The sequence below is a fragment of the Lichenostomus cassidix genome, chromosome 2, assembly GCF_008360975.1.
Source record: "Lichenostomus cassidix isolate B80296 chromosome 2, HeHo_3.0, whole genome shotgun sequence".
Lineage (NCBI taxonomy): Eukaryota > Metazoa > Chordata > Aves > Passeriformes > Meliphagidae > Lichenostomus > Lichenostomus cassidix.
The window spans coordinates 14,571,705-14,813,614 of record NC_139482.1 but is presented as its reverse complement, the minus strand read 5'-3'; the positions used below and the strand labels follow the sequence as shown (position 1 = coordinate 14,813,614).

At 41.4% G+C, this 241,910-nt stretch overlaps 1 protein-coding gene and 1 long non-coding RNA gene across 21 annotated transcripts; both read left to right on the top strand.

Moving 5' to 3' along the window:
• The first annotated feature begins 63,950 nt into the window (after positions 1-63,950).
• On the top strand, positions 63,951-198,956 carry SVIL (supervillin). Of its 20 annotated transcripts, XM_085050419.1 has the most exons (42): positions 63,951-64,077; positions 92,406-92,493; positions 133,884-133,950; positions 139,016-139,107; positions 143,928-143,985; positions 144,110-144,261; positions 144,684-145,347; positions 150,413-150,496; positions 152,513-153,394; positions 153,727-153,897; positions 154,515-154,549; positions 155,637-155,698; positions 156,061-156,200; positions 156,955-157,050; positions 158,298-158,550; positions 160,030-160,053; positions 161,091-161,646; positions 163,122-163,341; positions 168,662-168,791; positions 172,823-172,900; positions 173,492-173,560; positions 179,159-179,309; positions 182,012-182,095; positions 182,178-182,264; positions 183,335-183,512; positions 183,797-183,969; positions 185,220-185,375; positions 186,204-186,340; positions 186,851-186,998; positions 187,118-187,263; positions 188,079-188,254; positions 188,355-188,499; positions 188,959-189,235; positions 190,934-191,085; positions 192,294-192,399; positions 193,226-193,433; positions 194,242-194,375; positions 195,042-195,197; positions 195,601-195,744; positions 196,431-196,552; positions 197,393-197,548; positions 197,673-198,956. In XM_085050419.1, exons 5-42 carry the CDS (start codon positions 143,978-143,980, stop codon positions 197,757-197,759), a joined length of 6,747 nt encoding a protein of 2,248 aa, XP_084906545.1. In that variant the 5' UTR covers positions 63,951-64,077; positions 92,406-92,493; positions 133,884-133,950; positions 139,016-139,107; positions 143,928-143,977; the 3' UTR covers positions 197,760-198,956. The 20 variants fall into 20 exon arrangements, with proteins under 20 accessions (XP_084906545.1, XP_084906547.1, XP_084906536.1 ...); XM_085050421.1 differs by lacking the exon at positions 139,016-139,107; XM_085050410.1 differs by lacking the exons at positions 63,951-64,077; positions 92,406-92,493 and adding an exon at positions 97,345-97,480 and having other exon boundaries at positions 150,416-150,496.
• Positions 100,688-101,896, top strand: LOC146440838 (uncharacterized). Its single transcript, XR_014849691.1, has 2 exons — positions 100,688-101,264; positions 101,717-101,896. It is a non-coding gene; the product is annotated as an uncharacterized LOC146440838 (long non-coding RNA).
• Positions 198,957-241,910: the final 42,954 nt, after the last annotated feature.

Sequence of the window (241,910 nt, the reverse complement as noted above, 5' to 3'; positions counted from 1 at the left end):
AACTGTGGAGGTTCGCCAATCCGAACCGGCCAACCCAGAGCCTCGGACTCCAGCTGTCAACGTGGCGCAGCTCCCCAGAGGGGATGCTGCCTGGTCTGAGGACTCTGAGGACGAAGTATAACCTCCCACACCTCACCCCCTGAAAGTTTTCTTTTAGTTTATTGGTTAAAAGTTTCTGTTACCTTGCCTTATTACCACCCCAGTTGCCACCCATGTCCAGAAAGTTCTGTTTCCCTTGTTCTCTCATTGGTTCAATTGTATCCCTCCCCTGGTTGTGTACTATTTGCTGCCTCGCTTGCTTATTCCTGCTGTACCCGAGCCAATTGGCTCCACCCCTGCTGACCTGTCCCTGGAGACCCCGTTTCCCCCTTTTTAAACCCCCCAGCCGTCGAGGCTCGGGGGGTTCGTGCCTCGTGTAGTCTTGCGACGAGACCCCACCTCTGCGGACCGCCCGAGAGCCTCCAGGGTGCCCGCTTCCTCACTTCCCTTTTAATAAAGCACCTTGGACCTTTCTCTCTCTGCGCCTCTTTGCCTCTTGGGGACTGGAAACTTCCTCGACTCCCCGTCACCAGACCTGACCCTCTGCCGCAGGGCGGCTGATCCCCCCTGTCCCCATCCGGGGAATCAGGTGGCACCCCCGGGGACTGACTGGACTGGTCTGGAGGGATGGAGCAGGAGCCGAGTGGGCTGAAGGTCAAGCCCAGCTCCAGCAGCAAGAAACCAGGGGGAAAGTGGGAATTTCTGACTCAAGTATATGTTTCGTTATTTCTGAAGAAATAACAAAACATACACTTGGTAGGGTCTGCACTTTGGAATTAGTGAGAACACCTCTATTAAAGGTATTTTCAAGTATGACGATTAAGTATGGGTTTGAAAACAAGTAATGAGCACTTACATTCTAGAGTTAAACAATGGAATGGATCTAACCTTTGAGGCCATAGGGCAGAATGTCACCTCACTCCTGGGGAAGCCTTTCCTTGTAACATCTTTTCCCAAATGTCAGCTTCCCTAATGCTTCTTCCTCTGTGTCCATAGCTGTCATTCCAAAGGAGGTGCTGGCTGTGGGTGTGATCCAGACCAGCAGTTCCTTAATACCCCATAGAAGAAATAAGTTTCATGGAAATATCCCACACAGACTGGTGATGAGTCATGAGGCTACATGGCAGCTGCCAGTGCTCTGTTTGGCTTGCTCTCCAAGCTCTCTCCATCCCAGTTTGGATGTGACCTCCAACTCCTCCTGGCTTTCTGCTTCCTTTTGCTCCTTCCCTATGTTATTCTTAGGGCTCCTTCTTTTTTGCTTTCTAATGAGGCAGCTCCATCTGGCTCCTTTTAGTGCTTATTCTGTTTCATGGTTTCCTTGTGTGTGCCTCAAAATGTGCCAGGTAGGAGCATACAGGTACTGTTTGTAATAATAAGAAAGGGAGTATTACATGGCTCTTTTATGTGAAATTTCTTTCAGGATTACAAAGCTCTCCCTGCTGTGGTGCTAAAATGCTCTTACTCCACCTCAGGCTGTACATCCCAGCATGCCCCTCCCTACAAATGGCTTCATCCTGTAATAAGGGAAGTACTAGGAACCTGTCTATTTATAGGACAAAGCTTGAGTGCTCTTTGCTTCAGTATTGCTTCAGTTTTCCTTCTACTTACTCCTGCTTCTCTTTCTCTTTTCTCCATAGCATTTTCTGTGCTTTGATCCTGGCTTCCCTTACTCTGCCTGTTCATCAATCCTATGCCTCTTGGTCACATCCTGGCTCTTGCCAGTTTGTACAAACCAAGTGACTTCCTTCTCTCCAGACCTCTGTTGAAGTGCAGGATATCTCCTATTTTTCCTGCCTTCTCTTCTGCCACTTCTTGGGTCTCTCAGCAGACACAGGACATCTTTTTCCAGTTCCAGCTATCCATAGCTGTGAATTTAATAGTTGTCTCTCAAACCCAGTAAGAGCAGTAAATATTTATACTATGTTAGCATTTAGTAATACCTGGTACTCAGGTATTACTGAATTGTTGTACAAACTCAGAGAGAAATTATCTTTGGCCTGACAGCAAAAGCTTCTGGAGGTGGGCTCAGCAGTGCTGCAGGGCAGGTGTATCAAAGGGTGTCTGCGCTGTGCTCTGTCTTTTCAAGTGGGAATTTGAGAAACTTTTGTATACCATACATTTACAGTCTGTGTTCTGCTCTCCTGTCAATGTGTTGCCATACAAATCCCAGCCAAATAACTCATACTGCATACTAATCACCGGTTAAAGAACAACACACATTACATGAACTTACATAAACTTCTAAGGTTACCAAAGATTTTGCTCTTGAAAACAACAATATCTTACAGCTCTAAGACCGTAGCGTGAACTTCCCCAGGAAATACCTCGTCACCTTCTGCCCTCAGTATAAACTCTGTTTCTTTGATGTTACCTTCTCTTAAATATATAATAACATGTGTATGTTGTTAGAAAATTCAAATAATTGTATGTGCTGGAAGAGAGACTAAAAGAGAGCAAGCATGTGAGAAGCTAATCCCAGTGGGGAGCTCAGGAAGGAGCTCAGATGTGGTGATGGAATGTACAAGTTTCCTTGTGGGAAGGATGGAGTAGCTGAGCGGCTTGCCAGGATGAAGAAGTGACTTTGTACTGATGTGGGAAGGGACCCCACAAGGCCTGACTTCAGGCTCTTTGCTTGACCAGATTTTGCAATTAAGAAAAGAAACCCCCTATCTTCCTACCATTACAGGCACTATTCAAAATAAGACATTAATAACAAACACAATGTCATTTACCACAGTTTAACCCTAAAGTGAGGGTAGAGATAACATTATTCATGCAATATTTCTTCCTGGTCTTCAGCTCTAGTCGAGTGCAAGGCTCCTTAATGGTGACAATGGTAACTCCAGGGCCTGATAAACTTGTATTTATCAGTGGAGTCCAAGCATGTTATTAGCCAATGTATATGGATTCTGTGTTTCACTACAGCACGTTTGTATAGACTTTTCTGACAGTTAAAGATGTGCTAAGTTTCCTTGACAGAAAACAGACATTTTAATAAAATGGCTGCCATTTAACTAGAAACTCCTGGGCAAAGCTCTATGGGAAACAGTTCCCATGACCTTCAGGGGGGAAGAAATGTTTGTATTTTAATAGGGCTCCATACTGTAAAAGAAATCCTTACTCTGCAGTATCCAGGTTTTTTTAACACAGCCCTAATGATGCAAGTCCTGAAGAACTGCATATGCTATTTGCAGAAACATATTGCTAATTACAATAATCTTTACTTTCAGAAAAAAGAAACTTTGAACTATTTCAGAATAATCAAATTGGAACAGAGTAAGACTGAAGCAGGGTCTTCAGTAATGCATCTAATTTCATTACACTACACATTTTAAACCTGGAATGACAATTGCATATTGATTTACTTACCCATTTATGCAGCTGACTGTTAATTTTGTGTGTCTGGCAATTCATGCTTGTACTTTGTATGGGTTTTATTTTGGATCATATCTAAATTCACATTTAATGTATTTATTTTAATATAAAGCATATTTTACAAAAGCAGCAAAACTTACAACCCAGCTGTCTTTATTCAGCGTATTCTGTTCATGCTTAAGGGTCACCAGCTTGAATTAGGTCCTTATTCAACATTGCGGGATTGTTTATAGGCTGCACATGTCAGTGAGCAATTGTAAGAAAAAATTTATTTATGAGCTGCCCTACCTGGGAGTGCTCCCCAGTGGTAAAACAAGAAGTGAGCAATGGGAACTGAAGTTGCAAAGGAAGTTACACCATCTGTCTTAAAAGCAAGCCACAGGTGAGACATAGAGAAGGGATGAAAAGGGGCATTCATAAAAAGCTGATTCATCATTAATCTGCTTGTACTCAAATGCAGAAAACAATAGCTTGTTTTATGATAAGGTTCTGCCCTTCCAAAGCTGCATTCCACTTTGGAAGGGAGCATGTACTGTATGCCATGAACTCGGGGTGATTGGCTTCATTTCACCAAAGAGCTTGTGCTGAAACGTTACTTTTTGTCTGTGGTTGGCACAGAAACAAAACAGGTCTTCTAGGCAAGCAAAACATGAGAGAAGCTCTGCAGAGTCCACCTGAACTGATTGCTTTGAAGGCTGTTGGATGGACAGAGTGCTCCCCCCAGCCCAGCTGGATGTTAAATTTGTGCAGCTCCTTAAGCAGTTTTGGCCCTAAGCCCACCAAGGGTCACTGCTCACCCCTTCTGCAGTGGCACTGCCTCTCTGTATCTCTAACTCAGTCCCACAGCCTTAATTACATACGTGTCATATGGCCTGTGGGTTTGTGCTGTGTGTGCTGTACCCACCCTGTCCAGCTAAAAGTCAACGTGCTTTAAAAATAACAGCTGGTTTCTGTCTTTTTCTTGCACACGTGCAAATAAAAACAATTTTGAACTAAAAGCACAACATGGTCCCTTCTCCCTGGCTCATCTGGCAGGGGCCTTTGCAAGCACTGTGCATTACCCTGGCATTTGTGGCAACCAGTCTCAGTTTTCTGCCGGAGCAGCAGCATTTCTCACATCTCCATGAGCACGATGGCAGGCTGGCCCCCAGGCACAGACCCCACCCTGGGGTGCTCACGGGCTGCTGCACTCATGAGCAGGGAGCCCATTGCTCCAGAGACACCTTCACAGTTGCTCTCCTGGCAGAGTTCCACACTTGTGTCCCAAGGTCCCAGTTCAACCCATAATGTATAATAAGATTTGAATGTAAGTCACATATGTGCCCATATGGTAAAGTAAGAGAATCCAAGAGGGATGAACTTTTTCTTTAGACTTCTAGCAGCTGCAGAAAGAAATCCTTTTAGAAAAGGAAGGCTTGTACACTTTTTCATGAGCCTACTTTCCAAAGGAAATTATGCTTGTGTGGTTGCACTCTGCCTGTCAGACTTCTTTCCTCTCCTCCAGCCAGCACCTTTCCAGCTCAGATGGGTTGGAGCAGGATGAGGGTCCTGAAGATGCTCTTCCTCCCAGTCACATGAGACCTGGGGGCTGCACAAAGGACTAAGACCCAGGTCAGTGCTGGCTCTGGGGGAAAAGCCCCCAGATGGTGTTCAGCAGTTACCCATTCCAGTTAGATCACTTGCTGGCAGAGCAGCTCATGACTCTCTGTGCAGATGGACACCAGATATTTACACCAGAAAACATCTACTTCAGTCACAGGTCATGAGAAGGGAAGAGAGAGTTGGCTGGATTTCACATGGTGACACCAGGCTGCTCAACTGCTGATTAAGCTGTACTTTCTGTGTCTCGATTTCCAAGTTCAACAGGGAGAAAATCACAGCATTTTTACAGACTTTAATTGCAGAGCAAATAAAACACAAAATAGAGGTCTCCATTTTTCATCATGTTTTTCACACCTGAAATGATAATCACTGGGGCTTGAGGCTTTGCTAGTTACAACATGATAAAATTGCAGACATTTGTTTTTAGAGGGAAGTCAGGTAGTAAAATTGCATTCATGGGAGAGAATTTCTGGCTGGATATATAAAGAGCAAATACTCTCCTCCTTCATTTGATGACAGGTTTTCTTGCAAAGGTTCAGTGAATCCTGTATGCAGGGAGTTATCTTGTCTCTGTATGCAACATGGGGACATTTTGGTGTCCCAAAACACCACAGCCAAATGGCAGCATGGACCAGGTACTTGGACCTGTGATGGCACTCACGCAGGCAGTGTAGAGGAAACAAAGCTGCATGGCCAAAACTGGGTCTGAGCACTTTTGGTGACTCAAGTTACCTCTCAGATAAATTGCTTTCATGACAGTGAGTGCTGGGGTAACATTCTTGACCAGTGAAGAGACATGCTCTCAAAGATAGAAAAAAAGAACTTTGCACTGCTGAAAGCAAGTGAAGAAATAATTTTGTGTGGATAATTGAGGGTAGTAACAATTGTCCTTTGGCTTATTGTAAACATTACAGGAGAGGCTCTTGAAGAGCTGTTAGTGAACTTGCAGGTTTCACACACCACCTTGTAGAAGGGAGAACAAAAAGAGTCAGCAAATTCTTTTGTTTTGTGTTCAAGTCTTACCTTAAAGTTTAATGGAAAACCAGGAAAGTTGTAAAGCAGTATCATTCCAGGTATATATTAGTTTTTAAATACCTGGCTTCACATTTTTATTTCAGCAAACAAAATTTCATTAATCATTTCAACCACTTTCATGGAAAAATTACTGACAAAAGGTTGAAAGCAAATTACCAAGCAGCTTGTCTATGTTTAAGGAAAATAATACTAGGGACAGGTCTAAGCTCAATTTTCAGTCATATTTTTCAATTTATTAAAATACTTCGAGTTTTTTAGGTTTTTCTCTCTTCATGCGCAGGAACAGAAATAATATTTTCTTTGTCTAAATAGGCTGCAGCAGAGCTCTACATACAAAGAGTTTTATGAATTGATTAGAAAAAAAAACCAACAGAGGCTAAAATTGTCTATAAGTAACAATTTTAAAAAACCTTGACTTATATTGAAGGGCAGTAGCAACATATACTTAAAAAAAGAAATTAATCATCTCTGGTGGAAATACAGTGCCATTGCCCCATTGAACAAAGAGTTGTTCCATGTTTGTGCCTCATTTCCAGCCAATACAGTCTGTGGTACTAACAGGCATGGTAGAAAGAATAAAATTCAAAAAGGGAAACATAAGGGAATGAGAGGGTATTGAGACCACAAGAGAAAGATGGTATATGGTGCTGCTGAGTATGGCCCATGAATGTACCATGAGGTGATGCTAACCATCACATTGTGTGCAATTCAGCCCATTAGCTGTACTGCATTCAGCAAAATCTGATATTTCTCCTGGCTCATCCCTAATAACAGTACAAATCACAAGTGTGTGACAACTGCAGTGCCAAGCACAAACCAGTGGCTGTCAGCCTAGGGCTTTCTACAAGCCCCGTGTCTGTATATAAGGCTTGTAGAAAGTAACAAAGAAGAGCCAGATTACCATAACAGGTTTCAACTACCTATAAGATTTCGCTCTTCAAAAATATCAGAGCAGCTCAAGCCATAAAGGGTTCAAAGATGGTGCAGTACATAATATCCAGTGGTAATGTCATCTGTTCATTGTCAGAGGATGGCTCAGCAGTCTGCTGGATTTTAAGCCAGTAGTAAACACTGATGTGCAATTTCAGTGGAGCCAGAGATGAGGTTTTCCAATAACCATCTTAACCACAAGTGTCAAAAAAGAGCAGAGCTTCATAAATTGCTGCCATGCCTGTTTGATGTTATCAGTCATCATTCATCTCTCAGTGAAGGCATTGCAAAAGATTTTGTGCTCATGTGTGATAACAACCCGTGGATGATGGTAATGATGCCAAAGTGAAAGGAGGATATCTCTAAGGTGTATTCCACTTACTGAGGTCTATTTCTTTGCAATGTAAGTCTGTGAAATTCACTCAGCAGCTGAACACCTGCAGATGCAGCTGCACTGTCCATAATTAGATGTGGCCACTGGTATTTCCAGCAGTGCACAGTACCACTATCCAAAAAAAATTCAGAAGCAGTACATTGGTGTCATAATGACAGTCAGAAGAGTGGTGACCTCTTTAAGCCTCTGTGATATTCAGGTTCATTACATCCACTAGAGCTACAGAATATCCCCCTCTTCTTTTCCATTGTGTTCTTGTGAAGAGCTTCACAGAGGGAAGAGCTCAGCTGCACTGAGAGTGATTTCCTCCTCAGCCCTTCAGGAAGATACAACCACAGCTGCAGCTATAGGACAGAAGAAACATGACAAACCCTTGTCTCATTATTGCTCTCAACTGAGTGGTATCTCTGTATAATAATTAGCTCCCTAATAATGTTTTAGCTTACACTTTGAATCCTGCTGTCACCATGTTTGTAAACTTAACAGGAAATTTCTGTTAAAAAAAGGCTTTGATTGCACCCTGAGCTGCCAACAGACTGCACAAGACTCTTTTTCCAAAGAGCAGAACCCTGTTGCTGGTGCTGAGTTGCTGGCCCAGACGTTGGCCACAGCCTTGGAAAAGCGTGCATCTCCATGGCTCCTCTCAAAACCTTCAGGGAAGGAAGTGAGGTGAGAGCAGAAGCAACATGACTTGATTTTTCAAAATCCAGGTTAATCTTCAGAGACAGCAGTAAGAACAAAATAGCAGAGCAGCTTCCAACTTGCACACTAACTGAATATCATGTGGACCCCATCATGTAGTGACATTTTTTTTTACTGTAGCTGCTCCTCATTTAATGATGAAAGTCCTCAGATTTCCATCCAGAAGTCTTGTGTTTTGATAATCTGCTCCACTGTTCCCCCAAATCCCCTTCCCTCTGTAATCAGACCATCAGTCACTACAAAGGATCAAAATTACCACATTTAAATACTATTCTTCTTGTGAGAAACGATCATCTGATCAAAGATTAACAGCGTGAAAAATGTTTCTTGTTTTTGCAGTAAACCTGCATGTCCCTTGTTGTCGATCCAAGTTCATGGAGGTTTATTTTCAAAGCAAATCTCTTGTTTTCCTTTCAGCAGAGAGCTGTTATAAAGCTAGCTATTGTTATTGTAGAGTATAACTTTATTTTTTTTAGTCTAACTACTCAGAAGAAATGGCTTTCATCAGGTAAAAAGTCATTGTATACATGCATTATATAGACAGGTCCTGGACACAACAAACAGTTAATGGTTTTTAATTAAATAGAGTGAGACAGGACACTCAAGGAGTGACCCAAGGGTTTCTGGTAGAGGAAGTTTCTCTCATGACTAATAGTGACTACAAATAAGATGGGGTATTACAATAAAATTCTACTGCTGACAAAAATATTAACAGTAAACGACAACAGAGCTTTCATCTGGGAGTAGGAGAGCATCTGGAATATATTAAGACTGTAAAATTTCCCTTTAAGTGTGGGTTGCTAAAGTTAAAACCAGCCACCCAGAAACTATGGCACTCAGAGTAACTCAATATTTTGTTTCATTAAAAATTACTTAAGGAGATTTACATCTTCCCTTAGTTGACATTGTGATGTTCTATTTGTCCAGACTTTGAGTCCTGAAAATATGCATGTGATGAGAAGGAGTGGAGAAAAAAATGGTCTCAAATATGTCCTGCTTATGTTCATCTGGGAAAACCCCCAGTTCCAGGCATCCTTCCACAATGCAATCAGTCAGATGCTCTTTGCAACCACTCTGTGCAGATACCCACTGCTCATTAAAACCATATGTGAAGTTGATGAATTATGTATCTAGAAATGCAATATAAGCACCAGATATTGACAGAGATAAGCAGGAATGAAGTGGGATGTGCTGGGAGATCATTACAGAAAACAGGAAAGTTTATTTTAAGCAAAAGGACAGTGTGCTAAAAGGACAGCATTGAAGCAAAGTTCCCAGCCTCCTTTCTCCCTGTCCCCAGTTCTCATGACACCTCTCACGGCAATCTTGTCTTAATATGAGCTGTGAGCTCCTGGAGACAGAAATTGTCCTGTAACCTGCATAGATTGCATGCAGCACAAGAAGTACTCCTGCCTCTCCTGGATCTTCAGGTGGTGTTTGGGAGGTGGCTGCAGCTGAACTAGGGAGCTCCATGTCTTTGCAGCTGAACTGCAGAGTGTGCACAGTGATTCTGGGAGGGCACTCAACACCTTGCACCAGTAAAGCTGCACAGCTGGTCTTGAGCCACCAGGAATTAGGAATAACTGGCCCCTGTGTACAGACAACCATTTTCAGACTAAAACCCAAATGATGTTAGTTGGGCTTCACTGGGAGCGCCCAAAAAGCAAGTCAATGTTTGAAGAACAAATTGAGAGACAAGGGCTGGCAGTGGAATGCTGCTCTCAGTAAACTGGACCAAAACCTGCAAATCTCCTCAGAACAGGATTCATTTCACCTTCCAGGAGGCCCCATGAAGGCTCAGGGTTCTTCTTCCTTTGTTTTTCACTTGCTCTAGTGACAATAGAAATAGGAAGGACTTGTTCTTCAGCAGTTACTTTCCAGCAACTTGTGTTGAGATGAAGTCCATCTGCTGTGTTCAGAAATCAGTCCTGATAAAGAGCTTTCCTGGCCTTTGTATTCCACCCTGAGGAGCTTCCTGGCTGTCCCTGGAGGAGACTTGGTGAGGGGAGTGCAGCAAAGCTCAGCACACAAAGCACAGGAGGCCTTAATTCGCCATCAGCATAGCAGTGGTAGGTCATGGTGTCTCTTGGAGCCAAGCATCCCATGATGAAAGACATTCACAAATACAGAACAGAAAGCTGGTCTAGAATAAAAGCCAACTCCCTGGGTGGCCTTGGTAAGCGTTTTATATCCCAGTTGAATATTTATGTTTTTATTTCCACTCATGCATCTTTTCCTCAGACCAGGCGAAGGGTTTTACATGCCTTTCTGGTAAACCTTCAACCCAAATCCTGATGTTGAGGTAACAACCAATATTCACAGATCAAAGAACTGTGTCAGAAAGAAGAGATGAATCTTCTCTCTCTTCTTCCTATCTCCCTCCACCTCCCATTTCCTCTCTCTTCTGACCATGTATTTATGTGGCTGAAAAATTCAGAAGTAGCTATAGATATAAGATAAAATTTTCCAGAAACTGGCGAGGAGCATCTGTCCATCAAGGTCCTTACAGACCTCACAGCAGGGTGACAGTACACTGAATCTGAGCTCAGATGAGTCTGTACCTACCTTTTTTGGCATATAGGAGGGAGTTTTGGAACTCCATCCTGCAGTGTTAAGAAGCACAAAACTCTGTATATGTCTCCCATCAGGGAAATCTGAACCTCTTAATCAACCCCACGTCTCATCCTATCAAGAAGTTGGTGAATGTTATTAAAAACAAACCAAACCACAGAGAGAAAGTCTGATCCTGGAAATGTTCTGCAAGGAGGAATATACAGATATACACTGCCCTGCGTACCAGTCCTTACCACCCACCCCATTTAAGGTCTTGGTAGTAAGTGAGTGACATGTGTGTGTAGGAGACAAAGTAGGGGAGCTGGAATAATCCACCCATGTCCTCAAATATTCCCTCCTATCAGTAGGTCATTGCTGCTAAAGACAATGAAGGAAACCTGCCAAATATAACTGCTAAAACCAACACCCTGAAAAACATAATATTTGGGGAAAGTTGTGTGTTGGGGCCAGCTTGTGCCAACTGTCAAGTCTGCAGCCATGAGAGGCCTGGGGTGTGGGGAGGTCTCCAGGAAAGTGCCTGTTGGTGATCAGGCACAGGACAAATGCCCTGCTGCTGTGCAGATGTGAGACTGTGACTCCCACAGCTGATGGATGGTCCTGTTGGCAACATGGGGGGTTCAGCTTCCCCTCCCTTCAGTTGTTCTTTGCAAATGGAAATGGAGATAAATGCTGATGGCTGTCCCAGGGAGGGATGCATGGTCTTGGTGAGCAGTGGCTCTGACAAGGACTGAGGCCATGACTCCAGTGGCAGCTCACAGGGCCTTAGCAGGAGCTCAACATCAGGATGGAGTGAAATAGGAGCTTTAGGAAATCTTGGACCTACTAGGGTCCTCTGGATGTCCATTGGAGACGAATATGGAAGGAGTTCTTTTGTAACACATCTCTGTTAGGATGAGTGCAATAAAATTCTCTTCTCTGCACTTCCAGAGGGGTGTTGGGAGGGATGCACATCATGACACAACTTGTAAGACTTGAGAAGACAGGGTGCTAAATGTGCAAAGAATTCCCCATCCTCTCTGTTTATATACCTGGGGCCTAATTTGGGCCTACAGTGAAGCTCCTTTACCCTATATGAAGATGACATTGCCTGGTTCCCCTGCAGGGAGATTTTGATTGATGTTAGTGTGTGGATGTTTGTGTGTGGATGTTAGCAGGGCGACCCCTGCTCTTTTCCTGGTGGCATTAATAGCTCTGTTCTGTGACGATTTGTGTGCTTCTGTCTAATTCATGGTTATGGACTCAAGTGACAAGTAACTAGGCAAAATTTTACTGGCTAAATGCCTAATTTGCAGGTAGTTTGATCTTCTGCCCTTAAGCTCAATGAAATCCATGGCTTTGGGTTTACGTGATGTGCTCATCAGCTGCTTCTCTAAGCCAGTCTTGCTGTTCTTGGCATTTAAGTGTCCTGACTTGAAGGCAGGATGTGCAAACCTATTAGTGGCTTGGGATGAGTAGTGGCAATGTTTTTCGGTAGATGTGAACTTTGGAGCATGCAGAGCATCTGTTCTCCGGAGTCAGGCCTGTTCAAGCAGAGCAGACACATATCCAAGGGTCAGGGTCACTGGCTCCACATTTCATGTTAGCTCTGCAAAGTTTCTGCCCCACTAGACAGACCCTGCTGGGGCATAGCAGCAACTTCTGGTGAAGGTGCTGCTGCAGCAGCAACAGCATTCACTGTACCTCATAAAAAGTGTGCCTGCTAATTTTTGATCGTCATCTCCATCTAAAGAGTCATAAAACAACTTTTACAAACTCCTCAAGTTCTTCCAAAGAGGTCTCCTGAATTTTTCAATATTTGAATTTTTCAGTATCTGAAAGCCTCTTCTCTCCATGGGGCTCCTGGGAGCTATTGCAATTGTTCCTGTCTTGCTTCTCCTTGCAATTTTCTGCACAAGCTCTCAGTCATCTGCTATTCCTGTGCTCATTTTTATCTTTACGCCAGGCTTGAGCTGCGGCTCATTGTAGCAATATTTCCTCATAAGGCTGTGCTTAAAAAGTGAGGAGTTGTATTTGTTGGTGCTGGGTTGGTGGCATGTGAGGCTGCACAAAGAAAAACAAATGTTTGAGATGTTTTCGAAGGTGCTGTCATGAGACAAAACAGGGCCCTCATCTCTAAGTTTACTTGTGCTTGGATATACCAGAGACTGTTCAGGCCCTTTAATAACTCTGCCCTGGGAAGTTTCCATCACCTCCCTTCCTTTCCTCCCCTTCTGCCAGCTCTGCTTGCTGCTGGAGCTGTGCACTTGGGAGAGATGGTGGGGAGAATCACCCCCACCCTGGAGTCTGACCAGCCATTGCCACCTTGCAAAAGCAACTTCAGCCCTGTTTGTCACACAGGTGACACAGTTGGGAGCACCTCATGCAGTCACAGCAAGGCTGCATCTGTCCTCCTCCAGGGAAGTGCTCCACTCAAACCCCACAGCTTTAAGCATTCCAGAGGCTTTGTTCTGGCTCCAAACAATTAAAGTATCCATGCAAATGAGGTTATCTCATACCATATGAGTGGACTCATGTCCACTCAGTTCAAGAAAAGTTGTAAAGAGGAAGCACTAAGTCCTGTCTCTCTCAAAGGTCAGGGGGAGCAGAGGCAGAGGAAGGGGCAATGAATTGGCCACTGCACCAAACTGAGCTTGCTCACCCTTATCCAGCCTGATTTGGAAGCAGAGCTTAAAAGCTGTTTGCTTAAGAGGTTTGTTATAGCTATATAACGAACTTTCATATAGCTATGAAAGCTAACGCTGCAGTTACGCTGAGCAGCAGGGCAGAGGGTAAAACAATATTTTATCCGTAAGTTAAAACACTTCCACAAGGGTAAAATAAGTTGTCTGCTCTGTCAGTGACTTGTGTATGCAGGGTGGGATCATTCTGTGGGTGCCCTCGCCAGGGCTTTCCCCACAGCTGCCTCAGGGTGGGAATGCTGCATCTTTGGGTCATCAAGTGACCCAGAGCACCACACCCCTCACCCTCCCTGTGCTCTGGAGACCCTGGTGATTCTCTGGGGTGAGGAACGGGGATTATTTTACCAGCCAGCCAATCCCAGGGAAAACAGCTCTGATAAAGCCCTCAGAATGTAAGATCTTCTTTCCCCACATATGAAGTTTACAGCTGTGAAATTGTGATTCCTGGAAACTGGGGTCTTCTCCTGCAGCAATTGTGTGGACTGGATAACAAAGCACTGCTAGTATTCAGAATTAGACTTCTTTTGAACTTGGAAATGTTTGCTGCTTCTGACCAGCTGTGCTCTTATTTGAAATAAAGAAATACTCTCTCAGCATTTTAGGCTTTGGTATTTCTTAGTTCTCCCTTTTGTGTTTTTCCCTTCTGAAATTTCAATACTAATTTGCTCTGGAAATAAGATATGCAAAGGAAATATGTTTGGAGAAGAACTGTACTCTGAATATGGGAAAGTGAAGTCCCAGGAGGTGAAGGGACTTGCCCCAAGCCCCAAAGGAAGCTTGTCCCACATTGTAGAACTAAAGGACCTTTTGGGCACCAAAATTTTTTCTTAGTTGTAATTTTCTTGTAAATATTTGGGTCTCGGATTTCAAAGTTCAAGCTGGGTTAATCACAAAGAATGCAGCTCTTCCTGCTCTCCATGCAGGGTGTAAGGTAACAGTCTGTGGTGCCCTCCCAGACACCCCATGCATCTGCAGGGGTTTCAAGTAACAGCTGCTCTTTAAACTCAGAATCATACAGATTAATCATTACCTGCCCACTGTCCTGGCTTCCAATCAGTTCCACTTTATTGACTTAACCAGGGCTCAACAATGGCTTATTAATCTTGCCTTTGTGTCTACATAGCAGCCTTATTGTGATTAAAGAGTTCACCCTGTATTATTAGCCAGGGTTAGGACTGTAATGCACTAAGGTCTTTGTTAACTGGGGCTGCTTGTCTGCAGACTGGAACAAAGGTGAGATCCTTATGAGGGACAGATCAAATTCCACTGCGTGGGAACTTTCTCATAAGGAGAGGCTTGATAACAAGATGCTGTTGCATCCTGAGGAGTACATGGGAATTGACCTGGGAGAGTGTCAGGACCTGTAAGGTGCCTATCCTGCAGGGTGCCATCAGAGACTGTGCTGCAGCCCAGCCAGGCTTGCAGGGCAGGGCTATACCTGTGTGGCAGAGACACCTGTGTGGCTTGAGGTACCAAACATATTTGGGACAGCTGCTCTAGACCATTCTCCAGAGCTTGCTCCTGGAAAGATAATTCAAAACACTTGTCCAGAGGATGTTTTGTGGGATAGCCACAAGCATTTCTATCCCAGGGCAAATATTTGAGGTGCATCCAGATCAGCTATCACTGATGTTATTGTTCGCAATCATCTTTCAGAGGAGTCCTTCGAGGGTGCCTGCACTGGGAAGAGACAGGAGGAGGGCTGGGGCACAAGGTGCACCCCAGAATGATGGCTCATCTGTTCTGTCCAGATGCAAGCCCCACTGCAAGCATGGATCTGAGAGCTGAGGACCATGATAGAGGACCTGAAAAGGCTTATTTTTAGGGAGGCAACCTGCATATGAGGGAAAACAAGAGCCTATTATAAAAAGCAGAGGCAGTCAAATAGCAGCTGTAAAAACTAAAACTTACAACAATACAACAAACAGAAAATTACATTTCCCTTCATTGTGTAGAAGGAGCCAAGCTTCCAGCCAGCTGTGGAGGAAATAAGGGGTTTACATTAATTACAGTGTCAGTGAGGACCAACATACAAATTTCCTGTCTGTCTCCCTCTACAAATTAGCAAAACTTTGACAAAAAAATTACTTTCATTTCATTCCATTTTCCTGTTTATTTTTATTTTTTATTTATTTTTATTTATTTTCATTTGATTCCATTTTTCTGTTTATTCCATTTTTTTGTGGGGAGAAGATGCACCCCAAGCAGCATGATAACAGGCAGTGTAGCTGAGAATGTACCATGGGAAACAGAGCACATAGGAGATCAAAAGAAAAAGACAGAAATGGCTGTGATGCCAGAGCAATGCAGCTCTGCCCCTCACATTTCTGGGCCCAGACAGAGCAGCAGCTTGTGGGCATGTGTTGATGTCTGTGGTCTCACAGAACCACATATGCCATTTACTCACAAACCCAAGCCCAAAAATTTTACAACATGTGTCTTGCCATGCAGAAAATTACCTCCCCCAATGTTTGTTTTAAGTTTCAAAGCACTGACATATAAACTTAAATTATGAAAAGAAAAATGCCATATTCTGTCTTGGTGCTTGCTTATTCAGTCTGTGTAAGCAGAAATCACAGCCCATATGTGCCAGAGAGTTTTTCATGTCTTCCTGCACTGCAGCACAGGGTATTTCAGCCAGCTGTGGGCAGAAATGAGCCCCACAAGGCTCTTGGCCCTGGGTGGCAGCTGGCGTTCCTGCTGCTTTCCCAGCTGCTTCCAGCATCCTGTGACTGACGTTGCTGGGCAGGGAAAAGCAAACATGCAGAGTCAGCAAATTTCAAGTCAGGTGTGTGTAAAATGAAGCAGTTGATAGTCATTAGCAAACTGCTCAGCACGGCACAGCTTCCTGAAGTACTCTGGGGGACAGTCAGGGGTGCAAGAAGACCCCAGGCAAAGGGCCCTGACTTACATTCTCTTTCAGTCAATCCCACCACAAATAAAACTAGTATTACCAGCTCATCTTCCTGTCCAAAATTACAACTTTTTTGTTCTAATTTAAGGGCAGCTCTGGCCTACCCTTTGCCTGAGTTTGAGGTATGCTGGCTGCTGGGTCTCTGGTCTTAGTGTCTTGGAATAAATAGCAGATCAGTCAGCTGCCCTGTTCCAGGATAGTTGGAGTCATCAGGGAGCATTTCAGGTGACAGAATGAGGAATATTCAAGCTTCTTCACTTGAGAGAAGAGAAAGAGCATGGAGGAACCTCAGAATGAAAAGAGCTGGATTTCACCTAAAGTACTGTATTGCAAATTGACCTAACTCTCCTGGCTCTCACTTCTGTAGCCAAAGAGATTCTCTCCCCTGCCTGAGGTATGCTCTCTGCTTCCAGGGTGCCTCTTCCCTGGCTGCTGAGTGTCTGTGCATCTGCTGTCTCTGTGCAGGGGGGCACTTTTCCATGCACCTCTCAGGGGAACTCTTGGAGGTCCCCCAGAGACACTGCTCAGGGAGGTGGTGGGGATGGTCAGGAGTAAGGGGACAAGGGGCCAGGCAGAGGGACATGCCCTAGGAGAGCCTGGGAAGAGAGTGCACTAAAAAAGAGACAGAGGTCTGTCTTGGGAATGGCTACAAGGTTTTCTGGCTCCAGGGTCTCCCAAGCTGATTAACTTCTGCTGTGAAGTAGGCTCATGTGTTTACCTTCTCAGGAGATGAAAAACAGAGTGAGGTTTTGCAGCACTCAGATTCCCTGAATTTTTTAAAGATTTTGATTAATCATGAGGCATTTTGGCAGCCTCCTCAGATACTCCATCACCCCTATTTAATCAGTCACCGTCTGAGCACTTACTCTGCTTGCACTCAACTGGCAAGGCTTGATGCCACAGGGGAATGGGTGGGCCTCAAGGTGCTGGTGGGGCAGGCAGCTGGCTCTGCTCAGGGTCTGTGCCAAAATCCCCTTGGTTTCTGCAAGGGGAGACCACATGACAAATGTCCTTACATGGATGTAGAACATAAAATAACCTTAATTTGTATTCTGTGCAGTCACGGTTAGTTTGTGGGGCTCAAGGAAATAAAAGGAGCCAGACTTGCTGGACCTGGAGGCGATCACCATTAAAGCTGGGTAATTATGCCATCACTATTACAACAGTGAGGTTGTGGAAGTGTTGCCAGATAGGTTATAAAAGTGGGTTTTCACCATGCCCTTCAGCTCTCTGAGTGCCTCTGCTGTGCCAGGTGAATGCACAGTGAGGGACCCCTGAGCTGTCTGTGTCTCCATTAGCAACTCAGTGCAGACCACGGTGGGACTTTCAAAGCAAGTCTCCATGTGTCATGTTATGTGATCAGAGAGATGTTTTGGAGTATATGAACTGGATAACCCTCCAAACAAATGGGAATGCACTCCAGCTATGCACTCAACAGCACATGGGACCACATCCAGACAGTGCAAAGCAACACCCCCTCGAAAGACATAATGTGTAGATACAGCCCCACACACACATTTTCCACTTCCTGCTCTGCAATTCTACTCACTGGGCAATGATACACAGCCAGTGCCAAGCTGGTAAAAAAGGTAGCTACCCTCTTCCTGATCCCTCTGCATGGTGGACGGCTTGTTTAGTTCAAGAAGGTGCTGGCTGGCACCTCTTGTTAGCAAAACAGCTTTTCTTGTGTTTTACTGAGATGGCAAATCTGCTTCTGTACGGAGAAAGTACAAACAAGATTTGCAGAACAATCTTTTTTTCTCATACAGAATGGAAGTTGTGCTTCATTTTCCCTTCTAAACATTTCCTTGTCTAAACCAGGAAAACTTAACATTCTTCCTCCCAAAAAATGAATCCCAGGAATATGTGTAAAGATCTTTACAGACCTTGAAAACCAATAAAGGCCACTGATTAGCCTAACAAAATAAAACCAAGGATGTCTGAAAGTACAGGATGAGAATAAACTGGCACAAGAATAAAGATGAGAGCTTCTACAGGAAAGAAATGTGTAATTTATTTTATGTCTTACAGTGTAGCAGCATTATAAAACGTACAGCTCCCTGCTGCTTCCAAGTCCATTTGGATTTACTGCATTTGGGAACATCAGGTTTCCATCATCACTGTGTACCCATTCCTTGATTTCCTTCTGTGGTGGTGACTGTGGCTGGTACATGCACAGCATCAGAAATGTCATCTATCTCTTCTTCAGTAACTGAAGCAGATTTTCCTACCAATCTTCTTTGTGCACCATCTGCCATGGGGGTATAGTCTTCTAATTACCTGTTTTTGCATTCACAGCAAGAAGCTCATGAGAGGATTCCTTTCTGATATATGTCTTGAAGACTCTTCCTGGTGCTGTATTTAGATGTTAAACAGAGTCAAAAGTGCATAGTGAATTGCAATGTCTTAAGTCTTGAGCATTTCCATCAAAGGATGGAACATGGACTGGCTGAGAACAAGCAAAGCTCATGTGGGAATTGTTCAGCAAGTTGTGTGTGCAAGAAAGCTGTCAGTTGTCTTACTTGCCTCTTCCTCTGTCATTAGGCATTAGGTAGTCATATCTACACAGTAACAGTCATCAGATTTTGGGTGCACCATAACCATTCTTTCTGCAGTGATAAAATAATTTGTCCCTCATTCATGCTTACATCGGAATGACATGAAAATAACAATGATGCAGTTGGTGAATGAGCAGCTGAAACAGTTGCAAGTTTTAAGATAAATGGCATTTAGTTATTTGGAAAAAAAAGACTTGCTCAGATAACCAAACATTCAGTTGAATGCCATGCAGACAGCTTGAACTGAGTGTCCTTGGATCCCTTTTTCTCATAATTCCTGTACAACTAAAGAAGTAAAGGACAGCTTTCTTTAGAGATTTCCCTCATGGAAGTATTTATTAGTTTAAAAAATATTAACATTATCAGGGGAACATCAGAGGAAATATTGGCCTCTGACTGGAACCAAATTATTACCCAAGAGAACACTCACATGCTCTACTCCTTGAAATCCCATGTTTATTTTGAAGCTGTCAGTGGTAGGAGAGGTACATGTGATGTGATGTACATGTGATGTGGTTTCCTGGTCAGACCTGTAGCTGGGTCAGGCAGATGTGTAGTGAGACTCCTTTTAGCCAAGAGTCATACAATGGGCACTGATTTGTCTTGAAGAACTCTCAGACTGCTGGGACAGACTGTCCACACATGAATTCAACAGTAGAAGAAAATATTCCCCTTGTCTTACTTGTTGTTAGTTCCAACTGTAGATTGCCCAGTAAGTTTCCTGTGTCCATCCTCAGACTAGAGAAACATCAAAACTGTGCTTCAGCCAGTGCCCATTAAAAACTCTGAAGAGCCGGTAGAAAATACCTAATGAATAACTTGTGCCTATGTGAATTTTGGTACTTTAATGATCCATTTTCCTCCCAGTGCTGGTGCACAACACAATAACTGCACTGCTGGGTAAGGGCAAAGGAAGTCAAACCAATGAGAACAAGAAGTAAGAAATAGACTACTAGTTTCTCTTGCAGCTCCTGCTGCACAAATAGTGCTGTGTCCTCTGTTCAGTAGTTGATGGTCCTTCCATGCATGCAGCAACCCAAGTTCCCTCATTATTACTTTCTATCTATCTTACATGGTGAAATGATATGAGGAGAGAAAATTATTCTTAAGCCTTAAAAGACTGCGAATATCAGCTTTAATGCACCATTCAAAGCTTGGGACTTCCCTGTATCTTACCTTGAATCAGCTTTAGCTCTTCAGGCCCCAGTTCCAATTTATATCTTTGTGGGAGCTACTGTGATAAACCAGCACATCATGGTGGCTCTGCATGATCATCCATGTTCTCACAGCCCAGATGAGCTGTCCATGTCCCTGCTGTTCTCCCAGAAGACTTGGAGTTACAAGCACCAAGTAGGTCATGCCACAGTGCAAAAGCAAGAATGAGAGCACCAAAATCTGGACCTCAGGTTGTGGATAGGAACTGCAAAATTGCATGGAGAAAACTGGAAACAAGAAGCTGTCCTTTAAATTAATAAAACATGTCACCCACAAAAAACAGAGAGTTTAATACAAATTCAAATGCATCAAATAGAATAGAACTAGATTGAAAAATCAATTATGTGTTTTACAGAACTGAAATGGAGACCTGGCTGAAAGTCTTCCAATGGAAAGATTTTTCTTGCAAAACGTTGACTCTAGTTAACTGTCTTGAGAATACTTTTGGCCTTCAATTAATAAAATCAACTGAAGGAAAAAAAATGGAGATATAATTTTCATAACATTGAACATTTTTCTATTTGGACATCATCAGTCTTTTTCTTTGTATTATGTGCTATAACCTATTCCCAAAAGCTTATTTCAGTCAAAGTCTTCATTTTTGTTAGTGCAAGATGTTTTAAGATGTTTTAACCATCTTGTATTTTTCACAGTAAGGATTCATTTGCAATATTCATTCTGGAAAGACAGAAAAACCTCAAAGAAGTAAAATGTTCTCTGCAATGAAAACTCTAACATTTGGATTAGCTGCTTACTTTCCTCTTGAAATACCTTTACTTACTGGCTTTTCTTTTATTTATATTATAATATATTACAGCTTTTGGAATAAAAGCACAGTTGTTGACTAGGACATTCTTCTCCCACCTTATAGTATGTCTGCACAAGAATGCAAGCAAATTTTACTCTCTTTGATATATACCATGTTCCTAGAAATAGTTGTATGATAAACATGTGTCTCAGTAACACAGATTTATTAAGTTCTGCCAGAAAGTTTGAAAAGCTCCATTATATTATTTATTGAATTTATATTTATTTTTTCTTTTATTTGTTTATCCCTAAGACTCAGGCTGAAAATTTCCCCAGTCTCTATGGAATCCTTCATGAAGACAAGGAAAAGATTTACATATTTTAATTGTTTGTCTGGGTTTTTCTTTTTTTATGGGAATATAAATGAAAAAATACACCCACAAGACCTGCACAGAACTTCTCTAACAGCGATTACATATCTTATGATAAAAAATTGGAGAAAATGAGTGCTTGAGAGGTTCCAGGGGAGCGAAGACAGACAAGAGGCCAAGGAGAGTTGTCATTTCCTCCAGAAAGTATAGTGAAAGTGCAAAAGTCAACATCCTAATTAGGGTGGTGACTAGCCTGCCTAAAACAGTGGCTTCAGGAGCTATAGGGGAAAAAACATGTGGAAACTGTATTGTGTGAATGAAATATAAAGTATGAAAAAGAGAGGTGAGGCTGAGGCAAGAGAGGAGCAAGAACAAACCAGGAACAAAGGGGCAGGACCATGGTGGCTTTGCAACTGTTGGTGTCCTACAATGCTCAGGACACAATTCATACAGGGAAGTCACACATTTATCTGACAAGCTGAGATGGCTGACAGAATGCCTGGGCTGGGGGAAGTGCAGGTCCTTCCAGAGCACACAGCAAAGAAAATCCCAGCACACATCAAGCAGTAGCTACCAGGTGACATCTAGAGGAAGAGGAATCCCTTTGATAGAAACACTGGTAGAAAGGAAAAGGCCAGGAATGCCCTGCTTGACTGCTCAATGGTGTTGCAACTCTTGGCAAAAGACTTAAATTTATTGCATATTTTTTGTACCAGTCTTTGCTGCAACCAGGTACCCAGTTAGTTCCATATTAGGGATAAGAGGCAAGGCTTTGTCTTTAGTAGTTAATTTCAATATTCTCAATTTTTAAAAAATCATTAGCAAGGAAATAAATAGCACTCAGCATGGAATTGTCAGAAATAAAGTTACTTTCCCCCTGAGGTGAATAGGAGGCTTTGAGGGGAAGGGCAAGTGTCTTCATTTTAGCCAGGCACAAAGTGCTGTGTTTTGCCATTTTCATAAACAGGGCATGGAAACGTGGTGTTGATGGAGGGAGTGGACATCTTTGAGACCAGGCTACAAAAATATCTGTGAATACTTTAATGGTGAAACTTTTAGAGACCAGGGAAGAGATAAGGGATTGTTGGAGCATCTTCCCCTCTATTCTTCTGTGTTTCTGTGACATCACATGCACATAAATTATTTTTATTTCTTGATTTTGCATTCTGTTCTTGTCCTGCTTTGAATCCCTTGCTGCTTTTTCTTGTCTAATTGACACTGAGTTCAGTGCCTGCTGAATTATATCACAAGTGCTTCTTCATTCCAAGTGGCATCGAGATCTGACAGCCTCTTTTGCCAGAGGAGTTTCTTTATTCTTTGAAGTCATTACATTCAATAACACAGGAGACATGACAAGGCAGAGAGAAGGAATTGCAAACAAGAGAAGCCAGACTCCACAGAGTCCGTAGCAAAGCTGACAACTGAGCCCAAATCTCCTGGATCCCCAGAGAGTATGTCATATGAATGACTATCCTATTAATCATGGGGGCAGGACAGGCTGTCATGAGCCACGGATGAGCCTCACATCAGCAATTGCCATCTTCTCTCTTTCTCAAGTTAAGTGAGTACAGGAGCTATTGGGCTGAGTCTTAATTGTGAAAGCCCAGGAATTACTCCTGAGGCTCCAACATCCCCATGAATGCGAAGTTTTGATCTCAGCATTGCAAGCTAATGAGCCTTTCAAAGCTCCCCTCAGGTTGTCTGGAGCCACTCCCCAGCCACAGATTTAATTCTCTCTATACACTCTGAAAAATGTAGTCTATTTAATATTCTACCCACAAGCTGGCTTGAGGCTACTTGAAGCTATTGTTTAAGGTTTTTTTCCGGTCTGTTAATTATACCTAAAATTGGCAAACTACCATTTCTGATGTAAAGCTACATGTGATGTGTCCCTAAGCCAAATCACATACCATCCTAGCCTGGAAGGCTGGCAGCTAACAGCCAAACACAGCAAAAACTGGGCTCTGGAGGTGTCCCCTGAGCATGTGTAGGCAGCAACAAAGACTAAATGAGGAGATGCCAAAAGGGCAGATCCTGCAGCACTTGTTCAGTTTTTATGGCAATCCTTTGCTCAGGCAAAACTGTTACTTGTTTTAGGGAAGTGAAGGCTTTGGAGTGTGGATTTGCAGTGCTTAGAGGCAGACGACCCCCTGGGGAAAGACCCTCTCTGTGCCACCTATTTGTGATGGGGATGCTAATACCAGGTTGCGCTGCTTCTCATCCCACCGTGTGCTGCAGGCACCCTGTCCCAGGTGCAGGTGAGAGTCCCCGGGGTGCCAGGGACAGCCAGCAGCAGTGACAGCTCTGCAAGCCCAGCGGTGCCTGCCAGGGCTCAGCACAACCCTGGGCAGGGAAGGTGCTGCCCTGGCTGTAACACGCAGAGCACAATGAGGGGCAAAGATGTGAGCCCTCTGCACATCTCTCCTCACATGCTGCACCCTCAGCCTTGCTGGTTTGGAGAGGAGAGAGGTCCTGGCAGGAGGCAGCTGGTCCCAGGGACACCCAGCCCCCACAGGAGAGCTGTCCCCGCAGGAAGCAGGGTCTGCTCACCAGGGCTACGTGTCTCTGTGCATTCAAATTAAAATGCAAACAAGGCTACCAACGACAGTGCAGAACCTTGACCTCCTGCCATTCGTGAATCCCAGCCTGAGGTGACAGAGAGTTTTCACTCAAAGCTGCCCTGAGATGCCACAGTGGTGCACAAGGGAAGGCCAGCACCGTTGCAGGTCCCTGGTAGTCATGTTCACTGTGGCCAGTGGAACCAGAGGAGAGGAAAAGGGCAAGGACTCAGAGCTGGCCGTGAGGTAAAGGGAAGGACAGCTCCAAGAATCCCCTCTGAATTCATCCATTTTCCTGGGAAACCATCATATGTGGCTACCAAGGCCTCACCCATGGGAGACAAACAGCCATGTCTCTCCTCCCAGGTGACAAATGTCGAGCAAAATCAACATGGATGCCTGTGAACCTTTCTCTTGCAGCCCACACCACGAGGGACAGCTCAGGCCTAAGCAGCCATGAATTTAGTTACAACAGTAAGAAACCAGAATGGAAAGAATCTAACCAGAATGGAATAAAAAATATTTTCATTTTGCAAAGTCTGAAGTGAACTTTTTTTACATTTTTCACAATTTGTGGAATGTTTTCAAAGTATTTCATCTTTCTGCTAGTTTAGCTTTTAGCTTCTTATTTGCTGCCAAATATAATAGACTAAGAGGTGGCCACAGAGTAGCACTTTTCCCCACTTTTTAACTTTTCCCCTTGTTACTCTAAGCTTTCAAGACATTATAAAAATGTGGAAGTTCTGCAAATTTAGAGGGTGGCAGAAAGAAAATTAAAAGAAAAGTGATGAGTGGGGAGAAGAACAGGGGTTATTCAAGAAAAAAAGATCAATATGTTCTCATCTGGCAAACAGGTGTTTTCTCAGAAATCTGGACAGACTGAATAGCAGTCACAGGGCCACCCTCACACAGTTTGTGCAGCCTCTGACTCCACTGTCAGGACTGCTGTACAGAGGCATGAAATGATTTTGTGGCACTGCATTTGTGCTTTAATTGCAAGTGCATTTCATGCCATGTATCAAAGAAATCTGAGGCAACTTAATTCAGCCACTTAGTCTGAGATCAGGGCTAGTAAAGTCTCTTACATAAACATCTCAGAGCCCATGCAATCCATTTCCTTCTTTGCACAAATAAACCTCTCTCTTCTGTAAAATTTTGCACACAGAAAGAAAATTGGCTAGAGCAAGTCCCCTGGTAGAAAGGCTGCTTTCTGCAGCTACTCAAAAGAGATATTTTATGGGCAAATCTATAAAGTCGTGTGAAACAACACTCCAGCCCCAATAACAAAACAGGGTGAGCTGCCTGGCTCTTGGGCAATGGCAAATTGATGGGAAGGGCTGGGTCAGCAGCAGCCAGCATGGTGGCAGTGCCATTCTGGGTGGTCCCTGGTGGGTTTAGGGACCACAGCTGGGCAGGCACTGCTGGAGGGCTCACAGGGGACTGGACAGCCTGGCAGTGCAAAGCTGCTTTCCCAATTTGGCAGCTGTGGCTGGGCTCAGGCTCAGGTCCAGCTCTGTGCTTTGGTAGTAAAATTGCAAATATAACAGAAATACAAAATTTTTCCAAAAAAAGTTACATTTTCCTTCCCACCTTAACAAATTACTCAGCAGAATGTTTTATTTGTAGGAAATAATAGAAACTTGATCACTGCTTTGTATTAAAACCCTGTGATTCCCATGTCACTCTTGCATGACACAGGACTGAATCCACTGTGATCTGGCAAACAGCAAGGGAGGGGAATAGAAAAGACATGGAAAAGGTGTCCACATATTTGAGCATTTACCTCTTACTGAATGTATCTGGAGCAGCAGCCTTGCTGGGAAACAAACTAATGTAAGGGAATTTACAGGGCAACATCTGTTTTAGTGTCAGAATTCATTAGTAAAAAAAAGGGGAACACAGGTACACCAGGGGGATTTGGAAAATCTGAGATTACAAGCAAATGTGTCATTCAACATCCACTATTTTCTGTTTCTTGCAACGTTGCTTGACAGATGAAAAGAATTTGAGTACAGCTAAAGAGTGTATGTGAGGCTTAGAAGTATTATGGTACTCATTATCCTTTGTGGAATCCTCCTTAATGGTTTGTTCTGTGGCCATATACAGGATCACAAATGCAATAAAAGTGGGAAATACTGAGTTAAAGCAGTGTCTGGCATGGTGATGTCATCTATACAATAAACAAATGTCAGTGTGGAGCTATAAATAATCTCTTTATCCTAATCTTGAATTGATTTGATACCAGATGTATACACACTTCATGAAAATTCCTTGGCTTTGAAGAAAGAGGACAATAACCTGTAACATCAAGTTACATGAATATGTGTGTGTTTCTGTTTCCTATGGGTAGTATAAGCTACAGCAAGAGGGCACAGGGCTGTTGTCTTTCCTGCAATCGATGCCTCTGTGCCAAGCATGACACACTCCTGTGAGCATGCAGACTACAAGGATAACTCTGGGCTGGTAAAGACCTCCCTAGTGGCAGGCAGGTCCTTAGAAGCATAGAAAAAACTTTATGAAGAACTTTATCTCATTCATGAGAGAGATCTGAGCACACTTGAGCTTTCCCTCTCTGATGCACAGTGAAATACTTTCTGATGAAACATCATGTAAACATACATCTGTGCTGAAACACCCGTCTTGGGCAGCTAAATACATCCTTTTGTTCCAGACCTCTTTTTAATGCTGCTTATATAAGATATTTCTGTCCAACAGGAGCTTTTAAATTGTAATGATTGCATGTAAAAAAATTTAAAAATCCATTTCATCAGTCAAGCAATGTCTTGGGTCTGACTCAGGCCAATGAGAATCTTTCCATTGACGTCATTAAGCTTTTATTCAGGCTCTTAATCTGCAATCAATCAACTCTTAATATTATTCCATGCAGAGCTCCATGCCTTCGTTTGGTGATAGAAAAAGATGAGACCAAACACTTGTCCCAGCTACCAGTGCTGGCAAACGAGCCTGGGTCATGATTGCATTTGCAGCAAGCCTCAGTCAGTAGTTATCCTGAAATGCACTGTTTTGCCTTTTCTCTTTTGTGTACATTCCTCCAGCTTCATGTTTTGGCTTTCACGCTACACTGGACTGCTCCTGCCGATCTAAGCTGGAGAGCCCAGTCCTATGGCATCCCGAGTGCTGCCAGGGACAGCCAGCCTGAGCCATGGGCTGTCTCCAGCGGCAGGCAGCGTATCCCAAAAGCAGCCTCTGGGATGTTAAATCCTCCTGCAGTAACACAAGGTATTTACTAATGGTTCTGAGATGCAGCATGAGATTGTGAGGGGGAAAAAAAGGCATAAACCCTCTAATCTTCCTTGGCCTCTCCCAGCAATACATTCGGTACATCTCATTTAACCTTTCCCTCTCCAATGGCCATGGCTGCATTTCCTCTGCACAGGCTGCCAGAATAAGGAACATCTCTCCAGGGGTTCTGATAACGGGGACTTTAATCTCTTGTTATGTTTTGGTGGTCTTTCTGGTATACTTTCATTATATGTCTGTTTTTAGAAGAAAGAGAATGGGAGTCTGGGTCAACTCCTGCAGGGCCATTTGCACAGAACCAGATACAGCTCAATAAATCACATGCACACCCACACATCCTTCAGGACTACCTTGTCTGTAATGGGTGAAACCTTTTTCCTCGTGTAACAGCAGAAAAGAACAGATAAAAAGGAAGAACTAAAATGCAGGGCATTATCAGAGGTGTCTGAAACATAGTCTGGGTACACTGGACATTGAGAGACCACCTGGAAGAGGAGTGACAGAAGGGAAGGCTGCACACCAGAAATAAGTTCAAACACAGGCAGGTGGAAACATGAGCAACAGTGACTGCAGAGGCGCCAGAGATAGTGAGGTCCTGGGTGGGAATGGTGACTTGCTGCTTTGTATTGCAAGTCTGTCACATTTGGAAATTGTTCAACAAAGCCTTGGTTTTATTTGCTTCAGTGCTCAGTTGCCCCTGAAAGAATAAAAATTAACCAGCAACACCATGAGGTCAGACAACAGGGAGAATAGTTTTAACTTGCAAGGACAGAGAATTCAGGATAGCTCTTGGGGCTAAGGATAGCAGAGCTACAAGTATCCACCTATACCTGAAGCTGTCAGATTCTTTGCCCAGCCACTAAACTGTAGACAGATTCAATGGAATACAGAGCATGCAAATAGAAACTGCAGGTCCAGAGAGCGTCCACATGTCTAAAGTAGACCTCCTCTAAAGCAGAGGAGGAATCTCCTCCATGTCTTTCAAACTTTGGTCTCAAAACATGTTCATGCTGACTCCATCATTCATGCCATGGACTGAGGAGTGAAGTGTGCAGTCAGACAGGAAAGGAAATTGTCATGGACACGGATGCAGGGCTCAGGGCTGGCCTGCTCTGCTAGCAGACAACATCTTTCTCTCAAACCAGGGGGCACACACTGCCCAGGTTTTGTGGACTTGAGAGGTGGGAGAGCCCCAAGGTTTGAGTTGAAGGTCAGGGAGAAAGGAGAAGAGCAGCTAAGTTCAGAAGCATTCTTGAACTCTGACACATCTGCGTGAGGGTAAAGGTGGTCAGGGATCTCTCACAGGAGGTTTGTGTGGTGAAGAACCTTACTGCATCATTAGCTTGATTGAAATGCTAAAGATTAAATACTTACAATTTAAGACTTAATTTGAGGTGAAGCCATAAATTAAATTGTTCTCATCTCTCATCATTCATTTTTTCTGGGAAGATATAAGCAGATACAAGTCACAGCTAGAAAATGAGGAGTAATTGATGGAGCAGCCAGAGGGCTTTTGTTGCAGCCACATTCATTTTGTGCTTGTGAATTATGCCAACAATAACAAATAGATTTACACACGTTAGCAGCACATTCAGGATAGTCTCTTGGTGTGTAAATTAGGTGCAGGTACCCTGATACAACAGATTCTGCAGAGATATGCTTTATCAACAACACACAGCTTTGTTTCTGAGCTAATGCTAAATATTCCAGGTGCTCTATAAGACTGAAGACCTTTGCACTATAAATCACAGGAGAGCAATAATTTTAGCCTTTTGCAATGAGAAAGCTTGTTCTGGGAAATCTTTCCCTCTCGAAGGCCCCCTCTTGACTTTGAGTTGTTTGGGCTTGCAAGTGTCCCTAATTTTCTAGGATGCAATTTACAGATAAAAACGTAAAAAACAGGTTTCTGTCTTCAATATTTATCCCACGTGTGAAGAGAATATAACACTAAGGCAAAGATGCTCAGTCGGGGAGGGGGTGAGACCTTTCCTTATGCAATTTAGGGCCACAGGAAATTAAAAAGTTTAAGCTGAGAAGGGACAAAATAGGGTATATACAAAATAGGGTGTACTATTGTTTCTTGCATTGCTCCCCTCTGGCCTCAGGGGACCGGCCGATAGCCTGAGTCTGTCACAAGGTTCCTGCCATTTCAGGTGTCCTTGGAGTCTTACCATCTGGACACACAAGTAATGCAAATGTCAGTTCACAAGACACAATTTTCTTTCTCTCAGCACAGCAGAGAAAAAAACCCCACCTTGAAAATGTGAGATTAATACAATTAATAAGTCACAGAAACTGAGAGGAAAAATTTTCCAAAGAAAGCTATTGTACAAAATCTGATGTTTAAATCAAATTCTTTGTATCTGATTGAGCAGCCTGTATTCAGAGGAGTATCAGGCCTACAGCCAGAGAGGCCTTTCTTCAGCATTGTAAAACTGTTAAAAAGGGATGATACCCTGATTTTCCAAACTATTACTACTGCTTCGCCAATTTCAGTTGAGTGAATCTGATAAGTGAACAGCTGCAAAGTGGTGCTGGTTGTGTTGTCACACAAAATCTCTCTGTTGTCAAAATCTCTCTGTCATGCAAACCAGAGCTCCATCACAGAAGAAGGAAGCACACTACAACAGAAGGAGAAGTACCACAACCTGCCTGGGAAATGCAGGAGGGTTGGATGGACTCCGAGCAGCCTGGCATGGGAGGAAGGCTGCTCTGCCTGTGCTGGATCTGCCACCCTGGGCTGCATTAGCAATAGCATTTGCTGGGGTAAGCTGCACCATGCAAAACATTTTGAGGAACATCATCACCACAGCTCTGCAGAAAACTGCCTTGTTTCTGACTTGCTAACTACAAAAAGAAGAATCAGAAAGTAATCATCTATCTGGGTCAAAGGAAGGAGGATTAAGATGCAGTGTGCAGGGCCCGGAGGTACCTGGACAAGCATTTCTGCAGGGGGGATTAGCACAGCTGGGCTTATGAGCTGTGTTTCCAGCTGTTTTTCTTCCCCCCTCTCTGCCCCCTCAGGCTGGGACACCTGCACTAAGCTCCTGGAGCACTGTGGCCAAGCACCTTGCCTCACAGGGGGCTTCTGCCTCTGGGCAGAGGAGCCCACCAGCCTGGGGCAAGCTGCAATTCCTTTTGATCATAAAACTGATGGCAGAGAGAGAGACAAGCTTTTTTACTGGTCCTGTCCAGCCTTTTGCTCCCAGCCACCAGAAGGTGAATTTAGGAGGATTGGGGTTGCACTGTTATTCTCCTAGATAAATGCTGCTGACGTCTGGGCACTCTTGGCTGGCATTTCTTTTGGATTTCTATTATATTTGCATATTTTAAGCTTAAGAAAAACAGCTGAGGTCACAGGCTAGGTACTTTCAGCAAATCCCAGGGAAGAAAACAAACCAAAACCAAACCAAACCAAACCAAACCAAACCAAACCAAACCAAACCAAACCAAACCAAACCCAACACAGAAGTGTCTAATAAAGGTGCCCTTAGAAGGCAGCCATCTCAGCGTGCTGTCCACTGGCACTCAGAGGGGCACACGGGGATGGACACTGGCACCAGTGTGGCAGGGAGAGCTGGGCCACACCTGCAAAGCCATGCAGCTCCTTTGGGGCTGAAAGCAGGAGGCACTTGCTGAGCTCCTCCAAGCTGAGCTTGAGCTGAGCTCTCAGTTTGGCCTCTGCAGGCCCAGTGCTTTGCAAAGGCACGCTGTAAACTCAGCGAGCATGTCAGCACGGCCTGAAGGCAAGCAGCAGGAAAACAACCCCAGGTCTGGCTTTTTCACTCTTTCTAAATATATGGGCAGTGACAGGTGTAAAATTACACCAACCAAGCAATAACTCAGACCTGTTTGAGTGCCAATTATGTGTCTTTTTACGGCGCTGGGCCTCTGCCTGAACACATCATTTAGGAGAAAAATATGTTGTAAAAGTGTATTCACTCTAAAGAATGCCATAAAAAATGATTCTTAATATCGGTCTCACTTGTTTAATCTTCAATCTTTTCCTCTGCTCCTCCCCCATCCTGGGATAAAGGAGCTCTGGATGCCCTGTGTTTCCTGCACAATCTTGTAGGGTTAGCGAATAGGCCATCGAAAATAAATATACATAAATCTTAGCCATGTATGGTCTCCAGACGGGGAAAACGGCTCACAAAACCAAGGAGGATGACCGGCCATAAAAGAAATGCTGGACACTATTATTTTGATGGCAGGGAGTCAAGCTGCACAGCACAGTTTACAGAAGAGCCTGCTGGTTGAACACGCCGGCTTGGCAGGCAGAGCAGTGCCCAGGGCATGGGGTCAGCCTGGGTTAGGGACTGGGGCTGATTGCCACCACAACTAGGAGTTTAGCCTATGGCATTGGGTTAATATCAACTAAAAACTAGGCATAGATGGTGGGATCCTGTCTCTAAACCATACAAGTGTGGATAGTGCCCTTTGCTAACAGGAATGCTTTATGTATGAACTCACTTGCCCACTGTGTGGGTGGAACCATGGCCTGCTCTGAGGCCTGCGGGACTTCTGTGAGCAATTAACTAAACTCTTCCATGGAAGAAAGCTCAAAGAAGATAGACAAGGGTGATGTGCTCATGAAGCTCAGAAAACCACACAGGAAGTGACCACAGCTGTACTACAGGGAGCTAAACTGAACACAAAGAGAACATGCTTATGTTTTAGATAAACAGCTGCATCTGTTGAGTGGGTCAACTGGTTATGAAAATGGCCTTTACTATAATAATTAACAGGTAGTATTGTCTTCCTGAGTCAGCCAGCCCAGCATGGGGAAAACCCAGTTGTAGTTCAGCCCACACAGAGTCTAAAAGCCAACAAAATAGGCCCTGAAAAGAGCAATGGGTCTGAGCTGCTCTCAGCCAATAATGGGAATCATGTTTGTATTGCAATCCAACTGTATGTCCCACTCGCTTCATTGTGTCTGGCTTGTAATTTCACAACATTGCTGACATTATATCAGAATCCCATGCCATGTCAAATACCTACAAACAAGAAAATTTGAGACTAAACTTCAAACCCTTCTTGAGTGGAACATCTGAAAGAACTTGGTCAGAGGATATTAAAGTCATGACAATTCCATACGTTACCCTGCCCAGGAGACATGCTTAGGAATCCATTTCCCCAGCCCTTTGGAACACGTTACTCCTGTCAGTAAAGCTGTCTGCATATTCCTGTAGACCGTATCACACTTGGTGTCACTGCAGTTTCCAATATTCCCCTGTCATTTGCCAGCCTGCAGATGATTCAGGGAACTAATGTGAAGCCATAGCTTCTTTGCAAACTTCCCAAAGCACTGCATAAACCTCTAGAAACTCTCTCACCTCCATGCCCCCAGGTTTCTATCCAGGCTCTTCTCCCCCATTTCCTTATCCCTTGGGTTGCTCACAGTCACCGGTGGGACTCAAGTAAGCAGAAAAATCATGTGCTTGTTATGTGCTCATATTCTGCACAGCTGAAGGGGGAAGGCTGAGGCCATGTTCTTGAACAGAAACATGCAGAATGATTCAAAGCACACCCATGCTTTTATTTACATATTTATAATTATATTACACACAATAACATTTTATATTGTGGTATTATAATAGCAAAATATTGGGATTTTTTTTACTATTACATGTAGTGGTATATTTTTATATTTAAATGTGTAAGCTTATATTGTTTAGCCAACCAGAGTAAACAAGAGTAGAATCCAGAAGCCCTATCCTAGCTGAAATGTATCAGACGAACATGGTAGTGCTTTGTCTTGTGGCACAGACATATTTGCAAGGAATCATTTGACACCCGCAGTTATTCTGCTGATAGACAGGTTTTTTTGCTGACACTCTATTCCTCAGTCTGCAGAATCTGTTTCTTTCCTTTAATAACACTGCTTTAATAACACTTCAAGCCATTTAAAAATCCCCACTGTGAGCACAGTCAAGGCATGTAGAGCAGCGTGGAAGTCAGGGTGAGGAGAAGGCAGCCAGGTCTGAGATCACACAGATGTTTCTGTGCACAGTGACAACGAGAGGCACCCCTTTTGGTAAGGGAACCGCAGAGCAAGGCTCAAGGGCTGCACATTCCCGTGTACGGCAGAAAATGCACATTTGTTAGCATGAAGAAATAATCTGCACCAAGTCTCAGACACATATTCCCTGGGCTGCTGGCTTCTGCTAGCTCCTTTTAAATTGAGGTGTCTTGCTGTAGGGTTTTTGCATGTGAATTCAAGACAAAGCCTGAGGTATCCACTCTACTTTGACCTTCTCAATATCCTCCTGGCCTGGGGCTGCCTTTACTCTTTCTTAATTTACTCCCAAAGTCCCAATTCACAGCAACCTCATTTCAGATGGGTGTAAGAAGATGCTTCCAAACTCTTGAGCATTTCTAAGCATCATCACCATTCCTGAGCATCATCACAACCATTCCTTCCCTCCCACTGCCATTGCCAAAGACTGAATGAGAAGTTTATCTTCTTAGACCCATTTATATTTCAAGTTCAGATGAATGAAAACAACAAAGCTAAAACAGACTCAGTGGAACAATCAAGCACTGAAAGATGTTAGCTTTCTCCAAGTGAGGAACCTAGTTGTGAGGCTTATTTCTCTACTGGGCATTGCAGAGAGAAGTGGGGGGAGAGCTGGGGACTTCTGGATTTGGTAGATTTAGGGTTCTCAGGACTCCATCAGGTTCAGATGTAGCAAATTGGTGGACAGTGGTGCTGAGTATCTTTTAGAAACCTAAATAAATACAGTCAGCGTAATGGTCCAGTGGTTCTGAGGCAGTCAGCAATTAAAAGCCCCCTGGGGGAAAGCCTGTGGTAATTGGTTTATAGAACTGATCAAACTGGGAGCAACATCAAAAACCACATTATGAGAAGGAAGGAAAGTACACTTGTGAAAGGAGATTTTAATTACTATAGGAGAGGCAACAAAAAATCTGCGATAGCTGCTTGTCTTACCTGTTTGCCTTGGAAAGGCCAAATCCTGAAAATGTATTGCCTCGGATATGTTTTGTAGGATGTCCTGGCATCTGCTTGGGTCTATTTGCAGAACACCCGATTAAATAATTATGTGTTTCAGGTCCGTAGAGAATACTGGCATTAGAGGCAATGCAAACTGAAATGCCTTTTATTCAAAAGGGTTTGGCTTGTTAGTGAGATTGGACCAGCAGATGGTAAATACCAGCTTGTAATACAGTATAATGCAGTTTGCTGCAGAAAAATGTAACATAATTTAATGTGAGAGTAAGGAACCAATCAGTCAGAGCAATGAGCAGGGAAGGGATTGAGAGTATTATGGAAAAATCATTGAAACCATGAGGCCAGCACACAGCTGCAGTAATAAAGTCTGTCATAAAATGGAAGAGACTATAAGAGGGGACTTAGTGTAGATGGTATTAGTCAGAACCCCATCTGCTCTAAGCCCCACACCATGTAAGGGGGATGTTAAGGGCTCAGAGGGGCACAGGGCAACTGAGGATGAGGGCACCTATTTTACTACCAGGTTTATGGGGAGGACGTGACCTACATGGAGGTTCCAGCACTCCACAGGGCTCTCTCCTACAACTGACAGGGAAGTAGGAGTGGAGCTGAACCCAGGTTTGTAACTGTCAGGTCTTCAAGTCTTGACATAGAAAAAATTCCTCATATTTTTCATGTTTTCTATTTAATTGCAAATAAGGCCCAAATAGGTGTTTCATTATTTGTGTGACAAACCTGCAAATCTGGACCATCCTGGTACCCAAATGTCAAGCAAGCATTCTATGGAGGCCCACCAGTTAGCCAGCATACTTCTTTTTAAACTTACCTGTCCCCAGCTAACCCTTCCAGAGAAAACAATCAGCTTCCTCCAATTCCATAAAACTGGGGTTAGATTTCTCAAGTGAAATATTGGAAGATCTCTCAATTATTTAATACCATTATTCTATTTTTTGTTTTTTGCAAAGTTCTGCCTCAGACGACCATGATTTTCTGATTTGTTAAGCAAAAAGTCTCACTTTAGATGCGAAAGTCAAGCTGGGGTTCCCCTCCTTGTGTGTCATACCCAGTCCCAAACAGCCTGAAGCCAGGCTATGCCACATTACCCCTGTGCAGAGCATGTCATTGTACCCCATCCCTCCACAACGGGCACTCTCTTTGTCTTCTGTGGGATTGCAGAGTGATGAATGAGTACAGAATCTGACTGAGCAGGAATTAATGAAGTTTAATACTGTCTTTGGCCAGACACAGTGACCACCACTTGATAGCTGAAGAAACGATTACATTCCACAAGAAACCATATAATTAAACCTACAGGAACCTCCACATCAAACGCAAGTATGTGTCACTACCCCAGATGAAAGTACACATGAGGCATAGAAGGGGGAGAGTTTTTACTGCTTCTCTTTTACAAAGGCTTATGTGTTTGAGAAAGAGCCGTGCAGCCAAGGGGAGCTAGCAGAGAAGATGTAAAAGTAGGCCTCAAAAACCCCATCCCAATAGTGCAGTATAAAAAGCTATTCAAGAAAGAAAGAAAGAAAGGATGTCTGACTGTGTTAGAAGTGTAAAACAAGAGATTATCCCCTTTTGTCTGATTTTTCCTGTGATTTGTGACCAGTGCATACCCTTAGTACATTAACAGATGTGTACCAAAAGGACTTTCTTCGTTGCCACTTTTCCTTTTAAAGGAAATAGTCCACTATTCCTCATTTGGCTAAAAGCTTAGGGTTAAAAGGGAAGAGCAGTACTGCTGTTGCCTGAGATTCAAGAGTGCTACTCCGCCTCTCCACCACCAACACAAAAAAGGAGCATGAGAAAAAAATTCTTGCCATTGAAGTCACTAGACCGGTATTCTGATTTCACACATGGAATATATCTGTTAAGGAAGCAGATGCCAATTTTATACAGGCAGTCTTTAGAGCTAAACCACACTTTAAATAATGAGGGAGTGAGGAAGTGCATCAAAGGTTGGAATGAAACTTCATTTTACCATGAATAAAGGCTAGCAGGGCTCTGGATGCCTTCAGCACTGAATCCGTATGATATTCTCACAAATAAGTTAAGCGAGCACGATGGAATTTAGCACACATTAATTCACTTCCCACAAATACAGAAACATAAGGCATCCCTAACCCTCTCCCTCTCCTGGACCCTGGCCCAGTTACCCAAGCTCACGTCCTGGTTGTGTTTCGAACAGCACAACCTCAGAGCCACTCTTGGCCCAAGTCCCCACTTTTGCCTGCATGCTCAGCATCCCTGCTTGCTGCAGCTCCTGTGGCGTGAGAGCCACCACAGCAGGGCAACCCCACGAGGGCTTGAAAGAGCCCATGTGCTGCCTACCACTTCAGAACAAGGCTTGCTGTGTGCTGAAGGTCAGCTTCCCAGTTTGCCCACAATGTGGTCTCCCCTTTCCTGTCTACTTTCAATATAGGTTTGATCAGCATCAGGATTCCAGCACTGTGTTGAATGTCTTTTGACCAGCTCAGTCCTCATGTCCCTGGGACATCCTGGAGTATATTCCACATCTCTTCAGGCAGCAGCAGTAGAGACACATTGGGGGTCTGAAACCATGGGGTGTGGGTGACAGCCTTTTCCTGGAGGAGCACTGGGGGACACTGCCATGGGAAGGGTGGATGCCATAGCTTTCTCCCTTGCACTAGCTCACTCCCTAAGCATTTTAACATCTTACCCCTTTCCAGTCCAGCTAGATCTAGTGAAAAATGGCATTCACTGTGTATGAGCAAGTTTTGCCTCAGGAGACAGCAGAGATTAGGGATGGTGTGTGCCAGAAATTTGATCAAAATTTTGAGCCAGCCTGGGTCCAAACCATTGTAATTGGAGACACTCTGGACTAGAAAATACAACCCTGATGTAATGGCCTATGGTGGCTGCCCCAGCTTGGTATTACTGTTGTCCTGAAACAGGAAGTGGGGCAGCATAAATGGCCTCTTTCACTGAGATTTCATGATTACCACAAGTTGTGGTAAAACCCACTGTTTCATTTTTACATTGTGTTCTAACAGCAGCTTCCCCTAAAATAATGAAACAGCAACAACATTTAAGGAAGTGTAAAATACTATTTGTTTTTTGGAAACAAGGATGCAAGGTTTTAAGCATTGAGCTCTGAGTGATAGACCAAGCTTTGGCTTGGGTGGACATCCCTTCTCTGTAGCCTCCAGAACAGCAGAGGGAAGACATCAGCCATGAGAGCTCCATGGATTCAAATCCTTGCTGTCTCTGCAACATGTCTCTGCATGGTTTTCTCTGCCCTGTTATCAGTCACAGCAGAATTGCCTTACAGAGCACACTTTTGGACTACTTGGCCGCCACAGTAAGTAATGCACAAACCCAAGCTGGAAGGAGTGTCCCAAGGAATGGGCAGAGAGTATCCTTGCAGTGCCAGTTACTGGATCAATTGATCCTTGTGTGCTATAACAAACTTTGATCTGGCATAGATCCTTTCCTAAGGAGGTTCCAAGAAGAAGCCCAACTCATTCCAGGACCAAACAAAAAGCTATGTTCTGAAACAATCCCTGTTACATTTAGACTCATTTTGAAACATCTGCATAATCCAAGTACAGATCAAAGCCTGGATGCCTGAAAATGTTCCCCTGACGATGAATGTAGGATTACAGTGGCTCCATACATCACACAACAGGCAGTAGGGTACTAAAGGATCATATTTCTGGAATCACTTAGGTTATATGCAAGGAGGAATTTCACACATGAAACAGATCAATCAAAAGCAGTCTTGAGCTCCACTTTGAGTGATGTAGAAACCTCTTGGTCCTCACCTGGCTGCTGCTGCTGCAGGTCAGTGCTGGAAGGGCTTCTGTGGACAGGGCCAGGACCTCAGTGCTGGGCTCTGGGACAGTGCTGCTGGCAGGGCAGGGACATGGCTCTGGATCAAAGCATCCCAAGCTCATCTGGCAAAGCACTTGAGTCAAGGAGCTCTCAGGCACAGTGTGACCTTGCAGTCGGACCTTATCTTTTATCATCCCAAGATATGGACCTTATCTTGGGGTGCTGTGCTGACTGATCTGCAAGTTACAATAGTTAAAGTAATTAAATTTTTTCTTGTCAGTAAATTTTAGACCCCTTTAGGCTGTTGCTTTCAGTGATGACAAAGATAGTAGTTACTGTTAACAAAGCCAAGGTTGGTAACAGACTACACGGTAAGGAATGTTCCACTTAGGGGACATATTTTCAGGAAATGTTCAAAAAAGAATGGTTTTCTTTATGTTGGACAGAAATTCCAGTGCAATCTCAGTACATATAATTATAGATCCAGCTATATGTATGTTAATGCACATGCATAAAAATAAATTTAATATATATACATAGTACTTAGTTATATATTTGCAGTTATTTATAAAAGGCTTTTCCCACTAGAATAGTTCCATTCAAAAGATAATGCTCTTTGCATTGCATTTACTTTAACTTTCACAACAGAAGGATGAAAAATTAATTTTCTTTAAAATTTGACTATGTTTCGGAGGCTTGTTTAAGTTGCCTTTTGTGGCCCACCCAGTTGCTGGAAAGGGGGTTCTGTCAGATACAGGATATTGAAAATCCCTGTCCTCATCAATGACAATCTCAGCACAATACCCTAGAGAACAGTGTAAAAGCATTGTACTGCGTAAGCATAAACCCAGTATAAGTAGATTTAATGGGATCTTCCCCTGGCCTGAATACATACTCCTTCATCATGTGCTGCAAACAAAATGCAATCATTTACTTTACCTAAATCTTATCAAGGAGTTTGCAGTGAAACTGTGGCAACTTCATGCAGAAATCTTGGATGAAGAAATTAGCTTCTCCCAGAAAACACGCAAGGAAAAGTCTATGCCCTTCTTTATTTTGATGGGATGGCTCTGCCCTGCAGCTGACCTCCTACACTCATCTGTCATCAGAAAACAGTTGGGAAGCAAGAGTGGTGTGTACCTGCATCTCTTTGGGAAGAAATTGAGAATGGTACTCACTATTGCTAGGTGAATAAATGCAGGCTTAAGAACTCAGCCGTAAAAACTGGCCTCGGGACTGCATGTTACTTCAGTTAGAAACAAGAAGTTTCTGTCATTAAACGAAATTTAAAAAAGAGATGTTCACAAAGTAACACCTTTTAATAGTCGAGAAAATGTGTTGGATCCCAGCCAGTGTCACTCACTCTGAAGCAATTTCAAGATAAAGGGTCATTCACTAAAAAGCATTGCTCAAGAACAAAGCAGTGAAGGCGAAGTGTCAGAACCCCCTTTGTGCCAGGGCTGTGGTCTGGGAACATCCTGCCTCCCCTCCCCAGTGCTACCTGCTGCAGTCCCTTGGTCAGAGGGGACAGTATAGCCCAGCAGAGTTCTGAGGTGCAATGCCCTGCAAGCCAGGCCTAGAAACCTGCAGCATAAACAGCCCTGTGTTTTTCAGTGTGATGTAAACCAAAGTGAATTCCAGAGGGAACTGCACAGATTTTGACTGAATGTTACACTGCTTGTGACTTTATGCCTTGTATTTTTGGATAGAGATTTATTCATACTAGGGCAATGTCCAGCAGACTGATTTATTTGTAAAATTTCATACAAATGATTAATATTAGATAAACACAACTATCTCTCAACTAGCTTATAAATAGATATCTCAGTTGCTGCACTGCATTCCAGGCCCCAGGGACAGCCTTAGCTAGCTGATATGGACAACCCTATTAGGAAAAGGTTTTGCTATGGTCCTGATTGTGATTTCACTTCAGTTGAAGAACTTTTTGACAACTTATTCTTGAGGAATAAATGCAAAAAAAAAATTATACTTGAAACAGAAAAATAACAAGGTGGGGGAGGTGGGAGAAAATGGAGGAAGGTAAAAAGAGAGGGGCAGAGGAACACAAAAAGGAAGGGAGGGAGGGAGGGAGGCAGGAAACAAGATTATTAGATAGTCACCTTTTATTTCTGTGCGTAATTCATGAGCAACAAATTTAACCATAAAAATGTCATTGGAACAGATTTTGGGAAACAGACTCTTACCTATCTAGTCCCAGTGGGGCCTCCCTTTTCTTATCCTATCACAAGTAGCAAATAGGAGTACTTTGCTATTCTACAGAAATAGAGAGTTGTCCTCATAGAGGGCACAGACTTCCCTGCTTCAGAGGGCTTCAGGGGTGAGGATACACATCTCTCTGTAGATTTGTTCAACAAGGTATGAACTATTTCTGTTGTTTGAAAATTTTTTTCTCCTGTTTTTGCACCCAAAGGCCACAGTTCTTTTTTATGTTTTGGTTGGGGTTTTTTTTTGTTTGTTTGTTTTGTTGGTTTTTTTTTTTTTGTTGAGAAGAGTTGCAGAAACAAAGATAAGAACAGGCCTAATTTTGTGCCAAAATGATCTGCAGCAACAAACTGAGGCATGGTTACAGCCATATTTATTGGCATTCCAGAGCCATGACTCACACGGAATTAGCTCTTGAAGCAGAACAATGTAAGCTGAAGAGGTTTACACTTGAGGCATAAACAAAGGAGATGGATTGAGGATCCAACCTGCAAGAGATCAGATTTAGGAGAGGATTGGTGTAGTACAGTTTTGTTAGTTACTGGGCTTTCTATTTTTCTTCTTTTCTTTTCCAACATTGAGTGTGAGGTTTTTGGTCAGTGATGCTAACCTTTCATAGTTACTCTTTTAGAGTTAAATGGGTAAGAGCAGTTACCCTGCCTTTGTGCATGCTATCTGAGTATATTTTTTTCAACTTGCCACTAAGACAAAATGTGAATATTTATTGACTAAAATGAGGAAAAGGATTAGGCCATGAATTACAGTTTATTCTCGAGAAATTTTGCAGGTTTTTATTCAGAGCTGACCACCATATTCACAAAGTCCTCTAAAGACCAGGCTTATGTGATAAATTCTGCACATGGGACCACTCACCTTACTGGGCAGTTGAATTAAGATTCTGGCCCACCTCTTTTACTGCTGGAGTTCATTTGGAGTCTGGGGACCAGGTGCTACCTTCTGAGAGTTCCACAATAACTTTCCACATTTCCTTGAGTCTGCACTTGGTTGTACCCTCCATCTCCATTCACCATCTACCAACTGGAGGCTACTGACAAAATTATATACTTGCAGGCACTGTTTTACATGCAGCCTGCCTAATTTCTTCAGGATTCAGCTTACTTCAGTTCTACAGTGCTAGAAGCTGGTGGCTGCTATTGGGGCAGAGCTCCAGTGAGCTGCTGGTGCAAGTGCAGAACAAACTCTTGTGAAAAGTCTTGTGAAAGGCCCAGCTGAGTGGCAGTGACACCCAGAACATGCTGGAGATAGAGCAGATGTCCGTAGCAGGAGGCACTGTAGGGCCAGAAATCTGGATCAGGCCTTGGAACAGATGGCTCCAGGGGCCACAGCCCGAGCGTCTGTCTGGGTAGGATGGATAAAAAAACAGCTCAAAGAAGAGCCAGAGCTGGGACAGCAGTAGGGTGAGCAATGGTCTCTGTTTTGTTGTTTCAGGGTGAAGTGCTGCATTAATACAGTTGCTGCGGAGGGCAGTGCATGAAATGGGATCGTTTTGCTTCATTTAATGGTGGGAAGCATTTCACTTCTTGGAGGTCCCTTTCTCTCTTCCCCCCCACATCATCTCTGTGCGTGATCCAGACTGGATTCCAAGTGGGAGGAAGAAAGGAAACTCACAATTATTGACTTGCTCTGCCAAAGTTTGAATAGATTCCTTCTAAAACAAATGAAAGCCTGTTTAACTGGCCTGGAAAACATGAATGTGAACGACATTATGTACTGCCCTCTTTGTAACTCTATCACACTGGGAGATCGTTATAGCAAAAGACAGAACAACATTATCCCAAACTGCCTGAATTATAAATCCCAAAGGTCGTACTACACTAAAAAATCCCTGGGTGATGGCAAGAGTTGGTCTCTTTCCCTTACCTAAGCAGGGGACATCAACTTCTTAGCTCAGCATCTCATTAACTTTTGTGTGTCTGCTTTCTTCCTCTGCCCAACTCCCAGCTGGTGTCTGAGGCTTCAAAATATTTAATGCAGGAGAAACTCGAGACAGTTGACCAGAATTTGGACTAGAAACAAAACTCCTACCACCTTGCTTGTAATTTGCCAGTCCTTTCCAGTCCCAGCCTGGCTGGTGAATTAGTAGTTGTGGAAAAATCTCCTACACACAAAGAAATGATCTAGCAGTGGAAGATCTCCCAAGAGCAGACAGATGAGGATTTTCAAGCTGTGCACTTCCACCACAAATGAATTTAAATTCATTTTTAGAACCAGTTATTGATCTGTGTTAAATATCCTCATGTTCTCCTAAAATGTCTTCATTTTTTACAAAGGCACTGAACCTTAAATGCCTATGATATTGTCCATGTGGGCTAACAGCAGCTTCTGCCCAGGCTAATGGGCAGGGACAGAAAAGTGGCTATAAGCCACCTTTACTAATCCTTTTAGCTCAGTTTTCAGCCTATCTGGGCTGAGTTTGTCTCTGCACTAACTTGTGAGAACCAAATAATTTGACAACTAGATCTCCAAGTATAGTCCATGAAATAACTTACATAAAGGTCACTACAGTGAGATTACAGTGAACTTACACAAGACAAATGGGGCATAGCCACAGCATCAAGACATAGAAAATGCCTTGAAAAGCTGAGAAGTAGGCTTTAGAAGGCTTCTCTGCAGACAAGCCATGCTCTCCAGAGCACGCTTACAGGCAAGGGTGACCAGTTATGCTGTTTCTACTGACCTGAAGGTATTTCTGGCTTCATGGTGTCCCCAGACAAGATCCTTTAATGGCCACAGTAACATCAGAAGGTTGGACATTATTGTTGTGGAATTTGTGAGAAGGATTGAGAACATGAGAATAGGCTTTTTTTTCTTCAGTCTTCAGAAATAAATTGGTTGAAAGAGGTAAGTAGGAAGAGCACACAATTATGGCTAATGTCTGTTTTAAGATAGATGCATGCTATGAAGGAGAAAAAGACCTCGAATAGTTACAGTGGAAATGTTTTAAATTGAATGTTTCTCTTTTATCAAAGAGACACTCCAGTCAGCCACAAGAAGTGGAAACAACTACCTGCAGAGAGCTACCCCATCCCACGAGCTGTCAGTGTCATCAGCCAAGGATGTTTCTAGAGAAGAACCCTGCTTTGGAGGCAGACTGTAATTACCTGACATGCTCTCATGAGTGAGTTTTTAGATGTTTATTATGCTTGTTATTTCCTTCTGGGATAAGGACCAAAGAACCAGAAATATCACAAGAAAAGGTGCTTCTGGACACTGCCAGAAGTCAGAGAGCTGAAAATTGTTATGTGATAGAGTGCTTTACTGGTTCCTCATCTGCTGAAATATGGGATATATGTAAATGCCAAATAAACATTAGCTTTCAGGTACTTGGCTGAGCCCAGGCTGTGAAAACTATGAAAACTACTCAAATCTGCTCCCAACTATTCATTTTCTTTTGAGAGGGAACATGTAGAGAACAGAGGCATGGCCCCCAAAATGGATGCAACTGAAACTTTCAAGAAACACACTTTCTTATTACTCCCTCTGAAGAGCACTTAAAATAATTCTCCAGTGTTTTGATTCATCAGGGTAGGTCAGAAACCAAGATAGTTCAAAACATTCCTTCCTGCTCTGTTTCTAATAACTTGTACTTTGGAATAACAAATAATTCAGTGAGTGATTAGGTAATCTATGGAACCAGTGTATCATTGCACCTTTTTTGAATAATGGTGGGGAAGAAAAACCTTCTTGGTCCAGGCCATCCATCAGATACCTGGCTTTAGGAAGAAACTTGTCTTGGCCCGCCAAACCTTAGACTATGTATTTATAAAGTTACTTGCACATTTTTCTGAAATATCTGGCATTAAGCACTGCCAAAGAAGAAACTAAATAGGATGAATCATTGATCAAATGTGGAAAATACAGTGTGATTAAGGTGTGTTTCCCATGCCAGCTTAGTTTTGTGACAACATTTTCAGTATCAAGAAATATCTCAAAAACAGATTGAGAAATCTCTCAAAAGTTCTACAAAGCTCCTTCCCTTTACCCAATTGTCTTTTCCAAAAGAGAGACAGAAAAGGTCAAAGCAGGTCCTACTCAAGCTGAGTGCTGACCCTGCTCATGGTGCCAGCAAGATCCTCTTTTCCCTCCCACCTCTGGTTCTCAAGCTGTCATTTTCCTCAGGCCAGTTCCAGTTACAAAAGCTGAATGAGGAAAAGGATTGAATCTTGTGAGAACACATCCAGAAACTACCAGAAACTAAAATCTCCATCGTTCTATTCTCTGACTTGATTTGCCATGTCACTTTGTGAAACCATTTAGGGAGCAGTTCTCTTCTTCATGATAAGGCTGATAAGAGTGTGGGGATAGTATTTCCATTCAAGCTTTACAGACTGCCTTACAAATTCTCTGTGAAGGTGTTTTCATATATGAAAAAGAAGTTAACGTAACAAGAATTCAGTGAGAGTTGAGCAACAAGGCCTGCCTATCTACAGAACAAACATAGTAGGAGGTAAAACAGAGAACCTCTTGTCCAAGCTTATGAACTGGGTTAGCAGCAGAGAGGTGGGAATGAGCCACGTCTCCTGAATTCAAGGTTAATCCATAGCCCAGCTTCCAGATTTCCAGAAAGTGAGTTAATGAACCTGCTAACTGTTGGTGCATTCCCATCATCTTAGCTCTCTGCCTTGGTACATTCTGCTGTGTTAAAACAGCTTGACAGCTTCAGTCTTGAAACTGGAAACCAAGGGAAGCCAGTAACTGCAAGCTTTGAACAAATCTTAAAATGCTTCCCTGTCATTACACCGAAAGGAGCTGCCACTCGCTGCTTGGGCAGTTCTGCCTGATACATGGATACAAGTGACTGATGCCTGTGTACAAAGGTACAAAGGCACCTAATATATCTCAGTCTACAAGGTGCAGGCTTGAGATAACTGCCTGGCAGAGCAATAGATGCACCGCTCCTGACAAAATACATGCACATGTGTGGACAAAAGAATTTCTTTTTCTAAAAGCTGATAGCAGTCTGCCTAATTGCCTTGGAGGCAAAGGCTCTTAACTCCAGTCATACCTGGATGTGTAGTGACAATATAAAGGAATCAAAAAACCTTTATTTGGAGTTAAAATCTGTCTGCAGAAGCTAACTGGGTACAAAGTGAACTTGACAAGGTACTCGGCCAAGAGGGTGAAGCCCTGGACAGAACAAAACTCTGACTGCAGGTGGGTCAAGTGGGATGTGGTGTTAGGGAATTCTTAGCAGACAGCTTTCTTCTAGGTATACCAGGAGGGATGTAAGGAGGTGTCCCTAGAGCATTTCTCAGCTCTGTGCCCAACTCACTATGGAAAAACTTGAACTAGAACCCCTAGGGTTTCCTACAAGGAATCTGCTGTACTGTTTCAGGAAACAAAAAAATTGCTGTTCCAAGTTTGGCAAAAGTGAGAAACTCCTTTGTCAGGGCTGAGTAAGTTTCTGCCTTTCTTATAGTCCAGAGGCTTGCTTTTTCTTATGGTTCAACTCCAGCCAAAGCACACCTGAGACTCTCAGTTACTGTAACTAATATGCTAGCAATGCCCCAAGCAGAAATTAGGTCCCCACTGAATGGTGTGCTGTCCAAATGCATGCAGAGATAGAGTTCCTGGCCTTAATAACTTGCAAGTTGAAAGAGCAAACAATGGTCAAGTTTGTGGGATATAATACCAGAGACAAATCAAGGGAGGGGGTGATGATAGATGCATGGCTTGTTAGCTCCATTTCTTTCTGACTCATTTGCTGTACTTATATTACATAAACCTGGTTTCAGGGGATGTCATGGGGAAAATATTATTGAAATAGGAGATGAGAGAAACTGCGGGAATAAGAGGAAAGGTGGGGGCAATTTGAGCCTATTAGTGCACTCAGGACTCTGAGATGTAGGAAGAGGGAAAACAAAGGAGCAAAAGATGAGCAAGAGGAAAATCTGAGCTCGCTCATCCACCAGCAACAGAGAAGGAAACTGATGGCTTCCTTTTCTTCTAAGAGCTCATTACTTAAAACAATGCTGGGCACCAGCCTCTCCAGTTTCCTTCTTTGCACAGTTGTTAGAAGGGGTCTGTGCTGGTTCCTCTCCTGGCCTGGGAAAAGAACCAGACGGGGAACTGTGCAGGTTGCTTCTGCAGAGCCTTGAACAGGCTAGCCTTGAAAGTGCTATGGCAGCTGGCACAAGTTCTTTTGGTGAAAATTATCATGAAAAATCAGGCAATCTCATGGAATTTGGGCAGAGAAACCAGGCCTTTCTCTAACCCAAAAGCCAAGAGAGCCTAGGTATGCCCAAAGCTTTTTACAAGGAAAAAAACAGAGAGAACCAGAAAGTCAAAGTCTTCTACTCTGTCAGTCCATTGACCACCCATCTCAAGACTTGCTGTCACCTTTTCAGGCCTCAGATGAAAGTCTTCCTGTCTCAAAGCCCTAAGTGCTGTTGGGTCCCCTCTTCCCATGACCAAACTGTCTAATGTTTTAAACATATCAGGAACTGCATACATGGTGGTAACATTGCAACTGTTGTTTGCATGCAGGATCACTGCCTGGGTAAGATGCATCTATCGTTCTCCAGGGACAACAATTCACTGCAAACCATCTTCAGAGAAAGTATCCCTTACATCTGATTCCTTTTCTCACCCTCCTTTAATTTCAAGGTATCTTTTCATGCTGAACAGGTGGCAAGCATCATTGGTTACTTTGCTCTGTACATCACTTTTGTGTAGTAAAGTTCATTTATATGAGTCCATATGCTGCCCTTCACTAAGAGGCAATGAGATATTTCTAGTGTCTTCCCTGAACATGGTTCAGCTCAGTGTTTGATATTCCAACTCAACATCGCAGTGTCAAAACTGTTTAGTAGTGTCTCTTTATAATTGTAGGATTTATTTGGTGGCTGTCACCATGACAAATAGTGCTTTACAAGACTTAGTGGGAATACAGACCACATGAATAGTTTCCTAGTTTTATCAGGGTTTTATTGACAAATGGTTTCCAGAGCTTGTTTCTGACCCTTGTCTCATAGAAATAATGGTGTCTCCTTAAGCCAAAGTTTGTCCTACATTAAGGTTTGTCTGTAGCTACAAATCTAAAATAGGCACATGAAAATTAGAAATGAGCTAATTTGCCAGTGTTTCTGTATTTAAACTTTCCTCTCCTTTGAAGTAAATCCACAGGTATTTAACAATACTGGCTTCCAGAGAACACAAGTATTTCCCCAGATAATTATCATTTGGAAACTTCAGCATAATTTTTTTTTTAAAACAAAACAGGCAGAGTTACAACGCCAACAGGAGGGAGAAGGAAAGAAGGGAAGAAGAAGGAAAGAGAAAGAAAGAAAGAGAGAGAGAAAGAGAGAGAGAAAGAAAGAAAAGAAAGAAAAGAAAGAAAAGAAAGAAAAGAAAGAAAAGAAAGAAAAGAAAGAAAAGAAAGAAAAAGAAAGAAGAGAAAGAAAAGAAAGAAAAAGGAAGGAAGGAAGGAAGGAAGGAAGGAAGGAAGGAAGGAAGGAAGGAAGGAAGGAAGGAAGGAAGGAAGGAAGGAAGGAAGGAAGAAAGAAGAAGGAAGGAAGGAAGAAAAAGAAAGAAAGAAAGAAAGAAAGAAAGAAAGAAAGAAAGAAAGAAAGAAAGAAAGAAAGAAAGAAAGAAAGAAAGAAAGAAAGAAAGAAAGAAAGAAAGAAAGAAAGAAAGAAAAAGAAAGAAAAAGATGCTACCATCTCAACAGCAAGGAACTAACAGAATCATGCAGGAGGAGCCTTGAGGCTCTTTTCCCAAATAAACTGATCAGCTGGAGCCACATTGCTTTGTCTTTTTCTTGGGTGTCAGTCATGCAAATCTGAAATGTTTGGGACATAATGGACATCCTGCACATATGCACTTCAATAGCACAATACATATGTAGGAGGGCAGATATTAACCATAACTGCATTTGCTGCACACTTAGCAGAGCAGGAGAGAAGTCCTGCCTTTGTACAGGGCACCTGGGAAGAGTTTCTGGGCATTAGCAGCCCAGTTAACTACATATATTGGTTCTAAAATATAAAACCAATTTATATTATTATAGTTTCTATAATATATTCTATTATTTGATAATAGTATTTATCTTAGTAATTTATATTATAGATTTGGTTTGCTTTCTGGGCGTAAATCCAGACAACCTAGAAATGTAGTCAGATTAAGCCACTACTAAGCCAGCTGGATGTTGGCTTCCTCCTTGTGCCCATTGCCCCAGTACTTAAATCAGGTCTAAATGAATGGGAAAGGACTCCTTCCCACAGATCCCCAAATGGCCAGGAATCCTGTGACACAACTAATCAACACCACTTCCTTAAATAAACAATTCAAATCCTGCTACATGTGAAAAACAACTCCATACCTGGCAGAGGTTCTCTTCTCCCCTGCAGCTGATGTGGTTGGTGGTGTCACTGATTGCCTGGATAAAATAAAAACATAGCTACAGGAAGAGTGTTGGCACCGGCTCAGCCTCAGCGCATGGCTGAAATTTTTGGGGTCAGGGAAGTTGCTCAGCCGTCCTTCCCAGGAACACAACAGCGACCAGCAGGAAGCTGAGACTGTCAGTTCCCAGTTGTCCCTCAGAAATGAACACCCATCCCTGGACTCCCTGGAAAGCGTGGTTAACTTTCTCCATGCTGCAGGGAGGGGGTGAAGCACTCGGAGAAGGAAGGCAGCACTCAGCACTGACCGCAAGCCTGTCAGGGCTCAGCTGACTCACTCCCTGCTGGCAGCCTGCGCTCACAGCCAGGCAGGGAGCACAAATTGGCCAGTGACCTATTTGCAGAAGGACTGGTGGGACAGCAGGCTCTCACCCCAGCCCTCAGGACAGTGCTTACAGCTCACTTCAGTTCATAATTGGCTTGATTTTTGACTGATGCCAAATCTGTGGTTTTCCCATGCGAGAGTGGGGATGGATAAAGCCAGGTGACAGATACTGCTATGGCATGTTAAACAGTTCCCATGATCATGGAAGTAGAACTGGGCTCAGGTTTGAATGTATCCTCTGGTTTGAATGTACAGTTAAGAATTCCTTGTGGAGAAAAATCTGCCAGTCTGCCTTGGTGCCATTCTACTGAAATCTAAGAGGAATCAGTATTTTAACTGCATTCATGTCTTCTATACTCTGTGTTTACTCTTTGTATTTTCTGGCAAAAAGAGGCTCAGTGCCCTGATTTTGATCATAATGTCATTGCTCTTCCCTCATCGCATGGCTTCAGAAATGTATGTGTAATTTTTATCCCTATATACACACTCATTCCTATTTTTAGATTTTAAACCGTTTTAGAATAGAAATACATTCTCCATCCACCTTTAAACCAGGAGTTAGGAAATTGCTAGTGCTATCAGCCTGGGCTGGTATCTGGATCGAATAGGAGTCTTAAGTTTCTTGAAAGCATGTCTGCTTTTGATATGATTGCTGAATCTGGTTCTTGTCCTTGTTAAATTTGGCTGCCTCAATGGAGTAAGTCACTCTTCCACAAACCAGATGACTAGAAAAGCTGGTTACATTTTTCAAGCAGTTCTCTTTTGGGATGATCAGATTACAGCAAATGCATTGGAATTTACACAAATAAAAATGTATTTTAATTTCAATGCTTGGGATTTTTTAAAGTGGCAATTCTAAGAGACTGCAGAAAATGTGAAAAATACAACATTTGTTAGTAGAGGCCTACAGTGGTTTGGAGGCTGGAGTACATGACTTACAAGCAGAGGTTGAGGCAATTGAGTTTGTTCAGCCTAGGGAAAAGAAGGCTGAAAGTGGGGATCTAATTTCTGTCCCAACTAGAGATTGGGTACTTTTATGCAGAAGATAAGACATACTTATCTTAGAGGTCATCAGCCAAAGAGGCAACAGAGACAAACTGCAAGAAGGAAATTCTGATTAGGAAAAAATACCTTGAGGGCAGCCAAACACCAGAAAAGGTTTTATCCAAAGAGTTTGCAGAGGCTTCATCCTTTCAGATACTCAGGTCTCAACTGGATGAGACCCTGAGCAATCTGATCTAATGTTGAAGTTAGTCCTGTTGTAAGAAGGGGATCAGACCAGATGAAAGAGCTTCCAGGAGCTCTTTCCAACCCAAATTGTGCTTTGATTCTTAAAAAAAAATGTTGGAATTAGTTACCAAATCAGACACAAGGGGACAGGTATACCATAACTTGTGCAAGGAAAAAAAATAATTATTTCAAAAAGCAGTTCTGCCAATATAGAAATATAAACTACAAAACAACAACAAAAAAAAAAACCAAAACAATTTATTATGAAGTTCTTTTATCTTTACTGGTTGTATCTGGATTGCCATGTGTGACAGCCTATGCCTGAGGCCTGTGAGGTCCAGCAGCTTCCTAATGAAGCCAAGATCTTTGCAAAATTCTCATTCCCACATATCTGAATAATTTCTCAGCTCTGTATCACACTGGCTTAGAGAAGATGCTCTTGAAGCACGTGTTTTTGTTTGTTTTCCACTCTGAAATGCAAAGAGCTGAATTTAATCAATCATAGAAGCCACAAGGCTGGAAATTCATTGGGCTGTTTCTATGCAGACTTCCAGTGATATGTCTGGTGAGGTTGATGCTTTTCCTGCATCCACCCAGAAACAGTGACTGCCTCCACAGAAGGAATGTGGGGAATAATAGACACATTCTTCTTGGTTAGCAGAGCAAAGGGTAACTGTAACACACCCTGAGGCTATGATAAAGGAGACACAAATTGGGATGAAATAATAGAACTCAAATCTTTATGGACATGGAGAATTGAGTGCTATATGATCATTTCTCTCTCTAGGGCATGCTTCAGAACTGGGGTTGGACCAAATATGTGGAATAATTCAGGTTTGAACTGACAAGTAATCACAAATTTAAGAGTTCAATATGTGAAGTAATTTCAAACCTGCTCCAAAAAACAGGTTTGGGAGGATTGGGTGAGGGGGTTTTTTTTTGAGGAAAATACTTGCCTGTAGCCAAATCTGAGTTAAGCATTTTGTCTAACTCCATTCTTACAGAGAATCTGGAGAAAGAGTCATGTATGGATGTCAATTTCCTTTATTCAGAGATATGTATGTATTTAAGATGGTGATGCCTACAGCAAGTCAAATAGATGCCATACAAAGGTTTCTGTTCAAGAATGCTGAAAATTAAATATTGAGTTTGGAAATAAGGAAATTATTTTGACCCTTTTTTTTCTTTATAAAAAGGTGCTATTTAAGCAAGAAAGTATTTTTATGTTAATTACAAAATGAAATGGGGAAAGAACTTCAAAAATTATTTTGCTGCTTTTCTATTTATCTGCAAAACAGAAAAAATCTACTGCCCTGACTTCTTTTCTACACACCTATTGTGTGTAGGGTTGAGTTAATATTTACAGAGCAAGAGAAAAAAACTCCTTAAGTAGCAAATAGGGCTGCTAATAACCTGAAGAATGTGTTCTGTTAATTTGCAGTATTATTAATCTGTTTCCTTATTTAGCATTTCCTCAAAATGCTTGTGGCTACAAACTTTTCATACATTTTAGAAAATTAATTATCCTCTAGAAACAGAATAGTTACAGTTGGGTATTTTTATCCCCTGATTTATGATTCTATTTTAAATTTAAGAGTCATCCAGTCAAGGAAAAACAATACTTGAGAGTACAAACACACAACACTGATAAATGCATGGAAATGCTCAAAGGAAGCTGTTTCAAAGAGCCAAAAGACTGAAAATTATTCATGCAAGGTATTCCACAAAGAAAGTAGGTGAAAAGCAACATTGAAACATTAAAAAGCTCAATTCACATTTTTTTCCCTTTCCAAAAATAATGGTAAATCCATAACAAACAGTTCAGCCAGCTCTAGACTCAACTGGGATCTGATCCAGTCATTATTTTGGTACTTGAAATCAAAAGGGATTTGATGGGAATGTATGATAGATTATTTTCTGCACATTTTTAATTGGGTGACTTCTTCCCTTAAAGGGTTCCTAATTTTTCACACATGTCTCCAAACATCCTCTGCCAATATTAAATTCTGCTCAGATGGATTTTCTGTTAGAGAAAAATTTGGCAGTTACAACTGTTTGGCCAAAATCCAGTAAATTCAGATGGGAGGAGCCAGCAAATGGAAATGCTTTATGTAGACAGAGTGTTACTTCTTCATGCATCCAGATTTACACATTCTTGGAAGAAACAAAGTCAATAACTTTATTTTGGTTCCTTTTTGACTTTGAAAGAAAAAGCTACAGTAGGACAGAACCTTCCTCCTAATCTTTGCAGTTCTCTCTCTGGTTTCTGGTGTAACAAAAGTTACCCAGCTGTATTTACTATTGCCTACAAATCTTTTCCCCTTTGTCCATTTTACAGCACGAAACTTGATCAAGGCACTTTTAGAAATGAAAAGTGATTTGGTCAGGTGGTTTGAATTATCAATACTCTTGCTAAGCAGGATCAGTAAGGTGAATGCCTTGTGATGTTATATCCTCCTTAGGTATTCTGTCTTTTAATCTTCTGAAAAGGGATTTAAGAGAAAGAGAGAGAAATAATTCATTAAATTTACTTGAAAAATAAAAGTCTCAGACTTTATGTGAAAAAATTGTTTAGAGAGAGAACTGATTTCCAAGTTTGTAGATGAATATTTAAGTATGCCAGTAATGAGCAGTTGAAATAGCACAGCTAAGCAAAGCAAGGCAGCTTTAAAAGGCCCCAAATGGTTACATTCAGACTCCATGATTTTATGAGTGATTATTTTTGCCACAGTTTTAAACAAAACCCATCTTCTCTTTCCAGTCTGAGGAAAAAAGTGACCAGAAGAATGGCTTGTACCATACCACTGATGTCTCCTTCACACAACAGTGTCTGAGGGCAGACACAGGTTTATTGTTGGAAAGCTCTTGTTTATAAGAACTACTTCTGTTGCAGGGACTATTGCATGAATGCTTGAGTTACTGAGGACATGCTCATCATAAAAATCTGCATAAGTTATTTCTGCTCACAACTTTTTTTTCCTTTTATTTCTCTCCCACAAGTTTGGCTGTGTTTGGGTTAAGGTAATTAACCACTTTTTCCCGATCGAAAGGCTCCACAGACAGGACTATGGCAGAACTGGAAATTCTTCACAGGAAATTCTGACATTTTGAAACATATCCAGGCTTGGAGTGGGAAAAGATCAGAGAATTCACAAATTCCTATGAAAGAATATGTTTAAAAAGTGATGCCAATAGAAACACATAATTTTGTTAAAAGTCAATAAAATAACTATTTAGTTATTTGTTTGCTTGCTTTTTTAAAGAATAAAAGTTCTTCTGAAAGAGGAATAAATGAGAAAAATATTATTCTAAGACCTTTGCAATAAGCCTTAACCAGATTTCCTTTTACTAAGCATGAGTATTTCCAGTATGAAATTTCCACCTTGGTATATACCCACTGATGAATCAGCATTTTCAAAATGGAGAACACTAATTTAGAAAATATTTGCACTAGGAATAGACTGGGGAAATGCTTCAAAATGTTCTTTTGTTTCTGTTTTCTAATAATTTTACTAGAAAGTACCATAAATGTTATGTAAGTGTTCTCCACCTCTTGTACTTGGCATAGTTTACATGCGAGGTAGCAGCACTCACCTGATCCATCTGTATCCATGGGACTGGAAAGAAGTTTGCCCTGGAATCACCTTCTTGGCGAACAAACCAGAACATCTCCTCTGAAGCTGTTGGCAGCAGCTGCCCCTTTGCCACTTTGTGCTTTTTTGTGCAGCATTAAAAAGCCTTACAAGAATGGAAAACAGAACTTCAATTCTCCACCAACTTTCACAAACTGCTCATTTTCACTCAGGTTCCAGTGGTCCCAAAGGAGCAGAAGATGGGACAGCAGTGAACATCTGAAGAATAAATTTACTGACTCATTGTCTCCATCAATGTGATGTTTATCTACACACATTCTTCCACCTTTCCATATTTATTGGCATTATTTCCACTGGGAAAAGTAGCCTTGCAGAAGTACTCCCATTCTGGCAGTTCAGCCTCTCCTAAGTTATCTGAATTTTCTCCTTTTATGCTTCTAGATTTGATTTGTATGTGATCTGCACACCTGCACATAAACTCCATCCATTGACAGGTGCAAGCACTGTCACGGAGAAGTAGTAATTTTTTTTCTCACTGCTTCTAACACAAAATAGCACATTTTATGGCTTTTTCATGGCTCACTTGTGTAGCAATGAAATATAATTATACTCACATCAGATTGGGGATGGTTGTCTGCTTTAGTGAGAATGATTAAGACGAATATAAGGAATTGGACCTGAGTGTAAACAAAGCTGACACAGAAACCCAGAGAAGCACAGGAAGAAGATCCCACCCTACTGTAAGAGGATGTAGTTTCCAAAACAGTGAGCTAAGTCTGCTCAATCCAGGCCAAATCTGTGAACCTGCAAGCGATCCCACCCAAATGTGTTCATTATATAGACCTGTGCAGCACATTTAAAGTCCCTTGACTTGTGACGTCTTTGTGGCAGGTACTGGCTTTCGTTATTGGTTTTGGACAGGCTTCAAGATCATGGATTTACAGATTATTTGAACACACTGAGACATTTTAATTGGCTAAAATGCAAACATTTTGCAATTAATGAGGGGTAGCTTTAGAACCTGATTTTCCACTGCCTTGTACCTTATGAACCCATTAGTTCACAGCAGGAGAAAGGTCTCAGAGTGCAGTTTGGCAGCTCACTGCTTATGACCTTCCCATGACATTAAGCCCACTGAGCTTTTAAAAACCTCCTGTGTGGCATGTTCTGTTCTGGCCCTTCCACACTGTCACAGCAACATGGTGGGGCTCAGAGTTAATGCAACTGGTGTCCAGGGATTTTGCCAATGTTTTTCCAAGCCGCTCCCTTGCACATCTCCAGCTTCAGTTGGAGTATGTCAATGAAGAGAGATTTGTTTCCAGTTCCTGGTGTATTCTAGCATTTTAATTTTTTTTTTTATTTTTACCCATCCCCCAGCTATTACAGCACTTGGTAAGACCCTAAATACCTGAAGAAAATGAGAAGTAAACCCAGAGCTTGAAGTACCAATGTCTTTTGCTACAAACCTCTGTCATTCACAGCTTGTGAGCTCACTCCTCAGCATAAATCTGGCAAATCACTTCAGCTTAACTTAAAATCTTCCTATAACTATTTTATTTTAAGTATTATTACTGTATTCTTTGAGAGTTCTCAAATACTTCACCGATGTATTCAAGTGGAGCATAAATAAATAAATAAATAAAATAGAAGGCAGAGAAAAAATTGTCTTCTATTTGAGGTATTTTAACTGTTGGTTTGGAGAGTGTATTTTATGACTAAATAATTTCTGATCTTTACAAAATTACCATCATTATGGAAATTACTCTTTGACACAGTGTCAGTGCTGGGATTAATATGGTTTCACATTTTGCTTTTGCTTATTGCCAGACACAAAACTTTGGCAACAGTATCTGCAGGGATAGAGGAAAAGTGTGTGAAACTGCCAGCACTGCAAATGAACTTACAAGCAAGTCTTTTAAACATTTTTGTCCCTTCTGCCTTACGGCGTACAGTATCGTGGTAATACTCTGGATTGCTTTGGAAATGTGTGCAGTGGTTCTCACACCAACTGTGTACTACCAGAGACTGAGGTTTCAGCTGAAAGACACACTAACCTCCATTTCTGTGGTTGGGACTTGTAGCTGGTTGCCCATCCTGTTTTCCTTTTGATATTGCTATCTGAATCATGTTGTAGACAACCAGTGAATATAAAAGAGCATTAGCAAAATTAGTTAATACTGAAGACAATATTTACATCACATAACACAGTGACATTGATGATGTTTTTCACATGAAATATCACAGTATAATCATGCAACAACAAACTGCTAGGTCACCAAAGTACTCTCTATATCACTTGGTAGTAGATAGGAATTTGAGTCATGAAATCTGTCTTTCTATAAAATTCCTGCCTTGAAAGTTTTATTTAGACCTAGAAGAGGTTGGGGCATTTAATTACAACACAAAACATCTCTGTTTAGCTTTTTGTTCCTTCATCAATTCAGTTTGCTGAAAAAGCTCTGAGTTGTACAGAGTGTTACTTGTTTAAATTAGGGCTTTCCTCTTCAAATAACCTTATTCTGCTTCTCTGAAAAGTTGCTTTAGGCAAGCCAAAAATGAGATCTTTATTTCACAGATGAGATGTGGCCTGGAGGAGGATGGGTCCCATGTAGCTTTTCTGACTACAAACACTGCAAGAGAGACTGCAAACATTTTCATTCTTGTAGACAGAAGTCACTCTAAGCTCCAGTTTCCCCTCCTACAGTCTTTTACCCTTTGATGTAGATTGCCTATTAGAAGTGTTTCCACTTCTTTGTTTTCTGGGTTTTTTTGTGGGTTTTTTTCCTAGCTGCTCATATCTGGTGCTAACACATGACTTTGAGATGGAAAATAAATAATGGACATACTATTAAACTGCAGGATCCTGGTGAAATATTGCAACAAGCTCAGGCTTTCCCTGGAAGTGTAAACATTAATCATACTGTATGTTTATATGGCACTGGCAGCTATAAGACTTGGGAGGGATTAATTTAAAATTAATCTTTTCACATATTTCTATTTGCAATTCCAGAACTTCATAACAAGTCTGTGTTTAAGCACAAGAGTGCTCCAGAAAACTTATTATTGCTAGTGGATCATTCAGGATCATACATTTCCATCTCCTTCAACCACAGTGACTCTTGCTCTAGCTAATGAGACCAAGACATAGCTCCATGCAAAGTATTATTGAATGTCTGAGCAGTGGCCAGAGCTCTCCCAAGAAGACAGTGGGTCGTGGATTCCTAATTCAGGGAGCCACAATATTAAAAAAAAATAGAGGAAAATTTAAAAAAATTCCAAGTTTTGATTTTTCCAAGGTGATTTGTTCCGTACTAAAATTTATTTAAGAGTTTTGCAGCTCTTTTAAAAATTAAACCAAATATAAAATTGACCTGACACTTCCAAATTGAAAGTCAAAATATTTCACTTAAAATATCACCATTAAACATGTAGTGTTTCTGATTTTCCCCCCTCCATTTTTCCAGTTGAAGCAATTAAGGAAATTAAACTGACATTCCCAAATACTCTTGTCCCCTTGAATACAATTCCTTTAACGACTTGACTATGTAAAATAAAATCCTTGTTACTCCAAGGTAGTGCAAAACAATCCTTTCTCTTAAACCAAGAAGTTCTGCAGCTAAAGGGCTCCCAGTGGGAGCTCTGCTCTCATATTATCCCATACAAGCTATCAAAGTTTGTGCACACTGAAGCAGCTAAAGCTCTAGTTGATGTTTGCAAGTAAAGACCTTGCTTTCATACAAGGCTTTCCAGAAAGGCTAACGTATGTTAAGATTTTGTGAGGGAACTGCTTAAAGTACTGGTATTTTTATATACCTCACTGTTTATAAATTGAATATTCCCTTGAAGTGTTGGAAACAGAAGTGCAACCCTTGCAGAACACCACCTCTGTGGAAACAGAAGCTGGAGAGGCAATGGACAAAACAATAAACTGGTGAGCTCAGTTACACAAACACAAGGACTTAAAATAAGGAACCTGCAGGGTCTTTTCCATGTGGAAGAATCCTGCATGTCAATGAACTGACACAGATTTTGCTCTTTGTTTCCTGTGTCATTACAGAAAGCCACAACAGACTCCAGCTCATGCCACAGTTACACAGCTTGCCCAGGCCTGGAAGGATGAGGAATTCCTTCTACATCCCTTGCATATTTCAAAGCCACTAACATTAGAGATTATCATCTCCACTGTGCCACAGGCACATCTCAGGTAAATGACTGCACCACATCTGAGCAGAGGTTGTGCAGTCACTGAGGTTCTCCTGAGTGCTGTCCCGTTCCTTTTAAGCACTATGGACCATGAATATTTGATGCCACTTACTCTCTAAATTCTTATGAACAGCAAAATGAGATTGCTAATGGTGATGTTCCTTGTCATTGTGGAATTACTATTTTTGTTCCACTTACATGTTAATTGTTCTACATTTTAATATCTGCTATAAGACTGTTGGACGTTACTGGAAGTCCAAGCTGAGGAATGACAGTCAAAATCCCACATATTATTCTAGAAGAACTAGAATTTTGTATTTTAATAACTGTGATCTCCATGAGGAATGTTACATCAAATAATGTGAAGAAAACTCTGTGGCAGACATGCATACTGCCTTTGCTGAAATCTGTATGTCAGTGTCAGATACTTTCTGAAGGACATGCACAGAGGACATGACATGGATTAACTTTTTCTTGATGTTTGTAAGATGCTGTCAATAGCTCAAAGCTTCATTCAGTATGACCCTGTGCTCCAACACTCCACTGACTACAGTGGTCTGGGTGCAACCTCAGCTGACCAACTGTAACAGTCTTGCTGAATTTTTTGACTGATTCCAAGCAAAAATCTTTTTTTTTTCCAGGGAGCAATGTCTCATCATGGAGAGACATGCAAACAAGTAAATTAAAAGTAAATTTATTTGTATCAAATAAATACTCCACAGAATTCTATGAGCATGTGAAGAACAGAAAAACACCATAAGTCTGGCATGTCCAAACATCAGAGGTACAGTGCATAAATTATACAGTTAATCTGCCTTTGCACAGTAAGTGGGTTTAGTATGGCTTGTGCAGTTCATCTGGGCAACATATGCTCAGAAGGTTTAACATTGAGGAAGCACTGCAGACTTTGTAGAGTTGATCTGTAATGCACATGAATGTGTCTAGGACTTCCAGATATCCAGCAGCCCAGGCAGAGTTGCCCTTCTGGTGAGACTGTTCCACACAACTGTCAGCATTCTCCAATTCATCCCCAACAAAACTGCCAGGAAGGTAAAAGGACATGTCTGTTAAAAGCCAGATATATGGTAGGCGAGAAAAAAATCTAATCATGTATATAAAACTTCTGTTATTGACCTTATGCCAGTGCCTCAGACTAAGTCAGATCCTTGAGATCTATGAGAAATAACACAATAACCTAATCTGTTAAATAGATGCCAAATAAAGAAGTTAAATAAAAAGTCAAATTAAAAATCAACCAACCAAGCAACCAAACCCAGTTCTACATACAGTTCCCAAGCAGAAATACATGGCACCATTGTCAGATCAGGGAGAACAGGCTAAACCACTTCCATGTGTGTGACTCCCATGTTAACCTGAAGAAGTGTACATGCACTGGAGATTTGAGAACTGCATTTGTTCTGCATACAGCTGTGACCCTTCTGAAATATTCTTTCTCCTTCAGAACTGAAGCCACGCACTGCAGCTGCGAGCAGGAAGCTCCTGAGAACTTAGGTGAGCACAGCAAAGCAGGTCACTTGAAGGCAACATGTTCTGGGCCAGTAACCCCATTCATTCACCCAGAGTTCCTTTTCCATCAGACACTGTCTAGTGTTACTGCACTAGGTATTGATTGCCAGGGAACTTTGACATTTGGTTGCTGTTGTTTGATGAAAGCAGCTAATTGGAGTGCTTCCTCTGAGGAAAACCTTTTACAGAGAGGGAGTCCTTTGTACCTGTGCACATGTAGGTGATTTATTCTGAAACCAACATGAAGAAAAGCTATTTACATGCAGCATAAATGTAACTAACTGCTCTTGCTTTGCTAAACATTCACTCATAACTTGCAATTCAATTCCATCACCTGTAACAAAATACTCGAGACAACTGTAAACCAAATGTCAGCCCTCTTTCTTCTCAGAGAAGCTGCCTTTTTCATTCAGCGCAATTAACCAACTTACCTGGCTTTAAAAATACTTTTCTTTTTGGAAAATGCCCAGAAAGTTGGGTTTTTAAAGCAATCTTACAGAACTTCAACTGAAAATAATATGAGTGATTCAAATGGAAAGGACTTAAAAATGGAATATAAATCCTGATATAAGACTGCAGGGGTTTTACAAACAAAGATTTTTAACCCTCATATTCATCCATGTTGTACAGTGAAATGAACAAGCAGAATGAGAAACCGAGAGTAAAGCAAAAAACCTATATTTCTATACCGTGCATGAAATTGAAAACAAATCATATGCTCCAGCATAGTTTCTTCAAATGTCTTTTTCCAAAGTCAACAGCTCCTTGGTAATACAATTTAGGCGATGAGCATGCTTGTATAAATGCCATGTGGGCCACAAACTATGTACTCCACCTATAGAAACTGCTGTCCCAAATTATACCGACTTCCTTTGCACCCCTCATTTTCATTTTTTTTTCCAGTGCAACAGCACTAGCACTGCAATTGCAATAGCACTGACATGTGGCAGGACTTACTCCAAAATTCTCTACAGCTCCTTTTAGAAAATACACAGGGGTTTGTAGTGAAAGTATCTCCTGACAAACAGGAGATCTTTTGGGGATTATGTTGCCGACCCTCTCCCCACCTGCCCTTTTTCTTCTTTTTATTTTTTGTTGCTTATGAGATGGATGGTTATTATCAGTTTATTATTACTCCTTTTCCACAGACTTTCTCAAATGTCAAGTGAATCTGATCTGGAGTTCAGGCCCATAATTACACTGGACCAACTCCAGGAACTCGTAAATAAATCGGTGGTGGCTGCTATGGTTGCCAGAGCTCTGTCATTCTGCTCTTCTGAGGGTGGACAGAGGCTTTGGCTCTTTTCTAAAATTCTACACTTGCTACAGAGTTTTTCACACCTTATTTTAAAAGACCCTAGGCTTTCTCACTCTAGTCTGGCAAAGTTTTACCATAGGCACAGAAAGCTACTAGCCTGCCACATTGTTCAATACGTTCATTTAGAAAAGCAGCTGAAATGCAGATTGGTACTTTAAATTTTTTTTTCTGCTTTCTCCATATGTGGGAACCTCACAGGAACAGACATTTCTGTCTCTGCTCTGGCCTCTCTGTTGACATTAATAGTTTACACTGGGCTGACAGTGAGGCACATCTTTGTCACAGTGTATCTGTGACTGTGCTCAGCCCCAGAGGTCAGCCCCAAAGCTTGGCGAGAGAATCCCTGAAGTACAGAGATGTCTGGATTCAAGATCATGGATTTGAAAGGAGCAGGCACAGCACTCATTCACAGACCTGGCTTACTGAGGTCTGAGAAGTTTACTGGTGATTTTAAATGTTACTTTCAAGCTGTTTCTAATCATACCAATGCACACACAACACAGCATCTGGTTACAGAACTGAATCTCCCACCAGTGCAGGCTTGAACTGAAAATTCTACAGATATTTATCTTCTGATATCTTTGGCACTTTTTTCCTGAAAAACTTCAAACAAACTACTGAAGCACATCATGAGAGTTGATTCAGAATATGTAACTATTCAGAACATGGCTCCTCTCCTTCAACCTCATGTCAGCCACTCAGTGATGCAGATGGCAGCACAGATCACAACTTGCATGATTTGATCCACAGTGAGTTTTTACCAGAAGCTAAAATAATTCTTGAAATCAGAACTAATCCTGAGTGCAGACAAGGCCTCAGACTGCCAACTAGTTCCAAATGTTTTTAAGATGTGAATACTTGTATGCTGCCAATGAGACTGAGATGACCAGTTCTTTTCACGTGGGTCACTCCAAGGCCAGCAAACAGTAACAGCATTTCCCCAGTGCTACCCTGGCTCACAGACACACCAGTCACATAAAGGTGAAAGTTGCTGGACTCCTTTATAATGGATTAAATCATTGTGTCTTCTGCAGAACACTTTTCAAAACAAAGCAAAATACTTTATGGAGTGAAAAACACTGAATTATTTGAAAAAGAATGTCATTTCTTTTCTATATCCCTCCCCAGGGAGCCCATTGTTTAAACAAGCATTTGCTTGTGCCCCAAAGTACAGATGTTTTTGACTCTTGTCATAAATCAAACATACTTATGTCTAAGACATTAAAAAAGAGTAGAAAATAGCAGACATGGATTAAGATGGTTGGTCTGACCCAAATTATACTTCTTCAATACTCTTAATTTTTTGCTGATTCTTCTGGGAACAAAAGATTTGACAACATCATTGTGCCTCCCTCTCCTCCCTTGGAATAAAAATCAATCTTTTACTCCTTCTGAAATGTAAATTTGAAATAATCATGTATCTGGATCATGGATTAAGTTTGCAGGAGAAAAGTCTCTGGCAGAAGATGGCAGGGACAGTGCCTAAAGCTAAATCCAGACACACAAATCAGCTCTGAGCTAGGGTGAAAACAGAGTTCTGGTTAAATGGGTTGCAGGTTTTCTGTTGCAAAAGTTCCAACAAGAAACCACTCTGATATTTGAAAACAAATTAGAACAGCTTCATGTCACTTACAAGAAAAGCAAATTTAACATTCCAATTACTTTTTTCTCCCCTCAGACAATTCTCTCAGGCCTGTGTTAAAGGGCGTTTTATCTCAGAATTAGAATTCCATCTCTGAACCTTGACAATTCTACAGAGATGGTGCTGCCCCTTTTTTTTAGTAAGAAGAGATGGGATCTTTGATAGTTTCAAACCGGGGTATTGAACAACAGGACAAATTGTCTTGAAAGGCAGCAGGATAAACCATATTTTCAAGGCCAGTTCTTTATTCCATGGCTTTTAACCTTGCTATGATTTATGTTTGACCTCCTTTCCACAGTAGCTTTCTTCCTTCGCTCCCTCAGACTGGAAGGACACATCTATGCTTTCTGTTTGATGTGGGTTTCATGTATCTGCACAAAGTAGTTCATAACCACTTGGCAAAAGGCATGTGCCCACACCACATCATTATCCTGCAATTAAGAAAATTCTCCCTGCCACAAAGCTATAAAGCCCGCTGATGTTTCGAGCTAAGCCCTCAATATTCATTCTGAATTCATCTAGGGCACAAAGCTGCTGTAGTGCTGCAGACCGAGGGATTCTGTAGTGTGCTTTGTTAACTACTTGTTGAGTGTCGATTGGAAATTTTTTAGGTTTGCCTCATTTCAGCACAGGTTCCCACACCTTAAGATTTTTTCCTGCTTCTTTGCACAGACTTCACAAAGATACAGAGAAGATAGCTCTCCACTGCAACTGAATGGAACAGAAGCATGTATTGTGTTTGGTTCCGAGTGTTCTCTACCTAAGTTGTCAGGTTTACCACGTTGTTCAAATGATTCCTTCTTTGATTGTGTTGTAGGTCAGGTTGCAGGTTGCCTTGTAAGACTTGATCAAGTAGGGCTTGAATTATCCATGTAATTCACTTACAAAATCTTTGATTAAAGTAACTGATTGAAGTAAAAGGAAGATGAAAAGATTCTGCTTTCTGGGATGTTTAGTATCAGACAATGTCAATGATGTGTTTCCCTTTTACTCTGCAGACAAACACCTTTGCTGCATCAGAGGTGAAGTCTACAACATTTCATTTGTATTTCCTCCACCTTCCTAACGATGCCTTGATTTTAAATAAGTACATCCGAGGGGGGAAAAATAAGTTTCTCTCTTTAAATAAAATGTGGTGATGACTTTCCAGCTTCTACCTCACGTGGCCCCAGCAGAAGAGAGAGAGCAGGACATCTATCGAATTTCTCCTTTGGACAGCCTTCTCCCCAAGGTCTTCCAGGATCTGCTGCCCAGCGGGAGCGAACTCTTCCATTAGGCTGAGGTAGCCTGGAAAGGTCGTGCAAGTTAATAAAGAGAATAGTCGTTTGCTTCTGAATGTACACTACAGGGAAACTGTCCAGAAACGCTGCTAACACAGGAGCTTCCCATAAACGTAGGCGTGAGTGACGCTGCCGAGCCCTCCCAGCCCTTTGCTGCACTGGAGCTCTCTCGCTGGGCCCGGTCTCCCTTAAATAATTAAAGATTCTATTGGCCAGGCTGATGAAAGGGACCCGAACCCCGCGCTCCCGGGCGCGGCTCCTTTAAGGCGCGGAGCGGAGCGGCGCCCGCGGGAGGCGCGCGGAGCGGGAGCGCGCCCGTCCGTCCGTCCGTCCGTCCCGCGCGGGACAAGAGCTCCGCACAGCCCCGCCGCTCCGCGCCGCTCCCGGGAGCGCCGAGCCCGCCCCGCCCCGCCCCGCCCCGCACACAGGAGGTGCCGCCCTCCGCCCCCCGCTGCCGCGCCGCTCCCCCCGCTCCGCTCCGCCCCGCCGGCCGGCCGGAGGCACGGACGGACAGACGGACGGACGGGCTGACGGACTGACTGACGAGGCCGCCGGAGGCAGCGGCTGCCCCCGAGCCGCCGGGTGCGAGGTGAGTGGCGGCGGCCGCGCTCTCGCCCCGCTCGCCGCGGGAGGGGAGCCGCACGGCGCTGCCCCGGGGCACGGCCACTGCCGCCCTGGCGGAGGCTCCGCGGGCTCCCCGCGCTCCCGGGCAGCGCCTTCGGCCGCGGAGCTGCCGCGCGGAGCTTGCGCGCTGCTCCCGCCGGGGCCGCGCTGTCACCCGGGCTCGGGGCGCTCCCGGCGGGCAGCCTGGCGGATGCGGGGCTCGCCCCGCGCTCTCCGCACGCCGCGGGGCACCTGCTCCGGGCCGGGCTGCAGCCGGGGCCGCCGGCGTCGCGGGGCTCTGCGGGACGGCTGCGCGCCCACGGGAGCGGCGGGCGGGGGGCGCGGCGCAGGGTCCCCTCCCGGTGCCGCCCGCGGCATCGCAGCGGGGCTGAGAAATGTTTGAAGGAGTTTGGTCTCTTCTTTGGGCTGCAAAAGGAAAGGCATCGGCGGCGGCGGCAGCGCGCACGTGTGGTTTAGAGAAAGAGGGAGTTTATGATGCTGGCTGGTTGCAGCTCAGCTGGAGACCGGGAAGGGCTGACAGGATCAACAGGGTGCTTGTTGAGTGGTGCGCGGAACCTCTTCGGCCCGGAGCCCCCTAGCTGGTTTGGAGAGACTCACCTTGGCTTAAATGAGTCAGCAGTGGGGTTCCAGCTTGCCCCGACTTGTCCAAACTCCGGAAAACAATATTACATTTAGAAAGGGGGGGAAACAATGAGGGACTGTGATTAATCGGAGAAAAATGAGTAGGATATGCTGGTAGTTATCAGTGCAGTGCTTTTAGGGTTTTCCATAGAGCATGGATACCCAGTGCTGCAGAGCTGACTGCTTAATTGCACCTTTGCATCACTTCTTGAAATCTTGAATAACACTTCTTGAAGTTTGTTGGATCATAATCATGGATTTTGACTCTGTTAAGAGAAACTTAAGTGGTCTTTCAAAGACTGAGTGTAGTCGAGTTTATTACTTGGCAGGGGGCAGCAGCATGAAGCCTGGGAATGAAAATAGGAAGTGAACATTACTCATTTAGTTTTGATATTGTGTCTTCGACGGTTAGAAGTGTCATCGTAGACTGATCCTTGCTCAGATAGCATCTCATGTGCTGAAAGATATTACTCTTGTCCTGGTTGGTACCTGGTTCTTCTGGCTGTGCCAGCAGTCCCTGTGATACAGAGTATGTTCCGAACGAGTCTGGTTATTTTTATAGTGGGCAAGTGTGTTTCTGGAAGTAACAGTGTATCATACTGAAAAATGTTCTCATCCTGTGATACTCAATCTCTTGTGTTCAAAATGAAAACAACAGCCACCGGAAAATTGAAACCACTCTTGACTGATTCACATGGCTGATGAGGTTTATGACAACATAACTGTGTGCAGTGTTACTACATCGAGATGTCCTTACCTCTGACCTGAAAGTGCAGTTCGAGATGAGGATGTGCTGTCCACTGGCTCTGCGGGCTGTGCTGTGTAACCAGCAGTGGCAGAGGTCCAGCCTGAGTTTTCAGAGAAACAGTCCTGGTTTCTTTATGGTCCTTTTGGAGCTTTCATGAGATAGAAGTACTTGTTCTGGAGATGAGGAAGGAATAGTGGTAATGTGCTCAGCTCCTGAAACACAGGCTTGACAGCTGTTCCTGCCAAGAGACCTTCTTCCCTGGTGGGACATTCAGAGGCTTGATATGTCATCCTGTTTTCCTCTGCCCCCTGAGGCCTCAATAAAAGGATGTTGACCTGATCCTTAAATGTGTCTGGCTGTAGGTAACGGCATGGTGAGATGCACTAGAGTGGCTTGTTCTGTTTCAGTTCTGCTTTGTTTACCTGTCTGAAGGTGATGTTAGTTGTTACTGTATTAAGTAAGATGCAGTTAAAATTTTTATTTGCTATCCTGATAGGAAATGTGCTTCAGCTTTCACTTTAAGGTAGTTGTGTTAATTGTAATGCTTAAGAGCTGCATCCTAGCATGGATGTGTGTGCCTGTGAGTTTATCTGACCACGATATCATTACTAGCCTCTCTAATACAGGCAAGACCAAAGTGTCTGTCCTATGTTGAAACTTTCTGGCGTCACCAGAAGAAAGTCATGGGCCTTTTTACAATAAAGCTCTGAACAAAATTCCTGTCTTCAGGTGAGTGTTAGCTCCTGCTAGGTGCGGCCTGACTGTATTCCCCTGGGGGAATCATTTCACACCCTTTGTTTCCCTAGAAAATTTATAGTTCCCAACTGCACTGCTCAGTTCTGAGTAGATGCAAACCATGCTGACTCATATGGTGAACTGTTGCAGCCTTGCTCCATGTAAACACAAGCACACTTCTAAAATATTTAATTTGTAATGTCCTCTGTGGAGAGCTATCCCACAGCTCCTGGCATAATTCCCAGAAGCAGCAGATTCTGGGGTACTGAGAGTTTCAAAGGCCATTGGTGCCCAGCGGGATAATCATCTGAACTAGTTTAGTGCAGTTTATCCTGGCACTGGGACAGTTCAAACTGAACAGGTATTTAATCTTGCTTAAAGCAAGTCTGCTTTGAACAATACATGGTATGTGTAGGAACGATCTGGAGCCTGTTGGGACATGGCTGTCAGGAGATCTACATGGAGGGAAATCTTTGTTATGGCAAGCACACTTAGGTGTAGATGTACCTCCTAACAATTTCTAAAACAACGTCTGTGGGCAGTTACAATAAAATCAGGAATAAGCTATTAGAAGATTTGTTTTCTTAGCTCCTCTGTGGCAAACAACAGTGGTAATTGTCTTGTGAAATACTCGAGTTTATATCCAGAGGTAAAATGCATGTTAAAAAAACTCAGAAATATACAGAAACTCACTCCTATTCCTGCACACAAAAATTCTCATTCTTTTAATTGAAAACAAATTACAGTATATGATTTGGCTACAAGGGAAGGGAGTGGAACCAAAGAATGATTTCTCAGTGCACTTATTTTGTCTGTACCTGCTAAGTACAGTATTGGAATTTTAAGATAAATATCTTCTCTTTTAAAGCAGTAATTATTTAAGTGGAGACTAGTTGATAAGAAACTAGAGTTCTTTGGTTCTTTTTTGGGTTTTAAAATTTGGGTTTGTTTTTTGGTTATTATTGTGAGCTCGGTTGAAAGAGTGATCCATTAAGATAATTATGGAGAATTATTTGGGAGAGGTTCAGTGCATCTTATGGATTGTCTAGATCAATCCTGTATTACTTGCTCAGGTATGTTGACTGTCAGTGCATTACCTGTAATTGTTAAACATCTATTTGCTGAACTGTGCTAAGCTTTGCTGATGTCAGAACTCATTCCAGCAACCTGCAATGCTTTAAGATTCCCTTCTTAATTTTTTATTTCGAGAACAAGATTTTGGAAACACTAGAGTAGTGGGATATGCTCAAAACTGGGTAAGTCCGGGTAGCAGATGTGGTTCAAAACTGGAGAAAAAGCTCATGGTGCAAAAGGGGCTCTGGAGCTCACTGAGCATGCATCCATGCAGTGTCAGTGCAGCTGGAAAAGCAAATTTGGGCTCTTACCTTTACAGATTGTAGGATTTGAAGGTAATGTGCCTGTCACTTTGCCTGTAGGAAGGGTACTTGGCATAGTACTGTTTTGGTACAAGAAGCATCTTTTTTGTGAGTATGATGCAAGGCTCAACTTATTTTCCTTCTTTGTATGGGGACTTTCCTTACAAATGTGGCTTAATTCACAAATGAATTTCACTAGAAAGACGTCTTTATCTGAAGTCTGAAATTGAAGTGTACAGATGTGACATTTTGTTGCTTGAGTGTGCTGAGAGATGTGCTTGCCGTTAGCAGAGTCCCGTTATTTACACGATAGTCTTACAACCCATGTTTCAAAATCCTGCTTTCTATGATGGCTGTTAGTGGCATTTTTCTTTGTAAAAGCAAAGGAGGTTAAAAATTGTGTCTGCATCTGTTACTGTTGCTATGACAGCTGTCTTTGTCCAGTTTTAACTATCCTATTCTGAGTAGCTCCTAACTGGGATTGTAACATTAATGGCTACATGCAGAGGAAGCAGAAGTGGAGATCTTGCAATGCTGTCTCCTTCTCTCAGTCAAGAAATACTTCTTTTGAGTTACATTAGTTTTAATCAAGGTGCAATGAGTCGAAACATTCCATTACTAACTCTGTTTTGGTGCCTGCATAGTTAGGACTGGTATGGTTACAATATAAATTGTAACAATATAAATCCTAGTAGCCAGTTCTTAGCACTATTTAATCATGGTTTGTCTTGAGCGAGGCAGATGGTGTTGCTGATATTGTGCTTCTGAGACCTGAAAACTAGGAAGATCACTTGAAATAAGGTGATGCAATTTTGTAAAAGGTCAGATGACAATTGTGAAACAAGCGAGTGCTCCTTGCAACATGCTATCAGTTATTGCATAAAGCTGGCACCAAATAAGGGCCATCCCTCTGCCTAGGTGTGAGCAGTGGGATGTGCTGTCTTCAGGTGCCAACTTTTACACCAATGTGCAACACCAGTGTAAAAAAAGATGTAAAACATCCATGTTTATTCAAACACTCCTTTCTATCATAATGAACGTCTTCCTCTGAAGTGGATAGCTAATTTCTGCATAGTCAGTTTCTATATTAAGAGTTTGTAAATGGCTGTCTTCCTAACCCTAGCTGGAAAATACTGTCACAAGAGAAGTTTTTTTGTAAATTAGATGGCAACCTGTCAGTCTGAGTAACACATCGTTGGAAACTGTTGGTGGTAAAGTAGCAGCAGCTTGGAAAGCTCTGTGCCCCTAATCCAGACTTGTTTTAGAAGGTAGCTTCTGGTACAGAATCTTGTACAGTTTAGTCCAGTTGGAGGATCAGCTGTCTATTTTGGAAATGCTGCCATTTAAGATGAAAGCTGTATTTTGTGAATATGAACTCTTTTTTATCTGCTTGCTGTGCCTTGTCTGAGGGAAGGAGCAGCTGTAGTCCATTCACCAGACCTGCATTTGGCTGTTGCTGCTATTGTGTTGTGTGTAAACATGTACCATTATTTTGGATCATATAGCAGCCTGTTCAAAAGGGTCTCGCATTCCCCAGCTGTTCTGCAACTTTTCCATCTCTGAGCTTGCCAGCTGCTTAATACAGGCAACTGTAGCTGCATTTGCTTCTCTGGTGTTAAGTATTAGTGGAGATAAAACTGACTTGTTAAATGTTATGTGCTGCAAGCTCCTCTCCTGCTTCAAAAGGACTTAAAACAAAAGTAGACTGTTTTTACCATATCAAAGTTGTTAGAAGGTTTCTTTGTCACTAGTTGAACAGATTGCATAAAAATTTTTTGGTTTGTAGATTAGAAACAAGTATGAAATACAGTTGTGTTTACATATATATATATATATATATATATACATCCACAGACTGTAGCAGTAACTAATCCAAAAGAACTGGGTTACAAAAAGGTGTGCCTTAAAGCCATGTCAACAGCTCATTTGTTTAACCACTTCTCTGAACAATGTTCAGTGCAACAAGGCATCCTGTGCTCTCTTGTCAGCCAACCCTTTTGTTTACTGAATCTGGGAGCTTTTGTTTCAGTGGCAGCACTGCTCGGACTGGACGTGAAGGAAAGAACAGGGGCTCTGCAATGTCTTGTGTCTGCAGTGAGTGCTCAGTTCAGGTGAGGAACCACAGGCTGAGACCTGCCTCCAGCCTTCTGGCCCTGCCCTGAAAGTGATAGGAAATGTCTGGAAAATGGTTTGTGTGAGTGAACTCCTCTTTCCTGCAGCTTTGAATCCATAGGTATCTGCCTGGAGCTATAGAAGTTAAAAGAGTAAATTCAAGCAGGTTTGGAAGAAGGAAATAATTCTGTTAATGACTAAAGTTATTGTTCTAACCACTTAACCTGTTCTACAATATCAGTTTGAAACTTTGGGTGAGGAGTAGTATATCCTTGGTTGCTGCAAGAGATTGTTAAACATAGTGATAAAGCAAAGTTTTCAGAGGCTTGAGCTGGTGCCATTAATTATTATTCCATACTCCTGTACAAGGGGATAAATCAGGTGTTTGCTTGAAATCATATTTAATGCAGTTTGTATTTGAAGAATGTTAATTTGATTTTTTGTGGTTTTGCTATTCATTTCATGGTGAAGGAGACTGGAAGGGAATGACTTGAGCATTCTTGCTCCTGATAGCAGAAAAGGCTGTCTCTGTCCCAGAGTCCAAGTCACCCATTGTAACTGGCCTGAATACCCTATTATTCAGAGAGGAAATTTCCAGGTGACTGTGAATACATTTTTCTCCTCCCCTTTTTTTGCCCACCCTTTCACCAGGCCTACTCTATCCTTGCTGGTTGTAGTTTTCATGTTCATGTTAAACATCAACACTACCTAAATTATGCTAGGATGGCTCTGGCTTCATAATAGAGCCTTGACCTGTAAAAACAAAAGCAAAGCCATGAAAAAATCTCTTGATTTAAGGTAGCATGTTTCAGGATCTGTTTTTCATATCTCCAAATCGTAGAGAATTTGAACTTTTCCATTCTAATGCTAGTGTCTTAAAAGAAGTTGGAACACTGTTTGGCTAGATGCTTGCACTTGTCTTCTGGAAAGTTAATTTTTCAAAGTCAGTGTTGGAGCACTAAATCATTATTTGTCTGAAATCATAGCAGAGACACAGGCTTACAGTTTGAAGTGATCATACTAGATACATAGTTATGTTTAACTAGCTGAGCAGAGTCTTAGATAATAGATTTAAATGTCTAGTTAACACCGAAAATTAACAACTACATGTGAACAGTCCTTTAGAAAAGTGGTAACAGGTTGTCTTTCAGAATAGTGGACTGACCATGCTTCAAAAATAGAGGAAGACAACTGAGTCTGGTACTGAGGGCATGGAGAGATAGGTGGAGAATGGAGGAGGAACTTCTGTCACAGATAAAATTAGGGAGAGCATCTTAATATTTTATTTTTTTAAGTGCTGCTGATTAATTCATAAACCCCTTTCAAATGAGTTTAGGGCATGGACATAGAAGAGATTGGGAGAAGCAGATTTTAAGAAGGAAGTGTTGGGTTGTCCTCAGTTGAACAGAGGAGGAAGATAGTATCTGATTAATAATCAGTGTTCAATTATTGAAGGCTTTAGGAGAAATAAATATTTCTTCCACCATAGAAGGTGGTGGGAAGTGAAAAGACTTTAAATGGCCTTAAATTGCTTCACCATGTTTAAATAATAGAATGGGAAAAAGAAGGTATAACCCTCTCACCCACCTCCAAAGACTGTTTCTAATGAAGTTTGTGGAAGTTTTGGGAAGGCATAAAAATAGAGCATTTAAGAAAGCTTTTTGTTAGGTGTTTTTCTTTCTTTCTTTCAAATCAAAGGTTCTGCCAGTGTTTTTAACTTGGCTTAAATTTGCTCCATCCTCTACAGGGGAAAATATTTATTTTAAAGTTTCCTCTAAACTTAAATTGGCTTCCCAGCCAATTTAAAGACATGTCTGTCTATGTAATACCTTCCAACTCTAGGAAAGCTGAAAACTGTAAGGCTTAGTGGAGGAGGAGACCTTGCTGATTGCACAGCAGAGCAGCATTTCCAGCAGCAGAAAAATTGTTGTTCTTAAAATGTTGCTCGAATTAATCCCTTCCACCTTTGTTTTCTTTGCTGTTGTTAATGATTTCCTCTGCTCAGCTAGTGGTAAGTGCAGTTGTGCCTGCCTCACTCCACTGATTCTTCCAGTGCTCTCTGGGACTAAAAATTACACTATGTGTCAATTTAAGGACAGAAATAAAGCAGTGGCAGATAAAGCTTCTTCACTAAGCAGTAAGTTTGAGAGTTATGATCTTTAACTTTGTCACTTAAAGTTATTTCTCTCCAGGGGGGTCATTGCAGCTCTTAGTGTGGGTTGTCCTGCACACTGGTGACTTCGGGTGCCTGGTTATCTCACAGGCTGTGTGGCTCAAGTCTCTGCCCTGTGTGTAGCTTACCAGCCATGTGCACAGCTCCCAGAGACCACTTACACAAAATTGTCTATCACTGGAAAGATTCAAGCCTTTGAAAGACGCTTGCTTAAGCAAAAGTTGTACTAATGAATGAAATTATAAAAAGGAAACAATATATTTACTGAGGTACTACGTGTCAGTAAGGATTAGTTAGTTAAGTTCTGTTGTTAGGGTTGCCTGTTAGAGCTGCTTGTGTTCAGGATGCTTTGCCTTGTTTGTGTGCTGCGTGTGAGGCTGTGCTCTCATCTATATTCAGCATTTAGGTGTTAACTGCTAAAGAGTTCCAGTACTGCTGCTGCTTCTCCCACCTTATTCCACAAAACTGCTTAGCTGAGGTACTCCTGTTTAGATCACAGCTGGCTTTAGGCTTTAACTACTTTAGTCAGAGTGTTCTGTCGTTTGTGGTTTAAAGGATATGCTGTGACAAATATTACTTCAAAGGAGTTTGTACAAAACTTGACCCTTGCAAAGCTCAGTGAGTAAAGGCTCTCCAGAACTCTATAAACACCCTGACCGTGGGATTGCACCAAACCTCTTCTGGATGCTGTCCCTTGTGCCTGTCCTCTTCCTTCCTGTTCTATTGCAGAGTGCCAGTAGTTGACAGGCAAAGAATTTGTTTTTCCTGAAATACACTTGTTTGTCTTGTCTCCATAATATTTGTTGCATGCCTGACTTGACAACTTGCATGCAAATGCCTATTTTTGTACTGTTTTTGTGGGTTGGCAACAAAGTAATTGTGGCTTTCTACTGCAAGCAAAAGCCTGGTGTATGGAACTGAGTTGTTTATATGGCTTCCTGGTATGGAATGCGAGTTTAATTCTTTTAGCTTGAAATTAAATTGTGTTGAATAAAACGAACTTTTAATTCAAGAGGTACTGAACCCAGCTAAACAATTTTCTAGGGCTTACATTAATAAAAGCAAACTATAGGATAGCTAACTATTGCTAGGGATGCATTTCAGATTCTTAAAATTTGTGGTTTAAGAGGGGAATGCTCAGCTTATGCTTCTGCAATAAACTTCAAGTCTGAAATGCACTGTGTGGTGTACCCTGCTGGGATAGTACAGCCACAGATAACTTGAAGGGATTTGTGTGGGCAGGGAGAAGGCAGATGAAACATTCCAGGTGAGAGAAGTTTCCATGGCCTGGTTTGGGAACCTAATCTGCCTTACAGTACAGACGTAGAGAGCTGCAAAAAAGAAGTTGCCAATGATTTTGTTTCATCTGACCTACTGTTGGAGGACACAGTCGTGTTTTAAAAGAAATCTTCAAAGCAGTATTTGGTTGAACATGCTCTTTCTTCACTCCCAGGAGGTGCTTGCCAGCAAGGAGCTGCTGACATCGAAAGCAAAACCCCAAAAGGCCCATATAGGTGTGTGAAGTAAGGAAGCTGGGAACCAGAGTGGTTTTGTGCTGAACTTCAGCTGAAAGACCTTTCCAAATGCAATAAGGAAAAGGAACACCTTCATTACTGGCTTCAAAAATTATGATGACTTGTGAGATTCCTGGAGTGACATACAAATGGAGATAGTGTCCTTCCAATAAAACAATGTTACTTCATTAAATGTTTCTTATGCAAAGACCAACACGAGAACTTACAATCATGCCAGTCACCTCTGAAACAAAGCAAGTAATCTTGGTGTTACAGAGGTTTGTTTCTTAAGGAAGCCCTGAAAAAACTTTTTCCATGAACACACTGGTATGAATTGGCATTCTTCCTTGCACAGGAAACCACAAATTCTTACTGCAGAAAACTTCTAACTCTTGTAAAACAGTCATTAGTTTTGTGTATTAAATGTTCAGAATGTTCTAGTTTTTTTTTTTTTTTTCTTTGTGTAGCCTCTGGAGAGCTGCTCTAAGAAATGCTTCTCTTTTGATAAACACAAGATCACTTGCTCAAATGTTTCCAGTCACTTGTAGTCTCCCTGCATGCTACTGGGGCTTGGATACTTCTCAAATGCCTACAAGCCTCAGACCATCTTTATTGCTCAATTATTTTTACCCCCGCAAGACTGACAGTTGCAGCAACTGAACATGATCCCTGTATTAAATACAGCAATGTGTTTGATGAGTTGCTTTGTTAGGGTTTCTGAAACTTGTGTGCTTGAAATTGCCTTTGGTGGTGGGGCAGCTCCAGGCCAGTGTCAGTCACTCAGTGCACACACAGACAGACACACAGACACACTCACTGTGCTTGTGTGCACTCCTTGGAACACTTGTGTGCAATGTCAACGTGACTTGTACACCCCAGTGTGTGATGTGCAATACAGCCTGGGAGCCGCAGGTTCAGGTGACTGGAAAAATTACTTCTAAGACTTCCCTGAGCAGCTCTCTTTTTCTTTCTGCTAGTCTTCTTCAGTCTTCCTTTATGATCTGGTCTTATGAACCTCTTTTTGATTTGTGGATTTTTTTGTTTTGTTTCGTTTGTTTGGTTTGGTTTTTTTGTTTTGGTTTTTTGTTTGTTTGGAGGTTTTTGTTTTGTTTTTTAATCCCTATTCTTGATTTGGTATACAAGCCATGATTAAACTTCATGAGCAGTAAAACCCTTTCTTAACTAAGAACTGCATCCTTAGTTTTTGTTCCTTTCAAATACACTATCAAGAGCAGAACTCAAATTACACAGCACATTCTCTTTAATGACAGAAGAAAAGGACAGTGAGTGGGAATGTAGCATATCACATAAGCTAGCAGTGATAAAAGTATATATATATTTTTTTCTTTGCTGTGCAGGCTACTTGTTTGAAACAGATTTATCATGTCTTCATCAATGTTTTATAGTTTCTACTATTTTGGAGTGTTAGCTGGGTTCTCAAGCACTGGAACGTTACTGCTGCTATTTAAGGCAGGACATCTGTCATGATGTGTCTAGAGTCTGATTTCCCCAAGCCTGAACAATTCTTGCCTTTATGCTCTACCTATGTAGCTCTTTCTACAACCTAAAAATAGCAGAGAGGTTAAACAACTCATTGAAAGTCAGTAATTTCTGAGAGCAGCAACTCTCCAGTAGCTATGCCTTGTGTCATCTGGACAATGCTTCAGCAGAGTTTTAAGAATTTGTTAAACTAGGCCACATTAACTTTCCTTTCTGGTCAGGCATAACTTTCTGTATGGGCAGGATGTGCATGAAATAGATGTATGCTTGTCACAAAGTGTTTACACTGTCTTATGCTGCACACACCAAGGCTTCTGGGATCCAGCCCTAGCATCCTCCTGGTGTCCTACCCTCAGCTTCCTCCCTTCCTTCTGGAACTCATGGCTTGTATATCGACTTCCTTGGGATTTGGGATTTTTCCCTTGCAGTAGCCTCAGAGTTGGCTGCCCTCTCAGCTGTGGTTTATGTCCCAACAGCTGTTCAGTTTGCAGACTTTTATTGTAAATGCTATTTACAAGATTATTCCAGTATTATCAAGTATTCTGTGCACAGGATAATACAGTTACTCTGTGGAGCCTCAGAACTCTTCTGTAGAAGGGGCAGACTCTTTTAATCTAGAGAAATGATTCCCCTTCTCCCACTGAAACCCTACTCTGAGAACTTTGTTCTGGAGAGTTTTGATCAGCTTTGAAACCTGTATCACAGTTTTCAGAACAATCCCTTTATGTCTGTGGCCTTGCAATAGTGCCATTTTTGGGGATGAAATTTTATGGCTCTTAACAGCTCTCTACTCCTCCCATTTCCCTCTTTCCTTCCTGCTCCCAGCTGTGTGCATGTGCTGATTATTCTCGGGTGGCTCTAGTCCACTCCTTCAACCCTGTAAGCTGCTTTATCTTGGGTTTTGGTTGCTGTGTCAGCACAGCAGTGTCTGCTGTTAGTGAACCCAGGAAGGTGTCAGACCTCCCATGCATGTGGGAGCTGGTGCAGCAGGGATGGTGTCAGACTGGACAAAAAATGGGTTCTCTGCACAGTTCACTTTGCCTAACATGTGTGAACATGAGGTTTCTGATCGGTTCTGATTTGATAAATTAAAAGATTTCAAATGGAACATTGAAGTAGTATTTATTTGAAGCGCAAAATGCTGGAATAGGATTTTTTTCCCTGTGTTTGTAGCTCCTATGCCGCACTATGTTTTTACAAGTTGTTTGTTTAAAGGAAGCTTTACACTTCCCAGGGAAGGTTGCAGCTGGGAAAGGCCTGAAACAATTGCAGTTGCTTGGCTCTGTTGGATTGCAACCGTGTATGACTCTTATTAATCTAAAACTGCAGATGCTTTACTGTTCATCAGATGGTAAAAATGCTGTCAGGGCATCCAGCATCTTTTGAAGATGGCTTGACCTACAGCATTTTGGAGTTGGAATGGTGACACCATGTCTCTTTGTACTCGAGGAGAAAATTCAAGAGAATGGGGAGGAAATGCTAAGGAGTAAGGAGAATTGAAATAGCTATATATGGGTCAATGCAGATGACATAGGAAGTTTTGGGAAGCTTTGTTAAACTCAGATTCTGATTACTTAAAAGTTTACTAGAGAGTAATACATGCTATTGGACCTGATGGCTTTGGCTTGTGATCATCAGTGAAGGCCTGCTTTTCCACCTAGTTTTGCAACTGGGGATTTACTTTGGCACAGGGAAGATAAGTTTCTTATTTGAGTTAGCAGAATACAAGTGTCTGATTGGAAACATTCCTAGCAACGATCTGATTCCTAGCCTTTTTTGTAGCTGCTCAGTAGTGCCACCAATGCATATTTGGCCACAATATAGTTATGACAACTTGCATAAACTCCAGGATTTTTTAGTGTCTCAAGAACACTTTAATATTGGGTAAAAGCTGGTTATTTATAATCACGGGCTTGATAAAAAGTAATTGGATTTAACAGAGCAGCTTGGTGGATGCTCAGTTCCAAGTGCCCTGGCTTCCTAGGAAGCACCAGCTGAGTTTGTCAAAACTGTTGCTTCTGCCTGCTGACTTCATGACATCCCAGGTGCAGCTGGAAAACTGACTGCCAGCCCCTGGCTGTGCACACCTCCCTCACAGTGCAGGAGTCTTGTGTCCAAAGACAGCAGCTGCCAGACCAAGATCTCTGGATTACTGCTGGGCTTCCTTGAGAAAGGACACCTGAGCTGGCTCCAGTGCTTGCTGCAGGTGTTGAATTGCTCCAGGGTTTTAGAGGAGGCTGTGCTGTGCTATCAGTATATTCTCCAGGCTAATTCAAATACACATTTTTGACAAAAATAAAATAAGGCCCTGTCTTTTTTCACATCTTGACAAAATTTTTCCTCATTATAAACAATTTAAGTGTTTGAGTTAAAGAAAAAAAAACCCCAAACAACAAACCCCCAAAACAATACGATTTGATTTCTCACTTCATTCTGGCAGTAGATGCACATCCAGTGTGTGAAAGGGACTTATAACTGTTTTAAGCTCCAGATGTGAGAGGGTGTTCTGTATTACAGGTAGATGAAATAAATTTCAGAGCCATCTGGCAATGAGCAGAGTGCAGCTTCTTGATTGCCTTGAGCTTCACTTCTATAAATGAAACTCTTCACAGGTTTTCTTTTGAGGAATGTCCTGAAAAGATTCTAATTATATATATATATATATAATGTTAATTTCTGGTGATCTTATTATCCAAAATACTGCATAATTCGGATCTGAGATTTAGATTCAAAGTTAATATATCTCCATACCAAAGTCCATGTTGCTCAGAGATTTTGCCATGTTAATTGTTAACAGAGGTGCTCTCACTGCTCAGATGAGCTGCAGCATTTGTTAGCTGAGCATTGTTTGCAGCACTCTGCTGTTTCAGTGCTATTTTTGGTGTCTCGTAGCACTGACATGTTTAACTTAATAGATGTGACATGGAGGAGCCTTATGCTGAAATGTGTTTATGGAATTTAGTTGGGACTGTTCAGATTATGTTCAAAAATACTACTTTGTATTTTCTCCAGGGTTAACTGCATCATCTATTTGATTCATTCTATTTTAAAAAAAATACTTACTTTGATTCTTGAGCACAAGATCTGATTTTATTTGGTTGTTCATGGCACCCTGACTATTGTGTTTTATGTTTGTTTTTTGGTTGGTTTTTTTTAATCCTCTTAATAGCTTCTGTATTGAGTGATGTTGTTTATAACAAGGATTTATTTGTGTGTGCACCTGGTTTACAAGAATCGCTGTTGTGTTCTATGTGTCTTGAGAGTCTTGCTTCATCCTGTCTACTTCTTCATTTCTCTCTTGTGTGGTACTATCCATTTCCAAGACCTTGTAACTACAGCTCTCACTCTCATGTATAGGCAAGTCTTCAGTCTTGTTCCATAATTGCTCAGTGAAGAGATCTCAGCTGTTGTCGAGGAAGCTTGAGATGCTTTGAGGTGCTGCAGATCAGAAGACCATGACAGTTCTGTAAGGGTTCCTCTGCTCTCCAGTGTGGTCACTAACAGAGCATTTTCGAAAATTCACGTAGGTGAACAGAATTGCAGTGGGCTACATAAATCCAAAATGTCCCCCATTATGTTATTTTGTTATTTTAAGAGTGCTTACATTTTTTGAATTTATTTTTAATGAAATTAAATACATTAATAATGGAGTTGTTTTCAGTCATGCTGTCACAAGATACTTGAATAAAGGAGATTATTCTAAACATGGGAAATGTCTTGAATACATTGTAAAGAGATGATCTGAATGAGCCAGTGCTGGTGAGGATCATGCATCATTCATTAGTCATGTCTTTCTGCCTTGTCTGATGAACCAAATGTTTCATATTCTTTCCACTTCTGTATCTGGCCTTTCTGGAGATTGTAGTTAGCAGTGACTGTTGTCTTTGGTAGAATATTCAACTGTTTCCATTTTGGGTTTTATGGTCTTCTTTCTATCATTAGTGAATTCTTGGGTATTTGGGGAGTTTCTTTGGTGTGTGTTCCTCCTTTACTTGCTCCAAAGACTTCATTGCTAGACACAGGCCACATCCAGTTGATCCAAATAGTCCCAACAGCTGAGATAACTTGTTTTCTGTTGGAGTTGGATATGTGCTTGTGCATTTTAGGATGATTCATAATAATCTGATCAAGAGAGATGCCTGTGGAAAAAGAAGGGGAAAACAGGATTCCTAATTATGTGACCTCTTAATAGCTTTAGGGAAAGGGCTGATGGAAAACAGGTATGTTTTAAGGGACTACTTTTTTATTACAAGTCTGCCCAGCTTAAATTCCCATTTAGCGCTTCAACCTTTGCCTGACCTGACCTCCACCAAATATTCTCCTTTAACCGTATTTGCAATATCTTCTTTTTCCGGACAAAAAAGAAAAAAGCATGCACATTTTAATATGCTATTCTTCGGTTTGTGCACCAGTCAATAATTTTGCCAGAGTGGGGAAGTAGTGTGAGGTTGGAAGGAGAGCATGAGATAGGTGAATGACATTTTCTCAGCAAATTTTGTGGGTAAAGGCCAGATGAGGGTCAAAAAAACCCCAAAAAACCAACAAAACTCTTGCAGACTAATTTGAAATGCCTGATTTTCTAAATTGTATAACTACTACATGTAGAACTGTCTTTTTAAAGGTTTTTTTTTTTCCCCTTAGTTATTGAACTGCAGAAATGGACACCTGTCTGTTTGGATAAGGGCTGGCAAGTTCAAAAGTGTTCAGTGGTTTTTGTGATGAACTGGAATTTCGGAGGTGACGCTTCTGTCAACTCTGTCTCTGTCCTTGAATGCTATGAGTCAATTCCTCTGAGTCCCATAATAAACAGTTGTGATAACTCCACTTCTTGGCATGTTAGGAGTTTAGCATTTTTAAAGCAATGAATACTTTATGCTCCTAATGGCTTTGGACTAAGTAATTGAAATGGAAGCTGAGCAGTCCCTCACTTAAAATGTGCTCTAGATTTTGTTTGTAAATGTTCTAGAGATTAACTGATGCATCTGATTTTCAATATTTCTTTTATATTTGAGGGAGACAGTAAAGTATCAAAATTGATGAAACCCAAGTGAAAGCTGATTTGTTTTGGAGAAAGAGAACACACTGGCTTGAAGGACTTCAGTGCTGGGTATTAACACTGAAATTTACATACTGGGAATGCTGTAGACTTAAATTGCAAGAAGGAAATAGCATGGCAGAAAAATGAGTTGGAGAAGTGAGAGAATATAAGAAAATCAAATAAAATTTACCTTGTAATAATGAATTCTTGAATGTATGGAGTTTTTTGAAGAGGTGGTTAAGAACTGTAATCTGCATAATGGAATGTGTGTCCTGAAGGAAAAAAATGTTGTTATTATGAAGTCTGAACATGCAAATGTCTCTGAAGAAACGTTTCAAAAATTCATTTTGAGAACTTGGAAGACAATTGAATAAGTGTATGTGGAAATCTGCTCCATAGTACTATTAGGCTGGCAGAAGACTGGTTTACATGCTAATAAAATATCTTTTTCATAAGTGTTGCTACTCAACAAGATTAAGCACATTATAATTTGGCTTTTCAGCCCTTTCAGAAGATGTCCAGCATAATTAATGCCCCTGCCAAAGGAGCTAAGAGAGACATTGTATTGGAACCATCCCTGGTATTACCTTTTAGTTGTTAAGGGGCTATTAAATAATGAAACCTTTAAATCTAAGGTCATATTTAATTTTGGCTAAAATTGGCATTTGTTTAATTACAGTTGGGCTCCATTTCTAGGGGGTTTGTGGGAAAACTTTGAAAGTTGTAATTGTTCCTGCTCAGATAAACAGTTGAGCAGGCGATTGACTGCAAGTCTCATTAGACATCAGTGTTTGCCTGTGTTAGGATATGATTTCTGGATGGGTGATTGACTTGAATTAATGGCAGCTGGTTTACAGATATAAAAGGAATCTTCTTTTTGCCAGGTGTATCTTAGTCAACGTTGCTGGAGTTATTTGAATGTACAGTCAGTGAAACCTGTATTCAAGAATTTGAGTAAAACTTAGACTATTTGTCTCTGGCATACCCACATTCATGCTATCTAGAACATGTGGCAGTGCAGCAATTTTAAAAACTGGATTTGTGGGATGAGCTAGTTCATGCAGCTAGTGCTTGGCTTTTGTTCTGGTATATCTCATTGATATGTGGAAGGAATTCAAGCTGCAGATTAAGGAGTGAGTGTGCCTGTGAGAGCTCAAGCAATGTGATTTGCCCTCTGAACTCATGGCTGAAGCTCTAACTATAGTCTGTGTTTCTGGCCACTGTTTCTGTCCCGGGGCACTGTCAGAGGAGATTCCCACTGCTGTTACTTGCACACTGGCCCATGTCAGAGGTAACTCTCTCAGCAGGACTGCACATTGCAAAAAGCACTGCCCTGATTTCTAACCAAGGCCTGGCTGAGCAGAGTTATGCAAGTGCAGGTTAGAAGTCACTGAGATAACACAAACCCAGCACTCTTGGGTCTGCCAGTTGGCTGATATGTGAAGTGGGTGTTTTACAGCATGTACTCTCTAAACTGCAAGGAAGATACTAAAGACAATAGTTGATTCCTAGATTTGCTGTAAACCCTGAAGTTTTAATCTGTTTGTTTGTATTGTGCTGTGAGGGTTGGTTTGGGATTTTTTTTCCTTGGTCTTTCTTCACCTGTAAGTAGGGAAATTCATTTGAATTTAGATGAATTTCAGCAATGATGCAAATAGTTACTATTTGCATTAGCACAGGGGCTTCCCTGGCTGAGAGGGAATTGCCTTTCTGTGTAATTTGTAGCTTTTTGTGAAACATTGTTGTCTAAAACTCAACTGAAAGAAAGAAATGAAATGTACCCGTTGTGTATGTTTCAGAAAATGGACTTCCCTGCTGCTGGCTAACTGGCAAACTGAGCATCTGCCCTGGACAGATAGGTTAGGAATTTCCACGGAGCTGGGGAAAAGCGAGAGGACACCCCCTGTGCAGGGCAGGATGTGCTGAAGTCTCTGCACTGCAGTTTCTCAAGCGTGTGGAGCAGGGAGGGCTGTGCTTGTTGGGATGCCTTCCCAGCTGTGCTGTGGAGGAGAGGAGTGCTGGCTGAGCTTGCCAGCAGTGATAAAGCCTCCAGGTGGGGATCACAGTAAACATGCTGGGAGAATCACAGCCCTGCTTTCTCAGGAGTTACGTGAGGCGAAGATGTTCTTCTGTCACTTCTGTTGGAAGCTTCTTGCTGCTAACAGCTAAATGTGCAAAGCAATCCAACTGTGGCTCTTCCAGCCTTCCTGGTGTTCTGGTACTTGCTCTGTTTTCAAAACTGAATTTGTTAGCACAGAGTGCTTCACTCTAAAAATGTAAAATCTTACTATAAGTGCTTCTTGTGTTGTAATAAACATAGATAACATTGCTTTACAAGATCTGCATGTTGTGCTTGCTTTTTCTCCCCACTGTTTACTCACTACCCTGCCAACAGCATAGGTATCTTCTGAACAGGTTTCTACAAAACTGGCAAATTGAATGGTAATGTCATTGCTTCCAGTAAATTCAGACTATTGTATGCTACATACAGTATTCACAGCTCTACTACTGACTAATGAGACTGCTGTTGGCTACAATGAAGTGCACCTCAAAATTGCTCTGATCTTAGGCTTAGGTTATAATTTGAGACAGTTAGCTTAAACCAAAAGAACCAAAGTCCATGAGTAAACTATTAAGCAACACAAACTTTTTAATGGCAGAGACAGTTAGCAAGAAACTATGCAAACCCCAAAGGCCAAGATAATCTCTACCACAATTATCTTGTCTACTAAGTGAGTAAAATTACCAAAGCTTTGTTCATGAAGAAGACAGGATTATTTGTGATGTGATTTCATAAAATAAACATGGAGACTAAAGGCTCCAGAGGCTACTTAAGGTTTTCCAGAGGGGTAAATGTTAATACTTAATTGTTTAAAGTATGTGTGACGTGATACATGGCAAAGTTGTATCAAATACCCCTTAAGAAATAAACTTGTTGTTGGATTTGTGTTGAATTTCTTGACCAAAATAGCTATGTTTCCAACTGGTCTCTTTAGTAATCTGTTCAAAGTAGCCTTTAAATGTTCAGTCAAGATTTTGCTACTTACTTTGCTAGATAATATATATTGATAAATACTTTTTCTCTATTCTAATTGTAGTAATAAAGTGAACATTGCTGTGACCTTTCTGATTCTGCTTTGATACTATTAACACATAGTGTCCTATGTGTTAGGATACTATAGCACACAGGGTACATAACACACCCTGTTCTGATCCCATATATCCTGTGTAATTCTCCCACCTAAGACAGCTGTGCCAACAGAAGTACTTGGAAGAATACAACAGTTGCCCTAGAAAAATTGCTCCCCAGATCATGGGTATTGGAGGAGAGAGATAGCTGAGGTGTTCAGCCATGGAGTTGATGGACTTCATCCTAGTGGATTGTCCTGTCTGGTCTTTGAGGCAACCAAACAGCAATGGAGATACAGCACTCTGGAGATCATAGGAAGCTGTAGCTTCCTTTTGGGGTGCTGTAAGAATGGATTGTGTCTCCTCCATTTTTTGAGAGAGGAGAAATGAGTCTCAGCTTTTGGGGGTACCTTAGCTAGGGAACATCCTAACGACTGTCTTTCCTTTTTTCTTTTATTTTCCCCCTTTTTTTTTTTTTCTTTTTTTGTGCTAGCTGTTGTGCAATTGAGATAAAGCACTGTGCATACTTCTGACACAGGAATGTGTACTTGTTCAGATAAATGTGTGATGCTCCATGCCTAAATACAGAAAGAATCACAGAAAGAAACAGCAGCTAATGGTGATCTTGTATGGCAATGCCCCTTCTGTGCCTTTCCCTTTTACCTTCCCTGTACTGGAGTTTCCTGCAAAACAGAGACCTGTCCTGAAGTCTCCACATCAGCACAGATCCCTCTGTAAGCTTTATTTTACTTCACTAAGTCTCTGGCTCAAAGTCCCTATAGAATTTAGAAACCTGAATGATGGAAGCCAAAGACTTGCACCAAAATGGGTTTTCTGTAGAAAAAAAAAAATCCCTTCCTTAGACAAATAATCTAAAAAATTGCTCCAGTGAGTTAATATGAATCTCAGTGCTTTTTTAACCTTTTGTTATTTATGCTCACCAGACCCCTGTGAAATTGAAGAGTTCCCTTTATCCTGAGTGATGGACTGGGAGCTGGGTTATGGGGCTGGCTGAGATGTTCTCACCCACATGTACCAGCTTCCCCCTCTGCCCTGCTCTGCTCCCCTGACCCCACACTGACTCATCTATGTTTAATGTGGATGAGAGCAACTGAATTATTTTTATGGTTGCTGGTCTGAAATGAGTCACTGCAGGGTCAAACATGTTGTGGAGCAGGGAAGGGAGAGGAGTGGGAATCTGGCAGCCAGCAGCTGGCTGAGATTGCCATGGAGCCACAGACCAACCCTGGTGACTTTGCCAAGGTCACACAAGCTTCTGTCAGCAAGAAATTGAAACCTCTCTTGTGTTGTACAGGGTGCTGACCACAGGCCTGTCAAATGCAGTAACAGGTAGGAAGTGGCTTTAGATTTATTCTACTTGAATTTATTGTTTGTTTGCAAATACTGATGTATGAATTAATAGATGCTTTCTAGTGTATGCCAAAATCCAAACATAGTGAGCTGGTCATAACTGTAGATCTTCAGGTGTAAACTGGGTGCATTTCATGAGGAATTCATAATTAACTTGAGCTAATCTTCCCTTAGAAATGTGGTTTTTGGTTGGACAGTGTTCTGTCAACTACAGCACATTTCTATATAAAGACTAATGCCTTTTAATAAAGACAGCTCAGGAGTTAATGCCTGAAACAAATTATTACATGGTATTATATTGCCAATTTGGTAAAAAAACAGTTGGTCACAGTTGCTGGATAACTCACACAATCTGCAGCTGACACTTAACCAGTGGTTTAATACAGAATTTGGAATGGAGCATTTCACCAATCCTGGGCACAGGAATTGCTGGATGCACAGAATTTTGAGCTATTTACTTTACAAAAGCCATTCTGAAAGTAAGGGTCTGAGGGCTTAGGTCATGTATTCTAGCATCAATTTCTATGCTTTTTTTTTTTGTTTGAATTCATTTGAGAGGAAAGAAACTAGGAAACTGTTTTGAGTGAAGATTTTGGAGCTCTGTGCTGGTTATGAAGCTGTGTGTGTCACTTCTTTTTAAAGTTTCTTTAGAAAAAGGGCTAGCCAAAAAATATGCTGGATGTGATCAGATGTAACATATGTGCATTTTCTTTACACAATACACTGCAGTTAATTCAATTTGAAGGGCTTTCTCCTAGCTCTGATAAATTTTGTCAAGCTACCACTTGTCTTAATTTCTGCATCTGGTTGGGGTTTTTTTGGTTTTGTATGTTTTTGGTTTTTTTTTAACTTCTTGAAATCAAAGAAAGCTTGCTGCAGGTGGGTTCTTTGGTTTTGTTTTTTTTCAAGATGGATACTATTGGAAAAACCTGTCTCTAGCAATCTAATATGTTGTCTGATGTTCTTCTAGGAACAAATATATCATGTGGATTTTTATGTAGGAGGCTTTTTAGACTTTTAAAGTTTGGGTGTTAGCCACAAGGTTCATGTGACATGACAAATGTGGAACATCTGTGTACTGGTGCACATCACTGTTCTGAAAGTCATTCCCCTCACCACATGCATTGAATTAAATACAAGAATTTAGAGAAAAAAATAGTTGGAAGGACGCATTCTGTCAAATACAATGGGAAGGATCTGTTGTGCAAGCTGTTGGAGCTCACTCACACATTTCTGCAGTCACTTATTCAGAGGTCTGGTGTGCTCTGTGCCTCAACTGCTCCTCCCTTGGAGCTGGGAGAGTGCTATTGTGCTTTCCTAGTTGGTGGCAAACTGTTTTCTGGATAGAAATTAGAGTTTAGCAGAAGGCTAAACCCTTAAGGAATTTCTAATAAACTAATAAAGGGATTTCTCAATGTAGTTTCTTATTTGAGTGATGTTTGGGCTGTAGGTGAGGTAAGTAGGTGGCTAAGTTGGCTTCCTTGTGTTGGAAACAAAGTGTGGCCAAGTGGCTCAAGCCAGGATCTCTCGTATTAAAGCATGAATCTTATTCACAACTCTGCCTGAAATGTTCTAATTTGGTGACCAATATCCTTGTAAATCCTGACTGCTGCTGTTTGTCTCCATGCTATAGCTGCAGTAAGAGTTCTTGGCTATAAAATAACCATGATACAGAAAAGAAAACAAAAGCAATTCTTATGGGTAGACTTGACTGGAAGCATTCTGGGGCAGAAGCTAGAAGTCCTCATTCTTCTAGAGTGATTGCCAAACTGCATGAAGGGTGCTGTACTTCACTACAGCCTGTAATGAAGTGTTGTTTGGTGCTATCACCTTGGTCTGGCAGGAGAGACTGCTAGCATTAGATTACAGGATACAGTATATCCAAAAATCGGAGTCAGGATGCAGGTCACAAGTGATGCTGAGGTGGAACTCAGGTGTAGGGCTGGTAAAAAGCTCACTGCTGTGCAGAAGGAGAGAAGCAGATATTAATTAATAGTTGTATTTCAGAAGTGGTCTGAAACTGTGTAGGTTTGAACACATCATTAAGTAGTGAGGTTTTTCAGTAATTTTAAGCTATCTTTCAGATATTGCCATTACAGATAAGGGTTTGTCGAGTTCTGGTATTCACAGCTAGAAATCAGTAATAAAAACTCAGTCCTCACTTTTTAGTTTATCTTCACAGACTCAAATCTGAGACTGCAAATATAAAGGCTCTTTTCATTGATATGAACTTAGTTTCAAACATCTACCTCTGACACGATTGCTGAAAACTTCCCTCACATATTATGATGGCTGTTTTCATGCTGTGCTTAGCTCTTTCTGAATTTGATGTTTCTGAGCTTTTTGAAATCTTGTTCAAAAGACAAGAGCTTATAAGAAGCTTATAAGAGCTTCTACTCTAGAGTGGATGCAAAAGCTCTTGTTCCAACATTGCCATGCATGCCTGCTTTTCAGACTTGGGAAAGATTGCTCACATTGAAAATATCACTTCACTTGAAAAGAAGCTTCTGAATGATTCCCTTCTTTTAAAGGAGGTGTGAGAAATGGTCTGAAGTAAAGGGAGCATCTCTGGAATTTGTTGTCCAGAGGCAGGTGAGTAGGGAGTGGACAGAAGTGGCAGAGAAGACCTAAATAATTTGGGCATCCATTTCAATTGTTCTGTTCTTTTAGAATTTGTTAATTAATTAATTAATTAATCAAGTAATTCTTATAAAACTCTAGTTAGCCCACAACAAAATGCAGATTCATTAATATTAAAAGCTGGGGGAAAACTTTTTGTGTGAGTCCTAAGCTGACAGTTTTTGAAGCTAACTTAATTTTTTGGGGTTTTTTTTTGTTTGTTTTTGTTTGGTGTTGGTTGGTTGCTTGGTAATGTTTTTACCCTTTTCAAAAGCTGCTAATCCAAACCAAGCAGCCACTCTCTCACCCCAGGCTGCCTGGGCAAAGAGGCCACCCCCATGTACCTCTGTGAGCCCTGTGTCTTCAGGGAGCAAGGAGCTATTCATATATTTATATTTATATTCTTTATATTTTATTTCCAGAAAACTCTGTGTCTTCAGTGCTGGCTACAGGAAATACATCTGAGCCAGCAGCTCTGTCTACAGGCTCTTTGGAAGTCTGATGCAGAATTTGGGGTGATCTAATAATGATCTGTCTGATACAGGACTTGCCCAATCTGAATGTTTCTATATTAAATGTTTTTTAATTTAGCTTTGTGAAACTGTAGTTAGGAAACAAATCTGTGCATTCAGAATGCGTAGGTGTTAAATTCAGCTTGTTTCAAAGTAGTTAAATGCAGCTTTGATGTGAATTACTTTATGTAAACACAGCAGCAACTTCACATCCCTAAAACTATTTAAGTTCTGTAGCTTCTTTAACCCGTGCTCCAGTTTTGTTAAACAATTAAGAGTAATCCTGGGAAGCCCTTGTGACTTCAGTCTGTTTTATTACATGAAAATGTTCTTCAGAGTGCTGGGAAAAAAAAATTATAATTTTCTAAGCCTTCAAAGAGACTTCTGATGTTTTGAGTCTTTATTACACTAGAGGTCAGTGTATGATGGGAGCTTCTGTGCTGTGGTATAGAGTTTCTTGCAGAATCCTATTTCATCAACTTTGAAACCAGATTCTAAGAGAAACTGTAGCCTGTTACTGTGGAAAAAAATTCACATTAAAGTGTCTTGTGACTTTCTTGGCTAAAAGACTTTTTTGAGCTTCCTACTTTTAATTCTCCTTGCCTAACAAATATTAGGCAAGTGTCAGTAGGAGTACTTTGATGTGGTAGGTGTGAATATGCACAATCAGTTGCTCCAGTGTGCACCTCAGACATTCATCTTTCATTGCAATACCATGACTTTTTGGTTCAGATGCATTTCTGAACCAAATACACATGCCAGTGTGTATTTACAGGAGTCATCCTTAGCTTGTTCACTGTGCCTGTTAAGGGCATAGTGGGGGAATTGCACATGCATCTATTATTTTTAGAGTAGGTGTCAGCTTCCTGAGCACTGAGCTGGTAACTTCCAGGTGGGTGGCTTCACTTTTGGGTGTTGAGGAAAGCACAGTCAGGTACAATTCTGTCACAATACTTGTAGAGATTCTTTCCTCAGTACGTCTTCTTCAGTTCTCCAGAAAATAAGTTTCTTTAAACATCTGGAATGTGTGAAAGGAGATTTCTTCTGCAGACATCATTGGGCAGGGGCACTAGAGCAGATGGTCAAGCTACAGCAGTGTTATGTGAGGTGAAATGGGAAGGAAGTGCACAGAAGGAGAGTCCTGCTGACTGGGGCAGATGACATTGCAAATGACAGTTTAAGTAAGATGGTGAAAAAAAGCCCAGTAGGGTGGATTTGAGCTCTTGAGTGTTTTCTGGCTACAAACAAGAGTGCCTCTATCCTGTTATTCTTGTGTAGAGTTCTTCTGAAATGCCTCAGAAAAATGGAAGAACATGGGGTGTTAAGAGTTTACAGGGCTGCTCCAACAGAGAGGGTAAGTGCAGGCGTGGAGTGGAATTTTGCATTTCTTAAGTGATATTCTGAGTGTTCATGAGACCTAGATTTGCACTGATTAACATCTTTGTGGCCTATTTTTTTTGTGAAGTGGAAGTGGGAGGCGACATAGTCAAAGGAAAACCAGCAGTCTGAAAATCTCTTTGCACTTGGCTGCTGCCCAGTATGTTTTGTTACATGCCTCTGGAGCATTAGGAGGGGTAACACCTCAGCTGAGATAGTGTGAAGGAGCTGCTAGACTCTGGTTTAATTGAACTCTCTGTGAGAATTCCTGGCTTCACAGGGAAGATATTGTACTCCTCCACCTCTTTCCCAGCTTTTGCCAGGCTGCATCTTTTTTTTTAATGTAAAAAATGAAAATGTAGCAAGGCTTTGCAGAATGGGGCTTCATCAAAACATCTCTGTGGTGTTAGGCTTCATTTGGCTGGGCAAGAGCCTGAGGAGGTGATGGCTTTGCAAAACTGATGTGATCTAAGTCTTTAGGCAACAAAGAAAACATCTCAAAAATTTCTTTCCTTTTCCTATCCTTTTCTGATTGAAGGGACGCAACCCTAATTTGTTTCAGTGAAACTCTTCAAAATCTGTTCTACGTGTAAGACCTCAGGAACTAGGAGGCTTATCTTGAAGTGAAGAAGGTGGTGTAGGTGTCCTGTAGCCAGCCTGGTGAACAGCCTGATGGAGCACTGCAGATTCTTGCAGAGCAGCTCTATATCTGTGCACATAGTGACAGTCTTTCTTGGGTCAACTGTCAAGTGTTAAATCAGTCCAAATCTTGATGGTATCTGCACCTAGAAGAATATTTGTCTGGAAGAAATGTAAGTTTGATTATTCTCCTGGATCAAAAATTATGGATCTTTATGGCTAAGCAGAGATGATTACCCACTAGCCCCTCTTTTTAGTTCATAATATCAAGTATCCAAATGATATTTTCATGTCTGTCTTTCATGATGTACTGACTCATTCCAGAATCTGTCTGTGTAATAAAGAAGAGTCCATCAAGAGGGCAAAAATTAGTATTTGGAGTGTGTTTTCCTGCTTTTGTTCTAAACTCTCAAAATACAGGGCTTATCAGACAAACAGTTCAAGTGGCTTGCCAGGCATTTCTCAGATGAAGTGTAGAGAGAGCACAAAAAGTTGCACTCAAGGTCAGTCTTGAAAAGATTAGATTTCAATTGCCAGCCCTCGCATTTTGATTTCAATCTCAAATGTTTCCTGGTAGGTGCTCTATATCCCTTATGTTTGTCTTGTCATGTGTTCTTGCCAAAATTTCTTATAAGACTCCTGGCACTATCAAAGATTTGAAGAATATAGTCACATAGGCAAATACATGTAAATATATTAAAAAGAACCCAAACCACTCTGTCAAGATATTTCAACTTACACCAGTTATTTAAGGTTCCTTTAAAAAGGAAGGCTTTGGCAGACTTCAAAGCTGCAGGCCTTCAAAACTGCAGCACCCCAGTCTTCTCTCTCTTGTTCCAATACACAAATGTAGGATTTGCCAAAAAAAAAAAGAGGAATTTGCCCCAAAAAATGAGTTAATAAAATGTATTAGTGGGACAGTGGTAGTGTGCACCAGGCTTAATGTGTTCTATGCATTGTAAATGTTCCCTCTTCCCACTTCACAGTTACTTCCAGGAAATCTGTGAAGTAGTTGACCAAAACTATAGCTGGATTTCCAATCCTTTCTTTTCTGTTTTTATTAAAAATACTGATATGTAAAGAGGAATAAAGTAGGAACAGCAGAAGTAAACAAGCAGCCCTACAGTTAAGTAGCAAGAAGGAATTTAGAACCAAGAACTATGTGATAGTGGAATAACTAGTTTCTCTTTCTTCAGCTGTCCATTGCTGACTATCATTTTTCCTCTCCTTTCCTACCAGACTGAAGTGAGTGCCACCCATTTACCCTTCTAATGTACAGGAATGCTCATTTGAGGGGAATTGAAGTTGGAAATGCTAAAACAACAGCATGTGGTTTATCATGTTCTTGGAACTTTAAGCTAGTTTCCTCCCTGAACACAGAGATAAATGTGGGTAGATCTTAAAAGCTGGCCTAGTTCAATTGTTGTGAACAGCTACATAACATTAGGAACAAGACTGATTTGCTGCCCTACCTGTTCTCATGCATTCTAAGGTAGTCTGTGTTTGGGGGTCTGCTTGTCTTCCAAAATTAGTTTTCCCCAGTCAGAAAAAATTTCTATCATATCTGTCTTTTCAATGAATTATTTTTGTTTTGACCTCTTCTCTAGATGCTGTTATTAGAGTCTGACATGTTCAGCAGCTGCAGGAAGCAGAGCAGTGACCTGACTGCACTTGAAAGTTGTTGCTCTAGTCACACAGGATACCATGACTTCATTTTGTACCTCCTCATAGATTAAAAAAACCCAAGTTGAATAAAGCAGTTATGAAAGTGAAAGCAATATATTTGGCATCTAAACATATGCAGGTGAGTCGAGCCTGAGCTGGGCAAGAGTAAAAATGTTATTTCACTTACCAGCTGTAAGAGGAGGGAGACAATAATCTGTGCAATGACTGCTTCAGGTAGTTCAGGTCTGCAATGGAGAACTCTTCACTGCTCAGGTGAAAGAAACAACTGCATATGGTACAGAACAGAGTAAGAAGCCTGGAGTAGTTGGTTATTTTAAGTTTCTGTAAGTTCAAGGAATTGGTGTCTTTAAGGACAACGCGGTGCTGGGATAATGCAGCTAGTTTGAAACCATCTAACTTGGATACTTCATCAACATGAGTATCCATGTGGGCTGAATCACCCTGCAATTAATGCTACAGGCACAGCTAGAGGTGGTTTGTATTTGCCAAAGAAAATCAAACCAGTTGTTCAAGGTGTGGGGATCAGAATTCAGGCCGTGTGGCAGGTGGCGTTTGCAGAACTGCTTGATAGGTCAAATGTTCTGCACTACAAGTCTTGGGTCTGTCTCCTGATTGCTGTGGTTCTAGAAAGAGAACTGGCTTTTTCAGTTGCACCCACTGATGTTTAAAATTAAAGATTTTGAGGGTAAAGTATTTTGGCAGATTCTGGTGGTTTTGTTATTATCTCAGGTGCTGCTTGACCTTGTTGGAAGACTAACACAGACTTCCTGTGGGGTGGCTAAGGGAAAGTTGAGAGTTTCTAGAGAAGTTGGTAGTTCAAGAGTGTCTCCTATTAGAGGGTCAGACTAGCAACTGTGGAAGGTCAAGTTCCTTGGGGTTCCTAGGAAACCTGCAAGACCTTTCTTTCTCTGTGAGTGTGGCTGCAGTGCATCCATAGCTGGGCTTTGAAGAGTGCTGCTGCCTGTGGTGATGATCTTGTCTATATGAATGGGCAGGGTAGCAATATGCTCTAAGCTGCTTCATCCCTTGCAGTCAATCAGTTTATCTCCTTTGTGCATCTTCCTGCTAGTTCTGAAATGGTTGTCATACCCTGGGATGCATTTGTGGTTCTCACCCATACTTGGTTGTGTTTGTTTCTTGTAGGAGGAGCACTGCCTTCGGATTGGGAGCCACTTGGACAAGGTGATGCAGCTGTACCTAGAGGGTCAGGCCTGGATGGCTGGGATTTAAGGTAAGCCTTTGCTGAAAAATAGATGCAGATGTGAACCAAGAACTATGAGCTGTTAGTTTTCTTCTTTTTTTTTTTCTTCCTGGAGTTGTTTGTATCAAACATTTAAAGAAGCCATGTGTGCCTCCTAGTATATATGTCGCTTAATAAAGTGCAGTGATATGGTAGTTAAGATTCAAGAGTAGACCTTAGGACCTTCAGAAAAGCTGATTGGTATTTAAATACCTAGGAAATGCTAATACTGCCTTGGAAAGAAATGTTATTCAATATAAAGTGACAATAGGAGCTCCTGAAACTTCATCTCAGTATTCACTGAGAGGCAACAGGCAGCCAAGATGAACCTCCTGTTCCAGCCTTCCTATTATTCCTTCTTCCAAATATTGTATAACAAAATACCTTCAACCATTCTAGACTATGTACATTTGATTCCTTCAAATGTAATATTCTAATTAATTACAGGTCTGTACCTTTTTCATGTTGCTCACTTCATGTTGCAGACTTTCAATTAAATATTTGCAGTTTAGATTTGTTTCAGGTTTTTTTTCAGTTCTTGGCTATGGAAAAGCATTTCCCAATGTGAACACAAACCAACAACAAAAGGGACCTTTTTGTGTATGTTACATGCATTGCAAGTTCTGTTGGTCCCACAAAGGCAAAGTTTTTGTAATGCCTGGGATTAATCTTGCTCTTGGAGAATTGTTAATTTTTGTTACTGGAGAGATGTGATTTCTTGGATGTGATCAGTAATGTCTCACTGGTTTGCATCAGCAAAATCAGTACATAGATGATCTATATTTCAACCTTCCTAAAAGAGAATTGATGTCTAATTCTGGTCATACTGCCAGGCAAGAGCTGTCATCCTATTAGTTCTCTTGCCACACATAGCTATGTTTTCTCTCAGAGGTATGGAAGGCACCACTTCAGTTGTTGCTCCAGAATTATGTGAGAGCTGTTTTCCTTGCAACTTGTCATAGCTTCTGAAGTCTGGGAGAATACAGTGTAAAGAGTGGAAGTTTGAATGAAATCTTCTGCTGGTTTTAACATCTTACTTACAAAGAAATAAGGGACTGGGAACAGTGCTTACTCTTACACATGCTAGAAAGCTTGAAAAGTTGGAAGGACTTGCAGAAAAGCAAAACCCAACCTTGATTCCTGAAGATTTGAGCTTGGAGTATGATCATGGAAAACATGAACTGAATCTTGACAATTCAGAATTAAAGCATATGAATAAAGTCTCCTCCAAAAATCTTAGAGCCAGCACATCACATCACAGTTATTAGCTGCATACTTTCTATACAGTGAATAATTTAATGAAGGTGAACAGCAGTAGTGTGTTCTTACAACACTAATGCAGGTACTGAAAATTATGTGAACAGTCATGGGAATTTAGCTTTTTTAAGGGTAATATGGACTTAACTTCTTTCAACAAAGACTCAAGTAAGTCAAGCCTTCAGAGAATTTCTTGCTGAGCTTGTTTTTAGTATATACCATCATAAAATTGTTGTAACCTTCAGAAGATTGATGCTATTAGACCATGCAAATGAGTATTCTGCTGTATTTTAAAAAATCAACAACTAAAACCAGGTTATTTTAGTAGAGAATTTACAGAACTAGAGTTTAACAGGATGCAATTTACACACTTGATGTGATATAGCTGGACATTGACAACTAAGCCACGTGCTATTTGGATATAGTCTTCAGATGAATGGGTTCAAGTTTTCCCACAGCATCTTGCAATACTGTGCACTATTTACTGTACATGTTACTGCCTTATAGTATATATTCATTAAGCAATTACATGGATTTCAGATTATTAGACTGAAAAATGGTGGGGAAAAAAAGTGATTTCTGGGGATCATGACCCAGCTTTCTACTTTATTGCTGGAGTTGTATCTGAGTAAGACTAGCCAGTTGACTGCAGAGGCTGGGAAATGTGCAGAGCACAATCAGATTAGTCACACTCTCTTTTCATATCATTACAGTAGAATGGACAGGTTTATAGACAGGCATTTTGTGGTTTTGATTTACAGTGTGTTAGCTTTGCTAGCACCATACCATTTATCATGTGCTACCTGTATTGCATAGCTTCCACAAAGTCAACAAAGCCAAAGCCTCATGTGCAAATTCATGTGCTGTCTTGCTGGACACTTTAGCAGCCTTGCTTATATGGGAAGAAACATAGTGTTCCTTCTGATACTTTATACTGATATTTTTAATTACATAAATTTCAGCCAACTTTTGCTGGCTAGTGTAGCTTGAAAGACAATGAAGCATTTAATTTCTGCAAATCTAGAATAGAGTTGGAACACTGGGGAGGCCCAGTTTTTGTAAATCCCGTGTCTGTGCAGCAGTTCCCTTTAGGTCAGTGTTCTTGCTAACCTAGCTGAAAACCTAATCCTCTCCCTTCTGAGGATAAAGGCAAATAGATGTATTTCCTATTTATTTTCTCAGAAATCAGTAAGATTGTTCCTCTCTGCTATGGCTTCAATTCGGCTGCATTTTGGAATGTGTTGTAAGCTGAATTATTAATGCTTGCACCATTTTAAAAAATAGTGCATACTGTATCTCACAATCCAGTGCTGACCTTGCAGTTGGGTTTCTTTTTTTGCTGTTTGGAGAACCATTTGCTTGAACTTCTGCATTTTACTGTTCCAGGGTGGTGGTACTTCTTGCGAAAGCCAAGCTTATAGGAAATGTCATCCTGTTGAAAGTGGTTTGTTCTTACTCAGCATATAATAATGCTTTTCTTGAAATATGTTTGCTTGGCATAGTACCTGTTGAGCCTGGTATTCTCTGTCAGTGTTACTCACACTCAGTTCACCTGAGGATGGGAGTGTTCATGTTGAATTAGCCTGGTGTCTTGTGTAGAGAGTCGAGATCTTCAGTTGTACTTAAAAATCTACTAAAAGCTAAAAGCTCTTCCCCTTCTGCCTTGTTAGTAAGGACTATTTTCTCCATAGAGTTCCTCCCAGCCTTTGGGATTGCATTACTTGAAGGCATCCTCAAAACTTTGATTTTCGTTTTCATGAATTTTGGTTAGAGCATTGGAAATTTTTAGTGAAGACATCAGGTGAAAAAGGGCGGAATAGAGAGAGTAAAAAGCATCTTCCTTACTGCTGTATTTTTTCTTCAGATTAGTAATTATTGGTAAGAAAGAAGCATTACCTGATAACTCCAGAAGTTTAACATGTATCTCTGCACATGGCCTGGGCTGTTGCCAAATGTCCTTAGCTATTTATTACGATCAAAACAGTGTCCTGACCATTGGAAAATTGTAAACTTTGGATGAAACCACAAATCCATTCAGTTCTGACACTATACTTCTTTCTATAGTATGGCTTTTGAGGAGCAACCTGTCCACCTGAGTAATTTCTCCCTAATTTCCATTGACTGAAAGATTTCAGTTTTGTTTCTTGGATCTGAATTATTCATGCCTCTTCCCAAAGCTTTTATTGCAGTGCCCTACTGAAAAAATCAGAAATTTTCCACCTCAGGAATATGTTTCCCCCCAAACATAGTGACTCAAGTGTGTTGCTGTAAAGCCACACTGCAAAAGGAGAGAGGGTCAGGAAATCTGAGAAGCAATGATTCAGTTGTGCTGCTTTTGCTAATTTCTTTGAATTGTGGATTCTGACTTCATTAGTGGCTTCTACAAACCTTGGTGTTTGTGACTTGCAACTGATACCTTTTCTAAAAACAGAAGGAGGGGGGAGAGGGAGTACTCTGTTTATTTCAACAACCACAAGCAACACTTCCAAAATACACTTGTGGTTGTATCGCAGAGTTATGAATCTTAGGTTATCTAGTGGTGAGTAATGTGGTGAGACAGTAGCCTAATATGTCCATGCTTTATTTAGCAAAGGTAGTTCTTATCAGGGCCGAGGAGCACCGGTGTTTCATTCTGTGTGCTTGCTGAATTCCTAAGTACAGAGAGCAAGTCTGTTGGCAGCTCATGGTGCCAAGATAGAGCAGCTCCCTTTCAGGGTCTGACTGCAAATTGTTAAGGATTTTGCAATGTAGAAAGGAACAAATTCAGTTCCTCTCCAGCTGCTCACCCAAATGCAATTTTTAGGCTGTCCTGTGGTTTGATCAAAGTTAACAATGGGTTGTGATATCTCTTGACTGGATATTTTTTTTTTTTTAAACACTGTTATCTCACTGGAGAGGAGGCTCACAATTAGATTGTAACAGCTTTCAAAATTCTTTGGGCAGAGCCTAGATTATACCAATTATTACACCTAGAGAATCCTGGAGGTTAAGAAAAAAATTGCTTCTTTTTTTCTCACTTCAGAGCTAAACCTGTAGAGTGTGGGTGTGTGTCTTCATTAAGACAGCAATCTTTTACTGTTCTGTCTATTTAAAAAAAAAAATGGAAGAGGAAATCCTACCTGGAAAACCAGGGGATGCTCAGTTTTGGGATCAAGCTGGATTGGATGGGATAGGCTTTGACACAAAACATGTGGCTTTCTTCCCATGGACAGACAATGCAGCTAAACTGAGGATTACTGCAGACTCTGTGACTATGCTCCCTGATTTGCCACCTTGTCCTCGATTCAGAGTGCAGGGAATTGTTTGTCCCTGTAGCAATAACATCACTGTAATATGTGTCTGATAGTGAAAGAATGAATGATTTCTTTTTTCAGAAAGACAAAAAGTGTTTGTGTTGGGTTTGTTTTTTTTTTTAAATGTTGTTGGTGCTTGGTGGGTTTTTTTTTTTAAGATAAATAAAAACTCCTCTGTGAGTCACTTTAGGCTCTCACAGAAACTTGAATGTGCTAAATGAGTAGGTTCCCCTAGCTGAGCCAATGGGGATGGCCAGGCACAGGCAACACTTTTATCCCACAAAGGGGAGGAGGGGTGAATGAGCCAGAAGATATAAGCTGAAACAAAGCCATGCTGTCCTTCTGAGTCATTCGCATACACTGGATGGGTAAGGCTTCCTGCTTCCTGGGACACAGAAGTGGGGTCATGATTCTAACAATGGATGCTGGTAAGTCACTTTTTATTAAATTTGTCTGGGATTTTTTCTGGGAAGTCTCTCCTTCCCCTCCCCTCCCTAGCCCCAAAGAACATATCTGTAAACTGGGAAGCTGAATTGTTAAGTAAGAGAATGCTTTAATCCAGACTTTGCACGCTGTGTGCACTTCACTCACTGGTGTTATTTCTTGACTGTTGCCCATTGAAACACGTATCCTCTCCTAAAAAGCAAGACCTTGGTATCAGAAGTGTGTCTGTTAATTTGTACTTCTGTCTTCATTGGGACAGAACCTGTGGCTTGAGAAGTACATGATGTCTTACTCTCTTTGATGATAGAGCTGATTGTGTCTGGAAGATACATTCTGGCTCTTAGGCTCATTGTAAAGGGATGGTGGTTAACTAATGTATTGTCTGTGGCTTCCTCTACTCTGTGTTTACAGAAGTTTTGTATTGGGGAGGAAGGGGAAGGATCTGCTGTATTTCTGTGGTAGGCAGCTCTGCTTTATGTGCTTATAGTCAAGGAAGCCTATGTTCTATGAAAAAGCACATGCAGCATTTTTATTTCTGTAATTAGGTACAAATGTGAAATCTTCAACATAGCTTCTTGTGTGATATGGAGAATGAATGTAGAGTGGTTTCTATAAAAGAAACAAGCAATCCCTGTCTTGCTTCTAGAGAGGGGGTGTGTTTCCATGTCATAACTTGCATCCTTCAAATTCCACAGTAATAAAAGACCTTGGATTTTAATGGTTATGGATAGGGCATAAAGCACCAGTGGTTGTGCTGTGGCAGAGTGCTCTCGGCTGCTCTTTCTCTATACCAGCTGCAAGCATGCCTGCTGCATTTTTAAGAGCTCTGTTGAACTTTTGTCAGCAGTTGGTTCAGCTACTTTTTTTTCACCACAATGCAGAAGCATAATGCGACATGTTCTACAAGCTCTATTCAAAGTGATAAACTTACTCAGGCAGATCTTGCTGGTCTGTTTAATCTACTTGTCACATGCTGAGTTTACTCCATGCTAATGAAAAGCTCACTGTCCCCCATGTATCTGAATTGATTCAGTAGGGCATTTGCTAGGCTCTAAAGAGAAAACTCTCTGTGCCTTCTTATAGCTCTTTGACTTTACTGAGACTTTCAGCAGTTGGCCCAGCTGGGTTCTCCAAGAATAATTTAAAGGAGGTAGCAAACCAGTTCATTTCACCCACCCACACTTAATTGAAGTTGTTTTGTTATTGTCTTTGCAGGCAATTAGTGACTCTTTTTGTGTTCAAGGTATGTTACATGCTTTGCAAATCTGTTAAAACCCAGGCCCTTTAAATTAGATGATAAAATGTAACCCAAGCGCAAAGACCAATAAGCTGGTGTGTGGCTGACAATTTTCCATTAAGTGAAAGATGTTGATTTTTTTATTTTGATCCTTCCATTACAGTAGCTTCTAGAGGCCCTTAAAGCAGTTTGCATACCAGGAATTGGCAATCCTCTTCTAGCCTTGCTTGAACAAGAAGGATTGATGTCTAGATGTAGTGTAGATACTGCCCAGTATTTTAGGAGCATGCCCTGGCAATGTTCAGAATTTACGTGCTTGTGGGAGACAGATACAGACTGTACCCACAAGACACTTCTTCCCCTTTGAAGTACCAGAGTTCCTGTACTGCACTTGGAGTAATTGATGTTTTGGGATGTAATGTTTTGGAAAGACTGGTGGGACGTTAATAATATATGGTTGGAAAAATACCTTTTATTTGTATGTACTTACGCACTTGCGTTGTGCACTGTTTCTTTGCACTGTGAAGTGAACCATGAAGATAATGCTGCTCACCTGTGTTTCATTGGATCCAAACCTGATTTTTTTTTTCCAGAACAATGTCACTGCACTGGTTTCTCAGTAATTACTATTCTTTTGTAGTCCTAGTAGTAATTTTCAGTTATACTAACTTATATAGTTAGTAAACATATATTTTAGAAACTTTTAATTCTGTAAGAATTCTTAAATTATAGTTCTCAACTTCTTTGTGGGAAAATGGTTCTAGCTATCTGAAAGGAAATATTGTAATTCAAGGATTTATAATAGGGTGTTGTAGTACTTCTTAAGTGTATTTAGGTTACAGAAAAAATACGTAAACAATTCGGTGCCTTATGCCTTAATTTGGAACATGGATAGTGCTCCATGAAGTTTATCTGTTTAATTTCACCCACCTTGCAAAGCTGTGCTTGCTGCTCTTGGAACTGTTTGCTTATTTCAAATTATGTGTTTGCATAATAAGTCAGGGCTGATAACTTCTTTTTTATGGGTATCAAATACTTAAGCTGCTTTGTAAGAGAATAAAGCTTGTCTTCGTTAAGGTAATTGTAAGAATACTTGTGCATTTGTTTAAAATTTTTATTTAATGGGTTTGATTCTGCTGTGTTTGCCTTAGCAGCTTCCAATTTCTGGCAGGAGGAGGACTAAAAATGTTTTGGATGAGGGGAAAAAAAGGAGAGCTGCAAGACAGAGTTGACAGTATAATTGGATTTGAAGCAGCTACAGGCTGGGACTGTTGCAACAGCTGATTTGATCCTTCTGAGTTTCAAGAGCTATTTATGGTAGATTAGCTGTATCAAAGCTCTACTGTTCCAACCATAAAAGGCTGGTCCTATGTGAGGTTGCCACACTGCATTTGGCTTAGTCCTCTGAGGTTGGAGAGCCTATAGCTTTTTATGTGGATAAATCCAGTGATGGATGGAAATACTAAAGGCAGATCAAGGAATAACACTGTTGAGGACTTCAGATGGCAGCGAACTCTTAAAAGGAGATTTTCACTAATAAATTTTTTGCTCTGATGTTTGGAATCAGCACTTGGATATAGCTCCTGCATATTTACTGCATTTGGTGAACGCATGCTTTTAGGAAAGCGCTGTTCTAAATTTATCTGACTTATCTGAATCATCTTGACTGCACATGTACTTGCCAGCCATGCATGTTGATATTTGGTAACTTTTGTGAAGTCACTTTTCTGTTTTCTAAGCGGGTGAGTGTTAGGTTCTTGGGAAAAGAATCTTAGCTGATGCAAGGAACTTCTCTAAAACAAGAATTATGAAGTACTTGGCCAAAGAGAGCTTCAGGCGTTATCAGTAACTATTTTGAGAAGACTTTGACCCCTTTTGCTGCATCTGTATCTTCTTTCTGTCCTCTTTGTGTAAAGGCAGACAAGTGGATTTTTTACAGGATCCTGAAGTAAGTAGCACATCACTCGGGGAGCTTGCACGCAGTTGCTCGAGCCAGTTGTTTGAGAATATTCACAGCATTGTCAGCTTGAAATGCGAGTGGGTTTATTCCAGCCTGTGCATGCCAGTCCTTCAGCCTTCCTTAAGGCATTTTGTGTTTTTATTCTCGTGGTTTTGCTTAGAAGATGAGTTCATTCTGCTATGAATGGAAAGTCCTGTCGCCGGTTGGTTTGTGTGATGTGTTTCTCTTTTTCGGTTTTATTAGGTTAACCTTAGCCACAGTACTACAAACAGCTATAAGAACACTTTTGTAATAACAAAACTTTTCAGTGGTAATTTTCTCTTGTGTTTAACAAGTTCTATAAATACATGTGAGTACTGTTGCTTTGGATAACTGTGCTGCATTTTGAGACTTGAAGAGTTCTCAGGAAAACTTCCTTGAACTTTTTATTCTCTTACTTTTAAACATTGCCAGGACACTGCAGGTAGAAGTTATTGGCACTGTTTCACCCTCCTGTCCTGCAGCAATATCTTTGCTTGCAGTTGCTCGAGCCATTTGTTTGAGAAAATTTGCAGCGTTGTCAGGCTGAAATGTGAGTGGGTTTATTCCAGCCTGTTAGCAGGGGGGGAGCACAAGGGACAGGGGGATTGGAAGGGGAGTTGCCTCGCTTCAAGGATATTCCAGGTGCTGTATGTTAATCACCAGAAACACAAGAATAGTGTCCTTGACAAAAAAATTTCTGCTTCTCAATTTCCCTTTCAGGAACTAGGAATTTAAGACCACCTTCCATTTTCTTTGGATTATAGATCTCTATTTCTCTGTCAAATAGATCTAGAAATTTATTCTGAATTATATAAACTTTTGTTTCAGCCCTGGGGATACCAGAAGACAGAACATGTCTGGAGCATTACTATTTTAAAACGACTTTGAGTTTAGAGATAGGAATATTTTATTGGAATAAGCACCTCCATATAGTGAATCTTTCTCACACAGACTTAATTGGATATACATTTAAATAATCACCTCTATCTGTGTATTTTACAGGAGATTGAATCCTTCTACCTGCAGAAGTAGCAAGGGTTAGGAAGAAACTGCCTGATCAATATACTTCTTCAGACAGCTTCTTAATTTTTGTATTTTATAACAGATGTGTGCTTCAGTCTGATACCTGACTTTTAAATGTTTTTACATTGCTTCCAATAAAATTAGTATTTTGAATCAGCATCCTTTTTTATATGCTCTGATTTTTTTTTTCTTTGCCAATTATATTTTTAAAAGCAAGTTGCTATAAATTGCTCTACCATTTTAACATGCCTGTTGTGCTCCTGTAAACCTGCTAGAAGGTGTCAATGCCCTAAAGCCTTAAAACAGACCATGGAGACATCAGATATGGATGTTAGATACCCCACAGTTTGTAGAAGCTCTTAACTTCAATTTCAAATTCAAATGCACTAATGGTGCAATGCAAGAAACATTTTGATTGATGAAAAGTAACAATATCAGCTCCTCTTTTTGCAGCAGATATTTAAACTTGTTAGAACTGGTAAATTTTCTTCCCCATCTCAATGTAAGCGCTAATTCTACTTCTCCCATGCATTGCTAAATGACATTTTTTGCAAAATTTTCCACTAGAAAGGAGGATTTCAGATTTCTCTGAGCTTTATTCAGCAGGACTGTAGCTTTGCACTTGACATTTCTTTGCTAAATTCTTTGTGTTTGGGAGTTTATATGGGATAAGGTAGTGGAAAAATACAAGCAGCTTTAATCTGTCTTTAAACTATGCCATGTTTACTTTTTATGCAGAGAACAGAGATTATGACTGTACACAGAACTCCCTAAAACTATCTAGTAGAGGTAAAGTAAAATGGTAGTGCACATTTTCCCCTCACAGTGAGTCCAGGTAGACTTGGAGATGGTGGAGTTGAGCCATTTGTGACCAAGATATCCAAACAGGTCATTGGAGTCTTTTGCCAGTTTTCTTTTTGGAAAATGCCTGTCTTACACATTATAACACAGTATGAGCTGAGGTTTCTCTTGTCTAGGTTTATGTTAAGTGGTTTGAAAGTTGTATATAGTTTAATATATTTTTTATGCAATAGGTGATTAAGAATGTGTGAAATTTGTGGTTTGTGGTTTTGGGGTTTTTTAAATGCATCATTGCCATTTTACTTTCTTAGAACATGTTCACAAGATCAGTTCTTGTCTATGAAACCTTTAATATAATGAACAGAGGAGAAAATTGCACTAGCTTATTTAGTTTAAATTGCCATTGTTTGAGTTCATGTTTGTTCCAACATGTGTTTGCTATTGTGGATGGAAATTACACTGTAATTTTCAGGAGGCAAAAGCTGTGGAATAGTTTGCAGTAAGAGGGTGGCTGAGATTATTCACTTTGCAGAGGCCTTGCAGTCTGCAGTGTTTTTCTTGCTGAATGCAAAAGCTTCTGACTTCTGTTTCTCCATGGAGAAGCCTCCATTTGGCTACTGGAGGAGAATAGGGAATTTGCAAAGGAATTGATGTGCGCAATGGTCTCACCTTATTTACTCACTGATTTTGCTATATTCCCAGCTAGACACTTTAGAGTTAATAGACACATTGGAAGGTCGTGATTTTTAATGAGCAAAACATGTCCTACTTGGAGTCTGCCTTAAGCAGATAAGAATGCATTGGGTAACTGGTGATAAAAATGCTTCTGATGTCACTGATTCACGTGGTGGTGTGTTGAAGGGAGTCTTTCAGTAGAGAGGGTGCAACAATTATGCATTAACTCTTTGCTGATTTTTTTGGATTTAGTTGATGGAATGGTCTCTCTTTGTTCTAATGATGTCAGTTTTCAGAGCTAAAAAAAAATCTGTAAAGTCTATTTTCAAAGACCCAGATTAAAATAATTTGGTTTTCCAGGCATGTCTCTCTTCATGTATGCAAAAAAACATCACGAGGGACTTGGAGATCAAGCATCATGTGTCATAATATTTAAGGCCAGATACATTTCTAAAGCAACTTGAGGCTCCATCAGTCCATTATGAAGGAAGTGTGCAATTTCCTGACAGAACTGTGCCATTTGACGCCAAAAAATGCCATGGTGTTACCAGTGTCTGTTACAAAGGGACTATATTCAGGTGTTAGTCCAGAGATTGTGTGCCAAAGTACTGTGAGAAGTAAATAATATTTCCATGGAGCTAATGACTGCCAAATGTGCTCCTTATGGCTTATACCTGTAATATTCTTGGCAGTCAGGAAAGATGTGCAGGATTTCATTCTTGCTCTGTTATATCAGCTGTAGATTTAGACAAAATTACTGTCTACTCCCTAAAACAAAACAAAGGTAGCACTGTCTCCTATTAGCTCTCTGCAGAAGGATAAAGGAGTGTGGATTAATGTTTCAAAACAGTTGCACCAAATGATCTAGAGAATATGCAAGTCATATGTGCCTCACATGTGACTTTTTCAATCTCGCCCTTTCTGACAAGAAGCCCAGTTAAGCCTTAGAGACAGCTAGAATAACCCTTTAACTCTTAGAAAATAGTTGCCCCAACTGTTTATATTAGAGTGAAAAATGGACAGTATTTCAATGTCATTTTCTCTTAAGTGGCAACTGGCCCTGAAAGTGAGGTGAAATCCTACTGAAAGCACCATTTCAGGCAGCTGTTGCCATTCCAGTGGTGTCTAGGGTTTGGTAAGGCTAACCCTGTAGCCACAAGTTAGGTCTGGGAGTTGAGACCTGGGTTCACTTGGCTTTGGTGTCAGTCATTGTAACACCTGCCTGCCTTCAGTTCCAATAAAAATAAATTGCCAGATGTTTTAACATTGGCAACTGGAGCTGAATAACTGACACAATTGTTGCTCCAGCAGCACAGATTTCACTTTTTTACCTCTTCATTGTGAAGAGAAGTAGCTTTTTTTTGCAGTGAGTAAAGCTAACCTTGAATGATGTATTTCTTATTGTAGTCAAACATCCAGAGTATATAATTCATTTGAAGAGCAGACTCAAGGCTTCAGTGTTGGTAATTCTAAGCAACTTGAAGCTGAGGCAAATAAAGCTTACTGCATGCCCTAGAGTTAGTTTTTACTAACCTGTTTCAGATAAGAAACATATGCTAACTCCCTGAGTTGTACTCAGGAAAAGCTGTGTGAATTGTACACAGTTGTACACTTCAAAAACACAGCTCAACTCCCATCCTTTCATTCTGATAGGATAGTGAGGGTTGGCTTGGCAAGTAAGGAAACTGCATTTTTAGATGGAGGCTGAGTTTTAGAATGGGCAACTTCATACCTGCAAAATTAACTCAGGTCTTTAAAGGCTGAATTACAGATTTAAATACAAAATTCTCAGGTTGAAGTTTCCCATCTTTTCTTACTTCCATCCCTTTAACTGTACTTTAAAAACAGTATAGAATGTGTTTTGTTTATAGAGCTCTACATACTAAATTACTCTGTTTGTCATTGCACAGATATGTAAAGGTATGATACAAATGTAATTGTGACAGATGTGGTTTTGCTGTTGTCAAAATGCTTTGTCAGTTTATATGTGGAATTATTGGAAACTGTAACTCTGCAAAAAATCAACATTGCACTTTCAGTCAACCAACTGTACTGAGAATGAACAAAACCATTTGGAGTTTTCCTGTGGTCAATTCTGCTTTATGTAGCAATCATCTAGGACTGTGATGATTGACTAGAATGGTTATGTACCCAAAATATTAGTCAATTAGAACACTTGTGGAAGAAACATCTGTTTACCAAAATGGTTTGTATTTAATGTGTGGATAACTTTGATTTTTTTTTTTGTTCCCCCTTGTTGATGTTTCTAGAAAGGATAAGGGTCCTTTGGCTTATTCAGAGCAATAAGAACTAACTGAACTAACCACGTATGCTGACAAAGGTAAATTTTATGAAATACCATGTAAATCTACGTTTGACATGTCCCAAGGATTTTGGAGGAGTGTGGATCAGGCAGGTAGATGTGTGTATAAATGTCTGTAGAGGGCAAACAGACTTACACAAACGTGTTGCCCCTTTGAGCAGCTGTGAGCTGTGCAGTGAAGGGCCAGGCAGGCTCAATGCTGGTGCCAGCAGGATTGGAATGTAGGAATCTATACCAGGTCTTCATCAGGGCTCCTGATTGCTGTGTGTATCTGAAGAGTGACCTGTCCAGATGGAGATCTTAACGAGGTGGCATGTTTAAGTGTAGAAAACCTGGTTAGGTTAAGTTCTTTGAAAAGGTAGCAAAGAATTGGTTGTCTTGAAGTACATCAGAGCTTGAAAGGATAGGTTTGATGATTGCATACTCCTTTACAGCATAGTGTGCCAGCTAAGAGATAAATGTTTGGATCAGAGGAACTCTGAAAGGAACTGAAAGTTATGAAGTTAGAAAAAAGCTCCTGTATATGCAAATGGTTGGCATTTCTCTTCTGATCAGAGGCTGGAAGCCTTTGCTGTTCAGTCATTAGATGAAGTCACAAACCCTTTCTGTGTAAGAGCTATGTTTAGGTGGGCAAAGAAAAATGATCCATCCTGGCATGTACTCAGAATGAGTCATAGAGGCTTACATTTTCTGGTGTTAATTGTGTTACTGGCTATTTGGATTATGTGTATTTGTTGGCTACAAAGGTTTTTAAGGGTTAAGTCAAAGGAGAAAACATAGTATCGACACTTCTGTCCAACATTTTGTTCTCTGAGCAAGTAATGTGTTCCAGACATATTAACTAGGATTCATAGCAATTACTAATTGAAGAAAAAAACCCATAAAATCATGGATGAAACTTTGTGTTCTTCATAGCTGCTCTGCTTTAAACAAGAGAGGCCAAGAGCAGCCTTGCTGTTCAGGCCTTGTGTTTAAGGTTGTCTTGGAGTGGATTCAGGCTTCAGGGGGGTAAGTTTCAAAATAAGGTCTCCTCAGTTTTTTGTTAATAGCTAGGAAATTGCATACTGTCTGGTGAGGCCAGTCCCATCCTTTCCTACTATTGTCAGGAATGATGGTTGCTGTCCACTTATGTTAGACACTGCAGCATACCTACTGGATCATGTTCTGCAAATCTTTAAGGCCAAGGTTACCAGGCTTGTTCTTCTGACTACTTTACGCAGCTGATGGTTTGGATTGGCAGGTAGGAATAGTGAAAGTGGCAACCTTGCTTTAAAATATCACTTTAGGAATCCTTCCCACTTGTCTCTCCATTGCCAGTTTGCTCCAGAACCACTCTCTCCAACAGCATCAATTGGCTACACGACCATACAGATCAGGGACCTGCTCTGTCAGAAGTTTTTTTCCCTTCCTCTCAAGCCCTGTGGGTTGCCCAGACCTGCTCACCATGGATGTGTCAGTGTGGGTGCTGAATTAGCAGCAGAGGAAGCGTCAGGGTTTGCAAAGAAGTGCTCAGTGTGGGAGTGAACATGTAGGACAGGTGAGTGACACTATGGTGGCTCGGGCTAGATGGTAGGAGAAGAGACAAAAACTGGAGGGCCTGTGAGCTCTGTGAGTTTCCTCAGTGCTTTGCTTTCACCTCATGAGGTGGGATGTCAACATTTAAATGTTTGTGATGTGAGGTCTGTCATACTGTGCTCGTGATTGCCTCAGTTGCTTGATTTAGAGACTCAAGACAATGGTGGTAAGATAGGTAGGAAAATGTGTTGTGCGAGTGTTGGGCTAATATTCTTATGCAAAAGAGAAGTTCTCCTTTTTTAAGACACTGTATTGATTTTTGGACCAAGTTTACTGCTGTGTCTTGTAGCCCAATGTTAAAACTGCCCATGATCTACTTGCCTCTGTGTCGTGCTTCTGGAAGAGTGTCATGAGGACTTAATTTTGAACAGTCTTCTGCTTGCAATTAATTGGCTCTGCACTTTTGATTTATGTGTAAACTTTTGTCTCAAATGACCAAAGCTCATATACTGCCTGTGCTGGCTTGTTTGGACTTAGGTAAAAATAGTTATAAGTAAAATTGGGGCATAATTTTGAATTGCAGCTATGAAAGACTTATATTTGATATCACAAGTACTTTACAGCTTGATTGAAGCCAGCATAGAAGTAGCACATTTCTAGTGAAATATTGAATGGACAAATATTTTTGATTTAAATGTAGGGGCCAGTAATTTAGTAGAATTTTATGAGTGGCTTCCAGTGCCTGTGAGAAACTGAATGTAGACCATGAAATGTCATGACAGCACAACTCCATGGAAGTTAATTGTCAGAGAAAATGTGGCTCCACACATATTCTTCTCAGCAAACACTTCAGGTAAATCAAAAACTATTAGGCTCATTTTCTTGTACTTCTGATGTCACAAGCAGCCTTCCACAGCAGGCCACTTCCTCCCTGTGCAATACTTTGGAGAGACAGAGGAGAAAAGCAGGAGTTGAAAGGGATCAAGGCTTAGAGACCAGGCTTTGGGATGGAAAGGTAGAGGTGTCTTCAAGGGAAGCACTTCAAGAGTCACAGAAGATGCTGAGTTGTAAGGGACCTACAAGGCTCATTGAGTCCAGCTCCTGGCCCTGCACAGCACCATCCCTAAGAGTCACAAGAGGCGCTCTCTCATTTTTTGTTTCTACTGTCTTTATTGGATAAATGAGCTAGTTTAAACAGGAACTCCAGTCACCTCTGCTGGGAGCAGACAGGGTTGATATGCTGGGGTAATAGTCTGAGATTTAATCTAGGTGTTGCATCATGGGATTACACCCCAGGAGGTGTAAATGGCTCATTCTCAACATGACTTCACTTACATGACCTGTACCCTGACAATGCCTCCTCTGGTACCTGGGGGTGTTTTACTCCTTGTTCATATCTTTGATTCAGTCTGTGAAACACAACCTGCTGCTCAACTGCAGAGTCTGATGAATGGTTTGAGATGAAATGAGCTTCAGGCTGATTAACACTTCTGAATTGCTTCTCTCTTGTGTCATGTAGCAATTAGTTGAAGTTTTCTGGTGTCTATGTTGCTTCCACAAACAGAGATTTTTTTGTGTTAAATACTTTCACTGTTAGCAGGGGAGCAAAGCACAAGTGTGGTCCTTGAATATTGCTAAATTGGTGGGTGAAAACTAACCATGAAAGCCTATGGAGCTGAGATGTGCCCTTCTGCCTGCAAAAGGATGCCTGACTGCAACTCCTGCTGGGCTGACATGTGTGGATCTTCCTCCACAGAGGAGTAATTTTGTCAGTTCACTGGAGGTTAAGTGTATTCAGTAGAGTTCAGTAAAAAACAATATAGTTAGTGGTACTGTTCCCATGGCCATCAAGTTATACTCCCAGTGGGTGGTCCAGCAAGGCAGACAAGCTCAATGTGTTTGGGAATATTTACATAATTCAGGACCCTGAAGCTGGCCAGCATGGCTGTATATCTTACAAGAGTATTGGGCGCCAAAAAAAAATTGGGCATTCACTTTATCCAGCCTATTATGTTTTTCTTCGTAGCTAAAAGTCTTAAAACCACCTGCCAAGTGTTGTAGCTGTTTAGCTTTAAGGGTTGACAGCTACCCAAACCTGGTTTCATTGTAGTCTAGAGAGATTTAACTGGCAAGCCACTAAAAATAAATAAATAAAGGGGGGTGATGGTGGTGGTGGTAGAGTTCTGCAGGCCAAACTCAGTTTGGGTTTTTTCACCTACTTTTGTAGCTCTCAGCAAAGCAACAATCAAGCTTTTGGCTCAGAGGTTCTTGAAGTAAATTATTTTAAACTTCTGTTGCTTAATAAAAAAACTGTAATAATTAAAAACAACAAAACATTCTTCTTCTAAAGGACATCCTGTCCAAGTGAAAGGTTCCCCTTCCCCCTCTACCACAAAGGATCTCTCCCAGTTAGGGCAAACAGGCAGCTTGTGACTTTGACAATAGGTCTTTGTGTTCTAAGACATAGTATAAATTATTCCCTCCCCAAAGAAGGCTAGGAAGCTAAAAAACAAGACCAAATAAGCTGGTTTCTCTGCAGAAGCAAACAGAAATACTGTAATTCAACCACAGTGATGTGTGCTTGCTGTACCCTGAGCAGTGTCCAGGACTGCCTGCAGTGCAAAGCTTTTCCCCAGGTTTTGGTAGGAATTTGCTATAGTCTTCCCAAACGCAGTGTCTGGCCAAAGCTGTGACCTGGGAGCTAGAGGAAGAATCGAGTCAAAAATTGCAAGCAATGACATTCTATAAAGCCATTTGATTTATGGTACTTCATCCTTTCTGGATTGGCCCATAGGCCATTGTATCAGTCACAGTTTTAGCCTTTCCCTTTTTAAAATGGGTTCATGATTACATCCTTCAGGACTTCTGACCTTTTTTCTTCACTGTTTGAGTTGCTGATCTCTAATTTTTCCTTCCTTTCCCTTCAGGGATTATATCCTTTTTTTATTAATTGTAATTCTTTGTTTATATTTCTCTTTTCTTTTTTTCCTGCTGAGTAGTCTAGAGGTTCTCTTTGGAGATGCCTTTAAATACTGCATTTGCCAAATGGCACTGTTGGAAATTACTCTTCCAAACTGAGAGCTTTTCATTGTTCTGTAAATATTTGGAGCAGAAACAGAAATCAGAAGCTTGAAATGCTCATTTATGACAGATCAAGCCTCTTACCTTGTTTGTTCTGAAGCAGTAGTGCTGAGGTGAAAATCACATAATTGCATCAATTGTTCTAAGGTAAGGTTTGACAGTAACTTCAGAAAGTTCTAACTAAATTGGTTTTGCCAGGAAATGACAAAAGTAGTTCTAGGCTTTGCTGAGCTGCCTCTCTGCTGACAAAGGAGAAACATAGATAAGCAATATATAGAAGAAATGACACTATTTTGCTTTCTAGTTTTGCTTTACAGTTTGCATAATTATTGGGAGGAAGCTGCTGGCTTAATACACACCTACATTTAATGTAGCCTTGAATTTCACATTTCTTACAAGCTGTGCTCTAAATATTTGTTGCCCTATTTAAATTCATAGGAGCTTTTGATCTACCTGCATTATGGATGTTTATTGATCTCTCCTTTGAGAACTGGAGATGCTTCACAGCTGGGGGTGGGTGGGTCTTGTGTCTGTGACACACAGTAATGTCCAAGCCAGCAGCCTAAAACTTCAGCTCAGTCACAATCTGGAAAACACGAAAAACTGTCAAACAAATTGTACATGTTGATACAGAACAACTGATTATGTCTCTTGGTAATGGACCAAAGTGTCACAAAGTTTATTTAGCTGTTGCACTGTGCCAGTTCCATCTGCCTTGTAGCACTTGCTGAAACAAGCTGACTGTGGGGAATAATTGGTGCACACATCTGATAAACTCTGTGGTTTGGGTGTCTGTTCTCTTGCATAGGAGCAGCCTTTGAACAGCTGGCTGTCGTGTGCTTGGCTTGTCATTGCAGTGTCACGTAGGAGGAGAGAAAAAGGAGGAGATAAGGAAGAAACAGGTTTTATAGCCTAGAACCAATGAGGCTTGTGAAGAAGCATCACATCCACTGGAGGGATTAATAGGCACCCTTAGCAGCAGCACTCAGTGTCTGCTGTGCCAGTTAATCTCTATGAAACCACCCAGATGGTTGCACCAACTGCAGGCTTGATGCACTTTCTGACTTGTAATAAATATGCTAAGGAAGAAGCAGAAATAATAGAACCTCTTTGAGCACTGACATGCCATTGCGTTTTCATAAATCCCGGGAAGTGTAATGCTGGCAAATGAATATTCATCAACCAGGCTATTAAAATTTTAAGAGAACCTTGAGGGGATGATGATGTCAGATTCCAGAGTTAATTATAGAGGTGGTAAAGTTCTTGGCTAACTAGGCTGAACATACTCTCACAACAGCTCTAACACAATACAACAATCAGAGGGAGCCACAGTGTTGGATGTAAGTTCTCTTAATATGTAGTATCTCTTAATATATATTCCTTGAACTGAAAGTCTAGCAGTGCAGGGAAGAGGAAGTATTTACATCCAGCAACTGTGGAAATAAATCAGCTTCTAGTAGCTGAGTTGCTGTTCATGTCTTTTGAGCTTATTTTTGTCACTGAATTGATCACAGTTTCTGGCTCACTCACTTGTCATGAAGTGCTCTGCAGGACTGGGCTGCCCTGCTGTGGTGGCTCTCTTGAAAATTGCCAATTGTTGTATGCAATCTGTAGTAGTTCTGTAGTGTTCACTAGCCTTATTGCAGGGTATACTAATACTTCCCTAACTTTACTTACTCAAGGTAGCAATCAGTTGGTATTGCATTTTTTTACAGCATTGATTAAAACTTTAGGAGAGATGCCAATGCCAGTCCCTGGTATTTATTAGCTGACTTGGTTAGAGCATGGTACTAATAACATCAAGGTTGTGGGTTCATACCCTTTGTGGCCATTCACTTTAAGAGTTGGACTCAATGATCCTTGTGGGTCCCTTCAGAATATTCTGTGACTCTTCCTATGTTCTTGTAGTAGTGCAATGGGCAAGACTACTGAACATGAGTATAGCTACCCTGGAATTAGCCAGTTAAAGTTCTAAATTGTAGGATTTTACTGAAATTAATGTTACTGTTCCACTTCTAATATTTTCTTTCTTAAATAGAAAGGGTGAAAAGGAATAGCACATTACTGTGTTTCTTGACTCAAAATTTGTACCACAGGACCCTTTTAATGGCACAATCTGTAGGAGGAAGAGGAACAAAATAATACTTGAAATTTTGTTTCAGATGTTATAGAAAGTTAAAATCTAAACCAATTATTTGCTTGGCCAAGAAACAGTTGAAAAAACCACTGTTAACATGTTAAGAAGCAGTTCTTAAATCCAAGTAAAAGGGCTGAAAACAACTGTGAATCTCAAAATGTTAAATAGTTTCTGAAGGTTTAGGATGATTTAGAAAATCATTCCAACTTGCTTTGAAATTGAAGTCTTTCTTCTTAAGAGGCAACTCTTCAGCAGCCAGTCAGTCTAATAGAGATGCTTTGTGACCATGAATATGCAGAAAGTCTTAGATTTTGAAATGCACTTTATCAGAAATAATACTTCCAAGAGCTCTCATCAATTCAGGGAGTGCAACAGGAAAATGGTAATGTCTAGTGAGATGTGATGCAATTTTGAGAGGAGGAAAATCCTTTATTAACCTCAGCAGCCCATGTTGTAGGGTGGCTAAAGAGGCAGTGTCTACTTTTGGGTGTAAAACACAGGCTGTGTTTTTGACAGAGGCCTTCAGAGTCCTCTGAGAGGAAAGCATATTTATCACTTACCTAATCCTGCAGTTTGCATAATTAAGTAAGCATGAGTTCTTCCACACTGCTCAGCCTTGAGCCCTTTTCCTACAAGAGGGACTTGTGCCACAGAAACTCTTTCTCCTGCCCACCTTCTTCCTGCTTACAGATGCTTTAACAGTGTGGCCTCTATACATGAGATCAGGCAGAAAAATAGAAATATACGTCTGCAAGATGTATTTCATCTTGCAGGAAAACAAAGTTCAAGAATGTTGTGGACGAGAGGCTTTTGCATGTCATGTGCAGGCAGCCAGAGTTGTGCTGATTGCATCCGTGCAGGAGACAGCAAAGTAACTTGCCACAGAGGAAGAACTGAACACATGCCAAATCTTCACCACAAATCTGTCCACTGGAAAGGAAAACCTTGTTAGTTGGAAATCTGGGCTTTTCCTTAGCAAAACAATAGTTTATTAAGTATTTCCCCTTTCTTTCTCATATCAACTGTCCATCAAAGGATGGATAGGAATGGTTCCTATCATAGACACCAGGTGTGTCTGTGAACACTGCTGTCTGGACAGGCTGGAGGTGAGAAACTGGCTTAGTGGTCTTGGTCCACCCAGCACCAGTGCTAGGATCAGCAGTGAAGTGGATATTGTTTCCTCAGTTCAACAGCACTGAGCCAATGCTTCAGGAGCATAGGGAATACCACAAGCTAAAGATTGTGCAGAATGTGAACTTTAACTTCTGGAACAAAAACTTTTTTTCTGAAGAGGATGAAAGTACCTTTAAATAGATACCTCCTCTTTTTGTTTTCTTTCATGCCTTTTTGTGTGGTTCCTGTACCTGACCTTGGCAATACTAGAGAGGAAGAAGGTAGGGAAGAAAACCTGAATGGAAGAGACTTGATGAAGTTTCTTTCTCTGAAAGAAAAAAGAAAAATTTCTGAGGATATGTCAGCTTTTGTAGCTGAGAGTGTTTCTTGGTGTGAGAGAAAGCAGGGTGCAGAAAGAAAATGCAAGCAGATCCTGATCTTTCACTTGAGGTCAGGTTTTTACTTCAAATTCTTGGGGTCTGCTCTTCTCACTTGGTCTCCTCTGCCACTAATGTTCCCGAGGCCTCTGGGAGATAGGAGTATCAGGAAGATGGCTGGCCTCAAGTTTTACTCCCATTTATTTTTGTCCAAGTGGTCAGCAGCTGTGTAAAAATAGTCTCTTCTCCGTGTCTGTGGGAAGAAGGGGGATGTGATCTCAAGGAGCCATCTTGCAGGTATTGCTGGAACAGCCACACCAAACACCATTGTGGGATCTGCCCCAAATTCCTGCATTTTGGTGCACTGATGGTGTGCAGTTTGAGATTTACATAGAGTCATTTGTCAGCACTTCAGTGAGCTCCTGTCCCCATGCCATTCTCACCTGGAGCTGGTGCTTGTGCTCCAGAGCAGCTGCACTGCAGTGCTGCAGGCAGCCCTGTGCCCCAAAGAGCACAGCTGGGTGAGCCTCAAGCTTGGCAGGATTTATATGGAGCTCTGGTCTTCGCCTCCTTCCTTCAGTGATTAATAAACAATCACAAAGGGTTTTTTTGTTTGTTTGCTTTTTCAAACCGTAAACTCCACGCTTGTGTTTTTGTGTTGGAGGAGCATATGGCTGCATTGATTGGGCAGAGCTGCCACTCATTCTGCCAAGTTGTTGTTGGCTTGCATGTGGCCAGGCAGCATCTATGAAAAAGCTCTGCCCTGCCCTGCCTGCTCTGCATTGTTTCCAAATAAAGGCATGTCTGAAAGGGGAGCTAAGCCTCCAACTGCCGGACCTTAAAGAAAGGACCTTTTACCCATGCATTGAAAAGAGGTGATTTTTCTGCAACAAACTGCTCTTCCCCACCCCCTTCCCTTTCTCAAATTAGGTGAAAAAGTTTCTTTAAAGTTTAAATCATGCAAACTGTGTGTTTTACGCTCATGGTCTCTAGCAGACAGTTTGGGAACCTAGCCATCATTCCTGGAGTCACTTCAAACTTATAATAAAATATATCAATTGGACATTTTAATACCTTTAGAGCAGGTTAAACAGAAAATGCTCATGATCCTGGCAACTATTTAATAAGTGATCCTTTGCATCCTCATTTATGTGATGAGTGGGGAAGGTGAGTAGCTACCTGTAATTCAAGGTAGTAGTTTGGGTGACTTTGGTTTTTTAATAATTTCCTAAACCAGCAGTACTCTTTATCATGGTTTAATACAAGTTTGAAGTGGTATAATAGTGTTTAGCTGTGTATGATCTAAGGACATAGCTAACATGAGGTTGTTAGGAAGAGGTAATTTATTAGACCAGCTGGTATGGGGGGAAAAAATGAGCCAAGCTTGCAGGCACACCAGCACTTCATCAGGTCTGAAATAGAAGCAGCAGATTTCAAGGTTAAACAGAAGTTATGAAAAACTGCTCTGTTTAATCAGACATGCATTGAACTGCCAAAAAGGAGCTTGCTGGTATGATATTCCTTCAGTGGAGGGGGGAGGGTGAGAAGATGATTGTTATACTGTAGAAAGAAATAAGGACTTTACAGCCTGATAAACAGGGGGAGGCTTAAAAATCAGCACCTGATGAGCTCATGGCTGTTCTCAGTATCTTGGGGATAAGAAATTTCAGTTCTTTGTCCTCTCTCTGTAAGGTTTTGGTTTTGTAGGATTTGTAAGAATCTTGATTGCCACCTCAGTTATTTGTAGACAAATTGTTGGTTTTATCTAAAGGAACTTTATCAGACAAATTTAGTTTCAGGCATTCTTTGTCAGTTGGTTGCCATCCTTAGTCTACACAACTAACTTAAGAAGTTACTTAACACACAGTTCATATTTATAAAGATAATGGCAAAAAGAAATAAAAACCCTAAACTTCTAATGTTTATTGTTTTTTTAAAGCACAAAGTATTTACTTCTAAAATCTGATCAAAATCTATTCTTACAAGAAGCCCTGAATGCTTGTGGGCTTTATTTAAGTCTATTCTTTTCCTCAAGCAGAAGCCAAATTTAGAGTTGAAATATTAAAAAAAAGAAAAAAAAGGTTTCAAGATGCTTTACTTGTGCTGCTATCAGAGTCGGCAGTGTGCTGTTTCTAAGATTTGAATTAGGTTGTGTTATCAGTGTGGTTTCAATACAGATCTGATGCTTCATTCACTATCTGTATATTGCACTGTACACTGTGGAGAGCAGAGAACTCTAAGATGCTCTTTAGAAAAAATTTTTCGATGTTTTTCTGTAGTGCTGTATCCTAAACTGATAAATACTATATTTAAAGCAATGTCGTTAAAGATTAAACATATTAAAGTAGAAGTCACAATCTTCTCGCTTGCTCATCTGACTTCTTAGTTATGTTTGATGGGCTGTCTGTACAAATGCCCTCTAAATTAACCTCTGTGTATATTTTAAAGTTATGGTATCTGCCTTTATCATGCAAGACTGACTTCCAGTATCAGTTACAATGGTCAAAAGGATGGATGCTGTTGGAGTGGTGTCAGCAGTCCAAGGAAGCAGCCTGTTCATTTTCCTGAGTCCCACTGCTGTATGGCAGGAGGGCAGAGCTGTTTACTCAGCTGTGTCCCGTTAGTACAGCAGGGGCTGCATAGGTAACCCTGGAATTTAACCCAAGCCCTGGGAAGGTGGAGGAGGTCAGAAAAGCTTAATCTAATTCAGATAAATTACTTGCCAGGAAGGGGTGTAGCTGTGCTAGCATTTGTCTTTCTTTGCCAGAAGACAGCTTCCTCCAACCTGCTGAACCAACAGTTTGAAAAATGTTGTCAGGTATTGGGAGCAGCTGCCCAGCAAGTGGGATATACTGAGGGAGAGACTGCAGCATCTTCTGTGATCCTTGATGTTGTAGGATATGGTGTAGCTGTGCCTTGGCTTACTTGAAGGTAGTTTTATGGAAACTTTTTAAAGATTGAAGTGTGTTAAAATATCCCTTTCATGGATACTTGAGTCACAGAAGTCTTTGGTCACGTAGCTAGCATTGGAGCTAAGGTTTTTGTGGTTTGCTCTCAAATTTGTCAAGAATTTACCTCTAATTAGATGTGAATGCCCTCCACCACTACCACTTCAGCAGTATTACCACTGCTTTAATAGCCTGTCTTATGAGTCCCAGGAAATATCCTGAAAACCTAAACTGGACACCAGATCACCCCAAGACTGGTCTTGAGGGATCAGCAGTATTGAGTATGGCCTGTCTGTAGCAAGTTCATAGGCAAGGTAATATCAGAAGCTAAATTGTTTTCATACTTGACCAAAAAGAAGTGGAAGTATTAGACTGATGTGGAACAAGTTACAGGAAAACTGTAATCTGACTGGAGCTTAATGGAGTGTGATGGCTCAGTTCTAACAGACAGGGGCTTTGTATATTGGCTGCATGGTGTATAAGTAGCTTTTATTTATGGCAGAGGTAGCCAGCAGGTTCTATAAAGTTGAAATAAGAGTATTTATAGGACTCCATCCTGATTAATTAATAATATCAGTGCTTGGAAAGAGAGAGAATTAACTGGCATAATACTTGATGGGATTAAAAATGGGAAGAGGAAAAAAGTTATTTGTAGCAATTTCAGTAGATGGAAGTGGATTAACTGTATATTCCTCCAACAAAGTTGGACCCCAAATCTGTTCTGAGTTCTTCTTTTCCACCCCCTATCTCTTTGAAAGGGTAACCCAAAGGAAGCAAAAGGCCTGCTGCAGTCTTCAAACTTAAAAACTGAAAAATTCTGTGTGGAGCCCACACTTGTTTATTTTTCTCACAATATAAGATATTAAAGGGGGAAAAAGAGTCTATGAATGGAAGCAGTTAAGCCCTGTAGATAAAGAAATAGAAATAAAATGTTAGTTTTCTTAGTTTTCTTTTTCTGTAGTGAGGGATAAATTTGTTACAATATTTAACAATGTTTGTTTTTGGATGTTCCCATTAAGGTATTTTCCACAAAGCAGTGATGGTGGAACACCCTCAGTGGTTTGCTTCACCAATTCGAAAAGCTAACTGTATGACTTCCACAGAGAAACAACGTTTGAAACAAAACAAGAGAGCAGTCCACACTAAATGTTAATTTCTGGCATTCCTAGGGCTGATTCATCATGGCATCCCTCAGTTTACTCCTTTTTCTCCCCCCTGCCTTTCTGGTTTTGGAAGTAATTTTTCAAGATTACTGACCAAGTTTCCTGACTTCTGCTTTTCTTTGCATCCTGATTGCATGACAAAAAGTTAGGATAGGTGAGTTGTGTGTTTATTTATGTGACATAAAATTTTGTTATAGTCAATAGATGAAAAAAAACGTAAAAAAACCCATCCCAACCAATGAAACATTTCTTCCTGTAAAACCCAGTTCCTATGCAGGTGTGTTTTACCCACCCACAGACCCTTGAAATACTAGAAACTGGATGCTCTCACACAGTTCCTCATAATGACTTACAAGAAATAATGATAATACTTCGCCAAAAAAAGCTCTCAAAAAAGGACCTAGTTGAGAACTTGCATATGCCAAATTGTTTAATAGGATACTTTCACACATATGCACACATACCCTTGAGGGGAAAAGTGAGAATTTGACTATAAAAATGAAATTAGGCTTTCTAAGTGAAATCGCTATATAGTGTCCTCACTAAAGCAGATTTCCTCTAGTTTTGTTCAGCCTTCATTAAATAGCATTCTAGTGCTCTGGATCTCCTTGGATAGGATTTTGTTATTTTCCTGCATATTGTGAACTAATGCAACTCCTGGACTTACTCCAGCCTGTGCTGACTTTACATCTAGGCTTTGGGTATAAGCTGCTGATTATGGTTTCAAACTTCTCAGGAAACAAAAATAAAGAGCTGAAGAAAATGTTGCAGCTTTTCACAGTGATCTCATGCATGGCCACATGATGTCAGGAATTTAAAGTTTCTTGTGCTGGGTTTTAATGCAGGCATACTTTCCATGGCTGTCTGAAATACTGCTGCAGTTTGACTTACAACCACTGGCAAACAGTATATTTACAAGATAGTCTGAATGTCCTAAAATGTAGCCTTTACTGAGCCCTTTTTTTTTGTTTACTTGACTATTTATGAACTTGATTTTTTAAAGTCAAAGCAATCTATGTGTATGCAACTGCAATACAAATTGTTAAATCATTAGAGAAGATGCTGGATTACTTAACTCTTCTTCTGCTGTATTTTATTCAGTTTGTCCATGAGCACTTAAAAATCAGGCCAGGTATAGAAAGGCAACGAGGAAAACAAGCATCTTGTTCGGACTTCAAAATCCTTTGTGTGGAATGTAGAGATAGAACGTAATAATAAATATGCCTGTAGTGCTGGTGAGCCAAAATGAAGTTCCCAGCTGGGTCCCAGAGGCTCCCTGATTTAGGAAGGACTTTATTCAGGCCATAAGAATATCTTCCTGTAGACTCTGTGGGCAGGACACTGTGCTGACAATAAAGTTGGTGCATGAATTACATGTGTGCCTATCCAGTACATGCTGGGTCAAGGTGCTGAAGCTTGTGAACAGCTGCCTTTCATTGCTTGAATCACAAACTGTGGGTCCAGCTTTTATGGTGCCTGAGAGGATGATGGGGCATTTAACAATGAAGCTTCTTGGGGTCCCTGTACCCCAAAATTCCCCAAGGCTTGCAACGTTTCATTTCTCCTGAGAACTGCCACGTCCTGGGTTTGGAGACAGTTTGTGGTGTGGGTGGCAGAGAGAAGTCTTGCTGCAGAACTTACCCCATTTCCCTGCTGGGTTTTGCAGCCCCTCCTGAGGGGCTGTGGCAGCTGAACATCAGCTGAGCATCAGGCTGTCTTCACATGTGACAGGGCCCTGGGACTGAGCATTCTGTAGCATCACCTGGCACGGGGCTGTGTCCCACTGTGCTAGGAAGTGATTTTGATGATTATATGCTGTTCCTCTGCAGTGGTTTTGCCTCACTTTTAGACAAATACCTTGCAAGGCAAGGTATTTTTTCTTTGCCTTGCAAGGACCTAGTCCAGCACCCTTTCTCTAACTGGTTGTTGGTGTATTACTATAATAACCAATGGCCATCCAGATGTCAAGGGAGTCCATTCTTTCCAACCCTTAATTTGTTCAAGCTGCCTGCCTTTTCTCTCTTTTAAGGGATGTCTCTTTCCATTACACATGCTTAGTGCCTCTCTTCAAACAGTGCAGCATTCCTTTGATGCTATTCATGGGACAAACAAGTTGACTGATGACGGGAATTTACCTGCAAGAAAAAAATGCCCAAGAGTATCAGCATGCTTACACTATGACCTTCTGGTTGTTGGCCCACTCCATAATGTGCTGCTGAAGTTAAGCTGTGTGCACTGCAGCTGGTTCAGCTCTCTATAATACACCTCCTTAGTTTCCCATGATCAGTTCTCTCCTAATAAAGTGTGCTAGGTTGGACAGACCTTTACTGAAATCTCCTGGAGAAGGAAAACAAAACCCTTCTCAAAAAGGTGGCCAGGTTTGTGGACAGGATGGAGTGAAGTGGGTTAAGAGAGCCAGTGAGGAGAGTGGGTCTCTAATGGGAGGATCTGCAGTGGGAGCAGGAAAAAGAGCCAGGGGAGAAGGGGAAGTACCTTTGGAAACACTGAAGAATAGAAGTGCAGTAGGATTTACCCATATGATGGGGTACAGGAGGAAGGCGGAAGTATGCAAAAGACAGTGGAAATAAAATCAGATTGGCAAGGATGAGAGCTGGGAGACTAAAAGGAGTAGAGCTGGGAATGGTGGTTCTAGTCTTGGGAAGTTGAACTCTGGCGCAAATGCAGCTGAACTCTTCCACGTGTCAGTAAAAGCTGGGGTGTGGCTGGTTGCTTCTTTCCAGCCACCACACAGGCATCAATACTGCACCAGCCTTGGGGGCTGTCCTCTCTCTCTGTTCATGAGGTGGCTCTGGCGAGCTGGACTGTAACAAACCTCTTGGCTTCCCCAGCAGCTGCCCTTGTTCTTTCATTTGTTTTCTCTGCTGTTTTTCTCTGCTCACTTCATTTCATTTCAACAAAGTCACGATGCCTTACTTTTGAGCTTGACCTGACCATCTGTAGACTGGGGAAGAACACCTCCCCGTTACCTCACTGAAACCCCATCTGTCTTCTCAGGGAATGTGTGCCTGCAGCACATAACTGGTGATTTCATGGTGGATGTGTTTCCTCTCGTGTGACCGAGAGCTGGGGTGGCAGTTGATTCCCATAAGGTCACTGGAGAAGGTGGCCTTTTTGGGGGAATGAGTGTTGGAAAATACTCTTCAGCCTTGATTTAGGCAAAAGTCTTACGTGAGCCATTATTCTGTTCTTTCAGCATCACCTTTAATATGCACAGATTTTGCTGAAGTTGCTTTTCTAGCCTGTTCTTGAAGAATTCAATGAGAGTTTTACTCTCTAGCTCTGCACCAGTCAGGTTTGACTGAGTACAGTAACTGTGCTTTGTCCTGAGCAGTGAGAAAGCCAGGCTTCTTTAGGAGGGTGACTTCCCTACCACTTAGCTGTCCTTTTGCATTTAAAATATTCAGAATACAGATGTTAAAAAAAAAAAAAAAGTTTATTCTATTCCACCCCCCACCATTCTTTAGCATAGGGAAGGAGATACTGCTGTGTTTCCAAAATTCCTTCCTGAAGCCTGTCTTGAAATTCATGTCTGCGAGCAAAGATGGAAAATGCGAGTGTTAAAATGGAGAAAAGTCAGCTGTAACATTATATCCCATTTAAAATTAAAACTGTGAGAGCATAAAAGCATTCAAAAGCCTTTGCTCGTGTGCAGTTACACAAACAGTCCTAAATCAACTGGTGTCAAATAAGCAGTCACCTGTGAGGGTGTCAGAGTGTTCTCTTCTGGATTTGCCTAAGTTTATTGAGATTCTCCTTTTTAACCAAGAGAAGTAGTGTTCCCCTAATACTTTGGATTTGTCAGTGTGTATTCAGAGAGACTTGAAGCAAATGGGTGAACCCATTTCCTCTAGCAGGTAGTGCAAGTCCAGTAGCTTTTCTCTGTGAAGTGTGACTGATTTTCATAGTTCAGGGCTATCTTGACTTCTTAAACTCTTGGCATGTCTAATGCACACACAGCAGTTCTCATTCCTTGTGTGTTGTTGTTTTGTTTCCTCCAGCATTCATTATTGATATGCATAAGAGCATACTGTGCTGCTGATCTAAGCAAATTGGACACAAAGTGAGTTAGCTTATTTTGGGGCTTACCTTTGTGTAATCATGTCTAACTGTCCCTCTTTGTATAGGTGAAGCATATTTTGGGTGAGAACAGACTTTGAGCAGAAAGTCAGCAATTCTGAGCCAAGATATGTATGAGCATCTGGGCACAGCTTCAGCCCAAAATTATAATGGCTAAGCTTACAAACTGTCAGCTGTTTTTTAACATGCACTGTTTTAAGAGTGAATGGGTCATATATTCTATCTCTTTTAATTATAATAGTGTGAACCTCAGGTTTATTGCAGGAACAGGACATAGCTATGGTAGTTTGGTTACTTCAGTGGGGTAATAATCATAATTTAGTTGTACTCCCTGAGGTCAAGACTTTTCAAGCTGAATCATGTGATAAATACATCATTGTATCTGGTAGTATTAGGTGGGTATTTAAACCTTACAAGGTGGTTTTGGTGGAGGATGGAAATGCACAGTCTGTACTGACCTGAAGGGAACAGCCACTGTGAGTGGCCCCTTGCAGGGGTCTCGTGGCAGTGCTGTGACAGGAGGTGACCCGTGCTGCTCTTCTGTCTGCCAGCTCTAACTGCACAGCAGCCTCGTGGCTTTCCTCACAGACTGTGCTGGGAAAGAGGATAGGACAGTATCCAAATCTAGCATCTTGAAGTTGCCTTAGGAGAGGTGTAAAGGAGAAAATAGACTGAATCACAAGGGAAGCAGCAGAAGAAGGGTTTTATTATTTGGCCAGACAGCTATTTTTGGGGAGGGTAAATCATTACCTTTGAAGCCATCTGTCTGAATTGCAGCAAATCTCACCATAACTGATCAAGAGTAATAAATAATTAAACAGTAGTGCTCAAATGAGTATCTCTACCTTGCTTTCATCTAGTTCCCTTGGTTCTGGTGTTTGACAAGTACCTGTCTGCCGCCTTGCCGCTGTGAAGGTGGCTTTTCGTACCTTCGCCGCTGCCCTACTTTCAAGCAATTCACGCAGTGAGAAACCCGATTATTTTTTCAGTCTAGCGGTCCTACAGTGTGCCGTGGTGGCAGCTGTACCTGAACTCCCTGCAGTTTCAAACCAAAGCGTGTCCCCCCGAGCCGTGAGCGGCGCTGGGCTGATGCGCAGCGCTGCCCGGAGCGGAGGAGGGCTGGGAGCTCCAGCTGCTGCCGGCTCGCAAGGTAAACACTGGGTGACCTATAAGCCAGCCAGTCAACTGGCGTGTGGCCTTATTAGGCAAGCTGAGCAGCCGTGTCTGGGGACAGAACATGCTGCGGGTGAGAGCCGCCAGCCCAGAACGGATCCAGCGCACGCCCCGCGAGAGGCGACCCAGAACCGCGGCGCTGACAGCGAGCTGCTGCTGCTGCTGCTGCTGCTGCTGAGCCCAGCTGTCACTCTGAGCCTGCCCGGCAAATAGCACCAGTTGTGCTAGAGGTGGCTTTCAAAGTGAAATCCTTTTGTGTCAGTGTTAGGAGCTGCAGTTCTCCTTCTGGCGTGTTTTTGATGTGCCTGGTTATGACCTTATGATGCCAGTTCACTCTGTCAGCCCATATTCTGAAACACCCTGTGGGGGCCTTTGCTGGGAAGTGTTTTCATTCCTTGTGCTGCCTGCTTTCAGAGGAATACCTGGACTAGGAGGAATAATTTTTTTTTTTTTTAATGGCTTTGGGGCTTGTTTGTCCTCTCTTATTATGCAGTTTTATGCCCTTTATTGGAAAACTGATTTTTACTGGCTAGTGCTATTATCTTCCTCCTAGAAGAAGGGGAATATTTGCATCCACTGCCTGTGTACAGACCAGGACTAGGCTAGGTTGCTTCATACCCACCCATCACGAAAACTGACTTTCACTTGGAAGAAGCCTTTAAAAAAGTATTTATGTTTTTCATTTAGTGTAATCTCCATAGATTTAGTGAAGGAGACGCTGTACAAACTTTCCCAGGCAGCTCTAGGAAGGCTCTTCAGATCTGACTTGTGATTCCTATAGGACTAATAGGAAGTCAGGATCTGACTTCTGACTTCCTATTCGTAACTGGTACCCCCCTGAGCACCATTGGTGATTTTTGCAGAGGTCTTGGGAGTGAATGAGGGCAAAAAAGAGAAAAACGCCATAGCTGCCATGAATTTAAACCTGCTCCCTAGAGAACAGACTCCAGAACTGCAGTATCACTGGGTTAGATTTTCTTTCCTCATTAATTTTTGCTTAGCCATGCTGGTTGCACATTAGGTATGGTACACATGCCTTTTTCATAGTGACACTATTTTCAGTGACAGTACTTACAGCTGAGCTGTCCTATCTTGACCATCAGCTCTTGAATAAAGCATACATTTTTTCTTTATTTCTTTTAATAAATATTTAATTTTCTGAGAAAGCATTGCAACATGCCATAAACAGGATGGGAGCTGGGGTCATGGATTTCTTGTCTGCAAGGTTGCTGTCTGCTTGAGGCTTGAAAAGTTATATTTCAGGTAAGTAGCAGGGATAGGATGTGGCCTGTGAAATGTCACATCACAGTGGTAAACAAAATTGGTATTTTCATTAGATGACTATCACGAAGAGCCAAAGAACTTTGTTATAAATTCTTCCTTGGGGAATGCTTGCCTCTCTCTGCTTCCTTATTGGGCTTTTACATGCATGCAGAGGTAGCAGTGGAGAGGTGTTCAAGAGCAGCCAGGAGAAAACTCAGTAGTGTGGCAGGACTTTTTGTGTCACTTAACTGCATGGGGCCACTTGCTGCTCCAGGCAAGGAGACAACCTCATGCTGGTTGCAGATGCTAGAAGTCAGAAGATGGGGAGGCCCATCCTAGAATCCCTGGCTGCTTGTTGGAAGGACACAAGTTTTACAGACAGACTCCCAGCAGCAGTTTCAGCCTGTGGTCACCCCAGCAGCAAAGCTCTTGTTCACTGCAATAGCAAAGGAGAAGCTGATGCTACGAGACTCTGGTGAAGGATGTCCACAGAGCTGTGACTAACCCTGTGCCTTCACACTCTGAGCTGCAGCTGCTTCAGAGAGCTGTGGTTTGAAATGCTCTCAAGTGTTGTTTTGCTGGATAGAAACCCCATGTCTCCTCAAAGTCCTTGAGCTGATTTAGATTGTATGTATTGCTGGCAGATGAGTTCCTGCCTTTCCCTTCTTTCCAGCCATTTCCTCAATCCAGAAAGGGCCATGTTCACGCCTGACATCTTCTGTTACCACTTTGGGCCCAGAGACAAATAGGTCTGAATTTGTATAATGTGCCCCACTGAGAAAAGGGCATGTGGCCTTTGAACTTCCTTGAAGGAGCTCCTCTAGACTGGTCCTACTCCTAAAGAGGAAAACCTTGGACATCTTTTAATATGCTACAGTCTGGCCATACAATTTTGCAAACAGTGGTATGAGATGTAGGGATGTCACAGGACATTAGATTAGTGTTTCTTATTCTGAAAACGTGTTACAAAATTGAAAGGTACCAAAATCTCCTTTTAGGAGTAATAAATTGCTGAAATTAATGGGTTGAGTGAAATCTGAAATAGTAATCTGGAGACTGGAAGGGGAATTACAGTGTGGATACAAAAATACCTGTTGTTCTCCCTTTTCCCAGAGCACATTACTAAATAGCGCATACAAAAAGACCATCCATATTCATTCAACACATTTTGTACTATAAACCTCAGTTCCCTTTATAAATCTCACTAATCAGCTTTTTTCATCTTTACATATGACCTGTTTTAAAGTGCACTACACAAGCAACTCAGTGCTCAAGTTTAAGTGAAGACTTGTCCACAACACGATCACTGGCCAAACATAAATCTTTTTGCCAGGGTCGTTATTTGGAAAGGATTCATTTGCTTTCTGCTGGAGTGATGACACCATGTCAGGAAACTTCATCCTATTTTTAAAGTTCATACAAATGACCTCCATTTAAAAAAATGAGAAATTACCACTTGCCCACATACGTGGGGTTTGGATGGAAAAGACAAACCTGACTGGAATGGCCAGCCCTGAATTTATCCTGTGATTGTAATCTGGGCTGCTGGGATGTGACTTGAGCCGTTAAGTGATTGTATTCCTGAAGTAATCTGGGGGATTTTCGACCTGTCCTTCAGCTTTGGGCTAACTTACTTCTTGAGCATCTTGGCAGAAATTGCTGGAGAGTGGGAGGAAAGGGAAGTAAGCAAAGGGAGTGCCTTGCCATTTTCCTTTGGAAAGATATGCCTGTGTGCCAAAAGCTGACAGGGTGGTATGGGGTAGGCAGGAAGCCTGCAGCCTGGAGCAGGAGGTCAGATGGACTGACGGAAAAGAGTGGTTTGCTTTAGCCCAGTCTTCTGACCTTCATTCCTGCAGTCATCCACAGCATCTCAGATCTTGGCATAGCTCATGCAGACTAGCTATTCCAAGGGTGCTCACCTTGGCCAGAAGAGCAGTTGAATAAAATTCGTGAGCTCCTTTACATCTGTACCCATGGAGAGTGGATGAAAATATGATTTCATCATTTCATTAATACGCATCATCTCAGTTTTCTGTGCTGCTCAGATTCCTGTTTACCTAACTGGCATATTTGCAGACAGTTTCACTGCAGTCACTGTGGGTTTTCTTTCCTCTGCATTGTTGATTTCTTCAATATTTTATTTTATTTTTAGGTTTTCTTCAAACAGCTGTCATGGGCTTCTTTGATTTTTGCTTTTATGATAACTGCAAGTCACAACAAAGTATCTGCTTCTCCTTATCACAAAGGAACACTTCTAAATATAAATTTGTAAGTGATCAAAATTCAGGAGGAGAAAAGTCCTGATCTTGGTGGGACCTGGTTCATAACTCCTCAGTGCTTTGGGGCTGGCAGCCCTCTGAGTTGGGAAATGTTCTGCACGTTGTTTAAACTCCAGCTTTGATTAGAGCTATTAGTTTTGCCAGACAAAAGGAAGATATTTTCTTCCTCTTCCTGTGGGAAGCTTCAGAACAGCATTTAACTGCCAGCTGGTCTTTCATGAGTAGTCTCAGATTTGAAATGTATACATGCTTAACCTCGAGCTCTAAGCCCAGATGACTGCAAACTTAGCTTCCCGCTGGGCTGCCCCCCTTTCTGACGGCTGAACTGTTGTTCTCTCTTTGTTTGCTTATGTTGGAGGCTGCTAATGCTCAAGAATTAATGATGGCAGAGGGGAACAAGAACATTACTACCGATTTGTAACACAGCCTTGATAACATGGTTTGGCTGAGCACACTTGTAGGTCCTGGAGACTGGATCGTTTTTGAAGGACAAACTGCTCTTCCTCTTATCCTCATCAAGTATTTGGAGATTAATTTCTTTTCCTCTGGGAAAGCATTGCTCTTAAACCTGCTGTTTTCAAACAAGCAACAAAATGCTAAATCTAAGACTTTTTTTCTTCATACCATTGCTTGACTCTACTGAGTTACTTTTTCTGCATGCTTACTGTTTTTCTCCACTGCTAAAGCTGGTTAAGAGGCAGCACACAGACTTTTCTTACAATAGATTATGTCTTTTTGCTGGAAAGGAGGGGCAGAAGTGGTCAGTTACCTACAGCTAAATATTCCCAATGATCTGTGTGAAGTGCATGGCATTGCTGTAATACCCTAAGGCTCCAGCATCTCAGAGCTGTAAGAGTTTTAGTATTGAAAGCAGTGTTGGCACATACCCCTCATCTCGAATCAATGCTGAATTAACTCTGGGATGGGAGATTCTGCACAGCAGCACAGTTTCAGTATGAATAGCAGTGACATTTATGTTACATGATAGGTAACTGTGCACAGAGCAGCGGCTGGTGATCACCTTCCAACCTAATGTGAAGAGATCTTGAAGCCAAACTCTAGGAATTTTTGTGAAGAACTTGATAGAGATGTTGTTTTTATTGAATATTTTACTTTCCTCCATAAAAATTCTCTTTGGTCCCATGAGGTAGCCCCTGGATTCTTGACCTGCCAGCTGTATATAGTAGGAAAAGGAGTTCTATTTGTACCAAAGTCTATGACAGATATTTCTTCCCAGGTGTTAGCCAGACCTATTGGAGAGACTGGCTTCTTACTGTCTTCTGTGGGTAGAATTGGAACAGCACAAGCAAGAACCCATTTAAAAATTACACAATTGTGAAAGGCACTCCAGAGTTTTCCTGTCTTTCTGCAGCTCTGTGTGCTTTCCCTTCTGCACCTCATTCACCAGGAGGATGCTGAGGACAAAATGTCAGGGATGATGTATAGCAGAGGAGTGTGGGAGCCCAACCCCTCCCTCCACAAATACCCCTCCTCTCTCTTATAGGGGACATTGCCAGACAGGGGGTGACATTTGAGCTGAGCTCACCTCCTTTGTTAGCTAGAAGGGTTGATCCTTGTTCTGATCATAAGATCCTGTGCCTTTTTCTTTGTTCTGGCACCTCCTGAAAAGCATACCCAGCAAAACTAAAAGGGAATATTTACTACCAGTTTAGTCATCAGGCTGGGTCACTAGGGGAGCAGGACCTAGCAGAGGTCCTGCAGCAGAGGGAACGACGGCTAGGACTGTCTTTCTTGGCAGCCTTGAGCTATTGCATCAGCTCAGCTGTCAAGTCTAACTTCTCCTTCAGCCTTGCTAGAGATTGCAGACACAAAATTTGTCAAATGAGTGGTGTTTACCTGCTCTTGATGAGAAGCTTCCCTTACTGTGTACCAGATGAGTTACAGATGCTTAAAAATGCTCCAAGTAATAATACCTCTATTCACAAGATCAAGTAAACAATCTTCCCACAAGCAGGGCTGAGAAAGAAGGGGTTTTTTTCAGAACAGGGTGTCTCTTGTTGCTATACCAACACATATACTGGTCCAGAATTTCTCCATTAGCAGCTGCTTTGCTAGTTCCGCCCCATCTTGTTTTTGTGTTTTAAGCACACCTGCACTTATGCCTAGGCCATAAAGCACTAGATTTTCAGGTTAATTGCAAATTTGGACTAGCATCAACAGATTATATTTTTGGTTTATATTAGGCTCAAGTATAAGGAGGCCTTTACAGCTGGTCAAGAGTGCACAGCAGTGTTTGTGTTCTGTTGGTAGTGCTGGGAGTGGTTAGAATTAAACATGAGAGATAGCAAGGTTACAGGCAAAGAAAAAAAATGTGGTATGTACCATCAAATATTTCTGAACAGAGAATGTTACTTGGTGAGTCAGAGGTTTCAAGGCCATGCTCCTTGTGTTGGGTGGCTCTTGTTCAAGGGAGCTCTGGACTGTTGAAAGATCAGCTAAGAAAAGGTGCTTTGATTAGGGTGACTCCAACATTATTTATGTGTTTTAAAATAAATAGATTAAAACAAATAGCAGGTACATTAGACAAGATGGAATGTGTATTCTTCTATCCATTGCAATAACTTGTTAGCATGAAAAACCATGTTTTGATGACCTAGGTAGGCTAAATACAACTTCCTGATGAGTGAACTGCCATTAACAGGTTTTTGATAGAGTATATTTTTCACCCATGGTTAAGCAGTCTCTTTCACAGCATCATTGCTCATATTCTGCCTGTACATTGAGGTTCCCAGCACAGGTCAGGGTTCAGTTGCACCAGGTATCACAGAAACAGGTTAGAATAGTCAAGAACTTCAGTCTTGGGTTTCTAGTCTACCTTTTCATGGTCCTGACAACCTCAGTCCTGTGGTGAGTTTTCTACTCACAGGATCATAGAACGGTTTGGAATGAAAGGGACCTTAAAGATCATCTCATTCCAAACCCCCTGCCAGGGACAGTTTTCACTAGACCAGGTAACTCAAAGCCCCATCCAGCCTGGCCTTCAACACTTCCAGGGATGGGGCATTCACATCTTCTCTGGGCAACTTGTGCCAGTGCCTCACCACCCTCACAGTAAAGAACTTCTTCCTAATATCTAATCTAATCTAATCTATATTCCTAATATCCTACCACTCCGCAGTTTAAAGCTTTTACCCCTTGTCTGATCTACAGGTCCCTGTAAAGTCCTTTTCCTGCTCTCCTGTAGCCCTGCTTTAGGAACTGGGAGGTGCTCCAAGGTCTCCCTGGAGCCTTCTCTTCTCCAGGGTGAACCACCCCAACTCTCTCAGCCTGTAATACTGATGGTAGTTGAAATCTTTTGGAAGGGAAGAGGTCTGTTGGAGGGAATCTGATAGACTTCCCTATTTGTTTGGATGGGGTTAAGTGCATGGACCTGTTTCAGTCACATATTTAATGCTTCTTTGTGTCTGTGTTAGACCATCAGGTAGTTCAGTGTGGGTGACTGAGCCAGGGTTATTGCACCATTGCAAACAAATATTTCCAGACTTTCAAAATTAACTAAAAGGGTTCCAACTCTTCAATCTAAAATCCATCAAATCTGTTTAATGGAAAAAAGAAAAAAAAAAGGTAGCTAGACAGTACTTTTGTGCAATTTTTCACCTTCTGTCTCGAATTAAAATATTTGGAGCTGTGGTGTCTGTTCTTAAATCCCTACCCCCACCAGTAATTTTGCTCATATGTTATCCATAAATCTTGTCTGTTTTAAATGTTCCAACTAATAGTTAGGCAAAACATTTAAGCATAATGCTATGATTATCAGAGTCCATTTTTTGGCAGCCTGGGTGCTGCTTTTCTTAAGTAAGCACTGCAGTTTATCCTGATTAGAGATATGAAAGAATTATTCCTCTTCTTGGCGTTTTTTCTTTTGTTGTTGTTTTTGGGGTTTTTTTTGTTTGGTTGGTTTCTTAATATGACATTTAGGAGTTCTGCATTCATTTTGCAGGAATATAATGTGTGATTTGGCTGGATCTTTGAAGTGGTAATATTATAAATCTCCCAATCACCGTTGCCCAATCTGTTTTAGCATTCATGTGCCTAATTTCTGTTTGTAATCTGATTACTGGCTTGAGCTGCTCCGGCTTGCAGCCTATTGCTATGCATTTACTGTACTCCCTGGGACGCGATAGCCTGACAGCTCCAGTCCTGTGCTATGAAAAATCTCTACACGATATTGCTAAGACAGGCCTAAGGGCTGTGGCTGGTGGAGAATTAGCTGCTATTGTAGTTTCTCTTTGCTGAATCCTTTGTTTGTGCAACCATGTTCAGAAATCCTTGGATCTCCAGCTATTTGGGAAATGTTAAATTCTCTGAGGAGCAAGGTAAGAGTTGCAAGTAGATAAAAGAAAATGCAGTCTGTGTGTGTTTAATCTCTCGTATGTATGTATGCATGTGTAAATATTGTTTGACTGGCTCTCCTGCAGCTGCATTAGGTACTTTAGCAATCAGTATGCAGTTAGTCACCTAGGCTATTTTGTTATTTCCTAAAGGACACTTTTGAAAGATCCGATTAGATGGATCTTTTAATTAGCTTAGCATGCCACCGACTTAAGGCCTTTAAATATACTAAGTAACACTGGGAGGTTGCATCTACTTTTTCTTTTCTTCATTTTAAATTTCCTGTATATTAAATTATGGTTAGTGGTTTTATCCGGTAGTTTGTACCTAAGAGGGAGGGGTACTTGCCTGAGCAAATGGTTAAACTTGGGAGCAAGTCTGATTTACACTTCAGTAAATACACTCTTAATTTTAAATAAAAATATTTTAAATTGCTATAATATGATTATGAACATGTTTAGAATTCGTCAGTAAAAAACAGAACAAAATGCTGTTGCAAATATTTTCCTTCTGTCTATCAAGTACTGTGAGAGTGTTTTTTTTATCTTTAAATTAACCATTGAATAAGACTCTGCTAAACTGATGTTTCTTTTGGGGGCATATTTATTGCCTTTTGATGCAGAGTTGTTTTACTTTTCCTCCTGTGTTTGTATTTAAGACTTCCATATTGTGGTAAGGAAGTTTTATTGGACTTCAATCCCCCCCACATGGTGTCTAATTTGAACAGGGGGAGATACATAAAATATCAAAACCGTGTAATGGAATTTAATTGTCTGCTAAGTTTTTCTGTGTTTGGGGTGTGGGGGAGGATTGGAGCTCACCCCTGTGAAACTGCAAAGTTTTAAGATGATTTTGAGGCGTTATAGATGTGGTATGTGTGAATGCTGCTGAATGTGTTTCAGTGGCTGATGTGCTTCTCTCAGCAGCCCCTCTCCCTCCCTGCTCCCAGGGAAGCAATGCAGGCTACTTTCTTCCGTTCTCACATTCCCTCCCCAGTTTTGGCTGGGCTAGGCAGAATTTCTCTGTGGTCTGCTTGTGGTTTGCATGGTGGACAGCTGTTCCAGTGCCAAAAATTCTAGGATGGGTTGTATCCTGTTAGAACAGCTATAAATCTAAGATATGCCTGGTTCTGATTAGCTAAGCTGATACTGAGCTGGGCTTTGGAAGTTAGTGCAGAGTCCTCTCAAAGTAATGTAAATCTGGCCTTTTTAGAGGATCCGTATGGCTCAGAGTATTCTTTTTAATGTTGGAGTGTAAAATTGTAATGATTTATATACCATTCACTCTGTTTTTCTTATAATATTCTGTTTGGGTCTAGCAAGATGTTTCTGTATAATCTATGTGCTTTATTCTCCATTTAATGGAAAGAGAAAATGAATGTTAACAAAAACAGGAAAAAGTTGCCTATTAAAGTTGAAAAATGCTATTAGCAAAGCTGCTTGAAATCTGCACTGACGTGTAGCAGATGCCTAAAAATGCCTTTTTGCACATTTTAAGCTTCTTTATCAAGTTGTTAAAATCATCTTTCTTTCTATTACTTTTTTTTTAACCTTTTTTTCAATCTTTATACCTGTAGAGGTGGTAGAAGGAAATTGAAGAGGATAAAAAGTTTTGAAAGGCATAGATAAAATCTACATTCTCTAAAATATGAGCCATATTGTCAGCTATAAGTTTTACTAAACCCTTTCTGCACAAATAAGAGATATTCCACCCAGACTTAAAATATTGTGCATAAGCAAAAAAAATTTTTTTGCAGTTAACATCTTCTTTGAAATAGTTAAATCTCAGCTCTGAGGTAGAGTAAAAGGAGTGTAGCTGCATTTGAAGTGTTCTAAAGTCTGGGTCTGTCTTTGAAAAATAAAATGATTGCTGTATCGGTGACCAACTGTTCATTGACTTAGGGTCTTGGGTAGTAGATTTAATACAGATGGGGATGGAAGGAAATTTTTCATTGGCAGTGAGTCATGAGCAGCTCCATGTGTTTTTGCACAGCAGTCTCAGCCCAGGAGCTGCTCCCTGGCTGGCAAAGCTCTGAGGCTCTTGGTTCATCCTCAGTGGAGGGAGGGAGAGGGTGCTTGGAGCACTGCTCATCATTGAGCCCTCTGGAGATGCACTTGACTGCAGAAATGAAAAAGTTTAATCAGGGAGAGGGTGGGGAGATTGCCCATTGCTTGTTGTGGTTCACACAGTTTTGGGAACCTAGGAGCTTTGCAATATGTACTTTTTGAACATGAGGCTGCATCTGACACAGTTTTGCTCTCAGTGTAAACATGTGTTCCTCTGTGAAATGCATGTTGTAAGGCTACACAAAAAAAAAAGGAAGCTCCCAAACAGTAGGCAATCTTCAGAAATATTTCTGTCATGGGTGGTGTAACACTGTTGCAACAGATCCTCAGCTGGACATCTCTTGGCTTCTGCAGTGAATATGCAGTTTTTATGGTATTGCCAGGCTGCAGCCAAAAAGACTCTTGCTGCTTGCAGCATTTCTCATTTGCAGAGTGCTTCATAAACATGTCTATTGCCCATTTTATACACTGGGAAACAGTTAGTTTAAATGATCACCCCAGACTGCAGTGCTATACCACAAATACTAGGAGTAGAACATGGCATTTCCATCAAGAGTTGATGTTTTTGATTTGTCTGCTGTCTGTACTCATTTTTGCAAGGCTTTGGTTTATCACCATCTTGGACATGCCAGCTGGTGCTCCTTTGATTAGAGAGAAGGCCTCTGCAGAGTCTTTTGATAGTGATTTTCTTTCTATGATTAGAAACTATAACCTAGTTTACCAAAAGTTCCCCATTTATTACAGCGTCTTCACAACTGTGTGTTTTTTTTCTATTTCACAGATTTTGCCAAAGGAAACTCAGTCAGATTTAAGCCTTCACGATTGCTCCTAAGGAAGAGAGCATTAAGGTAAGGTCCAGGTTTTTTAGCCCAGTGAAGATGACTGGTTGCAGTAACTTTCCATCATTGTTCAAATCTACTTTTATTCTTTTGTCAGGAAAAGTAATTATTGGTCCTCTCATGGGACCAAGCTTTTGCGTTGAGCAGATGCTCTGAAAAAGTGTTGAAAACACCGACTGCCTCTTAAATAATGTTAAAATTTATAGCTGACATTACTAAAGGAAAAGTCCCACTGTGCACTGAGCCTCCTGCCATTGCAGTGCCCATTTTTCCTTGCATGGCATGGACAGAGTAGAGGTGCAGTGTGAACCAGCCTGGAACACCTACCTGTCTGGAAAAGCAGGTGGCTGCAGTGGATGAATTCATTATACATCCTTGCATGGAGCAATCTGGGGGACAGAGGAGAAGGGGGACACTGCAGAGGTGAATGGACAGGTGGTGTTGCTTCCATGCAGAGTTGTGCTGCCTCCTTGTCTGCATTCTTAGGGCACAGTTCCACAAGGCTGGTAAGGGGGTACACTTAAACAGTTAAGCAAGATGGCAGGTCACATTCACTCTCTCTTCCCATCCTTTCTCCAGCTGCTTTTGGTGTCCACATGAGCTTGCTGGGCTCACTCATAGTGGCACAGGAGGAGGTCAGGAGGTGGGGATTGACTCTTGCCCCCGCACCAGCTGTTTCACTGGCTCAGCTGCACAGGAATCCACCTGCCACAGGTGCACAAGCTGATGTTTGCAAGCTTCTTCTCAGTCAGTGCACAGGCTAGAGCACACCTGGTTCCCTGCTGTTGTTCCATAGGTCCTGCAGAGAGCTGGAGGGAATAGGTGTGCAAGACACACTGCTATGAAAGCAGGCAGGGGAAAGTAGCAGTGAGAGTAGCAGAGAAGGACGTGACTGTAAAATGGACCTTTTACATAAGAGTCCAGGGAAGGAAATTCTCCTGGAGGTAGAGAAAAATAAGAAAAGAGAACACCAAGCACCTAGCTGGCAGGTGTACAAGGGGATTTTGTATTTTAATCATAAAATCTCGGTATAGGCCACAGCTTTAATTGGGATGGCAGGTCAGTGTTACCAGTGGCATTTGGATCAAACTTCTGGTTGCTTTTGGGCATGTAACTAGGTTAGTGGGGCAGCTATTTAGAAACCATATGCTGCTGCTGCTCCAGCAGCAGATGAAGTTTTCAGCCTGGAATCCCTGATGTACAGAATGAAGCTCACTCTCACTTTGGAAGTTGCCAGAACAGTGTAACTACAGAGACTGTCAAATACTCTACTAATGCTACATTACACATTGTTTTTAAAGTAAAACCATTGAGATTGTGAAATGCTGTTGCCTGTGTTTTAACAGGAATCATCTGAATTCCTGAACATTGGAGAGTTTTATGAGTTTGTTAGGACCCTGAGGCCAAGCCACACACAAATCCTTTGTGAAGCAAACTGGTGGAAACTCATGCTGTTGATTTCATTTCTTAAACCATGATCACAGGCTATATTTCAGGCAAGGAAAGGACAAGATGTTCATCTTTCAGTATCCAGATTTAATGGGGACTTTAAGAAAGAATTCTTGAAAACTTCTGATTTCTTTTTTTTTATTTAGAGAAACCCATGTATTCCATAATTATTTTAATTATAAATGTACATAGCCAAGCTCTTAAGTGCAGAAATTCATAGTGCTACTGCTCAGAATCTGCACCTGAATTTATAGCATGGCTAGATGTAGTTATGGTCTTTCGAGAAGAGGGGTTTGGGTGAGTTTGAAGGTACAATATATTTGGGAATCCAACTCTGGCTATCAGACTCTGCTTCAGCAGCTGAATTGATGCTGCAACTGCTTGTCCAGCAGAGAAGCTAATAAAGCAGGGAAACGTCTGGATAGATCCCTTTGAGGAAAAAGGGAAGTCTTGTTAAGGATTTACTTACAAGTTTGTTTTTTAAAATACTTTTATGTGGTGATGAGTAGCCTCCTATAATTTTTTTTTTCTATTTGGAATTGCTTTAGCACCATTCCAACTCAATTTAGATTCCTAATGAATGTTCTTATTGAACACTGTGACATGTCCTAAATATGCCTACTTTCATTTTTAGAACTAATTTGATGAATGTGTCTATAAATACTCAATTGTTTGGCTTGACTCTATCATCTTCAGAGCAGTGCTGTCTCTGAATCCTCTGTGCATGGGAAAGCAATGTAATTATACATTGGATTAAAACATTTTGTTTTTCTCATGTGCAAACATTTAAAACAAGCAATCCCACCTGCAGCTTAGCAAGACAGAGCAGAAAAACATCTGAAGAGATAGAACTCCTAAATTGTGGATAAAATAGTATATGAAAGTTGGTAATCTTTTAGAAATAAACAGTAAAGGTTGACAGTCTGTCCAGAGGGAAGTGGAAAATGAGGGAAAATAAGGGAAATTATGAAGGGACTTGGACAAAGCAGATAACCTGTGATTCTGTGTTGCACAGCGAGGGTTAAGCTTAGGAAGTTTGTGGTTATTTAAGGAATTTTAATGAAATCTGCCAGTGAGCAAAGGTTGCAAGCCACCCTCTGTACAAAGCAGGAGGGAGCTCACATACAGGAAGAACTGGATGACCTTGAGGAGTAATAGAAAAAGGATGTAATGTAATAATACTAAGTGCACAGTGGTGCATTGGGGGCTGATAAATTTTTCTGTCACTTGCAGCTGATGAAAGCAAAGCCTTTGCATATTAGTTTCTCATGCAGGATTGAGCAACATAGTGTATATGTAAAAAGGCAAATATGTTATAGATCCCAGCATGCAGCTAGCTAGTCATATAATAATGCTTTTTCTATTAAAAATCCTATTTTCATAAGATATTGCTAAGACCCAAGTCTGGAATCAAGACTACCCAGTTCTGGTCACTATATACAAAAAAGATTACTTAAAACTGGAGTAAGTAAAGAACATTTTTACAGATAAAGAAATGGAGAGTCTGTCTTGAGGAAGTTGAGTTCATGTAGATAACCTCTGTTAAGAAAAATAAGCAAGGTAAATGACAACAATGGCAGGAGAACAAATGGATGGAAACCCAGTGAAAGACATTTAACAGGGTTTAAAGGACCTCTGCCTTCAAAGTCCCTGGAACTCCCTGGAGGGATGAGCAGGAGGGAATGTAACTAGTTTACAAGCAATCCAATAATACAGTTGTTTTTAGAACCAGGAGGCTAGTGCCAATCCTGAATCTGTGACTTTACTCTTGGAAATTCATGTGGGAATTAGGCATTATGGTAGGTGTTTATGCACAGTTAATTGAAACAAGGATTTTGCTGTTTGAGTGAATGTTTTCCTGTACAAAGTCCCTAATTTGGGGAAACTTAAGGTGCTGCACTGTCACAGGCATTACAGAAGCAAGTGGAGATACTGCTAAATAAAGCCCAAATATTCAAAAGTCATGAGCTGGATTCTGCAGCACTTTTGTCTTAAGTAATTAAGTTGATTTGGCAGAGTAAATTTGGGCTTGGTTTATAGCCTTAGACCAATATTATTTGCATTTTTCAAACTCATCCTCAGCTAAAAGGAGTAGAAACTGCTTTCAAATGGGAACTGGGTATCTCTCCATCTGGGATTCTCCAGAAGACGAGTCTGTAAGAAAATAACATACTGTGAGACTAGTAAGAATCACAAGCATTGGCAATGTGGGGTTAGACATAGAGAAACATGCAGTTAGCTCTCTTGAGTCTCTGCCCAGTCTCAGATGACACATGGATCCATTTGCTGCTGTGTGCCATTTTTTCATTGTGTTTTGATTTTTGTTTAGTTCAATTACAGTGTGTTTGCCCTGTAAGGATACATAGTTCTCTCTAATGGACAGCTTATTGCAGCTCTTCATCTTCTATTTGCTATTTTCTGTAGTGGCTAACATTGCTTTTCTTGGCAGCACCTGGAATCATTTCTCTAAGTGCAGTTGTTGGAGACAATTTGCAGCAGGTGGCATTGTGCCTGGTTGTGACACAGCCCAGTTTCTTCATTGTCATTTCAAGGGTTTTATTCTTCCCCTCAATATCTTCAAAAGGAATGTTATTTATAGACAATAAAAAGCATATAGTTATGAAAAATATTATTAGTCAATATATATTAAAGCTCTTTTCAATGAGAATTGTTCTTCAGAAATAGCGAGTACAGAATTCATACCCTTGGGGAAAAAGAAAAGCCATTTAAAATCTGTCCTAAGGAAGGACTTTCCAACAGTAAGACTGTGCAGTTTTTCTTATCAGAATGACATTAAATCGTATGGCACATCACTACAGTGACAAAATGAAGAACCTGGCATCACTGTGAGGATTTGTATCTGTTACACCTGTCTACACAGTTTACTAAAGGTTTTAGTAAACTTCTTATGCCCAGCTGGGATAGTTTAGAAGTCACAATGGCAGAATATAGTCGTTTGCTCCCTATTTTTAAAATTTTAAGAAAAAATTCTTGCTTATGAGGAGGAACACTTCCTTCAAGAAAGTCTCTTTCAAGAAAGAGAGTTAGTATCTACTGTAGACCATGAGGACACCTACATTTTGCAATTAAAAATTGTATATTTAATGAAGATATTTAAAGAAATAATTTATTTCATCTAAATGGGCCTTTTGCCTGCTTTGAAAAGACATGGTGTAAAATTAAATGGTCTGATACTCATGTTAGCATATTATAAACCATGTAAGATCCAGAGAACAGTGCAGTAACAGCAACAGGGTAGTCGTGCAGAAGGCTTCTAGGTGGAGTGTACATGCCGTACTGCATTTGATGACATATGTTTTAATATTTATGAAGAACCATTCAATATAGGTTATTTTAAATGTAATTATTTAGTAGAGCATTTTGAAGGCAGTCTCCAGTCAGTAATTTAATGCAAAAATGTGTCACAGTCAGTTCCAAACAAGTTTCAAATTATGTTAGGTTTGGCTTTCTGAGTTTCTTTGGGTTATTTCTTAGCTCATTCTTATGGAAAATATTTTCTTTGGTATCTCTGTTAAACTATCTTGCAGCAAATTGGTTGTGTCTTGGCTTTATTTGATTTGTAGCAGAGACATCCACAGTTCTGTAAAACAGATGTTGCTTTCAGTTTCCAGAAGGAGTTCTCATTTGAAGATAAAGAAGAACTTGCGAACAGCACAAAGGATATTGATGCTAATCTCTTAGCAGTACTTCCGAAAGGTAGGTAAGGGAGACACATTATGAGCACAAACAGTAATTTAACAGCTCATGAAGTTTAGTCTATACAAGTACAAGGCATAGTTAAAATCACTTAGGCACAGATGTTTTGTAAATGAGCTTTCTTTCCCCTGTGAAGTATGAAACAGGATGAACCACAATGCTCTTTTACAAGGCCTTGCTACATCCCTGCTTTATAAAGTTCAGCTTTGTTTTCCTGGTTTCAGTAGGTTAGTAGTTGAAATTCAAAACTTCAGAGATTCTTTGTACAGTTTGATTAATCCTGAGTTCAAAAGTATTAACTTGACTTGTTAAGAGCCATGGCTCTTTCGAGGCCCCTTTGGTGGTTGGCATGACCAACTGACCAACTAACCAACTCGAGTCTTTTGTCTTGCATGCTAAAGGGCCTGCAGTACATATGGAGTTTTGTTTGTGGGGTTTTTTTAGGTTTTTTTGTTCCAAATTTCTATCTTAGTCTGAATAACCTCTGAAGAAAACAGCACTTCCATCTTTATTATTTGACATTGTTGAGGTAGAGGCAAGAATTTAACTCTCTTGAATTATTTAGAGAAAATCACAATCTGTTTGACCCATAAAGGGTGACATTTGACTGAAGAACTATGTGCAACTGGCACAAAGATGTTTCCATCAGTCAAGGATGTTGTGGACTTCAGAACTTTGATTAAAATTTTGTGTGTGTATGTTCTGGTGATATTTACCCTTTTCAGACAAGGCTAAATGCTCTAATCCCAACGTAAAGGAACTGGCTTGCTCTTTTAATGCTATTTGTTGCAGAGTTCCTCTAGACAGGAGCACTTCTTCCGCATAACATTTAAGTGTTATTTAAGCAACATGCTTGCTTTTAAATATAATCATTACAGATGTTCAGAAAGAAACTTTGTTGGCAGAATGATGGAATAGAGTGATATGTCTTTATACAACACAGACTTGCTGAGAGCACCAGACAGTAAAATGCAGAGTCCCTCATTATTCCTCACACTTAGCCTTACAATCATGTGGCCAGCAAGTTAATTGATTCTCCACTTGAGAAACCTTATCTGTAAGTTGCCTCTCAGTGAACTAATTTCTATTCCAGAGTGTTTCTGTTTTTCAAAAAAATATTCTCATAATAGAGGCATCATACTGGGTGTGTACTGGACTTAAACAGCAGTGGGAGCTTTTGGTTTCATTCTGAGGGAACTACTTGAAGTAAAGAGCTTTTTGAAAATCCAGGTTATTTGTCCTTTCTAGAGCCTAACTTTGACCCAGATTTGTACATATTGAGAAACTGAAGGAATATGTTTGCTTTTCAACTGATACAGTCTGAACTGAGGTCTGCAGCTGGGCATTGAACATGTCAATAAACCTTTGCTGGTATAAACAGAAGATAAATGCTTCTCCAGCCTAGTTTTAAGACTATCAGCTTTCCAGTTGTGGAGAGGAAGAAGCAGGAATGAGCCTGGTAGACATTGCTACTGTGTTAAATTTTCCTCAGAATGAAAATGTATGTATCTGTGTTGCAATGGTTATTTACCATCTCTGAGAAATTAATTCCCTGGCAGGTAACCTTTTGATCCGTGTCTATCTAGGCTTCACAAATGTACGTGCTCGCTCTCTTATTATGAATTTTTTGAAGGCTTAATTGAGTTGTTACAACTTCTGTTTTGTAAAATGGAAACTGCTGTCACATTGCTGCAACTTCATTCACATTTTCCCTCTGCAGCTGTCAAAGAGGGCTTTCAGCATAAACATGTTTATATTCTGTAGCACGTTTCTAAAATAGTTCTATGAATATATATTTCTGTAAGTAATATTTCACCTTAATTTGAGGAGTTTTTAAAATATAAGGTGCACTGTAAATGTACTTTTTGTTTTTTATTCTGGGACAAAACATGGAACAGTACCATTTTTCCTAAATACTGGTGTTCTAAGGTAAATTTTGGTTTGAAGGTCTACAGTTACCAAAATTAAGATGCCTCTTGGCTGTTTACCTTAGAGGGTATCCTATGATAGCATTCTGCTCAACATCCTAAAATAAACCCTCAAGTTCAGGGCTGTGACTGAACCGTGGCTGTTCTTCCCCTTGCCCTTAACTGACCAGCAGTGCTTACAAAGTGTGTTGCCATGAAGTAATCTAGATAAGGAGCTTTTACCGTGAAATTAATTATTTTAAGCTTCTTAGTCTTTTCGTGTGTGCTGAATCAGATCTTTGTGCTACCATTTAGGCAGAAGTGTTGCTATTCTTTAGTGCTGCCATGGTGTTGTTTGTGATGGGAAAACATCCTGTGAAGAGATGGGAAGTGGCACCAGCATATTCAAATTGCAGACTTAAAAAGGAGGAACCTGATCACCTATGTTTGCAAGGGCCAACCAGTGTCCTTGGGAGTGAAATGTCTCCAACTGGTTTTCATGTTTTTAAGTGAAATATTTTACTCATCAAAAAGAAACCAGTAGAGTAGAAGACTTTCTGCATTTTATCTTCTTTTGGTTTTGCTTTTTGTGTGCTTTTCTTTCCCACCTCACCAAAAGAAGAATATTGCTGGAACTGCTTTCACAAAAAAATTCTGCAGATGTTGGCCAACCTAGCTGAAATTACTTCTGTAATCTCAAGCTTGGAAAAAGTGTAAGGCAGCATAGAGTAGTCCCATGCTATTCTTGTCCCATGTTGTTTGGGAAGGTGTTGGAGACATTTTTCATGAGATCAGTGCTCTTTTTAGGACTGCAAAGTGATGGTAGAATCTCTGGAACTTCAGCTAGCGTGTAGCAAGAGGGTGTTGAGCTAATGCTTTGGGAGTTCTTTGGATGTTCCACATTTCTTGTATGTGGACAACTTATAGTCAAGTTTCCTTTTCTGGGGGTGGGGGGAAAGAAGACTTGCTAATTAATGAAGCTATTATTTAGAGCTTTACTAAAGCTGTGTATAAGACCTGTTCTCTGATTATGGTTTTGGTGACTGTATAAACTGGTGACTAGGGAAAAAAGGTGGATCAGGATTTGGATGGAGTCTGGTTTGACTAACTGTGAGCTCCAGAGGCCTTTGACTTGTCTGAAGACAGACAATTATGGGGTTTTGTTTTGACAAAAGAAAATGTTAGGTATACATGGCCAACAGATGGAACAGAAAAACTTAATAGCTGATGGAACATAATTAAATAGAAGCAAACCTGGGGAGGTGAGAGCTAAGTATTTATGAGAAATCATTTCCTTTGGCGTGGATCTGAAATGAAGGCTGGTTTCAATTGGGTAAGTTCTCTGTTTCATACAGGTCCACTGCTAGCACAGCTTGAGTAGGCAGGGCTACAATGGAAACTGTTCATGCATTGAGAGGAAAGTCTGTGAAAACACAACATAAGGGCTCATCTTTGCTTTGGTGTTGGTTCAGGATCAGAATGTGTTCACTCTTGCTGATCCAGCACATTTTATCTGTCGTCCTACTTTCAGGCTTTTCAGCGTGTCAGGTTGATATGACAGGCAATGTCAATAGTTATTTGTGAGGTATGAGCACTGGTATTGACTACAGCAAACTTCCTGGATGAGTCAGCTGAGCTGGAACCCTGACCAAGCCATGCATGTAGGTTCCTGCAGGAGAGGGAAGGGAAGAAAGGTGCATCTGACCTTTAAAAGGGTGGTGTTTCAATAATGTTTATCTTCTAAGTATCTAGAGCAATGAAATGCTCTAGATACTTAGCAAGAAAAAAGAGCTGATAGATTTACCTCTGCAGTGGAACAGTGTCTACTAGACACTCCTGACTCATCAGGTGCCTCTGGTGGCAATCTGGCCAGTTTACCAGGCTTAGACTTTGGCTTGCTCTAGCTTTTGATCCCTCTAGAATGCCAGAGGTGCATTGGCTCAGAATAGGTGCACACAGCTTTCAGCACCACATGTTTGCCAAGGCAGCAATACGGGGGGGGGGTGTGGATGTGCCTGTCTGTATGTTGGGCACACCCCCAGCCCAGTCCACTGCTTCCCTTGACAGCCTGGACAGTTTCTCTTCCTGGTGGTAAGAAGTCACACAGCACTTATTTGTGCAGCACTCACTGCTCCAGTGGTTTGCACATGCACTTGTGTGTGTATATATAGGGATTACTTCATCCATCATGCCTCATCCCAGTTCACTGCTGCTTTGTGGACTGTGCAGCTGTCTGCTAGCACTTAACACCAGCAAAGAGTGTAGGGGAAGAGGATGAAAGTGTGTCCAATTAAAACTATAAGGGAAAGTTATTCCCTTATATTTGCAAAATAGAAAGTGATTAACCATGCAGGAATATCATGATGGTGCACAGTAATTTTCACTTCAGCAGTGAGTCACTGGGTTTCTTGGAAATTCTTGGGAATTCACTGGAATTCTTGGTCAATATAAGGGTGTGGAGGAAAGTAAGGAATAGGGGACACTGCTTCCCTTTAAACATAGTCAGTCCCTGACCTTTGGGAGTAGGGGAGGGTAGACAGGGTAAACAGAATTTCCATACTAACTGGTTTTGAAATGTGTTACTAGAGTATGTATGCTTGACCTTAGCTAATCAAAATAGGACTTGTCCAGTATATACTAGATCCTGAAAACTGCTAGATGGCATAGCAGATTTGAGATCATCCTGGAAGTACATGGAGGGGAGGACTACTTGGTGGTCACACCTATGTGCCTAGTGCACTTTCAACAGCACAGCCTAAATAAACCAGGAAAACGAGGAAAATGCTCATTTCCTGACAAAAGCTATTTCAAACCTCTGAACTTTATTTGACTGTTCCTTCTTATTCTAAAGCATTTTTAGCAAGTTTCTTAAACTTACTGTCTTAAAAACTACATAATCTTTTGTTGTCTCAGTTTCAGAATTAAGAAAACTCTTTGAACCAAACAACCGAGATTTTTTGGAAATGAAAAGGTAAAAGAAAAAAAGTCTTTGGTCTGTAAAACAAAACACACTGCTCGTTTTGTTACCTCCTCATAGAAACTCTCCCTGTGAATCTTCAAGATGCCTGTTTTCACATTTTTCGCATATTTTTCAGAAAAGAAAGAATAGCTAGGCGCTTAGAGGGAATTGAAAATGATACACAACCTATGCTTCTACAAAACTGCCCAGGATCAGTCACACACCGTTTGCTAGAGGAAGACACACCAAGATATATGCGGGCAACTGACCCGTACAGCCCCCATTTAGGTAAGTAGCACATGTCAGTCAGTCTTGCACTGCTGAATTACTTCATGTTTGCTGCACTATCAGTTATGCAGTGCCTAGAGAAGATTTCTAAAGAATATCTATGTCAGGTTGTTTGTTTGGGTTTTTTTTAATTTGCCTTTTAAATCTCCAATTGTCTTATTTGAAAAAGGTTGATTATTCTTATTGCTTTAAAATAACTGTTTGATTTGAGAACTATTACTTATTAAAGAATTGTTACTAATACTCATTTCTTAATTTTTTGTATGTGCTTTTGGAGACAAAAGTGCAAAAATATAATGTGTCTGTGCAGTCACTTTGATTTGTAAGATAATGGAAAGCTTTTAGTTGACTCAGTTTGAGTGGTGGGTGGGGTACTTGGAGTTTTGGGAAGGACTTGCTCATATATGTTCTACTTTCGACAGGAAGATCAAATGAAGAGGAGGAAACTTCAGATTCTTCTGTAGAGAAACAACCCCGATCATCCAGATACCGAGCAGAAATCACAGGAGGTAATCCAGAGCCCTTGTACAGTACAGCAAACATGGATGTCCAGGAACTAGAGTCAAAAGCAGAGAGAATAGCTAGGTACAAGGCAGAGAGGCGACGCCAGCTGGCAGAAAAGTATGGATTATCTCTTGATTCTGATTTGGATTCTGACTACTCATCCAGATATACGCGGGCAAGGAAAGATCCCGACAGCGTGGAGAGAAAGGGAGTGAAAAGTGAAAGGCAAGATGATGAAAACAAGGACTATGGCACCCTCTATTTGTCCAGGACTGAGACAAAGGCGTCAAAGAGTGTGATTTCTGATTCCAGAGAGTACTCCAGCCATGAAGATAAAGATGACCTCTCCAATGAAAAGCGTGCTAGAAAGGCAGATGATGACAGTGCCATTAGACAGGCTTCTGACCCTTCAGCAGCCTTGGATAGTTCTGTCTCACTTTCTGGACGAGAATCTTCCTGCTATAATGAAGTGCCAATATCACCAAAGCAAACCCCCCAAGAGTCCCTCTCTTCACCAAAGCGGGCAGCCTCACCGACCCACCTGCAGAATGACCAGCCCTTGCACAGTAACACCAGACAAAGGTAAGCATGATGTTTATTTTTTTTTTGCTGTAGATTGATTCCTTTATCTTAATCATCTTTTGCATCAGTATCTACAGTGTTTGTGAGAATGTATTTATTACCCTTGAAGAATATATTTAGTTGCTTTGGATGACTCAAGCTGGATTAGTTGGTCTTATTGTATCACAGTGTGTTTCTGATACAAGGAAGTGGCTATATATTTCTCTAATTAGCTATGTCCTTGGTTTCACTTTATATTTTTAGAACTTTCGCTAAAATTAGGCCCTTTACGAGGAGGACAAAAACTAGAAATTGAAGGAGTAATGGTCCTAAATCTGCTTGGGTTTGGTTTTTAGTTTTTTTAATAACCTGTTAGGGACCAAATCTTCAACTTTTTCTCTTCTGTATCTTGTAATTGTTTGCTGGGAGCTTCCAAGTAGAGGCAAGCTGTTTCTCAGTGAAGATTTTTTTATCTTTATGATGGCTTCTGCCAAAATAAAAGAGTTTTCAGACTTAAAAGCTGAAGAGTGTCTTGGGTCAGTTGAAATAATAGTTGATTTGTTTTCCTGATGTGACAGTGTAAAAACCCTTTTGAACTGTGATAGTCAATCTTTCAGATAATATCAGGCCATAAGTGTGTGTGAAGGGGCAGAGGAGAGAGTTAAAATTCCATGCTGAATTGCTTCAGATTTGACAAATTTACTACTGTAACATGGTAACCAGATTGTTCCAAAAGGAAAAAAATAGTCTTCATTAATTTAACATTATAATTTTACAGAATAGTGTAGAAGCTCTGTCAAATTCTTTTGGTGACTAAGAATTTTTTAAAAGTGTGATTTTCCTCTAAGTGCGAGTCTTTAATTTCTAGGTAGGTGGATGGATAGAAAATAATAACTGTAAAAACTTAAGTTAAAATATTGGAACTAAAAATGATGTAAATTATGGTGAGGACTTAATTTTAAACTTACCTGCATCATGCTGAGCAGTTGTTGACATAATGCAACAGTGTTGACTGTTTCTAAGAAACTGAGATAAGTGGTATAAACTCAACCATTTATGCTTTCCATTAAGCCCAAGAGCTCTAAATCCCCTGGTGTACTAAATTGGGAACAGAAGGAAAGACACCAACATGGATTATTGAAGAGAAGAAGCAAATGCAGAGTCAGTGAGCAGAGACAGGTGTTTTGGCAAGAGTATAGGGACAATGCCCAGCTGTGTAGAGATGGGGTTAGGAAGGCCAAGGTGAAGCTGGAGCTGAACTTGGCAAGGGATGCAAAGCATAGCAAGGACTTCTACAGGTATATTAGCTGGAAATGGAAGGTCAAAGCAAAACTGGTAGCAATGGACAAGGAGAAGGCTCAACTACTTTTTTGCCTCAGTCTTCAATGGCAATCTCTTTCCACACCTCTTGAGTGGGTGGACAGCAGGATGGTGACTGGGGAGGGAAAGTCCCTCCCACTATAAGAAAAGATCATGTTCATGACTACCTGAGGAAACTGAACAAAATAAGTCTATAGAACCCAGTGAGATTTATCCCAGAGTCCTGAGGGAATTGGCTGATATATCTCCATGATATCTGAGCAGTCAGGTGAAGGCCCAAGTGACTGGAAAAAGGGAAACATTGCACCCATCTTTGAAAAGGGTAGAAAGGAGGATACTGGAAACTGCTGCCCTGTCAGCCTCACCTCTGTGCCTGGGAAGATCATGGAACAGATCCTCCTAGAAGCTATGCTAAGGTACATGGAGGAAGGGAGGTGATTTGAGACAGCCAGCATGGCTTCACCAAAGCAAGTCCTGTCTGACCAGCCTAGGGGCCTTCTGTGGTTGAGTGACTACATCACTGGACAAAGGGAGCCTATGGATGTCTCTGTGCTCCTGCAAGGCCTTCTACAGAGTCCCCCACAACATCCTTCTCTAAATTGAAGAGATAGGGATAGACTGTCGGGTAGATGAGGAGTTGGTTGGACAGTTGTACCCAGGGAGTTGTGGTCAACAGCTCAGAGTCCTGGTGGACATCAGTGACAAGTGGTGTCCTTAAGGGTCTGTATGGGGACCAGTGTTATTTCATTTATTCCTCAGTGACACAAGGGGACTGAGTGCACCCCCAGCAGCTTTGCAGATGACACCAAGCTGAGTGGTGCAGTTGACACTCCTGAAGGATGGGATATCATCCAGGGGGACATGGACAAGCTCAAGAAGCGGGTTCATGGGAGTCTTATGAGGGGTTTGTTAAGGCCAAGTGCAAAGTTCTGCACCTGGGCTGGGGCAAGTCAGTCGGTACAGGCTGGGGGATGAAGGGATTGAGAGCAGCTCTGCCAAGAACTTTGGGGAACTGGTGGATGAGGGGCTGGATATGAGCTGGCAATGAGCACCTGCAGCCCAGAAAGCCAAATGTGTTCTGGGCCACATCAAAAGGATCGTGGTCAGCAGGTCAAGAGAGGTGATTCTGCCCCTTTCTACTCCACTCTCATGAGATCCTACCTGGAATATTGCAGCTATAGCTCTGTAGCCCTCAGCACAGGAAAGACATGGATCTGTTGGAGTAAGTCTAGAGCAGAGCCACAAAAATAATCAGAGGGATGGAGCACCTCTCCTCTGAGGAAAGGCTTAGAGTTGAGGCTGTTCAGCTTGGAAAAGAGAAGGCTCCAGGGAGACCTGATTTCAGCCTTTCAGGTCTGCAGAAGGTGATTATAAGACTGGGACAGACTTTTTAACAGGGGCATTCCTCCTTTCCAGCAGGACAAGGAGGAATGGTTTTAAACTAAAAGAGGGTAGATTGATATTAGATATAAGGAAGAAACTTTTTACAAGAAGGATGGTGAAAAACTGGCACAGGTTGTCCAGAAAGGAGGTAGATGCCTCATCCCTGGAAGCATTCAGGGTGATGTTGGATGGGACTCTGAGCAACCTGATCCAGTTGAAGATGCAGGAGGTTTGGACTAAATGACCTTTAAAGGTCCCATCCAACTCAAACTATTCTGTGGTTATATTAAGTAATAGTATAATACAAATTTATGACTGCATTATATCTAATTTCAGATTTTTTCTGGATGAGGCTTGGGTCAGTATTTGCATTAAACAATTTCCCATAATTGCTGTCTGTCTGTATTTTGAAGTAAACCATCTGCACCCACCAAGATGTGATGTAGTACTTAAAGCAGCCAAGAGCTTACATTTAGGATTTGGTCTTTTGTTTGGATACTCATGTAGGCGCTAGGTGGTGTTTTAAAGGCCAAGTTGCCAAGAGCCCATTCTTTAATACCCCTGACACCAGTGCGCACTCACTGGTATGATATTCAGAGATGTAAGAAAAACCTCTCAGAAACTCTTGAGTCCCTGATTTCGAGTGGTAAAGAAGTCATTGTGTCTATGCAGTCCATTTAAAATTACTCTGTGGTGGTCTCCTGTAAGGCTATTTGCACAACAGAAATAAAGGCTATCTCCAGTTTTTCAGGTGACCATTGTGCTGAAGTCAAAACAGGCTACAAAATTGTTTTTGTTAAATTTAAATTTCCCGAGTTTAAATTAAAAAATAAATGCAGCTCGCTTTGGAATATATCTGAAAGCTTTTGTGCCTTCAGTACTAAAAAGATTTAATAATTAATCCAGTTACCCATCACTGAGAAGGTATCATTTGACATTCCCTGCATTTGGTTCCTGAAATGGCTGATTAAATTCAAAATGTGGCTTGCGTTTTCCTGATTGCACTTTTCAAAGGATGAATGATCAAGTACAAATAATTGCTGCTTGGGCCATGCCCACTATAAAAATGTGCCAAAGTACACATTAAAAGAGGAGGAAGTTCCCGTGCTTCAAAGCAATTCCAGCTAGCAGCTCCTAGTCAGCTTCTGTGAAAGGGCTTTGCCTCCTGTTTGGCCAGTTCCGTTAGGGATTCAAAAACCTTTGGAAAAACAGAAGATGTTTCAACAGTTGGTGTTCATTGTTCTAAGATAGATTTGGATTCAATGACAATGGTAGGTGAGTTCTCAAATCTAGACTTATTTGCATCAAATGCACTGTTATCTTAAGAACAGTTGTTGATTTGACCTTTTTCGACTATTTTTCTTAAAAGACTAGCTAAGAAAAATAGAAATATATGACCTGGAGATTAATTTGGGATTTTTATCCCAAATGGCTCTTCTGCAATGGAAAGAGTTCTTTCAGGTGTAGCTATAAGTAGTGGAAAGCATCCTGGACGTTTGTGACCTCTGCAGAGTGAGTTTATGTTAGTTAATGTGGCAGGACAGCCTGCACTAGTGAGGTTAAAAGTATTTGGTGTGTTCTACTGTTGCTGAGGGATTGTAGGTGAAGGTGAGCATTAGGAGAGTATTTGAGAAATTGTATGTAGGAAGTCTGCAAACAGCCTTTCCTGCAGTGCTGCAGGGCTTTTAAAAGTTCTTCTTTCTTTTTTTTTTTTTGCTTTCAATACCGAAATGTAAACAGGGTAAAGTCAAGGCAAGATTAAATTAGGGGTCACTTTTTTTTCTCAAGCTTTTCCTTTGCCAAGTCACCCAGTGACACAGTGTGTTTTACTTGTGCTAACCAGGTGGGCATTTCTGAAGCTTTGTGATACAGGACTACAAAAGGAGAGAGGGGTTCCAGATGCTGCTGAGTATTTCTGAGGAAGTATGATGTAGCCATGTGAATTTTTCACTTAATTAAATTCCTGTTACTACTTTGTTTTGGTCATAGCAGTCTATACCACTTTAAATCACAAATTAAAGTAATGGTTTCAACTACTTTTTCAGATATCCCTACAGAAACTGAATTACAATGGCAAATGCAAAAATAAGGTTGTGTAGTTGCTTTCACTTCTCAATTTTTGGACAATGTACACTTGGTAAAGTTGCCTCTGCAGAATCTTTACCATTTAGAGCACTTTGTATATGTTTGTGGGATTATATAATAGTTTCTTTCACAGTTTGTCACCTTTAAATTTGATCAGTGTGCATTGCTTTTGTTTTCTAGAACAATCCTCTGCAATTGAGTAATCAGAAATAAAAAGCAGTGGGGAGGGAAGATTGGGAAAAATAATGGGAGCATGTGTTGAGATCTCAGAAATTACCTGAAGTTCTGTTTTCTGTAGTAGTGCAGGGAAAGCAAAACCTGAATGGTTTCTTCAGAAAGATTCGGAAGGGGACACACCTTCACTTATCAGCTGGCCCTCCAGGTATCATAAAGCATAGCTGTGTGGCTAACAGTCAGACTACAAACCTCTTTCCTTCCCTTTACTGCCTTCATTTAACACTTGCCCTTAATTTTCCTTTAACAGCAGCAAGTAAGAAAGTGTGATTTCTTGTGGATAAACAGCTACTGAAACTTTTCTGAAGCATCTGCTTTTATTCTAACTTATAACCAGTTGGTATTTTGATGAAGAAGCACAAATGCCCCAAGCTTCTTCCACAGCTAGTGTAATTCTGACTTCCACTAGATTTTATAACTTCTTTTATCTCATTTTGTGCTCTGCAAACCAGCATATTTTTATACTGTACACCACTCCGTCTTAGCATTCCCTACAATTAACTCCTTGAATTCCAAAGGAGGTGGTGCAAGAGAAGTAAAAATGAAAAATTACATGGAAAAGTAATACAAGATCTTGATCAGAGCTACAGGCAGCTGCTTTCTCCTGCCTTGGTGACACATAGAGTGAACCCACCATGAAATGCATTGCAGGAAGACTCTTTTTCATGTTCCTGATTAAAGTAATTCTTATAACCCAGTACTAACATCAGTGTGGATGTTCTGGAGAATGCTTGGTACTATGGTTCAAAGAATACTTCTTCAGACTTAACAAACTTTATGTGTTTAAGTAACTTAGAGAAGTTTCCCTGATAAATGCAACCTTCAGAGGTAAGAAGCACCAAAATATTAGAAAGATTGGTGTTTCAAATAAATATGGATTTCCCGAATTATTCTCTCAGATAATTTGTTTGGGTTTTTTTTCCTAAATATTACTTCTTTTTTTTTTTGTTGTTGTTCTTAATGATGTAAACTCCAAAAAGTCTGTTGGTAGCAAGCCTGCCATTGCACGTACTTTCAGCTGGATTACTTACTTTCAAACAGAGAGTTAATTTCCTAGCTTGAGTTTTTTCTCTTTCCTCACAATTACAATGATTTTTTACACCTATTTGGGAGGGGAGGAAGTACAGGGCTTACGTTCTTGATATTGTGTGTGCATATTATTATATTATCTACAGACGCTTGCCCTGTAAGCTGTCAGAGCCTCAGCAAGGCTGTAAAAGTGCTGGAGAGCTTTACCTGCAGTGATCGCCCCAGAGAAAAGACTGCCTCTGGCTGCACGTTTTTGCCTCCCTTTGTGCTGCTGTATTCAGTTTATAAAGGTTAAATAGAACTGTTTTGCATGGATGTTGCACAAGTCCACAGGTGTTTCTAGGAAACACACTGAAGTAAGGTAACTTTTGGAACATTCCTGCAAGTTTTGCATGTTAGAATGTGAGGAAACATTTTAAAACAGAATGCCTGTTTCGGTTTTTAAATGCCTTTTTTCCTGCAAGCTCTCTGAAGAGCAACAACCATGCCATAGTTTCACTTTCGGATTTAGGACTTGACCTTTCAATGTGTTTTCTCACTTACTGAAACAGGTTACACTACATGTGACATTTCAGAACTCTTAAATGATACACAAGAGCACAAGTAAACCAGTCTCTGGCAAAATATCTGAAAGGCTAGGTGGAGATAGCATGTTTTTTCATCCCTTTCCCCAATGCAACAACATCTTGGTATGATGCAAGCTGCCCAGCGTTTAGACATCTTGAAATACCTGACTGCAAGTGCCCGTAGAATTTGCAATTTCAGGCAGAACCCAGCACTTTGGTAATATAGAAAGCAGTTTTGATCATCTAGTTTGTTTGAGACTATGGCTATGTGCTGTTTGACAGACACATTTATGATCTCATGAAAACATCCTGTATGTTTTCAGAGCTTGCACAGTTACCTTCTCAGGAGTCATGCATGTCCAAGGGCCTGTGAATCACTTGAGTGTTTTTGAGCAATGTTACTGCTAAGATTTGGGGGGAGAAAGGGGTTGCATCATAAGATTGCTTTCTTTTATGTATTGTTTTTTATTTTACTTCAATGTTGCTGTCTGTACCCACAGTAGGTGTCTGTGTTCCTTTCCAGATTGGGTATTGCTGTTCACAGCTTTAATCCTTTTTCTTTCTTAAAGAGTAAAAGTTAGAGAGAAATTGGTGAAAGAGGAAAGTGGTCGTGGAAGCCCTGAACTTGTCACAGACACAGTATCTCAGAGAAAATCCCATCCATTGCCAGCCCACTACATGCCTCTTCAGACAGAAACGTCTGCCTTTGATAGGGTTGTAAATCAGCCCGTCAGTTCCATCCGCCAACCAATCCATGGCTATATTCAGCCTGCTGGCATTGCTCACACAGCTCAGCTGATGGCAGAAGAACCAGCAAACACCTCTGTTGGCAGCCTCCTCCCGCCAGACAATGTCAGCCTCGTAACAAAATCCCCAGCAGCCACTGCATCGGAGGGGGAAAAGAAAGAAGCACCTGATTATGGGGCAAAACCTGATGAAGATTCCTTGGAGGGTGAACAGGCTTCCAAAGGCAGAAGACCAATTCTGCCATCTGAGATTCGCAAGCAAGGGAAGAACCATGAAGGCCTCTTTGGAGGAGGAGAATTGGAGACCCCTGTGGGGAGTTCCTCCTTGGCAAGCAAGCCAAAAGTTAACTCAGAAGTGCAGAAGGAGTTGGAGTGCAATAAGAGGCAGGTGCCCGAGCAGCAGTTTAAGAGCCCTGAGAACATAGAAAGGAGTGAAGCTGTTATGTACATACAGAGTGGATCTGTATTGCAGCCTGACAAGGCAAAGGCTCCTGTCTGGAAAGTGTCAACAACAAAGCATAAGGTCCTGACTCGCTCCATGTCTGACTATACTGTGACTACTAAGCTAGAACCTTTTAAAAGCAAGGAGAGCATGGAAGCAAATCCACCAAACGGTGAGATTGGCATGGTTGACACAAAAGTCTCTGTTGCCCAGCTCCGTAATGTCTTTCTGGAGACTGCTAATGCCAACAAGAAAACGGAACTGTAGGTGACATTTCACTCGTATTTTCGTGTGAAACTTGCACGTCCTTGGCAAAATTACACCCACTCAACAGCAGTTGTTTTTCAGCACTTAAAGCACACAGCTTAGCTCTCACCAGTGTGTACTGGAGGCTGAGATGGTTTGAATCCCGCTTCTGTGCTTCTGCTTGCTAGTGCAAGTTGTGATGTGGGGTAGCTGGAATGTGTTCGTCTGCGCATGGTACCGGAGGAGCATGCAGAGTGGTCTCTGGGGAGTTGTTGAGATGCTTACATCTATGCTTTACTTCTCTCTCCTATTTTCTTTCCTATGCGCTCTCTATCGTGCGATTTGAAAGTGAATCTCGGTTTGAGATGTCAACAGCAGGTAGTACTGTGTCTGCCAATGGGGACCGTGAAAGAGGGCCACGAAAGGCCAGGCGCTATTTTACTCCTGGTGAAAATAGAAAGACTTCTGAGAGATTTAAAACTCAACCTATAACATCAGCAGAACGAAAGGAGACAGATAGGTAGGCACGTACGTAGCTCTGTGTAGCATTCTGGTGCAGCTAGACATTAACAAGCTTGTGAAAAGATTTGTTTGTTTGTTAGAATAAACAGTTTGCAAGGTTATTGTTTCTCTTTAAAAACAAGCAAGTATTTATTATAGCTTCTTCTAAAATGAAACCCAAAACACCCCCCAACAAAACCAATTTGTTGCAAATTTGAAATAGTAAACAGTGAAGCATCATAAAGGACTGTAGCTGTCTGGTTCTAATGTTAAATGCTTTTGGTTTTATATAAAGTGTTTTCTTTCCATCTACTCTGCTTTATCATTTACTCTCTTTGTAAACCACCAAAGCTACCTACTTTATGTTAAAAGAGCTGGCAGCAAATCTTAGACTTTTATTTTCTGCAAGATGAACTAGAAATAATATTCCTTTACTGTATTTAAGTTTGGCTGCAGTTGCTTGCCTTTATGCTTTATTAAAGGATGTTCCCAAGTGGACACTGCTGAAACCTGAAAAACAGATAAATTCTCCCACTCTTAAGACTTTGAGATCCTGCTACTTCAGATTGAATTTAAATTTCATTTTTGGTGTCTTCTTTTCAACTAACTTTTTTCTGTTTGATAATTTTTCACCAGGTCAATTTTGTGTGCAGAAATACCAACTGCTGATGGTATGTTGCTGTGCTGTTTTCTAAGGAAGATATGGGATCTAATGTGTTTTGTTTTATTTTATTTTAACTGAAGAACTGTTTGATAATGCAAACAAAATCCATGTGAAAATATCTTTACCTGTGATGCAGCTGAAGTACCCCTTTTCCTGGGGCCATGTCTACTACAGACTTGATTTCAAACTCATTTAAGTCCAAAAGTCTGTCTGTGGATACCAAACTTCAAATGAAAGTCAAGCAGAGAATGGCCTGAAACTTTTCAATATAGTTGGGTTTGGGTTTTTTTCTAATTTAGACAATAAATAAGCTAGCTGTTGGGGAAAAAAAATTAATCATTGTTCAGCTTTAATCAGCGGTCTAGGACTAATTTTAAAAAAACCTTTAGTATAATGTGAATCTGATGTTGCTAAACTTGTTTTCTGGCTGAGGAAGTTGCAAAATGCAGGTTATTAAATTACAGAATTCAGTCTGCCATCTTGCTTCTCTTTCCCTCTTGTCACCCTTGGCAAGTCTGGCACAAATTAAGTAGGTAATCTCATGAGTAGCTATATTTAGATTTAATGCCTTATGCTATTTGAAAGCTGATACTCCTTGCAGCTCTGAGATGTTGGCTCTTGGATCAGGAGGATGCTGATTTCAGCTCCTGAGGATACCAGTTGAGCCTCTGAGAAATGGGGGCACAAGGTGGCAATCAGAATGGTCAGCTAGTAGAAAATAGATGTTCAATACTGTTCACTGAGCCTTAAGACAGTCTTTCAGTGAAATTATTTTCTTAGTCTTTGTGTTATCATAGACTGATGCAATAGGTTTGAATGTTAGTAAGAGGTTGTTTAGATAGCTGGGAAGGACATGAGCAGTCCTGAAGACAAGTCCTTTGTTTGCAAATCATGTCAAGAATTTTCATTTAATGCAATACATGTAAAAACAGGTAAAGCTTACACAACTGGGTTCAGGATAAGTTTTTTGTTAAATGGGAGGAACAGCCAGCTTATTTGCTGGTTTTTAATCATTCATTTAAAAAAAAAAACTTTACACTTAATATGAGCTTGATTCATTATGTTCAGCCTTCTTTTTTTTTTGCTTTGTGTAGATGAAGAAAAATTGGATGACCGAGCCAAACTAAGCGTAGCTGCAAAGAGACTGCTTTTTAGAGTGAGTATTTCATTTTCTAAATAGGCTGAATTAAATATTTCATATACAAGATGCTGAAGGAACCCAGAGTGCACTAGAATGAAGTATAATGCAGTTAACCAAGTCCAAGCTTCGCAATTTTCATTTTTACTTCATTCCCTACCTACACGGCTGACCTGTTGCTCTTAAGCCTTCTTTAAGAATGTAATTTAGAGAGAAGTGTGTGGTTAGTTTTAACTCCATGGTGCATACTGTGCAATTGCATCCTGCTTCTAATTCAGAGATGGGAATTTGGGAACTTCACTGCTCTGCATGCGAGAAAGAGAAAGTATTGTTTCAGAACTTTTCTTCCATGGTTCTAATTATGACATATGTCCTCTTAGGAAATGGAAAAATCATTTGAAATGAAAAATATTCCCAAACCACCTACAAGGAGTTCAGCAGTTGAGAGAAGGCTGCGGCGTTTGCAGGATAGATCTCACACACAGCCCATTACCAGTGAGGAGGTGGTCATTGCAGCTACGTAAGTCCTGTGCATGTGTTGGCTCCAACTCTTGCTTTCAAATCTGGGAATAAGTTCCATATCTCTGGTGCTTATAGCTCTGTAGCGAGGAAAACATTTATTGCTAAGGGCCTTGAGAACCACAGGGGAAACTATATTGAGATTCCTTTTGAAATGTAGAGGCACTAGTAAAACATAACTTGTATGAACTGTAATTTGGCAGAAAGTTTAGGAACCTGTGGATTAGGTAAACGAGATTAATCATAGCAGCATTGTTTCATAACTCAAATGAAAAAGATAGTTTGCACTGAGGGAAATCTGCACAATTTCTTATGGAATGTATGTGTATTGGGGAAAACCTTTTACACTCTGAAATCTCAAAGGTACTTTTTGGAAATGCTTTTCTTGCACTCTGGTCATATATCATGACGTTTTCCTGAAAAAGGGAAAATCATTTTGGGGGGAAATTAAACAAAGGTGAATGGATGTTCATCTAATGGCCAGCTGAAAGGTAGCTTACTCAATGAGTTATTTATAACTTCAAGAGACAGCCTCTTTGCTCCTCTAGGTTTTTAGTTCTTTCAGAGTATTTGGCATTATTTTGCAAATGTCACAGCAGATAACTCAGTTAATTAAAATTCATAGCTGTTTGGTTTTTTTTCTGTTTTGTTTTGGTTTGGTCTTTTCTGTAGTTAACACTTAATGTATTGCTTTTCTTAATGCTTTTTTCTTCTCTCTCCCTGTGAATTTTCCCTCCTTGGCAATTCTTTTAAAGTGAAACTACCCCTGCTTCACGTTCTGTGAATACCCACACAGTAGTGACCAGAGTACCTAGTCCCACTGTAGTTAAGAGCACTGTACAACCTACCAGGTACTGGGGGGGTAAACATGCATGTTACATGGAGCACAAGATTCCTCAATAGCAGATGCATCTTTAAAGCCTTGAATGCCTTTTCAATGTGTCGAGTCAATACTTGTTTCAAGAACATTTAAAACATTTGTCAACTTCATTTATGTTTGCATGATAAAGCAATGCAGCTTTTTTTTCCCAAGTATTTGTTTTCAGGACCCTTCTAACCACACTCACCTGTTCTAGAAGCACATTCTTCTTGTGAAAGAAATTAATTTGCATGTGAGCAAACCTAGCAGAACCGTCTTTGCTCTTGTAGTTTTTTTAATATGGTAATGTCATCCTGAGATGAAAATAACAAAGCTGAGTGCTTGATTTCACAAGGAGTACATGTCCTTTGTCTGTCTCTACATATATTTTTTTTTAGCTTGCAAAATTAAAGGAAATATAAGAAATTGCACCACCTATAGGTAAAGCTGCAGAATACTGTTTGCCTGTTCTGAATGAGAGAATTTTAGCAGAGACAATGACAGAAAAAAAAGTAACTAGAGAATACTACTAATTCTGTAAATGTGGAAGAAGTTGAACAATAAAATCTTTTATTTTAAAGATGAATAAAACACATTATTGTAGAGACAAATGCAGTTACAGCTTTTATGAATATGTCTGCCTTCAGCATTGGTCAAACAATCTTCAAAATTAACAAACTATGTTTCAAAACTACTTTTTGATATTGATTTATCCCAAATAATTCAAAACAAAAGACAGTCTGAATTCTGTTCCACTTCAGATTATAAGAGGCATTGCAATTTATTCTAACTTAAAAACAGCACTAGCTTGGAGTTTGTCCTTTAAATGTTTTTATCGTATATGGTCGACAAATTGCTTTCAATAAAATTGAACTTCTTATAAATTGCACTGTAGGACTTGAGTTTGTTCTACAGCAGGCATCTTAAATGTCCCTCCATAGCTATATACTCTGGATAAAGAGATTGTCTATAAAATCTCTCTTCAATCTTGAGTTCCCTTTTAAAAAAATGTTGTGTCCTAATCAAATGAATCTGTGAATGAAAATTTAACTTTCTTTTAAATCTTCAGCTCTTGAATTAGAATTCATCATGCCAATGTTGAACCACTGCATACCCACTTAGGCTGCTATATTACATTGGCTATTGTGCTTCACATGCAGATCTTCTGCTTCTATCAGGTTGAGATTTTAAAACTGCACAGCAGCTTCTTAAAACTAATTTCCAGTTCTGCTTCTTCAGCTTGCAGGCATCAGCACATCAAAAAATTTTAGCTAAAGAGGAGATAAGAGCAGCCAAAGAGGCAATGGGGCAAGATCAGTCTGATGAACCAGATTCTTCCACCCTAAGTTTGGCAGAAAAGATGGCTTTGTTTAACAAACTGTCTCAGCCAGTCTCCAGGGCCATCTCCACAAGGAATCGAGGAGATATGAGGCACAGGAGGATGAATGCTCGTTACCAGACTCAGCCAGTCACTCTTGGAGAAGTTGAGCAGGTAAGTGCCATTATAGCTCTTCTGCATTTCATTGTATTGGAGAAAACAGCTTCAGTGTAAGATACCATAAAGGGTGGCTTTTCCTTTGCTCTGAGCTGCACACAGAGGAAAAAGTTTGTCAGGAAGAAGCCTTCTGACATTGAGGAACAACATCCCCTAAAGTGTTCTAATTTTTTGGTATGGTTTTCTTCTTTTTTTAAGTAATTTGAGAGTATATCGACTTCCTGCCTAGTGCAATTTGTACCTTTCACAGCGTGTGTCATTTCCACTAGGGTATTACATGTCTTCTAAAAGTAAGTTCCTGATCAAAGGGGTAAAAACTGTGACATGCATCGTTTTGCTTTAGGTGTGTTTTCAGGGAATTTTGGAGCTTTGTCATGTGCACTTTTCAGGCTCTTTCCTGAAAGTGAAATATATTTTCATTATTAATAAGGACATATTTTTTCATTTTCCTCTGGGAGGAGGCATTGATTTTTATCTGTATTTTTTTCCCTAAAAGCAGAATACTTTTGAAATTCAGGAAGCAAAGAGAAATTATTTAATGTGTGCAGTGAAATTGGGCTTCCTGTTCTGGAATACTTCATCTAATTGGAACTGCAAAGGAATGCCTTTTTAGTGAAGGCTGAGCATAAGGTGGCCCAGAAGTGGTCTTTCAGAGCTGTTCACAATAGCAGAAACAGAAGTCCCTCAGCATTATATCTTTAAAATAAGTCACTTTAACAGTGAAGCACAACTTACATGCATGTTGTATTTCTAGGGATTTTGATAAATGAGTGTTAGAAAGTTCCTACCCTTTTCTATCTATGTGCTTCATTCATGATTATACATTTTTCATATTATAGTAATAGAATAATGAGAAGGCAGGATTTCTCAAAACATATTGGTGCAAAGCTGTACAGCTTATAATTGTACTTTATGCCTACTTTGTTTACACATGAAGAAGTAATAAATGCTTGACAGATTTATTTAAGCAAGATTTCCAGACCTTACATAGTCCTTTCTCCATTCACTTTCCACATGCCAATCACTGTCACAGCCTGGCCACTTTAATGATTGTGTCACTGACTTGTTTGGGGGCCAGGAAGGTGATGAACAGAAAAGGGCTGAAGCACATGAGGAAGAAGTGACAGTCACATTACTTTGTCAGACTTACAGAACAAACATGCTTTCCAAGCAAGGAAAATCAGAGGAAGCATGTTTTGTCATCTCTTTCTGAACCTAGAAAAAGAAATCAGAGTTGATTCGAAAACAAGCTCAAATGGGAGTGTATTTTTCAAAAAGATTTTCTGCAGTGAACTGCTCATTTTGAGTGTTGGGGATTTTGAGGTGCAGGTATGGCTTTTCTAGGAAAAAGCAAAAGAGAGCTATCAAAATAGACAACTAGAGGTTATATTCCCAAAATGAATTTTTGAAAATGTAAATATTTTGTAGTTAAAATTTAAGTCACTTTTCTGATCTCTAAATTTCTAATTCTGATAGATGCAATGGAAAAAAAATAAACTGGTAACTATTTTCTTCATCTTGCTTTGGAATCTTTGAGCTAACATAGTAGTCTTTGCTCTGCTTTCCTGTTTGCTTAATGAATGACTGTGTTGTCCATGTTTTGTGGAATCTGCATGTGCATTTTAAGTTCTGAGCTGACTCCCTCCTACTGGTGTGATCTTGTCTGTCCTTTTGCATGCTGTTCACTAGCTCTGCAGTTTAAGAAAAAAACAAAAAAAACCCTCTCCAGATGTGTATGAGGTATGTTTGTCACTCTCTTTCATAGATTTTTTCTCCTGTGGGGAAGATAAAGCAAAGCTCTGCATTTCAGGAAAAAAAAAAGCCTCTTAACTGTATCTAGGAAAATTTTACAAAATTATTATGTTAGAAGAGTAGAAAAGATAATTGTTCCCCTGTGGGAGCTGGAAAAACAAATTTGGAAGTATTTTTAATATGCTTCTTAGGTTCAAATAGTTTGCTCATGACAGCCAATGTTTATATTTGAAAATGTCCTGCATGAAGATGATCTATGTGTCAGGAGCATCAGGAGCTCTGCCCTGGGTTAGGACAGCACAGAACAGTCTCTCCCTGGCACTGAGCAGACACCAGAGCTGGGAGCTGCAGAACTGTGTAAGAGCAGAGCTGTGCCAAAGCTAATGAGTGCTGCTGAGAGGCAGAGTTGATTAGCCTGGGCACATGGCATGGCATCTGGAACCTGAACTCATCCTTCCCCCAGTGCTGCAGGTCCTGAGCCCTGACACGATGTTGTGTTGCATGTTTCACACACACCCCTTGTTACTAAAGGTGTTGCTGTTCACATGCAGCTGTTTCTACCTTGGGTGCAATAACCCATCTGCAGACAAATTACAAGGGCATTGTTGCTTTCCTTATCTGTTTCTAATCTATCCTGATAGAGTACAATATCTGTATGAAAACATACCTTTGAAGAACTGACGTGATTAGACCGGTTTTTGGAATTAACAGTTTCAGAGCTTGGAAATCCTATTTGTATTTTGTTTTTTGGGGTTGTTTGTTTGTTTGTTTTTCTTTCTTCATAGGTACAAAACGAAAGCGGAAAAATCGCTCCCCTGCCAAGTGCAGTTGCAACATCGGTGTCAGCGATGGCCTCAGCCCTTGCTCCACTGCTGGGGGACCTGTCTGGGAAGGCAGGGGCTGAGGGAAGTGTGGGAGCTGCCTCCAGGTTCCACCCTGCAGCAGAGAACTCAGATTCAGCAGCAAAACGCACACAGAAGTCAGAGCAGTGGCAGCCCTCAGTGGAAACACTAGAAAGCAGAAGAGCATCAAAGAAACATGAGGAAGAAAGGAAGAGGTTTCTAGCCCATGAAGCTAATGAAATTAAAAAGTACAGCTCCTTTGAGGAACAAACCACACATCCTGTTCCTGAAAAAACAGGAGAGCACCATAAAGACACAGCATACAGCTTCCTGAGGAAGGGCAGCTTGGAACTGTTTAGTTCACAAGCACTTTTTCAGCCTCTTGAACAGAAGGAAACCGATACTGGCATGCAAGGTAAATGGGAAGTGAAAAAAGGCCAGTCCTTTGAAGAAAAGTTGGATTTGGAAAGTGTTATGAAAAGCAAGACTTGGCAAAGAGGTGTGGTAATTACTTGCTGTTGGTGTAGTGTCATTCAGCCAATGTTGTTTCAAGCTTTATCGAGGCTGGTTATGTTTCCTTTTTCTAGCACTGCTTACAAGTAGAGAAATATCTGTGAAGTATTAAATTTTACAAATACAGGGGGTTTTTTTATTCTTTCAAATTTTCAGTCTTTAAAGATAGCTCAGGTTTATTGAGATTTATTTGCTTTGAAAGATGTAGTACTATATGCTGAAGCTAAGGTTTATTCTTTTTTTTTTGTCCTTTCCCCTACCCTCCAAAATTCTGAACAAACTAGACTTGCTGCTCTGGGTCAAGTATCTGCCCTTAATTTTTGCCTTATTGTGCATATGTAGTTAGGAATTACTTTCACATATGTATGCATAACTAGTAGTGGATAATTTTCAGATAATTAATTTTGCAAAACTAACATTATTTTCTCTTTAATGTGGTGAGGAAATACAAACCAAGATATTCTCAGAGCAATTATGTTTTGATATGCACAGCATAATTTAAACTCTAAAAACAAACTTGCCCATCTTTAAATAAAGTACTTTGCCAATAAACACTGGGTTTGGTCATTGCATAAGTCCTTCTATTCTGCTGAATTTAGAAGGATGTTGTGTAACTCTTCTCTTTTATTATGATGGGTGACAGGATCACGGTATCCTGTAGCACTAAAAGCATTTTTGTGTTCATCCTGTGAAGTTCATTTATTTTGAATTTAATGGCCTTCACACAGGCATAGAGAGGAAGGTACAGTTCTGCCTGTATTCCTCTAAAGCAGTATCCATTCTATCCAATTAGCCTTTGATGACTGCAGGGGAGCTGGAGACTGGGATATAATAGGAGCAGTCATGTATCAGAGGGGTGTTGTGCTTACGGAATTTCAAAAAGAAAAATGAAGATCACTTATATTTCTTTAAGGATAACTCTAAAAGTGCATTTATCTCTCATCAAGGCAGTTTTTCCTGTGGTTTAATTGCTGCTTGAAAAAACAAACCCCAAAAAGCCCCCAGCACCCCCCTAGAAAATAATACCACTATTAAGCTATTAAATGTCGTCCTAGTATGCTACTCAAGCATTAAGCTGCTTTACCAAATAGTTAATTTCTTGTTTAAGTTTTGTCTGCTTCTCTTCCCATGCTCTTTGTTCCCTCTCACTTTCATCTGTCCATTTTCCTGTTGGTGTGCTGATGGGAGCAGCAGTTTGTGCCTCATCCATGTGAAGTTCTAAATTGTGTCTTGAACATAATATTCTGTGGCTTCATGTGAACATCAGTCACAAATGGCTAGTCCCTGCAGCAAATAATACTGCACAATTAATCTTTGTGCTCTAGCTCAGCCAGAAGTTTTTCCCTGTTAGAATGGTATGTGATGTGAATGTTTAAAATACAGATTTGCCTCTTTAGTGTTGGCAATGTGAAGTCTCTTTGAGAATAGAACTAATTCAGCACTTCTCTTTTGAATGGGCAGACCACGCTGAGCCTTCTTCTGAACTCACCAGCACATCAGCCATGAGGACAGTTTCACAAACTGCAGCTGCGGCGTCCTGTAGACTGCAGGAGCTCTCTGAACAATTGGAAGGCAAATTTTATAAGAATTCCTGTGAGATGTTTTCCATGGGAGAGAGCAAAGCACAAACAGCTGAGGATGTTCTTGATAATTCCAGCAAAACGATGTCAATTAAGGAAAGGTACTTAAATGACTTAAATGCCTCTTTCTTTTTTTTAATGATTCCTATAAATACAGTTATTATATTGATGATGGTATAAAAAGAAGCTTTAAAACTGTTTCTAAAGAGCTAAGTAGTGATTATTAGGCTTTATTATTACTAACAGCAGAAACATGCAGCTAATCTGCCTGACATGCTTATAAAGCAGATGATGATGGTGAATGAGGATTACCATTCAAGGGAACATAATAACCTGATTTTGAAAGAGACACCTGAATAATCAATTAGTATTTCAGAAAATTAAAGTTGGAAAAAATGCATGTTCTAATTACATTTATACTCACGTACTCAATATACTTCTCCAGGTTCTGCTTTCAGTTTCAACAGGTATAAAGTGATTCTGATTTATTTTAATAAACATTTCTTGTTTGTCTGTGGGAGTCTCTTAGTTAAGATAAGTAGAGGGAGTCACAGATAGGCACTCTGATATTGCCCCTTCTAATTCAGAAACACATGGTTGTCACTTTGACTTACTGTAGGGATTTTAAAAGGATTGGACAGGTTTGTAGTGGTACTAGAAATACTTTTTTCAGCTCAAGATCATTCTGACCTGAAACGCAATGTTAAGTCCTGCACTTGTGCAGAGAGTAGGAGTTCAGGGTTGAAGCTCCAGTAGCTGCTGTAGCACTTCTAAAAGTTTTTTCTAAGTTAGTTAAAATTTTGAGAGTATAAAATCAGTCCCAAACTGGTAGCAGTCCAGTGAGAAGAATTACAAAATTATTTGCTTCAGGTTGACAAATAGGCCTAGTTTTACTTCAGTTTTTCTGAAGTGAAAGCAAAACCAGTAAATGAAAATAGCTGCCTGATTAAAATTTCTCTGTGTAAAAGTATTCCCTCACTTGGTGAGGAGGGTGTGATATTGGGCATTCTGAACCCTTTTTTTTAAACATGATTCCAAAGTATGCTCCCCAAATTCCTGTGTTTCTAGGAGGTATGTGAGTCATTCTCATTTACAGAGCATCCCCACTCCCTGTCATACCCTTTACACAAAGGAGTCCAGGGGCAGCTACAGCAGCTGTGCAGTCTTAGTGCCCATTCTGAAGGATGTACTTACCCTCTACAGTTTACTGTTGCTTTGTTTAAAGCAACTTTCACCCCTCTCCTGTAAATACATCAATTGTCTTGGCAGATAAGGTTTAAGACCAGTACCTTCTGGTTTATAGGTGGTAAATTATCTATCATCATGATCCTGATAGGGAGAAAGAGGCTGGAGGGGAGGGAAGATCCAAGTATTAGCAGCTGTTTCAGCCCTAACTTTAATGCCTCAGCTGAGCTGATCTGTTGAGGAAGTGAAGGCTGTCAGTCACACAATCAGGGATCATTTTCATTAGGACTCCAAGGCTGTCTACTCAGTCCCAGAGCTGACAAAAAAAAAATACCTGCTGTCATGTGAGGAATTTGTATACCCTGATTCCACAAACATCTGTAAATGACTGAGCTGGTATCAAAATGTTTTAGCCTTCCAAAATACCACAGTAGTCTACTTCTTGTCCCAGAATTAAAAGACTACAACCAGTAAGTTTCTTTTGCTTGGCTGTAGTCAATGCCAAGTATTCATAAACATCAAAGAACATTTCTGCTAAAGATTAACTATTACACTTTGATTTTTTTTTCCTTTTACATTCACTAACTTCATCTTCCCATCCAGTGGATTTTTCTGGCTGTGTCAGACATTCTTTCACCTTATGGAAGAACAACTTTTCCACACATGCAATGGTATTTGGGCAGGATGCATGAACACTGGTCTGGATGAAAGTGATTTTCCACAAAGACTTGCTTCACTGAACTAATATTATCCTTGTAGAATGAGTGTATGGCTGGCATTTTCCGAATTACCTATATTATATGGAAGAATGAAAATCATGTTTTTTCAAGGAGGAAAGGCACTGATACTCTCTTCTCCAGTCTTTGTGCATTTATGGAGACCAAAAGCCATCCTGTCAGCTCTGCTGTAGAAGTCAGCTGCATGCCATGATCACCATTTAAAAAAGCTACAGATGATTAATTTCTGGTGAACCTCTTACCATCATTCTCACCTTCTCAGGACAAATCTAGCCTAAACTTAGTTTTCAATGTTTTTTGATGTATGGATGCCTGGGCAATACTTTCTTGTGCAGTCTGGTCCCCACTCTATTGAATTTATGCACTCTTTTAACAGTCAGCTTCCTTTTTGTAGTTACATATCTCATATTGCCCTTCAGGATTTATGATTTATCTGAAAAGAACTGGTCAAATGCAGCCAATGGAGTACATGTGAAAACCAAGCTTGTGTCCAGTTTATTCTATCTCAAGGAGAAGACTAGCAACTAAGATACTCAAATATTGCCACAGAAGAAAGATGTGTCATTTTGCACATTTTTACCAGGATTTTTGCCGAGGCCTTTCATGCAACTCTCTTTGTTTAGGCAAAACTATTGTTCAAATCTTGATTCTGTTTCCCTTCAGTATTCACTACCCAACATTTTACCTTCGGCTCTGAAACCTTTTGCTTTGAGGCCACCCTGACACCTCTGGGATGAGGATCATTCTGTCTTGATGTCACATACTCTGTCTCAGTAGCAGGTGAAAGAAGGATGCAGAGCAAGCTGTCAGAGATGGGCAGACACACTAAAAGCCTTTTTCTTTCAAGAAAAGTGTAAAACTTACTTTCTTCAGATTGCAAAAGGAACTTTTGGAGGCAAAAGCAATGTGACTAAACTGCGAAAGTGAATAATGAATGACTATTCATTGTTTATCAAAAGTGGAAAACTAGAGGTATGCAGTGAAACTAGTAAGCTGCAGGCCTTAAACAAATCTGAGGGTTAGACCTAATACTTGCCTTATTTTCTAAGACTTTCCAAAGAATCAACTGCTGCCTGCTTGGGTTAAGCTGCTGAGCTGGTGGGCTTGCTTTCAGAAACCAATCCAGTAGTTCTTGCATCTTTATTCATTCAAAAGGGTGCCCTCCATTCAGTTGTTGCTGAGTCAGGGCAGTCTAACTTTATTGCCACTTTCATTGTTTGAAAGAAATGCATGGCTTTAGGTTTTACACAGCAGTGAAGTTTTTATTGGCATACAGAGCATATATGTTTCTTCTAAGTGGTGATTTCATTGCTCAAAATAGACAAATGTGTATTCTCACTTGTAGGAGTAAGTTGTTTCATTACACATACCAGTGAAGAATGGAGGGCTGGTATGAATCCATCCTTATAGCAGAGAGGAAAGCAAAGTCTTCAGAGACACAGAAGTATTCTTCGAATTTTAGATCTTTCTCTCCCTGATGAAGAAGGCTGTTTGGTCTAGAGCAAATACCTTGCAGTAATGATAGCTTAAAAAAAAACCTAAACAAAACAACTTTTTTTTCCCCTTTCTGCTATGCTGAGCACCTGTAGACATTTTTAAAAACAAACCCAGCTTAGACCAAAGCTGACCAATATGCCTTCCAACTTCAATTATCACAGATCATTTCTGAGCAAAACTGACATGAGAGGACAGAGCTACTGAAGATAATTCATTGCATGGTGGCAATTCAGTCCCATCTTGGTCTCCTCCACAGTTTCACACATGCATGGATGCACTCCAGAAGATTAGTTCTGTGCAGTGAAATCTTGTGTCCTTTCTGGAAACAATGACCATGACCTCAGCTCCTTATTGTGAGTCCTTCTCACCCCTACTCATCCTGTGCTGTGAGGTATGAAGCAACCAGGCAATGTGAAGCCTGCAGCACTGCCTGCCTGGGCAGGAAGAGAGGAAATAACTGCTTTCTTGGATACTAACATCCTTACTGCCGTTGTATTCTGTGGATTTACTGTTTTCTGCATTCTTAGTTTTTCTCAAATGACTGCTTTAAGCCCAGCTGATCATCCCCAAATAGGTCAGTAGCATGGTTTCACCCCCTGGGTTTTTGCAGGAAGTCGCTGCCTGAAACTTGGCTTCTGACTAGAGCTCTTTGGTTCTACCTTTTTCTTCTCCTCAATTTCTACACAGGATTTGCTGTGAGGTTAACACAAATCACATCTCTAAAAAAGAATTTCCATATCTTGTGGTCAGAATAGGTTTAACTACTGAACCTGTTCAATTATTATTAGGGTTAAGGGTTTTGTATAATTCTTACTGAAATTACCTAGATTTAAAAAAGGTATGTAGTAAGATCTACTTCAGCTACAAGTTATTTAGTGGACTGATGCAACTGTTAGCAAAAGTGCTTCAAATACACGTTTTATGGATTACTAAGTATGATTTCTGAAAGGTAGAAAATTCATACAAATGTTAATTTCTGAGGAAGGTAAACTGCAGATCGTCATGCCTGTGTAAACCTCATATTCCTGACTGATTTCCCCTATCCCCAAATCTAGTCACCTCAGGGTTTGTGTGGACAAATATAGCTCTAGCAAAATAAATCTCCATGTTGTCCCCAGTGCAGTCAGTCAGTGTCCCTTTGTGCTATATTCAGAATTCTGTTCAAGATTAGGAAACAGTGCTTTGAAAAAATCCCACTTCCTGAGATAAATGGTAATCCGCATTTTAAATATAAGACCTCCTTTAAACAATTTGGATCTTGCTGATAGATCTCACAGCTGTAGGGTAGTTAACAGCAAGTTGTTAGTGCATTGGTGCTGCTGATTTGTGTCACAGCAATGCCTGAGCTCAGCAAGGAGATACTAAGTGACCCCAGGGAGTCTGATAAGTAACCTTAGTCCCTGGAGTTGCAGTGAAAGCAGTAACTTCAGAGTTGTCCTTTGATGTGTGTGATGAGACCTAATTGGTGTGTGCCTGCTGAACAGACCTCTTTCTTCTTGGGCTTTAAAGAAAATAATTTTTAAAGTATTTTTTTAATGAGTACAATGAAGACCAAAGGTAGGATACATATTCTTAACTTTGGACATCTGTAGGATAAGTATCCATAGCTAAGCTAGTCACTCACTGTTCCTTAGTGATAGAATGGAGGGAAAAAAGCAGTTATTAATCTAACCTTTTTATACACCTACTTTAGGATGATCTGTGTGGCACCTTGGTCTCCCTTGACTGTACTGGTAGTTCCACTGATAACAGAAAATAACTGGAGTGTCTGTTTCAGGTCTAGATGTCTGTGTTTTGACAGATGATTCCCATTGAACACGTACAATTAAGGTTTGGGGTTCATTTGTGAGCCTTGTATATGTGTATGAAATGTTAGTTAATGCTAGAAAACCTAATTCCAAATGATCTTGAATGCAGCATTAGTGAAACAATAAGGATATCTTTCAAGGATAATGGGAAATACAGTGTTTGAAGCTACCTCTTGGCATGCTTTTCCTTCTAGGTTGGCATTGCTGAAGAAGAGTGGTGAAGAAGATTGGAAGAGCAGGCTGAGCAAAAAGCAGGAGTATGCAAAAGTGCCTGTTGCTGATCGTAGTGCGCAGATGCAAGAAGTTGAGCAGCTGTTGAAGAAGGTAACTCCATCCCTGTTTAGAAAAATCATCTTGCTTGATATGGTTTTGGTTTTTGAAGATGCATCCAGCTAGACAGGCATGCCTAATATTAGCTACTAGCTCCTGCTACTCTTGTTTTCAGGCTTGTTTAAAAAACAATTCTCCCCAGTGTGAGAGATTATTTAGAAAGAATGACTTCACTGTCTTGGGACATATAATACTGGTTACAGTGTCTTCACATCGGGAGATAATGAACTAATAAGTGGGTCTGTAAGGCTTCTGCAACATGTTCAGGTATTATGATTTAATCCTTTTCTCCCACCCCTCTTCTCTCTCCCCCTTCTATGCCCCTGCATTGAAATTGCCTTGAGACTTAGTTCAGGTGTTTTCTTATGTATGGGTGGGTTTGTAAAAATGTCACATTCCTAACACTTTGTTATCTCTGTGCATACACTGGGTTTTTGACTGGTGATTTTGGATCCTAGAGCCACTGAGGTAATGCAGATACTAGAGCATTCATGAGCCATTTGGCTTTTGGTTGTCTTGCATGATCTTTGCTGTTTGTGAATAGCCAAAACTGTGAGGACCAAGATTTTATCTGTCTTACAACAGTGACTACAGAGAGAGTAGAGGGTGTAGGTATAGAAAGGTGTAGAGGAAAGGGAGATCCACATTGTTAGCACACTCTGGTTATGTCTATGCATGAGGAAGTTATGTTGCCCAGCAGGAGTGGGCCTGTGAATCAGAATGATTATTGCTGGGGACTTGCTAATGGTGCCATACTTCCTTGTTTTGGTTCAGTGAAATTTTGCTTCAGGCTAAATATAGCTTGGTCCTGTGGCCTGACTGCCTTTAGCAGCAGTGGTGTTACATGAGAACCTTGGAGTGCTCATCAGGGCTTGATTTCATCCAAAAGTCTGTGCATTCTGCAGTGTGAACCAAAGTACAGAAGCTGAGGATGACTGGGAGATTTGCTTTGAAATTGACTGACTGCTGGCTCAAAGGACAGGACCACTGTAGACTTGTTTCCCTTCTCAGTCAGATAAAATAGGCTGTCTCAAAAGCCTTTCATTTCTAGAGTATTTCAGAGAGGACAAGTGAAAAAAAAAATTGTGTAACAAATTTTACTAGTGGGGATGTTAATCTTTGGATCCAGTTATTTTGTTGTGAAAATGCTGCTTCTATTAAATAGTGTGGGCAAACAGTAACAAAAAGAATCGTGTTCCATCAGTATTTTACAAATCAGGACACAGTCTGTCATTACTGAATTTAAATCTGTGCCTGAGTTTAAATCTGTGAGTCATCAATCGTTGTGTTAACTGGACAGAAAAGAATAAAGCTGATTTTTGCAGCTTGGTTTATGAGGTTTGTTTGAGTTTTACCCCGTGGATTTGTTCAAAAATCCAGCTGCTAGTTTGAAAGATGTCCTAAAGCAAAAAATAGTTTCAGGGAAGAAAGCAAAATTGTGGTCACATTTTTAGCAGGCTAGTCTCCAAAATGACAACTGTTGAGATCAGATAACAAATGTACTCCAGCTAAAGACAATGGATTTGAGAAAAACCTTTAAACAGCTGCTAAGACTTAGGCAGAGACAAACCCTTTGTTCTCTCCTCTCACTCCCAGCGCCCAAATCCTCCCTGCTGTGTTTCCATGTGCAGCAACTTCACCCAGTATAGCACAAGTCAGGCTTTTAAAGCAAGTAAGGGAGCATGAAGTGCTGGAAGGATACAAGCTTTGAAGTGACAGAGCTAGCAGTGGGAGTTTCTGTGACACTGGGTCATCCCCTCTGACAGTTCATATTAGCTCTTGGCTATTTAGAGCCTAAATCAAACGATTTTCATGTCTGCCCATGGATGAAAACTTGGCTAAGATACACAACTCCATGAACTGTACTGATATTTGGGATGCTGATTCATTGTGTGATACATGAGAAATAATGTAAACCTTTACTAAGGTGACCACACTACTTACAAGACACCATGTCAGCTGCCCTTAAATCTAGATATACTGGTTTTGATAATTAATCAGTGGGATGGCTGTTTTTCTTTGAGGACCACGAAGCACTGTGCTATTGAAGTCTGTGTGTAGAACTTTGAGACTATGGTGTACTTAAGAATCTTAGTGTTTTCTGTCGCAGGATTGCAGTAAAAAGGCAGGAATTGTATTGATTACTGCATTTTGAGCTAGTTATACAATTTCCACACATGGCAGTCATGCATCACCAGCAAGGGTGTGTAAAATTCTGTCACACCCCGCTGGTTCAAAATAATGCCTGAAGTTTTCAGTTGCAGTATGGTGTTTCTATTAATGTAGTGTGTGTCTGTCTCTCTCTTAAAAAGTTATCTAACTTGTTCTGGAGATTTGATTATTGAAGCATAGCTGTATAAATTAAAAGTTACTAGAGTACATTTAGATTTCATATAAAAAACAAAAGTGGAAAGCTTTATATGCTTAGCAAAATGGCTACTTTAAATAGTGCTGTTCACTTCTAGTCAAAATGCTTCTGCATTGTGTCTGCATGGTGAGATATTTATCCAAATGTGCTATAGTCATTTGTATGTAGACTAAACTGTAGAAAAACACCATAAAATTCATGGAAAAGCTGACAGAGCAACCTCAAACAGAGAAAAAAAAAAGATACTAAGGAATTAATTCAAGGAGATACAGATGAGGGGGGAAGCTGAGATTTACTTGGAGGTCCAGCATCTGTTTTGATGATTGCTGCACACAGGAGGAAAATTTTTTGGAAGCTATGAGACTTCTTAAATTATTTATATATATGGTAAAACATACTTGGACAATTCAAAGAATAGCTCTAACATCAGGGGAACAACTGTGCACTGATGAATGTCTTACTGGAAAAAGAAATCCCTTTCATTTGGGAAAAGTATTTTGGATTTAGTGTCTTTGTTTTCATCATCTTAGGCTGGATGGAAGACTTCCAGTTTGTTGGGTTTTCTTCATGAGTAGAAAAACTAATTAACTTCAAAATCTTTCCTTAGTATCAAAATAGGAATATCTACTGGAATAGAAATTTCTATTTTATAGTAAACCATTTTTAACAGAGTCCCTGATTAATGTGATTACCAGCTGCATTGCAGTTGCATTAAAGCAGTGACTGACATTTGAAACACTTCATTCTTACATTAAGTTTAAATTGCAGCTCAGCACTGGTGTTAAAGGCTAGGGCTGAACAGACATTTCAAAATCACTCAGAGATGAAGTGTGTAAAAATCTTAGAGAGTGTAAGCCCTTGAAAAGTGACTTTCAGGCAAAATATTAGTCTTTTGCTGTGGTAATAGTTTTATCTATTTCATACATGGCATCCACCAAGTGCTTGCATCACATTCACATCAAAGCTGAAGCTAATTATTAGGGTTCATTTTGAGCCACTCTAATAAGCTGCATTTATGCATCCTCTGTGCCATGTTCCACATTTGCTTTAACCTACAGAAAGGGAGAAGAATTAAAGTTGATAAAGCCTTGTCTAATCAGCTTTGGGTAAGCCCAGTTCTGGGGCAGGGTTTATTTGTAGGCTGTGTTTAGAATGGTGAACTCACCTTCTCTGAGTGCTCTGGGCTTAGCAAATCCCTCCAGATGGCTTTTGAGTCTCCCAGTTTTAGCTAGCTTTCTTTCCTTTCATCCAGAAAATAGATGACTTGCTGTTTAGTAGGGTCTGATTTAACTTGCAGCAGAATTATTCACATTGGGGTTGACATGGTTCATCAATTTAATGGTGCATGAAAACAGAGACATATAAAAATTATCAGCATATGAAAAGTGTATCTTCCAGCTGTGCTGTTTTGTTCTGTATTGGGTTGTAGTGATATTGTTACTAACTTGGATAATTCCTGCATGGAATGGCTTTGATAAACAGGCTGTTGTATTATGACAACCTTTTTGATCTCTGCTTTCCAATGGCGAAAACATTTCTAGAAGATCAAAAGATTTGGTAAGAAATAAAGGAAAGAGGAGTTATTTCTCCCCCATTTCCATTTCTGGTAGTCCAATTCTTTTCTAATTCCTTTGCTTTGCTTCTGTCCTTGTCATAGGAACCTGTATATGCTTCTACTTACTCTCCTGTTATACCTGCTCTCCATAAATTTCATCCTTTTCTACCTATTAATCAGGTGAGCAAAAGTCTGAACAATTTAAATGCTCAAAATTTCAAGTAAGCACATTTTAACAGTGGTTTTTTATATAGAAATTAATAATCCTCTTAACTTATTAACCAGCTTAGTAAATGTAGCTTTAAAGAAACATAATGTTATGCCACTATGCTGTGTACTCTTCTTCAATATACTTTCTGCTACCCTTTCTCTTGTGGTTACTTTTCTAAAAATTCTGTATCTGTGTTAGACTGTGTAGGTGAGAAAGTAAATGAAAGAAACCTTATTGCATTCATTATAATATTGAAAAGTTTAACAACTTGTAAGTTGTTAAAAAGGGTATATAAAAGGAATAGTATGTAACTTCACAGCTTTTATTTTAGACTAAAACGCTGTGTATCCTGACTTCCCTGTAAGTTATGCACATATACAATGTAAATCATAACCTTATCTAATTTATTGACTGTGAAAAACCAAGCTGCTTTTGTTCAGAGGTGACTTTCCCATAGTGCTTTCCCCTAGTCCCTGTGTAAAGGATTTTTGCCTTGGCACGTCCTACTTCTATTCTCTGACTGTCCCATCTTCCTGCTTCTCTCTCTTTCTTCCTTTAAGGTCTGTAGTACTAGTTTGAAAGAATCAAGCGCTCTGATTTCTGATGACCGTCATCCTTGGAGATGGAAGGTGAAATGCTGTATAAACTTCCTATTTAATTTTTGGAGGGAGGAGTGAGAGAGATCGATGATGCACACACCCAAAGCAGCTTGTGGCAGTAGAGTTAACTTTGTGTTTGCTTGGCAATAGAGTTCTGCTGGTGCTCCAGTAAATGTTAGAGAAGCTTCATGTGAAGTGTTCCTCAAAGTCATGTCTGTACCTCTGCAATTCCATCATAGCCAATTTGAAGAACTTACTTATGAAGAATTAATAGATAATGAGAAATTTAAACTTTCTACAGCCAGAGCAAAATAACAAAGTTGTCTTTGAGGAGTAGAATACTAAGCCTTGATCTGAGCAAACCATATGTGGTTCACATGATCAGAAGGAAAAAAATGCAAGGGCAGAAGTGGGCAAAGAAACAAGCTGCAGAAAACCACGAGAAAACAAGGAAAACTCACTGGAAGGTCTCAGTAAATCTATGCAAATCAAATTCTGCTATACTCCACCTCCCTGTCCCTTGCCTCCCAGCTCACACCTGTGGTTGTAGCACTACAAGGAATCCACTGGGTTCTTCATTCCCACACAATACACAGTCTGTGTTGTATGCAGGGAGCATCCTGACCAGCATGGGTAATGGCAGTGAATTCAAGGAGCAGATACTTGCTGCTGGGCTGAGGATGACAAATACAGAAGGGGCTACTGGATATACTATAAACATTTAGGTGACTGATATTTACCATTTCCACATTCACTTTCATAGCTGTTTTTGAAGACGATCTTTTACTGTGAGTTTTTTAAAATTACACATTAAATTTTTGCCTAATAACTGAAATGTGTTAGTGTTACCTCCTCTCTCTAAGCTCTGGATTTAATATAGCTTATTTACTTTGGATCACCTATTAATTTTGTTGTGACAGAGTTCACCAGCTTTATGTATCTAGAACATAACATATAGTCTAACTTAATAATAACCCTCCAGTAATGACAGCAGATCCTTTAATAAGCTGTTCATTCCATCTGTCTTAAAAGGAAAACAGCAAAAAAGTGTTCATCTTTCCATTGACTGTGACCTACATCCTGCTCTCTTAGCAAGCTCTACTTCCTTCTAGCACAGTGTCAAGGTATATGCAGACTTGTTTAGGGTTTTATTTTTCTGGCACAGCTAATCATTTTGTTATTTGCATCAAACATGAGTTGAGTGTGTTCTGTTTGGCTCAAACTACTTTTGAACAGAAAGGCATATGTTTGCATTGGAGTTTTCTCTCCATGTTCTCTTATAACAAGGCCCATATAAAGTTGCAGAGGAAAACAATTCAGAGACTTTTTACCATACTTGAACAGTTGGATTCTTCTTATGCTTTTTTTTTTGTTTTCTTTTGGTTTTTTTTTTTGTTGTTTTGTTTTGGTTTGTTTTTTGTTGTTGTTTTAGGAGCTTAAACTAGAGAAATTACTCGTATTAAAAGACAAATAGATACTTTATGAATTCTTCTTTTATGCAATTTATAGCATTGGTTTTAAATGGAACCCTCTTGAAAAATAGATTTTTTGTGTTCATTCTTGATTCAGACTCGCCCAGACTGCCCAGGTAGAGGCAGTCTCAATCTTCTGCATAGAAAACCATGAATTATCTTATTTATTGTATCAAAAGAAAACAAAACTAACAAAAACAAATGGCACACCAGCATGCTAACAGACCACTCTTTCTGAGTTCTTGTGACCTAAAGGGGACATTGCTTGGACTGGAAAATTTCAGGGTACAAGATGGAGCATTGCCTAGATGTGGCCCCTTCCTTAGCATGAACAGGGGTGTGCCTGGCATACCCTCAAAAAATCCTTCTCAGACTAAAACCAGAATCTTTTCGAAAAATATGTAGTCTTAATTCTAAACTGTCAGCATACAGAACATTTTCAGCAATATTAATTAATTTTTAATATGTTGTTATTCTTTCTGTGTAAAACGTAACTCTTAACCCCTTCTTCAGTGAAAATACATATTTATCTGATAAATCTGAGATAGATTTTTTTTTTTTTTAAATTTTATATTTTAACCCTTTCCTGAAACCTTTCAAAACTGTCAGCATCCTGGGTAGAAGCATGGAGTCTGGAAGTGCATGAGCTATTCCAGTACAGATTATCTGTTCAAAACAGCTTTCCATGGGAGCTTCTGTCTCTCTTCTTTTTCTGTCTTCCTAATTGGCTGGGGTTTTTTGTTTCCCTTTTCAAATAACATTTCTCATAAAAGCCTGGTTTACAAAACTTTTCTGATAGCCTTTTTCTTTTCCACCATTTATGTGATTATTTCTTCGTTATCTTCATCACTCTTCTGCATGTTGGTGTCATCATGAGTGTGCTCTCAGGAGAACTACATCTTTTGTTTTCCATGTCCATGAAAACATTTTGATCAAATTTGGCATGAATCAGATCACTGCATGGCTCTTTTCTGTTTAAAAATAATTTTTCAGTCAGTTAACTAGTTTACAGCCTGTAAGCTGCTCTGATATTTTTGTATTGCTCAAAAAAACCTACCTCAGAATGTCATCTGTGATTAACTCAAATATATTAAAGAAATCAGAGGTAACTGTGTTAATATATTTAATCATACTAGAGCTCATCAAACTTACCATTTTGATTAAACCTGTTTTCCATAATGCCATGTGGAATGGCATTAATTATGTGTCTGTGATTTGATTCTTCATTGATTGTCTTTGCTGCAATCTTTCCATGGATGTGTGGAACAACCCACAGCTTGTGTGACCTGTTCCTACATGTTTTAGTTTTACATCTAAATGTTGTCCACATCTGAGCTTTTAACCTATGGATTTTCCCATTTTCAAAGGCTTTTTTTTAATTCACAGCTTGGGAATTTTTTAATTCACTGCTTTGGGGCATCTCCTTTTCTAGCTATTTTGTCTAAGGTATAAATGAACACATCTATGTATTGTACACAGTAAATTACAATATTTCATTGAAAGTAACTACATTTTTAATGAAAAAAATTACATTGGAATTGTTTTATTCCTAAGTTATTATTTTTGTTTATTCTTGATATGCTAGTTCTTGGTTTGACTTTTTCACAGTTGCTAATTAGAGATTCTTCTTTCATATCATAATTTGGTTTTGTTTTAACTTAGAAATAAAATTTGCACTTAGAAGCTTCTTGAGTTTTAGCTTTGTTGACATATTTTCTCCCAACTAGAATGTGCTTTGGGTAATTAATTCCTCCACAAATGCTCCATGTGGCAATTCCAAAAGCTTTCTAAACTGTTCCCAACTAGCAGGTGGATTTTTTCAGAAATTTCTTTTGGCAGTTCCATTGGCTCATGTTAGCTTTCTAGCTATAGAAAATTATTCTGTATTTAATCATGGCATATACTTCTGGTTTTCAGCAGGACTGTTAAGGGACATTAAATTGGTTGGGAATTGCTTGGTGTTTATTCAGTTTATAATTTTTTAGTTCATTTGTTCACTAATAGATTAAGGTAGGAGTCTTCATGCATTAGGAAGAGATCTCATATGGAATTACTCCAAATTCTGTAACATATGCACCCAGTCTGATTTTTTCTTTTTGTTAGGAAGTCCAAACATGTTTTGTCCAATGAAACAGCTTGAAATCTTCCATTATTTAAAATAAAAAAAAGTTTGTTTCTCCTGTCAGACAGCTGTTTTCTTTTATCCTTTGACACAGCTCTAGAATTACTGACAATTTTTCTTGTAATTCATGTGTGTAGTGATTAACACACGTACTTTCCAGGTCTGCATCTTCAGAGCTTTCAGTAGCTCTGTAGACTCTGAAGCTTCAGGTATTCACTGGAGACAAAATCCAAAATAAAGCCCCCTTTAAGTTTGAAAACTCAAAACCAAATCCATACGATTTCACTTCTTTCTGCTTCTCCCTCATTTCCCTCATATTGTCATGGAAGTCAGCATCCTTACTAAGTTAGAAGTATTTGTTTTGTGTATGAAATTTTACTTGTGGCTTCATCCGGTATTTATTAATTTCCTGCCCAGGTCTCCTTAAATGTGTTGTTGTGGTTTTTCTACCAGCTTTTCATTCTAGAGGTGGCTGTGCTGACATTGGAATGGGTAGGGACTGGAAGAAATGAGAGAGACTTCTTCAGTGTTTTTCTTTAAAGCATTCAGAGGCTTTGACAGATGAGGAAATGATACTGAATGATACTGACTTGCATGTTGTTATTCCTATTGAACATTTCTGAGTTTCAGGGGAAAATCCGAGGTTTTAATCTTTATTATCATGGCTTGCAGTCATACTGTCTGGCTGCCCAACTCTCTTTCCTGATATATTGAGAGGAAGTGTTACTGCAAAAGGCTGCAGAAATATATGGAACTAGAGGGAAGGAGTGGAGGGCTCTCATGGTCCTAGTTCTTGTACAAACCATTTCTTGGCTTGTCTTCACTCTTCTGGCTGATGTCTACTGATCCTGGTAAATGATGAGACATATGAAACCTGTATATTAGTGTGTTGTCTGCAGTCACAGTAGTTTTTATATAAAGTGACTTATTTATTTAGTCTGTTTGATTTTTAGGGGAAAAAAATAATATCTGCCTTGTATCTTGAAAGGAGAAGAATGTTTATGTTCACAATAAACAAACTTTTCCATTTCCCTGCTGTGGTTCTATGAGCTAGAGCTGTGCCAAAGCTTGAGATTTTCATTTGTTTTTTCAATTCTAGCAGTTAGGTTGTGAAGAAAAATGATGAATAGCATGCAACTTGGAAGTAATTCCAGAGTTGACAGTCCCATGCACTAAAAATACTTTTATGTTTGATTTCTATGCAATATAATCCCTGAAACGTTGATACTTTTTAAAGATAAGTATATTAAAGTAATAATCCTTTGGCCTGACCTAGCTACAGCAGAGTATGTAAATTCAGTTTCTTTCCTACTTAATGTACCATCATCAATCTTTCTGTGTGAGGAGGGCACTGAGATAGTGCACCTTCTGCTTCTAATCACTCCAGCTGTTGGCTGCCAGCCTCTAAAGCAAGAAAGGAAAGCTAAGGGTGACTTAGGGGAAAAAAAAAAGAGGGGGTGGTAGAGATAATCACAGTCATTGGAAAAATATTTAGTAGAGCATGTGACTTAAGAACTAAAGTGAGCAGCCTTTGGAGAGGCTGCTAATCCTGCCTGGAGAACTGAGTTACTGTAAGGCTGATTAGGAATCACCACTGAAGTTACACCACTTCATGGTTGTTCCCTGTGCCACCTGCAGATTTGCACACCTGAAAACATCTGCTCATAGTCAGTAGTGATCTCATTTGTGTAGCAGGTCATGCTTCAAAAGAACAAGGTCTGGAAAATGATTTAATAGGCTGAATGAATGGTTTGCTTTCCATAGAGGAGTGCCATCTGCCCTGGCTGGTAGTCCCAAGAAAAGGGCAAAGAGCACAGACCAAAATCTTGTGCCCATAATGTAATGGGGCAGCAGGACAATTAAACAACTCAGGGTCACCAAGCTATGTCTGTGACTTCAGTAGCTTTTCTCCTGCTCCCTTCCCTCTGCATCTGGCAGTTGAAATGTCCAGCCAGGCTTTAGCTATGTCCTTTCTTTAAGCAGTTTTTTTTTTTTTTTTTAAAACATCTCTCTCTCTCTCTTTCTCCCAAAAAGCAAAGAATGGCAGATAACCAGGAGAGTCAAATGACCATTGAGGAGAGGAAACACCTGATTACAGCTCGAGAAGAAGCCTGGAAGTCCAAGGGTAAAGGAGCAGCCAATGATTCCACACAGTTCACTGTAGCTGGCCGAATGGTAAAAAAAGGTCAGTGATGAAATTATCCCAGTATAAATAAGACACCTCTTATCTGTCTAGTCAAAATAAAGTCAAAATAAAGCTATGCAGAAACAGCATCTGTATTTAGCAAGAGGAGGACTGTTTATCTTCAACTGAATATCATGTCATGAGGCTGTTCACTTTAGTTTCTTGTGGCTGTGGTATTGATCCATTTTGTTCTGCACTGTTGCACTGCCATCCACTTATTACTGGGCTCTGTCTGACTGGTAGAAATCTATCACTTGAACAGGGATATATGTTTTGGTTTTCTTTCTAATACAACCCACAGGGCATAGTTGGATTCTTCTTTCTTATTTATTCTTCCTTTGAAAACCCAGCTGCACTGTCTAGAGAATAGTTGTGAAATCTAGTTGTTTCTGTTGCTGGCATTTCCCCCATTCCTAGGATCACTGGGAATATTTAGCAAACATGTATTTTTTTATGGATGCTGTCTTGGACAACAGCTTGAAGTGTTATGTTTGGCTGAAGATTCCCTGGTTCTGCATAGAACTCCAGAGTAGAAATGACAAGGGAGCAATGTGGACCTTTTTTGGGATCTCTTGAATTCAGTTATTGTTTCCAGATCTAATAATTCTTCTCAAGTGGACAGGAGTCTCTGAAGGCTGTACATGGTAGAAGTGCAGCTGTTCATCAAATGTGCCTGGGAAGATGATAGCTTTGGGAAGAAGGCACCTAAACTGATCTCTTGTGCTTAATGAGTACTAGATTTTGGATTGTTGCAAGAACTTGGTTATTAAACACAACTACAGTGAACCTTGAGTTAAATGACAACCATTAAAAAAAAATTGGAGGGTGAGGGCAATATTGCAACAGGAGTAACTGCTTGCAATCCAAGCCACAATCTGTTGGCAGACAAACAGATAAACAGCATTAGAATATACATCTGTTAGTAACATATTTTAACTGCTACTTACATTTTACTTTGTTTTGCTGCTAGAAACACCAGTGTTCACTATTTAAACAGCAGCATATTTTGGATGGTCACCAAGAAAAGCTGTTTAGCTGTCCACATAATTGCTTTTTGAGGTTTTTTGGTTTTGTTTTTTTTTTTTTTGCTAATAGATTGGTTTTTGGAAAGGAAAAGAAGGTGGTAGCATTTGCTCTACTTAATGAGGAAAAAAGTTATCTTGAAAGGATCTCTTTAGGTGCTATGATCATTCTTTTGAAGAAGCAAGGTAATACAATGACAGTGAAATCAATAAAAGTAGCCCAAGTGGGATTTTAGTTAGATGTGTACTGGTTTTATATCATGAAAGAATAAATTATCATTATGATTTTTAAATTTCAGAGATTATGAAAAAGCAATGCAAAATAACATCTTTGTTATATGCATGTGCACAGATGCTATATTTTAATTGCTTTTTATGGCTGAAAATTTTTCAGTCCTAATTAGAAGGTGATCCTTTCCTAAGCAGTTCTCAGTGTGGTGTTGTGGATTGTGTCCTGGTAGAACTGCTTAAGAGTTGTGTCCTCCTGAGTGTGTCTTGAGGAAGGTTTTACCCATTGACTTAAAACCTGCTGTAATTTTGAGTCTCTTAGGTAACAGGGAAAAAAATTGCTTATGGAAAAGCTACCTAGCTCTATTCCAAATCTATCTTGGTGTTTGACAATTACGACAATTACATTGCAGTAAAGATAGTGGCAACATGGTTAGTACATGCTCTCCCAGCACAATATTTGTTTAATCTGATCAAAATAGCTAAAAGTTTAAACTTATTTGTATCAGTAATTAGTAAACTATGGCTCAGTGGAAAACAGATAATAAAGTGTAAATGTCTGTTTCCCTATTTACTGAAAGTCTAGGCAACAAAAGTTAATAGGTTCAATTCTTTGCTTCAGTATGCTTCTCATAATAAAACCCACCTACCTTTTACCTAATAAAACCTATGACTCCTATAGAGTGCATTTGTCTTACTAGAGCAGTGTAGATTCACATGAAAAGAACTAAACAAAAATCATCTTTATTTTATCCACTGGGTCCAGAATAAATTGCTTTATGGTAGTTACTGCAAAGGATGGAGGAGAGTAAAGCAAAAGGAGGGAGTAGTGCTTGATACGGTGGGGACTCTAACTTCCATTTCTATTTCAATTTCCACGTGTTCTGAAATACCCAGCAGGGCCCAAGAATTACTGCAAAATCCTGGGACAGCATTCACAAGACAGATGCATCCTGTTATGTGTCTTAATAGAGATGTGCTTAAATTTAAACAAGGGAGTAAGAGGGTGGTAGAGGTGAAGGTGCCAAGCAAGACCTTGGTGGCTTCCCTTCTAACTTTATCTTTTTGTTCAGACCACTTCCATGTTTTTAAAATGGAGCTTGATGTACAGCTGGAACCCAAAAAGTAGACCGTGTGAACTGCTGCTACCTTGAAAAGGAGCAGAATTACTGTATTCCAGAGAAAGCTTATATCTTGTGTTAGCTTGCTTAGAGACACTTGGAAATGAAGTGTTGTTCTTGTGACTGGGGTGGTTTCTGGGGCTGCTGTTGATTGAAGAAGCAGGCAGGGCACTCTGCCATCTCTAATACAGTGCCTAGGGAGGCTGAAGAAGTTCTGGCCTGTAGGAAGTAGCCAAGCTCATCTGCTTTCCCCAAATAGCTTCCCTGTGTCACTGTTGGGAACGCAGGCTGACTCATGGCTGCATTCCCTATGTTCTGTGTCCCTGTGCAGGTCTGGCTTCTCCAAGTGCACTGACACCAGTAGCATCTCCTTTCCGGCAGAAGTCCACCACTCCAGTTACAAAGCCCTTGGAAGGTAAGGAATAAACATGGCTGAAATATGTTCAGGCTTATTTACTTCCTGCCAATTAACAGGTTTTACTTTCTTGTTTGCTTAGAAATTGAAGCCAGGCCTGATATGCAGTTGGAGTCAGATATGAAGCTTGACAAGTTGGAGTCATTCCTGGGAAGGCTGAATAACAAAGGTTGGTAGAGTTACCAAGGGTGGCAGTGTATCCACTCTCTGACTTCAATAATTGATTAAAGCACCTCTTAGTTAAAATATCTGGTAGCAGAAACTGAATATTTCTTTGCTCAGACTGCACTTACTGATAGTTTTCTTTTTGTGATTCAGCCTTTTGCTATTGCGAAGGACTGAATGTAGATGCACAATAGAATAAATCACAGATGCAAAAATAACCTTATTTCTCCAAAAACAATGTACACGTCCTTCTGTAGGGCACAATCTCTTAAAAGCACACAGCCAGTTTGAACCACATTGCCATATACAGTGAAACAGCTTTAAATGTAGTTTAGACCTATTAAAATCAAAATAGAATACTAAGCTGATCCCAAGCACAGTTCATTCACTTTCCTGACTTTTTTGAAAACTGACTCTGTAGCAGCTCATCAGCTTCCTTGTACTGCCTGTTGGGTATTTATGAAGCCCTCTAGATTTCTCTGGTGTTTCCATCTCGTATGTCTGTCCTCCATTTGTAAGACAAAAATCCTTATGTAATTTGTAGTGTATCAAATACCATAAACAAATGTATTCACATTTCAGCAGAGGAGGCACTAGCATAGAGTAATGACTGTGTCATACTCACTAGTTTAAAGTACTGACATTTCCCCTTGTGATTCTAGATCCTTTCAAAGGAAGGAATTACATAGTTGGAGGCAAGAGGGAATATACAAGACCCTAAAATGCTTAGGTCATCATACTAAAGCAACTCATTTATAGTGTCTTAAGTTTTCATTTAGCCATATTTCCCAACCGTTTTGCATAATGATTATTGCATATGAGTAGCAGTTACACTGTTTTAATATTCTTTACAACAGACTTTTTTACCATCAATTAAAAAAAAAATCAGCACAAACTCCACCAAAAACCAAAACACCACCACCCCAAAAAAAAAATTACCCAGACAACTACCAAACAAGCCATGTTTACATTTTCTAGAAATTCTAGTTTGATTAGAAACTCTAGTATGATTATTAGAAACTCTAATATGATTATTTATGATTATTTACTGGGTGAGGTGTTTTTTTCCCGCAGTTGCTGGGATGCAAGAGACAGTGCTGACAGTTACAGGAAGATCTGTGAAGGAGGTGATGAAGCTGGATGATGATGAAACATTTTCCAAATTTTATCGCCATGTGAATTTCCCTTCCTCCTCAGTGCCTTTGGACCTTGATGAGGACTTCGATGCCATCTTTGATCCTTATGCACCTAAGTAAGAATTACTTTTTTCCCCACTGTTTTGAATGCAGATACAAGGGCAGTGTTCAAAATGTTCAGCTTTAAGTCATCTTGTAGGTATCTTATCCATCTGGTAGCATACTTAGTATCTAAGTAATACTACTTAGTAATAATGGACACCTTAGCATGTCCGTTTCTTCTGCAAATTTCTGAAATCATGCTCCTGCCTGAATGGAGGAGCTGGTCCTGTTTTCTTGTTATTAGATGATCCTGACTAGAAAAATTAACTAAAGCTCATAAGCAGTGCCTGTTTTTCAGGTTGACATCTTCTGTAGCAGAGCACAAACGTGCAGTTAGACCTACACGCAGAGTCCAGTCCTCGAGAAACCCCCTGAAAATGCTGGCAGCAAGACAAGATATTCTTCATGAATATACTGAACAACGACTGAATGTTGCCTTCATGGAGTCAAAGCGAATGAAAGTAGAAAAAAGTAAGCTATCAGGATGATTTGTACAATACATCATCTTGCTGTTTTAATTAAAAATTAAACAAAAAATCCCAGTGCAAAAACTGGAACTGAAGGAATGGAACATATTCTCTGAGTGGCAATAAACTGATTGAGGTATAAGGTGGAAACGCAGACTGTCTAGGAGGCCTGGAGAGAAGGGCATGTGTGACTTCCTCAGGGAAAGCTACCTATAGCCACCACTTGTATAAAGGTTTAATTATTTATTTTTAGCACCGTGACGTTGTGCAGAAAGAGAGAAAGCCAAAATGTCTGCAGGATGTGCAGGGAGAGGACAGGAGATCAAGGAAAGCAGATCTAACTTTGTCATGCTGGGGTGAGAGCTGGCAAGAATAGATGAACTTTTGTTCAGGTGCACTGGCCTCAATTTTGGGTCCTAATTTTCTCTCAGAAACTGGAATTAGCCTTCTTGACTCCTAACAATTAATTTCCATAAAGGATCAGTATTTGTGGCAGGGTTTATACAAGGTGTTTGACTTGTGACCTTGCTTTCTCCTGACAACCAGCAAAGACATCATTGTAAAAGTCATTCAAAGTTTTGTCAAGCCACTCTTACATTTTGGGGTACAAGTTTTCCTTATTACATTTGAATAAAGAAAGATCATCTTTAAATATTGACTGTATTGATGAACATGCTAATTATATGTGTAATACTTTGTTGCCATGTCATGAGAAGGATTTCCCTGAGTTACAAATTCATAAAGTGTGTTGTCTTTGGTTGACCAATAAGCAAAAGTAGCTAATAATTTGGGCTGTAAGTTTACAGTAAAACATGCCTAAGACTTCGAAATGTAAATTGGTGTTGCATCACACTGTCTCAGCCAAATTTTAAGGGAATTACAGTTAATTAGCCTTGTCTCTGTGCTTTTATTATCAATGACTTATAAGGCACTGAAGATCAACACAGTACTTCACAAAATATTGACTCAGGCATTTCCTAGCAAAGTTGGTATTTCTGCCAAATAGCATAATTCTGGCGCTGACAGTTTCCTCTTGGATGATATCTAAAAACTTAGATAATCCTAAAGCCACAAATCTTTTGGGCTAGTGGTTTACCTGAGTTTGATCTGGCTTTGTTGTTGCTATGGAAAAAAATAAAAAAACTGCAAATAATGGGCAGAAAATATTTTCTTATTGCAAAAAACAATTCTTTAATATAATTTTGTAATTTTTGTGTCTGTCTGTCTTTCCTCCAACTTCTTTTTATGTACAAGTGTCTACAAATTCAAATTTCTCAGAAGTAGCACTTGCTGGCCTGGCAAGCAAAGAGAACTTCAGCAACATTAGCCTGCGGAGTGTTAATCTAACAGAGCAAAACTCTAACAACAGTGCTGTGCCATACAAGAAGCTAATGCTCCTGCAAATTAAAGGTATGCTGGAACTGCTTTTACTTTCCACAAATAATAGGCTGAATGCAACATATGGGAGTTGCTACCACATTTAGATGCTTAGTTTGTTCTAGATCTTCAGGTCAAGATTTATGTCCAAAACCTGAAAAAATAAGTGATAATTGTGTAACAAAAGTTAAACTTTACAATAAGTTTGTATTGGGCCACTGGTGTGTGTTTCCCAAGGACAAAACAGAATAGTTCAGAAATTCTGGCTATCTGCTATGGAAATTTGTTAACTGTCCAATTCTTCCAGTGTTCAGTATAACTTGGAAATGACATGACAGTCATGTCATTTCCAAGTTATACTGAACACTGGAAGAATTGGACACTTAAAGTTAAGCAAGTGTTCTTGCTCCACTTCCCCTTACCTTAGTGCAAAGTGACATATCTGATTCTGCAAATAGCTAGGTTTTGGACAGCAAAATTCTTAAATTTCCTAAATTATTGAAACATTTTACTGCCTACAGAAGTTGTGTCGTAACTTCACTTAAGCAAATGTAAAAGGTTCTGGAATTTTGCTGCTGTCTGCCATTTACTTAATTCATTTCTTTCCAGAAGGACACAGAGTTGTTAAAGCAAGAACAGGAAATAATAGGAATATTAGTTGATAGGAGACAACATTTATTTTGTTTCCTGTGAGTAAATTCTTTTTCCACAGTAGTAGTCCTTTAATTCTTCTTAAACAGCCTGTTCCCACATATTTTGCTAAATGTGCTGGGATTGTTTGTATTTCATTCAAAACAAATTAGATTGTGACATTTGATAGTAGTAGTTGAAGGAATATAATTAGCTTTGTTTTCTCACTAGGAAGAAGACATGTTCAAACAAGATTAGTTGAACCAAGAGCCTCATCACTGAACAGTGGAGACTGTTTCCTGTTGTTAACTCCACATTTATGTTTCTTGTGGGTAGGAGAGTTTGCAAATGTCATAGAAAAAGCAAAGGTCAGTACTGTTGGGGGGGTTTATTTATTATTTATTTTTAGAACCATTGCAATACATGTCTCTGATGAAATAGAGCCTTGGGGCTAATTCTCTCAAAAAGTGGTGTGTAACTGATAGTCTGTGACAGGGAGATATGCAAGATTCCTGAAGTTACGTTTTAGGTCATGCACTGAATGAAGGCTGACATGGGAGTGTGTAGTTTTTGAAGCTGCAAGAGAAAAAAGGATATCCTCAGGATACAGACTGGACTCAAAAAAATAGTCTGAATTGCAGGATGTCCTTTTTATTCCCATGTCCATTGAGATCAGCCTTGCTTTAAGGCAAGTGAAAGAATAAATGTGTTTCTGTAACATTTTTTTCTAATGTCTGTTTATTTAGTGCAATAAATAATAATAATTTCTTCTGCTATTTGCTGTATTATATCCCATTTGCCTTCTCCCTGAACAAGAATATCGCACAAGTATTCCAAAGACTTAAGCAATCCTGTTCAGATAACTGTTAATCTCTTAGGCTTCAGAACTTGCAACTTTAATTCAGACAAAGAGGGAACTTGGCTGTAGAGCTTCTTATATACAGACAATAGAAGAAGGAATAAATACCCACACCCATGCAGCCAAAGACTTCTGGAAACTCCTTGGTGGACAGTCAAATTACCAGTGTAAGCATTGTTAATAGTTACAATATCTGTTGCTCTATCACAATAAAATAGTAAAGGCAGTTTTCTTTGGTAAAGATAGTTGAATGTTAATTTTTTTTTTTTGCAATCTTTTCCTTAAGCCGCTGGAAGTCCTGAAGAAGATGAAATGTATGAAGCTGCAATAATAGAAACAAATTGCATTTACCGCCTCGTAGAAGATAAACTCATTCCTGAGGATGACTACTGGGGAAAGGTGCCAAAATGTACCCTGCTACAACCAAAAGAGGTATAGTGCCACTTACTGCTTCTGTGGTAAATGCAGGAATGTGCAACTGATAATGACTTTCAGTTACTGCAAATACATGTGGAGAGGATCACTGAAAACTGGGTCCTCCACGTTTTTGAAAGGCTTCTGCACACTTGGCTGTCTAGAGTGTGCTGCTGATTTTCTCAAGAAATCAGTTCACATTATCTTCAAAGTAAAGTACCATTTTAGGAAGTGTAAATCTTTTCGTCAACAGTGGCTTACTCCAGAGTCATGAAGTGTGAAATAAGTAGCACTTCGGAAAAAGAAAACAAAATAAAAACCCGCTTTTATTTCTGTTCCTAGCAGACTTTTCCTCCTCAAACAACCATTTCACCCATGTAAGTCAGAATGAGAGCAGGTTTCTAAAATGATGGTGCATTTGCTTGAAAGTATTAGTCACTGGCTTTTTGTCTTTGTTGTGTGTTCTGTCAGCCTTCCCTGGCTGCAGGACAAGGCAAAGGTCTAAACGTCAGAGAAAGCTGCTGAAACTGGACAGCAATCGGTCATGCAACAGAACCAGGTTTTTAGCAATAAGAGCTCTCTAATCTAGTGACTTTAGCTACCTAAAGATACACCTCATTCCCCATATTTGCTTCCAGTCATCCTCAACAATTGGACATCACAGTGCAGACCGGTGCCCTGTCCTTACTTGCATTGCAGTGCTACTTGTTAGTGTCACTAAAGAAACTCACATATTTAGGGGGGTTTCTGTTCAGCACAAGGAAACTGGAGGATCAAGGTATCACCTAACCTAATGGTTGGTTGATTTTTTTGTTGTTTGGTTTTGGTTTTAGGTGCTGGTGTTTGATTTTGGCAGTGAAGTGTATGTATGGCATGGAAAGGAAGTCACTTTAGCACAAAGAAAAGTGGCATTCCAGCTGGCAAAACACTTGTGGAATGGCACCTTTGACTACTCCAATTGTGATATAAATCCTCTGGACCCAGGAGAATGCAATCCCCTCATACCCAGGTATCATAACTTGAATTAAGTCTCATTGCAGATACTTAGTTTTCTTGCCCTCTTTTCACAGTGTTTCATTTGATTCTATATCTTTTGTTCCCTTGCACAGAAAGGGACAAGGACGCCCAGACTGGGCTGTATTTGGCAGACTCACAGAACATAATGAGACAATACTGTTCAAAGAAAAATTTCTTGATTGGACAGAACTGAAGAAACTCAATGAGAAGAATTCTAGTGAATCCCTTCACCAGAAGGTGCATATAATAAGCATGCTAGGTATTTCAAACTAGATGACCTAGTTGGGATGGCAGCCAGGGAAGCTTGTGCTCAAGGATCCAGAGCATGTTCTTTATCCTGTGGGCTTTGACCTACGAGTCAGAATATCCCCTCCTACAGTGAACCCACAGAGTTGTTTTATATTATTTCTATATTACATTATAATTATAAATATATTTGTATGTATTATTAATATATGTTATATATAAATATATTATTCTATTATGTATTATTATTACTATTATTTATATTTGTTATTTATTTATGAGCCAGGCAGCTCAATGAATACTGATGAGGTCAAAGCTAACAAGTCATCAAAAAATGACAAGATACTAAAGTATTGAAATATGCAGGAGTCAAAATGTCTGACTGGAACGGTGGGGCAAGAAGAAAAAAAGCTGTGCTCAAAGAAATATCTTCTCTGTGTTTTTTGACAGGAAGAATCCAGATCTGATTCTAAACCATATGATGTCATGCTAATGGTAGCTGTGCCTCAAACAACTGTAGGCACAGTCTTGGATGGAATGAATATTGGCCGGGGCTATGGACTTGTAGAAGGAGAAGATGGGAGGCAGTTTGAAATTATCACTGCCTCAGTGGATGTCTGGCACATCCTGGAATTCGATTATAGTAGACTGCCTAAGCAAAGCATAGGGCAGTTCCATGAGGGAGACACTTATGTGGTGAAGTGGAAGTACATGGTGAGCACTACAGGTTAGTGAACAATTCCATTTCATTCTGCTGAAACATGCAGAAGTGCAGCTAAAACTCCTGCTCTTGATGATGAGATCCAGACCTAGATTTCCATGGTTATGAGACAGTTTGAAAGGTTAGGGATGCTAATTTAGCCTTCCTAGGTCTTTAAAAAGTAGAGCTTCTTACTTTGTTTAAAAGAAAGCAGTAGAAAATAAAAAAGTTGTAGTTACTTTTGATACACCAAACGTAATGCTGTCAATCTCTGCTTTTACCCAGCACTGGTGGTGTACATATTCACCATATTAATGAACCATAATTCTGGTTCATTAAGCCAGATTTATGCCCACAGCTTAACACCAAAATAACTAGGCAGCTGGACTGATGGCAGTGGTCTGAATGTCTTGCAAGAGGTAGGCTTAGCAACAAGAAAAACGTTTGCTGGGTAATGGAGATCAGTAACAATGACAGGAAAAGCCCTTGCCAGCTCATTGCCCTTGCTGGCCCTTCTGCTGTTGCTGGAAACCCTTTGATCTGGATTTCAGGCTCAGCAGTGTTCTGACAAAGAGCCTGAGAGCAGCAGGTAAAGGCTGAGAACTTGTCAGCTTCATAATCCCATTGTAACTCTCCCTTCTGGCACTAAACTAAGAATAGGTGGCTTTTGTGGTAAGTTAAAGACAAATAGTCTAAAACTGATTGTTCCAAATAGCAGTATATTAAAATGGGTTGAAAGCAGCATAACAGTTATATAGCTTCAGTCTTTTAGCCAAAAAATGTAGGTAGGTCTTAGTCAGGATCGTTGAGATCAGATACTGGCAAATCCAAGAAAAATACAAAAGCTTTAAGTCTTGGGAGAAGTGGGTAACACTAGTACTGAACTGTAAACAGACTTCTAGTCCAAATAGATGAAAACATATTCCATCACTCCAAAACAGAATAAATTTTTATGTAGAAGGCAGTACTTTTATGGGCTGAATTACAGATAAGAATGAAAACCATAAATTTTAGAAGTGAGTAGTGGTTTGAGTATTCTCAACTTGAAAAAAACAGGATGCTTTCTCCTAAGTGTTTCAGTTGGATGCTGCTCAGCACAGCTGGAATCCAGGCAGAAGTTGTAATATTTTATTTTTTAAATCTGTTTTAAAACTCTTGGGTTTTTTAAATTCTTTAATTTAATTATATCTGTTTATTCCCTATTCACTGGAAAGAGTGAAACATTCTATAACTGGTTTTGTTGCTAAATTTCACTTGCTGTAAACATTATTTGCTTATCATTACAACTGAATACCAATTCTCAAAAAAAAACCCAAAAAAGGCAGCTGCTCTCCTCCTGCCAAAGAACAGGAAAATGTAATGTGTAATGTGGAAAATGAGGCATAATGCACTCTTCTGGTAACATAACTGGACATGCCATTTCACATGCAAATTGGCTCAAGTGCTGTCAGTTATTTTTCTCCAGATAGTACCAGTTCTTTCTACGTCTCTTTCTCCAACCACCACAGGCATCTCTGCCTGTGTGGGCTCACATCCACCTGAGGAGACAATGCCAACACTGCATGGGGACATGCTGGCTTGGAGACCTAATATTCCTCCAATTGCACATTTTTTTCCTTCCTGTTCTGGATGGGATAGTGCTGAGCTGGCAGATGAGGTTAAATTATGTGCTGTTTAAACCTATAGCCAGAGTACTTTCTTCAGCATGTGCTCTCTGTTTCGCAGTTGGAAGCAGACAAAAAGGAGAGCAACAAGTACGGGCTGTTGGAAAAGAGAAATGTGTGTATTTCTTTTGGCAAGGAAGGCACTCCACAGTGAGTGAGAAAGGAACATCAGCACTCATGACAGTGGAACTTGATGAAGAGAGAGGAGCACAGGTGAGCTTCTAGGTGGCAGACCTGGTAAGATTTGGCTGCCTGGGTTGCCACTAATGGTAAACAGGAGTTATTTTTTTGCCTCCTCCCTTTCTGTACACACATTCTTGCCATTACAAATAGTCAGACCTCAAAATTACTTTTGACATTATGCCAGTTGCCAGAGACTTGTAAGCTCCTTTATGGATTGTCATTCCCAAATCTTGCTTCTAAGGATATTTCTGAAAAAGGCTCAAGGAGAAGGTCTTCTCTTCCCTTCCCAGCAGGAATAGGTGAAATAGAGTTACACAGATTCATTTGAGTACATGTTCAGATAGCAGGACTTCCATTTGAGTACATGTTCAGATAGCAGGACTGTCTTCCTAGTGCTGAGGAGAAGCACTTTCTGCAGGCCAAGGCAAAAAAATACATTTGAAATTTTCAATTTGTTTACTCTGTAATTACATATTAATTGCATTGTTTGCAGAGATTCTAGCCAATGCAGATGCAGCTAGTTTGAAGCTGAAAGGACAGGCTAGTTTACTTTGTCTTTAGGCAGACTTGGGCTTCGCTGTGGCTTCACAGTTACCAGCATACAAAGTGGGAGGTTTAAAGTTAGTTTCTGTACCTTGACCATGTTTTAATTAGTTTTTTAACAGCAGCATAAAAATTGCCAGGAAGACAGGAGGTCATAGAGGAGAAATATAAGAGCCCTTGATCAAGAGTTTGAGAGTCTCTGCAATGCAGTTGATTTAGGAATTGGCAATATCAGTTTCATACTCCAAATGCAAAGTGAGCAAAGAACATGCATGTTATCATAGAAACCAGTTTTACAGCAAATTTTGAACCTACTACAGCTCCTATGTTACCTCCATAATGGTTTCAGTGAACATCAGTCAAGGTGGACAGGTTCTGTAAAAATTCATAAATTTCAAAAAATGATTTGTTTAAACCAATTTAAATTAAAGTTCATTTGGTATTCCATTATCCTCTGAAACTCAATTGTTGGGTTCCAGCTAGAGGTTTCTTTTAATATGCAGGTCACATATGGAACCCATTGCATGCTGATATATGGTAATTTCAACAATAGTCAGCAGTTGTAAATTAGAAGGAAAGCCATCTCCATGGGTGGCCATAACTATATAATTTTTAATAATCCGTAGAGACCAGTTTTCCTGAGTCTGTATACTTGCTTCATTTTTTTAATGGGGATTGGTGCTTTCAATTTCCAGGTACAAGTGCTTCAAGGGAAAGAACCACCGTGCTTCTTGCAGTGTTTCCAAGGAGGGATGATTGTGCATGCTGGAAGAAGGGAAGAGGAAGAAGAAAATGCACAAAGTAAATTATTGTTAGTTAAGAGTTTCTGCCCCAAAATCCTTTTTTAGCTGTTGTGGAGGGCTTTGTATTCAGTCTCAACTACTATACTCTATAGAAAGGAAAAATGAATGCCATGAAACTCGGGACAGCTTTGCAATGCTTTGTTTCAAGGTAGTCTTTTTCTTCTTTGAGCATAGAATGGATTTTGTCACCCTAGAGCATGCTGACTTGATTGTATTAATGCCCATATAAATGGTTTTAGTTTGGTTTTACTTAAGCCAAGTGCCCATTTGCTTTAAAGTATGTTCTTTTCTACACAATGTTGGGAATAAATGTGTTTTTATGAGCAGTTCTTCTGCTCCAAAGAAAGCTCTAAGCTTTTATTACCCAATCATTGCTTTTTGTAACATATTCCTTGAATGCAGTAGTTGAGGTAGGAGAATTTCAATGGAAGTGTAGCTTGGAGATGTTCCAGTTTTCACTTGACTGTGACCTTACGTTCTTAAGGTGCAGAGGGGAAGAGGAGCTGAATAGGAGGAATATTGTGTTGGTTTCCCTTTTTTTCACCATATGAAACAGCAGAACTTGACTCTTCTGCTCTGTTAAGCTCTTCAGCTCTCAGTACTTGTACTCTAGTAGCAAGGTTTCAGAAGGCATCTTTTCTGCACAGAGTTTCTCAAGTAGTGTTAGCCAAACTTGGTGCTTAGATAGTTTATTCTGTGACAACAGAAGGCATGAAGTAGATGAAATTCATCCAGTGTGGGAACAGCTGTTCCAGAGCAGAGGTTTTGAATTTTCAGTCCCATGTGATTTGATAATACAGCTGCACTGTTCCTGTCTGCTCCAGGTGATTGGAGGCTTTATTGTGTGCGAGGAGAAGTTCCCAATGAAGGAAACTTACTTGAAGTAGCATGTCACTGCAGCAGCCTGCGTTCCCGGACATCCATGATTGTCCTCAATATCAACAAAGCTCTTATCTACCTGTGGCACGGCTGCAAAGCACAGTCTCACACCAAGGATGTAGGAAGAACAGCAGCCAATAAAATAAAAGAACAGTGAGTGTCTGAGCTATATTTTGGAGATGTATATGTAGGCTATTAACTTAAAATAGGCTGACTCAAGGAAAATCTGAAATAAATAAAGTTGTCCTCTGAATACAAATGCGGCATGTGCTTGTTTGGTCAGGAGGAGGAGTGAAGGTTGGTTGGTTTGGAGAAAACTCATGTTCTGTAATTGCTTTCATTGAAGGTCAAATGCATTTTTAGTAGACTCACAGAATAGTTTGAATTGGAAGGGACCTTAAAGATCATCTAACTCCAGCCCCCCTGCCATGGTGAGAGATACCTTCCACTAGACCAGGTTGCTCAAATCCCCATCCGACCTGGCCTTGAGCACTTCCATGGATGGGGCATCCATATTCTTCCTACTGTACTAATTACAGTTGAAAAAAAAAACTGTCGCTTTCCATTTGGAGTGAGATGCTAAACATCTGAATAGCAAATTAAATGGAATTTGAGAGGAGGATTAGAATCCAGCTTTGTGAATAAGGAAGAAGAAATTAATTTGAGAAAGCATGCAAGGAGGACAGCAGCAGTTACAAAAGCAGGCAGTGAGAGTTCCTACTGAGAGCTCCTGCAAGCATCTCCTTCACTCTGGGAATGAGATCTGAATGCTTTGAGAATAGCTGTTGAAATTCCTTATCTTGTTTTTTGATAATTTTTCCAAGTGCCCATGTTGACACGAAGCGTGCAGCAAGCCTATGGGGTATTTTTGGGTTCCACTAATGCGAGTGGCCAGCAGTTTTGTGTTAGCTGTGTTTGGGGCAGAAACGCTGGGTTCATTCTCCCTCTTTGTGTTTTGCAGGTGTCCACTGGAGGCAGGGCTGCACAGCAGCAGCAAGGTGACGATTCATGAATGTGATGAAGGGTCAGAGCCCCTGGGATTCTGGGATGCATTAGGGAGGAGAGATCGGAAGGCCTATGATTGCATGTTACAAGGTAAACCTGCCTTCCTGGATTTGGCACTCACATTTTACTTTACTGGTCCATGGTGTTGTCAGATTTAGTGTAAAGTTTTTGAAGAACTTTTTGGTAGTTTAGTTGATCCCTTCAGAGACATGCTTCCAAAAATCTTACTGAATTAAGTAATAGTGTTCTAGAATGAAAGTGCTGGAAAACCAAGTGTTTCATTTTGTTCTCCCCCACTTCTGCTGCCCCTCTGTATTCAGACAGCACAGAGCAATAGTTAACACTATACCAAATATATTTTGCTTCTCTTCTGAAGGGATTTAGGAGGCAGTTCTGCACACATTCCTGTCCAGCCTTTGCTTTGAAACTGCCAACAAAGGTAGCAGGGGAGTTGATTTACCAAGTGGAAAATTTGTCAGCTAACTCTGAGATGGGCTTGCTTCACTTAAGCTGCAGAACAGCCAGTTATGAAATGGCTGATAGTAACTAACCAGGATCAGATTCAGACTGATGGCAGCCAGCCGCTCAGCTCAGCTCCTTTGCAGCTGTTGCTAGTCCCTCAAGACATCTGGCTGTCTTGGCTGATTTTGTCAAAACCCAGAAAATTTACAGTCACTTTAAAAGCTTATTTGTTAGTTTTTACAATTAGATCTGACATTTTCTGTTGTGACTCTTCTTAATTTTTGTTCTTTAAAGATCCTGGAAAGTTTAATTTCACGCCCCGCCTGTTCAGCCTCAGTAGTTCATCAGGAGAATTCTCAGCCACTGAGTACGTTTACCCTTCAAGAGACCCTGCTGTCGTCAATTCCATGCCATTCTTGCAAGAGGATCTTTACACTGCCCCACAGCCAGGTATGTGTTTTAAAATGCTTAAGTAAGAAGAAAACAGATGACTGTGTCCTGCATCAGGCAGTGTTTCAGTAATTGTAAGCACTTTTAACTTGATTTATCACAGGAAAATGTGTGCATGTGATGCTTATACAGTATTTAGCAATAACAGTAATTTTCCCATTGTAAAGATGCTGAGAAATAATCAAGTGTATATGTATCCCAGAAGCTTGCTGTAAAAATACATTGTTTATATCAGAGAATCCAAGTCCAGCTGAAGTTTAGCTGGATGATTAACAAAAGGGATTGGTAAGCCGTGAAATGATCCTGTTATGATGCTGACAAGCATATAAAACTGGGCTTGTTTAGGGGATTACAAGAACTAGTAAGTGGCTGATGATGGATTTGTTATTCTCTGACTGTGTAGCACTCTTCCTTGTTGACAATCACCATGAAGTGTACCTGTGGCAAGGCTGGTGGCCTGTGGAAAACAAAATCACTGGATCAGCTCGGATAAGGTGGGCTACGGACAGGAAATGCGCCATGGAGACAGTGCTCCGGTACTGCAAAGGTAACAGACTGCTCTGAGTGTGTCATACCTGTCCATGCCTTGCTATCCTGAGCTGAAAGGCACTCCCCCTATGTTATCAATTATCACCAGTTTATTTGAAGATACATTCTTCACTCTTTTGTAGCAAACCATTTGTCCAGTAATGGCATTGTTCCCAAATTGCCAAGATGCTCTGCTGACTCTGCTCTCAGTGGAAAGGCTTCATTTATTGTGTTACACCTCAGAATCACAAGTTAACAGTTTAAACATTCTCACTTAAGCCTCCAAGCTTAAGCTGAGTTGGTTGCTGGCAGAACACTTCTGCTGAGCATACCAAAAGGTTTCATTTACCTGAATTTGGCTAATTTCAGATCATCACACTCTGCTTACTCTATTCTAAGTCTGTTTTTGTAAGATAAGAAAGGCATTGGGTTAGGAGTAGCTGTTGGGGATTTTCAGCATATATGTTTTAATCTTTGTGGTCAGATACACAAAAGGCAGGTGTGAGAATACTGAAAAACATGTTAAAATGTCCCATACTAATTAAAAAAAAAACTGGAAAATTTATTATTTTAGCCTTAAACTGCTTTAGCTTTTCAGGAAAAAATTAAATACTCCTAGGAGGCAGCTTTGGATTGTGGGTGACATTTCAAATACTGTACCATTTGTAATTTCTCTCTCTTTTTTGTGTTTTGACTGTTTTTTAGGAAAAAATGTAAAGAAGCCCCCAAAATCCTATCTAATTCATGCTGGCCTAGAGCCTCTGACATTCACTAATATGTTCCCAAGTTGGGAGCACAGGGAAGACATCGCAGAGATCACAGAAATGGTAAATCTTTTCATTGCACAGACAGTCTCCTATTGCTAGTAACTGTGTCTTGTGTTGTCAGTAACATTAGTTATTTGTGCTGTCAAGCTCTAAATCCAGAGGATAAACTTAGAAAGCACAGTTTAGGAGTCTGCATAGGAAAAAAACAACAACAACAACAAAACAAAAACAAACAAACAACTACTACCACAGCTAAATTCTGACTGGGAATGTGTCTATCAGAGGCATTCCTGTTAGTTTTTTTCATGTAGCTTCTCATACCCTTTTTTTGATAAAAACAGGAGGAAAGTGTTATCTGAATCACCTCATAGAAAGAGGTGTGCTAGAGTTCGAGCTTAACTGAATAGCTGTTTCAATCATGCAGCAATGTGCAGTTCTGGTCTGCTCTCCAGATTTGAAGTGCAGGGCAGCAAAACACCTCTCACAGGATCAGCTGCCTCCAAGGGCTCTGTTACTGACTTCCTTACCTGGGATGCAGAGTCACAGCCAAATGTCATGTGTCTGCTTTAACAGCTGTCAGTCAAGGGGCATCTCAATGCAAATAACATTTTCTGTTTTGTAAGTCTTCTGCAGCCATCCTTAGTAGAAAATGCTGGCTTCATGACTAAATGCAGATTTCAGCCTTAAACTGAGATTCTGGGAGTACAGGATGTCCTTCTGCTAAGTGCAAACCTGGTTTTAGCAGTGAAATTGTTGTAGGGCAGAGCTGTTGGCCTGTGTGCACACCTGGACGTACAGCTTTCTGCTCAGGCAGGGCAGGTTATCCCATGCCATCTGCAGATGGCCATGGGTGCAGATGGTTTCAGCATTGTGATCCTGTTCTCTGTTTTCTCCTTCCAGGATGCCGATGTTTCTAATCAGATAATACTTGTAGAGGATGTGCTGGCCAAGCTGTGTAAAACAGTGTATCCACTAGCAGATCTCCTAGCTAGGCCTCTGCCTGAGGGAGTTGATCCACTGAAGCTTGAAATTTATCTTTCAGATGAGGACTTTGAGGTAAGGAGAAGAGGTGCACTGTTACTCTGTGCATCTGTGTTTAACCATGTGGGAAAGTCATTTACTGGTTATGCTACTTGTCAGTTGTTTTTGCTAATAGCACATCCTCTCATTTTAAATGCAGGTTGCATTGGAGATGACAAGAGAGGAGTACAATGCACTGCCATCTTGGAAGCAGGTGAACCTGAAGAAGGCAAAAGGACTTTTCTAAGCTGTGTTTATATGGGAGTGAGCACTAAAGGGATGTCCATTCTCACTTTCTCTGTCCTTTAAAAGAATTGTACCCTACATTTACAGAACAAATAAAAATAATCTGAAGTTATTAGTGACTACCTATCTGGAGGTGTGTAATATTATAAAAGGCCAAGAGAACTCTTTGAAAATGGAATTCAATTTTGACTCTTAAAGGTAATGTGTTTAAGCTCCTTTCTCCTATGCACTTAAACAGTAGTTTCTTGAGCTACTGCTGCAGGTGTCCTTTGGCTATATACAATACTTGCCATTTTTGTTTTTAAAGAAGTTCTCTTTGTAAAGTGTTATTTTGTTAGTTTGTGGATTACAAAGAATTTATATTTATATAAACACATAGAACAAGTACGTATTTAACAATGCAATATATATTCACTTTCAAGACTTTCATGTCAAAACTACAGAAAAGTAGCTGGATGGCAGTTGCTTGTACCAACTTAGCTATACCACCAATATGTATCTCCTTCGCATTCTGAAAAGTTTCTCTTTGCAATAGTTAATGAATTGTTCTCAGTGCTGCTTCAGGTGCTAAACCGAACAAAGCGTTTGTATTTATAGCATGGATTTCTTGAGAAACTATGCGAATCAACCTTTATACTTTATTATCCAAAAATGTATAGTGCCTTGTTTTTTGTGTACAGTTTATATACAAAAAAAAAGATTGGTCCGCATTTTGAAGATGGCTCAGAACGGTCTCCTATGTTACTTTTATAATAGTAGAAATAAAAACATCTCAGTTTCTAATACTTGTTGTAAACATTAAACATGTCTTTTGTGATATAAGAACCAAAAGTAAAAGCTTCTGAATAAACTCCTAGTGATGCTCTGACTTGTCATTACTTTGTACTGTAATCTGTACCAGGTCATTGGAACCTTCCATAACATGGTATTTTCTCAAAATATTTTAACCTTAGATGTCTGTGGGTATTGTACAGAGTTATAATTTGAGAAGCAGATAATGTAGAAAATAATCAATGTATGAGATAAAATTAAGTTGGGCAACATTTTAATGCTGAATGTTGGAACAGTCACACAACTCCTGTATCCTTTGGGTTTCCCTGTTTTATATATGAAACCAAAATAATTATGCTGTTTTCAAAATTTGAAAAAATCTTTTCAACCTTTGTGCAATTGGAAGTAAAATTTGAACTGAAAATGAGCATTGTGTCTATTCTTTCAGTAAGCACTGAAGTCAAAATTGTTTTTGCTCAGTTAATTAGGACATTGAATAGGCTCATCAAGTAAATATTTGCTGTTGTTTGAAATGGTTTTCAGGCATTTGGCATTTCTGTAGTAAGTTTTGAGGTTCTTCTCTGGTAGCCTAGTGGGTTTCACATTTTCATTCCTGGCCACAGAACTTTCCTTCTGCCCTGCAGCCATTCAGAGCTGCTCCTGGTTTGGGATGGTGCCTATTGCTGCTCTTGTCATTCTCCTAGGCTGAGGGAATTGAAGTGAGATTTTTGAATGTGTGAGGTGTGGATTTCTGCAAGACCTGCAGAATGTATTGCTCCATAGTTAAAGTGAATCTTGTTTTGGCAGATGGGTTGTTAAATTGTAACCAAGCCTTTAAGTAAATAAATTAAAAACTTAGAAATAATGCAAGTACTATTCACCTGACCTGAGATATTACAGGTGAATTTTCAGCGCTGGAGTATTTCCTTTCATGTACTGGTTTCTGTCAAGAACTGAAATGAAATAACCCACGAAAATGTTAGGAACAGTATTCAAAGCCAGAATGCGTCTTACATAAACTCCAGCAAAAAGCTGTTTTAGATGCCAGTTCCTCAGAGGTCCTCAGCTGCCTTCTGCATGGGATACACTGTTAGTTTGAAAATGCAGGCTTTTACAGCGACAAGTTTATTTTTCAAGAACTGAGAGGTTTCCAAAGTCACTGCTGTATTCATCTAAGTATTTTTGCACCCATATATTTTCCTCTTTCACCCTCTCAGGTGATAAAATCAAGCAGGAATTAGGTTTTGATTATTCATGTTCAGTCTGTACCATGAGGGTAGCAGGTTCCTCTGTTTTGATTTTTCTCTCCAACAGAGAGCTGATTTGCATAGCATGATTGACCTTGTTTTTCCCTGTGGCAGGGTAGTATCATTTGCTTTTGTTTCTTGAAAACATTGTCAGTCCTTCAAGTGTTGTTGAAGGGCAACATTCATCCTCCTCTAAAGCTTTTGGAATCTCAGCTGAAAGACAAGACGAGCTGACAAGGGGGCTGAAGGCAGTGAAACAAGGACCAGACTGGGCAAGTTTATTATATTCTGTTGCTAAAATATGTTATTTTTATGTAAAAGAAACAGATTCATTTTCTGCTCTCTCATTTCAGTAAGGAACTGGTGTATGGGAAGAAAACTTTCCTTTATGTATTCAAGCAGAAGATAGAGTCAGTTGTAAGATTAATGGTAAAAGGTATTGCTTCTGCACCTAAGGTCCTTGGCTCTGCTGCACGTGTCAGCACACACACAATCCAGGCCCTGTGCTGGCAAACCCTTGCTGTCATGCATTTCTATGCTTCTGGCTCTACCAAGCCAGCCAAGCTGGAAGGGGCCTTGAAGGGTTGCCTGCACCACAGCTGCAAATGTTACCTAAACCACCCCAAAATTCTGCACTCTCCTCTGCAGGGACCTGCCCATGGAATCACAAAGTTACTGAACCAGAGAAAAGTCTTAAAGTGCATGCACTGCTGAAAGAGCAAGGGAAGTCAGGAGAAAGCAATCTGTAGTGACCCCATTTGCTATTTTATTAACTGATACCTGTTCAACTTCAATTTTACACTCCCTATCTCCTTCTGCAGCCTGTATGTTCCAGGCTGTGCTAACCAGCACTTTCAATTTCCAGTGGCAATTGCTGAGCCACTTGTGCTTGGTAGCAGAACACTGATATTTAATGTCTTTAATTTAGAAATGTGCTGTATAAACTGTTAACTGTTTGCACATGTGGCTATTGATTGTCTTTATGCAGCCACTAAACATATCAGAACCTCAATACAATCACTACTCTTGGTCATGGTGACTGCCTGTGAGGAAAGGCACCTGCATCCTACTCCCAAAATTGGATGCTGTATATAAAAATGTTGTTGAAGTGGTAATACTTTATTATTAGTGCCCCTGTTTGCTCACTCTATAAAGTGGTCATGACTTGTAGACAGAAGAGTAATTGATTTGGCTTGGTTTATCTACAGGGGCCCAGGCAATATTTTATCATTTTGCTTCTAAAGCTGTTTTTGAACTTAAGTCATTTACGTAGGTCATTTCCAAGAAAAATCTCTGGTAGTTCTAACACTTTTTCTTTTTCCAACTCTGACTGCTACCCTCATTTCACTGCAGTTTTACAATTTAAGTATGTGGGTGTTTTTTTAAACAATTCTAAGGTTTTTTTTGAGGAATATGATTGCTGGTGCCTTTCTGCAGTTGTAGGGGGTGTATTTCCCCCTACACCCACACCCCCCACCACCCCAGTTCTTTCCAAATGGTTTAATAGTGATCTGGGAAATATGATTCTCTATTGCAGGAAAGATTTTCAAAATTTGGCTGCAAACCAGAAGCAGAACCATGCTGTGCCTTACCACACTGCACCAGTGCAATACTAAGGGAGGTTGAACATTTCACAAAAGGAAAACTACCAGAAATAGTTTGAGGTTTTGACTTTATCCAGAATCCTCTGGTTTACTTTACTATTAAAATTTCCAGCAAAACAGACTTAATTTTTTGAATGCTTCTTGTTTTAGATAGAGCCATGCATTCTGCCAACACATGGCTGCTGGATGAGCAAAGACTTCCAAGACAGACTCTTCAGTAACAGTTGCAGGACTGAAGGCTCAAAGTGATGTGCGGCATAGAATGACCAACCAAAATTACAAAGGGCAGCAACAGGAAAGAATTTTGAGAACCCTGAATCTGAGCAACACAGGGACAAGTTGGAGCACTTCAGGAATGACCTATGAAGATGACCTCTGGAACCACCACTGGTCTTGGTACCAGTTTGGACAGATACCACAGCAGAAGATCTAGAGTTTCTCTTTAAAGTATATGCAAAGACTCCATAAGGTGAGGTTTATGGAGAGCCCACATTGGTTGGACAAATAAGATACCACCTGCCTCAACACACTTCACTTGCTGACATTCATACACGCCAAGACCAACTGCTAGAATTTGTGGGGCTTGTATTTTCAGGATGTTACTACATCTGCCTCATTTCTGATGACACAGAAGAGGTAGTGGTCTATGAGAGCCTGGTAGCAGCTGATTTGCTTCCGTGTTCTATCTCTAGAATGAGATGGTCCTTATCAAACACAACCAAGTGTGGAAGTGGAGCTTCTGGAAGCACACACACATGTCCTCCCCTCTTTGTCACAGGAGGGATCTCTTACGGGTTGCTTCTTTCTGAAGGGTATATACCAAACCCTCCCCTTTTTTTAGCAAAACTCATCCAGAAGAGTTAGAAAACCTTAAATCCGATTTTCCAGCGTAGGGACTGAGCTGTGTGTGGGAAAGCAGACAGAGCCCAGGAAAGGCTGGCAGAGGCTGTATGCTAATGAGGAAACTGTCCTGTAGATGGGATAATGATTGAGCCTTCTTAGGACGGAAGAGATGAGGAAAACCAATTGAAAAAGTTCCAGAACAGAGTGATCAAAAGTCCTTTCATGTTATCTTACGGAGTGGCTGAAGGCTGCCAGCTTTGTTTGAATTTAATGGCAGCTTGTCCTTGTCCCACGTTCACGCGGCATCACGAATCAAGGCCGTCGGATCTTGCTAGGGCAGACGTCTGGGCAGATGAACGGGTGCTGCACTACCAGCAGCGCGCCCGCTGTGCCTGCTGTGCCGCACAGGTACCGCACAGGTACCGCACAGGTCCCGCACAGGTCCCGCACAGGTCCCGCACAGGTCCCGCACAGGTACTGCACAGGTACCGCACAGGTCCCGCACAGGTACCGCACAGGTCCCGCACAGGTCCCGCACAGGTACCGCACAGGTCCCGCACAGGTCCCGCACAGGTACCGCACAGGTCCCGCAGGTACAGACCGGCAGGGCTGTGCTGCTGCCCCGCTCCACCTCTGCTCGCTCCGGGCTGCCCGGTGCCTGAGTGCCTGACAGCAACATCCCCTCGAGGCTCATCCCTCTCCTCCAGCCGGACCTGAGCCGGACGCAGGTTGTTGTGTTGCCGCGGGACACTTCACCGGGTGTCCCCATCTGGCCAGGCCTTTACAAGCTCCGGTGCAAGGCAGGGCAGGGACAGCCGCCCGTCCCTCGGGCGGACCGAGCGCCTCTAGCCGCAGCGCAGAGGTCCGTGCTTCAGGGCTGACCAGCCGCTCGCTCTGGCTGAGTCCTGCCGGCCGCCCTTTCCCCTCATACTGCCCCACGGGCCCTGGAAGCAAGTTCGGGACTGGCGTTGAGCCCCGCGGGCCGCTTTAGCCCGGCCTCGGCTCTCCCTGGCTCCCTCTTTGCTCCCTTCCCCTCTGGGCGCCGCCGCTATGTGGCCCCGCGGCCGGCAGGGGGCGCCGCGCCGCCGCCCGCGGGCCTGGACTGCCCTCACTGTGCGCGGCGGGGCCAGGCAGCCCCGGCCATCGCCATACGGCCCGGGCGAGCGTGGTATGACCAGCCCCGGCCATGGCCTCACGGGCCGGGCGAGCTTGCTGGGACCAGCCCGTGTGAGCAGCCCCGGCCATGGCCACACGGCCCGGCGAGCTTGCTGTGAGCAGCCCCGGCCATGGCCACACGGCCCGGCGAGCTTGCTGTGGGCAGCCCCGGTCAGAGCTCTGCTCTGCAGAGGGGCTCGAAGCAGCGGCGCAGACAAGGGCTGCCGGCTGCCACTGCCTTGCCAAGGAGCCTCCCCCGTAGCAGCTCATGGCCGCGGGCACTGGGCTCCGTGCCTGGCGCGGCCCTAGCCGGCGGGCTGGCAGAGCAGTGCCACAGCCCGAGCCTGGCCGCCGTGTGACTCTGGCACTGCAGTATGAAAGGCATTGCCCCGCGGCACGAGCCCCTCACCAAAAGCCCTCAGCATTTTCCCCCCTGATATCACGCCGGGGTGTCAGACCTGTCCTGACCCAACCTCCTCCCCATGTAGACGGATCCCAGCCTGGGGAGGAGAGCTGTGGTTGGCATGAACCTCATTCCTCCATCCAGAAGCACATGGAAAGGGCAAAACTACAGTTTGGCCGTGAGAACTGTAGTGGCCCCTTGGGGACCATGGCACTGGACACAAAGGAGGAGGAACAGAACTGAGTCCAGGCTGTTTCCAGCACTTCAGCAGGGGCAGTTTTGGGGCTGAGCATTTTTCCTGGCAGCTGATTAATCGGGGAGCTGGTCTAAGCAAGCCTGTGCTGAGGTCCTGTTTCTTGTGGCAGCTTTGGGAATGACTTCCTGTCACACCCAGCGTTTTGTGGCATTCCCTGCTCTGGAGTAAGTATGGAGAGCATGGCTGCCCTTTCCCTCTCCCTTAAGACCCAGTAGTTTGGGCCAGCCAGGCTGTGGCTGTGCACGGAGGCACATCCCAAATGCTAGATGCTAGGGAATTTGTGATGGCTGTGTGTCAGTAAAGAAGATCCACATCTCCCTCCTCCAGCTCCACCAACCCACACACACTTCTAGTGGCTCTTCCCTACTCCAGCAAAATAGTTGGTACATTGACTAGAGGAGCAGCAGCTTGCAGCTGGCCTCAGTAGCTTCACTTTGAACTCACACACTTGCTGTTGGCTCTTCCTTCCCCCGTCTTCTCAGAGCCACACAAAGAGAGCTGGCAGGGCTGCCTGCCAGCCCAGCGGGCAAAGCTCACCTTGCCAAGCAGGGCCCTCTCTGTGCCCCTTCCTGCCGCCCCTCCAGCTGCTTCGCCCCCATCACCATTGTATCCACTTGCCTTTGAAATTGGCAGGAGGCATCAGTTATGGTCAGACGAAAAGAGAGGGAGAAGCACCTGCTCATGTTTGGGGCTTGGGTTTAAAGCTGTGCTTGTGCTGAATACACACACCCTTATTTGGGTGCTCAGATGCAGAAGAGTTGGAGAGGGGCTTTTATTCAGCTGCTGAAATATTCAGCCAGATCACAGTGCAACAGTTTGCAGAGAAACCACCTCTCCCACCCTCCCCCCACCACCCCCCCCAAAAAAAAACCCTAATATTTTTAAGGACTTCATGTGCTGAATGCTCAAGTGTTTTTTACTTTGTGATGGGAACACTCTTAGGATGGGCTAAATGGACTAACAGCAGCCTTCTTGCTCCACTACACAGTGACAGTGTGTGTTACCTGCATACTTCATGTCTCTTGAAAGCATCTTGGGACCACACAATTTCAACCTGTAAGGTACATTGGATACCTAGGAGGAGTCAGGCAGTCTCTAATATCAAGTGAGGAGGAAAGGACATTTTTCCAAGGCATGGGAACTAGTAGAGTGAGGGTGAATTGCTTGTCCATGGTTGTTGGTAGTTTCCTTGCTCACTTCCAAAGCGTAGATCTAAATGAGCGTCCAGAACGAGTTTGGACTTTCTTCCCTCTCATTTCTATTACTTTTTCATGGGGAGGGAGGTAGGTCTAGCACATTTGGCCTGAAGCAAGGGAGTGGTTATGAGCCCTGCACACTCCAAGCCAGGCAGCTGCCCAGGGCTGCCCATGTGCAGAGAGTTGGTAACAACACGAGGTGCAGCCTGGTATCACACAGACGTAGCAGTGGGTCTGATGGCAGTACTGACACATTCGCCTGGCATTGCACCTGAGCTAATAACCTTGGGTTTGTTAGCTTGGGCACAGCACGGCACTGACATCAGGGGACCTGCACTGCTTCCCAGCCCACCAGCTGGGATGCCTCTGGGCTGTTTTTCCTGATTCTGGGGCTGGGTAAGCACGGACAATTTGAGGGCCAAGAAAGTTACGTCATTCAAAGTCCCCCTTTCTTTGCTTTTTGTAACAATTACAAAGGCTGAAGTCCCAGTAGTTCCTCAGCTTTTGCTCCTGCCTTCAATCTCAAGAGGAGATGGCCAGGAACAGGCGAGCTAAGGGAGGGCATGGGAGCAGCTATAAATGGCTTTGTCACTGTGCCCACTGCAGTGCCCTGCCACTCTTCCCTTTATCCATTTTCAGCCATCACACTTGCAGAGCATCTTGCACCTGAATCCACCTCACGGCTCCACACAGCAGCTAAGGGAATGTTTGGGAAATCAAATAACCTCTGCTCAGATCTATAGTCAGCAGAACGGTATTTGTTTCAGCTGCTGGATTCTGGGACTGGAGTCACCTCATCCAAAAGTCAGCAGGAATATTGTCAGGTGAATTGTGTCCAAAAGGTTTTTCCCTTACACCACTGACTGTAAAGGAGTCCTGGGGGACCCCAAGGCAGAGGGGTCTCCACTAATGTCCTTTGCACAAGAAACACCAGATCTGCCTGTGATTAGGCTGGTGGAGACTGCACTATCTTGCCTTTGCCCCATAACACCACTAAGGAGAGATTTGGGGATGATGTCTGACTTGACAGGCTTTAGAGTCATTACCTTCCAGGTCATCTTCCTGACCATCTGATGTCAGTCTGCTGCGGCACAGTGAGAGTGGAAGGAGCTGGGCTCATGCAGGGGAAGTTGGGCAGGTGATCCTGTATCACTTAGCAGGCACTTCAGTGCTGGGTTTGAAGGGTCTGTGGGCCACATCCCATCAGCTGCTCCATGGAGCTGACCCTGCCTGCCCAGTATCGTGATCTAGTGGAATGTCAGCAGGTTCGTCCTAAAGAATCCTGTAGCAGCCTATAGCTGCAAGTTTCAAGATCATAAGTCTTGCACCCTCCCCCACCCCCTTTTCTTATATGGATTGTTTTCTAGAAGCTTCTCCCGTGTTCCCCTGAGTTTTGTATATGATTGGTTCATTTAAAATTGTACCCTCCCCTATTATAAATCTATTGGCCTGTACCCCTTTCTTTCTCCCCTCACCCTCTCCTAACTGGCCCTTGGGGGTTAGACACGCCCCGTTTTCCCCCCCTTAAAGTCCCGTGTCGCCGTCTGTTCGAGGCTCCCAGCCTCCAGACTTCCTGAGCCCTTGTGTTGTCGTCTCTTCGTGCCTTCTCGCCGCCCTCAGACCCTCACCCGAAGACCCTTAATAAATCTCCCTGGAAGACCGCAGACTGGGTGTTGTGCATTCTCTCGCCGCTCCGCTCCAAAGGGGAAACCTCTCTCGCAACCTTTTGCCCTCCGTCCCGTTCCCCCCGCGCTGTGCCAGCCGCTCACCAGAGGCGGTGTTCACCTCACCGTGAGAGACCCACGGCTGCAGGAGGTGTCAGCCGGCGGCGCCGGAGCTGAGCGCCCGTGGCTGCACCTCTGAGCCATGGAGCCAGCGTTCTGGGGGAGGGCTGGGCAGACTTCCCGGGCAAGCGAACCCTACAGAATCCCTTTTCTAAAAGCTGAGGCGGTGAAGTTAGGAACACTCAGTTTGCACTAGCAGACATGATGCCTCAGTCATTGAGTGGGAAAAGCCCCAAGGAATTTGAGCAGTGCAATGATAAAAGGCCATGAACAGCTGCTGAAACGGTTCATGAACCAGGAGTAACTTTACATAAAGAACTAAAACAGAAATAAAGCCCGGGTTGATTAAATGGTTGGATTCAGAAAAGCAGGACACCTCCTGGAAAGCAGCTTATGTAGGTGTGAGATGATTTCAGGCTATTTCTGAAGAGGGAAAATATGCAGCAGCTTGCTGGCTAAAGCACAGGCCACCCCATTCCCAAGTAAGGCCACAGACTTCCAGTGACCCTTGTCATCACTCCTTCAGTCCCTGTGCTCTCAGGGAATACTAATGTTCTTCTGCCTGGTCTCTGCCTCCAAAACTAAAATATACACACACACGTGCACTCAGGTATGCAAACAATTCCCAGATTGCTAAGATTCATTCACCTACACAAAAGCAAAAGGTGAAATTCAGAGGTGGTGAACCTTTCCACTCTTGGTCAGATCATGCGCAAAACTTCATGCCTTAGGTAGCACAGTGGCCACAAAATCCCTGATTGAAGCTATAAGCACTTGGCATCTGAAAATCAAGACACATCCATTTTTGTGTCTTACCTCAATTGCTTGGAAATAATATATCTGATGATTTCCCTTGAGGACCTGAGGGCACCTTGCAAGTCACTGTAGGAGATGGAAATCTTCAAGCCCCTGTGACCACATGGGTCAGCTGGCAACTGCTGCTGATCCTGCCCATGTAACCAGGTGGGCTGGAAAAAGCAAAGCTATCTGCTAACTCACAGTTTGTCACCGTGACTTGTGAGAGGCAGGATCTTGTGGCCTGGGTGATTTCTTTGCAAAATAGCTGGCAGAGAGCCTGGATACACATCCTGGCTCATACCTGCTTTCGCTGTAATTTGGCCCAAGCCGTCAAAAGCAAATGAGGGAGGATGTAGCAATAATATGGGGGAAACTGGAGAGGTTGGAAATATGTGCAGGAAATAACCAAATTAGACTGTGCATGGGAAAACCAAAGTTAATGCATTTGGGGAAAATAGTCTGAAACACTCTGCTCAATAGGACAGAGGAACCTGGAAAGCAGGAATGTTGATTAGCATCCACTGTTGCACCATGGGCCAGGACAGGCCCATGTGATTTGGGGCTGCCCACTGAGGTATTTCAGCACAGAGTGGGGTGTGCTGAGGCTGCAGCAGGCCACCCCAGGCCTGGGGTGATGCAGACGGGCTGAAGGCTTTCAGAGAACATCACGTCAGATGAGAGGTGGGAGGGAACAGCTGGATGAGGAAAGCCTGAAAGAATTCAGCACAAACAACTTTTCCAAATAGTGACTAAAGGAGGAGGATATGATAACCCTCTGCAAGTATTTGAAGGCTATAAACACCAAGCGCGGTTCATGTGGGATAAGATCAGATATAATGGGATACATAGGGAAAACGTGTTTTATGCAACGACACAGGTACAAAGCAATAGAAGGTGGTAGAGTCTCCCAAAGGAGGGGTGGAAATCTGATCAGTGTACACAAAACTGCTCCAGGTAGAAAAAGAAAACAATGCCATGTGCTGTTGGGGCAGTTCAGCAAAGTGGATAAGGCAGGTCCTTTACCTTCAGGTCTTTTGCTGTGAGGCTTGTTGTTCTGTAGAAAAGAAAAACATTCATCACCTTGCTCAAAATCCCGACCAGAAGAAAGCCGAGTACAAAAATAGGTAACAAGACTCTTTCCACAGTGGTGAAGAACATTGCTCATCATAGTCTGGAACTTTCCTTCCTTGTACAACAAAGGAGGTGTGACATCCTGCTTTGTGTGGATTTTGTGGAGGATGGCCCAGAGGGCATAAAAAGGGATAGTTAACTGCAGTCAGCTATCACCTGTGTTACTAGCAGCGCGCTGGCATTGATGAGGTGACTTCGTCCCACTCTGCAATCTTTGTGGAAATTACCATACAAAATATTGGGAATGTTTGTTGGCCAGGTACCTGGTGACCAAGCTGTAATTAATTCCAGGGATTGCAGTGACACTCAAACCAGGGAAGGGGCTCTCCTATTCAACTGTTAATTTTTCTTCACAGTAGAAGCGAGGCACAATTTTTCACTTCATGTTTATTCAGACCCTTTGCAGGCTTTCTCTTATACAGGCATTTTAAAGGAAAAAAATCAGGACTTGGATGCAATCCTATCACCTACTGGTTACTCTCTCCATTTCAGTCAGTATAAAGCTAGGCAGAAAAGGCCTTTTTTTTCCCACTCTCTCTTCCTCTCCCATTCCTCTAAATCTGTGTAATCTATAGAGGCCAGGGTGTTCAGTACTGCTCAGACCCTCTATTTTGGCTCATTAAAATGTCAGACTTGCCGCTGCACACCCAGGATACTCATTGCTATTGACATCAGTGGACAACGAAATGGGTGGGAGTTGGGAAAGTAGAAAAAGCCCACAACTTCCTTTATTATGAGATAAGTGATCCAAGTAGCTTTAAATTATGTTAAACTCCTGTCATTAAGCAGAGTTGTCAGGCTGATGGTCTAACACAAGCACATGAACATTTCAGTGAGTTTTCTTGTGTGAGTTGGGAAGGAAACATGTCTGACACTCACCTGTGCTCTGCTGATGAGCCGTGCCAAAGCTTTTGTGTTGCTGGTGATTGGTGAAACATGAGGAAAATGGATTTTTCTGCTGTGTTTCCAGGTTTTATAATTCATCACACAAACCATTTAATAAATACACAGTAAAGAGGAAAATAAATTGTTCTGAGAGAAGCCCGAGGTGATCTGAAAGCCAAGCACAACAACGCTGTCACTCAGCATCTCTGGGACAAAACCCTTCCTTCCCTTATTTTCAGACTGAAGAATTGGGTAAGCAGTTACTACAAACTCAGTTGTTCTTTACCTAGTTGCTTCCAAACCTTATCTAAGGTGTTTCTTATATGCAAGACTGCTCACAGAAATAATGCACAGCCTGAAAATAAGCTTTGATCAGAACTGAAATTACAGTTTGGAAAACCATACTATTGCTGTCTGTCACCTTCCTCACTATAAAAGGATCTTCATACTTTCACATTTTGAAAAATACATGCAGTGCCCACAGATGAGACTTTTCTACCCCCAAATATGTGTAATAATGTTTCAAGTTTAATCCTGGAAATTACTTTCATGAGCACTGTCTCTCTTCTATTAAACCAATATAATGGAAGCTCATGAAATATAATCGAAAGGTTTCTCATGTAATAAATCATTATAATATTCTATTTTGTGTGAAAGAGCTGCTCAGCATTTCTGAGTATCCTACACATGAACTACTTTTCCATGATACTGCCGAGGAACTGTGTTTCCCCGAAGAAAAGCAAAGTGTTCATGTTTCTACTTCAGTTCTCATTTTCTGCTGCACCAGACATATCTTAGGGAAGCCTAGGGGACCTGGTGGTGACAGTGACTGGGGTTTGGTGCTCATTGTCCTGAGGTTGGTGGTGGCGTGGGCAATGGTGCTGCTCCAGTGCAGACATGGACACCAGCTCCTTGGAGAGCTCTCAAATAAGTGCTGAAAGGGGGCAGAGAATGTGTGACACAAGGCATTTAATTAGCATGTTAAATACTCACGTGTACATTTCAAAGTGGTGGCAGCTGAGCAGGAAAGCAGCCTAACACAGTTTGAAGGAAGCAATCATATTTGCAAACTTTTTTCCCCCTAAGTTGATTGATGTTTTTTGGACAATAAAGAGAAATCTGGTTTTTTGGAAGCAGAACATACATTGAAGTCCTTTATTGAATCAGCTGGCTGAACTGGAACTGCTGAAGGCTATAGTAAGAACTGGAAAAGCTCTGTCTTGTTCTGGGCGTGGTTTAGGCTGTACAAGTTTATTGCTTGTATGATGAATTCTGCTGAATTCTGCTCCAGAGGGTATGGGCACACACTTCAGCATACATCACTGCAGATCTCTGCGACACTGAAAGGCTGCCAGAACAAGTTATCTTGCTCCACCTGGACCCAAGTGAAAAGGAGATTTCTCTCTTTGATTCGTCAGCATCTCAGCCAGATGAACTTGGAAACTCAACTTGCCAAACTCATACAGTTTGAGAAGATTCATATTAAATCTATGGAACCTGAGTGTGCTTTCCAGAGCTTCTCCTGGCATTATTCCTGCAGCAATCCCTTCCAGTTCCATTGGCCTGAAAGCCTGACAAAAAAAATATTCTAAGGAAAGTGCCTCCTTAGTTAAAAAATTTCCAGTCCTTTAGGTGTCACCTGGTGTGAAGCTGGCCCAGCACACACACACTCATTTCTCCCTTTTGGGCCACCTTCACTTGCAGGCCAAGCAGCAGTGTCCTGAGCAGGCAGCAGAGGACAAGCAGCTATCTACAGGTACTTGTAGCTACTAGACACACAGGACAAGCCACACAGGCATGGTCCCACTGCAGCCTCTGCTGCCTTGCAAATGTTTGTACCTGTGGCATAAAGGACTCACACTTTAAAAAAAAAACAAAAAACAAAACAAACAAACAAAAACCCAAAGAAAACAAACAAAAAAAAAAAATCCAAACCAACCCATCACCCCAGCAAGTCTTGTTTTAGAGGCACCAGAAGTTGTTTTAAGTGTAACCACATGTGTAGGGATTGTACAGAACTTCTCCCGCAGCCCTCCTCCATCAGAGCGTCACTGACTGGGGGATCAGGAATGCAGCCTTGTTGGTAGGTGCTCCGGAGGCCCAAGAGAAAGGAATTAATGCTACTTTGGACATTAAGTTCTGCAATGGTTCCTTTCCCAGTGTGGTGGAGGGGCAGCCAAAAGCAAGCTGCTGCCACTAGAGAAGAGAGACCTGTAGTGACTGCACAAGGGGCAGCAGTTTTGAACAGTGAGACGGAGATTTAGGCTGGACATCAAGATGAAACATCCTATGATGTGGGTGGAGCAAGTTGCCCAGAAAAGCTGTGGATGTCCTGTCCCTGGAAGTGTGCAAAGCCAGGCTGGATGAGGCTTTGAGCAACTGATCTGGTGAAAGATGCCCCTGCCCATGGCACAAGGGTTGGACTAGTTGATCTCCAAAGGTCCTTCCAACCCAAACTGTGCTGTGATCCTTAGAGCCACTGCAGCAGTGTCAGTGAGAGGGGAGCTGAGGGTGCTGGACACATTGCAGGATTGGGCCAGGTGTAAAGACAAGCCCCTGCAAGGCAATCTTAATCAGGCATGTTTTGGTCATTGAGCACTAGTCTTTTAGACTCAATGCACTCTCAAAACCTATTAGATATCAAGGTCCTAGCGGCTGGAAGCTGATGAAAATGAGAAGACACCTGGGGAAATCTGAGAGCAGGAAGAAAACAGGAGGCTGGAGACAAAACTGCAATTTTTAAATCCCTTTCTTCTCTAGAGTTTCACAGTCTGCTGGGTTTGGCCTAAGCTGACATGAAAGATTTGGTGTGTTTCCTGTTACACATGAAAAATGACATACACACCAGTAACATCAATATTATTATATTTTTTTTAATTAGACTTCACACATAATTTTTACTAAAAATATGTATTTTTAGATTTATAGTTCATCTTAGCCTGTTTTTTGTCATTGAGCATGACCAGAGTTCTGGGAAGAGTGATGAGATACTGAACCCTCAGGCACTGCCCATCGCTGCCCAGAGTTAAGTCAGTAGTGCCAATGGGCCACCTGCATCTTTAATAATGTCATGCAGCTTCAAAACACTGACATCTGTTTGTGAAGTTTGAAGTTTAAGTGATTTCTCAGATATGCAAGTGAACACTCTCTACTTGGAACCTTGCTTGGAAAATATTTGAAATTTCTATAGCAGGCATTTGCTCACTTAGGAAAAAATTATCCAGAGAAAATAAGGGCTTTGCTGCTCCACCAATTCTTACACACACCACAAGTGAGCTCTCCTATCCTCTCTTTTCTGTAAATTGTCATGTTTATACAAGAGAGAGACACACCACCGCCATCAGTCTGCTTGTGGGCTTTTCCCTCCTGTAGGAACTCTGCTCCACTGCTTATACACTGGCATATTTTGTTTTATTTTTGCTTCACAGCTCACTATCAAAACAGTAAAACTGGGGGATTTTTGATTATTTAACTAAAGATCCTTTTAACTGCTCAATAATGTAACAAATTTTGTAATGGGATTTGAATTTTTGCTCAAATACCAAAATCCCTGGCAACAGTTCAGTATTTATTACAATTTAAGCAGGCCTTTTTACAGTGTTTTTACAATATTTAAAGGGTCTCATCTTTTTTTAAAATAGCTTTATGGGGACTGGGCCATATAATCACATGAAGACTTGGATAAAATCCAATCCAGATCAGCTGCTATTACAGGGAAAAAATCAAAGAGGGTTGGGTTTTTTTTGTTCTCTTTACTCAAAACAAGAACCAGGGCTGGAGCTGCGCTGGCTGCCAGTGAGTCGGCAGTTAACCCCAACATGCCAAATCTGCGACTGGGTTCATCCTTCCCCATGGGGCCAAGAAGGGCATGCATGTTGCAGTCATGCACACTCATCTATACATGGAGAGAGCATGATGGCCATGCATGGCTACTAACAAAAAACCCAAAGCTGCCCCATACACCAGAGCAGGGCTCTTTGGTGCTGAGCTGGTTATAAAACCCAGCTGGAGTCAGCGCCCTACTCTCTCAGCAGCTGCAGCATTCAGCAGCTTGGCAAATCAGACCCTCATGTTTAACCAAATCACAGCAGCAGCACCAGCAACCCCAGCACGGGTCTGGGGGGATCTCCCACCCCTGCTCTCCCCACCACAGCTTTCCCAGCTCCAGCCCTGCTTCAGCCCCCATGCATCAGCACTGGGGAGCAGAGCCTGATGACCCAGCATGGCTCAAATGCATATTTCTTCCTTATAAAAACACAGAATGAGATATTTGGCTTCTGCTACCAGAAGCTTGGGGTGTAATTAATCCACCCTATCTTGCATTTTTAATTATGTCTTCACTTAAGTACCCAAGTCTTTCACAACCCCAATATTTTTAAGATGCAGGGAAAATATTACAGCTATTTTCACAGGGAAAGAGGCTGTGACATAGCGCCTCCAAGTAAGTAGGCTAGACTTCAGAGAAAACCTGGAGCATGACTGAGAACAGAACCCAGATGTACCCGGGCTCATGCTTCATTTTAATACAGCACTAGGATCCCTCTCACTCATGATGCCAGTATAATGGTATTTCCTCTCCTGGAATGGTGTGTTCAGCTTTGGCCAGCACCTCTCTCTCTCAGAAGTCAGATAGAGAGAGAGAGAAAAAGACCAGAGAAGCACAAACAAGACAAGTTCCCTTGTGCAGAGGATCTCCATACAAGGCAAGGAAGAGGCACAGGAGCCTGCAGAGGACTGTGAGGTGCTCTGTGCCTGGTGTGGAGCAGGAGGCAGATCAGCAAGCTGGCGGCACAGGGCTGGGCTTCACCCAGCCACAGGATAGGAGGGCTTGGGGATGGAATTTGGGGTCAGCTTGGGTCTGCTTCTACTTTCTCTCTGTTCTGCATTGAGCCATTTAACACTTTAGGGCTTGTCTACCAGGCTGGGGGAATTTTGGCAAGGGGTTTTAAAGTGCAAGTTTAACATGTACCAGCTGCCTTGAGCAGGTTGGTCCAAATGCAAAGCAGAGCACTTGTGAGTGGCTGTTCCCAAAAGCGCTCTTAGACCTCTTGCTTGCAGGTAGTTTGTGACAGTATCATGGGTATATAGAATCATAGAATTGTTTGTGTTGGAAGAACCTTACAAATCATCTAGTTCCAAACCCCCTGCCATGGGCAGGGATCCACTCACTAGATCAGGTTGCTCAGACCATCATCCAGCCTGGCCTGGAACACTTTCTGGAATGGAGGGATGGGGCATCCACAACCTCTTTGGGAACCTGTTCCAGTGCTTTACCACCCTCTGAGTAAAGAATTTCTTCCTAACATCTAATCTAAACCTGCCCTCTTTCAGTTTAAAACTGAATTTTGTTTGTCCCTTGTGCTGGCACTACCTGCCCATATAAAAAGTCTCTCTCCTTCCTTTTTGTAAACCCTTTTTAGGTACTGGAAGTTGGTATGAGGTCTCCCTGAAGCCTTCCCTTCTGCAAGCTGAAGAGCCCAAACTATTTCAGCCTCCTCTTTGTAGGAGAGGTGCTTTGCCATGGTTTAAGCCCAGATGGAAATACAGCACCACTCAGCCACTCGTTGACTTTCTCCCTTCTCTCCACATCCTCCCCCAGTAGAACAAGAAGAACTGAAGTACAACTGCTATGTTGAGATAAGAACAATTCAAGAATTGAAAATTAAGTAAAATACAATAATAATGGTAAATTATGATAATAAAAAGGCAACAAACTAGTGATGCACAGTGCAATCACTCACCCCCCACTGACCAATGCCAGACCCCCTTCCTGAACCCAGACTGACCACACTTCCAGGTAATTCCCACCAGTTTATATACTGGGCATAAAGTTCTGTGGTGTGGAATACCCCTTAGGTTAGTTCAGGTCACTTGTCCCAGCTATGCTCCCTCCCATTTTTTTTTGCAAACCTCACTGGCAGAGCATGAGACAAGGAGGAATAAAAAAGTCCTTGGCTTAGGGTAAAGAGGACTTAGCAAAAGCCAAAACATCAGTGTGTGATCAACACCATTCTCATTATGAATCCGAAACACAGCACTGCAACAGTTACTAAGGAGAAATTAATTCCACCCTGCCTGTAACTAGGACAGTGCTCCAGCCCTCTGACCATCTTTTTGGCCCTCCTCTGGACCTGCTCCAATAGGTCCACGTCTTTCTTGTGTGGAGGCTCTGGATGCAGCCCCAAACCTGTGTGCAGTACTCTGTGTCCGTGAGCATATCCAGGTACACAAGGGCAGAAGCGAGGAGAATCACCTTCCTTGACCTGTTGGCCACACTTCTTTTAATGCAACTCAGGTTTGGCTTTCTGGCCTGCAAGTGCTCAGTGTTTGCTCATGTCCAGCTTTTCATCCATATGTGTCATGATGAATATGCTGTGAAGTCCCACCTTGGTACTGCATACAATGGTCCTGGCAGACATAAGCTCTTAGGCAAGAAGAGCAAAACTCAGCTTCATCAAACCCAAAGATCCTCACATGCCTGTGGTGGTAGAAATGCAAAGTATTCTTTTTTCAAGCCTTTGTAATTCCAGAATGACCTGTATTAAGTACCCTGGCCCTTATGACAATGGCAAAATGACATTTAGTCAATGGCAAAATGACATTCCATAGAAAGAATTAAAAAACATCAAAGACTTAAAAAATAGACCCCATTTGGTGTGTTAGGGAAAAAACACTCAGGAAGACTTACAAAAATTTAGGAGAGCTTTTGCCCCTGTATAATTACTTCACAGAGCTCTTCTGATTCATGCTTGCAACCATGTGGCTGAATATTAGAGCTGAAAAGATGCACAGTTTTACTGAGGACACTGGTTTTTGACTCCCGGCATGTGTAAGAAGCACTAAAATGCAAGTGCACTGTGCACTGTGCTGTAAAGTAGCTGAGCAGAGCTCACATCCCAGGCTTGGAGAATGATGACTGCCTCTACAGTGCAGGGAAGGACCTGATGGGCAGTGAGCCTGTGCAGGAGCAGGCAGCATACAGCCCACACCACATCTGATTTATGGACAGTGGGTGTCACACCCTGTGCTTCTTCCTGCCTGCCTTGCAAGCCACACAAGAGGAGTTAAATGAAGCTATGCCGGATGTCCCAATGGAGGCTGTGGTGTGCTCTGTGCAGAGCTGTCAGACAGACCATGGTGTGATGGTGGCATTGTGAAAAGCTGCCTTCATCTGGCAGACACAGAGACAGGCACCACTGAAGATGTGCTGTGGCCTTCAACATGGCAAAGCTCCCCAGGACCATACCCACCATCCCTAGGTCGCTGTGGACACAGGTGCCAAACCAGATGCTGTCATGCTATCAATATTTTTGCTCACTCAGATATGCCTGGCAGTCCTACCAGGCCCTCAAGCTGTTGGATTATGCTGGACAAAATTTAAGCTCTCCAAGGAGTTGGCCCCCAAATGAGTGTCTTTCCAGGGCATTCTTCATTCCTCTCACAGACTGTGAAATGTAATCTGTCTGTTCCTAGGTACTTTTTCTAGGCAGCTTTTTGTTGTACCTGTGCCACTATATAAGGGTGCAATGAATCTGGCAATGGGCACAGTCACTAGACAGACAGGAGGAGTGCCTTAGGCACAAGATCATCAGACAGAGATGGTTCAGCCCTCCAGCAGCAGAGCAGCTCAAGATTGTCAGCACAGCACCTGACTCTACCTTTGGAGGTGGGGGAGGCCAGGAGAGCCCAGAGATGCATCAGAGCCCAGGGCCACTTCATCTTTTTTATCCCAAACACCACAAATTCCAAAGGCATCCTCTTCTCCACCATATCCAGATTCTTTATTGCCCCTGGAGGCCCAAGTGACCTTGCCTGACACCGTGTCCTTTGACTTGTACCTTCATCTTCAAGAAGTCCTGTTTTCCATCAGGGCATGCACAGTGGTCTTAGCAATTTTTTCTCTCCTTAAAGCCAGAGGCTGTCTGTGAGAAAGCATCTCTTCCCACATCTGCAGGTTTTGTACTCACTTTGAAATCTGAGATATACTTATGGTTCTGCTCCACTGCTTTGTGCACATGTTAATGTGGGAATTCCATGCAACTTGAGACAGAGATTTCCTTTGGTAACCACATCCATGATCTGCCCTAACCCTGTAGCTTAGTGATCTCCTGGCAGCCTGTATCACCCTTTCTTAGTTTGCACAGATCTTCCCTCTACCACTTACCATCTCATCCTCCTATAGACATTTGCCAGTAATGTCTAAAAATCTGCCATGATGCAGAGGAAAAGCCTTCTAAAAACCAATGTTTGTGGTATATAATGCTAATTCTTTATCAGTTCCCTCAGACCCGGGCCTGCCTGTGCTGTCAACTGCCCAGGCAAGACTAACATTTGTTCTTTCTTTAGCACAAGGGGATGATGGTCCAGAATGAGTGATGCTCTATAAGACAGTAATAAAAATGATAAACAAATAATCAGACTAATGCAGGGGGGAGTGCTTGCTGGAACATGGGTAGGAAAGGTCAAGCAATTCCTCTAAAAAGCAAGTTTTTCCAAATATCATCTTTATTCACCCAAATCAAGTGACCAAGACTTGCATTAGTTTGACTGACCACACTTTCTCTCATCAGAATCTGCTTCCCCACTACCTCTTCAACTTCTGATTATCTCCACTTTCAGAGCCCACAAATATAAATCAATTAGAAATAAAATTTAATTTGCAACATCAAAAACAGTCGCATTTGGAAACTGTCTAATTCCCTGATGCTCAAAAGCACATCACATTATAATTTATCAACCATCACATTTTTAACTATGTCAGACATTTGTCATAAAATCACCATTAAATGGATATCTAATGGCTTCTAATAAATGTCAAAATGAAGTTGCAGATGCCTATTCAAAATATATTAGGAGCCATTAAACAGCAATTAAAAGGAAGTTTCACAAATAATATTTTATATTTGATATGTTGTAGAGCCAGGCAAGAAAGGGACAGTGACATTTTGAGGACCTTCTGAAAGTGCTCCCTTGTGCCACATATTTCTGCAACAATGGTCTGCATACCTCCCTGGAGAGCATCCCATGCTTCCTGGATGTCCCTGCAGGATGAGGCCCTGGGCACTCATGATGTGGATGCTGTAATTCACTGCTTTAAGGTGCAGCATGAGCAGTGTGTGAGGTAATGGCATTATTCCCACTCTCCCTCATGCCCTTCTGCTCTAGAGGCAGAAAGCTGTCCCAGCCCCTTCCCCAGCATTGCCCTCCAGGATGTGGGAAGTGCTGAAGCAGGCAGTGATGTGGAGCAGAAAGGGAGAGCTGCCAGTGTGGGGAGAGATAAACAGGCAATGACATTTGCTGGAGTTTGGAGAGGATGGGTAGAGGAAGATCTCCAAGGGGGGTGCAGAAGGTTTTAGGGAGAATGAGTGGAGAAGGGGATATGAACAGCCATTCTCCCTCTGGAAATGTGAGGCGAGTGAGAAAGAGAATTACAAAACCGGGAAGAGGGACAACTTGAGGCCACTTAGTATTGAGCTGTGCACAGGCACTGAACCCTGAAGTGTGCAGTTTACTGCTGCCTTCGAGCAGGGAGCTCACACCGCTGGCACTCCCTGTGCTGGCATGTTTTTCTCTAGTGCATATATGAACAAAAGTCCCCCTGTGTGGCTGGTGCAATCTGGTGTGAGCACATGCTTGGCTCTCTCAGGAGGGCACTGAAGGTCACCTTTGCTGGCTTAAAGCTCTCCAGAAGCAGCTGTGCACTGAGAGGCACTGATGGTCCATGTTTTTGCCATGTGTCCATGCTGCTTCTATTCTGGAGCTGTGATTTAAAAGGTACATCTTATATGCATGTCAAGTACACATACACATGTAAATACAATTTATATAAAATATACAACTTCTTAAAGGTATGATGCCCTTAGTTTCTCTTGCAACACAAAGATTACTTTAATTTCTATAGAATCATAGAATCATTTAGGTTGATCAAAACCTCCACAATCACTGAGTCCAGCTGTTAATTCAGCACTGTCAAGTCCACCACCAAACCATGTGCCTATACTTCGAAAATTACTGACAGACACGTAACCTGTAAGAGTAAACATTAACATTAATATAAATGTTAAACACGAACACTAACAACAATTCTTAACAAGAATTTAATAGTATTCACGTTCAGTCCATCACATCAGTTCAACCAAAGCTTAGAAATAGTTAAAAATATGAACTTCATCCCAGCTTGTTCATTCCAATGCCAGGCTCTCTTTAAAAGAGCAGCTTGCTTTCTCCCTCTTTCTTCCTTTTTTTTTTTTGTTTTTTTTTTTTTTTCCACATTTGCCCTCACAAACAGGAGGGAGGGAAGGATGGAAGTAGATGTGACCATTAATCCTGCTGGGGTTCAGGCCAGTGCAGTGAGAATTAGGTAAGCAGGAGGCTGCAGGGCCCAGTGGGGACAGCACGTTCTGGCGGGGTCAGGAGCACGAGCAACAAAGCAGTGTCTTACACAAGGAGGTATCAGGAGCCAGTAATAGATCCATTGTGTCAGTACACAAATATGTTCTTATGCTCCACCTTCTGCCTGTTTGTTTCTTACAGTACTATGGCTACTTTCCTCTCCCATTGACATAGCTGAGAATTGGTCCTTACACAGAAAAAAAGGAAAAACTCTCATTCCCCCCACCCTCCCATCACTCAGGCTGTAAAGGACCTGTTTACACAACTGTGGAAGAGGGTGTGTATTTGCATATTAAATGGGATCAAGAAAATATGTAACATATGTTGCAAACAGAACTAATGTCTAAACACACATGCAAACCTGGGCTAACGGGTCCTGCCAAAATATTTTAACCATCTGTTTTTACTTAGCTGTTTTTGAACAAATTATGTTTATTATGTTAATTTATTTTACTGTCAACAACAGCAAATGACAGAGTTGCTGCTAAACAGCATCATTATATATCACATTCTGGCATAATACCAGCAGGTTTTTTTAATGTGACAGGAATAAATGCATATTAAAATGTCAATTTGTTTAAAATCTAGTTCAGGATGGTAAATACATCTGCACAAATTCATCATGTTCCAACAGACACTGTTTGCATGAAGACTACTTTAAGATAAGGTGCTCTGACAGGACCTGGAGAAAGAGGCAAGAGCACAGAGATCCTGCCTGAATTCCTGGCTCCAGCTTTGAGGCTGATCCCTTGAGGAGGGGAAGAGAGGACCAAAGTGGGAGCTAATTCATGTTTTAGAAGTTGTGATTTAACTTCCCACAACTCTGTCTTTATTTACGGCATTCAGGAAATCTCCCTTAGATGAAGAAAAACTGAAATTGAGATCAGCCACAAAATAATATTGATCTTCATCCCAGGTTCACATCCTGTTCCCCAGCATACACTGTTCATGCCTGGGCAGGACTCTGTCCCCACACTCTTCCCTGGGCTGTTGCAGGGAAGGAATACCCAGTGCTACAGGCAGCTGCTGCTACAAGCACATATCCAGCACAAAAGTTCAGTGAGGGATGCTCTGGAGGCCTCAATATCTCAAAAATCCCTCAGCAGTTAAGTTATGTCATATGTTGGGTCAGCTGTTCTCCTCTCTCTTGATCAAATAATTTTCTGCTTGTTGCCCAAAAGCAAATCTTTATTTCAGCAGAATTTTTCTTGCTGACCTCCCTAAGAAGAAAGATCTCTCCTCTGGAAGGGGCAGGTGGGTCTGTCAGTGGCTTTCTTGCCCTCCTGGCTGCCTATCATCACCATCCACAAGTTCAAAACCATTCCTCTCCTGATTTCCAAAGTCAGCACCTGTTCTCCTAAATCAGCCAGCTCTCCAAGTCCTGTTCCTATGTAGACAGTTGCTCACAGCTTCTGTGACACAAACAACCTTTTCTCCAAATAACTGATGCTGAATCCCATCTTCTCCCACGCAGGCAGTATGATCTCCCCTCTGGCTACATTTCCCTTCTAATACAAGTCATGGGATGGTGTAGGCTGCCTTTGTTGCCTCATTCCTCTCTCAGGACCATGCTTGCTGGGCTGACCTTCCTCCACATAGTGAGAGAATCCTGTTTGTCCCAGCACTGGGCTGTGCATGCTTTTATACCACTTCAAAGGCAGGTCAGGAAAGTGGTTGGAAAACTCCAACCTACTTCAATTCATCCCCTGCAGTCATGGGAAAGTGGTCTGTGGTCCCATACAGCTGGAAGCAGAGATTTTTATGTGCTCCAGAAGACAACCAGAAAAACTGGAGACCTAGGGAGTCCTCTAGGTTTTCAGCCAAGGGCCATAAAGACTGACTTTCCTGCCTAAATATTCTTTCTTTCTTCTGCCCACATCTGAAGCATTGAATCATAGAACAGTTAAGGCTGGAAAAGACCTTTAAGATCATCACATCCAACCATCAACCTGGCACCACCTCCATGTTCACAGTTGAGCCACATCCTTAAGTGCCATATCCACATGTTTTTTGAACACAGATTTGGATGATGACTCCACCACTTCTCTAAGCAGTCTGTTCCAATGCATTACAACACTTCCTGTGAAACAAAAGTCCTAATATCTAAAGTAAACCTTCCCTGGGACAACTTGAAGCCATTTCTTCTCATCCTGTCACTTCTTAACAGAGAAGAGACTGACCCCACCTCACTATGACCTCTCACACACTACCCTGGCCTCCATCTAGTGCATACTTCTAGGGCTCTCTTGATGATGGCAGCTATAAACACAGCAACTGGGACAATGTAGGACAGGCCATGGAATTTTCCCCAGTGCTTTTATACAGGTCTTGGAGAGGAGAAAAGAGAGCAAAATGAGCCTGAAGCCTTCAGAAATTCTGAAAAATCAGAATAGAACAAGATTAAAGAGGAATGAGTGGAAAAGTCCAAAATGAGCCCATGAGCACAAGCAATGCTCTCTGGCTGTCATGAACCATCCTGCTTCCAACAGTTTGCTCCAGGAGCTGAAGAAACCTGTGACATGTAAGCCAGTAACAATGTGACACATTACAGGATATGGTACAACAGAAAATACAATCAGACCACAGTCCTGCAAACACCAGTGTGTACACAAAACTATGCACATGTATGTCCTGCTGAGGCCTGAGGAATTACTCTGGCACAGATGGTTGAACACATGCATAAAACCTTGCAAAGCCAGAGCCCAGGAGAGGTATGGTCAAGGAGGAGCTTTCCTGACCTGAGCAATCCTAATGCAGCATAACAATGCCTCTGATGCTGAATTGGTTGAGAAATAACCAGTAAGGAAATACAATATTCCTTTCTGGGTATTAGGGAGCAGACATCTTGAGAAAAGATTTTGCTTAAGACAAGGAACAGGCTCCTTTTGATTAGCCTTAGCCTTCTGAGAAGTATAGCAAAGAAATGCTGTGCACATAAATGTTTTGATATCTCACTAACAAATATTGTAAGCCATGTCACCTTTGTTTAAATGCCTTTCTCTGTCATGACAAGAGCTGTTCATGCAAGATGGTAAAGGAATCCTTGTTTATAGTGCCCACTATAGCACTAGACTTTGTCAATGTGAGAGGCAGTGCCATGCAGTGCAAAACTTAGGGGAATTCCCCCTACCCTCTCTAAATTCTGGTTTTATGAAGAGAAAGGTTACGTAGTTTATATTTCAGGAGTTGAAGTCCTGAGAAAATAAACCTCAGTCCAAGTACTCGTCCAGCACACAACAGATATTCCATAAAATGTATGGGCTGATTTCATGCATATGGCTGCTCGTTTTACAAGGGGATGATTAAGATGGTCATGGTTATGTTGGCTTTTAGTCCACAAATGCCTCAGCTGTTCTGGATTCATTTAAAATCATAATGTACCTCTCTGTGTGCTAAAAGCAAGCAGCCAGCACTGCTCTGCTCTTGCTGTCCTGCAAATCCAGCCCTTTGCTTGTGACAGTGTTTCCAATGTGGTTCTTTAGTCACTGTTGACTTACACGGTCCATCTCTTTCTTCTCATAGCCTGCCATCTCCCTCTGCTCTGGCACCAAAGGGACCCATGGAGTGGACAGGGCTGCCTTTGGGAAGAGATTAATTTTTATTGTAGTTTGCTGGCTTCCACCCCCCTTCCTGATGCCTTCCTTACTCTTTGATATCTCCCAACTGGCATTTCGCAGCCTGCCTCCTGAAGGATGTCAGCCCACCCTGTCCTGGCCATCTAGCCAGAGAACACCGAGCTCTCTGCTGGAACTTTCAGGGGAACAGTTTGTTGGGAAGAAGTGTCACCAGTAGGAATGCAGTTCAAAAGGGACTTTTCCCTTCCTACACTGAAAATTCAGTGCTTGCACCACAATCCAAAAGAGAAAAATGTCCAGCACCACTGGGACAACCAGCTTTTCACCCCCAGGAGTGGAGGAGGCTTTTGTGGCATGGTCTGGGTGGTGAAGCATCATTCAGTATTATTCCCCATCCCCTCCTCAGGAGTCATGCAGACAGTGATTAAACGGGCAGGCTGTGACTCACAAAACATAACCACCTTTCCCCATTTTAATCTGTTTTGGTCATCTTGGGCTTTTCAAGCACATTCTATTTGATACTTCCTCCTTCAGAGGTTTTTCTTGCTGCAGCTGCCTAGCATCCCTTTTCCCTCACCCTCCTCCACATCTTGTCCTGCATTTGGTTTATCTCTTCACTCTAAAAAAGAAAGGCATTTATTGCTTCATTCACATTAAGTGATCATCATGTAACAGAAATAAACTGCTTGTTCCTATATAATCATGGATCGCTTTGCAGAGCACAGGCTTCAAACAGCAGAGGTAGAAGTCTGCAATGTTTTCTTCTGAAGCAATCTTCATTTCTTAAAAAAACAACAAAACAAACTCTAAAACCCCTAAGTCAGTATCTTCCCGCAACTGCAGCTGATTTCCTGTGTAAACTAAAACCATGTGATATTCCATAAATGCTTCCAGCTCTAAATTACAGGAAATGAAAACCATCATGGAAAAGGAAAGCTCTGGACTGAATTCCCAGATCAGATATCGTTGTAACTCTATTTCAGTCTGATTACAATTTGGATGCTTTCTAGCATACCTGTTAGTAATTAAAGGAGCTGATAACAGCTGTTGGAGCACAACGTCCCCCAGGGCCTGCGGTGGGACAGAGACATCTTCCACACCTAGGGCAGTGCCCCAGAGGTGCCATAGATGAAATCATGAGCTGAGGTTGATCAAGGGAAGCATTTTTATGTAGCCATTGTGAAGGTCAGGCTCTGAACTTCCAACTGTATTAAACTGTGTGTGCTGCACACAGAAACACTTTGCAGTCAGCTGGCCACACACCCACACATGTTGGTCCTGTTTCACCAGCAAAGGCTTTGTGGCTGTGCAGCTCTTCATTGCTCAGTAACACTTTTTGCAATGAGAAAGAGTGAGTTGAGAAAGGGAATATAAGCCAGTGCTGGTACTGAGCATATACATGGCAAGAATGTAAGAAAAGAGAGAAATTGATCTCACCCCATTCCACCTGAATTTCGAATAAGTGAATGGTTCCTTGGGAGTGGCGCTGTCTACTGCTTCTCAGAGCCTTCTCAGAGCTACTCTAATGCCATGGAAAGCTGAGAGTTAGGCCATGTCATCGTGCCATTGTGACATGCACCATGCAGTGTGAATGTGCAGATGTCCATGTATTTCCCAGACAGAGCACCCACAGCCCCTCAGAGCTGCGATGAGCACACTGCAGAGTGAACAGACTGATGCCTTCAGGTGACTCTCTGTAGGTCTCACTTGCTGACAAGTCAAGTGGCCAAGCTGAGATTTATGGACACTTGTCCCAGCATTCTCATCTCATAAATGAGTGCAGAAAGGGGATTTCCATTCCAGCGACCAGTGCATTCTCTTCATTTCTGAAGAGTGTCTGTGTCCTTTAAGGCACTAAATCAGCCTGGCGCTGCTAAGAAATAGGGACTTCAATTAAACAAATTAATTGCAATGTTCTACACAATCCCTTAATTGATACATCAGGAGATTTTTTTAGTTTGTTCAGCCAAGATCATGATAATTTTCCTTTTGAACTGATACAGTGAATAATTATCTGACTGAAAAGAATTTGAGGCAAAGTACTAATTTTAAGGAGAGTTTTGGGTACACTATCATTCATTTCTTATTTCAAATGTCACAGAAGCAAAGTTCCTCTTTTACTTTGGAAAGGAGTCATGCTGGGTGCCAGACCAATGCCCAGACACCACAGTCATACTTTCAGGTGTTTTAACCATTGCTGTCACTTCACACATAAAACATTTGGAACAGTGCTAGCACCTCTGGGTGTTAAATATTAACTGTCCTGTTCCTGGTACTATGAAAGCATTTCGATAAACTAGAGTATCTCAGCAGCCATCAATATATCATTTACATTTAGGCTTGCATTGATTTCTGTCTTGTTACCAGAATGAGGCAGATGCTTCAGCAGGGCAGAGGGTCACATATCCAATGCCAAAGGCACCAAGACAATTTGCACAAATTGAGGACTTCAGCCAATACTTTTTATAAGCTGTTCCTGCTGAATGTCCCAAATGAGGGGCTTCAGTGCCAGCAAAATCATTAAAGTGAACAGCTTTGCCTTGTCCCCTACCCGGCAGACATTTCTGTAAGGGTAGGTCATTAGTTATTCCCGAGGTCATTAGGTTATCACATTGAATCTTAATCCATCTAATTCATCCCAGTGCACTCCCATTTGTTTCTAGTGCTTGCCTTTTAAAATACCATTAAATCATGTCACAGGCCTCCTCTGCACCTGCCAAGAAAGCTGCATGCATTCTCCGATTTTCTTTGCCAGGTGAATTCTATTCAGTATATTCCTGGAGAAGACAGCTCACTGCAAATCCTCTTTCTCCTGTTTCTCCTTCCCAAGCACACTTGCTCATGCACTCTGGGGATTTTAACTTTTACATACCCAGCTTAGCCCAGGCTCAAGTCAATCTGTGTTGTCCTGAGCAGATGCTGGTGGGTTTTCATTGCCTCCAGCTAGCCCAGGTGTCCCACTTTCTCTTGCTGAGATAAGTTATTAGGGCAAAGAAAGAAGAAACTGTTTGCCTTTGATAGTGTAATGCAAAAATAAAGAAATCCCAGTAAAACCTTCCCTTCTTGTGCATAAAACCCTTTGGTAAAAAATTCTTAGCAGGATACTAAAAATAGAGAAACTCCACTGAGATTGGAGCACAGCTTTAAACCAAACACATAAATTAGTAAAGAAATGGCATTCTCAGTCCTAGCTACCTTGTAGTGAATTAGACCAGGGCTTTTACAGAACAAAGGAACCTAAAAAAACGCCTAATCTCACTTTGACGGGAAAAGAGTCTCTGATCACTCCACCTGCCACTTCTCTCTGTGCCAAGAAAAACTCAAGTATACACCAAAAACACTGAAGGAGAGTTGAGTGTTACATTAAATTTATGGACCACTAGAGACTAGGGTTGAATGTGCTGACTGAACTTATTCTAATAACTTAGATGGGAAAAATCCATACTGCAAATCACCTTACTTAGGTTGGTTTAACATGAACTATTTACCTAAGAAAGAAAAAAACCCATGAGTGCTGATTGCTTTCTCTCTCACCCAAGAAATACACATGGCCAGAGCCTGATAATTTTTTCTAGCTGCAAAATACTACAGAATGGGAAGGGGGCTATTTTGTTAGACCAGGTAAAGGACTTTCTGCAGAAAGCAGGCAGGATTTGCAGAGAGCTGTGCTTGTGCATGTGACAAATGTTTACCATTGGTACAAGATTTGAAGGCACACAGGGGACCAAGGACATCCTGGGGTCGTGTTAATGTTGTCTGAGTCATCATGGTGAACCTTAGGGAGTGCACTGGACCTTGTGTTTCTGAGTCCCTATCATTTGTCCAGACCTCCATGCTCTTGGGCCATACTGTGTGTCCTAGTTTTGACCACAACCTTAATGTTATTCAATACCACCTCACACCCTTGCCAGGGTCAGGGGAAAGGGACTCTCTCTGGCTTTCAAAAAGAAGGGGGTGGCTTCTGGTCATGGCAGCATTATCCACTATTGTTGGTTTTCTTATCTCATTGCTGTTTCCAGTAAATTGTTCTTATCTCAAACTGTGATCTCTGCCTATTCTGCCTTCCATCAGAGGGGGCAAGGGGAACGGCACATGGTCTTTTTAGTGAGAGGATTAAACTGGGGAATACTGCAGTGACGTGGACTCACAAACAGCCCTCCCTCCGCTGTGTGTAGGGAGATCTGCTCCTGAGCTTAAACACACAGGGAGAGCTCTCAGCGGCCACGAGCTGTGAAGCTGTCCAGACAGGGTCTTTGTAGATGGTGACAGGTCGAGAAAGGCAGCTGTTCCATTCCAGGTTTCCATGGTGACTTATTAGGATAATAAGGGGAGGGATTGGGGAACTGTGGAGGCAGGAGGGGAGACGGGGAAGGATGTGAGTTCCGTTGAGGCCGGAATCGAAGAGAGCTGGTTCCGGGTCCCACTGGGCTTTTATCCGTGGGCTGGGAGGCAGTCCTGACTCACATCAGCCAGTCAGGAAGGGTCAGGGGGGCGGGGTCAGGGGAGGGAAAACGCGTTACAACATATCCACTTTTCTCTTATACGAAAGAAAGAAAAGAAAAAGATTTTCTTGTTGTTCTGAGTCTTTTGGAGCTGGTAGAAATTTCTTTCAGAGGGTTCTTTTCATGGTTTCTGCTCTAAGTCGGTAGGGCTGGAGTTAGAGCTGGTCTGCTGAGGTCAGGTGTAGCTTGCTGCTCTGCTAAACAACTAAGCGACGGGGCCGGGCTGTCTGCTGTGCTTCCCCCCCACCTCCTCCCCCTCTCTAGCTTTGACATGTAGGGGAAGGAGTGGAGCTTGTACACGGCTGGAAAGAGACAGGGAATTTTGGGAAAAAGAAACTTTGAGAGAGCATGGTAAAAGGGCTATTTGAGGAGAGAGGGGGTAGGAAAAAGGGGGTGAGGGGTGAGTTTTTAAGGATAAAGGTAAAACAGGGGAGCTGGCAAAGCGCCCGAGAGTATTGATGGCAACTCGGCATCTTTTAGACAGGATGCAGCCTTGTCAGTTACCTCCTTATCAGAATTAGAAGGAAAAAGGGACATGGGAAGGAGAAAAGGTATTAATAGGGGTAAACAAAACATACTTTACCTAGAAAAGGGTTTTAACTAAAGCATACATTTCTTTTTTGAGGGTTGAGTGGAAAGGGTTTTTTCCGGAACCTTTTGTAGTCCAATCCCTAAAATGCCACACTTGCTTATCTGTTTAAGGTTAAAATAAAAAAAAAAAACTGGACTGGGGTTTTGAAACAGAGCCCTACAACCTGCCGTGTTCTATGACTCAGCCATTCACATGTTTTGCACCCCCTTCCCTGCGAGGTGCCTTCAGCCATTCACACATGTTCGCACCCTTTCCCTGCGGGGTGCCTTCAAACCACATTCATACTAACATTCACTCCTCCTCTGCTGTGAACTACATACACTTGCGGCAGAGGTCCAGGGTCAGAAGATTCCCTGACAAGCAGTGTAGGTGCTATCAGCTCACTACCAAGGTCTCTTGTACCTCTGGTAGACTTTTGCTGATTGGCTAACTGGTCTCCGCAGCAATTCCAGTCCCTACAGTTATTTCCTGCCACAGTTTTATCCCCAGCAACACAACACAGAGTCTACATGTTTTCTACATGTCCCTCAGGGTCCTCTTCCTGGGACACACCTGTGTCTTTAAAGAGTCTCACAGCTCGTGGGCAATGCGTGTGCTTTACAGCAGAGATGGCATTTGGCTGTGCGGAGTTGGTCTCGGTGTGGGCGGGGCGCTCGCTGGGGCCGCGGCACAAAATGGCGGCACTGCATGTCAGCACCAAGATGGCGGTGCCCATGCGCGGACCATGCGGCCAGCGGGGGCTCAGTCCGCAGCGCAGGTAGCAACCCGCCATGCCGGGGGCTCTGAGCAGCGAGTTCACCACGCTGGCACTGCCCCGTGGCGCGGTGGCAGCGGCGCGGCCCTCTGGGCCACCCGGCCACACGGCAGCCGCTCTTGTGGCAGCCATATCCGGTGTGCTCAGGCGCGCCCCTACTTGGTGGCATTCTCCACCATTTGCAGCTGCACAGACTCACAAGCAGCCCTCCCCCTGCTGCGTGTGGGGGGAGCTGCTCCTGAGCTTAAACACGCAGGGAGAGCTCTCAGCGGCCACGAGCTGTGAAGCTGTCCAGATGGGGTCTTTGTAGAATCATGACAGGTCGAGAAAGGCACCTGTTCCATTCCAGGTTTGCATGGTGATTTATTAGGATAATAAGGGGAGGGACTGGGGAACTGTGGAGGAGGGAGGGGAGACAGGGAAGGACATGAGTTCCATTGAGGCCAGAATGGAAGAGAGCTAGTTCCGGGTCCCGCTGGGCTTTTATCTGTGGGGCTGGGGGGCAGTCCTGACTCACATCAGCCAGTCAGGAAGGGTCGGGGGGGCGGGATTAGGGGAGGGAAAACTAGTAACAACAGAATGCCATTCCTAAACCATGACACTGTACCTATTACCTTCTGGCAAATGCTTGTTGGCAGTCTCTTACCTCATGTATACACCTACACTGTGGGTCTTGGTTTGGGGAGGGGGCAAGGGGCAGGGTCTGGAGGTGGATAAAGTACACAAAGGCAGGCAACAAATGGGTTCATTGCCAATGACTTAGGGCAAAAGTCACCTACACCCTAAATTACATTAGCTGAAGAGAGCAGACACTAATTTCACAAGGCCAGGCCTTCTCCCCGGACTTTGTCCAGTAAGATGCACAGGTGTAAGCCTAGTCTGTCCTATGGCAAGGGAATGAGGAGTTAGAAAGCACCCTTGGGACGGCCTGGGAAATGTGGGGAAGGGAAGGGGTGAAGGGGCTAAAGGTATAGCAGGTCCCTGCAAAGACTCAGCACCAAAGATGGGCAAAGCTGCTTTAATTAAAAATTCAGATATTCAAAGTCTTGCTGATGAAGCCATAGTGTCTAAGAGCAGCAGCCATGGTCTGGAGCAGCTTGTTCAGTGCCTGTGCCCACACGGAGGGAGGTCCCTGCTGAAATTGCCAGGGAGGTTTTCAATTAGCACCAATTGAGCCAAGTTATTGGGAGGTTTCCTTCATGCAGACACACCTCCCCTGAGGCACAGCATGAGACCACCCGCTTGCATTGCATAAACCACCAAAAAAACATTAAACTTATAGGAACCATTCTCAATCACTACCAACCCATACTAGATTTGAACCATCCACTGAAAGGTGAAAGGTTAATGTGAGCTAATTTTTCAAATCATTGCTGTAACATTAGGAAGAAGCTCTGGTAACCTTTTGGGGGCTCCTGACTTACTGCCTAGTGTTCATTTGGCTGATCCTACAGGCTACAATCATGATAGGATAGTGTCCCAGGAGAGCAAATAAAATCCAAGAGGTACATTTTTCTTCTCAGCACTTGCCTGCTGTAACACTGAACCCTTCATTAAAAATGTGATAAGCTATGCAATATACTTTCCTGTAAATTACAGCCTTTAATCTTTAATGTTAATGACAGAAATTTTACCATTAGCAGGACTATATTTTGCTCCACACTTTAAACATTCTTTAGTAACCATGTTTTCCTGTCCTCTTTCAGACAGATGGTAACTATTTCAGCTTCAATTCCTTTTTATATTAACATAAAGAGAATTCGAAAAAACAAACTAAGCTATAATATAACTAAAATAGAAGAACTTACGGCATCGAAATGTGAAACACTTTTTTCCTAGCCATGACCACACTTTGACTTTGCTGTTACTAGGTGTGTGCCTTGAAACCAAAGTCAGTTTTGTAAATACTGCTGACAAGGAGGAATCAATCCACCTCAATCCCCAAGTCACACTGCCTTAACTTGGGCACAAATCTTAGAGGACAAACCACTGGCTGATCAGTTGGAAAATTTGTGTATTTATGAAGAATGTAAAACCCATGTTGGAGAGTAGTGCTTGATCCCACAATTAATAATAAGGGTGGTAAAGAAGGGATTCCTGAAGCTCAATCCCGGCTACATGTTTCTCCATGTCTTTCATGCACACCTTTCCAGCTTCCCTTGCAGCTTTGACTTTTGTGGCTGTTAAATGCAGATAAAAGCATTTAACATTTAACCTGCATGTTGCACCAGTTTTGCAAGGAGTCATTAACTGTGGTGCATCTACTTACAAGGGTGGCACTGCATTTCACACAGAGTTACAGCCAGCATCCGAAAAAAGCTATGGGATTGACCACAACCCTTTTCAAGGCACGGAGACAGTCATGAAGAAATACATCAAATCTGAGATGGGGACCAGGGACTGGGGGAACAGATCTCTTTTTATGTGCCAAGCTTGATCGGGTTCAGCCTGCTGGCAAATGATTGTTGTGCCCATAACAACATGGGAGAAATGGTGAAAGATCTTCCCCTTGATCCAGATAGTTTCCTTTAAAAACAATCTTTGAAGCACAAGGCTTGGAGGTGTTTGATAACCTCCTACCATCACCAGCCCTTCCTGTAGGCTGTTCCTTGGTCCTTGGCCGTGGCTGAGGAGCCAAGGTGTGAGCTGGCCAGGAGCCACCCATGGATTTGAATAGCCAGTCTGGGGGATGGCCAAGGAAAAGTGATCTGCATGGTAGGCAGTGGTCTCCACTGCTCATGAGTTTTCTGGAGGTGTAAGAGCAGGGACAGTTTTTAAGGAAGAAAAAAGACATTTGGGTGCTTTGGCCTTCAGTGACTTCTGTTCCTTCATTAAGGGTGTGAAGGGGGATAGAGTCCCCATGCATTAGTGACATTAGCAATACTATCACAGGCAAAGACAAGTAAAGGCTTCTGCATTGTTACATTAATTTTTCCCTGGTTTTCCATGCTAAATTTGGTCCTGAACTGTCGCAGTCTGGTGGGCTTGTGATGACCGTCTGGCCGGGCTTCACACTGCCCTCTGCCAGGAGCCCTGGCTGGCTCTCCGCAATGCGGGCAATCCGGGCAGCTGGTTCACCCCGAGAAAGCTCAGTCCCGAGTGAGCGGCTGGTTCACCCCGAGAAAGCTCAGTCCCTAGTGAGTGGCAGACACGACCGATGGTGACGACCATGCAGGCAAAAAGAGCAGAGAGACGGAGGCTTTCCAAAAGACCAACTTTAATGAAGGGTCCTATGGAACCAGCTGATCGAGGGAAAACCTCAGGGAGAACCCTCTGTGCAGAGGGTTTTAAGGGAGGGAAAAGGGGGTGGGGAGCAGGGATGGTAGCCAGTAGGAAACCGGGGAGGGAACAGGCAATTGGGAGCAGGGAAAATCAATCACGACATAGGGGAGGGAATACAAGAACAGCCAATCACATACGAAGCAGCAACAAACTTTCCAGAAAAAGAGGGGGGTACATGCCAATCATAAGGGGGAGCAGCAAACTTTTAACCACTCAACAACTTAGTAAACTCAAGACTTGGAGGCAGGAGGGCAGGGAGCTAGATTGCTGTTTCCATGGCAAGCTCCTCTTCGAAGGAGTCAGGCTCCTCAGGCAGAGTGTCCGGCAGAGTCACGGCATTGACCGCTGGGACTCTGGCAGCTTGACCCTCAACACTGAACACCACACATTTTAGGCATTAATGGACCTTCTATGCCTCTTATCTGTAATTTTTTCTACTAATTTTAAGACCACAAAGCTAATATTTGAAGATCAGCAGTTTCATAACCTAAACTTTTCAAAATTCCATAAAAAATTCTAGCAGTGGCAATGTGCAAGGGCTGTAACTACTGAGGGTCTTCCATTACTGGAACAGCCATTCCCAAGTAGCCATTCAATGAGAAGGATGCTCTCATTAAAGCCTACATGAGACTGCCCCAATAAATCAGTATTGTTTCAGTCTTTGATTTTCATTAACAGGTCTATATTAGAAGGTTGACATCATAAATTTTAACTGCCACTGGGGCTCTGTTGTGATTGATAGTGTCAATGTTTTTCTGTTACTCACATTTGCAGCTATTATCAGTGCAATTCCTGCTACTGCATCTGGAGAATGTTGTATATTACACCAAGTATTGCCATCTTTTTCTCAGTTTAAGCAGATTATTTGTTGCAACTGTAATTCAGTAGCACTAAAATGTAGCTGGTGATCCACATCCAGCAGAGCAAACACTAAATCACCAATAGCCTTAATTAGCACAAGGTGAGAAAGTTTTGCCCTCCATGAAGTTGCAGGGCGCTTGTTTGGGAAAGGGAGGGAGAAATGTAGACCCTCCTTATCATCACTGGTTTTGTCACAATTTATTTTGTTACATAAATTTCCTGTCTGGTGGGTCCTGTCTGTGTATTTTCCTGTAAATCAGTATGTACTTAGGATGCTCAGTAAATAATAATAATAAATATTAATTATAAGCAGTTCTGGTTTTATCACACCATACCTGCCAAAAGCCAAGACTTTACCTCATCCTTTATTATAATATTATAAAATAATGATTCATATTTCAAATCTTTTACTGGACAGCTGAATATAAATAATCTCCCATTTTTGTCTCTTGGACTCTCAACAGCTTTATCTCTGCTACTAATGGCTTCTTATGTCTCCAGAAAGAATAGGGCATTAAAAAAGAGATAATGATTTAATCAAAGACAACTCAAATGGCAGTTTTGCTGTGCGGACATAAACAGAGTTAATGGTTCTCTCAGGACTCCTTTTTGTGAACAGTAAAAACTTGACACTTAGAAAAGAAGAGTTAATACACACTTTAAGAAGTGTTTTTCTATTTGAAGAAAAGGCTGAAGTCTAATACATTATTGGCTGAATCTTAAAACATTTATGATGGTGGGAAGACAAGATTTTATTATACATTTCATGTTCCCTTCTTCATTTATTCTTACAATAAAATCAAATAGCTGATATTTTGGTGTCAAATGGAACCTAAACCGCACATGAAAATGGAAAATCATTCAAGCAATATGTGAACCTTTAGTGATTGAACCTTAACTAAGTAATGGACTACAGGAGGTGCCGATGGGGCATTTTATCTTACTCCAAGGACTCTTTCTCTCATTTTAAAGTGCTACTGACATAAACAATTATGGGTAAATTTTCATGCCATTGGCATTGCTGTATAGCATCATTTTCAAAATTAGTTCCCCACACGTCTTCCTTTCTACTTGGAGAAAATGGTGCAATTAAAGCTATTGTACAAAGGAGATGCTGAGGTATCTGCTCACTATCCAGCTGCAAAAATATGTGCATTGCTGAGACAATTTACTTCAAGACTCCTTTCTCACTTTTTAATGGTGTTAACTGGAAATGACTAGGAAATTTCCAAGTGCAAATTTGGTCTGAATTGCTGGAGACTAACCAAATGAAAGGTGAATTTAGACTAAAAATAGTATAAGCCGCTTACAGGCTTATAACTATAGATGAAAGATTATATTCTGCATGGGAGTTTTGCAGGGAACTCAGGCAAAAGTGTTCAATGTCACTAACTAGTCTGTCTCTTTCCATTACAAAAAAAAAATTAAGAATATTATATTTTAGGACATGAAACCTCAGCAAAGAAAGATGGAAATGTTAACATCTACTGGAGCACTTAATTTTTTTTAACCCTGTACCATTTTGCAAGCGCTTTTCTAGGTTGTATTCTAAAAAATAAACACATGCAGACTGTGCTACTTAATAGCATTAAGAGCATCAGTCTGCTCTACTGGCTGGATCTGGATCAAACAGTAGAGATCAAAAAGAATATAAATGTACTTGATATTCCATCATATCCAGAAATAAACTGCATGCAATAGAAGGACTAAAGTGAAGAATCATATATGTTGAGTATTTTTTTTTATTTCCGATGTTCCTTCACAGTTAGTGGATTAACTCACCCTTCATCCCCTCTTTACTCATTCAGATCTTGACTCTTTTATCCTCTGCTGGCAAATTGAAGGTCTGCCTTGTGGTCAGAGGTCACTGAATTAATCACTTTAAACAAGAGATTTGCTGAGGTTTCAGAATTTCTAGTGTGACCTATTTCTCCTTTCTGTTTTCCACAGCTTTCCCCCTGTTGTTTGTAAAGGAAAAATCTGTGGAACAAGATCAAGAGTCAGAAAGTGCCAGGAAATGAGTGGTCTTGTGGCCCAGCTTACAGGAAAGTGAGTGGCTCATATTCCCAAGCTGGGATAGCTGGCTTGTTTGCTGACATCTTTCTGGTGCAGGATCTGGCTGCTGCAGTGGAAGGAGGTAGCGATGTGGGCTCTCTGGCAAAGCACTGGATGAAAAGTGTCCTCCTAATGTTAAAGTTGGCATCCACCCTTTAGTCCCATGGGTGCAGAGAGACGAGTTCTACCCAGTTACATGGTTCAACAAACTGGAAATGCAACCTTTTTAATCTTACGTCCAATATAGTTTTCAAATTATCTTTATACAAGGATTGGAGTCCTTAGGATCTGGTGGTTTTCCTTGTTTGGTACCAATAATCAGCTCTGCAGGGAGCAAGTCACCAAAAAAAAAAAAAAAGAAACTATTGACTCAAACTTTTTTGGAGACTTTTGGACATTTTTTGGAACCGTGACCAGGCAAGATGAATCAAGAGGAATTTGTGCCTGGTCTGCTACAGAAATTGAGCCATGACACCTCACTGGCACAGCAGTACTGTTGGGAGAGTGGTCTGGTCTCTTCTGTGCAGACACTGCAGTGGCAGCATATGTGCACAGGGATGTGTTTGAGCTAAACCATCACCAGGCTCTTCTGGACAGCATGATGTGTCCTCTTGCATGCACTTTATGTGCCATTTCTTTGGCTAAGTAGGAACTCTGGTGACAAAACTGCCTTCCTGCATGCCTGTACCATAAAAGAACATTCTGAATATTCAAGTCTGCACCTTATCTAGAGGCCAGGCAAAAATAAGAGTGTAGCTGTATGTACATAACTATTTTGGCAGCAATTTATGCCACATGGACAAGAATACGCCAATTGTAGGAAAGCCATCCTATTGTTTTTCCTCTGGTTGATTTTCCAGACGAATCCAGGTCACCAGTGGAACTGCCAATAAATGTGTGCTTGGGCACTGTGGAAGGAGAGGGTTAGCAAGGGTCCTGGGGTGTTGTGGGCAAGAACTGTCCTCGGATGCCAAAAGACTCCTAGTCCCTCATTTATTGACTTGTTCTGCCCAGAGGCTTCCCCTTTTTCAGCCATCTTCTCTCTGCTAACAGAGGGGGCCAATTTCCATATGCATTAACATTCCAGGGGCATCACAGGAGCAGCGAATCCTTTGAAGGGTAGAGAAGCTCTTTCCAGCTATTTCCCTTCGGAGCAGATTCCAACACAAATCTGCATCTGAACAACTGTTCAGCGACTAATGCAAGAATTGTACCTTGACCAGTTGCAATATTGCACTCAGGATTTTTTTATACACTCACTTTCCACTGAACCAAATAGGATTTAAAGAAGTGCTGTAAGGTTTAGTGAAATGAGGGTTGTGTTTGGGAGCCAGGGCTCAAGCATGTTTTCCTTTCTTCCATGGTCTATTCAGATATAGGGAATGCACTTTAAAAAATAGCATTTCTCAGTCCCATGCACAGAGGAGTCAGTGTAGGTGGGAAGAAAAGGGCACTGCCTGCTCAGCTCTTGCCCCATTGCACCATTTCACCTGCTGGCATTGCTCTCAGCCATTCCACAAGCATTAACAGCCTTTAACTGGATTACTCTCTTTTCCATCCCACTACACCTTCAATCTTCACTACACCTTGAAATATTGCATTTAAAATGTAAAATAAAAAAAAGAACCAATTCCATTAACTCAAAATAGGTCTCTAATTGACCTCTTAATATGGTGTATTTAACGTGACACCATACCATTTTCATATGTAAATGGGATGATTCTTAATAATTCAGTGCTTCTATTTTCATTCTATAGAATACATCTTCCAAGGGAGTTGGGAGAACATTGTGAATTTCTGCCATTTATCACTCTGCCACAAAAATTAAACTGTGGCTGCCAGCATGAAACTACATTTTACACTTGCCTTCCTATGCTTTGCTCTAGCGGTGTACAACTCCAAAACCTGTATACTTTTTGTTATTAATAAACATGTTGGAAACTTGAATGTAACACACTTTTTCTTAATCTTTTCAGTAGCAGGACGGGGAAGGTGCTGACAAATAGCATTTCCCATTGCAGGATTCAGCTCAGACTCACAGCTATTCTGAGGAATAAAGTGTACACAGAGCAGAATTAGTTCATTTGATCCCATGTTGGGCTCGTATGCAGCATCTCCCCCTGCCACCTCCCTCTCCCCAGCCAGCCCATCCCCTCCACCCCCAGGATGACACTTCACATTTAATCTAAACCCTCTCAGATTAAGCGGGCATGTAATTTACTCCCACAGTGAGGTCCATTGCAGCTGCGGAGGTGATGTAAAGGAGAGTTTGTTTAAACAATGTTAAGCCTGCAAACCTGCATGAAAAACCCCTCATCTGGGCTGTCAGCAAAGCCTTTAATGTGCATTCAGTCTTGCATTCATCTGGGATCTGTGTGTGGTATTGACTGATGTTTTATTATTGTTTGGTAGATAAAAATATTTAACTGAAGAACAACTCAATTGCAGGAAGGGCTTTATATAGTCATCACAACGTGCTTCTCCTGCTGCTGTGAGTGTAGGAGGCAGGGTATTTTTCTACTGCTTAACATGTAAAGTCTGACATATTTTAAGAACATGATCAAAATGCAGCTTTAGAAATCATTTTAAACATAAAAAACCCAAAGAAATAAATCCATAGTCTTTTGACAATTTGCCTCAGCTAAACTATTTCAATATGCTATTTTTACTTTTATTATTCCTTTCTGCCTTTGGCAGCACAGGTCTTTTCACCCAAATGGGGTATAATGGACCATGAAAGCTGGATACATCCTCAGAACCCAAATGTCAGCAGCAGTTAAGGTGAACTGCTTCAGTCCAAGGTGCAGCGAGTTACTTTCCTTCACTGGAAAGCTCAGCAGCAGTGCGAGAGAGGAACAGGGAAAGGAGGTGGTTCTTCACCGAGATGGAGCGTGACAGCCCTCAGGCCACTGCTGGCTCCTCGTCCTATGAAATAACAGCTTTGTTAGAGAAATACAAGGGAAAGCACCATTGCCAGATTTGCACTATTTCCTCCTCTCACAGTCTGTATATTTTACACAGCTGACAGTGCGTTTGTTACAGCCTAACCTCAGATGCGTGCCAGCAGGACATGCTGGAAATTGTGCATCCAGACCAGAGGGTTTCTTAACCATAGGCCTCCAACATCTGCTGCACACTTGTTACATGGCTGGAACATGAACAGAGCTTTTAATTTTGCTCTTTGATTTTTGCATTCCTGTTTTTAAATGCTGTTTGTGTAATTTATGCCTTGCAAGGCCACAGAAGTTTGGTGGAAAGGAACCTCTTTATTTGAACTCTCTGAAGTGCAATATTTCTTTTGGCTTAATTTTTCCCTCCTTCTAAGCTTATGTATTATCATCTGACAAATTGGATCTGTTCTTTTCCAACAAGTTATTTGAACACATACTTGTAGCTGTTTTTAAGAACAGTACAGCTTTCAGATAATTTCATTGTTATTTTATGTGCCAGATGTGGTTTGTTTTCCACAGCTGGAGTATTAGAAAAATGTTGCATAACATCCATCTATTCTTTTACGAATAGAAATTAAAATCTACAGATAAAAGATAAGTGGATCATGCAGAACCCAACACTGCCTTGTTTCACTTGTCTCTTTATCCTGAAATGAGTTCAGGTTTGCAGTCACCTCCCTGCCAAAATACAAGCTCGTAGCTCATCTTCCCTCTGCCTGGGCTTCCCCAGCCATCCTGCTTCTCTGCACTCCAGTGACTGCATTTGACTTAATGTGCCCATTGACCAGAAGCATTGAAAGAAATCCTTCTTTATTCAAACCTTCAAAGCAAGTTCAGTAAGCCCTTTGGTTACTCTCCATTGACTACATCACCCACATTAGCAGATTTACTTTTAATATTTAGAGTTCCATTAAAAGCTAGGATGTGCCCTTAATTTTATCCATATTCTGTGCAGCCTCTTTTTATTTTTTTCTTTTGGGAGTTATTACACAAAGGAATAGCTGGTGTCTCTTTATTAAGCTGGTGTCACTTTTTATTAAGTGCCCTGAATACCACTTCTGAGGGCTGTGGGATGAACCCATGGAAGGATTCCCCTGGCTCAGCACGGAGATGGTGCATTGTGAGACTCTCTCTCCCTTCAAAGGAGCTTAAATGCAAACAAACACATTTAGCTCAGTGGGGATCCAGCAGGGCAGCCAACATGTGCATCCAGCTGCGAGCTCTGTGAGGTCTGGGTGACACTGACTTTCTTCAAAGGAAAAGGCAGAAACAAACTGATTTTATGAATTCCATGAAAGCTGCACTTGCAAATGATGACTGGAGAAATGGAGGCACCAGTCTGGCAGAAAGCTAAATTTACTCCCGAGCTCCACGATAACAGCAACTCATCTTTCTGTGAGAATTGCTTGTCCATGTGTATCTCTGTGTGCAGTGCTTCAAAGGCTCATGAGACAGCACTTGTCACTGTGTGTTCCCTGTGCACAGCATCCTGTCTGGTGGGAGAGTCACAGGGTGGGAAGGCTGCCATGGCCCATGTTTCACCTGAGCACAAGGGGAAGTAGCCCAGTGCAACATGCAAAGCCAGGCACTGCATAAATTACTGATGTGCCCAACCTGCAGAAACCTTCAAAGCAGCATCCTTGAAACAGTGCACATATTTTAACATTTTAATTAAGTAGATGTTTTCTGTATTCCTGCTGTAAGTACTTTATGATCGCTTACTCTGAAGTCTTGTGGACTTCAAACCTCAGAGAAGTAGAAAAGGGAATACCCCACATATGGGAGAAGAAGAGTCTTCTTCAGGTTACAAGACTCAATATCTTTCTGTTTTATTTTTAATTTTATCAATAGAATTGGTCAGGAATTGACAGAATAAGTCATTATGGCTTCCAAAAGTTTAAATGTATTCCACTTTGGCATTAGAAAAATAGTTAGGTACACATGCAGCATTTTCTGTTTTCAAGGTGCCACAAATGTTAATTAAAAAATGAATCTTGCTTGCCTTAGCTAGAAAAGTCCTCTGTCAGTCTTGGACTTTCCCCCAAAGCCAACAGTAAAGGTCTTTATCATAACTGCTGCAGCAGCACTGGGCACAGATCATGTCTTGACTACCGGGATATGATGCAATAAAAAGCTTTATAGATAATGAAACCATCTCCCTAAAGTAGTACACTGAGAGGAAAGTGGACACTATTACAGGAAGTTATGCATTACCCTGCCCATGCTTCCAGCAGGCATGACCTTGCAGGCAGCTCTCTGCCCACCCTAGCACAAACCCACCAGCCAACAGCAGTTCCCATGCTGCTCGCCGAAAAATCCCAAATGGATTTCACGCCGTGGGCACCTGGCTCTCAGAGGGCCCCAGGCAAGGGCCTGCAGGGTGGGTATGGAAAGCCTTGCATGCTGCTTATTCCCTTACCCTGAATCTGCTTACACAGGGATATAAAGCCTGGAAGGGTTTCACAGCCAAGTGCCATATGTGGTCCTTCCTCGGAGAATATACAGTGAGGAAAATTCTTGGGACGGAGCTGCTGTGAAGGTGGATTCTCAGACAAACAGGTTCAATGTATGTAAGCTTGTCTGCGCAATGTTCTAATGTAACAGTGCCCAGGTTCCTTGGTTTCTGAGCTATGTTTCATCACTAATTCTGAGGTATCTTACAGGGAAAGCAAAGCACAGGAATCATGTCTTGAAAAGGAAAGAGAGTTGCAAGTCTCTACTTGTCAAAGATATTCTTAGTGACAATGTAATGAAAGATCACAGAATTGTGAGTTGGAAGATCACAATCTGAATTGGAAAGGACTCACAAGGGTCATCAAAGTCCAGCTCCTGGGCCTGCACAGGACAGCCCCAAGACTCACACCCTGTGCCTGAGAGCATTGTCCGAAAGCTTCTTGAACTCTGTCAGACTGGTGCTGTGACCACTGCCCTGGGGAGCTGTTCCAGTGCCCAACCACCCTCTGGGTGAAGAACCTTTTTTTGATATCTAGCCTAAACATCCCCTGACACAACTTCAGGCCGTTCCCTCAGGTTCTGTCACTGATCACCAGAGAGGAGATGAGAGATCACTGTCTGTCAGAAGCTGCTTTCCAGCTTCTCACACCCAAGACTGTCT

Bases quoted from the DNA above. Each gene is read 5' to 3' on its own strand.
- SVIL (XM_085050408.1), top strand. From the start codon at position 97,417: ATGGGTAAGGCTTCCTGCTTCCTGGGACACAGAAGTGGGGTCATGATT. The intron at 154,550-155,636 runs GTATGTTGCTGT...TGCTTTGTGTAG, and splicing joins AGAAATACCAACTGCTGATG to ATGAAGAAAAATTGGATGAC. The intron at 161,647-163,121 runs GTGTGGTAATTA...TTGAATGGGCAG, and splicing joins AAGCAAGACTTGGCAAAGAG to ACCACGCTGAGCCTTCTTCT.